Raw genomic sequence first — 238,723 nt, forward strand, 5'->3', positions numbered from 1 at the left:
GTACCACTAGGCTGATATATCCTATACGGGTAAGATCGCTTATAAAGCGACTATATATACGCTTTAGTACTATAAAATAGCTAATATCTAGAGATTATAAAAGATATAATAAGTACGTAGATATATAGAGTAGTATAATATCGTTTTCTATATAGATTCTGTCGAATTAGGGTATAAGGTAGCTACTATAACTATTAAGAATTAATAGGCGAAATCTACCACGTACGCGGGTATTAGTGTATAGTATAAAGATCTTCTATAACTAGCGTAGATGTCGGCCAGAAAAGTGGGTCATTGTACCATTAGGCCAAAAACGTACTTAAGCACAGTATTCTGGCTTTATCTGGACACATAACCATAGGTCGTCGTTCAGGGGCCGTATACCCCCCACATACTCAGGCTGACAGTAGACTAATCTTATCGGTAGTCTAACCGTTATTAGAGACCTTAAATCGCTAATCTTTACGTAGATTATTAAACTAACTAGATATATAGACCTTAGCCTAAAAGATTATATATAGTGGAAGCGAATAGCTATCTACGTATATAGTTTCGATCGTACTAACCTATTCACGATTACCTAGTTATAGGATAGATCTCCGCCTATAGTATTCTACCCTAGTAACTACCTTCTACGTAGAGATTAGGCCTATTATAAAGCTAGTCTTATCGAAATTATAGATACCTCTAGTTATATACCCTTCTTATTAATTATACGCTATACGGTCGTAAACTACTCCCGAAGCGATTTCGGATCTTCGTTTAGGGCTCGTTAGTAATCGTATCTTCGTGAGAAGCGTATACGAAGCTTAGGGCGGCGGTTAATAAAGATTAATAACTGTCAACATATGGATGTTGTGGGGTCACATGACGAAGGACCCACTCACATAACCCCTCTCTACGTCTAGATCTTCTCTATAAAGATCTATCAGATTGATCCTCAACGATCTTACATTGAATTACATACTCGCACCGAATTGCCTACCTAGGCAGGAGACTATCTAACACTCTAATACTCTTTGCTTTCTCATGTGATCTTTTACCATGTTTCTAAGATATAAATACTGCTATGTTTCCTAACTAAATTGAATCAAGTTTTATCATCCTTTGTGATCTCTCTTCTAGATCAGTGGTACTCTTCCACAATCGTGGTACTTCTCCTTCATAGAAGTGCGCACGACCGATAGACTCATAACCGTGTATTCAGACACTATATTGAGTATTTACCAATCCTTATGCACCCTATCGTCTTGTGTGTATAAACCATGACTTTATGGTCACCGCCTAGAGTCCGACAATAACTAATTCTTACTAACGGTAGTAGATAGTTAGTTATCACGCGTAGCTAGTAGGATATTAGCTATATCTCGTACTATAGAGGGTCTAGGGACTACCCTACGCGTATCTATAGAGATTATCTATACAGTAAGCGAATCCTCTCTGAATTAGGTAAGCTTATGGCGATTTAGGCGCTAGTCAACGCGAGATTATATACTAGACGCGCGGGTACGTAGTATACTCTCTAGTATCTTATATAACCTAGCCGCTACGCGAAGAGATTGAATTCGGCCTTCTTTTAAGTCGGATAGGGCTAAAAGGATCTTGCCCTCTTGATTAGCCAATTTATGGCTAGATTCAGTGCGAATTGGTGGCATAGTAGGTAGTTGAATTCGAAGGGTTAGTAGGAGGACGCGATTTTTGGTGGGGTGCGTAGGTCAACCGGGTGCGTAGGTCAACCAGGAATTACGTTATATAGTAAGGTATCTCCTAGGAATAGTAGGTATAGGGGAATCAGGAATAAGATTAGTTATTATAAGAATCGTTAGTAATAGAAAATTATATAGGTTTTAATAGAGATAATCGATTTTGAAATTCTTAATAGGTAGTGGGTAATCTAGTTAGGTAGGAATCATATTAGTAAAATATATTATAGCTTAATAATAGTATTATACTAGCTTATAGCTATAAACTACTATCTCTAGTTGATTTATTTAGATCTTTAAGGCTTATAACCTAATAAACTAACGCGAAGTAGAGGAGAGAACTTGGAGATAGCTAATATATTATAGATAGAAGAAGAAGACTAGCTAGCCGGAAGCTTATAAGCAGATAGTGGTCAAAAACCCCCACAAATCAAAGAGCGAGAGCGAAAGACTCCAGGAGCCCTCACCACACCAACTATTCAATCGGGTAATAGACAAATGTAGATATAGCGCAAAATCATAAGGAACCGCGCTTCATCCTTCGAGAGTGAAGGGAGTTATCACTGCGCTTTTGAAAAATCGCCTGATTACTATTACCATAACTGAGATCAAATGCCCAGACAGCCTGGAAGCAATGCATATCTACCTGGGCTTTCTGGTTATTGGCCTGGGCGTTATACGAGCTGTTGGCTGGGAAGAGACCGATGATATTATAGAAGTAGGCCTTGCGAGGTATCAGCATCTCATCGCCGATCTAATGGCTATAGCAAAGAATTAAAATTAAGAAACTCACGTCGACGGCACTTTGCAAGATACGAATTTCAGAGGGAATCTTGGTCTTGGTTGTTTGGTTGATGGATTTCAGCTGGGCTGCACTGCTCGATAAGGCGTCCATGAGCTCGAAAAGAGATTGCACGAACTAGCATCATTAGATATAAACGACTCCAATAAACTTCTCTTATATACTCGACCTACATTTGAGTATCCTTCATAGACATCCTGCTCCTCTGCCTGGTCGGTAATGATCGGCGTGTTCGTCATAAATTTTACATCTGTTAGAACCACAGCGACCATTGTGTCTATCTGGGTATAGATATCCTGGATTTCATGATGAGCCGTTATTCGAGACCTAAAGGACCTGAAACCTCTACTTACCGAGATTGGACCAGGGTCCGCAGTAGAATTGATTGCCAACACAAGATTCTTGGCGGCGAATCCTTGCTGTGCTAATTCATTGAGAGAGTTGGCAATTTCACCCGAGGTTAAAGTAGCGACCGCCCAGCGCGTGCATAAGCAGAGGACCGCGACCAATGAGAATAAAAGCCGAGACATTGGATATAGATGAGAATTGGTGATGGAATAAAAGAATGGAATAAGAGAATGGAATAAGAGAATGGAATAAGAGAATGGAATAAGAGAATGGAATAAGAGAATGGAATAAGAGAATGGAATAAGAGAATGGAATAAGAGAATGGAATAAGAGAATGGAATAAGAGAATAAACGAGTGTCGTGGTATCTTGAAAAGAGTGGCAAGAATAATGATCCGAGAAAATGACAATTTACAAAATAAATCAGGACCGTCATCATAATATATATACCTTGTGATATCAGAGTCGGAATAATATGTTCCCCTGACTAGGCCTAAAACGGACCCTGGACCCTTTTAAATCAAACTTGTCAAACTTGTAATAAGTAAAGTTGTGTACGTTTGGGCAATCTAGCGGTCGCCGGTCCGGGTTTCAGCCAATCAGTACATTTTGAGATGAATCGCGGTTGGCTCCGCCTACGGGAGGGCTAATTTCTGCCGGTTCACACCATCAAAAATTACGGAAGCGTCGATAATGCCTTACTATGCCGAAAGCAAGGCCCGGCGCGAACTGGCCAGCTTACGCTATGACTTCCGCACGTATAGCAAGGGGGGCAAACTGCGCGAGCGCGGTCGCCAAACCTCGTATAATGATAGTTACTAATCAGGCTCGGGGTGGTATCGCCCTCGTCCTATTGGCGTAGGCTCTCCCGTTTCAGATTATTAATTTTCCCGTGATCGGGACCACTCTGCCTGACAGAAAATTCAATCGAACAGGAAACGTTCCTTAATGAAGTCTAAACAAGAGAAACCGCTCAAAGTAAGGAACAACATAAATTCGATGTAGAACTAGAAGTGTCACTTCAAATTCAGCATCATATGAACATGAACATCAAGTTTACACACCTACAGAACCTATAAACCGGTAGTTTTTTTATGTACTATATACAAATCCACAACATGCGACGACCTTTACAAAGCCTACTCTATAAAGTCCATCGCCCCTAAGTAAATACATTCCATTATAGTATAATTAATCCTCTAATCTCAATACCTACGCCGAACAATGTCAAGTGGATGCAAAACAGAAAAAATAGAAAAGAAAACGCAATCAAGGTTGGAGCAGCGATCAAGGTTTCGCGAGTTGTTCCTTGCGATAGAAGAATATGCAGAGCACGTTGATGGATAGCATGAAGAGCAGACAGACCCAGAAATCTGCCTTTCCCAAGCCCACTGCGACACCAGCAGAGAAATCAGGGAATACATCACCAGGGCCTAACTTATCCGGTGCTGTCGCGCGGGCGAGGATTGTCGCAATGGAACCGACTACCTGCGTGGCTAGAAGTGTGAAGGTGATGTGAAACCGAGTCATTGTGTGGAGCAGGATCATTCCAAACCCTGTATTGACCTGAATCAGTTTGTGTTATGTTTTTATTTGCAGCGAGAGGAAACTCACCAACACCTTGAAGGGAATCCAGAACTCCTAGCCAGAGCCAGAGTGCTCTGCCGAGGATAGCTCCAGCTATGGGACCACCGGCCCATGGGATGTACGTGGCTATGTTGGAAGTGGCCCACAGCATTTGGGCCCATCGAGGAGCACCAAGACCGATGGCAAAGATCGGGATGAACCAGGCGTGCCTCTTGGAGAAGACATGAAAGACCCAGAGAGCTGCTGCCCAGACAACAATGAAAAAGAAGAGGACAAGGAGCACGATTTGCCACACGTGTGCATGCTTGCTGGACCAGAGGTAGAGCCAGTTTCGTCCATAAGGAGCCGATAGCCAGTAGTTTGATATGAACGCCATGTAGAAAAACCACTGCAAAATACAGCGTCAGAATCGAAATTAGCTCGAGCGAGAAATGGGAGAGACATACAAGAATAATGCGACGGCGAAAGAGCGATAGGTAGAATGTTGGCACTTGACCTGGTGCTTGTCTGTAATATGCAGGCAGTCCAAAGAACACCAGGGCTCCCAACAGCCACAGAAGACAGGCAAGTCCGACTCCGATCCCGAGCAAAGCACCCGGATTGGTCACGGCAAGGCTGAATTGCGTGGTACCCTTTTGATTGAGATTTGCCATCCAGCTACCCCAGTACCAAAGGAAGCTGATGAACAACTGCTGTGTGCCCTGAATGACGGTGGCTCTAAAAACCCAAGTCCTCAAAGGCGATCCACCTGGACAAGAAAGTCAGATAATTTATAATAATCCCCAAAAGGGTTGTTGCATACCTTCATCTCCAAAATTGAGAGCGAAGAAAATTGAACCACTCGAAGATGCAAACGAATACAAGCCGGTTCCCACGTTTTGTAGCCATGTTTGACTTGTGCTGTTGTGGATGGAACCGGCAAGGCCGACAAACAGAAAGGCAAACCCGTACATCTGCGCACAGTTAGCTTGGAGCCTCGTAAGCCAGGTCGAGTAAAGTGAGCGTACAAAGAACGGAATTGTCAACACATAAACTGAGGGGACTAGACGGAAGACCATCCACCATATGATCGAAGATGCAAGATAAATGGATGCTAGGACGTATAGCTTTTCGGCCGTCTCTCCAATTTCACCGTTCAGGAGTGTGATCTGGTACGAGTTCAAGGCAATAACTTGGCCCTAGAAGGATGTTGTTAACCTCTGTAATGAAAGTTTGGTAGGGTTCGAAAGTTTGGTAGGGTTCGAACTTACAATAGCGAGGAAGATGGAGTACACAGGCCAATCACCGAGCTTCATCAACATGAAACGCTTCAACCCCGTGGGGGGAACATAGTCATTTGGGAGAAGGAATTGCCTGGCATTTAAGTCTGCGACTGGACCAGGGATTGGTGGGGTCTCTGATCGACCAGTTTCATGAACCTTGAAGCGAAAGACAGAAGCAGCAGGCGACGGCAAAGGGGACTTGCCCAGTTTGACTTCGCGGTAACGATTGAACCAGTCCTTTTCACTCTTCTCGAGAAACTCCTCGATGCAGAGCTTGTCTTCGGAGTTTTTGCCATTCAGATCCGCAAGCTTCTTCACAAATTTATCCGCGTACTCGTTGTTCGCATCCGTGAAAAATGGATCAACTTTCTGGAGGTTGTAATGTTGTTTCTCCTTCACGATACCATCGACACTGACCAGACTCATCATGGACTCCCTTGCATCTCTTCGGCCCAGCAGACCGTCTTCTGGTCCCCCACCGTGAACTGGTGTGCTGGCACCGGATCGAGCAAAATAAAAATTAGGTGTCCCAAGTGGCGATGGACGAACACTGCCGTCCTCTTGGACGGCCCCAGGAATGGGCTCAAGATCTTCTCCGTCGCTTACCGAAGAGTAAACAATCCGCGAATCTGCGAGAGGACTGGTGGAATAGGGTCTTCGTCTTGGGTCTGTGTCAGAGTCGAACTCGTTGTCGGACGTGTTGAGATTAGAAGACAAATTTGTCGGCGAAAGGAAGTGTTCAAGGCCTGGTCGAGGTCCAGACAGTCTCATTTCAGCCGTGATCGGCCTGCTTGGCGAGACAGACACGGTGGAGCTGCGTGATCGGCTATGTTCGCGGCTGTTGTTCGAGCTCGACGAGACTTTGCGAACACTTTCTGGGACAAGGGTGCTGCCCCGGGAAATCCTCCATGAACTGCGATCATTGCGTTTAGAGTACTTGGCGTGCTTTTCGATTGAAGTGGTTTGTAGGATTTCCAGATCCTCAACCCATTGGGCTACGGGGAAGCGCTGCTTCCCGGATCGTGCACGCATGAGCGCTCGTGTCTCTTGTGACGATTTTAGGGCGTCGGTGATGGCCGTTTTGAACTGTTGGATGAGATGTTTGGTAGTCATAGACTCACTAGAACAGGTTAGTTTGAACATATCGTGAGAGAAGGAAACTTACATTGTGTACCACCATCCTGGCATCTGCCCAAGACCACCAACACTAAAGAAACATAAGTTAGCACTGTTGGTGGATTCAAGCCAGGTCGGTCTTACCGTGATCCCACGCCCAACGCTCCTTTCCGTCCGAATTCCACGGCCACCAGACCAAATGGTTCATCACGCGAAGGAATCAAGGCGAATTCAGCGCCGCTGAAAATGAAGGGCGGCAGTGCAGTGAACTCCGGTTTAGAATAGACCCGCCCCGGATAGAGCTCTATGAGTCGATTCAGTTTCAACGCGGCAAATCTTCCATAGAGATCAATGACTGGACCAATGCACATCAACTGGACCTTTGGGTGAGCGTCTAAAATGGAGGGAAAGATGTCTGCAATCAGATCAACGCCCTTTTGCATGGACCAACGACCGACGAATACAAATAGCTGGGCTTCTGGGTCAACTTCTAGCCCCGCCCATTCTTGCGCTTGTCTCTTGAGTGATGCACGACTAGCTTCAAACTCTGCATCGATGATAACGTCCTCGAGATTGTTGTTTGCGTTGTGATCCCACTCCGCGATGTCAGATGGATCGGGATTTGGCAGGGCTCCAATGTTCTTAAGACCCCAGAAAATAGGATATCTGGCGTACGATCTCTTGCCATATTTCTTGGAGACACCAACAGCGCCAAATCCGTTTTGGTGGATCTTCAGATAGTTGGCAGCTCCATGAAGAAGGTTAAACACCTCGCCGAATTGTACATACTTCTTCACCAACGTATGGTCAAGGTTATATACACTGCAAACCTCTCGGTTCTGTTGTGGAGTTTTCATTGGCCAGAGTCCTTGGAATTCGGCATTGTGCAGAGACAAGCAGCATGGAATTGTGCGAGGTAGAAGATAGAGGGGGCAGCAGCGCCATGGTAATCATTGATGTGATAGAGGTCGATGGCCGGAAATCTCCTGATAGCTTCAGCAATACATTGATTCCAACTGGAATAGAATATAGCCGAATCCAGGTCATCCATGCGGGCAGGGTACGGCTCTGATTTGGACTGAGCTCGGAACACAGGTGCGTCTAGCAAGACGTACGTGATGTTGTGCAGCCGATGGTACTGGACATCCACTTGGTATTCATTACCAAGAACGGTAATCACCATCGGCTCACGGGGATCATCCTTAGGGTAGTCAACTCCTCCAACACAAGGGACCACCCATATGAGGTCCTGCTGGGTCAGGTGTTTCCCCATCAGCTGGGCCATCACACCGAGACCGCCGATTTTGATCTTAATGCCCCAGTCTTCAATATCGTATTCCATCGTTGCAATGAGCACTGTTCGTCGACGGGTGTTTACCGTGGCAGCAACGACGCCTCCGCTTTCAGATTGGAGAGGGCCCACGTTGGTTAGAGCAAGTCCGGTATTGGATTCCCTGTCATTGGATCGATGGGTCACTTTTTGCAAGACGCTCGCCAGTGGAACGAAGCTTGATCTTTTCTCGGTGACACCAATTTGGTTGAATTTGACCTGGTAAAATGCCTTCAGGTACACATACACCGCACCGATAGCAGTGGCGACGGGCACAATCGCTAGTACGATAAAGATCGCCAGCTGAACCCATCTGGATCCCGTGGGCGTAGCGTAGACCTTAAGATCGCCGTCATTCACCGACAGTTTGAAGGAAAGGTAGGGTGAAGGGGGTGGGATTGTGACGTTGAACACATTGCTCAGCAGCGTGACTGGAGGGACCTGATCCAGAACGTTGTCTCCATCGATGTCCCCAAATACCTGTGTTTGATCAGGTATGCCGTCTTCGTTTAATCCCCAGGCATTGAATGCGACTTGCACGGGCCATTCGCCCATGAAGTGGATTTCCCACCGACCAGTGACATTGCTAAGAGCCATTTTGTTGGAATAGCCAGCGTCATATCCGAACTGGTTGAACTCGCCTTCGATGAAAAGATTTGGGAAGCGACGTGGGGGCTTGTATGCCCATTGTGTGTCTCCATGCTGCCAGTGAGCACTACTTCCAGTCAACTTGCTCCAGTATTGGGTAAGGATATGTTCTCCTTCCCAAGCCTGTTTCGCAGTGCCGGTCCAGTTTTTGCCGGGAATCGACGTGTTGAAGCCGGTGTATGTCATCCAGGCACTGAATGTAGCTCCAAAGTCCAGCGAGTATCGCCACATGTCCGCACCAGGGGCCTGTGGCGTTACTGATAATGGCTCAGTCTCAGACGACGGGTTGTCGAACAGTAGCGTTCTACTGTAGTTGGCCAACTGTGGCCAGACCATCGGATTGTCTATCTGTCCGATACGGAAAAGGAAGTGGTCGACGGACTGCCGGATTTAATTAGTATTGTGACTTTCTCGACCTCTTTAGGGAGGAATATACTCACACCCGTGGATTGATTTCCGTCTGCTGTGGTCACGTTGCTAAGCGTGACTCTGTGAACCCCTGGAAAGACATTGCTCAAGTCTACCTCGTAGCTGAAAACGCTAGTGAGTGCCCCCGGCCATGTTGCAACATCTGTCTCCTCAATAGATTTACAAGAGACCGAGGTAGTGTCAAGCTGCGGGCTCTCGTCGTTAAGCGCCTTGGACGTGATCGTCAGAGAATTGGTGATGTCCCTGCAATCCATTTCCTGAGAGAACTCGAAACCAATCCGCACCGTCTCCCCACTTGTTCCCTGGGGTACAAGTCGAGCATCATGCCCTGGGGAGAAGCGTGTTATATATGGGGAAGGCTGAACGAATTTATCCTTCGGAACAAAGGCTTTGAAACCCCAGGCTGGAATAGTGAGGTTGGCATGACATCCGTTGGGAACGTCAGACCCTTCAAATCTACATCATTGTCAATAACACGAATCAAATTCGGAGCAGTAATCATACCCAAGCGTAATAGAGCTGTTGGCCAGGGTCAATTCCTCAAACGGCGGGAAGAGGTTTTTGACGGTTGTTCCGGCGGGAAATGGCGAGATCAAGGCGTCTTTACTGCTGCAGTTGAACTGGTGCTCGACTGTTTTGTTGTCATTAGAATACACCAGCCAGACGCTCTGATTCCCCTGGCCTTGACCATCGAAATTCTGCGCATCCACAAAGCGTGATCTGATGACACTCCACATGCCAGTCTCGGTTGGTGTCCCATTACTGCCGGGAAGGTAGATGTCGAACGTCTGGTTGGACAATTGCTGCAGGTACCAGCCATCATTTAGGGCGGGATAGTTTTGACGCATCTCAAACATCATCTTGATGAGGCCTCGCACTGGGTGAGAAGGATCGCGGTGATCGAGACTGACGGCATCATCTTCACATCCGGTCAGGGAGCGGTCGAGCGGGAAATCAACGTATTTCGATGACCCCAGCTTGTAGCATCCGTGCAGCTGCCATGCCTGAGCAGATGACATGGGTCCACGACCGAAGATATAGTTGTCAGCCTGGTTGTCCAGTACGTAGAAATCCTGTTCCTCGCCCCAGGAGAGGATGGGGATTCCAGGCATAAGCAATGAAGCGACGTATAGGCCCAAGATTTGCTTTTGGGTCCCGTTTTTGATCCCTGGCCACCTGAAGACATCCTGATTCGTGACACCAAACAGGTGGCGAGGATCGAACTTGCCAGTGTTCGTGTTGACCATATCGTTCGTTTCCACAAGACCATTCCAGGTCTCCACAAAGTTGACTGGCGGGTCGCCTTCGGCAGTGTAGGAACCGTCTAGCCTGAATGCGATGGTGTTAGCTTGCGTAAACCGAAAGTAGTGAGAGGGAAAATGAACCCTAGAAACCGGCTCAGACCACGATATAATGTGTAGTGGAACGCCGCCCCGTCCAACGCGGACCTCTGCGCAGGTCTCAAGAAAAGATCCTCATCTGACTTGTCTGTCTTGTTCGTCATCATGAAAGATTCCGTCATATTGGAGATGGTTTGATTTGTCTGGCGACCCCGGCCGATGTAAAGCGAGCCAAAGGCGTTTCCCGCGACAATTTCTCCGGGAATATAGAAATTGTCCTTTCCCACCTGCTTGGCGCAATCCCGCATGTACTCGGACCATTCTCCAAGGGAGTCAAGGGTAGCTTGTAGAGCTTTGTCAACGCGATATCCGTCGATATCAAGCATGGTGATGGTTAGACACGAAAAGTGTTTGATCTTGGCTAGCACATCTGGCCGCCATCCCCGGAGACGATCCTGCACAAATGCGAATTTGGATATCTGCCCTTCCCATTCGGTGTAGTTTCCAAAGGCAGCAACTTCTCCATACTGTAGAGGTCAGCCATGCCCAATACCAAAAGAAAGTAAATGTTACCTGATCAAATTCACTTTCCCGGCATGAAGGGCCAAGGGTTGTAGTGGTCAAACCGGTCCCGTCATCATCCCAGAACCGAGGATACTCCCAGGGACATTCACTCTCAACTTCATTTCCAGGCTGGAAGTCCCAGTATCGACGGTCGTACTTCCATACATAGTCGTACTCGTTGGGATTGATCGGCGCGGACTTGTTCAGGAAACCTTGGAAACCGATAAGATCGCCCATTCTATCCGTAATCAGCAAACGACATCGGAGGTTGCGCAGATTAATCACACATACGTGACAAAGGTATTATCGAAAAGAACATAAAGCCCCCGTCGATGCGCCTCGGATATCATTGTGCGCCAGTCCTCAATTGTACCAAAGTGGTGGTCCAGCAAAGTCAGGTCAAGTGGGGAGTATCCATCCGCAGCCCAGGGGAAGTTGATATATGGTGTTCCAGCGAGATAGACGCCCTGAATATGGTTAATATATTCTTCACATTCAACTTTCCTGAAGCAACAAACGCACCTTGATCCCCATTCCTTGCAGATAATCAAACGTGTCGACCAACCCAAGAACGTCGCCACCATGGCGGAACTCGTTGGAGGTCAAGACATGTTCCCACTGTGTGCCATTCGCATTATCGTTACTCGGGTCCCCATTAACAAATCTGTCAAGAAATATCGTGTAAAGGGGAACCGCCAGTTCTCTGGCGAGGGGTTGTATGTGTGGCCATCCCACTGACCCGAGTAGTCGAGAGGGTTTGTCGCTGTCTGGTTCTGATTGAGATTCCAGTTTGCTTCCTCTGGAAGATATGGCAGGGATTGTGCAACCCGTATACATATTGCAACAATCGCAAGGTAATGGGTGATTGAAGCGAGCAACTCCATTCCGCACAGTGAATGCCACTATGGTGACAATCACAGAACACGCTGTTCGAGCCTCAACTGTAAGAAAAAAATACGACCACAAAGTGCATACCAGGAAGAGAAGGAAAACTCATAGGCACCAAGATACTGAACGATTCATAGGGCACGGATGCGCAAGAGAAGCATGTGAAAGATAATGAAGACTTCAGAGCTGGCCAGGCCAATGCAATAATGAACTCTGAGCACGAGAATACCAATCGCTGTTTTGTAAATCAGCATGGACACAGGAATTAGACCAACCACCGGAGACCCAAACCAGCCTTGCTGTACAGCCTCAACCCACAGCAATCCACACTCACGCGAAGCGGTTCAATGGTTCTAATTTCGGAAGGTGGATCTCAAGCTGACTTACGGCATATTTGGTGGGCATTGTTCGGGCATCTAGGCCAGGCTTAGGGCCCAGGGAGGAAGTATCATGTCTCATAGATAGGTAGATAATCTGACATGCGTCGGTATAGGACCTGTGGAGTGCTCTACTGTATGTACAGGGCTGACCCAACATACGAAGTGGGTCTTTGTTCGATAGCTTGCTTATATGGTGGAGAATGATCTCTACGTGTTTATTGCAAGGCTATACGAGTTTTCAAGACGACTCATGCAGTAAGTACATATATCATCGACCTTAAACTGTAAATTATCCCAGATTGGGTATCCCGCCTCGTTGAAGATAGAACACGTCATACCTGATACAGGACTGACCTATAAAAAACGTTGAGAGAGAAAGGTGGATATGATGATAAGGGCAAGGCTCGTTGTTGCGTCTCGTTTTTGTCCTCTATTGTTTTTTTTTCTTTTCTTTTGCTTTTGCTCACGGTCACTCCGTCCCTGCCGCTAGTTGATGATCGGCAATTTATGCACTTTCCGCTTGACCTGGCTTGGCTGAATTTGCTAATACTTCGCTGTCAAACCAATTAGTTGAAGGGCTAGATGGTCAAACAGTCAGCGTCTCAGCGGGAAGGCTGAAAACCTCCTTATCTGACCCCACTGATACCTTCCAGACCCACAATCGCACAAATCTCAGCTGTCATATTTAGATCCCTTATGTGATCACCATATCTCGTCATGGGAAACACGTATTATCATGGAATGACAGGAAGACTATTGAGTAAAGGGGAAAGGTAAATAACCCAACGCTAATATTACGCAAATCCTGTCCCAAGAAATCGGGCCAGATTCAATCAACCATGCGGCTCCTCCGCTCCGAGGACAGCAAGCTAAAGCAACACGGACAATGATCGTCAAATATCGGGTCCAGCCACCCTAGCGCGGCCTCGAGGGTAGGACAAGTCATTCCCGAACCCACCGGGGCCCGCTCATCTGCCGTCGGAAGCGATCAGTGCCCTCGATTCAGATTGGGATGGAGTGGGTTCGAGACGGGACGGGATTGATCCTACCGATCGGGCCGACAGATCACAATACACGGCAGATCATTAATCTATATAAATACGGTACAAGTTGGATCTATGTATATGTATTACGTATACGGTATCATTACACACGTCCCCTTGCTGTAGATCATTTCCATCCAACATATTACATAGTTACATGACATTGTCAATTAATTTAAGTAAGGCTACCTTTGCATTGTCTCTGACTCCATCCGTCATTTGATACTCCTTCAACCCCTCATGCAAACGCCACCCACAATGCGGTGGTGGTGGTGTAAGGTTTTGGTGGTTGTTGCTGCCATTGGGACAGTACAAGCGGCTTCCCGAGACCAATGGATCGGTCGGTCGGTCTACCAAGTGGTCACCGATCGCTTCGCTCGGTCCGATAACTCAACCACCGCTTCTTGTAACACAGGACTCGGAGACTACTGTGGTGGAAGTTTCCAGGGCATCATCAATAAACTGGATTATATCCAGGAACTCGGGTTCGATGCAGTTTGGATTTCTCCAGTGCAAAGCCAGGAGTCAACTCGCACGGCGGATCTCTCAGGTATGGATTGTCATCTTGACTTTCAACGGATGTAGAGAACTAACAATTGTCGGAATGGAAGCATACCATGGGTATTGGCCTAATGACCTGTATTCCATCAACTCCCATTTTGGTACCCCCGATGACCTCCGGGCGTTATCCACGGCGTTGCACGCGCGTGGCATGGTAAGTCCGCCGGGTGCCTTGTCTACCCACGAGACTGACCTGAAAAATTAGTACTTGATGCTTGACATTGTCGTTGGTGACATGGCCTGGGCTGGAAATGCCTCTACCGTCGACTACAGCACGTTTAACCCCTTCAATGATCAGAAGTATTTCCACGACTACAAACTACTTTCTGAGGACCCTGCAAATGAAACCTGTGTTCTGGATGTAAGTCCGCCATCGCCTGTTATGAGAGCATTGCTAAGCCTTCAATAGTGTTGGATGGGCGACAACACCATATCGCTTCCAGATTTGCGAAATGAGGACCAGGAAGTTCAGCAGATTCTGGGAACCTGGGTTTCACAGTTGGTTTCAAACTACTCCAGTATGTCTATACGTTTCATATCTCCCCCAACGGATTTAATAACAGATATTCTTTGTAGTTGATGGCTTGCGAATCGACAGTGTCTTGAACATTCCACCCGCTTTTTTCTCCAATTTCAGCAAGTCAGCGGGGGTTTTCACCATGGGCGAAGGCGCCACAAGAGACGCATCCGGATACTGCCCTCTGCAGCCCAGTCTAACCGGGCTGTTGAATTATCCGTTGTGAGTGGCTCAAGGAAATAAATAAAAGGGGCTTGCTGACACTTTTTAGGTATTTTATCCTCACGGAGGCCTTCAACACGACCAACGGAGACCTGAACAGGATCGTAAAGTCTATCGACTTCATCAGGACACAATGCGACGACGTACTAGCCCTCGGAACTTTCACATCGAATCAGGATGTCCCTCGCTTTGGCTCATATACGTCAGACATATCAGTAAGTTGACTGCATCGAGTATTTCGTCAGCACGTATTGACTTTTTCACTCCTGCTTAGCTGGCTCGCAACATTCTCACAATCAGCATGCTCGCTGACGGTATCCCCATCCGTATGTTGTGTCCCCCGATGGAAATGAAAGCCAGAGACACTAATAAAAACATTGCAGTCTACTACGGCGAAGAACAGCACCTCTCGGGTGGGTATAACCCCATCAACCGGGAGGCTCTCTGGCTTACCAAATACTCGATGAATTCGTCCTCCCTACCTTTGCTAGTCCAATTGTTGAATCGCATTCGATCGTATGCGAGCAGCGATGGAGAAAAGTACACGGTCGCGCCGAAGTCAGGCAGCGACTATCTGTCGTACCTCTCCCTGCCGATCTACAACTCATCAAACATCTTGGCCGTGCGTAAAGGATTTGCTGGTAACCAGGTCGTGAGCGTCGTATCCAACCTGGGAGCCAAGCCAGCCACCAAAGCCAGCACCAAAATCACACTTGGCTCGGACGGCACAGGATTCTCAGGCGGACAAAATGTGACTGAGCTCTTGTCTTGCAAAACATTTGTAACTGATTCAAGCGGAAATCTTAAAGTGGACCTCAGCTCGGATGGAGGGCCTAGGGTGTACTATCCCACTGAAAGTCTGAACCGAAGCACCAACATTTGTGGAGATCACACCCAAACATCGATAACATCAACGTCCTCAACATCCTCAGCAAGCTCCACGACTTCGACCAGCGCTGGGACTTCTTTATTCAGTCTGTCTTGGGAGATACGGACATTGATGATCACGGCTGCATTAACCACGTCCTACGTCTGTCTCCCTCTAATTCTTTAGACCGCCACTTCCTGTGTTATGATCATGCTTCCTGTACGACGTTTGTTTGAGTTTGAATTTGTTTTTTTTTTTGAGAGTTTTTTAGAGTAGCTTTACTATAGACTAGATACTCCGTATGTTTAATACTATTGTTTGCCTATTATATCTCGTGAATTAGCATAGAAAATAAGAGATATATTTGGTTACTTGGAAACTCCCTACCTAGAGCAGAATTCGACAGTCACCTTTGACTATTACAGTGAGTATAATATAGTAAGACCCTATAAAGATCTAGCTTATCTGGTGAATTTTACTAGTCATGACCGGTATTCATTCACGGCTGTAAGAAACGATATAATACAATAATAATATATTCCAAAAAGAAATATGACAATCTCGATATTCGAGCTCTATCGGTATACTCCGTGTTTACTGCACTTCTCAACGCTCAACTAGCGCTTACATTATATAGCCCTTGCTTAGAAATTCAATGGTTTATTTTTAAGGACCGCAGGTCACAGGTTGGTTTGGGAACTTGATTGGAAAGATAAGGTGCAATGCTCAGTTTGATGGACCCAACGCAACAGAGCGGGTCGCCGATCCAGAGGTTCAGTGCGCACTCTACGTGGGCACCAGGAAGGCCCCTGGAGTTTTCTCAGTAGTTTCTCCATACGAGGCTCAGCTCGTGTTAGAGGTCATATCCTGCTTCTGTGCAAGGCTTGGATTATCTCGCATTACATACTCCCAATGGGCTCAGCTTCAGCTGACAGTTGCTGATTCCTGTATGTAGATCGTTCGACAGACTGTTTCCCAGTCTATCGACCGAATATATATGAGGATTCTCCTGGGAGATGGTATGACATTCCCTCTAGCACATTCTCAAGAAATTCAATAATTCCATTCAATCAAAATGCGCTACTCATTCACCATCTACGCCCTGAGCCTCCTCTCGTCGGCTTTTGCCATCACCGTCACTACCCCGTCATCAAACACGGTGTGGGATTTTTCTACTGCCAAAACTATCAAATTCAGTAGTGATTCCAGTGATCCCTCGGTAATCAGCATCATCCTTCGAAACCAGGATGGCTCCTTCCAGACCAAATTGGCAGATAACGTCAAGACCTCTGCTGGCGAATACACGACCCAGCCTAACCCTAGCATTTCCAACGGGTATGTAGAAGGTTGAGTGGGTGGACAGAAAATAACAGTACTAATAATATCCTGCCGTGTTCTAGAGATGACTACGAGATCCAGATAATTGATTCTTCTGGCCAGCTCGCCGTCAGTGACATTTTCACTGTCAAGAAGGGCGCTTCGGATGATGGTACCACATCCTCGTCTTCTTCTTATTCTTCTTCCACCACCACCTCTACCACCACTTCCTCCTCCTCCACTTCTTCTTCCACGACATCCAGTACGACCACTTCTACATCCGTTTCCTCTACCCTTACATCCTCGGCGTCTTCAACAACCACGTCGTCAACTAGTCCTTTGTCTTCCTCAGGCATGATGCAACCCCACACGATCACAAGGCGATTATACTAATACAATTTCTTTAATCACAGGCTCCACCACCTCTTCTTCTTCTTCCTCGTCTTCCACGACCGCGTCTTCCACCTCTTCCGACGCTTCATCCACCAGTGCCTCCGCCACTACTGTGCAGTCAACTGGGGCTGCGTCGTCTCAGTTCAGCACTCCTAAGGGAGCCATGGCTGTACTTGGTGCCGTTTTCGCGCTCTTGCACGTCTAGATCATGTGCAGCAGACAGTATTCTGCCTGAAGCGTGTATACAATGGCCTTTCAAAATAAGCTGAATCAGTGAAAATATGTGTCGTTACTCTGTTGGATTCTCTTTTTTTGAAGTTTGTGTCGGGCTGGAGCGAAAGTGGATAGACTAGAATGATAGAATTTAATTTTCAGGGTTATATCAATTTGCTAAATCGGGTTGACCGGTGGTACTACAGTAGTTCGCAGTAGATGCATGCAGGGCGGGCACAGACGCTTACGTCGGAATTCTATACAAAAATAGTGTCGGTTCTAGACCGGTTCCAGGTATTGACTGGTATTAGGTATCTGACCAATAGAAAGGGGCCATCATAGAACGAGGCCAGTCGCAAGATATCGTCTGAATAAACAACATTAGGCCCCCGGTGTACCCTGTCCGCACCACACCGCTCCGGGTGTTGGTCCCCCGATACCCAACAATAATTCTATAGCCCAACGCAAAGTTTGAAGCTATTCAACTCTAAATTTATTCCTTCAAATTTTACAAATAAATACTACTGAACTGCTATTCGGATGCCACAGACAATCTGCTCGGAGTCCCTACAATCCCAGCCTCCTCCGTAGCTGAATTAGGAGTTGAAATCAAGCTTGGATGTGCTATCGTCTTGGCCTTCTGGACACTTGCCTCGAGATCTTTCTCCTTCCTCTTTGGATTGGCATTTTCGTAGTAAGATTACCGAATTTACCGACCCGTTGATGTGACCGGCAATATTTTGAACGTATGTACGATACAGTAGAGGCTAGAAGGCTGATCCCCTCTGCCAGCTATCTAGCCTAACGGGAGACCCGACCGATCTGTCGACGAGTGTTCGGCTAAATGCCCTCACGATCACCTATCCACGAATGACGTGCCTCGGACTCGGAGGCTGGCTTAGGTAGGCGGAGCACTTCCGGGCTGTACTAGAGATGACTAAGGTGCCGGGAGTGTTAACTAAGGTAGGTAGGTCCCCGGCTTACCGTTATTATGAGAGATTTGGCGTGGCATTGACGATCTCGCAGTATCTAGAGCGTTTGATAACCACGGCAGTATTAAATATAGATAGATACGACGACTCGAAGAAGGTAGTCTTTATTGTCTGAACACATCATCCGCCTGTTTAGATCTGAACATTACTCTTAGTTGCTAAAATTCATTTCAACTCAACCCTACGATCACATCATGTATCACAACATGTATATTTTTACTGAACGCCATGGGAAACTCTCATAGTTATGGCTTGGGTTCGAGTCACATGACTCCGTGATAAAATCATCGAGAGCGTACTGTCGAACACAGATGGAGCATAATACCGCTAGACCAAAAATGCTCCCTGGGCGACATTCTTAGTCATACGGGCTGTTTCTTGTTCCGACACGTACTGGCTGCCTCAGGCCGTTGCACCGTTCCGCTTGGAGAGTCCCCGCGTGCACTTTGTCGCCAAACCTTCCACTAAAATACTCGAGATTGGATGATCAGACACAAGTACCGATTTTGGAACTTGACGAGTAGAAATTCCTCAAAAACAATGAGCTCTAGCTCATTCATTCCCGAAACCACCAAGCCTTCCGACTTCGAAGACTTCCATGATGCTCTGCAAGGTGGGCTTAATACATATGATATCCTTTTGACTTTGACCGATCGGACAACTCACTATACTCCTAGGAGTAGGATCAGTGGGTATGGCCTCAATATTGAGAGCTTCCTCTCCCGAGGGCACAGCTACCTATGGCCCTTTCGCCGCTCAACACACGACAGTATCTGGTCTGATAGACGGCCAGTTTCTTAACTCTGAGGTCCAATCCGCTTCGGCGCCCGACTGGTTTACTCATTCCCTGGACAAAGATACCCAATCATGGTCCATGCCAAGCTCACTGGACCAGGATCTAAACTTCTCTGCGATGTCTGCGTTCCCAATATCATTTTCTACGCCACTAGGGGAGTCCTGGACAGAACAAAACCCAGCCACCGATTCTCCAGTCCCTCCCCTAGCCATATCTCAGACACATCAGAATCAAGCCCAAGTGGTAAGTATTAATTCACCTGTCGGTCTTCCTAGAAGAAGGAGCCGCTACGATATCAAGAAATTTGGGCGGAAGACGGACGCAAGGCCTATCCCCATCCATGCACCTACTTTTGACCCCTTGCAACGATGGCACGACTCCCCACCCGAAGATGAGCCAGCATCTATGTCTGCTATCATCCAGGCTGTGAACAGGTCGGAGAACATCAGCTCCGAATCCCCTCTGACTGGAGGACAACCAACAGCGACTCCTGATTCCTTTTCGCACTACCGCCGACCTGTTTCTGTGGCTAGTTCCAACAGCGGAAATAGTGTATCATCTTGGCATTCCTCTGGCTCAAGGCAGTCAGCATCGGCGAGAAACCCCCTGGCAGCGCAATCATACGATGATCGTCCTTCACGTGTCCAGAAGAGTACGAACTTGGCAAGAAACTCAACCATATCTAGTCAACGTCGAGTCTTCCCCTGCACGTTTTGCTGCGATACATTCAAAACCAAGCATGATTGGTCCCGACACGAGAGAACTCTTCATCTGAACCTAGGGGGTTGGGTATGTGCCCCTGATGGAGGGGCCCCAGTTTCCCCGAGCACCGGAAGGAGACATTGTGCTTTTTGCTCTTGTCTAGACCCATCCCCTGAACACCTCGCCCAGCACAATTATACGCAATGCTGTCGCACATTTAGACGGAAGGATCACCTTGTACAACATCTCCGGCTTGTCCACCGCCTCGATATATTGCCTCTTATTGATACATGGAAAATACCCGAGCCGGTTATAGCTTCACGCTGTGGCTTCTGTGATTGCCGTTTAAATGACTGGAACGAAAGGGTCGAGCATCTAGCAGCACACTTTCGTGAAGGCCTGACGATGAATGAGTGGCGGGGAGATCACGATTTCCCTCCATCCATCGCCGGAATGCTCACCAATTCTCTACCTCCCTATCTTATTTCGTCGGAATCAAAAACCGTGGTGCCCTTTTCGGCGACGAATGCTAGCGTTCAAGATCATTTGGCTCAGATCTCGCGACGAGCGCAAGCGGTGGAAGATGAGGCTCAGTTGACATCTTCGTTTCAGCATCTTCAGGCCACCGGTGAAAGGCCATTGGGCACATTCACGGAGCTTTTAACTCAACATCTTGGTCGGTATGCACGGCAACAGATGATACTAGGTGTTGTTCCCACCGATGAAATGTTCCAAGACCAAGCGAGGCGTCTATTATATGACTCCGAAGATTCATGGAATCAAACGATCGCAGATAATCCAGAGTGGATCGCTTCCTTCAGGCAGCAGCATGATTCGCAATTTGACATATTGCATGACCACGATACCACGGACCCTGAGAGTGGAATAGATCTCTCTTATCCGCGGGTGTAGGTCGTGCGGAGCATGGACTTTGGAATTCTATGTACACAGAGCAGAAACTCTCAACAATTATACCTACTCATCCGTAACCTCACACGCCCATGTGTTTTCCTCGTAACCAAACATGATATCTTTCATCCATTGGCGCATCATTGACACATGGGGAACGCTCTCTTCGGGAATATTTATCCCAGCCTCCCCATATTGGACATGGACAACGGGCTGCATGAAGCAGGCAGTGCCGACAACAAACGCACTCAACAGACTTCCATCACGGGAGGCATTCTGAAGATCAGAGACAGTGAGCATAATCTCGAGTACCTCTAAAGGTTCGCATCCGTAGTTAGAACGTGCTGTCTCGACAAATCTCTCCATTGCCAAGTCCAGGATACTCTGTCTGGTGACTCCCGCTAGGATAAGATGATCCGTCAATGGAGGAGTGACAAGCTGTAGTTTTCCTTCGTAATTCCGCCAGATAGTGAAGAAATTTGCGGAACCAGCCTCCGTAATGTATCCCTCCGATCCGAACAACCATAGAACCTGGTCAAAGCCACGCCTCCGAGCTTCACCTTGCATCGGTAAGGAAGGAGCATAGTTGCCACTGATCTTAGCGGATCCAGTACCACCTGGCCAAGAGCGAACTGCATCCTCGTCGCTGCACGGTAGGCGGAGGCCCTTGGATGGACCGGTAGAAGCTGGCCAATATGACAGCAGGATGACCAATAACGCCTCACCAGGTACCTGAAAGCCCAGGCTCGAATCCGATCCGATCAGAGTCGGGCGAATATAAAGGGACTCGCCGTGGCGGCCTTTTGGAAGCCATTTAGGGCCGTCGACCTCACAGAGCTTCTTGATCAGGCTTAACAGTTCTTCCGGATTGAACTCGGGGAGGCAGACGCGTCGGGCCGAGGCCACCATGCGTGCACAGTTATATTCCGGTCGGAAAAGGCGAAGCTTGTCATCAAATCCACGATGCACCTTGAGGCCTTCGAAGCAAGAAGTGGAATAGTGCAAGACACTAGCTGTCGGCGACAAGGAGATTGGAGCGAAAGGGACCATCTCCGGATCATCCCAGCCGTGCTGAGTTGTCCAGCAAGCAACAATCATATGATCAGTGCATACTCTGTGAGCAAGAAGATCCTCCGAATCGGGTGAGGGAACGGGTTTCAGCTTCGTAGTGAGGCTCAATTTGAGTCGAGATGCCTTGAGGGCGTTGGTAGTGGACCGGCCTGTAGCAGTGTCTATTTGTTGGAATGCTGTTGGGAGGAAGTCATTCGGATCGTAGGATTGTTCGGCCATTTTTTTGGTGATGTAACTGGAACGTATCAATTAGAATGAAGATATTTGAGGATGTACATATCTTCAAGGGTACACAGTATGGATTTTATATATATCGATTTTTGGGCTATTTATGATCAGGGCGCAGGCTTTGTGCATTAGAAGAGATTCACCCTCGACTAAAGTGTCAAAAGATTTAGCCAAAATGCATGGCGTGTGCTATGACTAGGATCTGTATGTCTGGAAATGATGACTGAGGACTAAAACACTGGAAACTCCGCGGATCGCCCCACAGGGCGCGGTGGATCCACGCCCACGCCCACGCCCTAGTCTTGGAGACTGCGGCCCGAGGTCATTTTATGTCTACGTATAGTATGATAGTACATTCCTCGGTTGGTTCATCGCTCTCCCGATGGAATATTCTACCCATTTCTGAGCCAGAAAAAAAAAAGGTAAAATGGTGGCAAGAGATAACCATTGGGCACATATATATCTTGTCCGTAATCAGCCCGTAAAAGAATACCGATCTAGATTTGCAGACTGGTCAGTACGCTCATTTATAGCCGCATATCATGTGTTCTATCACTTCCTCGATTGCCGCTCTACGGCCTCGCGTGCATGTTATCGGTCTTGGGAGCATTGGTACATTCGCCGCCCATTCCATTTCAGAAATCCCTTCTGGACCGACCGTCACGCTCCTCTTACACCGAAAATCACTCCTGCTAGCGTACCGCTTGGCTAATAGCCAAATACAATTTGAGTCAAGAGATGGGAAGAAGATCACTTCACATGAATACGATCTTGAGACCTTCTTCGATGGCCAATGGCATAGCAAGCTGTCAGGTTCTCAAAAGGACGATAGCTGGAAGGTGAATCGAGAACCGATCAGCAATCTTATTGTCTGCGTAAAGGCAACCCAAACAGTATTGGCTATTCGATCGCTTGCGGGTCGCCTGAATCGCGATTCGAACATCTTATTCCTCCAAAATGGCGCTGGTATGATCGATGCCATCAACGAACAATTATTCTCGGACCCAAACTCTCGTCCGAATTATCTTATCGGTGTGATCTCTCATGGCGTGACGCTCAACACGTCCTTCGACATCACACACACTGGATTTTCTGCAACTTCGATAGGAGCTGTTCCTCGTGGCTCGGTTGACACTGGGACAATTCCCAACTCGCAATCAAGATATATGCTAGAAACTCTCCCTCGGTCGACCACATTAAACGCTACCTCGTACTGTTACACCGACATTCTCCAAATTCAACTCGAAAAGCTTGCGGTGAATGCATTCTGCAATCCAATCTGCGCCCTCAATGATGCGAGAAACGAGTTCTTATTCACAGTACCAGAGTTGAGGCGGGCTATCCTCCAGGAGATCTCACAAGTCGTTCTGTCCCTTCCAGAATTAAAGGGGGTTGCGGGCGTCGAGGAAAGATTCTCCGTGGAGAGGTTGGAATCGACCGTCAACATGATCATCACAAAGACGTCTCAAACTACCTGCTCTATGGTATGGGATCTTCGAGCTAGAAGGGAGACTGAGATCAATTTCATCAATGGATCATGGAGTCGAATGGGTCTGAAAGTTGGGGTAAAGACACCTGTGAATGATGAGCTGGTGAGAAAAGTGCTAGACCGGGGTTCAAACCATTGATCTAAAGAGCCACATAATTCAGCATGACCAAAAGACGATTGCCATCCTATTTTAGTATAGATATGATCAATTTCAAGAGGGTATAGTTACTTTTCCCGTGGGTCAAATTCCTATCAGACGGTTATCTTGCTAAATATCCATGTAGTTGGTAAGACATAATCAAAAAAGAATTCTATCTCATGGCGGCAACATACGTACGGCCAAGAGTACTGTCTATGTCTGACCGAATCTTTGGTGATGGCGGGTAGAAATGTACTATGATGATAGAAAATGATATCCTAAGACCCAAAGGAGTGGTCGACACTAGAAAGCCAGCTACATACTCCGACTCGGGCTTTTCTCGGGATTGAAGCTCTGGATTCTTGAGATTTAAGTGGACAGGAAATTTAGCTTTTCCTCGGCTCCATCACACCCTGCAGCGGGAATCCATGAAAACTTTCAACCACAGAACGTTAGAGTGAGCGAGTGAGCGATATAATTTTTTTTTTCATGTTTCTCCCTAGCAGCAAGTGAGGTCTAGGAGCTGCCGAGACAAAACTATGGGAATTAAAAGAAGTTGTGGCCAAGTCAGTGGATTAGACATCGATTGTGGCGGCGATTGTGTGTACCCGCAATTTGTCACGCACCAAACTACTATACTTTACACAAAGTCGCGCCACACTGTAGCACTCCACACTGTAGAACTCGATAATTGATACTCTGGATCTTGTTTCTATTCTATTGGATTGTTTAAATTTCACTTCAGCCTCATACGACACGTCAAGTTTCTAGATGGAGGTAGCCAGGTAAGAATTCTGATCTATGGATATCTCAACCACGGGATCTTTGTCTCTGTAGAAATACGTGACAGGCCCATGGTAGTATGAATACGAATTAAAGATGATCGAAAGGCTGCCTAGACACGAGTCAAGAAATACAGGTAGGCAGCCTTCTTCATATCATCAATCTTCTCACATTCGACGACCTTTTCGTCATTGAAGAGTACCCATGACGGAGAGTCTTCGCCTGCCAAAGATTTGCGGATAAAGGCCACATAATGACTGTAGCATGTTAGATCAACAAATCCACATCGAGCGATAAAGAGAAACTTACCCTGCGTGAACAGATGAGCCTTTATGACACACGATAGACCGTAGTTGATACCGAGCAGGCAAGGTGTCGTATCCGAATGGGCCTTGTTGAGTTCGAGCGGGACCGTCGTTTTCACTCTCCATCTCATCGTCACCATCATCGGGATGGGTAAACACCCAATCCACAGCCCGGTTAACATCGCCATCAGTGGCAGCGAGAGCCCGCCGAGCACGAGAGGCATCAATCCCCATCTCACCTAGTTGGGCGATTTTGGACTCATCCTGTTCCACGGCCTTGGCCCCGCCGGCAGATTGATCCAGCACTAGAGGTTCATCGATATCTGGATCCTCCATGTGGGCAAAGAGCCAATTCATAGCAGCCTCCGGGTCAGAATTGCCAGTTGCGTGGAGAGCCTTTTCACACCGTGGTACGGGGAAACCCATAGCCAAAAGTTGATCAAGGACCTCCGGGTTGGGTACAAACTTTGCGCTTTCTTTAACCTCCGGAAGAAGTTCTTCATTGGGGTCATGCGCTCCAGTCAGGTATGGACCAAAGTCCATTGGCTCATCGCTGACGATAACAGGGATATCTAACTTTGTCGGTACCCACTTGACCAGCTCAAAGCGACGGGCATTGACAGCAAGCTCTTGGGGTAGAGTCTTGAATGTGGACCGCTTGGAAAACCCGGCTTGACTCTCGCATGCTGGACAAGTAAGCTCAACAACTTCCTCCGCAGTGAAGATGTCCAAGCACTCGGACAATGTCACCGATTCGAACTGATCTTTTTCGCCTGAGATACGACGTGCGGGCACTGCCACGGAAATATTGTCCTGTTCATCTACCTTGTAACGAACTTTCTTACACCCGAGGCATTGTAGGCGCTGCTCAACCTCAAATCGGAAGTTTTCCACGGGGTTGGCCAGGTCATCAGTGTGCTTCGAAAGGCTGACGGATTTGAACAGATGTAATAAAAATTCAAATGCATCTTGTTGCCTCATTGTGGCAAACTCCGGGTGACCTTGCCCAACGAGATACTTGAACATAGCTGGCATTAACCCCTTTTGATGAGATGAAGAGGGGTGGACTTCTGACGCGGCAGCAGATGCAATAACACGGGGATCTGGTCGAGAGTACCGGCCAGAGAGAAGGCCATCTGCAAGTTTCCTCAACTGGGTCTCGATATCTTGTGCTGGGACCTGGCAGACCGGCGGTTCCTCAGATGGGCGGTAGTATCGGCTCTGGAAGCCCTGAGTGGAGAAAATGCACTGCATCACACTAGAAAGATAGCAGCTATTTCCGAGGTTGGCTAATCCCGTGAAACCAGGGCCGTAAACCGGCACAAGCTCACGACCATCCTCGGTGGTCATGGAAAAGTCCCATTGCAAGTTATGCTCAACCTGCATTTCCATCAAACTTTTCTCTGTCTTCTCGCGTCCGGCCAAATAGATCCCCCAATGAGCAAGATGACTGGCAAGTTCTGGGTCCGTCCGTTCCTCATTACATTTGTAACAGTAAATGTCAGCGGACCCCTCTGCCGTGATTGATCCTAGTTTGACAGCAACAGCGTGGGATGTAGCGTCAGCGTGGGCAAGTGCATGGGAGTTTCCCTGAGCTCCTCCAAACTGGCTCCGCCCACACGCGGTATTACCACACTCCAAGCAAAGCCAAAGATTTTCTCGCAAGTCGCACGCTGTGCACTGGCTGGAATCTGCAGATTTTGATTAGTATTCCTTCCATGTTCCAGGGCCAGAATGGGGCAATACCTTTAGATTCTGCGTCGACAACATCATCTTGGACCAGACACAATGTATGCTCGCAAGGTACAAATTCTTGCTCCCAGGCCTTGACTTCTTCTCTCTTTGAGAAAGTCATTGCAGTCATGATACCCTCGATCACTGCAGGCAGGGTTCCGGTTGTCTTGTCCACATTTTCCCGAGGGCACGCATAGCACACCACCGAGGTCGCGATATCATAACGGTCTTCGTCCGTCTCGGCAGCGATAGCAAGTTTCGAAATTTTGGGGGGAGGTTCATCGCGCTGCAGCCATATAAATGAAAGTTAGAAAGCTGTTGTGACAGGAGGCTAGGGTAGAAGGCGGGGATTTAGCATTACCTGCACTTGCTTCGGGGTTCGCCGAATATTCAGCGCTAGCGCATGCCCGTAGCGCTTGAAGTGAAGCAAGGCGTGATCTCTGTCCCCAGCACAGCCTCCGTTGAAGCAATGAAGGCATACATTGAGACCGGCGGCATCGTCCTTGGAACCGTTAGTACCAGGATTATTTCCGGAGAAAATGGACTGGGCTGCGGAGATAAAAGATACATACGATCGAATCAAAGCACTGAGTGCAATCCTCTCGATAAACAGCCTGGGTAGGCCCTGGTGGGCTGAGATCTAGCTCTCAAAATTAGCGGATGACTCTCACGAGGGTCTGCACTCCGCCGGATCTCACCAACCTGAAGCGCCTGAATGGACACAGGCCATTTTTGAGGGCCAATGACCGCGACCCAGAGAGAGACGGATAAGGAGGAAAGTGGATATCAGAAGCAGAACAGTAGGAAAAGTGGAGGACCTAAGGTGTACGAGCGACGAGTGACGAGGGACAACAGTAGAGCAAGTCAAGAAGACAAGAGAGAGAGCAGGAGCTGCTGGCGTGGGGCAGGCAATTACATAATGACGTGGGGTAGGTCCAGCCCCGGTGGCGGAAGAGAGGGTCACATGACTGACCACTTTACGCGTTATTTTCTGGCTCGTCTCGGAACGCGTCGCGGATCACACAACCTTCGACCACCTCATCGCTGAGCATCTCTTTCCCCCATACCCCTGTGGATCTCCCATCTGGCCCTTTGACAAAAATTCTGTGCCAGTAGAGTGTGTATCAGGACCTTCAACCGTCGATCATGGCATCAGATGCGGCGTCACAGATCACCGTTGGGGCTCTCGGGTAAGTCCTTCGATTCACCAAGAAGATTACGGGGCCCTCGCTGCGAGTGTAGCCCGTTTTATGGTGCAGAAGCTAAAATTGTACAGGGCCATCTTTGATGAAACCAAGCCCCAGGTCCGCGAGCCGATCGTTCAGTGTGTACAAGTCAAGCCTCTGCCACCGCAACCAAACCACCCAGAACGGTATCGAGCCGTCTTCAGTGACATTGCCAACTATGTCCAAACCATGCTTGCCACCCGTAAGGCTACCTATATTTGTCTCTCAAACTGTCACGGGCTTTTGTTAACATGTCGTGTTTTCTCTCTCAGAGGCCAACCACGTGGTGACCGAGGGATCTCTGCGCAAGGGATGTTTTGTTCGTCTTAAGTCCTTCCAAGCGAATTCGGTCAAGGGTAAAAAGTGAGCGTGCTCCTGGTGATAATCCAAGTGCTTTGTTTTTCCTCGGTTGGCTGACCGTCTGCAACCAGAATCCTGATCATCTTAGACTTGGAGGTCTTGAAGGAACTCGGCGAGGCAGAGAAGATCGGAGAGCCCAAGCCGCTCGAAATCAAGGCCGAGGATGACGAGAAGCCCCAGCCAACAACAATTTCTAGCAACGGGTTCTACGGATCCAAACCTCCCACTGCACCGGCACAGCAACCCAATCGAGCCCAACCCACGCGCGGCCCCTCTTCCTCTGCCCATGCCACCATCTACCCAATCGAGGCCATCTCTCCCTATTCCAATAAGTGGACAATCAAAGCTCGCTGCACGAACAAGTCAAGCATCAAAACTTGGCACAACAAAAATGGCGAGGGAAAATTGTTCAGTGTGAACTTGCTCGATGATAGCGGTGAAATTCGGGCTACCGGATTCAACGATCAGTGCGACATGTTGTATGACTTGTTCCAGGAAGGTGGTGTGTACTACATTTCTAGCCCTTGTCGAGTCCAGATTGCCAAGAAGCAGTTCTCAAACGTCAACAATGACTATGAACTTACGTTTGAGAGGGACACTTTGGTCGAGAAGGTAAGTGCAGAATGCCGCTTGGCACCCAAGCAACATGCCGTGGAATATTAGTTGACCCGTATTCGTTACAGGCCGAGGACCAGAATGATGTTCCTCAAATTCGCTTCAACTTTACCACTATCGGTGATTTGCAATCAGTGGAGAAGGATACCACCACCGATGTCATTGGAATTCTCAAGGAGATTGGCGAAACATCCCAGATTGTGTCCAAGGGAACTGGCAAACCTTATGATAAGCGTGAGCTGAACTTGGTTGACAACACTGGATATTCTGTTCGCTTGACTATTTGGGGTGCGAGCGCAGTCAACTTCAATGTCGCCCCAGAGTCCGTTGTCGCCTTCAAGGGAGTCAAGGTCTCCGACTTTGGTGGGCGGAGTTTGAGCTTGCTGAGCTCCGGCTCGATGGCTGTTGACCCGGATATTGGAGAAGCCCACCGACTAAAGGGCTGGTATGATGCACAGGGAAGAACGGAAGCGTTCACTTCCCACGCATCACTCTCCGGCGCCACAAACTCTAACATGAAGGCGGATCCCTTCAAAACCATTGCACAGGTCCGTGAGGAACAGTTGGGCATGTCTGACCAAGTGGACTACTTCTCTCTCAAAGCAACCGTTGTTTTCATTCGACAGGAATCTACTTGGTGCTACCCCGCCTGTCTCTCCGAAGGCTGCAACAAGAAGGTGACAGAGTTGGATGTTGGCCAGTGGCGATGCGAAATGTGTGACAAGACTCATCCACGACCGGAATATCGGTACATCATGCCGATTAGTGTTAGCGATCATACGGGCCAGCTCTGGCTCAGCTGCTTCGATGACACTGGACGATTGATCATGGGCACTTCCGCGGATAACCTCATGCAACTCCGCGAGGATGATAATGATGCATTCCAGGCAGTGTTCCACGAGGCGAACTGCCGCACATGGAGCTTCCGGTGCCGAGCTAAGATTGACACGTTTGGTGAACAACAACGGTAAGCAGTCGCAACTAATCATTGGGGACAAACCAAGCTGACAGCTAGTTAGGGTTCGATACCAAGTCTCGTCCGCCAAGGCCATCAACTATTCCGAAGAAGCTTCTCGTTTGGCAGAAATCATCAACTCTTACAGCCTGGACTAGCAAGTCCATACGATCGGCACTTTGTTACCTTGACATGATTATCTGGCAGAATTTTATTCCCCAAACTAAATGTTGTTCTGAGTGTTTTTGAGTGGGACCCCGTGTTATTGTCGTTATGATCTATTTTCCATAAGCTATCATGAGTCTTTTGCCAAGGAACTTTTCTGGACTAAATTGTAAATGCGATCTTTGTGCTAAAAGCTCTGATCAGAGTGTCTTGACTAGCTTGATGATACACTTGAGTTGGTAGATACAAGGTCGACTATCATATCATAGTGACCTTCGTTAGAGGAACACCGCATGACATTCTAAAAGTCGGCATTGGATTTGAAAGTATTGTCTTTAAAGCAACAACTGGATCAACAACTGGACTCCCTTCCCCAACGCTGTCCTTCCCAGACTACAGTTTTCCCACCGATAATTCCCGGGGCTCTGGTAGCTTAAATAGCCTCAAAGGCCTTGACTGCATTTTCAGCTGTCACATGGGCACTGGCGGGATTGGCGCCGGTAACAATCTGCCCATCGGTAATCGAAAAGGCATCCCAGGGACCAGGAGGAGAGATATCTAAAGAGCAGCAAGTCAGTATCTGTCATTAATCTTGAATGTCTTAGGAAGCCTCACAGGTTGCTCCACAGGAGGCGGCCGAAGCCTCGATGGTCTGTTTGTTCCATCCTTGAATAACCTCCAGGATACCGTGTTCCTCCTCGCCGCGGTTTGTAAATCCGGTCACTCGGCGGGTCGCAATAATGGACTTGCCAGTGGCGGGGTCAATAATTCCCGGGAAGATAGCACCACCGTGGCATCTAATCAATTTGGGGATAACGTCAGCGCATGACCTCCATAATAATCCGGAACATTAGACTATACATACACGGCAGACACGATACCACCCGCGGTGAAGATCTTGGCCGCAATATTCTGCAGTCCCTTGGCATCCGGATAGTCGATCAGAGATGCATGTCCTGCCGAGGCAAAGAACAGGCCATACTAGCCCCAAAATGTCAGCAAGGCCTCCTCTAAAAAACGGTAATTCCTACTAACGTTGGCTGGGTTAATATCGCTTGGCTTCAACAAGTTATCCAACTTGGAACGGAATTCACTCGAGTGATCCTCCCACACAGCTCGGTCGGCATCGTTCAGCCAGTCTTTCTGCTCCGAGAGCCAATCCGGTTGATAAGTTCCAGTCTCAGAGACGAGATCGACTTCAAAGCCAGCCTTGCGGAAGACCTGGAAAGGGTGCAGAGCTTCGGTAATGAAAAGGCCTATGGGGAATGTTTAGCTAGTGGAATCGCAGATAAAAGACAATTCAACCTACCAGTCTCTTTTCCATCCGGGTAGAGGACTGCATGGGCAGAGGTGATGGCAATGAGAGCTTTGCGCACAGGAGCCATGACGAATTGATTCGAGAGTAGTGAGTTTGAAAGAGTTGCTTTCAGATTTACGTCGATGTTTGTGATCGATGATGTTGTATAGCCATGTTTTGAGGGGGGGCGGTGATGATTCTTAAATACTTGAGATCGCCAGTACTTTAAAGGTAAAATATTAAGAGCTCTTAATCCGGCGAAGACAATCCCGTAAGCGCCGTCAATTGGTCGAAAGACCTAGAAGAATGAACGGAAGCGCCGATTAGCAGGGACGAGGCCCAAGTCCGACGGAGTTTCGCCCCAATTATTCCCATAGGGCTTAGGATAATGTCATCTCGAAGATATAATTATGCCGAGCTCCACTTTTGCTATGTCAACTTCTCGAAAAGTCTCCGAAGGTGGTCGGACACCGCACTGCTGGGGCGATTGGACAATGCTAATACTTGAATAGGGAGAGCTGGAACTTACCTCGGCCACTTACTGTATGAATATGTTGGAGAAGTAGATTGGCGGTATGACGAAGCGAAAAACCGCGTATATGACCAGTCCAAATTTTCGCGTCAATGCCCCAGCGGCAGCTATCATTAATCGAACTTTGCTCTAGCGACTACTAGCCTATCTGCATTCAAGTCTTTTGGGGAGAAGTATTTTTCTATGGTGCTCTGCAAAAAGCAGTCAAATTTAGGCTATATCTGATTACACCAGTTAAAACCGCCGGCCACGCCACTACATCGAAATACATCATCATGACTCCTTGTTAAACTCTAGATTTCTTAATTGAATGCGGGGCGAGATTAAGGTTTTGATGACCAACTCCGACGGAGATCCCAGTGGATTATTAAGGCAAGCCCCCGGAGGTTGGGTTGTTCCGACTCCTGTAGGTGCGCCTACTACATACTGTACAGTACTATAGATCTGATCTCACACTGAAATTGTAAGCAAGTTGAATTCTGTCGACTTCTATCCTAACACAATCCACTACCGACCCTAGGGGATTGTGATTCCTAAAATGGCTTTTTCCAGGGACGCAAACAAGTCATGGATAGAATGTCTCTGATAATTGTTGAGAAATTAGAGCAGTTGTCATTCTGTTCACATGTTTCGTTCAGTTGTTAGTTCCAGCGACGCATTCAAGGGATTTGTATATTGAATCCGATATAGTCTCAAGGCATCAACTGATTATTGAGCACTTGATATGGCCTAGAACCAACACTCTTTTCGCGTTTAAATAGTAATATATGGCTCCAATATGTATGGTATTTCTTAATGCTCATGCTTTAGTCTAAAAATGGTTGCACATCCGGGTTACTAGACCACAACCATAGCTGACTAGCATCGGCGAAGCTAGGATCAACAAAGTATGGGTTACCTCCCGTCCACGTTACTCCAGCTGCCGAGTCCATCGAAAGCAAATCTAGGTCGGGGCCCATTGAAAAGCCCGTTCCATCAAATACCCCATCCCCGATCCCGTTTGGATCAGATATCGAGGGTTCTATATTCATAGACAGGAAAATCAATGAGAATGGATCATAATAGAGTGTTCAAGAACCTAGTTACCTTGGAAATTCAGAAGGGTTTCCGGCAGAACCGTCGAATTTGCCTCATCGAGCGGATTATCTTCAGACTCTCTTGATTCGTATTTATTCGCGTTCTGTTCACCGATTTGAATTTCATCTTCGCCCGTGGTTTGCGCGATAGATGGAGAGGATACCGTCTTATCACCCCGAATCAAAGAGTGTTCGGAGCGCAACAGGACCGTCACCAAATCTTCGAGAATTTTCACACTCTGCGCCGAAAGCAGGTGTTCATTCAGGACGGGATCGTGTTGGAAACGTAGAATGTTCATAACACCATTCTTTGCAGCTTCACTGGTAGCTGATAGAGGCTCTGAAATCGCAAAAGCGCATAGAACTACACCGGCAGTGAACAGGCATATTCCGACGTGCATGGCAGCATGTGTTTTCCCGCATGCGTGCAGCACATGGCTATAGTCGTTCAATTCGGATGTTCGAAGTGCGGACTGAAAAAGTTGCTTTCGGGACAGAGCGGACTTTGGTAGATCATCAGGCAAGTGATCCGTATTAGAGACTCGAGAGCCGGACCCGAAAGAAAGGCTGCGATGGAGAATGATTTGGATGTTGTCGTATGTCAGCTGAAGGGCCAGTGCTTGCATCTGCAACAAGGACGGGGTGTCCTGTGTACTTTTGCCCTTGTAGCTCTCTAGGCGTAACTTCTCAGGCAATTGTCTTTGCCACGAGGTAAGCTGGGCATGGATGCTCTGGACTGACTCAAGCCGATTTGTTTGTAGTCTTCGCGCTAAAAATCGGCCGACGATACGATACAATCTAAACTTCCATCGATGGTAGTCTAGTTGTGCCGTTTGTCGATGCGGTTCTTCCTTGTTGGTCTTGATATCTGATACCGTATTCACATCGCAGTCAGAATCGTCGATACTGCAGGGCCGTCCAAATGCTATTGCCGCATATCTAACAAACACCTTTGATGTGAGTAAGGGTAGGCGATAGGTGGATTAGACAAGAACAGACTTATCGAAAACCTCCAGCGCTAACCATGAACGCCGACGGGATTCTAAACGAGCCGCCGAGATCCCCGTAAGTGTGCCTTCTCGATGTAGCCGGAGAACCTGGGCAATCTTAATTCCGCTTCCAAGGATTCCAAGCCCGGCAGTTGGACGACCGTTGAAAAGATGGAAACTCCCTAGAAGAACGCAGATTTGTACGGCCTCTTCATCAGCTGAGCTAATAATTCTCAAAAATTGCTGTTCAACCCGTACGAGGATATCTTTCGACAGCTGCCGCATGTGGGATCGTTCGTGGGGCTCTCTTCTTCCGAGTGATGAATAATGAGCTCCCAGACCCAAAACAAGTAATGTAATCCAAAGATTGTTGTTATCTTCAAGTGATGGCACATGGGTCGAGGTCATCAATTCTTCGTATCGTTGTCGGAAGTCCTCTTCGTAAAAGACCTAGCCAAAGATGCATCAACTTAGTGCACCTTATGCGATCACATGGATATCGAAGTACCATCATAAACCAGTCAACGGTCGAGAAAAATGTGTCGACCAGGTAATCTAGAGTCTGCTTTGATGGGAAGGATATCCCAACAGCATCTCGCCACGGCATACTTGGTGATGGAAACGAGATTGGCAATTTCTTGCCTCCTGGTAAAGCCGAAGTGTCATATTCGACACCGATGACCAGTTTTTGTCCCGAGCCCAACTAGAAACATTTTAGATTGCTGCTTAAAATTACCATCCACAACCAGGGTCCTCAAACTTACTCTGGTGCTCACATCCATGATACTGCTTTCAGGAAGGATAACCGGCTCCTCCTCTTGGGTTGAGATTTTGGATGAAAATGGCCCGTTGATGATCTGAGGGTCCGAATTGCGCGGGTATGCTGTCCCAGATCCATGTCGAGGGATACATGGCACGCCTGCGCGATGGCATAAATGACATGGTCGGGTGGGATCACACTAGTGACAACCCGGGGTGAAAGAGTTAGTATCCATCTAGGGCTTCTTCCAGCTAACCATAAAGATGACACACCCCCAATTTCCGCTGATGGCATCTCTCACAGGCCGACGACACTTTTTGGCGCTTTCGAGGGGCATACATCTTTCGTGAGAGTTGGAGAATGCAAGTCCGTCGGAGTGGAGGAGGGGGCAAATGTCCTTGCGGAAGGGAGCACAAGAAGGCGATCGGAGGTGTTCCGTCGGGATTGTAGATGGAAGTTGCTTAGATATTTACGGGGAATTGGTAGAAATACCTCGACAAGACTCGAGAAACGAGAACTAATAATAATGCTAAAATACCAACGTCGCAGGCTTAACTTCTTATACGACTGGAGACTGACACTATGGGGACTTGGCGCACGGACCAGTTCCATACAATCCCTCAAAGGCGGAGCTGGCGGTGGGTATGGGCATTACTTTTTTTTCCCGATGAATTTTTTTAATTCCGCCCCGGGGTTTTCGCGTTTGGCAATTGGCACTCCAGTCCAATTCTCATTCATTACCCTAGAGACTTGCCGAAAAGTCTCCTTTTTTTGAAATCCAGTTTACCTGTTTGCGACTGTGTCAGACGTGACATCACAGCACTTCACCATGGCCAAGAGAACTCACAATACCGAGTCAACAGAGTTGCGCCCATCGAAAAAGTCCAAGTCCGACGATAAGCACTCGGAGAAGAAAGAAAAGAAGGACAAGAAGGACAAGAAGGAAAAGAAGAATGGTGTCGACCAAGTGACCGGCAGTTCATCCGATGAGCAGACTGGCTATACCCAGGCTTCGGCGCTCACTGATCTGCCCCAGTCTCAGATCGATCAATTCCTTGAGGAAAAGGTCATCAAGATCACCGATTCGTCCACAGAGCCTATGCCGCAGTTCCGCCCGATCATTTCCTTCGATTACCTCCCGCCCTGCGACACGGATCTGTACGCTCCATTGAAGGCATTCCCTGCCCCGTCCCCCATCCAAGCCGCTACCTGGCCCCTTCTCTTCGCTGGTCGTGATGTGATCGGTATCGCAGAGACTGGCAGTGGCAAGACCCTTGGCTTTGGCTTGCCCTGTCTCAAGAAGCTCTTGGATTCTAAGCGGTCCAGGAAGCCTTATCACCCCGCCGCTGTGATCATCTCGCCCACCCGCGAGCTTGCGATGCAAATCTATGATCAGCTCGTCAAGTTCTCTCACGTGGCCAAGGCCGACGTGACATGCATTTACGGAGGTGTCGGCAAGGATGAGCAACGGGTGGCTCTTAAGACTGCTGCGATTGTGGTCGCAACCCCCGGTCGTCTGAAGGATCTCCAGAATGACGAGTCCGTCGACCTCAGCAAGGTCAAGTACCTGGTCTTGGACGAGGCTGACCGCATGCTGGACAAGGGTTTCGAGCAGGATATCAAGGATATCATCGCGCCCATGCCAGTCTCCAGGAGACAAACAGTCATGTTCACGGCCACATGGCCTCGATCGGTCCGAGACCTCGCTGCCACCTTCATGAGCTCCCCAGTCACCGTGACCATTGGCGGTGACCCCTCTGCGGATCCCCGTGCCAACACCAGAATCAAGCAAGAGGTCGAAGTTATGGACGGCCGCGATAAAGAAAACCGATTGATCCAACTACTCAGTCGGTCCCAGAAAGGCCAGAACCCGGAAAAGGTCCTGGTCTTCTGTCTCTACAAGAAGGAGGCGATGCGAATTGAGAGATTGATCAAGATGAAGGGCTTCAAGGTCGCTGGTATCCACGGTGATTTGAACCAGTCCGATCGATTCCGCAACCTTGACGCTTTCAAGACCGGTGCTGCTACCGTTCTCGTTGCCACTGATGTCGCGGCCCGAGGTCTGGATATTCCCGCAGTCAAGTTGGTTATCAACGTTACCTTCCCTCTTACCGTTGAGGACTACGTGCATCGCATTGGACGAACCGGTCGAGCCGGAGCGAACGGTCATGCCATCACATTGTTCACTGAACAAGATAAGGCACTTTCTGGCGGGTAAGTCATAAACATGGAGAGAAAATCTATGCGTTGTTTATATTCTTTTCAAGTTCGTTTACTGACTTCATCTCAACAGCCTGATCAACGTCCTTAAGGCTGCTAAGCAGGATGTGCCAGAGTCCTTGTTGAAGTTCGGCACCACTGTCAAGAAGAAGCAGCACGACGCATATGGTGCTTTCTTCAAGGACATTGGCACCGACAAGAAGGCGACCAAGATTACATTCGATGACTAAGTATGAGACTGAGGGTGGATATTTCACAACTCGATACAAGGTTTATTCGGATTTCGTCCTTTTTGAGCGGGAAGATATGACTTGCCGCAATTTCGCCAACTGCTCTGCCACGTATTGTTTCTCCATATAGAGCCTGTTTTTTGTTATTTTTTTCTTAGTACCCGGTGTCCAAAAAGCGCAGGCAGTTGGTTTTTGACTTACACTAAAAGCCCATAGACACCACTGAACAAAATTGCTGGCATGATACCCCCACTAGGCTCCAACATTCCCTGCTTAGCCACGATTGTGGTTGCAATGGCCCCGAAGATATAAGTAATAGGACGCATGCTCACTTCGCTGACACGTATGCCATCTCCATGTCGGTAGAGATAGGTTCGAATGAAGGTATAGCTCCACAGAGTTCGGACTGCCATATTGACAATATTGGCTAGAACAAGTCCATATGCACCCATGGAGCCAACCTCCAGGAACAAGTAGGCCGCCAGGGCGTAGCAGGTAGAGAACGCACCCATCCAAACAGTTTGATTTCGGATCTCTCGGGCGTTAGCCGCTGACGACACGAACGCTTCAGTGATGCCATTAAATGCCAAAAATGGGATGTAATAACAATAGAGTGACAGCAGATCGCCCACTTTGGTCGATGCCCACTGTCGTCCGCCCAATATACGAAGCACCTGTGGAACCATCAAAGGGCCCAATGGAAAGATGAGAATCGAAAGAACTTGGTAAGCGCGGAGGATGTCGATCAAATGCTCTTTTGCGGCACGGACTTGAGTCTCGTTCCGCTTGCCTTTCTCGTCAGGGCTAAGCAGGGTTGAGAACAAATTTCGGCTGCTTTCTTCCAGAGGCTGGAATATGATACGGGCAACAAGGCCTCCGTAATTTGCAGCCAATGAGTAAATTCCTTGATCTTCCAAGGTAGACAGGGCGGCGAGCATCATTGCATCACCTTGAGTGAGGAGATGCTTCACCAAAGATTGGAGGAAGACACTAGCAGCCAGCGACATAATTGGGCGGGGGAATAGCTCCCAAAGATATTCCGAAGGGTTACTAGAGGTGGTTAATGACGATATCTTGGCTTTTACATATGGAGCATCCTTACCTGGATCGGATTTTAGAGAGAAGAAATGTGAAACGCCTCTCGTTGGCCTTTCCAAACATGGTCCAGCAATAGCCACAGATAAGAGCAATGGAATAACTCAGATGACCTAGGGCAAAAGGTAGAGCACCGGCAGGCTGGTTGATGCGAGAGGCACATAGAAAGCTTGAGCAAGTAACGAGGCTGCGCAGAAATGCTGCCGGCATTTCCACCGCTGCTCGCTTCTCATACCACATGCGTTGCTGAATTACCGCAAAGAAAGGCTCAATGCAAAGCTCCAATAGCGAAGCAAATCCTGTCACGGCCACACTTGTCTTGAAAAACGGGATATCTGCTGCTTGTACAGGAGCAAGATACTGATAAAGCGAGGTGACAAGTATCGTGAAGGGCAAGCCAAGACACAGACTCAAATAGGACACATTCACCACCGACTGAGATGAAACAGCCAGCTGGTCCTGAGAAGAAGGGCCATCCGTTTTCGAGTCATTCTTGATCTCTGGTGGTGATGTTGACACTGGTGTCAGGGGTTGTCTTTGGATAGCCAGGCGGATGCTTTCCCTAGAGAAATACAAGATTGTAACTTGATAAAGCTCCAATTGAGCAGCAATTCCCAGAACAATTGGTGATAGGGTTCGTAATATTAGCTGATTGGAGGCAAAGGTGAAAATCCTCGATGCCAGTTGAATCATGATCAAGAACGTTGTGCCTGTGGCAGAAGAGGCCAGCATGTTACCCATGCGGGCTTCGGTGGGTTGTGACATGACGGCTTGTCCACCGGATCGCTCTCCTTTTGTTGCGCAGGGAGAATAGATAGGGACCGTCCCTCTTTCTTATTTCCCTTTTTAGTCTCTCTCGAACTGTAGGCCAGAGCTTAGATGGCTAGAGAGCTGATTATAGTTGATGGTTGAGTGGTTCAGTTGCTCGAGGGCGGTCAAAAGGTGCAGATTGAGGGAAAGTGCTTCGATGTGATGAGCGAATGTCCAAACCATTCTAACATACCAATTTAATTTATGGCTAGAGAAAAGCAGATATTTCAGATGGAAATGGTATCCTAGCAGTATTCATATACCTGATTCCATTAAAATACTTGACAAAAGCGAAGGAACACTACGTGTTTACTTGTACATGCTGGGCAGGAACTCTTATACCACACCACACCACAGAGGGACTATACTCTATGGGACCCCTCTAGGATTCGTGAGAGATCTGAAATGGATCAAATTCAAAGACAAAAGAGGCTCCAGAGACAGGCAAGCCGCCTATACAACATGCTCTTTGATCTACGGTGTACAAATATGGAATACAGTTTGTCGCCGGCGACAAGAGGTCTGAAGGCTATTGGTCGGTCCGGTCATGGTACTTCTCCTTGTCGAGACAAGAAGTCAGCCCAAATCCTTGCTGTGCGACCTTGGTCTGCTTGGTCCAAGAGTCGCAAGAGTTTGACCGTTTGCCGCGCGAATCATTTCCACCGTGCCAATGCCCCGAGGATTGGCCAAAATGCTCTTAGAATGGTGGGAGGTAGAACGGATAGCCACCGTTCTTGGTCTTGAACACGCTGAGCAGGAAGCTGTACGTGCCGAAGAGGACACCAGCCCAGATCAAAACAGCCACCTGCTGTCCCTTGACATCCTCCATGCGCGGAACCTTCAATGCAAGAGCAATGGTTGCGAATGAGAGGACAGCATCTGTACAGAAAACCATGGTTAGCAATCGAGAGTATGGGAAATGATACTCAAGGAAAGACTTCAACTTACAGATGGCAGCCACAATTTGGGTCTCCAAGCCAAACTGGTTCTGGAATCCACCAGCAAAGTAGCTGATTCCACCATTGCCGTCACCAGCCACGTAAGGGACCTTCCGAATGTGATTGAACATCTGACCGGAAGTGAATAGAAGAATGGCGATCAGGCTGACGGCGGCCCAGAGGTTGCGGTTCTGAATGATGGGCAACACGTAGGGTGAAAGCACCGTGAAGAGAGTGACGGCGCCCATGAGGATGGTAATCGCCGAAACGATGCGCATATAGTTGACGGGTCGAACCAACTCAGGCTTGGGGCCGTCAGGTAGGTGGCGGTTGATCCACGAGTAGAGCTGGTCGGCAGAGATTGGCCTGGGATTGCGAGGGCAGGTTAGTGTATAGTTCCCAGACAATTGTCCATCCGTCCGAACTTACCCAGTAAAGTCGAACCTCGCGGGCTCGGATTCCAACTTGGCGAAAGGTCCAACGGTAGGAGGGAACAGAAGGATGACGGGAGCGGTTTGAAGCATGAGCTGTTTTAATTTATGGAGGCTTCAATTAGCCATTGAGTTCTTCCCCGGTGTTACGAGAGTGTATTTCATCAAGAAAACTAACCTTTTGGAAGACAGCCTTGCCCTGATCGAAGTCAAGAGTACCAAAGACAACCTTCAGGTCATCCGGCTTGTTGCCCTTGTTCCAGCTCTTGGCAATGAGGTTCCATTCAGGATCAAATTCACGGCACATAGCGCAGCCATAGCGAACATCCATAGCCGTCAGAATAACGGCCGCATAATAATCTCGAGGGGCGTTCGTCAGCTCCTCGAAGGCGGCATTGTCCAGATCAACTGGTCCCGAGCGCGAGAGGGACTGATATTTTTGGAATGTGTCTTGAGTGGGTTTCGCGGCGAAGACGCCGGAAATGACCGAGAAGGAGAGGAGTAGCGTGGACCAGAGCTTCATGTTGGCATGTCAAGAGGAGCGTGGTGGGAGAAGATGGAAGCTTGGAGAGTCCACGCAGCTTGTCCCGATCCGCTCGGTCGACCTGAAAGGTGTCCCCATCCCGCAGGATTATGTAAGGTCCCCGCTCAATGCAGTGGATCTAAACACCGACGCGTGTTCTCCGTTCGCCGGCCCGATTTGCGACTAGCGACGAGCTGTTGAATTGAATAGATCGACGACCACTCACATTGTGGAATTTGATTACTCGAGAATCACCATGGCAGGTGCTTCAGAAGTGTCCCCGCTGGATGTATGTACTTGACCTTCTTTTGTTTTGCTCTCGAGACTAATCAAGCTAGTGCGAGTTGTCTATCAAGACAGTGCGTCTTGAGAAAGAATATGAAAAGGCAATCGCGGACTCGGCGCGTCTTTTGGACACCGAGCGAGACCGCGTGCGACGGATGGAGTATCTGCTCCTTCAATTCGAGCGCGATGCCCTACAAGCGAAGCTCGACCAAGCCAACGACCGGATACATGGATTGACACAGGCCGAGTCCGAGGCGCGTCTTCAATTGGATGAAGCTTTCCAAGAAATCGATCACCTAGACCAGTCTGTCCAAGCGTCATCCAGCGAGATCCAGAGGCTGACGGTGAGTTGCTGCCCTATTATGGGAGTCATTCTAGTATCACTATGCTAATTATCTTATCTACAATAGGAAGAGCTTTCAACACGTAATAATACCTCAACCGGCTATAGCACCCTACAAACGGAGAAGATGCAGCTTTCCCGAGAGTTATCCAACACCAAGTCAAAACTAGAGCGGCTACAGACTCAGAATACCTCCCACCAGGCTACGGTGGCCGAGAAACAGGCAATGGAGCGGCAACTGAACTCGGTGGAACTTCAACTGGAAAACGAAAAGAATTCGCACGAGCGGGCGCGAGCGAAGAGCTCCGAACAAGCGACACAGATCACGAGCCTTTCATCCAAGATTGAAGAGCTCCAAAATGAACTCGTAAGAGAGCAACGAGCAAATAAACAACGCGAACGAGACGATCAACAGCAGAATGGGGGATGGGAGAAAGAACGATCGGTACTGGAGGGAAAGATTGAAACGCTACGCAAGCAACTCCGATCGACCAAGGACAAACTCCACGAGGCCCAGCAAGACTTGCTGCAACGGCACATCATCGCTCGCGGTAACGAAGTGGAAGGCGCCGAAGCAGGGTCGCGAAGAGTTCCCCTCCAGCGTCCGGGACCCAGCGCAGAGTCTCATGGCGTTGGTATGACCATCGCAACGCCGGGAGCTGTGAGGGTACAGGAAAAGCCGAAGAGGCAATCCGCGCTGCCGGGCGACAAGTCAGCATTTTCCATTACTCCATTCCTGAACCGCACTGGCCCCGCGCCTCGTGATACTCCGATCAGCTCCGACGTGGATGAAGATGAAGTCAAGCAAGCAAGGAAAGAAAGTCGGGCTGCGATGCGTAAACCTAGCGCCGTTGATGAACCGAATGATGGAAATTCCTCCCCGGGCGAGCAGCCGCCCCCTAAAGCGAAATTAGCCGCAGCGAAGCCACGGGCACGAGCTGCAAAACCTGGCACATCAAAAGGTGCACATGATTCGAACCAACCAGCGAGCCGTCCCACCAGTAAAGTTCCCCTCAAGGCACCCGAGGAACCATTGAATGATCCTCCCCCAGAGCAAGGACAGGCGAAGACTAAGAGGCGGAAACTCGGGGCTCAGCGAGAGCGTAGCCTGTTTGAAGATGAGGATGAGGATGATATCCTTGGCCTCCGCAAGCCTCGAAAGTTGGCTCTTGGTGGTGGGCGACAGTCGGTGCTTGCGGCGCCTCTGTCCACTTCCTCGGGAGGAGATATACTAGCTCGTGGTGGGGGATTTGGTGCAGCTAGGGCATTTTCACCTTTGAAACGAGATCGTATGCGATAGAGTCAGTAAGACTCAACGAAGACATCGATACGATAGTCTTGATCTTCCGTGTATATAGTGGACTACGAAATCCCTAAGCTTCAGATCGCAAGAAACTTCAAGCCCATCCTATCAGTCACAAGTCGAGCTATAAACCAAGAGATGATACCTGAGCCACCACAAAAGATAATTCAAGTTACACGTCAGAAGACCTTTAAAAAGATAGAGTCCAAACTTCCGCTGTATACTCCACAGTCCCCACCCGCTAGGCGGAGTCGCGTGACGTTCGCGTTCTGCCGGCAGAACATTTCCCTTTTGCTTCATCCACGGTTCTTCTCCATGAGATCATCTTCAAAAGTTAACGTCATGTTTGGTCTCTTCTCCATCCGGCCTCGAGCCATTGGGAGCTCCGGACTGTTTAATCAGATCCGGAAAGCCTCATCCAAGCGCTGGCAGGCCCGTCAACAGAAGGATCAATTTACAAGAGAGGCAGCAGTGCAAGGCTTGAAAAGCCGAGCTGCGTTCAAGTTGTTACAGGTACGGAGCACTATGATTTCCCCAGGGGTCATACTCTACAATGCACACGCTGTATCTTCTAAGGAATGAGATTCTAATGAAAGCAGATAGATGAAAAGTACCGGATATTCCGGCGAGGACAAACCATTGTCGACTTGGTATGCTCTTGAAGTCCTCAAGACTGGTCAGGGGAAAAGACAGCGAGACTAACACGACAACCTCGACCAGGGTTATGCGCCAGGATCATGGTCACAGGTAAAACTTCCAATCTCTTCATAGATATATGCATTCAGGTGGATTAATGCAATCATCTAGGTAGCCGTAAGCCGGACACAACCGAATGGTCGAGTACTCGGCGTGGACATCATTCCCGCACAACCACCAAAAGGAGTCTCCACAATCCAAGGAAACTTCCTTGCGCCTGAAATCCAAGAATACATCCAAGACTTCTTGCGCAACCCGAACCGGGGTCGACCCCGCCAGCCCGGGGCCATCGACGATGCCAGTTCCAGCCTGCTTGAGCCAGCCGACGTAGCAGAAGCCGATGCAGCACGACCCGACGATGCGAAAATGGAAAGGACGGTGGATGTGGTTCTCAGCGATATGTCTGCTCCCTGGTATCAGACATCCGGTTTTTGGAAACGAAGTCTAAGTAATCCCTATCACAGGATGATGAACACCAGCGGAAATAACTTTAGAGATCACGCTGGGAGTATGGTAAGTTTCACCCTGACTCAGGTGCCTGCTTCCTAGAGCGGACCTGCCAACTCTGCGCAAACGTTGAACTAATTTTCTTTTCTCTTCGGAAAATAGGACCTTTGTAATGCTGCGTTACAATTCAGTTCCAAGGTCCTTAAAGCAGGCGGGCATTTTGTCTGTAAATTCTACCAGGGGGCGGAGGATAAGGAATTGGAGAAGCAGCTTAAAGATATGTTTCAAAGGGTTCATCGACTTAAACCTGAGTCATCACGCAGCGTACGCCTTGTCCATATTCCTCAAAACTCCACCGATCATCGACTAAACAAAAGAAATTGACAGGAATCCAAAGAGGCCTTTTTCGTCGGGCTTGACCGCAAAGCGTGAAATAAAGCCGATTTGATCCGCCCTCCAATGACGCCAGACAATATTCAAAGTAAAGGAATGTTGTTTATTCACAGCATCTCAATCTCGTCATTATCTGAGGCCTCGTCCCATTCAACGTCGGCCAAAGCTGCCTCGGCTTTCTCTTGGACCTGATGATCATATGTTAGGAAACCAAAGGAAGTGGAACTCGGGCATCACACTATGGGGTTCACATACCTCCTTGAGTCCGCTCAGTTCCTCCACGTACCCTCGCTCGTTCAGGGCCTTTCGCACAAAGCCCCAGCCTTGTTCTTTGTATGCATCGGTCACCTTATCCGAACAAGCGCTACAGGACGAGTAGCTCTTGCCGGTGACGGTGATATTTTCAAAGTTTGCGAGGAACCCTCGAATTTGATGTGGTACAAGCCCCAGAGGATGGTCTCCTCGATCATCGCTGCGGGTCACTGGGGCTGGTGCTGCGGCGCCCTGTGGATGCTGAAGGATCGAGACGAGAAGTTCCACGAGGAGCGCAGAGGCTATTGCGGCAACTCCTGGGCGAGTGACGGTACATTGTTGATCGAGAGTTTGATCTTTGATCGACTATTCTGGTGTTTAGCCTGGCATCAGCGCAAAGGAAATATGGATCATATCTTACGTTGGCAGGTGCTACAACGTCATTGCAGAAGTAGCATCCAAGATCCGCCGGTTCATCTGCAGTCTCGGAGATTCCGTGACGCATGACAACGAAAGAATCGAATCCCAATGCCGCATTCATTACAATCTTCCCCGCTGCCTTGCCCATCACCGTCGGTAGCCATCGCGACTCTCGAGTGTCCATAAGAAGGAAGATGGCATCATGCTCGTCAATGAGTTTCTGGAGAGCTTCGAATTCTCCTCGCGTCGCGTCCTCGTCAATAATCGGGTGACCAGCCATGGGCACCGAAAGAAGGTGTCCAGATGTCTCGACCCCCGGATAAATCTCCTTCAGGGCCTCTGATGCTCGATGAGCTTTCGGTGCACCGCCATTTAAGCAGTCTGCAAAAGTAAAGAGGGGCTGGCGGACAGGGTTAGAGAATGAAACAGTGCCTTTATCCACGAATGTGATTTTCTTCACTCCCCATCCCTAAAATAGTGGTAGTCAGTCTGACTGAATTTGAAGTCCAAGCAAGGACTGCTACATACCAACAAATTACGGGCAACATAGCTCCCGAGAGTGCCAGCCCCGAGTAAAAGACATTTCGTTTGCTTGATCTTCTCGAGATTCAGCGACGGGCTGATGCGCCATTTCATGAGTTTGAGGTTGAGATCGACCGACTGATCTGCCAGCCTACATGTCATGGATATTAGTACTTGCCAACACCACTCTTTCTCCAGAAGTAGGGACTGTACCTCGTAGGATCCATATATTCTGTTAGATTCACGATCCTCCCTGCCAATTTTCCGGCTGGGTTACGCTCCCAGCCAGTGATTTTGGGCATTTGGCTGGTTGTTTCCTGAGATTTTGCAGTCGGGCTTGCATCATCTCCGACAGGCTTCGACTCAAGACGAATCACCATGCTGCGACCCTGATCACGCTTTGCTTGGACGTCGCGATACCGTAGAATCTGCACCCGATCCAGACCCCACCGCTGCTTTACTAGAACCAACAGATTGCGAAGCATCCAGCCAGGCGCGTTCTCATAATTGGAAGGATCGGCGAAGCAGACATACTGGTCCTCGGATGCTGCACCTGTGAAAAAGCCTTTCTCGTATTCCGACAGCTCAGCAATTCGCCAGGGGCTCCCAGATGAATTGCCAGATGTTCTGCGCAGTTTTCGGGCTAAGAAAAAGCCACGCTGTCGACTATCGACTCCATAACTCCATGTTTGCACTGCATCCACCAAACAGGCGCTATCTTGAGAAGCGAGGTATTCGCCCAGAGGTGTACTGGCATCCTGGGCCTGACGAGATTCGGCCGAAGCCACTGGGACCCAGGAAGGATCGGAGTGGATGGCAGGGAATGCAAACCAGTAGTAGAACTTATATTTCTTCAAATCGGCAAAGGATAGAATGATGAACGACGATAGCAAAGACGGACAGGAGTAGATGGTACCGTCGTTGATGGCGTCCCAGATCTGTGTGTCCGCGGGTTATTAATTAGCTGATGTCACCTAATGTCTAGCGGAGCAGCGCTCGTACCGTTTTCCCAGCCTGGAGAATCATTTGCGGTTTATCCATGTTGCGATAATCCTCGATCGTGTTGACATTCTTGATCATACCTTCTGCACGGTAATAAGCCGCCGGTGCTCTGCGCGCGCGAGTCTTGTTAGCTTGGAGGAAGTCTATAATCTACATGTACTGGCTAGTTTTCGCGTGAGACTTACTCGGTGGTCACCAGAGCATTTCCATGGATCTGAATCCGACAGCTCGCATTGTCTGCATCGGTGGAGCGGATCTCATAGAGCCCCAGAACGGATCGGGCGGAGTCATCTAGCTTATCGTGGTTGATCTTATGTGAGGCGAGTGCCGTATAGAACGGCAACTCGATATCGGACGCATATGGCGCGTACTGCATATCTAGAAAAGGCGAAGGAGGATGGGAGTTGCAGGCCTAGGGCCTAAAAGAAGAGAATAAAGTAGAGATCAGAGTTATGTTCTTGATGCTGGTGCGGAGTATACCAGTCGAGTCGAGTTGGAGAGAAGAAGTGGAGGAACGGGAGGTGAAAGTGGGGGTGATGTAATCGTCGCGCGTCCCAAAGAAAAAGGAAATAAGAAAATAAAAAAAAACCGCGTGACCAGCCCTCGTGGAAACAGCTCAGCTCCCCTCAGACTCACGAGCTCACCTCTCTTTCCGGTTCATTTGGCCCTTCCTTCTCTTTCTCTGAGGTCTTGTGGTCTGTGGGCTAACAAATTACCAGAATGCTTATCGGCTTATGCGGAGGTAAAGTAGAAGACTCTCCCCTCCCCGCTCTGACGCCTAAATTAACATTTACACTCCTGAAGCTATCTGCGCTGGCAAGCATGCTATTGCCGAGTATTTGATCGAGCATGAAGGCTTCCAGCTTCTCGAGCTGGCAACCAAACCAACGCAGCATATCACTGACGAGCCCGATGACGACCTCCGATTACAAGCCTCCGAAATCAGAAAGAACCGCGACCGAAAGGAGCGAGATGCCCAATCCGACCTGGTATTTGATACTCCAGAGGCCTTATTGGACTTTGTGACCAAAAGATGGCAAGAGAAGTGGGTGACTACCGATATTGCAGATGGCTCGACCCTCGACCGATTTCTGCTGCGGCCATTCTTCCTCTTGGTGAGTGTAGATGCTCCCGTCAGTCTTCGCTGGAAACGATTCTCGGACAGGTTCGTGGCCCAACACTCCAACATTATATGGGGATGAATAAGCGTAGTGGAAAGCAGACAAACTTATCATGGTTGTATGATACAGGTGCTGGCGAAGACAACTGGACCCTCCTGATTTGGAGAAGTTCGTGTTGTGGAATGACCGTCATCTATATGAAAAGGACATCGGACGGGTCTATCTCACCGATAGAGCCCAAGTGCGTCTTTTCAACTCCTCTTCGTCCCTAGAGGAGCTCCACAGTTCCCTCCAAACTCTAGACCTCGCCGATGAACAGCGCCTGCGCCCGAACTGGGATCAATACTTCATGCAGCTTGCCTCTCTTGCCGCACAAAGGAGCAACTGCATGAAACGTCGAGTGGGATGTGTACTGGTTCGAGAGCGCCGAGTCATCAGCACTGGCTATAACGGAACGCCTCGGCACCTGCCCAACTGCAATGAAGGTGGATGTAAGATACTTGAGATCCCTTTCGCCCATGAATTTTCTTCTCCTTTCTCAGGCAATGACGTGTGACTCTGTCCCGCTAAACGTTGACTAGGTCCCCGGTGCAATCGTGGTGATGGTGGTGGAGTCGGTCTCTCCACATGTCTTTGCCTCCATGCCGAAGAGAATGCTTTGCTGGAAGCTGGTCGAGAACGTATTCGCGAAGGCGCAATTCTCTATTGCGATACGTAAGTCCCTATCTAGCAGTGATCGGTTGATGATTGCCTCGTCGGTATCTCATGCGGTGAACACAGGTGCCCGTGCTTGACTTGCACAGTCAAGATTACCCAGGTCGGCATTTCCGAGGTGGTGTACTCGCAAGGCTACAATATGGACAAGGATGTAGGTTTGCATCAGTGGCAGCCTATCAGATCAATCGTCGTTACTAATCTCATTACTTCCAGAGCGCTGCGATTCTCGAGGCGGCGGGCGTGAAACTGCGACAATTCAGCCCTGTAATATTTCTATTCCAGTCTCCAATGATCAATGATTACATGCTAATTACCCCTCCAGCCGTCGAATGGGTTGATTTACTTGCAAGGCTCTACCTGAGTCATCAATTAGGAGGTTTGGACCCTCCTGATGGTAACGATAACGACGACGAGACGAGATAGAAAGTCAGAGACATGATGCATTTCGGTCATTTTGGTGCATATGAAGGGTTACATCTGATGCATGAGTACAAAGCGATCCGGTACTATCAAGTTGGATATTGAAAATCCATTTCGGGAAGAGGAGACGACGGGGATCATTGGAAATAATCATTACACAGACTGCATAGGTTTCAATAAGAGCATAAGTACATTTAGGCTCAATATTTGGGAGGACTTCCAGGATTCTCAGCGATAGCCAAATTGTGTGTCTGTATGACTCAACACCTTAAATACCTAAGTTAGCGGGGCAGAAGGTGCTACGAGATGCTCTAAAGAGCTTGTGTCTCAATAGATCGCGTACATAGTGCCAGCCATAGTCTTATGCTCTTGAGTTTGGACTTATTAATAAGGTAATCGGCCCTAAAGCAAAGTATAATTATCTAGTAACAATACTGTTGGAGACATTCATGATAGTAATAGAGCATCTGAATATATCAAAACACGAGACATGCTCGTGGATCCGATCCGTAGGACCTGACTAACCCAATGCGGTAATATTTCCCCACAACTTTGTGCCGGCAGAAAAACGAAGGGCGTATGACTCAGCGGGGTGAATTTTGGAGGGGCTCTTGAATGACTCCGATCTTCCCCTCCAGCCTTTAAATCTTGAGACTCGACCCTCATACTTTGTACGTTATCGTTGTGACTACAGAGTCCTTTTCTCACAATGCCGACCGTTCACCTTTTGGACTACGTCGCGGGTAACATCCGCTCGTTGGTCAATGCGATCAACCAAGTCGGATATGAGGTGGAATGGGTTAAAACCCCCGAGGATGTGAAGAACGCCGATGTACGTGAATCTCAGAAATTGGAGCAGATAGCTGACTGCCTGTCGACTCTCAATTGCTCTTAAATTAATTGATTGAATATCTGGAGACTGACAATTCACCTGTGCATGACAGAAACTAATCCTTCCCGGTGTCGGCCACTTCGGCCACTGCCTCTCACAATTGGAGCAGGGCGGGTTCCTGGGCCCTATTCGCCAGCACATCGAAGCCGGAAAGCCTTTCATGGGAATCTGTGTCGGTCTACAGGCTCTGTTCCAGGGCTCCGAGGAAGATCCCAACGTCCCCGGCCTGGGCGTCGTTCCCATGAGCATCCAAAAATTCGACGACAAGTCCAAGAGTGTTCCACACATTGGGTGGAACTCGGCGATGAACACAGAGATCGAGACGAAAAAGCAGAGTTTCTTTGGATTGAGGCCGACCAGCAAGTACTATTACGTTCACTCATACGCGGCACCTTACCAGCCCGGCGTGCTCGAGGCAGACGGCTGGTCGGTTGCCACAGCCACATACGGCGAGGAGGAATTTATCGGTGCCATCAGCCGAGGCAATGTCTTTGGTACTCAATTCCACCCTGAGAAGAGTGGTGTGGCTGGACTACGCGCCATCCGTGCTTTCTTGACCGGCGACCAATTCCAATCCCTTCCCCAAGAGCTGGTTGCTGGTAAGGAAGATGGATTGACGCGCCGAGTCATTGCCTGCCTCGACGTTCGGGCAAACGACAACGGTGATCTCGTCGTGACCAAGGGCGACCAATATGATGTGCGCGAGAAGAGTGGCGTGGATGCGGGTGGCCAGGTTCGCAACCTCGGAAAGCCCGTCGAGATGGCCAAGAAGTATTATGAGCAAGGAGCGGACGAAGTCACCTTCCTGAATATCACATCCTTCCGCAACTGCCCCGTAGCGGACACACCCATGCTGGAGATTCTCCGGAGGACATCAGAGACGGTCTTCGTGCCCTTGACCATCGGTGGAGGTATCAAAGACACCGTTGACACTGACGGCACCGCGATTCCAGCGCTCGACGTTGCGACGATGTACTTCAAGTCCGGTGCTGATAAGGTCAGCATTGGGTCCGACGCGGTCTTTGCCGCCGAAGACTACTACAAGTCCGGTCTGAGCGGACGCACAGCCATTGAGACGATTTCAAATGCCTATGGCAAACAGGCTGTAGTGGTGAGCGTCGATCCTAAGCGGGTCTACGTGGATCGACCGGAAGACACCGCTCACCACACTCTGAAGACTGCTTATCCTAATGCTGCCGGTCAGAGCTACTGCTGGTACCAGTGCACGGTCAAGGGTGGCCGGGAGACTCGCGACATGGATGTGCGGCAATTGGTACAGGCCGTGGAGGCGATGGGTGCTGGAGAAATCCTCCTCAACTGCATCGACAAGGACGGCAGCAACAGTGGCTTTGACTTGGAGTTGATCAACGACGTCAAGGCTGCCATTAAGATTCCCGTCATTGCCTCCAGTGGAGCTGGAGTACCGGGTCACTTTGCAGAGGTGTTCAGCAAGACGACGACTGATGCGGCATTGGGTGCAGGCATGGTAAGTTCCATCAAGATTTTGAGACTTTCGGCACATGTGAAGAAACTGGCTGACATGTTCTGATATTTTCTAGTTCCACCGTGGAGAGTATACTGTGAGCCAGGTAAAGGATCACCTCAAGACCGAGGGCTTCCTGGTTCGCCAATTTGAGGCCGATATCTGAGATGTCTTCGTGGAACGACTTGAGTAGCCACTCTAGCTTTTATATAGATAGACTTTACGTTGAATGAACATATAGACAAGCCTTCAGAAGTCTAACTAACTAGGTACAGCTGTACTGTAACTAAAGTTATCAAAGACTTCCGAAACCGGAAGCCGGTCGGGTGTGCCCCTCGATGACATAATCAGGGCGGTGAAACCGGCGGCGTCAGGTGAACTTTTCCGGTCGCCACTTCACCTCACCACCTCTCCTCTTCACCCTCCGACCTCATCGACCTTATCGCATCATCAACCTCACTAACATCATCCTCCGATCCACCCGGAGCGTTACAGTCTCTTCAGAATCACCGTATCTGTGGATGGCGCGGATTTCCGAATAGCCGAGTCCCCGAGAAGCCGCGACTGACGCCTACTACCCGCACGTTCTCAACGCGTCTCGTGGTGCGATCAAACGTGCTCTTCCCAGACGACGGAGTTGGCTGCTCAAGAGAGTACACGAAGGATTGGAATCGCTTTTCCTATTGGTGTCTCTTGGCTGGCGACAAGTTTCTTTGTGTTTTGACTTTTTCTATCTTCGACGAATTGTATCCATCAAGTGTTTGATCTTCCATTTGTATGCAGTGTGACCGCTCACCTTTCAGCATTCAAGAGAAAGATTCATACTCAATCTCCTCTCTCGAACATTTCGATAGACCAAGAGCCTATCGATTCTCTACTTTTGCCCCATAAAGAAAAGACTCAGACCTTCGACACATTTCCTTTGTGTCCACGCAGTGCTTCAACCCGGAGTTTGTCCACTGCTGCCTTATTTCCCTCTCTTCTCCCTGACACCATTTCCCTCTATTCGTCGTACTTCTTTCTTCCCCTTCTACTCCCCTGCTTCTTCCTCTTCTCCGAGCCTGTGCCTCTGTGATTGAGGCTTCCCCCTTCTAAGTACGAAGGTTTGATCTGAATCCGAGAACAAGTCCCTCAAGTTTTCCCCTTCTTTTTTTTCTTCTCCGTCTCCTTGCTTGCATTCGCACACATATTTCCAATACAATGTCATCGTCAGTTCATTTCAAATTCAAGTCCCAGAAGGAACCCTCACGGGTAACCTTCGACGGCACTGGTATTTCCGTTTTCGAACTCAAGCGTGAGATCATCAACCAGAGTAGATTGGGCGATGGGTCTGACTTCGAGCTGGAAATCTACGTCGAGGATACTGGAGAAGGTAGGTGACACAAGCCCCCCCCGGTCCAGGTCATACTGCACCAGACCTTGAATATCAAATCTAACCAACAGCCATAGAATACGATGATGATACCACCATTATCCCCCGGTCCACCTCCGTCATCGCACGTCGACTCCCCGCAGCGCGCCCTGGCAAGGGTGGCGCAGCTCGCTATGTCTCTGGCAAAATGCCCGTCAACGCTCGCAACGCCTCCCGTACCGAACCTTCGACGAATCGAGCTGTACCGGGGATGGGCGGATCAGTGACCAACAACGTTCTGGAGCTTAACAATGCGCAGACTGAAGAAGAAAAGATCAATGCTCTATTCAATTTGCAAGCTAGTCAGTGGAAGGAGCAGCAACAAGAGATGGCCAAGTAAGTTCATATCCTGTGGGATTACGGATATATCGACCATGCTAACATTCTCCCCCAGCGCGACCCCTGTTCCCTTCGGCCGTGGCAGAGGAAAACCTGTCAATGTCCCCGATCACCCTCCTCCACCTGGGTATCTTTGCTACCGTTGCCGAGAGAAAGGTACGTTTTGTCTCCATGTGACTGCAGTTCCCAGCTCATCACTAACATTATCCAACTAGGCCACTGGATTCAAGCATGTCCGACGAACAATGACCCCAAGTTTGACGGCAAATACAGGGTCAAGCGATCCACGGGTATCCCCCGATCATTGCAGACCAAGGTCGAGAAACCCGACTCCTTGGCACCGGACGGGTCCAACGATGACTCGAGGAACACGGGAGTCATGGTGAATGCCGATGGAGACTTTGTCGTTGCACGGCCAGATAAGGCAGCATGGGAGTTGTACCAAGAAAAGGCCAAGGCTTCGGCAGCAGCCGCAGCTGAGGCGGCCGCAGCAGAGGAGAGCAAGGTGCTGCAGGCTCGAGGTCTGGAATGCCCGATTGACAAGAGGATGTTCTTAGAACCTACACAGACCCCATGTTGTCAAAGGACATATTGCAATGATTGTATCACCAATGCCTTGATTGAAAGTGACTTTGTCTGCCCTGGTTGTTCTACCGAGGGAGTCTTACTTGATAACCTTACGCCCGATGATGAGGCGGCCTCCAAAATCAAAGCTTACGAGGCAGAGAAGACGGAGGCTAAGAAGGAGAAGGAAAAGCAACCCACTACTACTACCTTGGCACAGAATGGACAATCAATGAACGGTAACCCTGCTGCCGCCGAACAAGATCTCTCCAAGGATGCGGAAGTGAAGGAGCGTTCTCCGTCTCACCAAGGAGGAGATGACACATCCATGCAATCCAAGAAGAGACCTGCTGAGGACGAACCAGTTCGTGAGAAGACGGACAATGTCGACTATGGTAATGTGTCCAAGAGGCAGAAAAGCGAGGACCAACCCGAGACGACTGGTGCAGGCACCGGTCCTAGCGCCACTACAACTAGCAATCCCAAAGAAACACCGAATAACCTCCCCAACCCAGCGATGCCTTTCAACCCGCAAATGCCATTTGGAGACTTTAACAACATGATGCCTCCCTTCTCAAACGGCGGCTTTGGCAACGACGCCATGCCTTTTCTGAACCCGATGGGCATGCCGAACGGGTTCCCGAATCCGATGGGACCCGGTTGGAACCCGATGAACATGCCATTCCCCCAAATGCAAGGCGGCAACATGTATGGAAACCAGAACAATGGCTTCCCAAACATGTTCAACGGCGATCCATCGATGATGTTCCCCATGGGTGGAATGGGTGGCGGCATGCCAAACCAAAACCCCGGCTTCCAGAACCCTGCCATGAACAACTTTGCCAATCAGCAACGAACTGCCTTTAGCGGGCCATATTCTCGCGAGGAGGACTCGCCGTATTTCCGACAGCCGGTAAACCCGCAACGACACCAGGCGCGGAATCGTCGGGTGCGACCGAGTGACTATCGCGAGTTGTGAATATCATGATGGCAGCCGTCTAATGGGATAAGATAGCCTGGCGTTACGGAGGGCTGTGGATACTTTCTTTTTTTTTTTCTTCTTTCCATGTATACACCCCCCTTTTTGGTTTTCTTCACAGCGATTTGCCGGACTGTTCTTCCTTTTTTCTTGTTCTGTCTCCTTTGCATATGGGACCTTGCGGCTTCTATATTTCTTTCGTCCACATCATGCATGGCCTCGGCGGGGACGATTGCATTTTCAGGATCCTTCATGACATGTATTTCTAGTGCAGTAGCCTCACTCATCACGAATACTTTTTTTTCTTTCTTTCGTCGGCTTTGAGTGTGGCTTGGCTTTTAGGATCCAACAGTTTTATCGTTTCATGGAGATAGTTTCAAATGCAAGTTGCTTCTTTCTTTACATCTATATATCCGTGATCTAAGTAACAGCAAGACTACCGCCTCAGGAAATAATCGGTTCCCCCCAAGTAGCGTGAGTTAGTTACCCCCCTAAACAGCCCACGGAGCGAACATAAGCAGCTCCCTGACCAACCTAAGTAGAGCGAATTAGTGGCATGGTCAGGGCCTATCAATCTCCCTCGTTTCAAGATCGTGACTCATCACCCTCAAGAGATATGGGATTCAATCGGGGCTCATCTACAGGAAACAGGAGCCTCTCTGGTCCCTATACTCGAGTATGCCATCAATGGCAGGCCGACTTTGAGCCCCTCGTTTACTCTGAATTGATACACGTCTTCAGCGCCGATGGCATCACAAAAGATTCTTGTAAAAGGGCAATGCCCCTGAGTCAGTTTCAGGGTGTGACCTCCGGGGAAGGCCTGGCACGACGAGCTATGATCCGTCACTTGAAATACCATATCGTTGTCCTTTTTGACATCCTAGACTGGCAAACCCGCAAGGAGAAAGGATATGCCCTTGAGAACCATATCCGCCATAATGACGATGCCGCCTTTCAATCAGCCATTATTGATCTTTTCAATATCCTCACAGATTGGGATCTGAATCTACGTCTTTCGGTAGAGCTAGCGCTCTTGGGTCGCGAAGTGGGGGAAGAGCCTCACACGTACGATTTCGATATTGCAGGTGACTACCGTTACGACTTTAAAAAGGGCAGAACGAAGGCTGTTCCTGTGTATCGGGCTAAATTCTTAGAGAATGGTGCCTCTCTTCTTCCCGACGTCCCATGTATCGATCATTTTTGCTTTGCGATTTCTTCCCATCACATTTGGGCCGGATCAGCTATGCAAATTATCCAACGCTGCACGACCGTTACTAAGCTGGTACTGGGTCTAGATGAGTATATTCGCCCAGATCATATTGAATACATTCAAGCAAGGCGCCAAGGTAAGAGGATACCTTTACCGTCAAGAGTCGAGGGACTGACAATTCGGTAGCTGTCGCCGATGGCCTATTAACGATGCCACATAGCTTACGGGTATTTGATTTCTCTAATCAGATGGAGAGCCCTGGAAGGAAATGATGCCTGGATTGAATGTCCTCCTTTCGGACAACGGCTGTCTTTCTCAGAACTTTCGCCACTTGAGTCTTTCACTTGGAGAATTAAAGATTCACCAGCTATCACTCGCACCAGACTTCTATATGCGGAGAGTAACCCCCTACCAACTACGAAACCTCTTTACTGGCCTTGATTAGAACTAGTAGAGCTAACTGAGGTACCCCCAAGACTACCATCAGGTACGTTCATCAAACCCCCCGTTATCCCCTCGACCGTACCCCCTAGTTAGATAGACTTACTCGCTAAGGGTGATTTAACTTCCAATCTCGCCAAATATGTCAGTGGGTTGCCCATCCAACACCCGAGGGCCAAAGGGAAATCGAGCAAGTCAATGCACTGTCGTCTCGACCATTCCCCTAGCTTCGGGTTTAAATTCAGTCCTCGGGGCCCTGCCGGGGAGGCTGAGTGGCTTCTTGAATCTATATATCTACCGGATCAACGGGTGGCGGATGCGTGGGAATGCCCAGTACGGGAGTTACAGTAGATGTGAATGTGACGAAAATGGAGTCCAGTCACAAGAAAGTCTTATTCCGATGCACTTTTCTTTTTTTCTGAAAATTTAGGGGTATTAATAACGGTATACTGTATAGAGTCATTCTCACTAGAAGCGAAGTTGCTAAGTTACGAAAGTTCTTAATACAAGATGAGTAACCGACTATCAGAAAGATCCATACTAGGAGCACCAAAGACAGGACTTGCTGCTGCTCACTTATCAACAGCTCGAAGCTTTTACATTAATATAGGTATGAACCCGACGTCAAAATTAGTTTCCCACAAGACAGGTGAATTAGACCAGGTTCGCACATTGTAGTACTGTATGTAGTACAGGATTGAGCACGGTGCACGAGCCAATGCCCAACCGCCGGAGACGGTGAGGCCAGAATCAGGTGACTTGAGGAGAAACCCCACCCAATTCGACTTCCTTTCTGAGTCTCTCCACTTCCTCACCCTCATCCTCCACACTTCGTACATGTTCCACTCCACATCCAACACCTCAACTCTCGCCTCTGCTCTCGAAAATCATTTCGAAATCCAATCCAAATCTCAGTCCCCTCCATCCGAACTCTTCCAAGACCACTCTCCCATCAACCACGACGTCCAAATCAGCCATGGCGAAATACATGAGTAACCACAGTAGTAATTACAATCAAATGTCCCGGTTTCTCGCTCAGGAGTCGACGGTCACCGCCAGCTCCTACACCGTCGACTCCTCCAGCGCCAAGGTCGACGGCTTCCACTACTGCACTACTCTGGGCGCCGGTGAGTCAATCCATCATCTCTTCTTCATCTCCGACCATACTAATGTCCAATTCTCTCTCTTCTAGGAGCACAGTGGTATCCCTGAGGTCCCCTCAGGGTCTAAAACAACCACCCCAAGACCTCCCCTCGAGTATTCCGCTTCCAGCGGAACACTCAGCTGGACCGGGAACAACTGGCCCGAGTCTAAAGCCAAAGGGGAGGCGACGCACACCATTCCGGAAGAGTGTGAGAGACTCTTCTGTGACACACTATCCGCGACCTTCCTTGGTGAGAGGATTGACGCCGGACAGGAGTCACTGGGAATGGGTACGTTCCAACAGACTCAGCCAAGTCAACAGCACAGTCAACACCGTCTCGGGGACCACCACGGATCGATCCAGAAATGGGTCGAAGTGTGGGACTACAGCGGCGATGCAATCTACCGCGGCTTCGTAACGGGCGAGGACGACGAGCGAACGCTGTTCGTGTTCCTCGAGGACGGCACCATCGGGCACGGCCTGAAATCTGGGTATGAAACTATTATGTTTGATGATCTAGTATGCTTCCTTACTAACATATGTTTTGGCAGGTTAATTGCACTTTTCGAACTGGCGGGAACCGACGCCTTCGATTGCTCCCAGATCGTCGCCTGCGTCAAGCGTTCCCAGCACGCCGATGAGATGGAGCTCGTCCGCAGCCTCGGATGGTGCGGTTTCAACCTGACTACCCTGGATCCCTGGATCAAGGGCACATCGGGTACGGCAGGGCCAGCACTAAGCACGGAGTGGCTTTTCTTGGTTGCTGAAGTATAGTCGACGGGCTTCTCGAGTCGAGGATTTCCATCCTCACTTGGGTTGCCGGGCTATTATGAAGGACATTGTTTTCTTCATTGATTTTTTTCTATTCTTCCGTCTTTCTTTCTAATTTTCTTTTCCTTGCTGCATCTGGAATGTAGTTGAGTTGGGGCATCGCATGCTAATTATTATGCCTTGTTCACCTCACGGGTAGCACTACTCTCGTTGTTTAAAAGTGGACGCCTATCTCCTCTTGCGATTCATGATTATTGTTTTTGGCAGCAGTCTGATCAAATGAAGTGGTTAATCTCAGCGAGATCTTTTTGGATTTAGTGTCTCCTGTATGTTTGTATGTGGGGTAATGATAGTCTGTATATCGAGCTCTAGCTATGGTGTCGGTGGAGCAAACAACCGGGCTTCTCTTCCTGATCACTTGCTCTTTCCATCTTATATGTGTAACCTCTGAAGCCGACTCTTTAACTTGATCATATGACGGAGTTCGGGAATATGATGTAACTGATACCCCATACTTCCTCGATCATGAGATTGTGGAAGTATACTTCCCCGCTGATAAGATAAACCGATGACCTCAGCACTGGGACCTTTCAAGATAAACAACACTCCCCTCTGCAGCTTTCCTTTCCCCTTTCCCTATCCTCTCTCCATAACGCTTCTACCTCGAAATCCACTCGGAAATAATGTCCAAAGAACACACCAGACGCTCCCTCCTCTTCCCAAAATTCCTCATCCCCTCCTTCCCCACCAAACAACACATCCCTCCCTCCCACTCTCCCTCCCCCACCTCTCCATCTCCAAAGTACCTAAACGGCCACCTCTCCTACCTCCGCTGCACAACCTGCGCCGCACACCTCTGCCTAACCTCCCAAATAATCAGCAAAGGCTTCACAGGCCGCCACGGCCGCGCATACCTGGTCTCCGCCGAACCCACCGCCACCGCCGTCTCAGTCAGCCCCTCCTCCTCGCCCATAACATCCCTCCCCAACACGATCCTCCAACACCCCGTGCCGCGACAGCTCGTCACGGGCGCGCACACAGTCAGCGACGTGAGCTGTGCGTTTTGCGGGAGCGTGTTGGGGTGGAAGTACGTTGCGGCGGAGGAGGAGTCGCAGCGGTATAAGGTGGGCAAGTTTATTCTTGAGACGAAGAAGATTACTGCGTCTTCGTGTTGGGAGGGGTCGTTTGAGGGGGGTGGAGGAGTAGATGCGGTTCGGGCTGAGGGGGTTCTTGGTGGGGGTGAGTCGGATGAGGAGGGTTCTGGTTCTGGTTCTGGTTCTGGGGATGCCGAGTTTGATAGTCAGGATGAGGATGAGTGTGAGGATTTGTTTGCGGGGATTTGGAGTCCTGGGTTGGCGAGTCGGCGGCGGAGTCGGAAGATTGAACGACGGCCTGCGAGTGCGTTGTTTGGAATGTCGTGATTTGTTATGGGGAGAGAGGAGGGTGGAGGGTTAATAGGATGGTTTCAGACTGGTTATGACTTGATGACTGCTTTTGGTTTGGCTTTCCCTTCGTACTGCAGTGTGCTATACCCATTGTTGACGGTAATACTTAATATGCTTATACGTTTACTGCATTAATATTGATAATGAACTTCATGATCATGATTTATACAATATTAGAGGAAAGCTAAATGATGCGGTTCGATATTTTGAGACTAGCTAAATAGCCGGGAATTCATAAGGCGCAAAAGGGGCATAAGGTAAAGTACATGGAAGAGCTCCAGCAACGCCGGGGAAAGAAAGGAGACGCACGAAATACAAGAATTGAAGTTGTGATCTTTCAGGCATCTTCAACCCGGGCACGCTTCGATTCGCCATCCGCGGAACCGTCCTCCGCAGGGCGCTTGGATGAGCTCTGTTGAGAGGACTGGGAAGCAGCAGGCTTGCGTCGGACTAGCGAGGACAGATCGGTGGCTTCTTTGCTGACGGCGTCGAGGCGAGCCTGTTGATCCGTCACTGATTGACCGACGATCTGGCCGAGGATACCCTTGAGCATGGCCTCGCTTTCTTGCTCCTTCTGCTCGATGGAGACCGGTGGCCGACGGAGATCGATGAGCTATAGGATAGGTGTTAGCAAATTCAGCGTTCAAATTAATACACCACGGGGAGGAATATTATCCTTACTCTTTGCTCCATGTCCGCAATGATTTCCTTCACATTGGAAATCTTCCGCTTTGCAGCCGTCACTTTATCCTCGTCCATCTCTTTGTCGGCCTCCAACTTCTTTTCCTCCGAAGCCATGCGAACCTTGCAGCTCTCGATGGCGTGCTCCATCTGAGTTGCAGCCTCGTTCCGCATCTCCTCGTCCACCGTCTTCTCTTGTCCGTCATCTTCTTCTCCCTGCTGCGGGACTGAAGCAAACTCCAGAGCCAGCGAGAGCTTGTAGTGACACTCGGCAACGGAAGGATCCTCGAATGGGAACAGGGTGTTGCGAAGGTCGAGAGCAGTACGCAGGTCAGTCACGGCATCGGAGAATCGCTCTCCCTCCAGAGAAATTTCGGCCTGCAAGTCGTAGGTATCGGCAAGACGTTCCTTAATGTGTCTCAAGTCTGCGGGCAGATCTGAAGCCTTGCCCTTGCCCTTGTCCGTGCTGTTTTCCGCCGCAACCTCCAACTTCTTGAGGTAGAGAATGCGCGCCAGGTCGAGGACCTCAAAGGCATTCTCAAAGTCATCTTCCTCCTCTTCCTCGGCTTCCCCATTCTCCTCCTCGTCCTCCTCCTCGTCGGAGTCGACAAAGTTTTCGTCGCCGGTGAATTGGAAGAAGGGCTTCGATGGCGCGGCGTCCAATTGTGCGTTGACTTCTTTCGCGGGCGTAGCAGCATTCTGGGTCATGGAGCTTGAGATGGCGTCCTTGACCAGGCTTCCACCGGTAGCAGCGGTCTTAGAAGACGTAGCTTTCGCCGCGGGGGCATTGCTTGAGGACTGGGAATCTCCAGCCACCTTGGAACCAAGAACATCACTTTTGCTCACAGCAACATTGTATAGAGATTTGCCGTACGCATAGAGCAGGTCCGCGTTTTCGGGGGACATTTCTCCGTTCAATGCAGCCTGGAGCTCGGTGGCCTGTGAGTAGAGCTCGGAAGCAGCATTGTGGTCCTTGGTCGCGTCTTTGGCGGCGGCTCGTGTGATCAAGTCGTCTAGCTCAGCGCGCATGTCAGTCGTGGGGGCATCGATCTGATCGACCGTCGTGGGCTGTTCGGCTTCAGCCATGGCGAATGATGTGTTAGGATAGAGAGATTAGGATAAGGCGAAAGAGAGTTGAGAATGAACCAGAAGGAGAAAAGTTGGGTCGGGTGTTGAAGAGCAGAAAAGATGTGAAGATGTAAAGAGAAGGAAAGCGATAGGAGCGATAAGCTCAGGCACTTTACGGCGCGCTCGCGGCGCGTGTCACGCGTCGGTCCAATTTGCTCTTTTGCGGTCTGCTTCACCTCCGACGAGTTTCTATATTGTGTCCCTGCAATCGCTGTGGATGGAGATTTCTACTTGATAAGACGTTTGGTGATTGGTTATCAAATCTTCTCAATTACATCTACTTCCTTCAATTGATCCCGGAATCACCATCTCGAGCGAGAGAACCGGCCGACACCATGGATCCGACATCCACCCCGCGACATCCAGATCGCTTCAGATTGGGAGCCGGTGCTACAAATCCGATTCCATCATCTTCACCAGCATTTGCAACACCTGCACGTCCATTCCGACTACCAAGAGGCCATGCGCCTCCTGCAAAAACCTCAATCCTACCTATCCTACTTCCACCCGCGACTCTTCGACCAGTGGCATTCCGTACATTCACCCGCAAGCACAACCTTACAATCTCGTCCTCGGCATTGCAAACTCTTGCTGTTTTCATTGGCAAAAATTGTGGCTCGGGATGGCGCGAAGAAGGATTGGCAGAGAAGGCCCTAGACGAGGTGGCTAAGATCTGGAAACGAGCTGGAGGTGGCGTTATCGTGGAAGAAGGCAAGGGTGCTTCGTTGAAGGCTATCCTTCAGACCCTCGAGAGCAGTATGAGTGGAGGACGAGTGGTTGCAGGAAAAGGCAATTCCCAAGATGGACCTGGAAAGTCTTCTGGTCTCGGTGTGGATGCTGGGAGGATGGACACCAGCAATGACCACTCGCAAGGGTCACTCACAATGAGGGCTGGGGACATGGACGAAGACGATTCGAAGTTGTCATTTCATCCACGGCATTGGCTCAAGGTAGTCGACGCATTTGACCTTCCACGCTTGACATATAACGTCGACAAGAAATACTTTGAGGCCCTCAAGTCGAAACCCACATTGTTCCCGCCCCCGTCACACAAATCTGCACTTTTCAGAGACCGTTATAACTTGGTGTACCAGCGGCTTTTGCGGAATGAGTCTTTCCAGAGCTCTTTGGGGGTTGCTGGCGTGCCATCACTTCAGCGGTCATCGTCAAACCTTGGCATGCAACAATCATACAAGTTGACCCCGATCGCTAACTTGCTGGGACGAAGTGGCACGTCGCATCTTCTTCTCGGTCTGCTTTCTATTTCTCCCACCGGGGACTTGTCATTGGTGGATCTGACGGGAACAGTGGCATTGGACCTCAGCCATGCTCGGATGATTCCTGAAGATGGCGCGTGGTTTGCGCCAGGAATGATTGTGCTTGTAGATGGGATCTATGAGGAGGAAGAGATGGTTCAGGGCTCTCTCCTGGGTGGCAATCACGGCGTTGGAGGAGCCATCGGTGGTCACTTTGTTGGAGTATCAATCTGTGGACCTCCCTGTGAGCGGAGAGATATCTCCCTTGGAACTGGTTCACGCCAGGCCAGCGGTGATGTAAGCTCCAGTGGTGGATTCGGATGGGTCGATTTCTTGGGCACCGGCAGTGAGCGTGCGCAGGGCGCACGTATGAGAAGACTTCAAGATAAATGCCTTCGCGGTGTTCCCGAGTCTACAGAGTCTACGGCGCGACTCAAGGTCGCCATCTTGAATGAGGTCAATCTTGACAACATGAAAACACTGGATGCGCTACGAAAGGTCTTCAGCACATACAATGACCTCGCACTCTCCGAGCGCCCTCAAACATTCGTGCTGATTGGCAACTTTGTGCAAAAGGCAATCATCAACGGTGGAGGCCGCGCAGGAAGTATCGAGTACAAGGAGTACTTCGACTCCCTCGCAGTGGTTCTATCAGACTTCCCAGCCCTCCTGCAACATTCAACCTTTGTCTTTGTCCCCGGCGACAACGACCCCTGGGCATCATCATTCTCAACCGGCGCAGCAACCACAATCCCACGCCAGCCAATCCCAGAGCTCTTCACATCTCGCATCCGGCGCGCCTTTGCAACAGCCAATTCCGAGCTAGACAGAAGCCAGACCTCCGAGCCCGCAGGCGAAGCACTCTGGACCTCAAATCCAGCACGTCTCTCCTGGTTCGGCCCAGTCCACGACATCGCAATTTTCCGCGACGACATCTCAGGTCGCCTGCGTCGCACAGCAATTAACACCCAAACCGACGAAGACGAGTCCAACGACCCCATGCAAGAAACTCTCGACGCAGCCACAAACGACGCCGTCTCCGTCGCACCGGACCCCGAGCTCGAACAACCTAACGGCGCCAAATCAAGTGCATCATCCATGGCCCGCAAATTAGTCAAGACCATCCTTGATCAAGGCACCATGTCTCCCTTCCCGCTTCAACTCCGGCCCGTGCTGTGGGATCATTCATCTGCTGCGCAGTTGTATCCTCTGCCGACAGCGCTGGTTCTGGCTGATGCTGAGGCTGCGCCGTTTTGCATGACTTATGAGGGGTGTCATGTTATGAATCCTGGGCGGTTGTTGCCGCAGGGTGATGTGCAGGCTGTGAAGTGGATTGAGTTTGATGTTTTGAGGAATCGGGGGCGGGTAAAGGAGGAGCGGTACTAAGGTTATTGTAGATGCACCTTGAGCTACGATGCAAGACTGGCGTTTGAGTTGATGTGTATTGGGTTATTCGGGTTCGTGTACTTGGTCATGCATATAATCTTACAGTTGATGTTCTAGAAGTATGAATTCGCGGAAATGAGAAGTGTCGAGCACGCGGTGGTTAACTTGGTCTCTTCAAAATTTATTTCCCACGCAACCAAATGTAGGTCATTTTGTGAATGTTGCTTTGGTGTCCTGGGGATATCACCAGCAATGTCTTAGTGGAGCTTAGTCGAACCTTGAACTGCAGGACCTGGATCAATATATAGGAGTTTGGTGCTAGAAAGCTAATGGCCGACGGTCCAAAAATCCTCAGCAAGGCATAGAATATGCGTGTCACATTGAAAAGTCTAGGAATACATTGCGTGAAGGGCAGGCAAACATCCATCTGCACCCAAAATATCTAAAACAAGCCTTGACTGGGGTCGGTCACAAGCGCTCTCGCGGAGAGCGAATCCCCAGCTCCTTCCATGCATAGCTTTAATCGATCGTGATGACATCGTTGTTTGCCACGGCCTTTTTCTTCTTTGGCGAGGGCGTCTTGGCTTTCGTTTGTGCCGGGGGTGCAGGTTTCTCCTGCGGAGGCTTCAAGGCAGGTTTAGCCTGTGCGAGTTTCACATCCCCGTTTGTGCTCTCCAGGACAGGTTCGGGCACGGGCTGACACGTGCCGAGAGACTCGTGAAGCTTGAAGAGAAGATCTCCAACACGTTGGGTAGATGCTCTGGCACCGTCTCCGAGACCCTGCCAGCCATCACCCCTAGCGTTGTAGACCTTTTCGCGGACAACATCCGAGACTGGGTTGGGCTCCACTGGAGGCGGGCGGTTGGCATCCTCGAGTAGCCACTCTGTCCGGCCCTGTCGCAAATGAGTTGACAGTCGGAATCGATATCTAAGCCGGGGATAGTGAATCTGGAAGACGGTGGGGCTGCGCACGATGACGTGCACCAAGGTAGACTCTGACTGGACTGGTTTCGTGATAATTTGATCCAGGCTGCGCAGGAGGGGGAAGGAATCGGCCATCAGGACGAGAATAGGATCGATACCGACCTCGGCGAAGCGGTGATTAAGTACAACGGCAAGAGACTCTTGGATACGACGGTGGGGGCTGGGGCTGTCGAAGCTGAGCCCCAAGCGGAGGCGGAAAAGGGGAGCGGCCTGTGAGATGACCTGGGGGATATCAATGTGTGCCGATAGTGTGGGCCCTGAGACATTGATGCTGAACTTGGCCCGCAACTTTTTCTCTGGACCGTAGAGGAATGTGAATTGAGAGAGGGACAATGACCGAGGCTCCATGCCCTTCTGGATGAGTCTTTGGAGGACATAGATCATGCAGTCGAGGCGTTGCAAGCGCTCAAAGAGACCGATGACACCGGGTTGTCCTGCTGCAACAACCAGCCGAAGTGCGAAACCGCCTCCATTGTCCTGCACGAGAACATCGGGATCCACTTGCGAGACAAGGAGACCAAGAGACTTGATACGCCGCTGGAAAGTACCGTACGCCACTAAAACTGCAAAATTGCTTTTTTGATCGACGCCTTGGAAGGAAAGACGAATTGTGTTCCCCAAGAAGGAGCCTTTCTGCAAGTGTGAAGCAGGCAGGGGTATTTGGAACGCCGCGGGGAGCATGGACGGTTGGTAGTCAATGTAGAGATCTGGAACCTGCAGGTCCGACTCCAACTGTAGTTTCTCCAGAGGCGGTTGGAAACGCACGCCTGGGAAGTCTGTCAAGCATCGAGCGTTTGCATAAATCGCTAGCATACCGGTCAGACCGTACACGAGCTCTGCACACGTAGTGTAATCAAAGCGACGTCCCGCTCCCATCAGAGTGCCGCTGACAGCATGCGCCAGGGCTGGACTTGAAGTGCCATCAGTAATTGCAAATGGCAGCGCTGAGCGCCGAGCCTCTGGCCGCAGTTGCACCAGCCACCAGTGATCGCCGTCCATGCTGCTTGTTGCAGCGGCGATCCAGCGATGATCCCACGTTTGATGAGTAAAGAAAGCTGAGCGGACGGTATGAGGTGGGAAGAGTTTGCGATTGTCAAGTCCAAATGTTCTGGGATTGACACTATTCAGGCCAAGTGCCTTGGTGCCGGATTCGATCTCCTCCACGGCAGTGCCACAACGAAGGCGAGCGATCCGAGATAATAGCTCTTCCACTGCTGACTTTCCCGGCACTCGGTCGCCTTCAAACCGTTCCATCACACTGGGTGTACCAGCGAGCGTGACTGTGCCAGACTGAGGCTCGATGGAGACCCGCAGATGCCGAGTGGTAGTTAGTTGCAAGTCAAGATAACAATCGCTGGGCTCTGACGAAGAAAGCTGGCCTCGTAGAGATAGGACATGGTTGGTAAACAGAAGATGCTTTTTCAAGGTGGTGTACGCAGAGGAAAGCACATGGGATGTATGTAGTGCAATCACGCTTCGAAGGATGCGCTCCATTGAGAGTGCGTCCGTATCGAACTTGACATCAGTGCTGTTTGTTTGCTGGCCATCGCGCATCCAGCGGAGATTGAGTTGTGGAACCTTGATACTCGGGTCAGCGCTACCCCTTCGGACGCCGATCTCGATCCAGCTCTTGGGTCCTGCCCTAGATGGCCAGTACTGAACGACAAGGGTACGATGAAGCAGCTCAATGCGTAATAAATCTGACCATAGCCCTCGTGCAAGCTCTTGAGCTTGTCTGAAGAGAGTGTTGACCTTATTCGTTAAGACCAAGCCGTGGAGGAAATTGAAGCATGCAAGCAGGCCATCGTTAAAGAGGATTCGGTTGACCTCAACCTCGAGCTCATTGAGGATGCGGCCTTTGGGAATTGGGGAAGAGGGGGTGAAAAGGAATCGAATGTCAACGAAGAAGAACTGAGAGGTCTTTTCCTCCTGCGCGACGGAAAGGTCAAGTTCGAATTCCCCAGCCACTGTGAAAGTAACCCGACCATCATGAACGCGGTATTGTCGCAAGGCATGTGGTACTTGATCTTGCAAGATTAACCTCGCACTAATGATACGGTTGATCTTGTGCAATTTCTTGAGAGTTGCGCGCGCGGACAGCGGCTTTGGGGGTTTGTAGCCAAACTGTGACATAAAAAAGTTAGCACTTCTAGACTTCCTCTAGAACAAACCAGTAATTATATCGCAACTCACATCTGGTAGCGAGGTCACCCTGCCCTTGGCGAGAACCTCGAGTGCCGTTTTCAGATCTGGGTTGGCCACCTGTGCTCGAACAAGATCCTGCTTCATAACACCCACAAAGTTCATCGCATTCATGTATGCCTGATGCCGAGTGCGAATGAATCCTTGGATATCGATAAGCCGGCTGACTTCTGCCGCTTGTCGGCTCCAATCTGAGAGGACAAGGAGCTTGATAAACTCCGCTCTCTTGGCTTGTCCCCATTCTAGAATCTTGAGCTTCTTGTGCATGTTCTGCGCAGACTGGTTCCCGGGGGATTTTCCGGTTGCGCCAGGGGCAGTTGAATGGTCTGGTGGCACCTGAATAGTCGCCAGTTCCGAGATCAACTCTGATAACTCATTCCAACAGTTCTGCACAGCCCGATTGACTAGTGTTCCGAATGGGAAGAAACCTTGGGTGATATGAGGGATTTCGAAAGGTGTTAGAGCAAGCTCTTCGGCGCGTTTCGTCTTGGACAGTTGATTTGAGTTGTCGGCTTCACGTCCTGTGCCATTCGTATGAATCGGGCCGTTTGGAAGGGCATGTCGTTGACCAGACTTTTCATTAAACCCTGTAGAACTCAGTGCGCCGTTGGTGGCCTCGTTGAGACCTGGCCTTCGCACAGATCCCTCAACGTTGACATTTTCCATGATGACACCGGGCATGTCTAACTGAGCACAGGCTAGACAATTCGCCGGGGCAGGCTCGGTTCCCTAGGATTACCTTCTCCTCCTAGTCCTTCTGCACGACACCGACCGAGCGACACAGCTGAGTCGCTGGTTCTAGGGCTCGAAGCCAGTCGGTACAGACGGGAGGAAAGAAATAAAAGGCTCAAGACCAGGTAAAAAGAGAGAGTTTCTCAACCCAGTGCCATGCGTATCACTGGCCGTCCAAAACAATGGCCCCGATCATAATCAAGGGGAGCCGGGCGCACGACCAGAGTCCGAATTGAAAGCCCGTATAGGGATGCGAGCGAGAGATATTCGGCTGAGCAGAGAGTCCGGGGTAGCGACGGATGCCAAGTTGGAAAAAGTGACGCTTCGAAGGAGGGGAGGAGGAGAAGCCGTTCGGATTGCGCCGATGGCTGCACACTCTCAGATGGGTATCAAAGGTGAAAAGAAGGTCGTGAAATCAGCAGAGTAGTCAGGGATATCGTCGGGACCGTTGAGAATTGCGAAGATCGTCAGGAGGAGAAAGGGTCGAGGCCGTGAGATGAGGGAGAGGGACGCCAAAAGTGATGAAAGTCGAGTTGCCCAAAAGCGATTCGACTTGTGAAAGCGCGATGCGCACCCGCCAAGCCCATGGCTGCCTTAGTGCCTGGTACTGTCAGGGACCGGTATCCCCTACATTGCGCTGCGGCATATCCGCCCGCCTTGTTTCTTAGATGACGCGGTAATTACGGGTTATATACCGGGAATGTTCCCCCATGACCTCACCATCCGGCGATAACCTTACTACTATCAGAGCTTCCCCTCAAACCCGGACCTCTCCACAGGGTCTAGATCTTGCTCTACAGTACCAACGATGAGCCTGCATGAAGCGGAGGAGTGTGAGGCAGCTGAGGCTGATGGCTTGCTTCCACACTATCTCGGTGATGATCCACGGCCAACAAGTAAGCGAGAGCTTGCTGGCTGGTATTGTTATGGCTGGGCAGCTGAGGTCTTTACCGTCTGTGCCATGGGTATGTGTATCGCCAATGAATCGGCTCAACCGGCTTGGGTCTCGTCACTTAAATACTCATCCTGAATAGGCTCCTTTCTTCCGATCACACTCGAACAGCTGGCAAGAGACCGCGGCGTTCTCCTTTCCGACAAGACCACCCCCTGTACCCCGACATGGAGCCCGTCAAAGGAAACACCCGGTCATCCAGATGGATATCAGACCCAAGGCTCCGATGCCGGCCAGTGCATCATCTACTTTCTCGGTGCCGAGATAAATACGGCAAGCTTCGCCTTGTATACCTTTTCTCTCAGCGTCCTTGTACAAGCGATTCTGATCATATCCATGTCCGGTGCTGCCGATCATGGAAGCTACCGCAAGAAGCTGCTTGTCACATTTGCATTTATCGGTGCGACTGCAACGATGTTGTTCCTTGCGGTGGTTCCCCGAGTCTATCTTCTCGGAGGACTCCTTGCCATCGTTGCTAATACCTGCTTTGGTGCGTCCTTTGTCCTCCTCAACTCGTTCTTACCGGTCCTCGTTCGGCATCATCCGTTGGTCTTGAAAAAGAGCATGGATGTTCAAGACGCATTAGATGCTACTAGCCCATCTAGAGAGAATGGTGGTTCGTTCGAAAATGGAACTCCACGACCGGATGTCTCCACGCCACTCCTGGCATCTGACTCGTCGGTGGAGGAGAGCCCACTGGACATAATGACCTCAGTGGAACTCCGAGTATCCACCAAGATCTCATCCTATGGGATCGGAATAGGCTATATCGGTGCCGTGGTCCTGCAGATGATGGCTATCCTGGTGGTGGTAGTCTTCCATCAGACCACTTTTTCCCTGCGTCTGGTATTATTCCTGATCGGATTGTGGTGGTTTGTCTTCACCATTCCAGCCACTTTCTGGCTTCGCGCCCGTCCAGGTCCACCTCTTCTAGCGAGCGATGGGAAGCCATTAGACTCCTGGGCGGCATACCTGACCTACTCATGGAAGTCCCTTGCAAAGACAGCCATGCGCGCACGACGCCTAAAGGACATTCTGATCTTCTTGGCGGCATGGTTTCTCCTCAGCGATGGCATTGCTACCGTCAGTGGTACGGCAGTGCTGTTTGCCAAAACCGAGCTTGACATGAAACCCGCGGCGCTGGGACTGATCAATGTGATTGTCATGGTGGCCGGAGTGTTTGGTGCATTCTCATGGAGCTACGTGTCGGGGCTACTTGGTCTTCGGACGTCGCAGACCATCATTGCTTGCATCATTCTGTTTGAGATTATTCCGATCTATGGAATTCTCGGCTTCTTTCCATCTATACAGCGAATGGGGATTGGCCTTCAACAGCCCTGGGAGATGTACCCCCTAGGCGCGGTCTACGGGTTGGTGATGGGTGGCCTCTCCTCATACTGTCGAAGCTTCTTCGCCGAGCTAATCCCACCGGGCTACGAGGCAGCGTTCTACGCTTTGTATGCAATCACCGACAAAGGATCGAGTATCTTTGGACCGGCCATTGTCGGGGCGATCACCGACCGCTACGGCCAGATCCGACCAGCCTTTGTTTTCCTGGCCATTCTCATCTTCCTCCCATTGCCATTGATGCTGCTAGTTGATGTGGACCGGGGAAAGCGGGACGCGCTAGAGCTAGGTGCCGAACTGGACCGCCTATCTGAAACAGCGGGCAACGGGGCCATCTCCGTTGACGCGGAGGAGGAGTCCGAAGTAACGAGGTCCGTAGTGCCTGTGGTTCCTGCAGTGCACACAGTGCCTGAATTGTAGATTTCAGTTTTGCTTTTGTGGTGTTTCTACTAGCTTTGGGGGAGTTTAGACAACTATGAGTTTATGTGTAGAATATCAATGGGAGCTGAGCCTGTAGATTGGTCGGATTACTCATGCATGAAGATCACTGTAATTATTGATCGTCATGATCATCAGAAATAAGAACTATTACGAGAACCCCATCTACTTTTCATATAGGGTAGAGGGTCAATGAATTTCTCTAATTCAACCGTCTACAGAGAACTATGTTCGCTAATTGCGAAAGGCCACGGTGTTGACAATTCCTCAAGACCGACGTGTAACCCACGAGCGTCATGCAGAACTCACGGGTAACGTGGCCAGAAGCAATTATATCAATAGTCTACGCTCGTATTGCCGTATTAGATCCGGGGAGGCGGGAGGTATCATGCATGTATCGCGGTACCTGTCGATCGAGGTAATATCAGGTAGTGTAACAAGAGACATCAGAATTCATATCCTACCACTAAGGAAGTATAGAAGGTGGCCAAGTCGAATGTTTATCCCTAGCTACCGCAGTGTGGATGCTTCGTTCTATTTGACTTTGGGTACAAAATGTATTTACTTCCTAGCAAGAGTGATAGTAACTTCCAAGGGTGGCATGTGCACTGACAAAGTACATCTCAGCCTTAGATACTGCAGTCCAATCGTGTGAATTGACCTCCGTATTGGCCCCGTCAGCTTTGAACTACAGTATCTATAGTGGCAATCCACCTCGTACCAAGGGACTCTACCAAGGATTCGACGAACTATAAAACGACTGGAAGTACATACAATAGAGTCAGTCAACCACGATCACTCGCAAAGCTACGGTCTTTATATTCATGGATATATACCTTCAGTCAATTAACCTAGCAAGATAATAGAAGAAATACTCCGTAATAAACTGTTGTATCTCAAGTACCCAAGACCTAGCGGGTACTAAAAAGGGTCTCTCCCCTTGCGCCCTGCATAGCGACTGGAGCTCCACTCTGGACTTCTGCAACTCTCCACTCCCGCAGCCGCAAAGAACAAACTGTCCTCTACGACCGGCCCCCATCCCGTCGTCATTAAATACACGCTTGCCCTTCCCCAATCCTTTCACCCCCCATTCCCTCTTTGTATACCAGCCGGTTGGGTAAGCTTCCTCTATCTCTTGATCCTTTTTATACTTCCCTCCCTATCCTTAACTGTGGTTCCTAATAAGAATTGCACTGTTTACTCAACTCCCAATTTCAAAACATCAGCTAACCCCGACGCGCTTGACTCCACTAGGTGATCACGGCTTTTTAAATCCCATTGAAAATCATCATGCGGTCCTTCACCCCTCTCCTTCTGAGCCTGCTGGGTGCTTCTGCGGCCGTTTCGGCTTCAGAGCCCGCCGCCGAGGCTGCTGCGGACTCTAATGTCCTCGCGCTGACCGGCGAGACCTTCAACGACTTCGTCAAGGAGCACGAGCTGGTCCTGGCCGAGTTCTACGCACCCTGGTGCGGTCACTGCAAGGCTCTCGCCCCCAAGTACGAGGAGGCTGCTACCGAGCTGAAGAGCAAGAACATTCCCCTCGTCAAGGTGGACTGCACAACTGAGGAGGAGCTGTGCCGGACCTACGAGGTCGATGGCTACCCGACCCTCAAGGTCTTCCGTGGCCCCGACTCGCACAAGCCTTATGCCGGTGCCCGTCAGACTGACTCGTAAGTGGATTGTGAATGCACTGCTACATCTTTTGGGGTTGTCTACTGACCACTGCTTCTTTGCAGGATCGTCTCATACATGACCAAGCAGTCGATGCCCGCAGTCTCCATCCTGGCCGAGGAGACCCTGGAGGAGTTCAAGACCATGGACAAGATCGTCATCGTCGGCTACATCGGTACCGATGACAAGACCGCCAACAAGAGCTTCACCGCGTTCGCCGAGTCCCAGCGCGACAACTACCTCTTCGGTGCCTCCAACGACGCCGCTCTCGCCAAGACCGAGGGTGCCACCCAGCCCTCGATCGTTCTCTACAAGGATTTTGATGAGAAGAAGGCCATTTACGATGGCAAGCTCGATGAGGAGGCCATCCTGAAGTGGGTCAAGATCGCCAGCACCCCCCTCGTTGGTGAGCTCGGCCCCGAGACCTACTCCAAGTACATGGCCGCCGGTATCCCTCTCGCCTACATCTTCGCCGAGACCGCCGAGGAGCGTGAGCAGTTCGCCGAGGAGTTCCGCCCCATCGCTGAGAAGCACCGTGGTGAGATCAACATTGTCACTCTGGACGCCAAGGCGTTCGGTGCTCACGCTGGCAACCTGAACCTTGAGCCCGAGAAGTTCCCCGCCTTCGCCATCCAGGAGACCGACAAGAACTCCAAGTACCCCTACGACCAGACCAAGAAGATCGACGCCAAGGAGGTTGGCAAGTTCATCCAGGACGTTCTGGACGGCAAGGTTGACCCCAGCATCAAGTCCGAGCCCATCCCCGAGGAGCAGGAGGGTTCCGTGACCGTTGTCGTTGGCAAGAACTACCAGGAGGTTGTCATTGAGAACGACAAGGATGTCCTGCTCGAGTTCTACGCCCCCTGGTGTGGACACTGCAAGGCTCTGGCTCCCAAGTACGAGGAGCTCGCTGCCCTGTACGCCGACGTTGCCGAGTTCAAGGACAAGGTCGTCGTCGCCAAGATTGACGCTACCGCCAACGATGTCCCCGACTCCATCACCGGCTTCCCTACCATCAAGCTGTTCCCTGCCGGCAAGAAGGACGAGCCCGTCGAGTACGCCGGCTCTCGTACCATCGAGGACCTTGTTGACTTCATCAAGAAGAACGGCAAGTACGAGATTGACGGTCTTGCTGGTGGCAAGAAGGCTACTGAGGGTGGCGATGTCACTGCCGCTCCCTCTGCCTCCTCTACCGAGGCTGCCGAGACTCCTGCCGCCTCTGACAAGAAGGAGGAGATTCACGATGAGCTGTAAATGCGATCTCGTGTGGAAATGAACTTGATTTGCTATAGTTATTGTATCATCACAACTGAAATGGAAACCCTCGTGATGCCCGCTGCAAACCAGTTTCGTATTGTTCGCTCTATAGATTCAGACCCTAGTGTAAATTTTCACCAACTACAGAGCACCAGTAGATATGAATTATAATTTCGACTACACTACTGAGTTTTCTCGAGAGTTCTACTTCTCGTATTCCTGTAATAAAATGTGACAGCTCCAATCCATTTGGCCCGTGTAGTCTGCTTATCTTATCCACGACGCGTTAGGTTTCGCGCAACGCGTCCAATCAATGCGGCTCAACCTTTCAGACGGACCACCAGAATCCTGAGGAATTTCGAATCCCCATCCAACCCCCCTTTCCCCTTCTACCAAATTTTCAAGCAAAGCATTGCATGCTCCCTATCCTTCTTCTCTCTCGCCAATATCACCTCCCCCCGCTCTTCGCCATGGTCAGTCCCGCACTCAAACGGAACGCGGACCACCTCTCTGGCCCAGCAGCCGATAGCAAAAAGCCCAAGGGTGGAAGCATCACCGCTTTTTTCGGGGTTCCCAAGCCCAAGGCTCTTAGTACGCAGACGAACGGCTCGGGGAGCAATGGTACAGCTCCAGCGCCGCGGTCTACCTCGTTCAATAAAGAGAAGTGGGTGGCTGGCTTAACGGCGGAGCAGAAGGAGCTGTTGCAGTTGGAGATTGACACTCTGGACGAGAGTTGGCTGGCACATCTCAAGGAGGAAATTGTGACGCCGGAGTTCTTGAATCTGAAGCGGTTCTTGAAGAAAGAGAAGGAAGGGAAAGCTAAGATCTTTCCTCCGGAGGAGGATGTGTATTCCTGGTAAGTCAATACCCAACCCAGCAAGATTCCATATCCAGTTCTAATAACATGTCCAGGTCCAGACACACCCCCCTCCACACCGTCAAAGTAGTCATAATCGGCCAAGACCCCTACCACAACGACAACCAAGCCCACGGCCTCTGCTTCTCCGTTCGCCCACCCACCCGCGCACCCCCCTCCCTCCTAAACATCTACAAGGGAATCAAAAAGAACTACCCGGACTTCGTCGCACCGCCAAACAACGGAGGCCTGCTCACCCCTTGGGCCGAGCGGGGCGTCCTCATGATCAACACTTGTCTGACTGTGCGCGCACACCAGGCCAACAGCCACTCCGGCAAGGGGTGGGAGAAGTTTACGCAAAAGGCGATTGACCTTGTTGCACGGGTGCGGAACAATGGCGTCGTGTTTTTGGCGTGGGGGAAACCTGCGGGCACGAGGGTTGCTAAGATTAATAAGTCGAAGCATTGTGTTTTGCAGTCTGTGCATCCGAGTCCGTTGAGTGCTCATCATGGATTTGTGAGTTTTACCTGGACTCTGCGATTAGGATGGGGATTATGGCTAACGATACTTTCTGGTTGCAGTTCGACAATGGTCATTTCAAGAAATGTAATGACTGGTTGGCGGAACGGTATGGTGAAGATGGAATTATTGATTGGAGTCTCGTGCCGAGTAAGAAGGCTGTCGTGTCGCCGGCGTCTGACAAGGAGAACTCGGCTGCTTTGGCGAATGTCTCGTCTCCCGTGGAGAAGAGTGGTGAGACGGTGGAGGGGGATTCGGTCAAGGCTACTCCTGCAGAGGATGAGTTTGACGATGATGATGCTCTGGAGGCACTCGTTGCGGCGGAGAAGGAGGAAGCTAAGAAGATATGATGTGGGGAAGACAACTGATGATCGATATTGTTTCGATTATACTTGTATTATGTGGCATTTCCGGTTTGTATTCACTTGATCATGTGCTTTGATGGCGTTGGGAAAAGGGCCTCGATGTTTAAGAGGATTTCAAAATCAAACAATTTCCTCATTTATTGCGGCAAGCATCTTCGTATATTCTAGATAATTAACTAAGAGGTCAATAAGTCTGACGATTGCTTCGTTATGATGTATGGAATATATAGAGTAGCTAGTTAGTAGTACGTCGTTAGCTAATGCTCGCTGCTCCACCGAACCGATAAACCCGCCCTCTCCACGGCCCGAAAGCCAAGCTCAACCATCTCCCGAATGGAGCTCACCTGGCTCGCCGATACACCGCAGTCGCGAACTCGGGCTCGGGCCTTGAAAGCATGTCCGGCCTGCCAGCGTCGCAAGGTAAGTTACGTCACATAGTAGTTTACAGCGAGCAGTTCCCAGTGCTAATCACATCCATAGAAACGATGCCGACACCTCACGGCAGGCTCAGAGGTCGAAGAGCATAGACCACCACGAAAAATTCGGGGTGTGGATACGACACTCTCGCCTAGCAGTCATGGCCATGGCTTGAGCTATTCTGATCATCCGCGATCATTTGTGGATGATCCTCCGCGGGCGCAAATGGTGTCTACGAGCCCTTTGCCGACTTTATCAAGCACGGAGCGGTTCGTGGGTGATTTAAACCCCGAGGCTGTTATTCGTGAACGACTTGATGAGTCGATTGGGAATCCTTTGCGAGATCGTGTCGGACTCTGGATTAGTTCGCCGGATAGTGCGGGGGCGACGCGGACGAAGCGACCTGTTGCGAGTACGGATCCTCTTTCAACAGTACACTCTAGTGATGGCGCTCTCGATAGCCAAACAATAGCTGCTGTACTATCACAGCGGTATACATCAGCGATGCAAGCATGCACTCGACTTCCCTTGGCTACACGGGAACCCCTCGCAGCTCTATATTTCAGTAAGGTCAACCAGATCATCCCCCTAGTAGACCAAACCTCCTTTACCACCCCAACAACCCCATTCCTCGAAAGAGCAATCTGCCTCGTCGCAGCCAAACACCCAACCGCACGCCCACACCTCCGCCTCACAGAAACCACACCCACAGTCTCACCCCGACACTTCTGCAGCGAGATCTACAAAGGGCTCGTCGCATCCATGAACGCAAACCTCGAACCAGACCGGTACACGCGCATTCGAATCCTCGCATTAATGTCGCTCCACTGCGAAGGGTATGAAGGCGCGGAGGCCGCGTCCCTGCATTTGTGTGAGGCGATCCACCAGGCTCAAACGGTGGGTTTACATTTGGACCGGCCGGGGAGGGAAGATGGGGATTCGTTGTCGTTGTTGTTTTGGGGGTTGTGGACGTTGGATAAGATGCATGCTAGTCTGGGGGGGCGGCCGGTTATTTTGGCGGATCGGGATATTGGGATTGAGAGGCCTGGCCTGCAGGTGCAGGGGTCTAATCAGAATCCCAACCAGAGCCAAAGCCAAAGCCAAGGGTATACCCAGGTTCGAGGGTCAGGAGTATCTCAGGGGGCGTTTAAGGTGTGGTTGGCTGTTTCGGAGTTGCTGGCAACCGTGATATCCTTCTATCGACCCTCGGCGGGTGTAACGAGCGGATGGGAAGAAGGATTCCCAGCCTTTGAGGATATCGTGAGCGAAACAGGAGGAGATTTGGATTTTGCAACACTCGGTTCGAACACCCCTGCCAAACCCAAACCCAAACCCAAGCTCCTATCCTAAAAAAACTAACCAACTATATCTCTTCTCTACAGGCTTCCTAGAACTATACTACCACTGCGTAGCAATCCTATCCTGCCGCTACAAACTCACCGAAACACTGGACAACACCAAACTCTCCTCCATCCGCCAGGGTCTCGCCGCAATACGAATCCACTCCATCATCGCGTCCGAATGCGCGGGGGATCTGCCCCCGTTACCGATAGTACCGTATGCGCTCTCGTTATCGATGGGCGTGTCGTATCGCCAATTACGGTCTAGCAGGTTAATCACGCATTTTGATCGTGCGAAGGCTAGTTTGGAGGCTAGTTGTGCTTTGTTGGAGGATCTTAGTGCGGAGTGGTATTCTGCTGAGGCGATGGCGAGGCTTGGACGGAAGGCGTTGCTGCAGATTGATGGGCGTGAGAGACGGGGGACGCCGGGGCTGAGGCATGATGAAGCTACGGGTAGCAGGTTACAGTCTGTTGATGATGGTAATGGCCCGATGATATCGGGTGCGGAGGCTAGTCAGGGACTCGTTGAGGTGGACTCGGTGCTGGCACCGGTTGTGACGGTGAGTGGTGGTGGGAGTGAAGAGGGGATGGGCAGTTCGATGGTGGATGATTCGAATGAATTGGATAGTGGGATGCATGGGTTTGCAGATATTGATACGTTGTTTGGAGAGTTTTTGGATTTATCGCTGCCTACGAACTTTTGGGATCCTATTTTTGTGGAGGATAATCATCATACGATGTGATATACTAGTGATAGTTCTAGTTATCTATATGTATATCAAATGTATCCTGTAGAATAGATAATCTACTGCCTACTGAAGTCAGTTAGCTTCTCGGAGATTAGACGGCTCAACCCCGCCGATCTGGTGGTCCAGAACCCGGTCGAATTTGTAGTCGAGTTCCACATTTCGATGTTTTCTTGTTCTTCAGATGAAAGAAATGGCGATCGGCCTTGTAACTCCTAGAATTGGATGATCTAGTAACCAACATTACCAAGTCTATTCTTGGTGGATTTGGAGAACTTGCTGTCGTGTTCCCATTAGAATGCCTCCCTACATGTGCTGGGTTTATATTAGTACTAACAGTACTGTATCTAATTCAGGTTAACTGCCGCAACGCTTTGACCTGAATCTCCAACTCTTTAATTACTATATGTACTTGAAGTAAGTACATAATAATTCCACAATTCGACAAGCCGTCAAATCTCCCCGTGGGATCCACCCTTGGGTCCACTAGAAACGGTTTAATTTAAGAAGTTCAGATGGAGATTCCGAAACGGCATCTTCTCCGATTTCATTTCCATCGACTCGTGGCCCCTTTGTTCTTCTACTCTCAAGTCAAGAGCCAAGAGTCGAGTCAAGTCAAAGAAAGACACCCCGCGTGTTTCTCGTGAATCGATCAATTTATCCATTGACTCCTCCTTTACGAACCCTTCCACCGTGCAGAGTCAGGTCTCACCGAGTTTCATTAATCTATTTATCCATCCAATCTATTCCCCCCCCCGCCACCGGTCGCGCAACAATTCAGCCACTTTTTGACTCCTCACGTACGTCTTTTGTCTTTCTTTCCCTTTCTTCCCAGATAATTCCCTCCTTTCTAACAGACCACAAATAGACGGAAAAATTATCCACAATATAGGAGAATCTCCAACCACAATCCTTGTTTCTCACTTCATCCTCCAGCCATCGCCAGCCCGTCCGGGTTTACGTGTTTCACATTCGATAAATTTTGTGTGGAGTTTCTCGATATCCGGATCTTTACAACCTGCACGTACGCTTCCACGTATACACCCTGCCACCCGCGACTGCGACTGCAGTATGAATAACGCCCCTTTCAGTTGAGCTGGAGCTGGGCCCGATTCTGATTTCTTTATATCCCGACTATTTTTCCTCCATGGGTGGTGTGCGATTTGATTGGGAGGTTGTGCTTTGGTGTTGAGATCAATCGCCGATTTACTGTCAATTCATCGACACGTGGGTTGTATACCTGAGAAACGGCCATTCTATATACTCGACTTTGAGACCAGCGCCATACCTGGACCTACATTCGAACCAGAGGAGGAATTGTTCCAGACACATGGCCGCATTGGAGGAAACCTCGGGGAATGCCCCCGCTGGTGCTAGCCTCAATCACGAAGAGCAGCCGGTATGCTCTACAAAGACCGATGCCGATACCGAACAACGACCAACTTCCTCGGCTTCTGCTTCCCCAGTACATCCAATCTCTCAACTTCAAGGTCCCTTTGAAGAATCTATAGCCGAAGCAGCCCCTGGTTTGGCGAATCAATGGGTGGTAGAACTGGATGCACAGACACGCCGGCGCGATCTACTCGAGAATGACGAGTATGAACGATTATGCGGGAGGAAATGGCGGCAAAGGTCTACTGAAAAGTGAGCAGTAGAACGCCCAGTACCACACTACTAGCACTAACCGACTATTCTAGATACCACCCATTCTGGAAGCTGGTCTCCCAAATGGTCTTCGGTGTCCACCTCCTAGCCAAACGACAAGCCAAATCCCCAGCAGCAGTAATGAAAATCCTCCAAAGTCACGTCGACGAGCTAGACGGGTTCCTCCAACGAACGACCGAAGACTTTCTAATCATCCACCTGGATGTACGCACGCGCATCCAATACCTCAGTCTCCCACTCGGCAATCTCGCCGTCTTCGACGAAATGCTCGAGGACCGCAACTTTCGACTCGCACTGGTATCATATAACGACCAGATCGAGCACGCCGTTGAGCGATTCACCCTCGCGATTACGGATGCACTTAAAGACTTGCGGAAGGGGAAAGAGGCTATGGGTGCTTTGTGGCATTATCTGCAGCAGTTAGGTAATGAGGGGTGCTTTGAGACGGACAGTCTTCGGGCGTTTTATCAGGCTATGATGGAGAATATGGAAGGGTGGGTTGTGGCGTTGTCTAAGCTTCGGAGACGGGGATCTGCATTGCAAAAGGCGCTGGGTCAGCTTGCTTTTGCGGTTACTGAAATGCAGAGGCGTGTGGGTGTGGCGAGTCGAAGGGATGTGGTGAGTGATATCAGACGGTCAACGGATCAAAGGCTTTCCTGAATGCTAATTTGGTGCAGCGCTCCCTCGTCAAGACACCCAATAGAGCCCCTTCTCGGAGCATGTCTGTCCGACAAAGACTCTTCGCAAGAAGCCCCGGCCCCGGTACACCAGGTCGACGACCTATTTCTGAAAAACCACTTCCTCGCGACCCATTATCAAAACCCAAGTCCCGACCTGCTTCCCGGAATCTCGACGCCTTCATCACAGAGCAGCGCAATACCGAGTCCAGCGAGCGCAAACCTTCAAAGCGAGACAGTATCATGCCCCGGGTCCTCAATCGCGCAAGATCATGCAGCGCCCTCATAGGACAACCCGGAAGCGACACGACGGATCCCTCTCCACCCCGTACACCATCCCGATTAACCAGAAAACTCTCCCGACCATTCCTCCCCAAACGCTCCGTCAGCGATAAAACAGATACAAACAACCGCCCCTCGACTGCACCAGCGCAGACTCTGAAAACCAGAAGCGCTTCTATAGAACAGCTTAAAGCGCTATGGGGCAATGGACGACCACGAACGCAGCAGTCAATGGCCAAACAGCCACAGCAACAGACACAACCACAACCGCAATCACGCCCACAAACATCCCAACCGAGAAATCCACAATCAGAAGGTCTCGACACGATGAAAGACCAAATCTGGCACTTCCTGAAGACAGACCGTGTCGTCGAAGCGTGGGATAATATCGCCAAAACGGCGAATTGCTGTGGGACAACCCTAGCAAAGACGAAAGAGTGGCCGAGTAGTATCTTCCGCACAAAGTCCTCCGAGAATCTACACGATGGAAGCCGTGGAGGTGGAGGTGCAACCGGAGGTGGATCTGGTGCTGGAGCTACAGCTGGTGGTTCTCGGGCTGGGTTATCAGGCACAAATCACCAACGCCAAATGTCCTGGATCCAAGAACCAGAATTCCTGAGTACTTACTCATTCAAACAACGACCGGCGATATCACCCCGTATCCACGTCTTGTCTATCGCTATCGATGACGAGTTGGAGAAAAGTTTTGGTGCGGGCGTGAGTATGAGTATGAATGATGATGATGCTGAGACAGGGTCGATTATTACTGCGTTACCTGCTGTGCCGGCGCCCACGCCCGCGCCTATTCCTGCGAATGTGAGTTTGAATGTGGACGCCGCATTGTCTACGTCTGTGGGGATTCCGTCTGTTGCGGAATATACACCGCGGACTGTTGGGGCTCAAGCTTAGGGGTGGCTTTCTTTGACTTTGATGGGATCTGGTCATCATCATGTCTGTCTGTTGTTTGATGAAGCAAATCCCAATACACCGTCTGTCTGATTGGTACTTAGGACTGGTTTCTTAGGTTATACCGATGTCCCCGGCATATTTTCTGGAGTCTAGCGATAGAAAAGAACAGACGCTGGCTCGTTTTCGTTTTACACATTAGCTTTTATACCCATTTTGTACGCAATATCATTATATTACAGCATTGTTTCATCTCAAGAATCATAGAATGAAAACCTGTTTGTAGCCAGAGAAGGGGTATAGTCCAAAAGACAGGACTGAAACACCAAGTACAAATTTCCTCAACGTAGAAATATGAGCAGATGCTAGGTAGAACGCAAGAAAGTAAATCTAAAGATCAATTTTCAGACTCTAATCGAGTCTCCAAAATCCTTGTATTCATTCGTACTTCTCAAAGAAAAAAAAAAGGCCCCGGCAAGCGCCCAAGCAAAATAATAAAAAACGCCCAGCATGATCAAGTACCAAAAGTCAAAACAAGACAGAAGAAGAGAGCAGAGCTGCATGGCGTGGACATGGCCGTATCATGGCCCACTTTCATAAAAACACATGAAGCCCGTGGCCAAAACAAGAGATCAAGGATCCAATGCCAAATAGATAAGAAGCGGGAAGGGAAGGTAGAAAGGAATTGCAGGAAGTATTCAACTTATTTGCATCGTTTCTCAACAATGTTTGCACCATGCTCATCATACTCCTTCTTCGAGATCCACATTTGATGGAAAGTACCCAGACTAGCGAGAATACTACCACCAATCCAAGAGCCGAAGCGACGCTCAGCGGTATTTCCAGGTGCAGAGATACGCACGCGAGGACCGGGGAAGAGCTGCATAAGCTCGTGGTTCAGTCGATCCGTGAATCCGTACAAGAGACTAGATCCACCCGTGACGACGACGTTGGCGAGTAGGTGAGGGCGGATATCGACATCGACGCCGCCGAGGGAAGCCTTGATCAGTTCGGGGATGGTTTGGGCCTGTGTGGGAGCTGGGACGGGTGAGTCCGGGTCCGGAATGGCAGCCTTGACGTCGAAAAGGGATTCGACGACGCGGAAGCGGTCCACGCCGAAGAGTTGGTTGTAACCGTCGGGGAACTCGAAGGGACGGCCAGGCGATGAGCGGGCCATTTCTTCGTTGGAAGCTCCGGTGGGACCGGTGGCGGAGAGCTTGTTAGGGCCTGGCCAGACCTGGACGACGCATTCCTTGAATTCGGATAGAGTGCGCTCCTCGAGGAGAGCCCGGTAGGTAGCGTCGGGAGCCTTATCGGCGGCGAATGTCTTGTACTTGACCTGGGCGGGCTGGCCGGCTTCGACGGCGGTCTTGGAGCTGATCAAGTAGTGGGGGGTGATGTTGATGGGTTGCGGAGAGTTCTTTTTGAATAGGGCACGGGTCTGGGCAGAGATGTAGTCGCCGCCGAGAGGGGGAATGTTGCACGCCGCGCTTGAGGACCATGCCGTCGTGGACTGGGGTGATGGAAATGTTTGAGGCGCCAATGTCGACGACCAGACCGGAGGCTTTGCCAGATGCGAAGCTATATCAGAATAAGAGTCAGTTCAGTGCACAGTTAAGGCAGCTATGAAATGTAATGAATACATACGCTGCAAGCACACCGCTACGCGCCAGGTAGAAAGCAGGCGTGCCCCATTTCTCCATCGCGATTTCAATGGTCTTCTCACGAGCCTTGGCCGGATTCCAGGCGGGCTCGGTCATGAGCAACGGGCTATCCGCGAGAGGCTTCTCATCCGACTCCACCTCCATCTCTGTGGGCAGCTCTTCGGCGGGGATATCGTTCAGGCCATTGTTGAAGGGGTTACCGGCCTTCGCACCCGTAAGTCGCGAGGTAAAGGAGTGTTCCCAGACCTTCTCGGCCATGTCCCAATCTTCAACGATACCATCCTTGCCGATGGGGTTGTGGATGGAGAGGCCGGGGCGCGGAGACACGTAGATGTCATCACCAAAGATGAACTTTTCTTGGCCGTCGGCGCTGTATTTGGCGTAGTATGTTGGAATCAGGGATTTGGGGGCATCTTCACCGGCGAAGCCAGCGCGAGTGGTGGAGTAGCCTGGATCGAGGACGATGGCGGAGACCTCATCTGTACGCGTGGGGAATGGATGTTAGCATCTTCTAGAAGGATGTCGGGACTGTCGTGCATGAATTGAGGTTCGCAGTGGCAGCGCGAGGCGATCGGGTCAGTCGCATCGCGAAAAGCACGTACCTCCACCATACTCGGCAGCTTGAGGCGGGTTGGATGGGTTCATGGTGATGGCGCAGGGGGTATGAGATCAAAAGTCACGGCAGGCCTGAGGGAATTGTTCAATCTACCGGTGTTGACAATTCAAGACCAAACCATGCGCGTGGGACAAAGAGGTGGTAAGGGGAGAGGAAGGGCGGGTTTCTTTTTGGTGCGGGAGACAAGCAGCTTTGGCTTTGGCGGAGAGAATGACTGGCTGCCGCTTTGAGCTTGGCAGATGACCTCACCTTGCGCTCGCTTCCTATTCTTCTTCTTTCACTTCACTCCCGACATTTAACATTTACATTTACACGGTACAAACTATGGATACAGAAGTCGACGTTACACCTGAAAATCTCTTTCGCCCTGCGAAGCGACGCAAGTTTGCCCGGCGACGCCAAGATGACCCCGAAGAAACAACCAGCGCCGCCGTCGAATCAGTAGCTGAGGGCACTGACAAGGCTCTTCAAGCTACTGAATCAAAACCCTCGGACGATGACGATGACTCGACACATGCGACTGGTGTGGTGCGCCTGCGCCGGCCAAAGACCACTCGGAAAGGAGGCATTGGATTCTCCGCCACAACGCGACCATCGGGCAAAGACGACAACCGCCAGACGGCGCTGATCGCAGGGGAGGACCAGGAAAAGGAAACTATTCGGGCAATGGGCGACCGTTTCCAGATGTACACTGGGCAGGCGGAGGATGTGGACAGACACATGTACGAACTATACCCTCATCACCCAAGAGTATTGAAGCAATGCGGACTAACAAGATAAGGATGGCATATATAGACGCCGAGATGGCTAAGCGCTACAAACGTAGCCCGCTACCAGATGGTTCACCGGCTGATCAACCGGACTCACAACCAACATCTGGCGCACCATCTACACAAGGCCAGCCACACGAACGCCTCCCAGCATCACTGGGCAAGCTGCATGAGATCGATCTCGGACAAGAGACGAAGCTGCAAAATATCGCCCGTACCGAGGCGGCAACACGCCGGCTTGCTGGCGACGAAGACTCGTCCGCTGGGCCAACAGATCGTGTTGAAGTCCCGGGGAAGTCCTGGCGCAATCGCAAGCGCCGCACCAGCGCGGATGTCGAGCGTGACCGGCTGGTGGAGGAAATTCTACGAGAGAGCAAACGTAAGTCTTACACAGCTGCGAGATACTTGAGTAACCTTGTGACCGTTCGCTAACCTTGTCGCTTACCAGTGGATGTCTATGACGAGCCAGAAGAGGAACCACAGGCCGATGACCAGGCTGCGGATGACCGTATTGCAGAGCAATTCCGACGAGACTTTTTGGATGCAATCCAGTCGCGTCGGAGGACACGCACTACGAAGACTGTTAGTAAAACCGAGGCACCAAAGGGGCCCAAGTTGGGAGGAAGTCGCAGTGCAAGAGCAGCGATGCGCGAATCGCAGGCTCAAGCTGGACGGAAGTGAGGTAGATCAAAGTTTGGTAGACTATTTAATATGGAGCGTGTTGGTCTGGAATGTAGCCAAGTGAAATATATATCTTCAATGTTCATACTCGGATAGAACTACTCGAATGGCAGGAATAATGTTGGACATTGTATGCAGGTACTTGCATATCGTAGCGAGAGTTTATTAAAACCGCACAACGAAGAAAAAGGGAAAAAAGAAAAGAATAAGTAACCTAGAACCCATATTTCCAAATAAATGTTGGAAAGAAAAAAAAACACCAAAAAATGCTCACTGCCAGATTTGAACTAGCGACTTCGTGATTACTAGTCACGCACTCTACCAACTGAGTTAAGCGAGCTGGTACTTTGATGGAAGAAGAGGGCAAAATTTGGTATTATAAAGCAAAACAATAGCTAGAGTAAAAATGAACGTAGAAATAATGCACGAGATCGTTACTCTCTTCCGAGTCGGTCGCTTTAGTCTTATATAGAACAGACTCTGAGTTATGATATAGACCTTCCTGGTATCCTCCCTGTATAGGAGAATAGATAGTAAGGCGGTATATTCTCAAATCAACAGAAATGGAAGTGAGAGTAAAGTAATAATATAGGTCACTTCTCTCTCATCCACTAATATCACATGAGGGGATATATATCCACCACCGATTTGAGTAGAATGATATCTCAAAAAGCATTACTTACTCCATACTACCTATTGTCTATCCATACATCCTCCCGTACTAAAGGAGTTTTATATACTGTACTAAATAACTAAAGATTTGCGGATAATTATAATTATACAAGGTGTAAGTAACCACTCTGATATTATACCATGGAAAAATGCTCTATATATTATTGTGTAAGAATAAAGATGAAAGTGGTCTAAGATAGCTGGGTTTTCCAAAAGGCTTGTCAAATACTGTAGATTATGTGGAACATTATTACAGTCTGACTTGGCAAGATGTAAGCAGAGTATATTTTTGGAAGATCTGCAAAGCGTGAGATCACCAACGCCACATACCAGATGACGGGGATGGCTCCCAACGGTATACGTCTGACAAGCGCCTAGACGATCTGATGGATTACACTGCATACATACTCAAGGGTGGACATGCTGCATACAGTATGAGGTCACACATTATGTAAATTGTACACACACAGTAATATATAGTATCTACTGCATAATTATAATGCTACTCTGTATCGAGTTGACATATCGGTTGCCGTGAGACACTATATTAATAGCAATCAATCACATTTTTTGTGGCCAGGAAATTGACGGCGCTTGGCCGTGTCTCAGGTTGATAGGGCTTGGGGCCACTCGAGGGGCGGGAATGGGATGGAGTACTTAGTATTAGGTTTGTTACACGGCCAGTGGAAATGATTACTATCTCCTTGACTTTTCTCTCGGTCGGAGGTTACTTTGGTACCGTGGAAGGATGAGAATAGAATAATGGGGGTTAGGTCTCGTCCTGGATCGATCGCAAAAATCAAGGTACGGAAGATCATTCTAGTATTGTTACTCATACTGTAACTTGCCAGAATTGATCCACCAGAGCGTCTAGAACGAGGCTTTATGGGTGGCGATCGACGTGTCTTGTATGTCTAGACTGCAGAATGTGTGGCGAAACTTGGATAGAACTGCAGGAAGAGTTCTCTAGCTACGTGTCTCTGGTATGTACGTAAATGGAGTATTATTACGTGTTGCGAATCAAGTCCATGGTTATATCCAGTTTCAGGTTCAGCCCGATCTTTAGGCCTAGGCTGTGGCTGGTGGTCCTGCAGGTACGGTACCTTGCGTTTATCACCACTCAGAGTAAGAATAATTACAATACTGTAATTATCTTTCAATACACGGAGTACATACACTCCCCCTCGACGTCCTAACTTCCGACTTCCACTCCCAGCAAATATATTATTATCCCGCTACACTGGCCGTGGCTGAGCGTGGCGTTGGACTGGAGCCATCATGCCCGTATTTAACATTATTAGTTCCTATTTCTTAACCAATCCAGGAGTAGTCCAGGCGGCACATAACCGTGGGAGCTCGAGTCCGGCCCGCTGGAGCTACTCCACTAGGCCCAACCAAGGTTTTTGGTGGTGATAGTAAATAATACAAAATTGAGCTGGAGAGAGAGAGAGAGAGGGAGAGATAGCTACTGTAGATATATCAAGAAGAGAAGAAATCACAAATAATAGGGCTGAATGATCATCAAATATAGGTAGTAGCGAGGGTAAAATTAGAAAAAGACCAAGCAAGAAGGACGAGAGGAGGAGGAGTCTAGACTCTGAAACGCGCCGGGGCCAATCAGCCTTGCTTCAGGGGCAACTTGGACCCCCTCCTCTCTCTCTCTCTCTCTCTCTCTCTTCTGTATCTCTTCCACTTCTCTCTCTTCACTAATCACTCGCTACCCCCCCCCCAATCGCTTGCATCTAGACTCTTTTGCATTGCTATTTTCATTTTTCCTTTCCCTTTACTCGTGTTGGATCCCAATCCAGTCTCTCGTTCGCCTCGACAAGATCCACCAACTTCCCTCGCTGTAACTCCGTTTCGTTTCCAATTTCTTCTCGACTTTTTTTTTTCTTCCTCTCTTCTCGCAGGTTGATCCTGCTGAGTCTCCTTTTTCCGCGACAAGAAACCCTCCCGTCTCCGATTTGATACTTTCGAATTACGCGCTTAAATCCTCTCTCGCTTGAACCCGTTTATGTCCTCGCGCGCGATCTCAACCAAGATCGCCTGGTAATTCGTGCGAAACTCGGCCTCCTCCTCTAGATCGACTCTGGTCAGATATGCGGACGACCATCTGGGCCCTGCTGGGCCTGGGTGTTGTACTACCCCAGGCTCTGGCCTCCGACACACTCAGCACTTCGGGCTTTTCTCTGTGCATGCAGGATTCCGAGATTGAAGTGCAGAAACTCGATGTCTCCTATACTAAATCTACTCAAGAAGTTGTCTTCGATGTGGCTGGTACCAACTCGAAGGAACAAAATGTCACCGCCACCCTGACGGTGACCGCCTATGGCAGTCAAGTTTATTCGAAAACTTTTAATCCTTGCGGGACTGAGGTCCATGTTGCAGAGCTGTGCCCTGGTAAGGAAGACCTTTGCACTTGATGATTCTATCTCGTCACCAATACTGTGAAAAAGATTCAATCACGAAATCAATTCTTCAAAACGAGAGGCATAGGCTAATTCCTCTCACCCTCTTCAGTTCCATCGGGTCACTTCAGTGCCTCGGGCTCAATGGCTGTTCCCGACGAATATGCAAGCCAGATTCCATCAATCGCCTTCAGCATTCCCGATTTGGATGGTCAGGCCAAGCTGACTCTCACCTCAAACGGCAAGGACGTCGCCTGTGTGGAATCCGAACTTTCAAACGGTAAATCCACCGATGTGAAGGGTGTCGCATGGGCAACGGCTGGTATTGCGGCGGGTGCATTGGCCTTGAGTGGTTTGTCTGCTCTCGGTAGCGCTGGTAGCACCGGTGCACCCTCCTCCAGCCCGTCGGCTGGCGACGTGGTGGGATGGTTTGGCTCCGTGGCTACGAATGGCATGTTGAGTGTCAGCCACCCAACCATCTATAAGAGTTTCACCAAGAATTTTGCCTGGAGCACTGGGTTGATCCCGTGGTCCAGCATGCAAAACTCAATCGACGCCTTCCGAAAGGCTACCGGTGGAAACACGACCCATGAGAGCTATATCTATCTTAGCGGCCTGAGTACCGCCTCGTCATCGAATGGAACCTCTTCCAAGCGCAGCCTGGATCTCGTGTCCCGTGCGGCAAACTTGATCGCGCGCTCCAGCTCCAACTCTAGTTCCTCGGATCTCACCGACTGCGGGTCCGTGAGTGTCAACAGTTTCAAATGTTATTCAGAGGAGCTCTCGATTCCCTCGGCAAACATCTTCATGACCGTTCTCCTTGTCTTCGCCATCGTTGTCGCCGTTGTCGTCGTGGGTATCCTTTTGCTCAAGGTTATCCTCGAACTCTGGGCGCTGTACGGTAACTTCCCCAAGAAGCTTACCGAGTTCCGGAAAGACTACTGGGGTATTATGGCACGTACCATTACCAACATGATTCTCATTCTCTACGGCATCTGGGTCATGTACTGTGTGTATCAATTGCGGAATGGTGACTCGTGGGCTGCCAAGCTCCTAGCTGCCGTGACACTGTCCGTGTTCACAGCGCTTCTGGCATTCTTCGCTTGGCGCATCATTTACCTGGCTCGCAAGTACAAGAAGGCCGAAGGTGATACCACCGGTCTGTACGAGAACAAGGAAACCTGGCGCAAGTATAGTCTATTCTACGATAACTACAAGAAAGATCTGTGGTGGCTGTTCGTACCGGTGATTGTGTATGCCTTGGCCAAGGGATGCATTATTGCTGGTGCCGAAGGCCACGGTATGGTCCAGACCATTGGCCAGTTGGCTGTTGAATGCTGCATGTTGGCCTTGCTCTTGTGGAACCGGCCCTATGCCACCAAGTCCTCGATGGGTATCCACATGACTATTCAAATTGTGCGCGTCCTGTCCATCGCCTGTGTGCTGGTCTTTGTGGAAGAACTCGGTCTCTCCCAGACTACCAAGACCGTGACCGGTATCGTGCTGATCGTCGTCCAATCTGCTCTTTCGGGTGTTCTTGCCATCCTCATCGCCGTCAATGCTATCATTGTCTGCATTCGGGAGAACCCTCACGCCAAGAAGCTCCGCGAAGCCGGTATGTGCAGACAGTCCAAACCAAAACCTAGACCCTGTCCATTTGCTAACATGTCCATTTTAGAAAACGCCAACAAGGACCTCGACGATCTCACCCCACTTGACGCACGCGAGTCCCTTCTGATCGACCATCCGCCCAAGCGCGACTTTACCGAGATGAGCAAGTTCAACTTCAACGCACCCTACGAGCCATACCGGGACCACCCAGTCAACCGATCCAACTCGACTGGTAGCAACGACCGTCTCGTCTACGCCGACTACGGTGTCGCACACGGCCGCAGCCAAAGCCCCGAATCCCGGTCTTCACTTGAAGGCCGGAAGCCAACTGCCCCCGGTTACGGCATGGCCTATTAACGTCACGACGCTGCGTCCTTGTTGAAACTTCTTTCTCCTTTCTCATCCTGTGCATACTCCGCGTAAAAAGAACCACGGAGATACACATCTTGCTTCTGTCTGATTTTATTTAGCGTGTTTCATGGCGGACGGGTTTCTCTTGTCTATGATTGTTGAACCTTTCTTACAACACCATCTAGACTTGATCAAATCTTCGCCCCTGTCTTTGACTGTTTTTAACCATCATATTCCCACTCTCTTACTCTCTTTCTGACCATATGTCTCTGACTCATTCTTTTGACCCCTTCTTGGTCCTCTACCTTGATCCTGATCTTGTCCATCGATCGACCCTGAACCTGACCTGAACCCCCCACCTTCTTTCCTCTCTGAACCACGTTTCAGCGGCTTCCTTTTCTTGTCCATTTCTAGCTTGGTGAAAACGTGTTGCTTTCTTTTCTCTTTTGGTTTCTTGTACATGTTATAGATTTTGATTGCATACATCATTGTCAAATTATTCACTTTTATCTTTCTCTATACTTTCGGTTAGTCTCTGTAGCCTCGTCAGTGGAAAGCTGGGAATCTGTAGATCGAGATCTTGACTTGATTGTCATTCCTTGATAATCTTTGCATACACCTAACCAAGGACATAACTTGACGAGTCCAAAACAAGACTCCATTCCCACACAACCCTTTACTAGCAGATAATATTCACCATCCAGACCGTGTCGAATTATATCCTTAATCTACGATACGCACACAACACAAATATGTCCTATCCACAACGAACAAATCACGAAGAAGAAAAAAAATAGAGATACATCCCATTTTAATAACTCTGGACAAAGAACGGCAAAAAGGGAGGAAACCACCACCATGTCGCGCATATCTCTCGCATATTGCCCCAGAGGGCAACGGATAGAAAACAGAAACACGGAAGAAAAACGAAAAGAGAAGACCCAGAAAGCCGCACCTGTAGACTTGGTTCCTTTGAATGGGGGTACCAGGAATGGAATAGGAATAGGAATAGGAAAAGAGGAGGGAAAGGGATAAGACATAGGAGCAGGTCGCATTTGAAAGAAGTAGCATGGCAGCGGAGTGAGATTCGAAGGCTCAAGTCCAGGGTTCCCGGGGTTCATGTTCATGGATAAGAGGGACAGGGGAGATGTAAATAGGGGGAAGAAGGAAGAAGAAGAAGAAGAAGAAGGAAGACATAGCATAGAAGAAACAAGAAAAGAAAAGAGAAAACACCCCCAATAAACCTGATCCCCGGAAAACCCGGACTAGACTAGATACTCCAGATACGATCTGATACAGGCACAGCGAAGGCTAAGCTGGGGGTTTTTTTTACCGAGAATAAGGGTGGAATCCACGGTGTCCGCCACGACCACCGCCGCGGTAGTTTGCGCCGGGCTTGCCCGCGTTGCGTGGGCCCGTTGGGGCGTTGGCGGGGGCTGCGCTTTGGGGTTGGGGGGTTGCGCCTGTGTATGGAGAGAAAGAAAGAAATATGTTAGTAAGGTATGTTCATCAAGTAGAAGAGAGTAGAATAGAGGGAGGAGAGAAGTTCTGTACATACCACGACCCATGCTTCCACCACGAACCATACCCTGCGGACCGGTGGGAATATTCGGCTGAGGAACCTCGTCATACATACCCTCCCACGAGGTTGGACCACCCTGCTGATACGGCGAGTAACCGCGGTTGGTATCCATAACGCGGCGCGCCTGCTGTTGCTCGTATTTCTGCTGCTCAAAGGCAATTTGTTCCTGCGCATTGTAGCCCGGTCCCCCGGGTTGTTGGCGGTTATATCCCGCGCCGGAAGTGGCGCCGTCACTACCAGCTGCGCCGCCCTGTTGGCCCTGGGGTTGGCCCTGCATTTGCTGCATCATGGCCGGGTTCATCATGGGCATGGCCTGTTGAGCACCGGGCGAGGCTGGGTTGGGGCTCATACCGCCAGGCTGCTGCTGTTGCTGCGGGACCCCCTGTTGCTGGGCACCGCCCATCTGCTGTTGCATCTGCTTCATCTGCATCTGCTGCATTTGCTGAAGCATGGCCGGGTTCATCGCGCCCATATTCATTTGGCCCCCGCCCATGGCCATCTGCTGCTGCATCATGGCAAAGTACTGCTGCATGCGCTGCCAATACTGTGCCATCATCTGCGGCGTCATACCACCTGCCATACCCTGCTGTCCGCCAGCGCCACCACCCTGCTGGGGGCCCGAATCACCGCCGCCCTGGTTCATATCGCGGTAGTTATCGCGGCCGCCGCGGCCGCCGCGGTTCTCGTCGCGCAGGTTACCGCGTGGCTGGGCCTTTTTGACTTCGATGGGTTTGCCGAGGATTTCGAGGGGGCGGGAGAGTGCGTTTTCCACGGCGGCTTCGCTGTCGAAGGTTACGAAGCCGAAGCCGCGGGGGCGGCCGGTGTCTTTGTCGATCATGAGGGTTGCGTCGATGACGCGGCCGAATTGGGTGAAGAATTGTTTGAAGTCTTGTTCCGTGGCTTCTTGGCTGACGCCGCCGACGAAGATTTTGCTTGTTTTCTCTTGTTCGTCGCGGGGGATGGCGCGCTTGGGATCGATCTGTGGGGAGATTGTCAGTCGGTGGATTTTTGGAGAAGGGATGGGCATGGAAGTTGATGATTATTTTCGGGGGAAGAAGGAGAACATGGGATTTGTGGTGGTGTTCTTCTTGTCCCCGTTTACAACGACTTCTTCCATAATTTGACTTACAATCTTGCCATCCAGGTAATGCTCCTTCACCATGACCGTGTTGACAGTCTTGGGATCGCGGAAAGTAAGGAAACCGAAGCCGCGAGAGCGTCCAGTGGCGCTGTCACGCATCACAGTGCATTCCTGGACTTCGCCGAATTGCGAGAAGTAGTCACGAAGGGATTCTGTAGATACCCCGGGCGGTTAGATTCAGGTCATTACTCCATGATGATGCTCTTTTGATACTCAAGAGTATCATGTATCATCGAGTCATGCTCCTGCAGGCATATGTAATACGTACGATCCGTGGTCTCCCAGTTCAATCCACCAATGAACATTTTTCTATAAAAGCCTGTATTAGCAGTCTGCTAGCACGAGTCTCGAATGACAAGATAGAACATGATAGCAGAAGTCTCGATGGGAGAATGTAGATGGAAGGGTAGAATATAAGTGTCAATATCAATATCAATGTCAATGTCAATGTCTCTGAGTGCTTTCTGGGTGCTCTGGCTAGGGAGCTGGGTGGCGCTAAGCTGCTATTCACGAATACAGCTAATGCTGAACTGAACTGTCTGGAGATAAGCCTTTTCCAAGTCTGACGAAGCCAGGAGCACGAAGTCTCAAAGTCAAAGCCTTGAACTCCTTGTCCTGTCCACGGCGTTCCCATCTTGCAAGTATACGGTGACTGCCATGTAGTGTAGCCCCATGTATCCAAAGGAAAGGTCCGCCATTTGCTTTACATGAGCAATTGAGTCTTGTCTTGGGTCCCGAGTTGATCGAATATTTCCATCTCTTGATCTGGGCATGTTCTTGTGGGATACTCGTGGGCCACCGAGGATATTGAAACCAGATGGAAGACTGCGGTAGCGAGAAGTGGGTTTCAGGCGAAGAAGTGAATTTTCACTGTATCTCTCTGTCTCTCTGTCTGTGGTCTGTCTCTGACTTTGCTAACAGAATGTTCCCGAAATATGGAGCATGGGTATGAAAGCCCCTCCACCAGACAGCGTTGTTACTTCTTGCTCTGCTCTATCAACTGTATCGACAAGAAGCTATATAGTATCCGCTGTACTATATGGTGGCTCGCAACAAAGGTCTGCAGCAGATGCCGATCTGTCTCATGTAGTCTCTTCTTCTTTTCGGTTGTTGACAGCTTGATGTGCTCTGCCTCCAGACGAGGGCTCACTGATTCTGAAGTATCTTCCGAGATTGCTTCTGCCTGATCTCCATGTTCTGATAGACACCGCCGATGATGACTTGTGAAAAAATTGATAGAGAAAAGAAAGAAAAAGTTTTTCCAGAAGGGATGCCGGTGACCTTGGGACAAGATGAGGTTATCCCACACATTTGCCCACCCGTTGAGTTGGCCATTCATGATTGACCATGCATAGCATTCTCCCAGCGACCTTAACCACTTCCCATGATTTTGTAGTATCATAGCATTGCGTAGCCAACCAGCTCCCAGAAGGCTGTATTGTGCACCGTGAATAGCAACAAACGCCACCGAGACACACCAGTAGCGCATATAGCCAGCACATACGCACCAGTCATTGACGGTGGAGAAATAACAAAAAAGTGGATTAAGCATCATACGGGGGGCAGTTTCACTTACCCGTCTTCCTTGATTCCCGTTCCTGATCGAGGCTCCTCATGCTCCACCGGGTGTCCCACCGCGGGGTGCTGGGTTTGGCCATGATCCGCTCCGTTATAGCCACCTGCATTGTAGTCTTGCTGGGGAGCGGCGTGTGTGGGGTATGTGTCCACGGGCGAAGGATCATAGCTCGGGACGGCGGACTCGTGGACAGGCTGTGCAGGGACTGCTGCCGGGACAGGCTCTGCGGGCTTTGGAGCCTCGACCGCGGAAGTTGCGCGGTTTGTGGATTCGTCGGCATCGTAACTGAGAGACGAGGATTAGCCAAGGGGTCTTTAAAGTGAGGAATAAGCACGATTCATACAGATCCGCGAAGAGATCGTCCTCGAGTCCCTCCGGGTCAGCCATGGTGCTGAGGGGTTAGTGATTTGGGTAGAATAGCAATGGACTGGAAAGTGAGTCAAGACTGATGTTGACCGTTGGCGAAGAAGGAATCAGGGCCTTGGAAACGTCCAGAATGCGTGGGGGAAAGAGAAGTTGGAAGTTCGTCAAGAAGCGAAGGGAGGGAAAGCGGAGGAGTAAGTGGCTTACATACGCACGGCTGCAGTGGCCAAACGGGCAGGCCTGGCTACCAAGAACTACAACGAACATAGCTTACTTCTGATCACGAGTCTATTGCTCTAAACTTAAAATTAGTATTTTATATTTCAAATTATCCATAACTCGTCTTCAATTGACAATTGACTTCGCTGCTGCATCTCTCATAGCTCAAGAAGCGTATATGTTTTAGGAAGGCGGAAACCAAGGCGGTCAGGGGCATATCCCGTATCCTGAGGAAAGTGGCTGCGACTGGCCGGTCCAGTTGCCGACGTCAACAACTACAATACCTCTCGACGTTTCACTCACTTGCCATTTTGAATCCTAGGCATTGAATTTGGGCTCACGTTCTGTCTTGCAATGCATTTCTAAGTTTGCCTTGTCATATGGCCCCCGGCTGGAGGAGAGAACAAGACAGATATCCCTGGGCCGCCCCGCATTTGAGCTGAGACCACTCCAGCTTGACCATCACATCAGCAGTAGCTATGGCAAACAAAAAGGGTCAGCAGGTAAGTAGCTCCCAATATCGCACGAAGATAAATGATCGAATTGAGGGTTGATCATGCTTCCAGGAAATGGTTCAGGTTGGTACGTAATTGGCTTTCTCCCCCGCAATTGCCTTATGGATTCTCCCATAACTAACGCAAGCTGGTGGCCGCAGATAACTCCGAGTATGTATTGCATGACTTCCCCGCTTGTTTCTTCTTCTTTGTTACCTATTGGATTCATACTAATCGCTCGCTAAAGACGCACCGAGTCTCCTTTCTGGGCTGGTCGGAATGCATCCCTGAACCAGGGTCCGCCCAAGGTCTACGGCCAGAACACCGTTGTCGGCGCTTCATACTCCCACGCCAACATTATTCAGTTAGTACCCTTACAGACACCATGAACCTCGCGTCAATTACCCGCCATATTCCTGATCAATCAATTATAATCTGACTGTTTGTTCCGATAGCGGCACCTCGTCTCACCAGCGAACCAAGACACCGCCCCGGCCGACGGGAAATGCCCCGTACCCCGCGTCGCACCTGGCGAATCGATCGGGAAACGTGGTCGCCTCGCCTCCCCGACAAGCATATCCCGGAATCATGACACAGGGTGTGGATGAATGGAGTCGAGATCCTACGGAAGAGGACGATGACGAAGATGACGACGACGACGAGATTGTGTACGATGATGACGAAGATGAATTCGGCCTTCCAAGTCTTGCTAGCATGCGCAGAAAGAAAGCAGCACCTTTTAAATCCAAGAACCTGGATTCTGGGGGATCAATGGGAGGGAATCCCACCTCTTTGGGCTTCGGGTTGGCTGCTGCCAATAGACAGCGCGCCAATAGCTCCGATATCGCCGAAGAACGAGGAACCCCAATGTACCCAACAGCGCGCAAGGGTGAAGGCAAAATCCTCCGTCCTCAGTATAAGGATATTTTGCAAGGTCAGACATTGGATACATTCCAAGAAATATCAAGGTGCGGCTATGCTGACATAGGATCCTTAGATCCCGCAAATGCGTTGAATCTTATCAATCACTCTCCCCCGCCTACCAATGCCTCCCCCAAGGAGAGAGAGATACATTCTAGCCGTATCACGCGCATCAACAAATTCAAGCGCATCCTCCAGGCTAGCACCGTGTCTCTTACCGACTTACGAAACCTGGCATGGTCTGGAGTTCCCGAAGAGGTTCGGCCGATGACCTGGCAGCTATTGCTTGGGTATCTCCCAACGAACAGCGAACGGCGCATATCAACCCTTGAACGAAAGCGCAAAGAATACCTTGATGGAGTACGACAGGCCTTTGAACGTGGCAGCGGAACTGCTTCGAAAGCCCCCGCCTCAAGTACGGGACGCGGAAGAGGATTAGATGAGGCCATCTGGCACCAGATTAGCATCGATGTTCCTCGCACCAGCCCTCATATCCCGCTTTATGGCTACGAAGCTACACAGCGATCCCTAGAACGCATCCTCTATGTGTGGGCTATTCGGCACCCAGCCAGTGGCTACGTTCAGGGTATCAACGACCTAGTCACACCATTCTGGCAGGTCTTCTTAGGGGTGTACATTACGGATCTCAATGTTGAAGAAGGAATGGACCCGGGCCAATTACCTCGCAGCGTTTTGGATGCGGTCGAGGCTGATACGTTCTGGTGCCTGACAAAATTGCTTGACGGCATTCAGGACAATTACATCTACGCACAGCCCGGAATTCACCGACAGGTTAAAGCTTTGCGGGACCTGACAAAGCGCATCGACTCGGCCCTGGACAAGCACCTGGAGCAGGAAGGTGTGGAATTTATGCAATTTAGTTTCCGGTGGATGAACTGCTTGCTCATGCGGGAAATGAGCATAAGAAATACGATTCGCATGTGGGATACGTACATGGTATGTTCTTGCTTCATGTTTTGCCTTTGAAGTTACTTGGTACTGATATTCGTTGCAGGCTGAGGAGCAGGGCTTCTCACGATTCCACCTTTATGTTTGTGCTGCATTTTTGGTTAAATGGACGGATCAATTGGTCAAGATGGATTTCCAGGTGAGGATTCTCCTCAGAATTGCTCAGCAGATTTCAAATCCAGAAGCTAATATATGTACACAGGAGGTTATGATGTTTCTCCAAGCATTGCCTACGAAGGACTGGACCGAGAAAGATATCGAGCTCTTACTGAGCGAAGCTTTCATCTGGAAGAGCTTGTTCCAGGACTCACGCGCTCATCTTCGACCGACTGGGAACGAGCCTCCTGAAAATGGTATCTTTTATTGATAGTAATCATAATTCATCATTCTATTCCCGGTCCTCCTTCGAATTTTTGATGGCCCGGTGGGGTATGTGGGGAATACAAAGGGGGGTTTCAATCAGTTGAAGTGGATGCCCTTTTGGTTGAATGCCCACAGCAGCTTCAAGAACTCATTCTCGTCGCACATTCTGGCGCGCTTCTCAGCCAGGCCGGTCTCATCCTCCAACACTTGGCGCACCTTCTCGCGCACCAACTCCGAGACCTTGCCTCGCTTCTTCCGCTGGGGCTTGCTGAGTGCTTGTTGGATGCGGGCGTTGGCCTCTTCCTTGAAAAAATCGGGGACATCGTCATCGTCGTCCATCTCCATGACCTCATCAGCAGGCTCGTCCTCGCCTTGTTCCTCTTGCTCCTGACCCATATCCATGACATCGCCCTCGGCATCCTCGACGGGGCCATCCTCCACTGGAATATCGTGCTGGGCACACCACGTGCGGTAATTCTGCTCGAGCATATTCATGATGCTGGGCGTACCGATGAAACTGGCCCGTAGTGTCTTGTTCTTACGCACAAAGGCAATGCGCAACAGACCATCCCATTCCTCATAGTTGATCTGCGGCCTCGGGACCTTGGGCACCATGCGAATGACGCTGGACTCGACCAATGGCGGGGGCTTAAAGTTGTTCTTGCCGACCTTCATGATGTGATCGATCTTGGCCCACATTTGGGCGTTGACGGAAAGTCGACTGTAAAGCTTGTCGCCGGGCTTGGCGAATAGACGCAGAGCGAATTCACGCTGGAACCTAGAGAGGGGGAGAGTGTATATTAGCTTTGTTATCCGCAAGGATGAATTGGATATATTTTGAACGTACATGAGAACACAAGTACGAGGAGCGGGCGTTGTGGCGAGTAGCTTGAATGTGAGAGGGGAAGAAATCTGGGAATAGTCAGTATAGTGCTATAGGCCCCCTGAGGCTATAGCATAGCTATAGATCATAGTGTAGCAACTCACCTGATAAGGCGTGTTACTGATGCAGACATCAAAGTATGGAAGCTCCGTCTTCATCACGTCTCCGAGAATAACCTCCAGACGCTTTTGAGCCGGAGTACCCTGGAAACGCTTGGTGACTTCGGCAGCCATTCGAGGATCCAACTCCACCGCGATGACCTTCTTGGCCTTTTCGAGGATCTTTGCAGTCAAGTTACCAGTACCGGGACCGATTTCGAGGACGATCTAACGATGGAAATGTTAGCGCGGTTCTTTTTCCGTCGTGTCCATTATTACTCACATCGCTCTGCTTGAGATCGGCCTTGTGGACAATTCTATAAAAGTTGAATTAGCTCGAGTCCATCGATAGAAGGTATATTGAAATGAGTACTCACTGTTCAGCAATACCTGGGTTCTTCAACACGTGCTGGCCGATATCTGTGTTCATCTTGAAGATACTGTGGGCAGCCTTGGTCTTTGCAGCGGCGTCCGCATGCGCATTATTGCGCTTTCCCTTTTGAACCTTGGGCATCTTGAATGGATTGACTCGCAGTCAGTCTCAATTCACTGAAAGAACCAGTCTGAAATTGCAGCGTTTAAAGGGCGCAAGGAGAAGTTCACGAGTCCCCGCGGGCGTAGTTTAAACTGTGGGCAACTTTTTTTCCATTGCGATAAGATTATCGGCCTCGGGCCTACTTTTCTACGGGCGCGGCCCGCCTTCATCTCTCTCTCTCTCTCGCCATTCGACCTCCAGCCTCGAAGCTTGAAGCTTGCTTTCCGTGCCTCAACATGGCGTCTGGACGGAAGGACTTTCTCAGCCAGCAGGCGCCTGAGAACTATGTGGCCGGTCTGGGTCGTGGTGCTACCGGTTTCACCACGCGATCTGATTTGGGTCCCGCGCGCGAAGGTCCCACGCCCGAACAGATCCAGGCCGCGCTGACGAAACGAGCTGCGCTTCTCGGAGCTGCTGCACCTACGGCTTACGGCGATAAATCTCGAGAGAAAGGAGGCAAAGAGGAGAAGGCCGAGGAGGAGGATGAACGGTTCCAGGATCCCGATAACGAGGTCGGTCTGTTTGCGTACGGACAGTTCGACCAGGAAGACGATGAGGCGGATCGCATTTACCAAGAGGTGGATGAGAAGATGGATCGGCGACGTAAACTTCGAAGGTTAGTTATCCCCCCTCTCCCGGCTCTGTTGTCCCTCAAAACAACTTGTTCATCGGGCCAGTTCCCCGTTGTTTGGATAGAATACCGACTTGAATCGTTCGCCACCTACAGGGAAGCTCGAGAGCAACAAGAACGCGAGGATTACGAACGGAAAAACCCGAAGATTCAGCAACAGTTTGCCGACCTGAAGCGATCGCTTGCCGCAGTCTCTGAAGAAGATTGGGCCAATCTCCCCGAAGTTGGTGACCTTACGGGCAAGAACCGACGAGCGAAACAGAACCTTCGTCAGCGATTCTATGCCGTTCCCGATAGCGTTATTGCAGGCGCAAGAGATTCGGCCCAGTTTGACACGACGATTGCCGACGATGGTGCCCCGGCCGATGGAGGAGAAGGCGCTAGTGATGGGACGATGACGAATTTCGCAGATATCGGTGCCGCTCGTGATAAGGTTCTGAAGGTTCGACTTGATCAGGCAGCGCTGGGTTCGTCAGCTGAAGTCGCCTCCTCGGGAAGCGCAACCAGCATCGACCCCAAGGGATATCTTACCAGTCTGAACCAGTCGGAGATGAAGGCTGGCGAGGTCGAAGTTGGCGATATCAAGCGAGTGCGAGTTCTGCTGGAGTCTGTCACAAAGACCAACCCCAAGCATGCACCTGGATGGATTGCCCTTGCGCGTCTGGAGGAGCTTGCAGGCCGAATTGTGGCGGCTCGAAATGCTATCGCTAAAGGTTGCGAGCTGTGCCCGAAGAGCGAGGACGGATGGCTGGAGAATATCCGGCTGAATGAAGGCCATAATGCCAAGGTTATTGCCGCAAATGCTATTAAGAATAACGACCACTCTACGCGACTCTGGATCGAAGCTATGAAACTGGAAACCGATACCCGGGCGAAGAAGAACGTCCTCCGACAGGCTATCCTGCATATCCCCCAATCGGTGCAGATCTGGAAAGAGGCAGTCAATCTGGAAGATGATCCCGCAGATGCCCGTCTTCTTCTCGCCAAGGCCGTTGAAATGATTCCCCTTTCCGTGGAGCTGTGGCTGGCCCTGGCACGTCTGGAGACTCCCGAGAACGCCCAGAAGGTTCTCAACGCAGCGCGCAAGGCCGTTCCTACTAGTCACGAGATCTGGATTGCTGCTGCTCGTCTGCAAGAGCAGATGGGTACTTTCGAAAAGGTCAATGTCATGAAGCGTGCCATTCAGTCTCTCGCCAAGGAGAACGCCATGCTGAAGCGAGAGGAGTGGATTTCGGAAGCCGAGCGCTGCGAGGAAGAAGGAGCCATTCTTACTTGCGGTGCCATCATTCGTGAGACTCTCGGATGGGGTTTGGATGAGGACGACGACCGCAAGGATATTTGGATGGATGACGCCAGATCTAGCATTGCTCGCGGCAAATACGAAACCGCTCGCGCTATCTACGCATATGCACTGCGGGTCTTTGTCAACCGTCGGTCTATTTGGCTCGCAGCTGCTGACCTCGAGCGCATACATGGCGACAAGGAAGCTCTGTGGCAGGTCCTGGAGAAAGCCGTTGAAGCATGCCCGCAGAGCGAGGAGCTTTGGTTGCAACTTGCCAAGGAGAAGTGGCAGTCTGGTGAAATTGATGACGCGCGACGAGTTCTTGGCCGTGCCTTTAACCAGAACCCTAACAACGAGGACATCTGGCTTGCTGCCGTCAAGCTCGAGGCAGATGCACAGCAAACGGACCAGGCTCGTGAGCTTCTGGCAACAGCGCGCCGTGAAGCTGGCACAGACCGCGTGTGGATTAAGAGCGTCGCTTTCGAGCGGCAATTGGGCAACGTCGACGAAGCCCTGGATCTCGTCAACCAAGGACTGCAGCAGTACCCCAAGGCTGATAAGCTGTGGATGATGAAGGGCCAGATCTACGAGTCGCAGAACAAATTCCCGCAAGCACGCGAGGCATACGGTACCGGCACCCGGGCCTGTTCCAAATCCGTACCTCTCTGGCTCCTCGCCTCACGACTCGAAGAAAAAGCCGGCGCTGTCGTCCGTGCCCGCTCCGTCCTCGATCGAGCCCGTCTCGCCGTCCCCAAGAGCCCCGAGCTCTGGACCGAAAGTGTCCGCGTCGAGCGGCGCGCAAACAACATCGCCCAGGCGAAGGTGCTCATAGCCCGCGCTCTACAGGAAGTACCAGCCTCCGGTCTACTCTGGAGCGAGAGCATCTGGCACCTGGAGCCTCGTGCGTCCCGCAAGGCACGCAGCTTGGAGGCCATCAAGAAGGTCGAGAACGATCCTATCCTGTTCATCACAGTTGCGCGAATCTTCTGGGGCGAGCGACGGTTGGAAAAGGCCATGACCTGGTTCGAGAAGGCTATCGTAGCGGACAGCGACTATGGCGATGGATGGGCGTGGTATTACAAGTTCCTGCAACAGCACGGTACAGAGGTGAGTCAAGTTCTTCAACGATATCACTCTCATTATTTCATATACGCGAATAATCTTGCTAACGGCTTCTTCTCTGGACAGGATAAACGCTCTGACGTGATTTCCAAGTGTGTCACAACGGAGCCTAAGCACGGCGAGGCATGGCAGGGTATCGCGAAGGATCCAGTCAACGCGCACAAGTCGACGGAGGAAATTTTGAAGCTTGTTTCTGAGGCGGTTAACTAAGCGATGAAATCGTCTGTTATGATGTATTAATAGCACTTATGGGGGCGTTTTGGACATGGATTGGTGAGGTGTTTGAATATAAAACATTGCTTTGCCTTTGCCCTGAATGGTTATATTATTATTATGTGCTGAACATGATGAGTATTAAATATACATTACACTCATTGTTAGAGACGAGTTTGAACTAACTCGATATTGAAACTAAGATTCCAAATAGGAAACGTACAATCCTGTCAGCAGATACTCCATATTGTACTGCTGAAGGCCGAGCTGATCTCGCTCCATCCTACTACAAAGCATAAAATCAGCTATAAAAGAGCCCATTCTCATAAATAAGTGAGGCATAACACAGGTTTGATAAAAGGCAAGGAATCATATTCATGGGTATCGAACAAGCGTGGCCCTTCCACGCTGGGCCACCGTTTCAGCTTTTTAATACCGAGGCCATCACACACCCTGCTCCTCTGCCTGGTGCCGCTGTCCCTGCACATCACCAGCAAGTAAAAGACAAGGCAAACCAAAAAAAGAGAATAAATACTGTACATCACGTTGCTGGCATGCACAGCCCAGGCGGGGAAATCAAGATCAAGTAGCAGAATGTGTTAACGGGCGAAAGCGCACAAAACCAAACTGTCAGAGGTCTTCTTCTGTACCAAGTAGTCGATTAAGTCTTGCCAGATCTGAGTTTCAATCGTTCAGATCTTCAAGAGGCAAACTCCAGAACCAAATGCATAACGTAAAATAGGCGGCCATGCTTGAAACAGGAGTAATTTGCAATGGCAGCACCGATAATTCCCAGACGCCGTGATTGTTCCCACCACCCAAGACCGGAATCAATAACGCAAGAAGAAACGCAAAAGTAAGGGGCGACAGAGGTGAATAGTGTGGCAGATGTGTATCGAGGGCGAGGGTGAGAAACAAAGGGAAAGAAGAGAAAAAGATGAAAGCAGTTGGTGGTAAGTATGGGTATCAATCTTCAGTTCCTCAATTCTCAAGCAGCCATCGATAAACAATCGTCCAGCAAGCTGCTCAGTTGCTCACGATCAAGAGCCGTGCCTCCTTCCCAATCCGAAAGGGCAAAATCATCGTCGTCATCCACATCCATCGCGTCATCATCATTAGCCTCGGCCTTGGTCTCTTGGGCTCCGCTCACCCCGTTCTCCAACCGGTCCTGCTTCTCCGTCTCAAGCTCATCTTCAAAGTATCCGCCCATAATCTGATCAATGATTAGCGGCATATGGCCCAGGACACCACGGCCCAGCTCCAAAGCGAGCCGAAGATCCCCGACACCGAGTGACCGACGAGTTGCAGCCTCTTTAGCCTCGATGGGGAGCAGCCCGGTGGCGGTATCTTTCACGATTTCGCCTCGTGTGAATGCAAGTTCCTCACGCTCCAGTTGTTGGCGGTACTTGCGCATCATCATGCCGTTGATGGTACCCGAGGGACCATTGGAGCGAGTGCGCGAGAATACCGCGGAGAGAACATCCTTGACGAAGGTTTCAGTAGCAACGGCCATGAACTCCGCGCACGGCAAGCCAGCACCGCCAGGGAGTGATTCTTCGTAACACATGGGGACCATGCGGGCGTAGATAGATTCGGCATCGGGGAACTCGCCAGAGTCTGCAGCGAGAGGCTGCGCATATCGTTTTCGAATTTCCAGCTCCCAATCTGAAAGTCCAAGATTAGTCAAAAAACTTCTGGGTAGGGGGTGGAACCTGCGTGCGATTCAACCGCACAGGTAATATTGGGGGTTGCAGAGTGAGGAGATGAAGCTGTCTTACTTGTCTTGTTCAGCCCGCCCGCGCTTGCGGGGACTTGACTTGGAAGTTTGATTTGCTTCGCCTGGTGATATATTTCCAATTCATTTGGAACCGCATCGGTAGGATCTCGCTGTAATTCGGGAAGGAGATCTCGTGTCAGCAAACGCTTGTCCTGTCTCGCGCCGGGACAACCTCGGCCACCACCATCCCCACAATGTGCATACCTCTGCGATAGCCTTGATCCTCCGACGATCCCTTGGAGGTAATTGCATAACCTCCGTCTTCAATCTTTGTTCGGCAGCGTCTCCGGAGATGGGCTTGGAGACCATAGACGGCTTATCATTAGCCGAGACCCAAGTTGCGACGCCATGGTCGGGGAGGTCGCGCGTGAGGTTTGCGATGATCGCGCAAATGAAGTTATTATGTAGATGTTCAAGTTTTGTGTCGGCGCATAGAAAGTGATCGACTCGCGACGCGTATTCATTTTGGTTGTAGTGCCCTAGAAGCGGCAGGAGGTCAGGAGGTCAGCCACTGGAAGGTTCAATTCGTCGCGGGGAGGGCATGCAATAGCAGATATCGTGATAACTTCACAGTCACATAGAGACGAAAGCACGCGCGGGGGAAAATAACTCCCATACCTAGTAGAAAGAAGGCCGTAGACTCTTTGTACTCGGCCCATTTGTCTCCGATGGCGGCCTTCAGCTCGGTATAGGTCTGTTCCAGGTCCAGGCGCGGCACTGAAGGTAGAGTCCGGGACGACTTGACCGTCGTCGATGGGTTGGATGCCGCGCTTTTGGCCGGATTAGATGAGTCTGTGCGACTCAGGGCCGCCGGATCGATCTGCATGGCAGCTGAAGGAGTGTCAGGAACGCGACAAGGCGAGGCCGAAGGGCGGCAGGTTGATGGGGGCTACGCATTCATGAAGAGGCGCGGAGATCGATCAGAGGGGATTTCGAGATAGTATGAGAAGGGAGGAAGGGCGAAAATGATGGATTGATGATGAAAAGGCGATGTGATTGATGGAAGGAGGCTTTGGAAGGGTTGGGAGGTTGGAAATGAGGTTCCGAGAGTTGCGGTTTCCCCGCCAGAAACGGATGCCTCGTCCCGGGAACAGTCAGACAGCGACGAAGTATAGGAATATCGAGAGATTGTTGCCTATTTGACTAGTTTGAACGATAGATGCCTAGCCAGGAGCCTAAATAGATTCAAAAATCTACAAAACTACAATCTACTATGTAGGTGATCATGAATCTGGCTATATTGTAGCTAATATCTACGCCATCTGCAAGACATCCTCACTCAGCACTCCAAAGAGCTGTCCGATGTCTGCAAGAATCTCGCTGATCTCTTTCGACAATTGACCAGTCACGAGAACTATACAAGAAAAGTCAGTGACATAGCCACAAGAAACGCAATACCTTGGTCACTCACTATACGCAGACAACAATGCACTATCTTCATCCGTTGTCAATAGCGAGACTTCCTGGTCCTGGCGATACCGGTAAATGCGCGCCAACAACCTGTCACGAGCATGATCAATGCTGGGAAGCACATCGCTCAGGGGGTATTCGAGTTTCATGGATGAGGCCATAACTATGAGAAAGTCAGAATAAGAACCTAGCATAGAGTTGTATGCAAACTTACCCGTAAGAAGATGGCTAATCCGAGCAGACAGCTGCTGTCGTTCCTGCGCAGTATACCTCAGGAGACTAATCTCGCCATCGGTAGCAGTCTCACTCTTCATCAGTTCCAAGTTCATCGCATGGAACGCATTTACCATGCTCCGAGTACGGCGAATGATACTCGCATAAGTATCATCTGCAAACGCACTGCGTAGCTCAAACTCCGAACCCGCCGAGACCAACAGCGTCTCCAAGCGGGAGAGGAAGCGCTCGAGTTCGAGCTTTTCACGAGCAGTCATGTATACGACGGAACGCTTTGTCTTGACCATCGCTGATAGCGGGTCACGCTTCCACACTAAGCCCAGTCGCAGCCAGAGCATGCTGAGACTATCTTTCAACCTGCTTCGCGCACTGATCGGCCAGATCACCCGCGTGATGATGATACCCCAGATACAGCCCGAGAGCACCGCCACCACTCGGTGTAGCGCGATCTCGCCAATGACGGGGTTTTGGCCACCCTCGTCTTTCGAGCCGTCCGCATCTTTCTGCGTGAGCGAGTAGGCATACAGCACGGACAGGTTATACGTGAGCATGATAAACCGGCCCAAGGGGCCGTTCCCCTGGACAATGGTGATGTAGGAGATCCAAATAGCCATCACCCATCCAAAGATGGCGAGACCATAGGCGTTACCGCGGGAAATGTACCAGGACAAGATGGCACAAGCTGCTCCCAAGCAAGTACCGAGGAAACGAGCGTAGCCCGTGGTATTCGAAGCACCAATCGTCATCGAGCAGACCAGCATGTACGACAACAAACCCCATTCGCCGCGCCAATGTTGATAGAAAGGTCTCGTGGAAGGCAAAAACGCAGGCAATGCGTAGAGTGCCGCGCCAGCACCGACCTTGATCGCGTATCGAGTGTCATCTCGGCGGAAGCACTTGAGAGATTTCCAAAGGCGATAGCCCAGTCGCTGTTTAACTGACGCCTCAGCGCTTGGATACAGACGAGCACGCACAGCGGGAGACACTCGAGCATCCGGCCTAGGCGGAGCCAGGAAGGTAGGCTCATCACCGGCGTTGGTATCTTTGGCTCGCCAAAATTTGAGCCAGCTCCAAGACCGCCCACCGGGTCTCTCCTCGGTTTCGAGCTGGAGCTGGTCCAAGACTGCGAGCAATTCGTGCAGCTGCTCACCAAATTCCAGAAGTGAAAAACTAAAGTGGCCACAGCTCGCAGACACCTCTTCCAGATCGGCTTCTGCCTCATGCGTCTTCAGCTTGATAGTTTCAATCTGCTGATAGAGCGATTTCAGGGTCTTTGCTCGGGACTCCTGGTAGAGATCCAGAGCACGGTCAAGACTCGTCACTAGTCGACTGTCCACAGAGACTTTATAGTGTGGAGCTGGACCAAATGGGATCTCGTTAAAGATTTCTTTCAAAGTGAAGGCGAGAGAGCGCTATAATGAGTTAGCTTTACGTTCCATTCCTCTTCAAGTAAAGCTTCGCTTACCATGGCCGGTCCCAGATGGGAAATGAAGATGGTAAATACATCGGCTGGGAGCAGAGGGTGTTTCGCAGACTCCAGTTTTCCATCCGAATTCGGGGTACTGAACCCTCCACTCGGCGAGAGCTCTTCCTCTGGACGCTCATCAATCGGCTCCAAGAAAGACCCATCGGGGAAAGACCACGAGCGTTCCAATGAAGCAAAGTACTCCGTTGGAAAAGCGCTCTGCTGTCCATCGGATGTCTGCGACTCGCGAGCAAGGGTTTCACGAATCAGGCTGAACTGAAGAGAAGCGGCACTGCGCAAGCCACCCATGTTGTGAGTAATATCCTGCACCCAACGCACCAACTTCTTCTCCAATCGATATTCTCGTTCCGTGCCTGCAAAGTAGTGCTCCAGTTTTGCCTCGCGCACTAGCTTATCTAGCTGGCTGTAGGCCTTTCGGTGCTTGGTTTCCGCCTCGATGAACTCTGCGGACTTGAGCTCGTCCTCAGACCCGCTGAGGAAGCTCTCCGTAATGATAGCCAGCATAATAGCCAGCGTATTTGTAGTTGTTACCAAATTTGCGCGGAGCTTCTTCCGCGCAGAGATGGGGAATATCAAAAATGAGACGGCGCCCGCGAATATGACGCCCATGATAACCATCTTCAAGACCTGGATGATCTTATTCAAGGATAGATCACCGCTCTGAACGGCGCCTTCTTTCGTCAAGACTGTGATAGTCGACAGCGCCGTGAGCGAGCAGGCCACATTCACCAGTGGATCTCCAAGTCTTTGCTTAGTCCACCCGACGAAGCCCAGGCCACCACCACAGAACACAATCAGCACCACGGCGTGACCCAGCGCAGGTAGATTCAGCGTGTCCTGGAAAAAGTTCTCGACCAGCATACTGGTAATCGACAAGAAGGCCGAGTAGAAAAACGCAAGCAGCGCGCAAATCAAGGCGCGGTACATGCTACCCTGGGATCTCGCCGGATGGAAGTAAACAGTCACCGTCGCGACCATATGTTTCCCATCCTGGTGACCCAGAAAAGCGGATAAAGCTGGGATAAACGTCGCCATAGACCCAAGCAGATAGGCTAGACTGCATTTCAAGACTCCAATGCCCTGCTCGGAGGCCACGAAGCGGTGCAAGCTTGCCCATAGCTCCTGTGCCTGTTTAGACAGCCACGTCCCATATCCATCATGGTGTGTCTCGATCTCGCCCGACAGCAGACCTCGTCGCTCCTCGCGCGCTTCATCATCTTCATCTATCGCCGTTGATCTTCGTGTGGGGTTACGCAAGCTCACGAGGCCCTTTAAGCGCTGACCGGTTCGTGGAAGGACAAAAGTTGCCTGTCGGAGCTGTAGTTGCAGTGTCAGCCATGACTGGAACCGGAAAACTGTGGTTGATCTCTCCACTACTCTGCCCTGCCCTGCGTGTTGATTACGGGGAGCTCGGATCGGGTACACACTTTGGGTCGCAACAAACGGCGGGAGCTACTGGGAGCTCCTCCAGTCTCAGACGGCGTCATTTGGGGCGGCTCTCCCGCATTTGCTTTGGAAACTGCTCGGGGTCGGGGTTCACGTTGGAGGAGGGTGCGACTTCATTGTGCAGAGCGCATGGGTACAGGAAGAAGGTCGCAGGGATGTTGCGATTGGAGATTGAAGTAGTCATTACACCGTTTCAAGTGCTTTTTTGTGGAGGTGCTGGCTCCAGCAGCTCCACACAAACTTGAACAATGCGCAGACTCGGGCCACATCCCTGTTGCGTTGGAACCACGCACCTTTTTTTGCTTTTGCTTTTGCTTTGTTTTCTCGTTTCTTATACTTTGTATGACTCGCTGATTACATTCTGCTCTTGATTATTGGATTGTTTATAAGTCAAGCCAAAGACCGCCAATATTCATTCAAGCTAGATATAAACACTCATACCATCCAGTGGCGACTCATTGCAGACCTTCTACCTTCCACACCTTCACAGCAGCATCAGCACCGGCAGATGCGATCTTCGAGCCACCGTCGATCCACGCCACACCATTGACACCTTCCTTGTGGGCATTCTTAACCTCCAGCCAGTCGCCAGGCTTGGCTAAGCTCCAGACAAAGATATTAGTGTCCAGCGAGCCACTGACAACGTGTGTACCAGCCTTGTTCCAGGCCAGCGAGGTGATACGCGCCGTGTGTGCAGTCCAGCGATCCGTGACGAGACTGCCATCGGCCACCTTGTAGACAAGAACACGGCCACGCAGATCTCCCACGGCCAGGACGGAAGCGTCCGGGGAGAAAGCCAGCGTGGAAATCTGGTTGCGCGAAGCTTGAATGTCGGTCTGGGCGGATAGGCTAGAGCCTGAAACCTTGCATATCTGCACAGCTCCATTCTCGCCGCCGATGGCTGCAACATCCCCGTGCGCAGCCACGGTAGTCACCGAGAACTTGGTCTTGAAGTCACCGGTCTTCTTGCCATCCTGGAAGATCTCGACCGCCTCTGCAGCACCGACCAGTACGGTTGAACCAGCGGCGGCAACGCCCTTGGGCTGCGCGGTGAGCTTCGACGAGGTGCCGGTGTAGGTCTTGGCAGCCACATCGATGGACCGGATTGTGTCGTCCCAGCCGACACTGTAAATACGTCCGGAGCCCTCCTTTGTGGAAGCCAGACCGGCAATGTATCCGGGGTGGCCCTCGCCCTCGATCTCTTCCGCGGAGCCAGAGGCAGCCTCCCAGCTGCAGACGCGACCCTCAAAGCTTCCAGTCCAGAGAGTCTCCTTGCTATCCGAAGTGGACTGGCCCAGAGAGGTGATACTCTTCTGGTGGCCCTGAATCACCTGTCGGGGCTTGGGGTTACCCTCGACAAGGTAGTTCAGATCGCCACTGAGAGACAAACTGATAAGCAGGTTGTCGCTGCGGCCAGGAGGCCAAACGACGCCAACCTGGTGGTCACGGACAGCGTTGGCACCCTCCTCGCCGAGAGTCCAGCTCTGTGTGGTCTTGCCCGCCTCAACATCCCAGATCTTGACCGTCCGGTCCGCGCTGGCAGTCACAAACTTGCGCGAGTCCTTGGACCATGACACGCTGAAGATGCTACCCTTGTGCTCACCCTCGCCAATCTGGCCCTTGGTCTCACCAGTCTTACCATCGTAGAGCCAGATCTTGCGGTCTGCACCCACACTGACCAAGTGCGAACCATCCGGGCTAAAGCCCACGCCGTAGATATAGTTGGTGTGCTTGTCACCAATGCCGGTGTTGAACTTGAAGGGTGCGCCGTGGTAGAAGACCAGCTTCTTATCGTCACCCGCGGCCGCAGCGCGGAGAGGCCTCTGCTGCCTGATCGAGACAGAGTTGATCTGTTGCGTGTGGCCGTAAATTTCACCGACGGTGTTTCCACTGTCCCAGGTAATGCAGTGTCCGTAGCGCTGCTTTCCGTCACCGACAGCAATGATGCGCTGAGAGTCACCGTCCCAAGCCAAGTCATTGATCCGGCCGTTGACAATGCTGTAGTCGCCCTTGGTAATACCCTCTCCAACACAGTCCCACACTCTCACAGTACCGGTAGCATCACCGCTAGCAACATAGAATCCAGAGGGGGAGAAGCGCGCGACGGTGGTCTGAGCCTTGTGTTCGGTGTACTGTCTAGCGATTGCGGGGTTGTCGATAGAGCGGATGAAGATGGATTTGTTCGACTGCAGGATTGAATTTGTCAGATATGTTTATAGAGATAAAACAATGGTATGAACAGGACTCGAGAGCCGTACAGCATATGCAAGTCGCTCACCCTTGGCGTCGGACGAGAGCTGGGTAGGTGCGCCGCGGGTGGTGGAGGGGCTGGCGGCCCAGATGGACTCTGTAGAGTATGTCAATGGGTTGTATAAGAAGATAGAGAGTGGGCGGGAAAGCCTATTTACCGTTTGTGATTGACATCTAGGAAATGCGACTCGGTGCTCGAGGAGAGAGGTGGGTTGGAGAGCGGATCAATGGCGGGGTGCGAGAGTTGTTTATGAACTGACGTACGCGGGCCAGGCAGCTCTGGCGGGGATCAGTTTCAGCTCCGTCACAGGCTCACGGCCCACTCGGTTGACATGTTGATCTTGGCTCAATATCCTCGAGAATTGAAGAGATAGATATTGGTCCTAAAATCTCTATTATACTATTTTTCTTCTTTTTTGTACTTATACCGGAGCCATTTGCGTCTTGCTGGTTTCCATTCAAGGCGTGCAGGACATGCATGTATATACCCTGAATGCAGGGCCACGCTAGGACTCTGAGGTATAGATGTCCAAGACCGCTCGAAAGGACCCGAGTTTTAAAAGTTGCTGCCTTGAACTCTACAGGCTTATTTGACGAGAAAGCACCTCACACTGGGATCTCATGTTGGTTAAAAGAATCAATTTTGCGCTGAGAGTAATAATACATGAAGATGCGCCCATCCAATGGGCCGCTAGTCTGTACAAGAATGCCATAACAGATCTCCCAAGGATCAAACCATAGAAAAAGAGAACACTCCATCTACCGGAAACCACCGTCCATCTTGGCCTTCATCTCTGCCGCAAGGATCTCGGGGTGTCGGTGGACAGAAGGCATGAGACCGAGGCCCATGGCCCGACGAATGGCCTTGGCAATCTTGCGCTGGTTGACGGGTCGCAGACCGGTTTGTTCACGGTGTCTGATACGACCGAGAGGGGAAACGTACTCGGACATGATTGAGAAGTTCTAGAATTGAACGAGGCACTGTTAGCGATGTGACCTCCCACTAGGAACAAGGGATTGCCAGGGCAGGAAAGAACAAAGTAGCCATTCTGTGTACAGGGCCAGAAAATAACCGCAATTACGTACCTTGTAAAGGTCCAATGGGTTCAGGTTCAGAGCATCAAAGGCGTCGCGCGAAGGGCTCTTGCGCTTGCCCCATTTCTTCATCTCGGCCGGGCTAAGATCGTGAGGAGCGTAGATGTCACCGGCCTTCCAGTCGCGGGTCTGGAACTTCTCCAGAGCTCGGCTTTCACCCTGGGCTTTCTGTTCCTCGAGGAATCGGAGGCGGTTTGGTAGGCGGCGACGGATCGGGGCTCTGGGGGCTATTGCGGGACAGTCAGTCAACACTCGATAGAAATATGGTCTACACGCTTGTCGTAAAGATGCAGGTGCTTTCAATCTGACGTACTCTGGTTGTGAGAAGAGGTGGCACGCTGGGAGGTGAAGGCGCTCATGGCTGCGGTCGAACTCGAACTCCAGCGGCAGGCTGAAGGCAGAGCATTGGCGACGCTGCGCAGCAGCGGTGAGGAAAATAGACTTTGAGACATGTTGGACTGCTTCCAATATCTGCAGTAATTGGAAGTTGTGGACTGTCTCGGGGGTATTGGACGTTGAGTAGCGAATGTCGAAGAGAGTCGAGGCCAGGATTAACGCGGAGCCGACAAGCGGATCTTTTTTCGCGGTGCCAAGACCGCCCTCCGCCTGTGCAGCTCCTCCGCGTCGCGAAACTCTACCAGCCTATACCACCAATTCCAGCTCCCCGACACCTTCAATCGACCGTGAATCGTTCAATCCGGTCTTCCAATCTAGTCAGTTGAGCGGCAGAGCTCGCTTGCGACAAGCCATGCAGTCCCATCTCACGAGACGGGTGTTCAGGGCACTCATCAATAACGAGCCGTTGTCTTTTTCAAGATGTCGACGAACCCAATTGCTACACACCATTTCCCCCACCCGAGTCCGATCCAGCATCGTTAGTCTTCCTCATGTACAACACCGAACCCTCTTTGCCTTCACCATGGACCCGAGAGCTGCCTCAGGGGAGGGACTACCGACGACCTTAGCCTCCGAGAAGGGCCTCAAGCCGATGACCGACCTGAAGCGATCCCTGGAGGATAAGAGCAGAGCTCCCCCGAATAATACATTGGTTAAAGCGTTTAAGCTGTTCTTTGAAACGCGAGTTGATTCTCCCGGAGTTATCAACTCCTTTCAGGCTCGGCTGTTGTCCATGACATGGAAGCACTTGAAGGCCCGGCAAGAAGAGTTGGACGATAATGACTGGCACAATGTCTTCTCGGTAGATAGTTTGGAACGGATCCTATTTGTGTTTTCCGAAGCCCAGTGTCTACCCGAGTCGCGTGAAACAGTCCTGAAGCTTGCTCGTTATGCCTACCTCGAGCTTTGTGCTGATCATGGGTTTGGTCCCAACTCGATTAGCCGGCCGGCGCTGTTGGTCTACATCGATCTTTTGGCTATGAATGGGAATCCAGAGGACGCCCGACAGGTCATTATCAACTTTGGAGGCCAGCTGCGCGGCGCAAAGCCATCTCCCTGGCTTACCGTTCTAAAAGGATTTGCCATGAAAGATGACCGGCGCCAGCTGCGGAAAATCACCCAGGAACTGGAGAAATACGGGGTCAAGTTCGATCAAGCTTCCCATGAGGAGCTCGTCGATATTCTCATCACACAGGATCTGTTCAAAGCTGTGCAGACTGTCTACGAGTGTCCCGTGGCTGGCAACGCCGAGGCGTCATTAGCTACTAAGAAGGCTGTGATCGAGTATGCAATTCTCAAGTCGGAGACGGCATGGGCAGCACCAATCTACCAGTCTATCCGTGAAGGTGCCACTCCTAGCTCGGAGACCGTCGGCGTTTCCTTGCTTTGGGAAGCGGCGCAGGGTGCCAGTGCATCTTCGCTAGGCGAAAAGGTCAAATTTTGGGCTGCAACAAACCCTCAGATCAAAGATGCACTGACGACTACGGATATCAATAACCTTCTTCGGTATGCCAATGTACAGGAGAACCCGCAATTAGCTAGTGCTTTCTTGAGCTTGGTAGAGCAGTTGGGACTTGCCCCCGATGAGCAGACACACCTGTTGCAGCTGGAGTCGGCCATCCAGGCTGGCGATGTCGAGGCCTCGCTTCAGATCTTGCAGAACCAGGTGGATCCTACTTCTCTTCCCAACGCCAATCTCACTCTTTCCAACCAACTCATCACGATGCTTTGCTCGTCAGAAAAGAAGGATGAACTGTTCCAACAGATCTCATCCCTCTTAGATCCACTATTCCAGGATGGTGTGCATTTGGAACCCACCACTGTCGCAGCATTGACTCGAATGCTCCTCTACCGTCACGACAACGAGGCTGTTTCCGAACTGCTTCGTCCACGATTGGCTACCTATGACAGCCAAGGGAAGACTCTGATTCGTACCGCCGTGACAGATTTCATCTTGGATCTCAACGAGAAGGACGCAGACGTGTGGGAAGTATATGAACTGTTCAAACTTGCATTCCCCGAGACGGGCGTCAGCGTGCGGACTGAAATCATGTCCACCTTCTTTGAGCGTAAGCGCAGTGATCTGGCAGTCCTCGTTTTCGGCCACATGCGCCAGGCAGAAGACCTGTCACGCCGGCCAAAGCCAGATACATATGCGCGATGCTTCCAGGGTCTCGCGCGGACTGCCGACGCGACCAACCTGGAGCTGGTGCACAACATGCTCAAGCTTGACCTGGAAGTGGAGCTTACCACTCGGGTCCTTAATGGCTTGATGCTGGCCTATGCTGCCTGCGAGATGCCCGAGAAGAGCATGAATATCTTCCGGCAGATCTTGCAATCAGACGAGGGACCGTCGACTAAGACGATCGCGCTGTTCTTCAAAGTTTGCGAGAAGCATCATAATGGAGTGCAAGAGGCAGTTAAAATGATGGGCAAGGTCAAGAAACTGGAGATTGAGGTTGACCGTCGGCTGTACTCGTCGTATATCGAAGCGCTGGCTGCGCAGTGCGAATTCGATCGGGTGACGGAGGCTATTAATAACATGCAAGCCGAAATTGGAGTTCCTCCCACGAGTACAACGTGAGTTTCCCCCTCATTGGCTTTGGCTCTCAATTTGGTTCATAGGGTAATTGCTAACCTTTTGTTCATAGGATCGGGCTGTTCTATAATGCCATCCCCTATCAGTACTGGAAGGACCAGGTTGAAGATTGGGCTCGCCAGGCGTACCCCGAGCTCTGGGAGCACCTGGCAAAGACGGAGCGCAGTGAACATGAAGAAGGGCAGAAGTTTGACGGCATCTCGAATGAGGTCTGGGTGTAGAAACTCACGGAGCTTTGCTCAGGGGATTGTATTTACCTTTCTTGTATATATGTGTCATCTATTTCCAAAATGTACATTACGAATATTCTTCATCTGCCCTGCATCCGGTCACAGTCTGTGAAGAAAGAGTTGATATCTTTTCTCTATATCGGGGTACTAAAACAGCATAGTTCGCGTCGGGTTAGTACGGCGCCTCTCGACTAGCGTAGCCACTATTACACGCTGAATCGAACCTGGGTTTCCAGATATAAGACATCGTAGCCCCAAGAAATGCTTGCAAAATCCTTATTCATTTCTATAAAAGCCATTTTCGGATTTCTTTCCTTTCTAAATTGAATCGACCGACAAGCGATGCCAACGTCTCGATTCAACCCAGAGCTTGCAGCCGAGCGCCATAACAAGATCCTCGAGCTTGGATGGATCGGATCCGGACGAGAACTCAATTCACTCCCTTCGACGACATGGTGGGAGCACTTTTCTCCAATCTCATTCGACCTGGCATGTCGTTTAAAGCCCAAACTCATCCGGTTCCTACGATCGGCCAAAGTCGGTATCTATGATGACCAGAAGTTTCATCTTTTCTTTCATGTCAGGGGCCTTTTCCATAAGGACTGGCTCTTTCTCTCGGAAGACGGCTGGATGTGTGACTTGCCGCGTGATCGTTATATCTCGCTATATTACTCTTCAGGCTCGCACAGTGATGAGGAAGTCGGTATCGTGTAAGCGTCCTCGCGTTCATCCTGTTCATGTTCCGGTAGTCGGGGCTAATGAATTTGAAGATTCGACCAAGAGACTGAATTAGTCTCTTTCATTCCGCTATGGGATTACCTTTACACGAGTACCAAAGGAGATTGGCCGTGGATACCCTTGCAAGATATCTTCCAGGCCTATCTGGACATGATCCAGGATAAGAAAGTTACGACCTATTCGGATATTGATGGCGAAACCACGAGGTGGTTATGTCAAAAATTTCCCTGGGAGATTCATCAACACACTTCCATAGATGTTGAGAGGGCTATAAGTGCGTTCACTCGTCTACTCGATGCTATCGAATGTCGGCTCCCTCAAAAGTCGCAGCGCGCTCCATCTTCGCAGCTCCGTGAGAATTCAGAACAACATACGGAAGCCCAGAGCGATCAACAGATATATTTCCCATACACGGACTCGGTACTAGATAACTCATTTGTACGAGACAACTCTTTCGCGCGAGCGTTTCTGTCTACGCTTCCTGCCCGCCATGTCAGCTTCCGTTGCATCGCCCCGGGAATACAGATCCAAAGCCCAACAGAGTTCATGAGCCAACCTTTCGCCGATCGTCGGGACAATTATGACCGACAGTTCTACCGGAGAGATGAAAATCCACCGTCCATCCCTCTCCTTCTATTAAGAGGTAAAGGGGAGAACAAGTCGCCCTGGGTTCGGCCGTGGTTTCCAGACGGAATTGTCGAGGATATATCTAGCGGGTTATACATCGAACCTCCTGAGGATTGGCGGCCAGAAGATTCAGGGAATGAGACTCGATTACTGCTGCCGTTTGCGATTGGCAAGAATAAGTTTGCACGGAGTTCTGAAGGGCGTTTTATCGGGAGGTGGGGATCAGGAAATGACACTGATGGCCTTTATAGAGTATCTTTTGCTAGTGGCATCATGCCGTTGGACTCATTTAGTTCGCATATTCATAGGGTATTGTTGAATTGGGCCGAGCGGGTTAAAAATGGGGACTGGGAGGTGAATGAGGACGGTGTTGCTGCTGGGATTGAGAAGTTCAAGGACGCTGATACTCAGGAGCACTGGAAGAAGTACCACATACCCTGGCCGGCTTGATTGAGCAACACGCAAGTATTCCTGTTACAATACTGAAAAATTTTCCAACGCGTACAGATTGTGGTATATTGACCTGAGTGCTATCGTCATCCTGATACTACATGTAAACCACTTCGAAATCCCAAGTCTGCGACTTTAAGTCGAGCCAGAGTTGTCAGCACAACTCCAGGCCGCAGTTCCTCCTGCCTCCCGATATGAATCAACGATACTAACGACCGACCCGTAAGTACCAGCTATAACCAAAAAGGTACCAGAAACAATGACGAATATGCACCATGCAACCATCAAACGCCACTTCAACGTCTGCTCCTGCTTGCCCTTGGTCCAGTTATCATACAGCCACATGAAACCCATAGGCTGGAAGCAGAGCACGGTTCCTAATAGAGCGCCGACCAGAGACACAAGGCCACCGAAGACTGGGATACCACTTGCAATAATATAAGCAGTCAGGGTGACACCGAACGTGCAACATAGCCATGTAATCCAGTGGGTGGCCGAGTTTGAGGTCAAGTGGCTAGAACCACGCAGAATACGGACAAAAACGTATTTGCTTGGGATCTATTTATGGATTAGCACGAGACATGGCCAAACAGAACGGATTTCCTTACGTGTGTCAACAGGATGGCGGTCACTAGTAGACCGGGAAGTGCAATTCCGTATGCCACCTTCTTCACAACGGGGCCAGCAGAGCCCAGGGCGGGCGAAGAGACGTAGGATCCACAATAGTAGTAGACGACTATGCCGACAACGATGTAGGCGGTACTAATGACTGTCTGGCAGATTACCAGTGCTTTCGTGTACTGTCGAGGGTCACGCATCTCCGATGCAATCGAGAAAAAGGCGGGTGTGCCTGCATATGCAAAAACGAGGGAAGAGACTGCAGAAGCGGCATCTGAAAAACTGGGGTTGTTGAAAAGCTTGTAGTCCGACTTCCATACGCCTTGCTGGGGTGCTGCGCTGGGTCGATCTTGAATTCCCACGGCGATTGTAACCGTGAAGACTGTAGTGTGTTAGGAGTGATCTCTGAAAAGTTTCATGAGGAAGACTCACCTGCAATAATGATGCAGATTGCACCGATCCATGCCAGCCATGAGATACGTCCCAAGGTACGGATACTCGAGAAGACGAATGTGATGATTGCAGCGATGGCAACGAAGATAGCAGTGCAAATCGCGTGCATGGAAAGGGCATTCAGGGCAATGGACACACTTAGCATCGCCGAGCCTGAGCAGAATGTGAAGACTAGAAGATGGTCAGAATCCATCACTTTGAAAAAGACAAAGTTATAAAGAGCCGGAGGGTTCTCTTACAGAGGGTAAAAGCAGCTCCGAAGAATTCACGACCAAAACGACCAAACAGCAGCTCTCCAACATCATCAATACCATATATCTCGCGATGGTTGACTTTGAAAACACCGACGATATAGTTCGACCAAGTTGTGATACCTCCGACTGTGATAAGGATGATGATTCCTGGGATCAGACCCAGAGTATCGAAAACCGAAGGTATAGAAAGGACACCGAGACCGATCTGTGTTTTGATCATCAGGATAGCAGTTCCCAACCATCCAACCTTGAAAGACGTTAGCATATTGACAAGGACTTCAGAGGTATGGAATACTCACATTGCGGTAGTTTGGCCCATCCTCAGTGATATCACCGAACACTGCGTCGTGTTGGACATCCTTAGAGATATCGTCCACTTCGCCAGCCTCCACGGGCAATGGGGCGATATTCATAGACTCGTCAAAAGACTTGGTTTTTGACATTTTGAATGCATAAGATGAAGTGACAAGGATGTATTGGAATTGATGGGAATCAGATCGCTGAGAAAGAGAGAAATGGTCTCCTTTATAAGCTGGGTCTGGCACGATATGCCTATCCGAATCCTGGAGAAGCGACTCCACTCTCCCCGGAAAGATCCACCTAAAAGACACTATCTGTATCGGCGGACCTACCTTAAAGGGCCCATAAGCAAGATATGGGGAGGCAAATTCGCTCTAATGTGCACTATCTTGACTTTGGTTAGAATATAAAATAAACTTTTCCATATCCGTTTTGCGGGGAAACGCATGCCATGGGTGCTTTCTCGCCAAAACATTACCGCCCGTGGAAAATCCTAACTTTGTGCCTCTTTTTTTGTACAATAGTTTACAAGATGGAAGATCCCTCGCAAAGAGACAAAGATACATTGACTGACATGTATCTGATAGCATATCTAGCTAGCAACCCACTAATCAACCAGCACCCCACCCAGAAGTCATCATCGTGCGGTTATCATCAAGATGGCTATCTCATAAGAGCGTCAAGATGCGGAACTAGGCCGCGCAGGAAAGTAACCAAGTTAGAGTAGCTGATAGCATATCATATCTTGGGGAAACTCAAATCAATAGAATTACCTCCAGCTTGAGATAAGGTGGTGGAATTAATAGTGAGATTAATCGCTGATAGACTCAACGAGAGCAGATGAACTAGGCAAGTCAATGATTTAGGAAAGTGTCCGCCATATGACAGGTACGTAAGCTTTCCCGAAGCCCCGCATCATTGCATGACTAGCGATTAGGAAGGACTTGACGGATGCTTGTCCAATTAAGGATGGAATGATCATTTTGTGATAAGAGATTGGAAGGGAGGGTATATGAAACAGGTAACCATTTACGGGGAATAGCTTGCCTAATACAAAATCCACTATCTTGACTGGAAACAGATAGTCTACATTATCTGGCTTTGCGCCCCAAAAAGCTTAAACGGAAGAGGAAACTAATGCCCAACACCGTTTCGGAGTTTAGAACTTTGACGATTATAGGCCGGTGACATTTCTCATGTTCAGAGTACAGTAGATACGATACACACTAGCATTAATGTCGAACGACTGATGACTACTTTACATATCTCACAAATCTCAAGTTGAGAAATGAAGGCATGGTGTTACCTTCTAAATGGAATGTATTGCCGCACAGGGATTGCAAGGGGCTGAGTGGCGCAACAAAGTTTATGGTCTAGATCCCGCGTGTCACCCAAGGATGGAAACATGGGTATTTGAGGTAGGCAATTCCACGGGAGACCAGGATTGGGTGGCAAAAGACTGGCGGTGGAATATTCTTTATGTTAGGACCTAGGCCTCGTCCACCTAGGTCTAACGTTGTGCGCTATTTAAGTATATCAGTCCCGGGCATGCTAGAACGCTATGTTCTCGCATATTTGGTCTTTTTATCCTGTTCGGTTAGTGTGTCCGTGTACGTGCCGTAATAGTTCAAGTTGGCTATCTTATAGTCATTGGAACGAAAGATAAGATGACTCTAAATGAATGCAATTCGCAATAGTATAAAAGCAGAAACTGCCATTACGACGTATGTTCTATACTACAGATAGGCAACAGGAGGGATTGTTCACATTAATACAATTTATCTACGAAAATTTGAATTTTTAGTCACTTTCTCATCCGACTCCTGCCCCGGCGCTGAGAAGAAGAAGAAGCGAGCACATCTTTACCTAGCCCCTAGCCAAAACGCCTCTTCCGAATCCTAGCAGGTATCTTGCCTTTAGGATGCATAACACCAAACATAAAGTACCCCAAATCAGGCTGAATCCCAGATTTTTCATCAACCAATAACTCGATATCAAATGCCGTCAGGAACATCGCCATCGTCACGATCATCTCCTTCTTCGCAAAATGCCGACCGGGACACATTCGCGTGCCTCCACCGTAGGGAATCCAAGATCCTGCCGTGCCGTCGAGGGTGAAAGTTGGTTCTGAGATTTTCGCGTTTTGCGTATTCTTTGGTTGTTGTTGGGCAATGCTTCGTAGAACGGGGCCACTATTGTCGTTATCCGGGTACACGATGAATCGTTCTGGCCAGAACTCTTCCACAGAGTGTGGGTTGTCATTGGAGCCTTGGTTCCAGACGTATTGGTCGCGCGCAGTGTCGTAAGTGGATACGATGATTTGCTCGTCCTTCTTGAAGTGCCACCCATCAATATGGAAATCGTTAGAGGTAGGGACTCGGTTGATGACAGTGCCAGAGCGGAGACGCAAAACTTCGGCGTAGATAGATTGGAGGAGGGGACGACTGCAGAGATTGGGAATGTCGACGACCATCTGGCTTTGATCCGATGAATCCCAGGATACGTAGGGAGCGACCTCTTCGCGAACTCTCTGTAAAAGTTCCGGACGTTGGAGAACCTCCAGCAGCATCCAGCCAATTGCGGGGACGGTATTTGCGGTCGCACTGTTAATGTATTAGCCCAAGTTCTCGAATAATATAAGGCAGAAGCAGCATTCTTACGCCCAGATCAATCCAAGGTCATCCGCGGCAATGGTCTCTTTGCTCAACGGCATTTTCTGGAAGAATTCATGTCTCGTCCTCATCAGCCGAGATCCGAAATACTCCTCCCATTCCCTCTTATCCTGCTGGCCCTGTTTGACGTCGTATCGCTCATGGGCAAATGTCTGCCACTTGTGCAGATGATCCTTCATCTTATCCCTAGCCGCGTACGACGACGGTGCAAGCCACCGCGGCATTTCCTTGAACAAATCCGGGAGCGCACTATCGAATGTCCAAAAGTCTTTATCGAAAGTTGGGATGACCTCAAAAACATTCGGTCCACAGAGTGACACGACGGCTGCTTTGAAGGCAACAGTACGAAACAATGAGCCGTACAGATCAGGAATTTCAGTCCACGAGTCAGATTGGAAGTCCGTTTGATGAATCTGGGAGGATAGATTTCGCACCAGCTGTCTCTCCATCTCCTCAAGGCTCACTCCACTCAACCCAGAGTGAACAGACTTGAATACCAAATGGAAGATGCGATGCTCTGGATTCGTCATGTTACTCCTGGGATCAGGTTGATTGGCAATACCGGTGTCATCGGCTAGATAGAAGGGTGCATCGGCAACCTCCACGCCAAAGGCATTGACCAAGACCTGCACAAGCCAGTGCTCGCTACTCAAATCCCTTGAGCTTTTGAAAAGGGAAGTAACGGCATCGGCACCCTTGAGCAGGCTCATATGCCGGTTAAGGAGTTGAATCCGGACTGGAGTCGATGGCCCATATTCAGCACTGCACTTACATTAGCACATTGAGTTCCTTGAATATCTGCGACGACATCAAACTTACGTAGCCCTTGCTAGAAATTTCAACGTGTCCTTTAAGAATTCAGGAAGATGTCCAAGTAATGGAATAGTATACGGAAGTTTTGGCGGTCGGCTTCCATGGTGTTTGTTGCGAACCGTGAGGGCACCTTGGATTGTCGAGAGTAAATAGGTCAACGCAGTGATGCCTATCAAAGTCCCAATCACAGCGACTAAGCCATTAGGTGCTAATTGGAAGTCTCCAAATCGGCTGTTGATGGTAGGTAGATCCAGGGTAACCATTTTGAGTGGATCAGGCGATGCCAGTTCCGGCTGCGAGTGGGCCACTTGGCAATTCTCTGGTGGCGGGCAAAACAGCTCAAAGAAGAGGAAAGATAGCCCTAAGCTGCATCAAAGAGGCAGGAAGAATGCCAGAATCGACAGTCCAATGTTCGACCTCACATAGGTTAGCCGTGATAATCTGGTTAGGGCAGGTAGGGGCGGTGGAGGGGGAAAAGGAGGAGGCTCAGCTGAGGAATATGACGCTAACCCCAAAATGGCAAAAGCTGATCCATAAGCTTTTGTGTTGACAAAAGTACCGAAATACAGTAGGATAGGTAGACAAAAAGGGGCAGGAAATACTGTTAGTATTATTAGCTCTAGTATTTTAAAGCTACCAGTTAATGTAATGGTTTTTTTAATCTAATATGGTGGATGATCAAATGGAAATCGTAACATATTATATCATCTAGTCTATATAAGGTCATCAAAAGCGTCAGACCCCATCAAGCTGGTCTTTCACCAGGAAAGCTCTACACTGATAGTAATCGCAAGAAGCATCCTTCCCTTCCACATAACACAACATAAAATCCCACAATCTACTCATTCTCCCGAACATCAATAACAGTACCCTTAAACTTCCTCGCAGGAACCTTCCGGTTAAACAAAATATCCGCCTCACGATACGACCGATCCTTCAACTCGGGCAAGAAGAAGTAAGCCATAACCCAACAGACGACGGCCGTACCACCCCAAACATAACCACACTTGCCCGCCATATTCCAGCCGGTACCATTCAGCATCTGCGAAGCGAGATAAATCATCGGAATCTCAGCAACGTAGTACGCAGCACGACCAACACCAGTACTAAGCGCACGCAACCGCACGGAACTAGTCTCGGAAATAATCGTGTAGGAGATAGGGCCTAGACTGCCGGCGAAAACGAAGGAGATGATTATGCCCAGGATGGCTTGGGCGTAGTTTGTAGCGTTGTTTTGGGGGATAGAGGCGATTATGCCGAGGAGGAAGAGGAAGGTGATGTTTGTGGCTGTGCCCCAGAGGTAGATTGTGCGGCGGCCGAAGTAGGGGGTTAGGAACCAGGAGAGGGCGTTGGCGACGAATTGGAGGCAGGAGTTGATGAGGTTTAGTTGGAAGGATTTGTCGGGGGAGATTCCGGCTTCTGGAGGGGTGTTAGGCTTTGTTCTCAGGGGATTGGTATTTGATATCAATATCACCAGGTGGGGAAAGGGGACTCACGCTCGAAGAAGAATGTAGATTGGTTGGCGATCAAGTTGCCGGCAAAGTTTTGCGATGCGTAGATGAGACATGTAATCGTTGTACGGCGGAGATCAGTGCCCTTGAACAGCTCCAGGAGAGATGGAGAACCGCCCATCTGGGCTTCGATCTGGACGGTACGCTCCATCATGGCTAAAGACTGTTGCGCGGTCTCGGCGTTACCGTCACCAAGACGCTCAATGCTGCGGAGAGCTTCTGCCTTGCGTCCACGGCGGATGAGCCACCAAGGGGACTCGGGAGCGAGGAAAAGGAGGATCATGAGGGGGGTCTATAGCGGTATTAGTATAACGATGAGGATACTGGTCATCGCTGAGTCTAGAAAAGACTTATCGAAATGAAAATATCAAGATATTACTTACGGGGAAGATCCACTGCAGAGCAAGGGGAACACGCCAGGCCCATTCATCGTTACGCTTGTTGTATCCATAAGTAGCGGCTGCGACGATAATCGAACCAATGGACCACGACATTTGCAGAGTGGCCGTGCAAGCACCTCTCAGAGAGAGAGGAACAATCTCACTAGCGTAGGCAGGGGCATTGGCAATGAAGAAGCCCCATGGCACACCTTCAAGTGCTTGGCCCACGACCAGGAGTGTGAGAGAGTCAGCCTGGAAGAAAGAAGAGCGAATGATTAGTCGGAGTTCTATCTGCAAAATAAACCTCAATGATGATCATATTTTGACCAATTGGAATTAGACTCCCAGATTCTGAAGGTTGGGAACACCCACAAAGAAAGAAATGAAAATAGTAGCATTCATCAGGACCAAAGCCAAAATGGTAGTCCAGCGGTATCCGAGTCTGTTGGTGACGGGGCCAGCGGCGAAGACACCGACGAAAGCACCGCATTGACCAGATTGGAAGAGGGCACTTTGCCAGCGAGTGGGAATGACATAGCCATCGCCATGGGGAACACCGAATTTTCTCTGGAAAGCGCCTAGGGCGACGAAATTTCCGTTCAAGAACATGTCGAATGATTCCATGACCTGGGGGTATTGTTAGTTATGATAGGCCTTGTAGGAGAAATATACAAAGGTAGAAATGCAAATATAGATCTGGGGAAGCCCAGAGAAAAAGTCCAACCAGCGATAGACCATAACTCACAATAGTAAAACACATTGTAAACGCCCACAAACAAGCCCAAGGATGTTTCTTAGCCGCCTCCCACGCACCCATCTCATGCTCCTTATTCTCACCCGCAAAGGCATCATTCAAAAGATCCGCATCATCAAGGACTTTCTCCGTCTGTTGGAACTCGACCTTCTCAACCTCATGGTCAGAAGACGAGTCCACAGGCGTTGACTGTTTATCGCCTGAAACGGACATGGTGGATACTTTGTCTCTTTCTTCTCTTCACTGACACGTCGGGAGGAGTCAATGATGAAAGGGAAGAGGAGATGGAGAAAAGAAGAACGGAGGGAAAGACCGGATGGAGCAAGAGGGCGGGGAATGGCTTTTATATACAGTATTCGTTTTTATCGTTCTTGTTCTTTTACGGAATAGTTTGAGGGAAGTTGGAAGCTGGGCGAGATCCACGGATGCGGATCTGGGGCAAAGGAAGTTTGGGGAATAGCGTTGGGAATATCTGGTACTATCGCGGGGGGGGGGGGCCTGTGATACGTGGACTAAATGGATGAAATAGAATAAATTAAAACAATTAAAACAATTAACACAGCTCAGAGGCACTCCTCCGTAGAATAGTCCATAGAAGGAATAGGAAGTGGTCCTCTGTACATAGTGACTCCAGAAGAGAACTGCCTATTGGACTCCCAAATTAGTCTCAAGTCGTAGGATCCAACGGGATGGCAAGCAGGGATACCACCCTGGGTTCGCTTCACGGTTATAATAGACCATTCAATTACCCGAAGCCGAAAGTTAAGAGAACAACTCCATCTTGAGTACGAATTACGGGGCAGTTAGTAGTAAAAATAGCCAACAGAATCGCAGAAAGTACAGCAAAACTTACACAAGACTAAACAAAAACCCTGGTTTAATCAAGCGCCTCACCAACGCCAAACGCTACTTCAAGCCGAGAACGGGCGGGCTGCGATAAAACTACCCAATTGGCCTGGAAATGCAGATGCGAGAGCCTGGCACCAGACTAAGCGGGCCAAGCTAGGGCTTACAAGGCTTAGCTGGGTCCGCATTTGGGTTAGTCTCGATGGGCCCTGAACGCCCTCGAGAGCTTGGCCAATCCCGAGCGAATAGAAGGATCCTGCATGAGAATGGACGGACAGGGATGTCGGAATGGTGGCGTTCGGGTTGGCCGCAAAAAGAAAAGGTTCTCGGGAGGGAATCAAAACTGGAGGATTGAGAGGCCGAGAGAAAGAGCGATGGAACGTTTGATTCGGGATTGAGAGATTTAAATGTTGGACATCCTTGTTAAGGGGATTGAGTCTTGACTTAGGATGGGACACCGGTATGGAGAATTGATTTGTTATGGGTAAGGATCCGCTCGGTGACCCTCCTCCACTGGAGAATCTCCATGCCTGGGTCGTGAAAAGAATGGAGAGGCGGGGATCCCCGGAAAGTTGAAACTGGGAGTTGAACAATGGGAAAACCTGTAGAAGGCCGTTAGTGCTTATTTCACGATCAGCCCATTGCTATAATACTTCAGCGATCATTTCTCGATGCAAAGCAGTCCAACTCACCAAACCATCCTCAACCCCGACAAATACAACCCGAACCGAGAAAGATACAGGGTAACAAGGGTCACACGGCCTCCTTAAACCGAGGGAAAGAAAGCCATTCCCGAGTCACTCCGCGAATAACAACCACGGAGTTTGCCACTCCCACTATGCCCAGCCGGGCCAAAAGAGGGTCTGTCTGAGCCGATTTTGGCTCAAACAAGGTCGGCCATCCGAACATTCAGCCCAATCAACCGAAAGGGCCCGCGCCGGTGGGACCAGGAACCCCGAGTCACCGACCGAGACAAACGGTGTTTTCTTGATCGGGTTTGTTTCGCCGTGGTTGGTGGGAAATACGAAGCGGGGACGGGGTATCTTCCCCATGGGCCGATGTTCGGTTAGGTGTCTGTCATTGAATTAGCATCCACTCTGAAGGGGGAGAAGAGGAGAGATGGTAGGCAAAGGGAATGGCCATGCGAGGGTGGAGTCCTGTGCGCGATTTAACCCTGATGGGTAGAGAATGATGGTGAATCCATCTCGGGAGAGGGCAAGAGGTGAGGAGTTTACTGACAAGCCAAGAAATGACTCTATACCCACAAGAAATGAGGAAGTATGGACTTTGTGGGCCTGGATTATTAGCTCATAAACAACTAATCGATGACTTATCAATGGCTACGGCACCTAGTTATTGGTACCTCTGTCGTTTTGATCGACTACGGCTTTCTATCCAATCGTACTAATCGAGTTAGAGAAGCTCTGAAACACCCATGGCAGAAAATTAATTCAAATAACTAACGAGACAAAATTCGAACATACTACAGCTCAAACGCTGTTCTAGGCCGCACTTTCAGTCCAGCCTTGCGATACGTCTCATCAACAGCCTCCATCTGCTTGATACTATCCTCACCATCAACCCAAACCCCCGACCCCTCCCGTCCCTTAACCTTATTAACAAACTCATGAAGCTGATAAAGATAACTAGTCCACCATTCCTGCTCGATACCAGCTCTTGCATCACCAACCGGCCACTTGTACGCTTTCTCCCGCTTAGACTCCTTCCACGTCTTGACAACCTGCTCGCCGCGTCGAATCACATGCGCATCCTCCACGTCAACCCGATGGTAAATGCTAGGCAAAAGGTGGTTCCAAATAACCACATTCCGCTGCACAGTATGCGTCTGGCCCTCCGAGTCCTCCACGACTCGTTCTTCCAGCGCAACCTCGCATTTCGGCCACCCCAGTCGCGGGAGGTTCTTCGTCCATGAACTCGGCAGGAGTGGCCACCCACCAGACGCAGATAGATCGGCGACAAGACTCCCCGTCGCGCCATCGGCCGTCCTATACCGCGCCGTCATCGCCTGATCGACTTGATCAGCCTCTACAAGGCCAGCCGGGGGAGACATCAGACCCCGATATTTCGCCTCAAGCACTTCGCTCGGCTCCTGCCTAAAGATCTGCCGGAGACAACTCATCGTATACGTCCCAAAGTCGATCATCGCACCCCCGGCAAGATCGAAGCGCCAGCGAATATCATTATCCGGGATCGCGCCCTTGGGCAGGTACTGCTGGACAAACGCGTTTTTAACCCGTCCCATGGCTGGATCGTGAATGCGTGCTAGGAAGGTCTGCCATACGGGGTGGAAGCGGTAGTGGAATGCTTCTAGGAGGATTGGTGCGTTGGGGGCTTTGAGGAGGGGGTGGGTGAATAGGGCGCGGGCTTCTTCGGCGTTTGAGCAGGAGGGTTTTTCTAGGAGGACGTGTTTGCCGGCGCGGAGGGAGCGGAGGGCCCATTCGTAGTGGAGGTTATTTGGGAGGGCGATGTAGATTGCGTCGATGGAGGGGTCTTGTAGGAGGTCTAGTGTATTTTGCATTAGGTTTGTTCTTATATGTTTCTCGGTAGCAATGAGTGACATTGGGGTCCTTGATACCTTCGTAAGTGGAATGGACGATGGGGATATTGTGTTTCTTTGCATATGCCTCGGCGCGTGTACGGTCTCTGGCTGCCACTGCGGCGATTATAACCTCTGAGTGTGCCTTTGCGGGAGCAATCAATGCAATAGGCCTGTATTGATGTCAGTATCGTTGGAATAGGGAAGAGAATAGGTATAGACATGGGCATAATTACGCGATGCTGGAAGCGCCGAGGAGTCCAAACCGAATAGCATCATCCCGCTTCTTAACTGGCGGGGGACTAACAAAGCCCGCATAAATCCGGTATAACGCGCCGAAACCCATCACGAAGCGTCCTCAAGATTCCGTCCTCGTGTATGTCTTCGCTTGACGGGTCTATCCTAGCTACAATATCCACCTATTTATCAAATGCACAACCGCAAAATATCGGCAAACGGATTTTCGAAGATAGAAAAAACACAAAATTAACGACCTACAGAGTTATTACGTCTTTAATTCACGCCACGCCGCAAATGGAATCCTTTGTGAAGCCATCTCTGGGTCGACATCCGGAAACGGTTTAGACGCGGGAAGTCTATTTGTCCGCGGCCCTCTCGAGATATCCTCGCAAGCTTCACGACGGGGATGCAATTCCACCGATGGCGTGAGGGCTTCAATTTTTCTTTGTTATATTGGTTTCTAGGAAATGAAGAGTTGTATGTGCTTCACTAGGAGCGAGGCTAAGGGCGAGCGTTTAGCCGGCTGAATATGCTCCTATCTTGGCCACTTGTACATGTATTAGGATAGCCTTTTAACGGGCTGTTTCTCGTCTACTTTGAATTCTTCAGACGAACGAAAAAAACTCACTCACTCTCTTCTCCCACTTGTTATACCCTTCTCTTGATATATCAAAATGCGCGTCCTAGTCCTCGGAGCAATAGGCAATCTAGGCTCCCGCCTCCTCACCACTCTAGCACAAAGAGGCCACACCGTCGTCGCATTCGCAAGGACCCCCTCAAAACTCACCCCTAACGCAAATCAACAATCCCTCCTAATAGAAAAAGGAGACGCAACCAAAGCCGCCGATATCAAAGACGCCGCGACTCGCCACAACTGCGATGCAATCATCAACGCTGCAGGTCATGCTGCAATGGCACCCTGGCGTACGAGTGACTTCCCAGCCATCGTGAACGCGGTTATCCAGGCTGCACTGGAACTTGGAAGAGAGCGTGGTACGTCGATGAGGGTGTGGTTTCTTGGTGGCGTGGGTATTTTGGATGTACCCACGAGAAAGAAGATGATTGTGGAGTAGTACGTATATCTCGTTTTACCCTACGGGTTGAGTGGTATAGAAAATATTGACTAGGGGAATATAGTATGCCTATGTTTAAAGAACATGCCTCTACATGGGCCAAGCTCCGAGCCCTCCCTCCCTCCGCTATTGCATGGTCGATCCTGTGTCCGGGGATGATGGTCCCTCTCACCAAGAACAAAGACTCTACTCTTCCCGAGTCCTCCACCGAGAATATCTCAGCTGAGAAAACCGTTGCACCCGAGTGGTCGGCGAAATTCCTTCGAATCCCGTTTATCGGGCCGTATCTCAATATCATGAGTCAGATTTCGGCTTATACGACGAGTTATGAGGATAATGCGGATTTTATAGCGAGGGATCTTTGTATGGGGATTGATAGTGAATGGGTGTTGCAGAAGGTTGGCGTTAAGAGGAGATAGGGATTTGTATAGGAGAGGTTGGATTGTATGTTTATTCTAGGCGTATAATTTTATAAATTGTTCCTGATTGCTGGTATCGAGATGTTTGCGTAATTTATAGGAAGAATGCTTTGGGGTTCTTAATGATTTGTGAACGGCCCGTAAAGATTGAAAGTGAACAGTTCGTCTTATCTTGCAAGATAGCCCCCTTGGATCAGTCCCGGTCCTTTCTTGTCTAAGTGTTAGGGAAGCTGGCTTTCAAGTGAGGGATATGGATACCTTCTACCAAAATGATCAGCCCTTGGAAACCCTTGAATTTCCTGCGGTGGTATGCACTAACCTCAACTATGACCCCGTAGGTAGTTGTACTATATAATGTGGTTACTTAGAGAAGGTAGAGATATCGATGATGTAACGGCATAACAGCCAGCTTCCGTAAACAAAAATAAATGCAAACGCTAATCCCAAAACCAGATCCAAACCAGATCCGAAACCAAATTCCTAAATGCAAGCTGAAACGAACAGCCACAGGAAAAAGAAACATGCACATGCACATGCAATATATACAACACGAGGTACAAGCACGAGCATCCCTCATGCAAGTCTCTCCACCTCCAATCCTCCTCTTATAAACTGAAAATTCCACTCCTCTTCTTGCCATGCGGATAAACAATCAACGCACTAACAAACAACCCCACCGAAATACCAATTGCAGTCTGAATCATTCCATAGCCCAATCCGAGTAGACTACTACTACTCGACCCACTAGTCGTACTACTAATATTCCCACTCTTAACCGCCTCCGCATACTCCAATCCACTCAGGATAGACCCAGAACTGGCCAGTCCGGAGGGCACGAGCGTGAAAATACCCGGGATAATAGCGGCGGCGGCATGGCCGTGCCAGATCCGCGAGTACAAGTTTGCCAGGATACCGATTGTAAAAGCGCCGACGGTGTTGGCGACTTGATTCGAGCCCAGCTTTTTTGTGGAGAAGTAATTCGTGACGTAGCCGCATACACCCATTATGACTGTTACGGGGAGTTGTTTTGGTTTTGCTTGGTTGATGAGCGCGGCGAAGAGGCAGAATAGAGCGACGAAGGGGAAGTGTTGGATATATTCGTTGCCCCAGGTGGAAGTTGCGTTTGAACAGGTTGATTCCGTGGTGGCGTTGTTATCCATTAGTCCGTAGATGGTTGTTCCGACTGTGACGCCGTAGCCGAGGAAGAGGGAGTAGATAAGGGTGAAGACCATTCGGATGGAGCCGGCGTTCATTTGGTGGCTTTGGAGTTCGAGAGAGGAGGAGAGGACGGCGAATCCCGGGAGGATCATTGCGATGGAGGATTCGGCCATTGCGGCGAAGCAGAAGACGCGTTCGCCGTTGTGGGTGATGCTGCCGAAGGCGCGGGCGAGGAAGGAGGTTAGAATTGCGGCGGAGACTTCGAGCACGTTGGAGTAGGTTGCTGAGGAGGGGGCTAGGACGTGTTGCATGAATCCAACTAGACAGCCTAGCACGAAGATGATGGGGAGGTCGATGGGTCGTGCGGAGAAGGAGTATGGTCCTACTGTGACGCTGGCGAGACCAGTGAGGAGGATGAGCATCCACCGGTTGTAACGTGGTTTGCGCTGCATGATCGTGTCGAGTTGGCTTGTTGCGTCGTCCACGCTGATAACGTCGTGTACCACGTTTTTATACACGTTGTGCGTTTCCGCTAGTCGGGATAGATCCAAGCCTTGCACGACACGGATAATTTTGACCTCGGCCGTACGGGTCAGTGGGTCATCGAAGGACATGAACATGCAGCCCGGAATATACAGGAATTGCGCCTTGACCTCGAGCACGTTGGAGGTCATCATCATGTATTCCTCGAGACGGTGGGTGGGCGCACCGTATTTCATCAGCGCGCGACACAATTGCATGATATACTGCTGGCGTGCGAGTAGTGCAGCAATGTGTACGGTCAGCTTGACATCCTTGGCACTCTTCCTCTTCTGCTTGCGTCGTTCTTTGGCATTCATTGGCGCGGGACCTTCAGCGCCGGGGACACCCACACGTCCCATACCCATCGAAGCTTGGATTAAAGAAGAGGTGTAGTGGTGCTTTGAGGCTCTTGCGCTGACATTCTCCTTGCTGTTGTTGCCGTTCTTGTACCACTTGACCTTTTCCTTCTTGCCCGTAGGATTTCCCACTCCGGGCGTAGTCGCAGTCGCAGCCCTGCTCATGGGCGTAGCGGTGCCAGGCGTACCCATACCCGGAGTTTTGGAGGGCAGAGTCTCGATCTCGGGATCGGAAGCTGCCGCGGTCGTAGCGACGCTCATCCTGCTCGCAGACTCCATATTGTTGGCATACACCCGCAGGAGATGCGAGAGTAGACTGCCATTAAGCGGTGTCGATGCTCCACTGTCCCCGGGAGTCATCGCACCGGGGGTTGTGGCGCCAGAGCGAGGCTCCGTATCACGACGAGGGCCACTCGGGTATCTCCGATGCTGGTTAAGACCCAGTTGGCTCAGCAAATGCTGAGCCTGAGAGCTATGATCAGTCCCCATGAGTCTCTCCTCCTCGTCTGCGGCGGTCCGCGCCTCATAGCTTCTGATATCGTCCGTTGCGCCATAATATTCCGGGGAGAAACTCGCGTCCAAACCGTCGGCCTCGCGCTCATGCGGCCGGCCCAATGCCTCGGCAATGGTACCCGCGCGCTCGCGAATGCGCTGACTGACCGTCTTCCATCGTTGGGGAATAGAGGCAGTACTGGGTTTCTCACTGGCGGTATCGTGATGTTCTACCTCAGTTTGCGCACTCTCCGTGTGGCCTTCTTCCCGGGGAGAGTCACGTTCCTCGTCGGCCCCCGTGGTCAAAGAGCTTTGAATGGAGGGCAGACGAGGAGTTTCGGGGTTCTTTTCATCAAAGTCGGACATTTCGACGATACTACCACGGGTAGGTTCAGGGCCTGCCGGAACCGACCGGATATCTCGGCAGGGGTAAATTTGTTGTGTTAATTTTTGGTGAGAGATGATTCGCAGTCCGTGGTTCGGTTCTGCAGTTGTTGGTTTCGAGAGAGAGAGATGTCAAAGAAATAGAGGGAGGCTCTGAGAATGAGCAGGACCCCACAAACGGTCACAATTCATACATAGTTTCTGGGGGAGGGAAAGGAAAGAAAAGTCAAAGGGCATGAAAGAAATAGGCCCGGGGAGGTGGAAGAGGGGGGCGCAAGACTAGAGACAATGAGGAAAACCGGAGAAGTTAGACTGGCGTGGATTGACTCCATTGACCCACGTCGCTAATGTGGGTTGAAGTCATGGCGAGACCCCCGACAGGGGATGGCCGCGTCAGAAGGTTAGAAACTCCTTTTTTTTTCACGCTTTCTCCACTTCTACCCGGGATGTGACAATGGCAGATGGCAATAATTAATTGTCGGGGAAGTCGGGAGATCGGGACTGGTCCCGTTGCCAAGCGGGCTGGAAACATGGATGATCGGTAAACCCATGGACCTACAGGAACTGGACCTGAAGAACCGGAAACGAAAATAATAAACAAAGCTATCATGGCATTGTGTTTATTAAATTGGGTCTGCTCGTCGGGAGAAACAAGCTTCTCCAACAGCCACTAAGCGGCGCTAGTGCTGCAATTGTGTTTCGCATCCCCAGACGAACTGGACAGTGTACAAGTATTGTACATGGTAGAACTGCATAACTGTAGTGCTACAATACAACTCCCTTTTCCATAATACTCGGTCTATATTCAACTCAAAGTAAAAGTATACAAAGAATAAACTCTCCGGCGGGTTCTACTCCTCCTTCCAGCAGACTCTTCCGTCGTCCTTGCATGATCTTACTCAAACTAGTCAACGAGTCCCACTCTTTAAATTACAATTATAGCTCTACTACTGTACTTGGACTGTTAGTCTCCATCTTCCTTCCTAAAAAATTATCCTCGTGATTCTCGAACTCTTTTCCGTCTTCCTTCCAAGTGGGCCATTCATTCCTCACGACCCACATCGTCCAGCGGACTTTCGGCACAAAACCGGTGCCAGTCATCCCTTTGTAATAGCTGCAATGAAGAGTCCAGGCCGATCACTAAGCGGCGTAAAGTCAGTTGGATTTGGACTAGCTAGACTAGTTGTTTGACGATCAAGAGGTCTGTCGGGTACTCCCTTTGCTACCCGTCGATCGCAAGCCAGTACTGGATAACAGTAGTATACATTCTACGATGTACCTTGTTCTATGTAGCTTCTACTTCACTCTCACCATCCGCCCTATACTTAATTCCCCGCCACATAATGCAGCCACACTGAAAAAATCTCAAGCTAGTGGCTTATTCGGCGCACCTTCTAGATCCCCTCGATGAGTCCTTTCCACAGGCACCGGTTATTTTTAGCTCCGGTGGCGTAAACGGCTGCGTTTATCTCCGAGCGCCAGCAAAAATTCTCACGATCGGGGAGTTCAGTTGTACCCTGCGCTAATTGTTGTACGGAGTAGATCGTGGATAGATGATGCATTGTACTTGACTAACTAAGCCACCACAGCTATGGCTTAACCCTACATCCAGGTTCAAAATAGCTACATCGCCGCAGGCTCATACCTGGTGTCAATGCCGGATCTAGGCCGACGCCAGAAATGGCCACGCCTCGGTCGCTGTTCTGAAACACCCTGGACTACGTGGCATGACGTGTTTTCTATGAGATTCGTGATCAGATAGAATAGATCTAGTTTGTGGATGATCATGAAACAGGAACAAATGGCATCGAGGAAAGATTCTTGTTGTCACGTGATCTGTCGCGAATAGTTGGAGGTACTGCCCGGTCGAATGGAAAGAAGGGCTGAATCCTCGTAGGTACCTAAATAAATAAAGATGAAACCATGTCGAATGGATATCATCGTGTCGGAGTTCCCGATGTACTTATCACTCTATGCAAGGTTCCTCAATGCCGAATACATTCCAGGATACGATATATATACCTTATCAAGCCCAGAGGACTGCCCTCCTTGTGGCATCATATCGCACCGGAGCCGCACTTAGCAACTCATACCTTAAGTAGTATGCCGTCCTAAACGAAAGATTGAATTCGATGACAGAAGTAGATTACGATAAAATTTGGTGTAAGATGACTCCCTTCTGGTTATGAATGGTCGTCTTCGAATTGAGAGGGCGGCTTCCCCTGAACCACCTGGTCTATCGCATATGCCAAGCTTTGACAGAGCTCTGGCCAAGAGCTCTGTGACAAGAATACTCTTCTTGTCTCAGTCAAAAGGCGAAGCGAACTACTAGTGCCAGTAAGAATCCCGACCCAGATCACATGAACTGGATTGTCATGATGGCTGTTGATCCATAGATCGACATGTAGTGGATCGGTGAGGCGATCAATTCTGGTTGGTGCACTTTCCCCCATCCATTCCATATCTTCTTGGGGCCTTTGGTCTTCTCTGGGCGGGACAGAGAGCATGTCAAATGCCCATATGAATAGCATCGAAATCAGAAAGAAAAAGGGATCATGGCAAGCGAAGTGCTGAGTAGTCCGAAGTGTACCGAGAACCATGGCAGTAGAGCATTACAACCATGCCATGAGGTTGGTGACGCGCGACTATGAAGCCGCAGTGAGCAATTTCTCACTTTGTTGCCGGTCTCGCATTAGATGTCTCTCGTCCAAATTTGCTCTATATTCCTCTACATTTCCAACTCTAGCACATACGACCATAGGGTGTGGAGAACAGGGCTTCCCGTCCGCTCAGCCGTACTTAAGCCACACGCCGGCCAGTTAGTAGTATGGTGGGTGACCACATGCGAATCCTGGCTGTTGTATGTTTTTGCTCACGTATTGCCTTTTGTCCTTACCAAGGATCTAGGCACGAACTCTGCTCGCATAGCGGCAGCGTCGGGGTCTTCATAGTCAAGCTGCGTCATGGGTGGCTCCTGGTTCTCCTCCTCTTCGGTCTCGGCTGGAGCAGAGAGCCGACTGGCCAGAAAGTCGAATTTCCCACCGCTAATAACGATAAGAGACTTTGCTTAGTGCGACTGTTCGTACGTGAGAGAGAATTGTCCCGTGTGGGGTGGGCACTCTCGAGTGCCGTGCCTAGGCCATTATTATTGAGCTTATCGATAGAGCTAGCTCGAGATGGGGTATTGGTGGTCTCTATGGCTTGTCCGGAAGGGTGTGATGGTGCACGGCCAAGGAGTGGCTTGCATTTGCGGCGTAGTAGGTAGGTTTCGTCGCTTGCCGGTGTGCCTTCGGCCTGTTGTCGTAATTTGGCTGCTTGGGCTTGCTAGAGAAGACCCTTTAATGCAGTGTCCAGAGCAGAAGGGATAGCCAATCTAGGCGAGTTCTCTTACTCTGGCTGGTTTAGAGGCCTACTAACACTTAGTTCTTTATTGTTTCTACCGGGTGATAAGTGCGTTATGTATCTAAATTTGACTTCATATTCTGGGCTGGCCCATTGAATCGCAAATATCATTTTCAAAGAAGTATAAATTGCCTATAAACTCATGTCAGCTAGAAAATCTGTTAACGAGGACAATCATCAACCCCAGACATAGTATCGGGTAATTACAAGGTGTTATTCGGGACCATTATATTGAAAGAGTTGATCGTCAAAGGACTTCGAGATACAGACTCAGGTACGTCGGCCTTGGGTCTATCCGGGGACTCTTCGTTATCGAACCTATTACCTATAATAGGTATTATTCGAGATGTATCCCTCTCTCTCTCTCTATATATATAGTCTACTAGTTCCGCAGAGGCGCCTTGATCCCTGGGCGGACTTCCTGCAGGAACGGGCGCTTATTTTCTATTTACGGGCACCGTGCTTGGGCTTCCTTGGCTGTTATTACTTTGGGGTATAAACTAGGAACTCTCCATTCGGCTATACATCGTAGCTTTTTAAGGCTGGCTTTTCGGGGGTCGTTATATATAAGGATAGATGCTTTAGGAGTCAGATATTCGTCGTACGTCGTACCTATCAAATCGACTGATTTAGAAAGGTGCAAAAGGTCAATACGTGTAAATCCAGTGGAGCATATTCGCATTCTCAAAAATCCTAGTTTAGTCAGAACCGAATCATGTTGCGTATACACGGGGAACTTACCTAGAAGAGGAAACCCTAGGAACGGCGTGCTTGCAGCATAGGATTCTGGTAGAACCAGAGCTTTCGTAGCTTTCGTACCAAGAAATCGTCCAAGCGACATATCTATGACCACATCAAACTCCAATGCCATGTCATCTGGGCTTGGAATGTCCGATCTTGGGGTTTTATACGGAACCATCACATACAGACCTTGTCCCATCTTAGGGGTAGAAGGACGAGAGAAATCCTCTAATGATTCCACACATTGAGCTCCATTGTACTCAAGGTGATGTCGAAGTACGCCTTTCTGGGAGGATGTTATTTTTATACGCTGTGAGCAGCAGCCGACTGACCCAAGCACTCACCTGCTTCGATGAAAACCAGTTGATGAAGAAATGATATCCATCGAGAAATCCTTCAGGAGATTTGACGGGCATATCTTGCTACTAGTGGGGCTCCGCTGTTTCAGTGAACGTAGTCTCCCTTGCAAATGACTTTGCAGCTTGAATGGCTAGTCTAGGCTTCTCGAAGGATTCCTCCTCGTTAAACGGGTCGTTTCCAGGTTCTTTCAGCTCGGTATACCTGGAGTCCTGCGCCCATAATATCGCTCCAAATGTTTCCATTATATTTCGGTTCTAGTACTATAATTGATCAGTTAATTCAATTAAATTCAATCGTGTTTCAGGGGAAAATGGCTTTTCTATTAGGTAGAAAGATTGTATAGGAGATCGTATAGTAGATTAGGTAACAAAGAATAGCCGAAATCGATATTCTGCCAGTTTAAAAACTGCTGATAGGGGGGTTATGGCAGAGTGATTTCTATCGTCCGCCGTAGGAAACTTTGGAGAAATAAAGTAGTTGAGACGGTTACGCTCGTAAGGGGCTTTAAAAGTTCACACGTGATTAGTATAACTAGAATGCCCTGAAACGAACGTAGTGAGAGGAAGGGAACTAATCAACATGCTTGTCCATGCGCGACCGCAAAATTGGGAGGCTTCTGTACGTTGAAACCCTTTTGCCACGTGAGCTCGTAATTCGCTTTTCAATTACCGTTTTAGGTCTGGTTTATCTTAAGGTTTAGGGTTCTAGGGCTTTGTCTGCAGGTATCTGTCCGTTAGGCCTTCGTGATTGCTTTATGTGCTGCTTGTTGACCCTCTTTTATAATGACGGCCTGCAACGCATCGCCACGCGTTGCTCCTCTGCCATAGGTGCTCTCCACTCTCCCCACGCCTTCCCACTCTTGTTGCTGTTATCATGGGCCTGGCCAATGATAACCCGTCGTCCCTGCCACGATTGTGGTGGCGAAATGTGGCTATCGACGTTCATTCAGCCTCTGGGGTGCCCAGCTTATCGACTAGCATCTTTACCTAGCCTCCACGCGTCCCTTCTTTAAATTGCTTTAACTGCTCTCCAGGGCTCATTCTCTACACGCCTTTAATGCCGACGATGGTTTTGACCAATATATGCACACCCGCTGGATTGGTTAATGGTGCAACCGGAGAGGCAGTGGGAGTTGTAGTTGATCCAGAGGGTAAGCCACTACTCCAAATGTATCCTCTCCAGTCTCGAAGAAACTGATCATGAATAGCCAGCTTCCATGAGCTTGATGACTTATATATCTTCTGTAATAAACCTCCATCCTGTCTTCAGTTCAAACCAAACCGACCTAAATCAGTTTCAATTCATCCCCTAGACAGAACTGTCTTCCCGATTTTCCCACTCGAAACATCTATAACAGTGAAAGGGTATTCAGTGCGCCGGAAGCAGGTTCCTATCTGCCCGGCCTTTTGTCTCACAGACTACAAAGCCCAAGGTGCTACTCTCACGTCCGCGATGTTGGATCCTAAGGATAATCCGAAGGAAATATTGCTCCACATATGTACAACTATCACGCCTACGCTCACTGGCTGGCCTTCGTCTTCTACAACCAGTTGAGATGCGCGACCTCCAGCATCGGCCTGATCCTCAGTTACTCCACGAACTGCAGAGATTACAAGCACTCCAACTGGACACTCTTACTGCATGGCGAACAGTAAACTTCGGATAGGTCACTACATATCCAATCATCTCTCACCACGTCTTGCTTGCGTCTGTAATTGAATAAATCCGGCTTAGTGCAAACCTTGTATCCTGTACACAACTTCGTCCTTAGGGAGGCAGTGGGAAAACTGCCTGACTTATCATATTCTACTCTACACCTACGGTAGTATATCTTAGCATGCGTTATAGAGACCATCGGTGCCTAACCCCACTATTTACTTCTCTAGCCTGAAGTACGTAGTTTCTGAGATTTTCCTCCGCTTCACGCATTATCTATTCATATATACGCCGTTTCTATTCCTCCACAAGATTAGGCCCTTCACCACCCTACGCCTATTCTCAGTATGCCATCGAATAAGTCTTTCACAGCAATTCTTCACATTCGAGATTTCCATCGATCAAGTGGAACCGGATCCAACACGCCCTGGCAAAAGGGCTTTCCTTGCAGCTTCATGTTTCACTTAATATACCAGACACAGATGTGCAATCCGACGATGTTGAGCAGAGGGACATACCCACTCTAATTAGGTTCTTTAAGGAGGGGAATCGACCTGACCTTTACCAACCGAACGCCTTTATCTATGCATGGGGTTCTTTCCTTACTACCTCCTCTGATGAAGAAGGTTTTCATATTCTTCTTCACGCCAACAGCGTTGACCGGTCAGTAACCTTCGCAACCTCTATAAGAAACAAACCTAACGTAGTATAGCCACCCGGGTAACAAAGACGATACAGATTCATATTTTATGCAATGCCCCGAAGCGGCTCAGCCTATCGTAACCCTACTCGCTGTGGTTCTTGAGCGCGGTGGTCAACTAAATAGCGGTTCAACTCTATTACAGTACCGTCTCCAGTCCACAACCTACAATAGTTCGTCACGAAGTCACCACACTTTCCCTATCACCGCGTACTTCAAGAACGGGCAGCGGTGGGCGAACTTTCCACAGCTTAGCGCAAATATCCACATTTTTTTGACTTGGGGGGGGGGTCTTCGGCATCACTAAGGAGAATCGCCAATTAGCTATAATAACGGACGATATACACTTCCTTCCATCCGTAACACAATCCCTACCGCCTACCCCATCTCCAACGACTGGTAAACGGAAACGCCAGGACCGCTGGTCCCAAAGAGCCACCGCTCACGCTCCCTCTACATCACCAGCCATATTGAGAAATGATTCCCCCTCATCGATACGCCAGTCGCACAACCCTACTGAAACTACCGCTCTTAATGATGACGACGAAGAAACGCTAAATAACCTGGCCAGACACGGCCGACGATGATAAAGCATCCTCACGACCTCACACTCCTACACCGGAGAGACGTTCCCAAAGATCACGAAACAAAGCCCTATGTTAATATGCGTGTTTATTCGAACTATAATACTCAAATTCCTTTACTAAAATAAGTATGTTCTATACTACGAAGGATATACGCTTCGGCGACCTACCACTTCTTCATATGTTTATCGGAATGCCCGCGTAGTAACTACGTGCATAATGCGGGTGGCTTAACTATAGTACCGCTACTATCTATACTCTCACAGATTCGCCTTTTTACCCTCTCCTTTCAATTCCCCATTTGCATCATTCCGAGGCCGATGCGCGCGCTGCGCGACTTCCAGTGATACGGCATCATACCTCGGGGAAGGGGCATCATTTAGCCAGAATTAGCTTAGCCCAACCTTGGTGGGGCCCTGGGGAAAAGAAGGCGTGTGTGTCTGAGGGGTAAACTGTTTTCAAAATCTTCTGTATATGGAGCGAGCGAGCGACTTTTTACTTAAAGCCCATTCAAATCACCACTCTCTTTATTACCTTTCCAGAGCAAGCATTAATCTCCAAACTCTATACTTGGAGGCAATCAGTCCCCTTGTCGGATACACTCGCTCGACTCAGTTTGACCACCTGGTTACTCTCAAATATCTTCTAATGTTTGCTACACTATTGAAGAGACTAAGTTTACTAAAAAACTAAAAAGGACACGGCCAAAATATGCCGATCCTATTGCGGTCTAGTGCTACCGCGTCACCTGACAATGAAGCTGCAGGAGACCCCTCATTCAGCTGAGTGACTTGCAAGTTCTTTGACAGCCCACGGTGTTCAGTAAAGCTTCTATCATGGCAACCACAACTTACGGTGCCACAAACCATGGACTCCAGATTGGGAACAACCATGGTCCAGTCACGGCAGGATTCCATCAGTGTAGGTTTGATCGGATATCTCGAGAATCCTGACTTGTTCTCATTAACTTTCCATTCATAGCGCACACCACTGAAGAAATAGATCGACTTTGCCTCCAGAGCTTACACTGTCCCGACTCACTACTCGTGAAAAACCGATTGAAAGCAACCAAAGACAAGTTATACCCCCAATCGTTCCAATGGATTTTCCACGACCGGCAGTATCAGAGTTGGCGAAACGGAAAAGATATCTGTCTTCTTTGGATCAAGGGTGGTGCTGGGAAAGGGAAGACCATGATGTCAATTGGTCTCATCGAAGAGCTTTCACGGGTACAGCATGAATCTACCGTCGTTACTTATTTTTTCTGCCAAAATGCCGACAATAAGCTCAATACTCTTGAATCGGTTATTAAGGGTTTGATTCTAGAGTTGGTGAATCGATAGATCGGGCTACGGGAATCCCTCCGACGTCGCTGGGACATTAGGAATGAGCGTTATAATGAGGATCTTAGTTCGTGGAGGAATCTCTGGAATATCTTTTTAGAGCTACTGGATCGATGTGCCGCGTCTAGGATATATATCGTTGTGGACGCTCTTGATGAGTGCCAACACGGTGGCATGGCAGACTTCTTGAAACTAATCGTCCGTAATGGACTGGATTACCCCGCCAGAATCAAATGGCTCTTGACAAGTCGACCATTGGATAGCGCAGAACGGACACTGCTAGCTGGACATGACCAGGTGCAAGTCAGTCTGGAGCTCAACTCAAACCACGTTTCTGAAGCTGTGCAGGCCTATATCTCTTACAAAGTTGATGAGCTCAGTCGTTACCAAAACTATACGCAAGCACTAAGACGAGCAGTGAAAGCTGAGCTCTCTGCAAAGGCTGAGGGTACCTTTTTGTGGGTAAGCTTAGTGTGCAAGAGACTTGAGAGTGTTCGCCGAGACGAGGCATTAGCCACGATTCAGAATTTACCACTAGGGCTTTATCCTTTCTACGATCGGATATTAGACCAACTAAGCGAAGGTGATCCAGATGACGTCTTTAAGTGCATGCGACTACTTAAGGCGATGATGCTGGCTTACCGACCTCTGAAAGTGCAAGAAGTTTCGAGCGTGACTGGCATCACAAATGAAGATGGCTCTATTAAGGCACTAGTCAATCGTTGTGCTTCATTCTTAAGAATGCAAGGAAGCAACATCGAGTTTGTCCATCAGTCTACTCGGGACTACTTGGCTAGGAACAAAGCACAGTCTATGCTTGACTCACATGAGCACTTCGGACATCATGAAATTGTACTGAATTGTCTGTCTTATTTACTTAAGAGGCTGAAAGTGAATCTCATGGATTTACCGCAGCCTGACTCAACCAGGGAATCTTGGAGGCGATCAAAAGACGAAAATAAAGATGCTTTACTAGCTTGTCTAGACTATGCAGCTACTTCCTGGGTGCAGCATCTTATGGACGTTAAGCAAAGGGAGATGCTACAGAACGAGCTTAGCGGTGAGGGCTCAGTTGGTTTATTCCTCCACACAAAATTGTTAGAATGGCTAGAATGCCTTAGTCTGTTAGACAGGTTACCACAGGCCATTAACGCATTAAAGTCTCTAGTAGAGATAACAAAGGTGAGCATCTGATATTCTGCGATAGCTGGGTCTTTGCTTACAAATTTGTCAAAGGATGAACCTTCAGCATTTGCACTTGTGCAGGATGCTACCCATTTTCTGCTGAGGCATTACTTCACAGTGAATCATTGGCCATTGCAGATCCATAGCTCTGCTATTGTCTTTAGCCCTGAGTCAAGCGTCGTGAAGAGGGTAAACTTGAGAAAAATCCCAGCATATCTAAGAGAGGTTCCTATCATGGAGAACAACTGGGCGTCTCTCATACAGACACTAGCAGGCCACTCTAGTCCGATCACTACTCTGCGCTTTTCACCAGATGGCAAGCAGATCATGTCGATCTCCCGTGATAAAACTATCAAGCTCTGGGACAGCACAACGGGTGACCTTCAGAACTCACTAGAAGGCAAATCGAGTCTGTTCATTTCTTCGGCCACGCCCACGGCCTTCTCACCAAACGGCAAGCAGGCTGCATTAGGATCTGATGATGAAACCATTAAGCTTTGGAATACCGCAACTGGTGACCTTCAGAGCACACTAAAAGGTCACTCTAAACGAGTTACCACGCTGGCCTTTTCACCAGATGGCAAGCAAATTGCATCAGGCTCTAATGATGAAACCATTAAGCTCTGGGACAGTATAACAGGCGGCCTTCTGAATTCACTGGAACTCCAATCGGGAATGTACTATCCTTCGGTCGCTCTTACGGCTTTTTCGCCAGATAGCAAGCGTCTGGCGACTAGCTATAATGACGACAGAATTCAGCTTTGGGATACCGCAACAGGTGAACTTCAGAACACATTAGAAGGCCACTTTGAACAGATCACCACCCTGGCCTTTTCCCCAGACGGCAAGCAGATCGCGTCGGGATCTGATGATACAACTATCAAGCTTTGGGACACCACAACTGGCGACCTTCAGAAGACACTAAAAGGCCACTCAGCATGCGTTAACATTGTGGTCTTTTCACCAGACGGTAAGCAGATCGCGTCGGGATCTGATGATACAACTATCAAGCTTTGGGACACCGCAACTGGCGACCTTCAGAAGACACTAAAAGGCCACTCAGCATGCGTTAACATTGTGGTCTTTTCACCAGACGGCAAGCAGATCGCGTCGGGATCTGATGATACAACTATCAAGCTTTGGGACACCACAACTGGCGACCTTCAGACAACACTAGAAGGGCGCTCAGATTGGGCTGAAATTGTGGGCTTTTCACCAGACGGCAGGCATATCACCTCGGGCTCTGTTGCTGAAACCACTAAGCCTTGTGATACTGCAACTGGTGATCTTCAGAAGACACTAGAAGGCCATTCAGAATACGTTAACATTGTGGTCTTTTCACCAGACGGCAAGCAGATCGCGTCGGGATCTGATGATACAACTATCAAGCTTTGGGACACCGCAACTGGCGACCTTCAAAAGACACTAAAAGGCCACTCAGCATGCGTTAATATTGTGGTCTTTTCACCAGACGGTAAGCAGATCGCGTCGGGATCTGATGATACAACTATCAAGCTTTGGGACACCGCAACTGGCGACCTTCAGAAGACACTAAAAGGCCACTCAGCATGCGTTAACATTGTGGTCTTTTCACCAGACGGCAAGCAGATCGCGTCGGGATCTGATGATACAACTATCAAGCTTTGGGACACCACAACTGGCGACCTTCAGACAACACTAGAAGGGCGCTCAGATTGGGCTGAAATTGTGGGCTTTTCACCAGACGGCAGGCATATCACCTCGGGCTCTGTTGCTGAAACCACTAAGCCTTGTGATACTGCAACTGGTGATCTTCAGAAGACACTAGAAGGCCATTCAGAATACGTTAACATTGTGGTCTTTTCACCAGACGGCAAGCAGATCGCGTCGGGATCTGATGATACAACTATCAAGCTTTGGGACACCGCAACTGGCGACCTTCAAAAGACACTAAAAGGCCACTCAGCATGCGTTAATATTGTGGTCTTTTCACCAGACGGTAAGCAGATCGCGTCGGGATCTGATGATACAACTATCAAGCTTTGGGATACCGCAACTGGCGACCTTCAGAAAACACTAGAAGGCCATACGAACCGCATTCAAATCGTGGCCTTTTCACCAGACAGTAGGCAGATCGCCTCGGGCTTTGGTGATGAAACTATCAAAATTTGGGATACCGAAACGTGGGAACTTCATAAGGCACTAGAATGCTGTTCCGACCTCGTCAACACTATAACCTTTTCACCAGACGGCAAGCAGCTCGCATCGGGCTCACATGATGGAGTCATCAGGATCTGGAATACCACAACGGGCGACCAGATAACAGTAACTTTCCATGGGGATTCCCTGAAGTCTGTTTCCATAAATTCTGTGGCCTTTTCTCCAGACGGCAAGCAAATGGCCTCTGGCAATGGTGATGAAAGCATCAGGGTTTGGGATACCGCGACGAATGGTCATGTGGAGTCACTAGAAGCCAAATGGAGTCGGGTCAACATTACAGACCTTCCGTCAGATAACAAGCACAACGTATCGACGGGTTACCCTTGGTATTGGGAGAAAGAACGATGCCGCTCGGACTGGATCAATACTGTAGCCTTTTCACCAGACGGCAAGCAGATCATATCCAGCTCTTGTGACGGATCAATTAAGCTTTGGGACATTGCCAAATCTTTCAATCTCCCAAAGCCTTTCGAGAATAACCCTTTTCGGCGATTCAAAAAAGGTAGGAAGCCGAAGCCTGTTCACGACGTAAATCTCTCAGCAGGGGACGGGTATATTGTAATAGACAGTAAGCCTGCCACGCTTGAAAGCATTACTCCAGACCAAAAGGACTACAGTCAACACATTTTACAGCGTCTCTTCGTCAGACGCCAGTGGATATGCTATGGAGAGGTGTCACTCTTACGGATACCGTCGGATTTTCAAGCATCATCCTTTGGTGTGCGAAACGATCACGTCGCTATTGGATTCCAAACAGGTCAAGTTCTAAGCTTTTACATTGATCGGCAGATACTGCAGTCAATAATAGCATAAGAGCATAAGCTCCATTGACAACCAAGAAGGCCATGTATGTAGAAGTCAGGTAGATATGGGAACTTGAACCTAGGAGGGTGAATTCCTACAGGTCGTATAATGTCGGATAGAGTATACTAGCACCCAAAGGCCCACTTGATGGCTTTAAACTCTATTCAGTAAAGTTTCAGGTTGTCTTTATCAGGTTTTTCATCATCTTATGTATTATCAAAACGACGAACCACACTATGAAATTTAATGCCAGAGATTATTGATTGTTCATAAACTAACCTACTACTAGAGTCATCTCAGGTAGGCGGACAAAGACGATGCTTTTTATTCAGTTAGGAAACTTTTCGTTTTCAGCTCTATAGCCAGCTCTTCCATTTCTGCGGATACGACTATGTGCCTGTGGTGAACGAGATGTAATCCATGTTCTGCTAGACTGTCCAGAGCTGACATGGGTACAGCGTCGCTGTAGTATCACAGAGGTTTCAAAGCCGAGCAACATAACTGCAACATGAAAACATAAAGGCTATAGAGCCAAACAGGCCTGAAACCTTCCGCGGCTTTTAGATTCCAAGGCATTTGGAGCGCACATTCCCGGCCAGCTGTTGCGGATTCCGTCAGGTAGTTCTTAGTTCTAGTGACAGGTCAATCTATATCCGAATATTATTGTACCTTTGACCAGACTACCTTGAAGAAACCACTCAAAACCAAAGCACATTAGCGGATCGATTGGTGATTCCACGTGCCGTCCACGGGTCATGCACTCACGGAGCATTGACGAACCACAATGCGAGTAGAGTTTGCTACCGCCTAACACACAAATTCACTTTTTCTCTAGCCCGATCCATCCATCCTCCTTCTCCCTATCTTGATCGTTTCAGGGCCGATGCGCGCTATACGCGCGTCTTCCAGTTAAAAGGTTGGTTACCCAAAATGGGCTAGTCTGCTTTTACGATGTAACGGGTGGCCAGAGACCTACTGAATTCGTAGGGTATTCGTAATTTATATGGGAAATTTCATTCTGATAGGGGGTATACGTTCTCAAACCTAGCAATTCGCTGTAAATAGGAATCATTATATCCAGATATTACTGTATACTCAGATTTATAGCCTAGGCTTCACTCTTTCACTACAGAGTATTCTCTACTTTATATATAGTCCGCTCAGAAAGAGAAACGTGTTTCTTAAATAGAAGCTAAGGTTGTAAATATTTTTCAAGTCAATCCTCGCAAAGAGAGCCCAACCCAACAGTCATTTTTGTATTAGCTTACTACGGGCGCTGATAAATAATAGCGCGATGAAGATACTTCCTGATACGTCTCATGGGCGGGATGGGAATATTTGTGCCAATCTGACAGCTAGGTCTAGGTTCCCCTGACTGAACCAAATTCGGTCTCTGTTTTGCAGTGTAGATCCTAACCGTTTGCGGTATACTTTGCCATGAGAGCTATCGAGCTCCAGTCCATAGCCTATCACCATCACCCCGCTATCTGCAGCCACCAGCGGAGAGTTCATTCTATCTTGGCTGTGGCTGTACGAAGGACGGAAAACTTCCTCTCTATTGACATCTTACTGTTGAACTTTGTGTTCTCCAAAGTGTTTCACATCCGCTGTACTTCATTCTGTGTTTAGGCTACGCCAGCGGGGCCGAGGTCCATACCCCGCTATAGATCTACGTAACTACACGAAACTCCCCACCACTTCCTTGATGTAAATGCACCTATTCCAGTTTCTAGATACCAACTCCAGCTGATTCGAGCGGACCTGCCAAGATAATACGGATAGCTGCCTAGTCCACTGCGGGAATAACCACAATCAATCACGACCACTCGACGAGTTCACCGTGCCAAGACCCTCCACCCCGCGCCGTCATTCGACTCCGCACTGCGCCACAACATGTCTACTGGGTAGTTGGTTGATACACCGTGCACGCGAGTTGTATGATAGGTATGACTAGAGAAGTAACTATTTTCCAAGCTAAGCCAGGGGCGTAATCACATCACGCAAGATGAGAGAGAGCCTCGTACCTATCGCCTAGCCCTCCCCCTCTTTTCCTCTTACTATCTCTCTCCCACTTTGTACTCTTTCTCTTTCTTTTCTTCTACCCCTCCTACAATCTCCCGTATAGACAGTCCTATCCTTCTGTAAACTCCATTCAAATGCACCCCCAAGTTCCCCTCCCCCTCCCACTTTAAAACCCTCCAAAATGCCAACACCCCTCCAACCACCCGACCAACCCCTCGCCCTCCGACGCACTCACCTCCTCGCCCCAGCCCCCGATCGTCTCACCAACACACCCACAACACTAACAATAACCCGCAACAACACCCTCTCCGGCCGCGCCTTCAGCGTACACCACCTACGCACCCACGAACCCTACGACAGCCCCACTCGCCGCTCCCTCCTCTACACGGTATCCGGCAGATTCTGGAGCGGCACCCAAGCACGCGAAATCCGCGATGCAGCAGGACGACCCCTCCTCGAGCTGCGGCGCATGTGGTGGCAGCGCGCGTGGAGCGTGAAACGCGCCGGCGGCGGCGGCGACGAACTCATGGGCGCGGAGATGCGGTGGGGCGCGGGGGTGAAGATGAAAATGGCCGTTCGAGTGCGTAATGCGCTACTCGTCGGTGCTCGGCGGAGAAGCGAGGTCGAAGAGGACGAGTTCCGGAGCGAATATTACCCCTACGCTATGCATAGCAGTGCCGCGGGCCGTCGTGGGAGACGTCAGCAACAGCAGTACAGACGATACGCTTCTCCTCCCCCGCCGTACAGCGCAATCGCCAGTTCCAGCGCTGCCAGTGGCAATGCTGCACAAGCACCGGGACAAGCATCGGGATCAGGAGCAGGTGCTGTCCCTGCTCTTCGTCGCCGCCATTCAACAGACACCGTCAGTTCAAAATCTACACACCTCCCCTCCTACGCCTCCGCGCACCGCCGCTCAACGCATTCCCTCCGTGAACTCCTCGATGCAGTCGAGCCACCGGCTGAACCAGCGCCGGCATCGAGTTATGCGTATGCGTTCCCGCCGGCGCGTCGCTACTCGGAGGCTGTGGTGGAGGAGAGGGAGGAGTTGAGGGTTGTGCAGATGAGTAATACCGTTGCGGCGGTGATGATGGGGGAGAAGAAGATTGTTTCTATTCGGAGGGAGAAGGTTATGATGGATTTTCAGTTGAGTGGGCCGATGGATCGGTGGGAGGTTGGTGTTGCGGAGGGGGTGGATTTGTTGCTTGTAAGTTGATGTGAAGAGGTGTTTATTTTGAGGTTGGTTTGGTGTTTGTGATTAGTATACTGACTATTTATGTTTTCGGGTAGGCGGTTAGTATCGTGTTGATCATGGCCGAGTTTGTGAGACATGAGTATCGGGTGCGAATCAATTGATGAATATCAACATTGATTTGCGAGGATGGGAGCCGGTGGATGGAGGAATTGGGATCTGGAGTGAAGAGGGAGATATTTCGAATCTTTTCTTCATGACTGGCGTTTTACTGCATTATCGTTTTATCTTGAGCCTGCATCGCATTTACGTGCGTCTGGGTCCATTTCCATTTTGAGTTAACTAGCTTATGACAATCATGACAATGACTATCGACGAGATCTTTATCTGCACATATTGTTCTTGGGTCCCGGTTGATTGCTTTACAACACTTACTAGTGGTATTAAGCAGATCCTGCATATTTTCTAGCCTGTAGATAGCAATTATAAGGTTATCCATTGTCCCTACTGTGTAAATAACGGGTTCTCATCATAAACCATAAAATCCAACCCGGTCATATTCCACAAATCCTCAAATTCAAAATCCCCAAACAACTCCACACCCTGATCAACCACAGCCGGCACAGAAACCCCAGAGAGTACTGGCTGATCACTCGAGCCCGGTATCCCAGACTGTGCCAATCCCCCCTCACCAACCTCACACCCCGAATCCGCCAAACTAACCGCAGTAGTAGCAGTAGCAGTCCCCATCTGACCAGCACTTCCCGGAACCCGGTGAAACACAGAAACCACCCTCTCACGCAAATGCGCACACGTCTGCGTAAACGCCGAACTAAACCCGCGCGCCAAATACCAACTCTCCACATACTCCGTCGCCGAAGATAACAGTTCGATATCTGATCTGACGAGTCTGCTGTTTGGTTGGCGGAGGACGCCCAGGGCCAGGATTACGGCTGCGAGGTATGTTGGGGAGACGGATAGGAGGGTGGATGTCAGGTCGCGGTCTGCTAGTTGGAGGGATTGGGTGATGAGGGTTCGGGCTGCGTGGGCGCAGATTAGGGGTCCGTCGAGGAGGCGGGTGTGGTGGGGGAGGGATGCGATGTTTTTTTCGATTTCGCGTTTTATGCTGCGGTGGGGGAAGATTACTGCGACGCGGAGGATGCTTAGTTGGGCCTGCGAATGGATGCTTGTGAGTGAATGATTCGGGTTTGAGTAGTAGTTGATATATTTGGGTGGAACTCACGTGGTGGTATTGCTGGGATAGAAAGGTTGCCAGGATTTGACGATCATGACCAGTGTGGTCGGTCAATGCCTTTCGAGGCTTCAAAGTGTCTGGTATGGAATTCTCCCATTCCAGGAGCTCCTGATCTAATTTAGCGACTGTGCCGAGCATCTCGGCAGATCCACCCATGAACTTGTGCGAGTAGAGACGGTTCGATATTTTGCCCATGATGCTACTCAACGCAATCCATGCCCGGAAGTACGCGTTAATCTGCTCAGAACTTGTACTGTCCGAATAATTGACGGCGAGGCAATCGTAGCTTCTATCGATAATAGATGGTCGTCCACACTCTAATTGCATGAGCTTTTCTAACCCAAATAATGACCACCAGAGTCGTTCTCGCAAGCTCTCGGGCTGATATCCCAGAGTAAATCCGTCTTCGGATGGATGTTTCGCTGCAGATTTGTACAGTCCGATAGACTGTGCCATACGAATCGCATGGCCGATGATATGCCACGCCTGGCCATCCTTGGCAATAGCCCTCAGCGCGAGCGCTAAAAGGAATAAGGCCTGCACGCTGGCCATGTATGGTATCGCTGTCAAATGTCCATGTAGGCCATGACTGGCTGTGAGATAATCAAAGCTGAGCTCCGAATTTCCCGATATCTCATTCATACTGAGGGATATCACTGCGTAAACGGAAGCAAGAGCGGGTATATGAGATAGTGTGACTTTATCTTGCCACGCTGTAGGTCCGGCTGATTGTAGACCGAGGACGGTTTCTATATCTGCTTCGAAGGAGGCGCGGTCGATGACGGGGTAGATTGACCACAGCCGTGAGAAGAAGGCGTCGACGTAGATAGATAGGGTTTGACGATCCGGGAGTATAGGTAGTTTTGGTATTAGAGGCATTGGAAACTCTTCAGTGTGTAGCATGCCATGTTTGAAGAGGGGGTGGCATGACTGAAGCCATGTCGTGCGAGATGGAGATCGACAAAGTTGAAGAGGCATTGTACACTACTAGCGCCGAGGTGCTGCGGGCCATTGAATCAGGTCATGTCTTTATAAGACCAGATGAATGATTAGATCACTAACCTTTGTCTTGTTATTTGTACCGTCATCCGTGGTAACAGTTTCATCCGGTGTCAAGACTGTTTCTTGTTCCGGCGCATCATGTTCCTGGACGACATCTTGCCCTTGATCCTCTGCACAATCTTGATATGCCCTAGATTGCCAGGAAAAGTGATCTTCGCCCAGCCTCTCACTCTGAGTCGTACGCCACGATGAAGTCGCTGGGCTCTCCGATGAACCAGGAATAGCCGAGCTCCTGCTCCTCGAATTCCTCCTTGCACTAGGCGACGTATAATCTACCGAGGTATCCGGAGAAGGACCAGTCGGATTAAGCACGGAATTGATAGAGCTCACCGCAGCCGGCGTCAGGGTATTCAAAGAACGACGCGCTGGGGATAAGCACTTCCCAACCTCCCCTCTACCCTTATGACAGCACCTAGTAGCGCGCCTCCGAACAGCGGGGAAATTGCCCGGTTTCCTAGGATCCGAAGTCTCGCATACATCGCCTCTGACACTGCAATTACGGCAGCTAGGTTGCTGCGCATCACAGCGGACCTTGCGTTTTCGGCATTGGTTACAGGCAAGCGCCAATCGAATCGGCTTAATTTGTGTAGAAGCACTTCCCGTGGCAGGGGTCTCGTGTTCGGCGTGACCCCCATCCTCTTGCGGGAGAGGTATTGATCCTGGAGGGGCTTCGAATGACATCAGCTGAACAGGGGTGGGATTGCGATGATCAATGGTATGCAGGCGAACCGAGATGGGAGACGTTTCGGGGGAGAAAGCAGTTGTGAGCTCGGTTGGGTGTAAACCGAAGAGCCGAGGTGGCTATACCTATCATATACCAATATTACGGTACGGTGGGGGTGGCTTTCACTGAATCTTTGAGGGTTGTTTGTATTACTGATACAGCTTGGGGTTCCCTATCTGTGATGCGACATACTTTTAATTTAGTAAAGAGTGAACGAATCCTGGACCATTAACTACAAAGATATCGATGTACATGTCGGTTTAGAGAGCCTCTTTCTGTGAGCTCATCATCTCGTTTCGCTGCGTATTTGGAGTGGCCCGCCCCCGCATTTTCCGAGGACTCCAGCCGAACCGAACTTTATTGCATCCACCAGCATATTATTGGAGCCCGCTCGGCACGTCAAGTTAGCCTGCTATACCACGGAGATTCTCCGAGAAAGCTGGGTATGCCGAGCTTGAACTGGGCTATCACAAAGATTTTATTGTGAGAAAGTAGCTATGATTAACATTTTACTCCCTGACCAATGATTCTTGAACTGGTCTCTTCAGTTACTTGTTACATGTATTAACCAAACTATATCATTGTAAATATAAAAGTCTATGCTATATAGAAAACAAACAGAAAACAAACAGACACAACTCTCTAAAGCGGGGTAAAGCTACAGAGGCACGAAAGGCAAGATAACCCGACTAGGATAGTCTCCACCAAAATGAATGATATGCTCACCCTTATTCTGCTCATGCTCAGGTCTAGGCTTAGAGAAAGCGGCAACCTCATCAAAGCCCGGCCACTGGCCCAGAATATCCACCTGGATACTCTCACCCTCTTCATAATCAACTCCCATAGCCCAAATACCAATCTCCAACTTGACAATCTCTCCCTTGGGAACCTTTTGCACTTCGTCGTGGGGGTGGAATGGGAATTGCGAGTGGATAGACCGACTAGAGTCGATCTTGCGCTGAGAAGCGCGGAGAATGCCGATCGAACCGTTATGCAGGGTCACGCTGCCGCGATCCTTCTCGGAGATTTCGTCGATCGAGTTGACGGGGGCACGGCTGAAGGGAAATTGCAGTTGGGATAGCTCTTTGCCATCTTTATCGAGCTTTCGCATCTGGATGAAAACGACCATATCGTCTAGCGCGTCGCAGCTCATGTAGAGCTCTGCTTTGGGGAGACCCAGGAGTCGACTTTTCTGAGAGAAGGTATGCTTGAACTTGGAAATAGACCACCGATCTTCCGAGTTGTACACCGAGGTACCAGCTTGGGAAGGAATCTCGGATGAGAGGGAACCACTGGGAGCGAGGTATAGCGTGCGGTAGTCGGTTCCTGGGACAGGGAAGTCGGGGAGCACGATGTTGCTTGTCACGTCTTTGTCGCCGAATGGAAGGGTGGTCCAGCGAACTTTGGGGGTCTCTTCCCAGTCGTTGTCAATTTCCTTGAGGTACTTATCGAAGAATTTCTACTCCTGGTTAGTGGTCTTATCCCCTGCAAAACACTGTCATGTTTCTCACCTTCAACTCCAGATAACTCTCATGTTCCGAGTAGAGCTCGAACCACTCTTGGTAACCACTCCACTTGATCCACTTCTTGTCGGTATTGACCTCCATCCATCCTCGAATAGCACCCATGGTATGAATTTGGCTGAAATCGGATCCAGTGATAAAGCATGGAATGTTGATCTTCTTCATATCCACACGTTTATCGTTCCAGTAGATGTTGGCCTGTGGATGGCGGCGGTACATCTCCGCAAAGTCCTCTACTCCAGCCTGACCTCTAATCACAAGAGTCGTAATAAGATCATAATTGCTCATATTGAACCATCCTCCTCGGCAGAACTGTTCACGGAAAATATCACCCGAGCCCTCCCAAGGCGCAATAGCCTTCAGAGATGGTGGGTTCTGAGCAGCCGCGTGCCACTGCATGATAGCGAGGTATGAATTGCCTGCCATACCAACGTTGCCATTACACCAGGACAGCTTCGCAAGACCTTCAATCACGTCATGCGCATCCTCAGCTTCCTGCAATCCCATGCAAGGGGTATCGCCGTCGCTGTTACCAGCTCCACGGACATCGACGCTGGCAATCGCATAGCCATGCGCGACCCACCACGCCGGATCCAGACCCTCGAATTTCTCCAGTCCACTGACGTCGCCACGCTCGATACAGCAAGCCCAGGTACAGACATTGAAGATCATATCCAAGGCAGAGTATTTCTTGCCGTATGGAGACCAGGAAATAATGACTGGGACTTTCTCGTCGCCCGTTGGACGGTAGATATCGGCGTGAAGTCGGCAGCCGTCTCGAACGACGATTTCGACATCGTGGTCAATGCGGACGTCGGAGTCTAAAGTTCTGGCATTGAATGGTGCAGAGCCTTTTGGAATAACCTCTGTCTTGCCGGGTGTAGGTTCGACATAGCCATTGACGCCGATTTCAGGCTTATTCAATGGCTTGTATGCGACTTGGTAGGGGATAGGCATGGTGATGAAAGAGAAAAAGATAATGAATGGAGTTGGAGGTAGTCAGAGTAGCGTTCATACCCTGGAGGACTTTGACAAAGATAAGTAAATAGCAACGATCAATCTATCCTTTTGACAGAAAGCTGTGTTAGCGCGGGGCTTCGGTTCGTGGAGGTCACTGAGCCGAAATTCCTAGCAAGATCAAAGTGGGCGCCAATCTGCCAAGATCACTTAGAAGACGCCATCAAGCTCGGCTGGCACATTGGCCAAGAACATCCCCACGGCCATCAGAGTCATGAGCTGGCCCATGCGTTGGTGGCGGCTTGTTGATTGAGGCAGTTAGAACACCCGGAATTGCGGGGGATCGACGAATGCAACGAACCGAACCGAGCATGTTGAGCCGAACCGAGTGCACCCTCCATCTCTTGCGATTTGCTCGCTAGAATTCTTCTTATACAAATAAACCATAGAACAAATCTTGAAGTTCCAGGACTATCATCACAACAGCCATAATTTTCATTCTGCAAACCAAACATCATGTCCACCACCACCGAGACCAAGCAGCGCACAGTTGCCGCTCGCTTCGAAACCAAAGACTTGATCACTTTCGACAAGGATCACGTCTACGGTGACTGGCGCGACGAGTTCCACAAGAATGGCTGCGTATTGATCAAGAATGTCATTACCCCCGAGCGCGCACAGTACTACTGCGACAAGCAAATCCAGTGGCTGAAGAACTTTGAGCTTGGCTTTGACGAAAAGAACCCGGACACCTGGACGGCCGAGCACCTTCCCATCAGCTTCAAGGGTGGCATGTACTATGCTTATTGTGCGCCTCATGAGAGGATGGCTTGGGAGGCTCGGACTGAGCCGAAGGTTGTTGAGATTTTCGAGAAGCTCTGGGGTACTAAGGAGCTGATCACGTCCTTTGATGGAATGAATATTTCTCTGCCGAACCGCAAGGATCTTAACTGGAGTCCTTGGCCGCATTGCGACCAGAACCCGGAGCGTAAGGGGTACGTATCATGTTAACCCCTTCAGACAGAATGGTTGCTAATTGTCACAACTATATAGTATGCAAGCAGTTCAGGGTCTCCTGAACTATGCCCCTAACGGTCCCAAGGATGGCGGCCTTATGCTCATGAAGGGATCTGCAAACCTGTTCAACGAGTTCTTCGAGCATAAGCGTGAATCCGCTGACCACGAAGATGCCCCCCTCCTGAGCTTCAGTACATGGATCTATTCCTCTTCAGCGAAAAGGATATCAAGTGGTTCGAGGAGCGAGGCTGTGAGTTGGTCAAGATCGACATGGAGCCCGGTGACTTTGTCCTTTGGGATTCCCGTACTATGCACTATGCTTGCTTGCCCGAGGGTGAGCAGATTCGCCATGTGCAGTATATCTGCATGACGCCGAGGAAGTTTGCAGATGATGAAGCTTTGAAGGCGAAGAAGTACTGTTTTGACAAGTTCATTGGTACTACCCACTGGCCTCATTGGTGAGTTTTTGTTTATTGAAGCAAGCTGGAGTGCGGCTGTGACTAACTTTGATCTAGCAACATTCGTCCTGCCGAGGAAAAGCCTATGAGAGATGGAGAGGTCTGCCCTAAGTACAGGACTGAGCCATTTGAGAAGCCGATAATCACCGATCAGGTGCTTCAATTGGCTGGTGTTAAGCCTTACTAAATTGTTTGCTTGATGACTTGAATTAGATCAAGTTGTCTGTCGATTTGGAGAGAGTGGATTTCAAATGTACATCGATTTATTAGACTGAAGAATGCAATGTTTATACAAAGTTCAAGATACTCCTGTTGCTAGACTCTCTCCCGGTATTTTGCTGGATATCCTACAGTACCGAGCAACTTGGCTCATCGGATTGGAGTTGGAAGGTTCTTTACACCATGTGCATTTATACGGTGTGAATCCATACTTGGAGTTTCAACAAACCTCAAGATCAGCCAATAGAAGCACATTCAATCTACTCATTCAATATTCAACATTCACAGTACTGCGCCACAGTGAAATTCGAGAAATCGCATTGGCCAGCTAATGCAGTGGTGAACTTAACCCAAACTCATTAAATCTGTCGGCAATTCTAGCCCAAGTCACTCCCCATTTCTCGGTACTTGAACCTTAATCTTCTTGACACCTCGGGTCGGTTGGGTTTCCACCCGAATCCCTTCAACCTCACTTCTCCCCTTCTTCCCCATTTTTCCCCACAGAATCCGAAGACATAAAGTGCGGGGGATTTGCTTTCCATGTGGGCGGGCGCAGGGTCCAGGTGGACGAAGACTCGGTTTACTCGATCGAGAGGTTGGGGGTTCACTCTCACTAACGAGGAAACGGCCCTAGTCCAGCAAGAGGGTCCCCAAGCGACGAGGCGAACCTATCCCTGATAGGGTTTCGCGGTCACTCGCAAGCGCTATAAACACTCGCCGTTCGCTCCGTGCTTTCTGTCCGTTCAGACGAGTTTACTGCGCAGTCTATACACATCAATTGCGTCCAATACCACCCCAGCGGTCGTCATGGAGAAGGAATCCCCATCGAGCCACGTGGAGAATGCTACTGTTGAGAGCCATGGCGAGGAGATTCATGTCTCTCAGTCCAAGGTGAATATCAGTGGAACTGTGCAGCTCACTGCAGGCACTATTGTCTATATTCCAACTCCTACTAGTGATCCTCGAGGTTCGTCTCTGACTCAACCGCTTCTAACCCGTATCACTCAACTGACCATTCCCAGATCCATTGAACATGAGCAAATGGCAAAAGGCCATGATCTTGATTGCCATCTCTATATGTAGGCTTTCTGCTGATGTCTAACCGAGGCATACTGACTCGTTTAGTCTCGACTATTGGATTGTCACTCGTGTCCGGTTTTGGCGGCCTGCTGGGCTTCTATATTCCTGGATATGCGGCTGCTGGTAAAAACTATGCCGACATCACTTCTCTTATGACATACCCGACCTTGACCATGTAAGACATACGATACTGTTGCCATTTTATGTGCTTTACTCATATAGCCTAGGGGTATCGGAAACCTGATCGGCATGCCATTGGCGATTGCGGTTGGCCGACGCCTCGTCCTGATCGTTGCAACGGCTGTCATGGTCGTCGGTGCCATCCTATGCGCCTTCGCAACGGACTTCGATTGGCACCTCGGGTCACGTATGCTCATCGGTCTCGCCGCAGGCCAGAGCGAGGCTCTCGTTCCTATGATCACCCAGGTAAGTCGCGATAACTCACTCTCAAATTGCATTCCTATTTCCACAAGTCAATGCTAACTCATTACATCACATTAGGAAATCTTCTTCCTCCACGAAAGAAGCACATTTCTCATGCTCCAACAGTCCATCCAAACAATCGCCACAGCAATCTTCGTTCTCTTCGCAAGTCCCATCGCAGAAGCCATCACTCCGCAGTGGTGGTACGGCCTTGGCGCATGTCTCTCCGGAGCGTCCCTCGTCCTAGCATTCTTCTTCGTCCCAGAGACAAAGTACCACCGGTCTCGCTCCTCATATCAAGAAAGCTCATCTACCGAAGGGCTAGATGAATCATCCGAGAAAGAAGCCCACACAGTCGCTACAGAGCGACCAGCTCTCGACTACGTCAACTACGAAGCTCGTACATGGCGTTCCGATCTCCGTCTTTGGGTTGGCTCACCCGAGTGGCGCAAGGGAATGGAAACATTCATCGTAAGTCCATCCACATCAAAATTAACGTCCCTATCTAACATCCCCCCAGCAATCCTTCCAACTCCTCCTCTTCCCCAACGTCCTCTGGGCAATGGCCCTAAACGGCCTCACCCTCGGCGTCAACATCGCAATCGGTACTACCTACGGCACAATCGTCACCTCCGAATACGGCTGGGCCCAGAAGTCCGTTAGTTACGTGAACTGCGGCCAAATCGTCACCTCCCTTCTAGCCCTCCCAGTCTTTGGCTTCGGCTCCGACAAACTAATCGCCTGGTTCGCCGCCCGACGAAACGGCATCCACGAGCCTGAGATCCGCCTCCTCCCTCTAATCTTCCCCGTCATCGTCGGCACATTCACAGCCGTTTTATACGGGATGGGCGCGACTTACCCATCGTCTTATCACTGGTTTGTATACGTCTGGGCCGTTGCGGCGTACTATTTCACGTTTGTGGGGGCGAATATCGTCGCGATTACGTATTTGCTGGATAGTTATCCGCAGAGGGCGAGTCCGTTGTTGATTATTATCTGTGCGTTCCGGGGCATTATTTCGTTTGGTGTTAGTTATGGCATTTCGCCGTTTATTGAGCGGAATGGGTATGATGGGGCGTTTGCGACGTTTGGTGGGTTGACGGCTGCGTTGGGGTTGTTGGGGGTTCCGGTTTTTGTTTGGGGGAGGAAGATTCGCGCTGTTACTGGACCGTATACGGTTGATAAGGAGTGAGGTTGGGATCTTGGGTCGTTCTGGGTTTCTCGTTGTGTAGGCGTGGATTCGGAGAGGTGGCTGGGTTGGAGATGTTTATTGTGGCTCTCTGCTTGGTACTACGCAGTGTACATGGGAGGGCGAGGTCCTTTCTTTTCTTAATCGGATATAGCAGTTCCAGTGGAGATTGTATAGCAGCCTTCCTCCGGATCTACAAGTCTCTAATACAGTTTCTTCATGCTATTTGTATAATGCACCACTATGTCCTCTCAATATTCTATAACCTACGAAAGGAAACAGAGTAAGCGATGACAAGTTTATACCTCTATTCCATCATCATCCTGACAAGAACAGTCTACTCCGTGAAACATTCAACATCGACTAAAGCACTATATTCCAGATAATACCCCCACGCCTGACGCCACAACTCTCGGCTCGCCATTTAATATGATACCTCCCGAGTTCGGATATACCACTGAACCGAGCCGTTCCATCTCGGTTCGGATCGCCTGTTTACACCCACTTGACAGCCGAATACCTCGACGAGTCAATAGTTACTTGAACTCTCTTACAGCCGAGTTATATTCTGCTAACGTCATCTACTCATTCACAACTCCAAAAAAGATCTAATTGCATAAAAAGGCTGCATAAGCCCAACATTGACAATGCCATTTCAACTTTCAAAAAACAACTAAAATTTCAAGTCGAGACTCCCTAGGAATCTGAACAAGCAACTTTTTCTAAGCCATACATTCATCACGTAGTTATTAAAGGTATAAGAGGGGGGCATGGGCATCAAGCTTCCCATCAGGAGATGAGGGGGGTGCGCCCACCGGGTTTAGGGTTGGGACATGATATGGGAATCGGAACGAGATCCAGGTACAAGGACACCTGGGATAAGACAAAAACAGGATAAAGACGGAAAGGAAGAAAAGATGCAGATCCTCTAAAGCTGTCTAGGAGGACTGGATCTGGGCGATGCGCTTGGTCATGCTGTGATTGTTATTAGTAGGTGGTTCGATGGAAAAATGAAAGGAGATAGAGAAGGGTAACATACAAATCAAAGAAGGAGAACTGGCTCGGCTGGTTACCATACTGGTACACGAACCGACTGGCCAGGTGGCTGCCGAAGATGGCACGGAGATAGTTCTCGGGGACCTGTAAACACAAGGTTAGTCATTAAATCCACAAAACTAGCAACGACATTTAGGATAAAACATACCCGCTCCAGAATAGTCTCCAGGCCAATCTTGTTCAACAGCAGACGGGGCAAGGCATCGCCAAGCACCGACCTCCGCAGGGCAACGTTGTGCCACAGCTCGGTCTGCTGCAATTCCTCGTCCAACTTGGTAATCGCCACACTGAGACGATCACTCAGAACACTGCGCAGCACACCGGTCTGCTCATGCTCGCGCCAGATAGCCTCGAACTCGAGAGTGGCATTCTCCTTGATAATCTCCTGCACCTGCTTGACGTAGGCTTGGTAGAAGTCAGGGACGGTGCCGTCCTCGTGGACGCACATGTTCTGGACGAATTCCTCGTCGTTGAAGGAGAGCGAGGCGAGAACCTCCAGAGAGGAGGAGGTCACACCACCCTTGTTGGCAGAGGCATCCTTGAACAGAATGCAACCGGCCTTCTCAAGACGCAGCTTGCTGTCCTGGGTGATGAACAGGTTGGCACCCTCGACAATGTAGGGGACGATGCACTTGTTGTCCTGGATGAGCTTGCCAACAGTAGACAAGTCGATAGACTCGGGACGACCACCGCAGGGAACGAAGACGTCAAACTTCTCACCCTCGACGTGGCGCAGGTGGAAAGTGTTACGGAATACCATGCCGTTGTGGACAACCTCGCCAGAAGGCAGCTTGACGTTCTTCTCGTCAACGAGAACACGGTAACCAGCGGGGGAGAGCTTGGTCATGTCAAACTCGGAGATCATGACACGCTTCTTGGCGAGGCGGGTCAGCTCCTCGTGGTTGAGACCGTTGGGGTCGACGATGACACCAGAACCGTCAACGATGGCACCGTACTTCTCGTTAGCGAGCAGGATCTCGTTAGATCCCAGATCACCGTCGGGACCACCAGTCTGCAGCTTGAGCATGGTGGAGGGGTCGATGTTCAGCTTGCGGTAGATGCCAAGCACGTATTGACGGACGGACAGGGTGGTCATGCCGTAGGTGTCGTGAGGAATACCGCCAAGCTTGGGGCTCTTGCCGGTGAAGAAGGACTTCCACCAGGGAGCACCACGGGCGCGAGCGTGCTCGGTAGCCCAGTCGACCAGCTCGGCAGTGTTCTCATCGGGACCCATGAAAAGGATCTCGTCCTGGCCATGCAGATCGACGATGGGATCCTTGATACCAGGGCTGACCGGGGGCAGGAGAAGATCCATGATAGAGTCGATGTACTTCTCAAAGGCGACCCGCGCCTTGTCCTGGTGGTTGACATCGAGCAGGATGACACCCTTGGCACCACCCTCGGGGATATCCTTGTTCTTGCGCTGCTGGGTGTTGGCAAGGTTGTAGTTCTCGTCAAAGAGCGAGCGCGCGTTGATGCTGTAGGCCTCCTTGTTGCGGGACTTGACAATGCGAATACCACCACGGGCAATGTCACGGAAGCGCAGGTGGAAGCCACGGAACTCGGAGCTGATCACGAGGAACATGCCGTAGAGTGGCTGGGGGTACTCGTGCTCGGGAAGGAAGTCGGGCTTCAAGCGGAAGCTCAGGGCGACCTTGGTCGGGGTGAAGAAGTTGGTCTTGAGGATGGAGTTGTTGAAGACACGGAAAGAGGTCATGACCATCTCGTCGTGCTCGTTAGCGGCAGTGTTGCGGATCAACTGCTTCAGCTTCTTATCATCCAGGACCTCGTCCACCTGGAGACGCAGGTAGCTGAGCGTGGGGAGGAAGTCATCCCCAGAGTCCTGAGTCTGGACATAGTGGGTGTTGGCAAAGTCGAGGTAGAGCTTGTGGATCAACTCGGGGTAGTTGTTGATGATCTCGAAAATGTAGTCTGCGGTAAAAGTCTCGGTACGCAGACGCTTCTTAATCTTGGACAGCAATTCAGCGTGAACACTGTTGTTAGAATCAAGCAGGGCAGAGAGCGAGGTGTACTCGGAGCCCAGACGGTTCAGGAACTGCTGCACAAAGACCCAGGCGCAGTGCGCGTAGATGGTCTCCTGTAGACTCAGACGACCAGTGGCAAAGTGACCCTGGAAGCGGTTCTGAGGGATACAGTACAGAAGGGAGGCCTCCTTCATGATCTGGTGAATGGCAGCCTCGATAGGAGGGTACTTGGCCGAGATCTCGGGGGAGGCCGAGGGACGCAGGTACAAGGAGATGACGGTGATACCGTTGGAGAAATTCTCGAGGTACTTGCGGGAGCTGGTGAGGCGATAGTAGTGGTACAAATCAGACAGAGCGCTGAACAAGCCCATAGCAGAGCCCTGACGGTAGGCAATGACGAGACGCTTCTCCCGGCTGCCCTCGATCTCGAACATCTCGATCACGGGACCGTGACGGCTGACCGCGGTGGTGATGATCTCCTGGTAAATAGCCTTGGTGTTGGGGGTGGCCTTTTGCAGGAAGCGCTTCTCACCGATGATCTCAATGTTGGTCTCGTTAGGGTCAGGGTTGGGGTTGGCGAACTGGCACTTGTACACGAAGTAGCAACGCAGCTGCTGGCCGTCGTCACCGGGGAGAGTAGTAGGGGAGCGGAAGGTCTCGACACGGTAGCTGTTGGCACCCTTGGAAGTGTTGATATACTTCTCATCGATGCGCTGCTCGTAGCGGGGGCCATCCACGGAGGAAACACCGGGTCGGCTGGTATCAATGTAGACGGCGTGGTCCTCGGCCTCCTTGTCGAGGCGAATCTCCAGCTGCTTATCATCACGAGCATAGGCGGCGACCTTGGCGGCGTAGAGGGAGAGAATCTGAGTGACAATGTTCTCGACGGACTCGGTCTGGAAGTAGGTGTCGTCGATACCCAGCATGTTATAGAACCAGGTAGTCTCGGAGACGACGAAATCACTGGGGAAGAAGCCCTTTTCTTCCAATTGATCCATCACTAAGAAACCTCGTAGTTAGCATGCCGATTTTCCACCCAAATGATCGTTCTGTGATATCCTTACCTTGCTCCATCTGCTTCTGCTTGCCCTCGAAGGTGGCGGCAATGTAGCCCGGATCCTCCTCGGACAGAACGCGGTGCGGGGAACCGGGAGTACCAGGAATGCCCAAGTGCGTGGGCTGCGGGGAGGGTTGCCGCAAAGCAGCACCGACGACATGATCGAGGTGCTTGTTGTGAGGGAATCGCTGGAAGCCAATGGGGGTGCCAGAGCCCGAGCCACCCTCACGGCCGTTGAAGAGGCCCTGTGCGGGGCGGGGAGGTAGGGCGGCCCCATTGGAAGCCTCGGAGGGAGGAGTTGAAGGTGTAGGAGACGACATGATGTGTGAAGAAGGGGGGAGGAGGGAAAGAGGAGGGAGGTAGAAGAAAGTCGAGAGAGACTCTAAACACGAGGAGAGAAGAAAAGACGCTGTTTGAGGGCCAAAGTCAGCCAGCTGAAGGGCACGTGGACTGGGAGGTGAGAGAAGGAGATAAGAGGCAAAGACAAGCAATGCGCGCTTATCAGTTGAGCGCGGGCAGTCGCAGTCGTCACCGGCGAATTGAGGATTCGGCGGACTGCTGCTGCTGCTGCTGTTGCTGCTGCTGCTGTTGCTGCTGCTGCTGTCCGCAATTCCTTGATGATCTCGAGGAATTGCGGTCGCGGATAACAATGCAAGGGGAGAAGTAGATAAGGGAGAGAGATAGGAGATTCGCCACTCTCTACACCGTCATACTATACCACCACGAATAGTAGTATAACAGTATAGTAGTATAGATGTAAAGCAGTATAGTGGAATGGGTATATATAGATATTACTCACCGGCGCCATCAACTATCAGTCGAAGTTATAGATCGCAATGATCACAAAAAAAGATAGTTTGGATGGAAATCCGGGGAACAGCCAGGCACTTTAAATACAACAAAGCCACAAGGTTCGCTGCCTTGATTTTTTTAGAATTTTCCAATTATTCCCATAAATTTTTTCTCACTGCCCCATGATGCAAAAATTATTCCAGAATTAATTATTATTACCCCATCCATTTCCCATCTCCCACGTCGTGACCAACGTACAAAGCACGCGTTCGCCCTTGGAACCAGTCATAGCCGATGCTAGGCGGGCAAAGACCAACAGACTCCATCGTGATCCGGCGGTCTCGAAAGGCCCTTGATCCGCACTGACTCCACCCAGACCAACGCTCATTCTGGAGGTGACTAAGAAGAGACAGAGCCACAGGCCCCGGCGGCGGTCGGCGATCTTCTGATTGGCAGTCATCGCCCCTCTTTCCGAGGGTCAAGACCGAGAGGAAAAAATCCCGCTGCGTCATGCGGGCCGAAAATAGCCATAAGGGAAAAGAATTGCCTCACTTGGGGAGCCTGGAATTGGAGAAAGGTAGAATTTTTAATGTTTGTATTGCACTATACATAGTACGGGATGACGATAGAGTATACTAACAAGGTATCTACCCTATACCCCTAACCAGAGTGTACAGTTATTCATGCTTACTAGAGACCGTGCAATAAACTATAGCGGTCTGCTAGTAACTATAATAGTAACTATAGCAACTCTCTCAGCTGGGAAACCAGGCGGAGTCTAGGTCACAAGACGTCGAGATTGCGGAGAGACATGCCTAAACCAGCGCCTCTACAAACTATCACGATAAGGACCGAGTCCAAGGGGGGGGGAAAGGAAAAACATCGCCTCTCAAGGGGCAAGTCCAAATGCAGTAGAACTATGGAAAAAAAACTAACTAATGGAACTAGGAGAAGAGATAGAAATCCATTGATTCTTTGTGGTGGTCACCTGAGCAGGTCAGCATTCTATATTCGGCTCGATGCTCCTATGAATATACTTTGGGTCTCCTTTCCAGGTACCGCGTGGCACCGAGAAGGCGAATAATAATGTCATAATGGAGAATGAAGCACACGCTGTTATTGTAATTGAAGAAACAAGGTGTACGATATAGCGCAATACTGTACAATTGACAACAATTAAAACACGATTGGATCAATTTCTTCCCAAAATGAGGTGATCGTCGAATATCGTGGAATGAGATGTGTCATGGCGCCCGGCCCTGTCGCAAGGCACCGGAAGCCCTACGGAGTAAAGTTCATGACTCTGCTACGCGGTAAAAACAGTACTACAGAGAACTATGAAGAATTTCGCAAAGAATATCTACGATAGTCAATTGAACCCGCTAAATGCCTCAATCTAGATTCTCAACAATCTTCTTCTGGTTAATCAATGCCCATCCTTCAATGCTCATACTTGACTAGTACCAGGTCCAGCCCTACTATACAGTATGTACTCCGTACTTAGTTACCAATCGAAGCGACCGTCCCGTCCGGGGGATTTTCGCCATCACCACCACCAGCGGGAGATCCTGGGGTAAGTATCCAGTGGGCGAGTCAAATCCGGAGCGCACAAAGCAATCACAGACCGTGCAAAGCACGCAACTCGCCAACAATCAAAATGTATAATGTAATAACCCCGGCTATTACATACAATATCTTCTGGTCGCTGGTCACTACTGGCCAGTGGCCAGTCTCCCCGGCCCGGCCACCAACCGGAGGGGTTTAACGCGGTACCTGGATCGCCGGTTGTTGCGGGGTAAAGGGGAACAGATTTTTTTCTTCTCTCTCTTGCAAATGGGCCCCAGGGCTAGAGCCCAGATTATTATTCAGGTTCAGTCTTTTCAGGCCATGGGAATTGCCCACGTTCGTGGCGCAGCGAATCATCGGTCACGAGGTGTGGTTGTCACTGTTTCCAGGTTCTCCTCCCCCAACAGAAACTGGATCTTGCGGGGCCGGGTTTACGTGATGGCGGGCTCGGCGGGCGTGCGATTGGAAGATGCTTCCGTTTCGGCGTGAGATGAGGTAATTTGTATATCATTCGGAGGGGGAGTCATTGTGCAGATGGATGTATGGGGTATAGTATGGAGTAACTAGTGACTGGATTATGAGTGATTAGCATTGGCTTTGCATTGAGGTATTTATTGAGGGATTTGCAGTTTTGTAGGAGTGAAGCAATAGATCTGGTCTGATCGGGGAATTGATAATCCGGGCCGGTGCCTGAGGCATTCACTCGTCCCAAGGCGGATATCCCATCCGATCAGAACTGCAATACTCAAGTATCAGTCAGTCAGAAGTAGAGTCAGTAGTCAATACTCCCTAGTCGAAATCAGTATGTAGAGCCGAGTCAGTAGCTTCGGTTCATTCGATGAAGTAATCCGGCAACTAGTCATGAGATGACATCTCTCGTCAAACACAACTCATCCCGACCGATCTCGTCATTCCTTCAAACGACCACGTTCTTCGTGATCCTGGTGCAATACCTCAGCATGGCGAGCTGGGGATTATTGCACCATTGCCGAAAGAATGAAACTAAGAATGTTGAACATGACAGATTGTGAACTCGACCGGTGTTGCATATCGAACGCCCAAGGGGACGCCTGACATCAACCTGAGGATCGAGACTCGGGGCCAGAAAACATCTTTCCCATGAGCGCGAGAGACCTTTAGAGCCATGACCTGTATAGCAGGGCTATTATAACTTTAATAGATGGTCGGCTGATACTACCAAGTTCTGTCTTGACTTAACAGATCCCGGAGATGAGAAGAGGGTGTAGAGGTTAGACCATCAGCAAGCCAAACGATGTTAGTATGTCACGGGCCATCTAGAAGCCGGGGATCCAAAAGATAAGAGATATCCAACAATCTCCCCAGACTTATCGCCATGAACCTTTATCATTGCGCACGGCCCCGATCGAGGATGGAGATGCAGATTCGATGCAGACGCGGATCACGATGGGAACCCCGATAAGATGGGTCATTAACAAGTACAGTATGGGGACATTCCTCAGTGTCGTTCGATCAAGGAGTCCTGCCTAACTGGGAGTGTTGCTTGCCCTCGATAAGGCTTAGAAGTGCTGTGTTGCACATATAACCCCCTGCGTACTGTATGTAGTCGGGGATCTTCAGTCCAGCCCTAGTGCTGGGCGTGAACAGCCCTTGGAAAGAAAATGTATGGCCACCGATCACCAGTTTCCGGGGTTGGTTCGGGCTGTATGTCGAGGACAGCTTTATTTAGTGGGTTGTGGTTCATGAATGCCCAAGGCATAGGGCGATTGCCTCATTACGTGTCCAGGTACTATTGTCAACACAATCACAAACATGCAGCCATCAAACCTCTGCCTACATACAGTTTCTTAATATTATACAGAAATATGGGCACTGCTATCAACTAGTGAATCGACTTATCAGCCGCTATCTACTGTACGGACTATCTACTCTATCTGTCAGTCCGCTCCGTATCGGGGAGCTACAAACACAGGGAATGCTGGCACTGCATGCACGCCCTGGCATGAGTCATGGACTCGGGCCAAACATGACAACGCATCACTTTCAAGTACCGAGTACATGGTATTATTTTGGTAGGTTGTACCCTTGACAACGGTACATCTGCTAGTTGTATGTGTACTTGGATCCCAGATTAGGGGATATTCTTATCTTGCGGTGAAGAATTGTTATCTGTCCGCAACTTTTGCGCATGGGTTCTAGATAAACTATCTGATCGCTATCTACAGCATAGTCGACTATCGTACAGTAGAAGTGGTTGTTAGTAGTTTTCCTCCCAGTCATTGCCCTGATTTGAAATTAAAATTCTTATCACCACAGAAACAATGGCCACAGTTTACACCATCCCTCCCTATCTCATACCCGACAGCCTGGACATGTACCCCAGAAGTTCCTCCTCTCAAGATCCAGGGGGCGGGGGAGCCCTTCCGGAGAATGCGTGACGCAGCCGCGGAGTCCCGGGATCCTGGTAATCCTGGTAAATCCTGCAGATATGGAATTCTGCGGTAGGAGGCTAGGAGCGAGACATTCTCCCCTTGCTATAAGTACAGTAGTGGATTGTCAATTTTGTTTAGGAAGAATTGCTCCGTGTTTCCCCAGGAAATACCCCGTCCCTGGATTGGATTGGACTGGGCTGGGCAGGAGGTTAGTTGAGTTCAGTGGAGAACAAGGGGAAAGAGACTGGACTGGAGGTTCGGATATATTATCCGGGACGTGTAACGTACGGGGTAAGGGTCCCAGTGGTGGACTGCGGTTTGAGGATGTAGTGCGGGAAGTACCAGGTTATTTGAATAGTCGCGGCTAACTATAACTAAGTTATGGGCTGATCGTCCTTGACAGTGGAGAGGAGGATGGCTGGGAATTGGGAGTTAGGACTCTTGCTGTGGCTGTTGGAATATCCGGGGTAGTAACAATCAACCCGAAAGGCAGGCGACTAACGACTGAGGACGGATTTAATGCGAAACTAAACAAATCCATTGAACAGCACAACATCGCTAGACATCTATTTTGACAGCAAAGCTTGTCTCCAGGGTGATGTCCAACCCAACAACACCGATTAATCCGGGGATGAACTCGATCCACCCGATCCGATCCTACAGTAAAATGTGACAACCAAATTAAATCCACTGTACAATACTCCGTCCACTCGATCCATAATATCCCTACTATTGAATGATCGCAGACAGCGGACCGTACGGATATCATTCCGGCAGGTGAACAAGACAGATCAACCGCGTCTAGACCCACCGGCTAAAGTATGAATCGTCCAGCACTATTTATCCCGGACGTTCTAAGCTCTGGTCCACACGGAGAAAGCGAGAACCATCAATTAGCGAGCCAGCGATAACTCACTCCACATTTTCCCCGGATATCGAGGATGGTGGACTGCGTAATTGGCAAAATGGAGAATGGCAAATGCAGGTGCAGTAATCAGCCGAGGGTGAGGCTTGCCCCTGGCGTAAGCTCAGCTCGGCTCCACCTTAGGGGCGTTGGATGGGGAGATATCGGCAGTCTGGCTCGGGAAGAATTAGCCCGGAAGAAGGATTTCCTGCGAGAGGGAAGGAAATGTGTTAATTAACAGAAAGTGTATACGTAGAGTTAGCGATATGCCAGAACGACCCTAATTAACGATGTATCGTATCTTCGGCAGTTTGTTTGTGGCTTCTGCCTACGACCGTAACACATGTTCTGATAATGCTCGGGAATATGTAACAATCATCTATCCGAGATTTATCCATAATCATACTATGATACTGTAACTCCCTTGCCTCGATTCCGTCTGCCCCGACAATCTGGTCCATGGGCCCATTTCAATGCAACCGTCAGGTTCCGGAGGATCGCCCTCGTGGACCGAAGTTTCCCCCTATGGAAGGCCCCTAGAAGGATTGTCTCCTTCTCAAGGTTCGCCCGTAACTTATTTGAAACAACCTTAGCTCTGAGCTACGACGGACTAACTGAAATAGCAACTCACACTAACACTTCGGTTATCTAGCTAGTGTAAACTACCCTGCCTAATCTAATTACGGGGATATCTCAAACCTGTACAGAGTGCGGAGTACACTAGCTTAGAATTTATCAACCTTCTTTTCTAAGTTAGGAGGTATAACCACAAAACTGTAATAAATAATGATCAAGTACGGAGTACTGTATATACTGCTGTTCTGTGCAGTCGGGAATCAAAACCCGACATTCCGCCGCTTCTTACCCTTCCATCAAAGTTAACCCCCACACCACCCGAAAAATCCAATTGTTCAGTCCCCACAACCGGCCTTTCTAGCCTGCTTCCCCGGAGCGAGTGAAAAGGCTAAGCGCAACCCCCCTAGAAGCCCTCCCTAGAAGCCCGAAAGCCCCAGTCAAGCCACTAGTCGTGCCTCACTTATCTGTCTAGTATCCACCCCCATTTCCGGAGAAGACCTGATCCCCATCGGGCGCGATTCCCCGGGGGTTTTCCACCCCTGGCAGGCGTAGCCGCCCTTTCTTTTTCCCCTTGTACGCACTCTATGGAGAACTAGAAGTCTTGTTCTGGTTTGGGCATGTCTAGGCCCATTTTTTGGCTCTTTGTTTTACTTTCCCCCACACGGAATTACGGGGAACGCGTCAGTGCTGGTGATGTACATGTACCTTGTACATCCATCTGTACACTGTGTTGTTAGGCGCTGGTTTGCTTTGATTATACGGTGTGTATGTTTGCTCTATCCATAGTACTTTGTAGTAGGTGAGATATTTTGGTCTTTTTACTACAGTAAGGGTGATTATCTGCTTCGTTTGGGCATACCTGGGCTCATGTGGTGTCTGATTATTAGGCCCTTTTGGGCGACGAGAATGAGAATGAGGCGATGGGGCTATCTTGGCGGGTCGATCTTGGATCTTCGTTAAGAGGGTTTGGGTGTTTGGGTGTTTAGGTGTTGGTGTTGGCCAGGCCTTGGAGAGGCGGATTACTCGTGATCATTTTCCTTATACGGAGGATGGAGTAAATAGTCAGTACTGTAGTAACTTGAACTAGAAAAGAGGTAGTTGATTATAGGATAAACCTAGAGTACGGAGTAGAGTACTCCTCTGTGGGTGAAGAGTACTTTGTCCTTTGTAGCGGGTACTTTCTGCGGCTTTCCCCAGGAGGCTTTGGGCTGACTCCACACGGGAATTCTTTTTGTTTCCCCGTTCGCTTTTCTTTTTTTATTATTATTCAAATATTCTTTCTGGGATAGAATTATTATCCGATTTATTCAGCCTGGCTCGCTATATTTCCCCCCAGATTCCCGGAGAACTCCCGCTGGTTTTCTTTTCTTTCTTCAACCGTCTTGCTAGCTCGCTATCATACTTCAGACCTGCTTCTTTTAAAGAAGGCAATCTTTCAACTTACAACTACACCTTCTCTGACTTCTTAATACGGAATCTCCCCGTTATCTTGCTATCTTACCACCAACTCGGTCTTATCTCACCGACGACAAATTATCACCATTTCTCCTCACACCAACCTCGCTTCCAACATTCTCCCACAAGCTTCTTTTTCTACACTCCGATTGCACCATTTTCAAAACACGTTACATCTTCATGTGAGTCCTTCCTTTGAACCGTGATGATCTTTGTTACATCACCCCATCTCGCCACAATCACAATCTCCGATCCTCCGAATCCTCTCCCTCGGGCAGTCCCGGAAACTCCCTCCAATCCACCATGAGAAGAACAAGAAGAAACACGATTTTCTCCGATCAACTGCTAATTCTATAATTCACAGTTAAAATAAGCCCAAAACACAAGACACGAGGCAGAACCCAAGCTCGGCCGACCTTCTCAGCCGCAACCCAAAACCCACCCCATCGTGCCGAGGTCCAACTTCCCACACCCAAACCGATCTCCCAGAGCTGGCATACAAAAAGAACCAAGCTCCTCCAAACTCCTTTATTCATCTGAAATAAACAAAACCACACTTCCTCACATCACAACTTCTCTCTACATACTACCTTTCACAATGGCTACCCGCACTCACTCCATCGCCCCACCCACCACCGCCGTTACCTTCGGCGCATACTCGCAAACCATTCCCCGTGCCATGACCACCTCTGCTCCATCCAAACCCACCAAGCTTTCCCACGGTCTGGTCGACGGTATGCCTCCGGCTCCACCACCTTCGCCGGTCAGCTTTGCCATTGATAGCAATGGCGGGACTATCCCTCATATGGAGAAGATTGTTCGTTTGAGCCTGGAGTAGGGATCAGGACATCGGCGAGCTCTTTCTTGGGGGTTACTTGCTTTGTGTTTCCTTGCTGGATGGGCTTTGCGGGTGACTGCAACAGCATCTGCGACAGCGGGCTCATTCCCCATTCTCTTTTTTCGGGTGCTGCATGGAGTCGATCTAGATGGTTGCTTTCAATATCCCTGTGCTTCTTGGGATTTAGATTGTATTTAGCGAGCATGGTGGCGTTGGATATGGATACTTTTGTTTTGCTTGTCGTTTCATGGGATCAATCACCTTACCTACAAACGAGGGATGTTTCAGTTTGATGCTATTTTTCTTTGAATATTGAAAAGTAATTCTGGGATTGGGTATTCAGTTTATTTCGCAAGGCTTCGGTCATAATATGATTTTCTCTATTTTGAACCCCTACTTTAAACACTGTACCTCAAAAGATATCTTAAACCGGATGACACGAGCCGCGGCGCAATAACTGTATAACTCCAAAATCTAATAACATTTGACATGAGCTATAGCGTATAGTTAAACTGATTTCCCCCGAACCCTCGAACCCTTAAACCCTCGATGATCTCCAGCCAAGCTCCATGACTAAACTCGGCTAGATCTTGAATACGAGCTTCAACCACCGCACCACAATCACCTCCTCAATATTACTACTTTATCCCCTCCCACTTACTAGGTAACACGGCAAACAACAAAGCACCGATAAAAAAACATACAGACCCAACCAATCATGGGCGAATTCGACTGCTACTGCCTCCTCTGCAGCGGCCCCCTGGTCCCCTGTGATATCGGCTCCACCTCCCGAGCCCGCCTAACCCAGCGCCGACGCCGAATCGCCAAGAAATTACTAGCGATAGAGGAGGGCCGGAGTTTTGATTCATTTGCTAGTGACTCGGACGAGGAAGCAGGGCACGACTCTGAATCTGATTGTCAAGAGGGCGATGGCGATGGGGAGGTTTGGGAGCAGGATGAGAGGAGGAGTTATGATCCGGATGTTGCTGGGAATGAGTTGGTGGGGTGGGTTGAGGATATTAGGGTTTTGGGGGTGGACGGGGGTGGGAGGTTGGTGTTGGACTTTTTTTGTTAGGGGGGTATGATTTAATTTCTTATTTAGGGCTTTTGTGTCGGGGCGTGCGAATTATGATGATGCTGTGAGTTTTGGCGTTCTTCATTCTGTGTTGAGTTGTTATGATTCTGATTTCTGATGTTTGGTTAGGGGTTGATATATGTTGAGCAAGGCGATGGTGAGTAAACTTGGTAGGATACTCGACTGCGTTTAACAGATGAACTAAAGTACACTTACGTATCAGATCCGAACCAACCCTCCATAAGCGAAAAACCATACTATGACTGGTAAGTCATAAGCTACTGTGGAATTGATAATAACATCTCCGCTAAAATATCCAGTTACGTCCCCTCCAACGATAACGAAGTCGTATTCCCCTTCCATACGCACTGTATGCTCGTCTTCGAGGAAGCATTCAAGTGGTCCTGCACTCATTCTCGACGAGGCAAGGAGAGGTACGTTCGTCCACAATATATCGTGTAGACATTAATTTCATCTGCTAAGCTTGAATTCTACAGGTTCGTTCCCATCAACACAACCTACCCAAAGATGAACCTATCCACTGACAGACCGCACCCAGCCTCGATCTAACAACCCTCTACAAAACCGCAACACGAATCGGCAGCCTCACGAATCTGAATCTAGACTACGGTGGTATATCCGGTGTTGATCAATGCTGGGAATGTATACCGGGCGAAGAGGTAGAAAACCCGGCCCCTATCCAGTGTTTCTAACATGTCTCAACTAGATTCTCCTACTAATAATGTCTTTTAGTACTCCGTAATAGATCCCCTACGATTCTCCCTCGACGCACTAGATTTCATCTACAAATGGCCTAGCGCCGCAAACCCCAGCCAACCCACCGGATCAAAAGCGAAAGGAACAGAAACAGAAAAGGTGATAATCGATCCATTCAATTCCCTCCCCATCGAGATCCTGCATCTTATATGCGGACATCTACCCGCGGACGCACTACAGTACTTCCTAGCAGCGTCGGTAACGGCGTATTACGCTACGAAGAACGAGTCTTTTTGGAAAGCTCTTTGTTTGGAGAGAGTTCCTTGGGCTTGGGAGGTGTGGAGGGATATTGATGGTGATGGTGAGAAAGAGGTGGTTGATACGAAACAGGGAAAAGGAAAGGTTGGGGTTAATTATAAGAAACTCTTCTTTTGTCTTGAAAGGAATACTGAGCAGAAGTTTGGGCTCGGGGTTGAAAACCGTGGGTGGTTGGGGTTGGTTAATCGGAGGAGGATTTGGGATGTTTGTGTTCGGGTTTCGGGGGAGTATTGGGAAGATAGGAAGGGGGTTGATGGTTGATAGTTGAATTATGGGTTGAGGGTATGATGGGCATAGAACGGGTTAAGGAAGCCAGAATAAGACTGAGGGTTACAAGCGTTGTGAGTCTGGGAAGGGATAATTGTCGATGTTTACATCTAAGACTCTCGAAAGATAATGTCAAAAGGTTATGTTATTCAGTTAGACATAGAAATGCGTTAGTTGGTCTTCCGATGTACATCCAACGTAAGTTTGTACTGAGCATCACACCGCAGATCACGACGTCACCCCCCTCGCCCCAGAAATACATTCACATCCTACCACAAACTTCTAGTGTAGTCGATCGACGGTCGGGGTTTCGGAGGTTATGTGCTTGGACAATTAAAGGAAGGCGAGCACATGAGATTCGAATTTAGATGTCCAGGAAAGGATAGGACAGGGTATCAATATTTGATTCGATGTGGATGAATAAAAGCCTAGTCATCGTCGCATCATTGCGACAGCTCGGCCCATGTCGGATAGGCTATGACGTTATCCTCGTAATGGTGTAGATGATCACCAGCTTCTGGGCTCGTTAAGGAGGCTAGTCAGTCCGGGGCTGCCGGGTGTGGGGCCTGGATAGCACGGAAGAGCGGGTGTATGAGTGCGTAAAATTTGATGCAGTTTCTCAGAGAAACTATCTCCATGTACTTGGCGTGTCGGGGTCAATCGTTGACGCTAAGCTTGAGCATAGGGAAAGTCGTAGTCACAAGCTAACAGCTTCTCAACCTATGTAAGAACCCCTGGAATTGCGATAAAGTAGGGTCGGCCACTGTTTGCTTCGGTATGGTATGGCTCGGTTCTTCGGCCCGTGACCACACGTGATGAGAGCACCATCGGCCTCATTGTAGCAACGCTGACAGGTGCCGATAGCTGAACAATATCTCCGGGTGTCCTAAATCGCTGGTGTCGGGCCGACTAACAGGGTCGCAGTGTGGTGCGAATTTCAGTATGGTTTGCTCTCCGCGGCTAGAGATCTCGTCGCTCTCCACCTGATGTCAAGCTCGTCCCGTCGCTTGTCGCTGCGTGTTCTCACATGAGCTGGGGGTCAATCGGGAGCAGCGATGACGGCTGCTCCTCTTCCTCCTCCTCCTCCTCTCGCTGCTGCTGTTGCTGCGCAAGCTCATACATCAAATGTTCCAACGCCGCAATCGCCTCGGCATCCCCTTTCCGTGCACGATCATTCAACGCATGAATCTCCGCCAACTGGGCCTCCGTACGAGCCCACGCACCCAACCGATCGGCAATATTCACATTCCGCCTCGCGTTAAAAGTCGTCCGTACTGTATCCGTCTCTCCCCTCGCCGTCTTAATACTCTGCAGACGCGCCAGGAAATTCGCCTGATGCGAGGGCTGGATCGCGCGGCGGGGCACACTCGCGGTCACGGGAGTCTGGGTCTCATCTGCAGAGGTAGGAGTCGCAACGCTCGTGCTAGTCCCTATCTGCGTCTCAGCGACCAATCCCGAGCTAGCGCTGGAGGTAATGTTGGCCTTGCGGCCGAGGATCTTCACGCTGTTGGCGGCGAGAAGCTCGAAGGAGGGACCCTGCAGGAGTGGGGCGGGGAGGGGTTGGCCCGTGCCATTGCTTGTATCTGGGTGAGCGTCTGGGTGGGCGAAGATCAGTTCTGTGCCTATTTGATCGGCCCAGGTGCAGCTGAAGAGTTGGTCACAGTATGAGACGATTGGGTTGCACGTGTGGAGACCGAGGATCTGGATTCGTTCGTTGGCTAGAGCCTCTGGTTCGGTGGGTTCGAGGGGCGTGAAGAGTTCGGTGGTTGTGGTGTTTTCAATTGAGGGTTCTGGTGGGATTGATTGTGATAATCCGTCTTCTTCTGCGTTGGTGGTGGTGTCTTCTTGTTGGCGTCGGCGTGGTGGGCGGATGGGTCCGTGGACGGAGGAGAGGTCTAGGTTTAGATAGAAGGACTGGGGGAGGGTGGTTAGCTTTGCGAATGACCTGGGAAGTGCATGAGATGGTGTACCTCTGTTTCGGTGTAGTGATACTCGTACTCCCACTCATCCATTTCTGCATCCATGGGTTGTTCCATCTTGAATGTTTTTTTTTCGAGGGATGATGATTGGGAGATGATTTGATTGCGATAAGATAGACGGCAGATGGAGACGGTGAGAAAGGCGGTGGCATCCGAGCGGTGAGAGGAAGGCGAAAGCGGCGGGGCAAACTGCCGGAGTATCCATTCTTCAGTACTCCGGAGTACTTAGTATACTACTAGAATATTCTAGGATACTAGTAGTAGTAGTATTACTACTACTAGGAGGATCATGGAGTATACTCGGGATTTCATCGGGTTTCCTGCTTTTGTTTGTTGACACTGACCTTGGTATATGATCAACAGATGCGTTGTAATTATTCCATGTATACAATACTCAAGTACAGTCAATAAAAATTCATTCTTACTCTACTTGTCTACCATGTAGTCTACAATGTACTGTACATCTCTTAAGGTTCACTTCAGGGTTCACCCTAGACCGGCTTTCTCAGCCTTACGCCCTTTTTGTACAGTAATTCCCTGCCCCTCTTCTCGACTCCACCACTTCCTATTCATCCTGGAGGCATTAGGTATTGTCCCCCTCCTCCTGCCGTCATCGAAAGTACCCGACACAACCATGGCCCGACCATCATGGATTGGTAAGTGATCCGAGTCTTCCGTTGATCGCGTCAGGCCGCGGGTCCCCTGCAGGAGGGGGACCATCCTGTACATGACTCGATGTACCGTGATAATCATCGACCCTCTGGGCGATCGCATCCGGCTTGGCTCTGGCTGCCATGCATTTCCGCACGTTCCCGGCCGCCCGCGCTGACTTGTTCGAGATTCCCCCATTTTTTGACTTTTGGCCGCTTTCTGTTTGATTTTTTTTTTGGTCTATTATTTTTTCTTAATTCCTTTCGACTCATCTGCTCACGGGGGAGATCGCTGGACTCGGAAGTCCCGGTTAACAAGAGCCATTGATTCAAATGTGTCTCTGACTCTCGGTCTTTATAGTCTCTCCCCTGCCGTACTTACTACTACGACTGCTACTGTTGTGTTCTCTACTTTCTCTCGTTGCTTCTCGTCCCACTATAGATCACCGTGATCCCTTCTCCACGGCATGCTCGCCTACCACGGCAGTACCCCTCGCTCACCATTGCATTGACTCGGATCCCCACGACCATTCGGCTTCGTCTGGATCCCTTGCGACAGCCGCCCTTGCGGTCTATGAACAGCAGCAGCCCGCTCCCGCTGACCACTCGGCGAGCTCGACATTGGCAGTCGCTGCCGAGTCGCTTCAGCAGATGACGCGCAAGGTCAAAGCGGCCATTGCAACCCTCACCTCTCTAATCCTCTACGTCTCCATCAACAGTCTAGCCCGGACCCTCCGCCCCAACGCCTGGGTCTGGTACGAAGAGGATAAGGAAGAGCCGAGCTGGCTGGCCACCTCGGGGTCATGGTTCGACCGCAAGGCATGCCGCTGGCTCGGAGTCTGCGGCGCAACACACTTTCGCATGATCTCCCGACACTATGGACATCGTGATCCGACGCGCTGGTCCGAATTGAATGACGAAAATTTGGCAAAGAAGCCGTGGCGGACGTGGTGGACTAGCGGGGCCGATAAGGATAATCAGTCCGAGTGGGATGCCGATGAGCGGGCGCGACGGGAGATCCCCGACTACGTCTTCGACTATGCCCCACTCGTCCATCTTTATTCCGGCGAGCAGTTTTGGCCCGGGGATATCGCTGAGCATTTATATCATACGACGCCCATGCTCAATTATACCCCGATTCAGGCCCAATGGGATCATCCTACGTTGGAAGATTTGAATGGGTTGAATCAGTGGGAGGGTGGTCGCCATGTGTTTTTGACTAGTGATGATGACCCCACTACGCGCCCGCCGTGGCTTGAAGGGGAGCAGAATATTCCCCGCATACCAGGGAATGATGAAGATGAAGATGGCAACGGCAATGGCAATGCCTTGGATGAGTCTTGGGCCGATTGGGATGGCCGAGTCGACGGTGAAATTCTAGATGAGAGTGATGACGATCGCGCCGAATGGGACGACTTGAGACGATATACCGAGGAAGGACGGGACCGCATAGAACAGGAACAGCTAGCGCGGGAATCAGAGGAAGCCCATCGCCGCTTCAAGCAGGAATTGAGGAAGCGATACGGGGGGCATCCTCCTGTTCAGGAACCTCTTCAGGGGAGTCGCAATCAGGGCGCTGGAGGTCGCAGTGATGCGCCTGCAGTCTTGCTGGTGATGGACAAGGGAAACGGAATTGTGGACGCCTTTTGGTTCTACTTTTACAGCTTCAACCTTGGGAATACCGTTGTCAACGTGCGATTTGGGAACCACGTTGGCGATTGGGAACACTGTCTGATGCGATTCCACAATGGCCAGCCGAAGGCCCTCTTCTTCAGCGCGCACACTGCCGGCGAGGCATATCGGTACGAAGCAGTTGAGAAAATTGGACGACGGGTGAGTAGCAGTCACAACCAAAATCCCCTTCCCCAAATCTAATACTAACACACCAAAGCCGGTCATCTACTCCGCCGAAGGAAGCCACGCCATGTACGCTCACGCCGGCGTCCACGAATACATCCTCCCCTGGGGCCTCCTCCACGACATCACAGACCGCGGCCCCCTCTGGGATCCCGTCCTAAACGCCAAAGGCTACACCTACGACTACGACACGGACGACCTCCGCTCATCAACATTTACACCTGACGCACCGACGGAGTGGTTCTATTTCCGGGGCCACTGGGGTGATAAATTTTACCCGCTGGGTGATTCTCGGCAGTATCGCTTTGCGGGCCAGTACCATTATGTTAATGGGCCTATTGGACCGAGATTTAAGCATTTGAATCGTCGGAAGGTGTGTCAGGGACCTGATCGCGAGGCTTGTGTTATTAGGGATTACATTGGTGAGGCGAAGAGGGCGCCTAGGTGGGCTGAGGTTGGGGTTGGAGAGTGATGATACCCCTACACCTGCGACATACCGAGTTGCACACCAGACATGATGCCGATTCCTATACCAGGGATCGCTCATCTTTGATATCGAGGATTTGCAAGGATTTGCATCCCTGCGGTCCCGTCTTGAGGACCCTTTCGGATTACTATTGACCTATACCCCATACTGTTTTCTTTGCTCTTTCATCCGATATATACCCCCCATACCCCCTGTTTATTCTGTTCTGTTCTGTTCTGTTCTCCTTTCCTTTCCTTTTTGTTACAGTTCCTCTTACCCACAAAGGAACCAAGAGTATAGACATGCCCCGGCCTGGCGCCCACGAAAGCGTTTCCATTCCTTTACTACCCGGCCCTGGTCTCGGCCTACAGCGACACGAGAGATGATGACCTGACTTTTTTTGGCTTTGATCACGACTTTCATTTACTTTGCTTTACTTGGACACGGCGCTAGAGATGACTACATTCCCTCACGACTCATCCGCACATTCACTCATTCATTTAAGATTTAGGCATTGGCTTATCGCTTGGATTTGTTGGACTTTCATGTTTTTGTTTTTGTTTTTATTTAGTTGAGTTTGGCGTGATTTGGATACTCGGATTTGCGTTTTAGAATTTTTTTTTCTTTACAGAGAGAGAGAGAGAGAGAGAGAGAGAGAGGGGAAAAGAGGTTGGATACAAATATAAGATTTAGACTGATTATCTTGTTTATTTTTGTATTTTGTACTTCGTTGTTGGGATTAGTTTGTATCTTGGTTTCAAGATATACTGCGTTGTTATAGCTCTCGCAGTGGACTCTAGTCCAGTCACGTTCTTGGGTATGGTGAATACACCGATTTGAGTCCTAACTTGCTCATTTCCAGCCTCGTATCCCATCAGAACATTACTATATTACCTGATTTGATAGTCACTGTTAAACCTTCAAAGAAGTGCGATGAAAATAGTGCATTCATGCAGGCCATGCCATATACTCAAGCTATTTACAATACTCGAGCATGCTCTCAATGACGCCGGATATAAAATATTCAAGACAGAATCACCCACAAAACCACGAGATATCTACCCTCTAATCTCGAACAGGCGGATACGACCCTGCTCATTGGCCACGGCCAACTGCTCGTTATTGGGCGAGATGGCCACGGACGAGATACGGCCAAGTGGGGTGTTGGAGGTGGGCCAGTTGCGGTAGACGGTGCAGGAGGGGAGGTGTACTATTATATAATTAGCGAGGTATTCACCAAAAAGGATCGACTCGAGGCAGAGTCGAGGATGTTGTGCTATACGTACCAAGTCTCAGCGCATCACGCTTCCACCGACTAGCCATCACCATCATCTGTCCATCCGGTGCAAACACCAAATGACTAATCGGCGTGGTAAGCTGGTCAAACACACGGGCTGGCGTCGGGCTTCGCGGGACACCCGCCTGCGTCGAGTCGTCGGCATTACTCTTTGCACCTGCGGCTGCAGCCGCAGCCCATTCACGGCGATCGTAGATATTCACAATACCAGTGGTGCTACCAATAGCCACCCAGCGGTCTCCACCAAGGTGATCCCGACCACTGCGTCCGCCAAGGGCAATCACGGTATTACCCACGGCACCGGCATCCAGCCAGCGCGCGATAATACGGCGCTGTCGGCCATCCCACTCGGACACCTCGCCGTTCTTACTGGCAACGGTCATACCCTCGCCGTCCGACCACCATGCGAAATCAGCCACACCTCCGCGTCCGTCAACCCGCACCTGCGCGATCCATTGGGCGGTGCCTGAGTCTAGGACGTTGATCATACCACCGCCCTTGCGCGATGTACCGACCAGACCGACGTACCGTCCGCAGGGGGATACCTTGAAGCGCTCCATGGACTTTTGTTCTTCCTTGCGGTCGGCGGGGCCGTTGACTTTGTCCACTTTGCCCGTGTCCAGGTCCCAGATGTGGAAGTAGCGGCGGCGGCCGGAGGCGAAGATTCGGTTTCCGGTGGGAGGGGCGAAGGCTGAGGTGTGGGGGGGGGTGTGCTTGATGTGCAGGGAGGTGAGGAGGGGGTTTGGCGAGGGTGCAGAGGGTGAGATGTGGTGCAGGAAGAGGGTGGAGGCTGGGCCGGAAGAGAGGAGGAGTGGGTAGTGTGGGTGGAACATGAGGGAGTCGATGGAGGACTGTATAGATTTGTTAGAACGGAGTGATGTATTTTGTCAAAGGTCGTGTCTGTTCTTACCGGTTGCGTCTTGCCGATGTCCTTCAATCGTTGAATGTCAACCACTTCCTGGCGCAGCTTGCGCTTGCTACCTGTCTTGGTATTGTCCTCGATGCGAGTGAGCTCGGTAGTATTTTGGAGGAGCTTGGCCAGCGGCTGCGCGGCCAATTCCTCATCCTCATCAGAGTCCATCGCCTCATCTCTATCCACATCCGAGTCGTCTGAATCGGTCTTGCGGCGCTTGGAAGCGAGCTCGGGGTCTGCCCACTCGGGGGTGGGATTCATGCGCTGGAATTGCCGGCGCAATCGTCGAATGTACTCCGTGCCACTGATGATATCTTCGGATTCGGTGTTGCGCAGTTTGCGCAGCTTAGACTGGCTAACCAGAGAGACCGCGATGCGCTCGTCGTCACTGTCGTGCCAAACTGCGGGAGCAGATTCCTCTTCATCTTCCTCGTCGGAGGGAGTCTCGGGGGATTCAATGAGATCGGTGGTTTGCACATCGCCGGAGTCGAGGAAGAAGAGCTAATTGGAGGGGAAATAGTTAGTTTGACTGCTAGAAGAAGGTTGGAGTCGAGAAGCCACATACATCGGCGTCAGCCATATTGTTCAAATCATTTTCATCATCCGCCTCTTCATCACCGCTCGCGCTCTCCGCATCGCTGTGCAAAGTGAGCTGCATGCCACCCTCCCGCTCCTGCTGAGCCTTCAATGCGCCCATGAAACCCTCATCATCTCCAAAGAGCATACGCTCGAGCTTCAGCTCATCCTCGCCCTTCTCAGGAACACTCTCCTCGTCCGAGCTCGTCTCATCATCCATCTCAATGTCCTCGTCCGCGTGAATTTGAGCAGTGGTGTTCTCGAAGGGTGACCGAGCGGAGACCCGCTTGGTCTTGGTCTTGAGTCCAGCGCTGGACATGGTGGTGGCGCTGTGCTGTGAGATCAGAATCAATCTGAAAAATTGCTGCACAGATTAATTCCTCCGCGGCGATCGGCGTCGGGAGCTTTCTGCGGCGGGATCAGAATATTTTTCGCTTTGATTTTTGCACCGCCGGCAGAAGAGGGCGGTGGAAATGGCGGACAAAATATGTTGCCGCCTCAGGCATAGATGGTAAACACCTTACGCTTCAGGTATCAATGGAGGGCATGCCTAAGCAGTAACTATTACAGTACAGCTTTCTTTAAAGGTTAACGAGTAAGTGTGAGTGAACTTGACAAATTTCTCCTTTTTCTTCATTCCTACACAAATTAATCATTAAGAAGTGTCAGAAGAGGTGGGCTTTTCTCTATATCTAAACGAAGATCCGTGGTAACAGTACTTTACCTCGATACTAGTATATAAGAAAGATCTTTATTAATCGAAAAAATACTAACTGCATAAAAAAGTATAAAATAGGCACTTATTCAATAACTTCTACCTACAGTGGCCGTTCATTAGTATTTGGAACACAGTACTTCCGCCCACGGGTAAAATGCTAAGTGGCGCACGTACCATGTTTCAAATACTTATGAACGCTGACTGTACTTTGTCAACCCCCTCTGTACTGTAACCTTAAAAGTATTCTACACTAGTAAGCGGCTGAAACAAACATAGGCTAGGAAACAGTGCAAGAGGTGCAGCCAATATATCATATACCATTGCTAAACAATTAGATAGTGAATTCATGCCAACCAGGCCGTAACGCCAAGCTGCAAACCTATTTCGTTCTTTCTGAAATAGTCTGTACAAATGTCCTTGAGACCGTGACATAGTTCCCCGAAGTGATGGGATTTGGCTCAGGGTACAAAGCTTCTTCGCTGCTGTTACCAGTCATAAAATCCCGGAGTGGGGGAATTGTGACTTGATTGACTACCTTGCCGTCATTGCAAGACCGATTTCCCGAATTATTACCTACCCTCAACCCGTCGTTGTTGAAACTGGAGAGCGCGTATTTGTTATAGTCTCGTCCTTGACTGCGAGTGTTTCGACCGTAGGACAACTTTTCGTCGAGTAGCCAACGAAAGAGTGGTCGGAGAGTGAAGAGACTGCTTGCTGTGATTCCGAGGCCTGTTTCGACGACTGACCAGATGGCTATTTGATAGGTAGAGTCTTGAGGAAGATTAGAACATGTTTCAAAAACAATACGCCCGTAGGAGTGATCGGCATCTTCCACCACCGACTTACGGAGGAAATTTGTGTCAGCATAGAAATGGAGGAACGGGATTCGGATAATGACTGCGACGCTTGCGCTATTCCATAAGTGTTAGATGCTTCAACACAGGCAACCAATATCATAAAATTGTTCACTTACATCGCGCCCATACTGAGGATTCCGCCAACCGCAATCTTCGTCCGATAGTTCATCTGCAGCTTCCAGACGAGGAATATCGGCAGGAGTCCGAGTGTCAAGTCGCATATAATCGTCAAACAGCTGTAAACATATGCAACTTTGACCAAATTATTCGCGGACATGCAGCTTCCTGACTTTGAAGGATCTGCATAGTCCCAAAAGTATGAGATTGGGTGGCAATCAAGAAGTAGCACCAGCCAAAACATGAAGCTGACGGCAAGCGTAAGACCGATAGTGCCCCAGATGATGATTCGGTGAATTCTTTTGACCGTTAATCGAAGGAGGGCGACAGCGATAGATACTTTGGCAAGTGCGGATGCCCATGTGTAAAAGATCTGACAGAGCCACCAGTACTAGCAGCAGTCATCTCGGTTAGCGCTCATCAACTTGGATCAACGTGGGATGAATGAATGGAATGGAAAGTTATCATGTGCGTTCTAAGCAAACTTTCTTACCAGCAACGCCGTTCTATAGACTTCGTGATTTTTGAAAGCAGCGCTAGTACGGCCAGCCCCATTCATGGCCCCAATGAAGCTACATGCGTTCAAGATCACGAATAATGCCTGTCATATAATTAGTAAGATATTCTGCTGACATTTCTCAAAGAACCTACTAGCGCTGCCAGCATAAGAGCGTCATCCCAACCAAATGCTCGAACGATATAGAGTCGTACGAAAGTCCTCAGAGAGACGGCCACGATCGAAAGAACCATCATCACAATCGAAACGATGAAAATGGCTAAACTGGGACCAACGAGAGGCATTTTTGAGCCCATTTTGAAGATGCGATGCCTCTCTGTCTGCCTTTCCTCTTTTCAGGTCTCAATGATTTATCGTAATGGCTGCTGTGAGCTCTCTGATCGAAGAGTCACTAATCGCTGGCTATTAATGTCGCATCTTTCTTCTGCGACATAAATGTAACAGTTAGCAACATCAAGAAAGAAGCGAGTTCTCCTTCCAAGAAACAAGACTCGAGAGGAGAATTCGAGAGGGGAAGTTTCAGATTTTGCGATTTGGCCTTGGAGTTAGGAATATTCGAAGCGACGGACTACACACGAGCCCTTCTAGAGTGGAGATACTCTTGTTGGAATGATTCGCTCATTCATCGATTAAGCTACCGAATTCGATACGAGAATAAATAACCCAAGGAAATAGACCTTCGAGACACCTAGCTAGGCATCAATCCCGCTGGATCTCCGGTCGTCTCCATCGGGCTTCAAGGATACCATCCAATGGACATCTCTAGAGCCCCGCCACAAGGGAGGATTGCCGTGACAGTGTCCCACTGCCTGCGAGGAATGTTTTCTATCTTCAAAACCGCCCCTGTCTAGACTGCAGGAGCTACGGCAGCAAGGTAGCATCGAATGTCACCCGAGGCATGGAAACGTGCGCTAAGGGGCGGATCCACTATAGATGACCATGGTTATTGGGCAGATTACGGGGGACTCGCCGGACGAACGAGATACTGTCCAATGGGCAGTTTTCTTGTTATGCGACCTTTCCACATTAAACGACGGGGTCCTGGCAGTTCGTTCAAAAGCTGCATGGCATATCTCAGTTGAAACTGAACCCGAGATGGGACTCGGCATCTTAGAGTGGTTTGACAACCATTGCTCATATACTATACAAAATAAGAATTAGTAGTGTAGCCACTGATGTTAGCTATTTCCTAATGTTCTTGTAATCGCAGCAAGTGAACTACTCGTCAGTGATGGGGTGCTTCTAGAAAGGTTTTCTGAAACCCCGCCCCCAATTAAGCTTTCCGTGAAACTTCGGCCTTCGGTTTCCCCGTTGACTTCTTTCACATGCTTTATTTCTTCTTGCCGTCATCATGTTCTCGTCCTCGTGAATGAAGAATGACTCGCATTGCATTGATTGCCTTTCGCATGTCTGAATTCCATGCGATTGTATATCATGCTCTACTGTGAAATACGAATCGTATAATATAAATAGAAACGTGTTTCGGCCAAGCTAAGTTATTCTACGTAAGAGATGTGGATCGGTTTTACGAGGCTTATCCACCTTACTGAGGCATGCCGGTCCTACTGAGGGTCTAGGGGTCTTGGTATTATCTTGGCCATATTATTCTGCTCAGTATATATACGAACAGGTGTTCCACTGTAGTGTTTGCCGTGTGCTCTGAAACGAGATGAGTAGCGATATGCACCACCGAAATGGAAGTAGTTAAGATCTGCTCATAGGATCAAGATGTGCGGGTTATCGTAGGGAGAAGCTAGGAGAACTAGACATAGTTGATTATCCACTTGGGAAATTCTGAGCTCCCTTGTTGCAACGAAGTGCCATATCAAAGAGCAAAATAGTAACGACAAAGTCTATTAGTCCCTTCTCATTAATGTTAAAAATTTTAACCCGTGAATGTTTGGAAAATGATTCCAAGGCGTACTTTTCGAATTTATTCCTGGCGGTGTATTTGTTTAGGTTATCTGTACTCTTCTGTCGAGGTCGGTACTTCTCTTTTGCGCAGTTATGATAGACACGGTGGCTCAAAAAATATCCCCATTTCTGAAATAGGAATTTTCAAGATATAAAACTAATTCGAGAACAATCCTTTGCCATTTAACAGCCTTTCGTGTGTCGCATTCAATTGTGGAATGACCACGAAGTAGACAGAGGTTCCATTGATAAAGCATGGCTGGGAACGCCTGGACTTATACCATCGTGGAAAATCTTTAGTTCCATTCTTTGGGGTGCTGAAATCTACTAGCCCATCCTTCTATCCGTCGAATTCAACATTTACAAGCTAGATGTGTACACAGTGTTGATACCACCAGTCACAATCATCTTGATGTTAACATAGTCGTCAATGCCGTACTTGCTGCCCTCGCGACCCATGCCGGAGTGTTTAACACCACCAAATCTACCAGCAGTCAGTACATCTATGCATCAACCCTGGGTAATGGGTAAACTCACGGCGCAGCAGAGTCTGAAATGATTCCAGTGTTGATCGCAACCATACCGAATTCCAATCGCTCAGATACTCGGTGTGCCTTACCCAGGTCGCTCGTCATAAGGTAAGATGCAAGACCAACCTCACAGTTGTTTGCACGGCGAACGACCTCATCTTCAGTCGAGAACTTGGCAAGCGCTGCGACGGGGCCGAAAGTCTCCTCGTACGCAATCTTCATCGAATCGTCGACATTGCCCAGGATAGTGAGCTCGTGGAAGTTCTTTCCAATAGATAATAGAGGGTTACCGCCGAGAAGTACGGTAGCGTTCTTGCCCAGAGCATCGCTGATGTGCTCTTGTGTCTTGGCCACGCCGTTGGTGAGAGGACCGTGGGTTGAGGCGGCATCATGGCCATTACCAACTTGGAATTTCTTCATTTCCTCCACGAAGCGCTTGCTAAATTGCTCGTAAATACCCTCTTGGATAAAGAATCGGTTTACGCACACACAAGTCTGTCCGGTGACCTTGAACTTGCTGATAATGGCACTTGAAACGGCAGTCTCCACGTCAGCGTCGTCAAAGACAATGAATGGAGCGTTTCCGCCAAGCTCGAGGCTCAGCTTCTTCAGTGTGCTGCTAGACTGCTGCATGAGCAGCTTGCCAACGCGGGTCGAGCCGGTGAATGAGATCTTCTTCACAATATCCGATTCGCAAAGTGCCAGTCCGAGAGAAGGTGTGTTATCCAATGCTGTGACAACGTTGAACACACCCTTCGGAACACCAGCACGCTCGGCAAGAACAGCCAACACGTTAGAAGAGAATGGAGTCAGGCCGTCTGACTTCATGACAACAGTACATCCAGCCGCCAAGGCAGCAGCCACCTGAGAAAAAGCATTTAGAGTTAGCCTATGAAGACTACCATTTGATAAATTCTTGGACTTACCTTGCGTGCTCCCATGGCCATCGGGAAGTTCCAGGGAGTGATCAACCCACACACACCGATGGGCTCCTTTAGGACCTGCGTACGGCAAGATGGGTTGCTGTGTGGGATAACATCACCGTAGATTCGCGGTGCCTCCTCCGAGAACCATTCAAAAAATCCGGCAGAGAACAGAGCCTCTCCTTCGGCATCGCCCTTTGCCTTGCCATTCTCGGCTGTGATGATCTTGCCAATGTCTTCCTTGTTCGCAACTAGCAGTTCAAACAGTCGGCGCAGAATGCGTCCCCGTTGCCGACCTGACTGAGCGCGCCATGAAGGGAAGGCTGTTGATGCAGCCTGGATAGCGGCGTTAATGTCGTCTGTGTTCGATTCGGGGCATGAGCCGACAACCTCTTCGGTGGCGGGGTTGTAAACTTTGAAGGTTGCGTTTGACTTGGATGAGACCCATTGGCCATCAATGTATGATTTCTCGATGAAGAGACTTGGGTCCTTTAGTCCAGTCGAGAACGATGATGCCATTTTGAAGCTTTCTTCGGATGTGAATTATCGTTCAAAGAAAATAGAATCAGTGAAATTGAATACAGTTCCAGAAAGTAGAGGACAGGATTTAATTCTCCTCGCGATGCAAGCCTTATAGTTCTTTCTCACTTCTCCCAGGAAGCTGCCCAGCGTCATTCTCGGGTTCTCGGGCCATATCCATGTCGGTGGAGAACCCCTCGGATGAGAACCCGATCTACCCGAGGGGGAAGTTGAGCGGGGCATTGGGGTATGTCTTACCATAACAAAGATCCATGATGTCCCCCAGAAATGCCGAAAGCTTAATACGATTTTGCCGTCGCCCCAAAAGAGACAACTAGAGAATAAATCGCCATTTCATAGTGGATCAACAAGCCGGGTATTGAAAGTCTCCCGATTCAGGCTGAGACCATTGCCTAGAGCTCGATTTTAGTTCGTGTCTTTTGCTTCTGGGTCTACCTTAGTAGATTCGGTCGGTTATAGTTTACTTTTCATGGCAAAGATAGTATATGGAGGAGTAAATAATGCCTGCCCATGTGTCCTACACAGAAGAAATTGCATTATCTCTAGTACCAGCATCCAATGACTTATTCTATTATCATCATCTATTCTATGTAAACTTTCTCATCAAATATGTAGTTCCATCCAGTCACCGTGAGCTCAATATCCGAGTTTCAAATTGTTCTAAACCATATCATCGCTCCTTTTAGAGCCATCTTCTGTCATCTCGTTCATGAAGGTGCTTCGGGCCCGAACCTCTTTCCCCCAAACAAACATAAGCGTCGGAACTAGCGAGAGCACCAGAGAGATAAAAGCAAGCATTGTGCTTGCCCAGTTTAGTCCCAAATTGTTGTACATGCTGAATGTTGCTAGGGGCAAGAAGGCAGAGAAGATATTCTCTCCGGTGGCAACGGCCCCCATTGCGCTCCCGGCGTAGTGACTGTATGCGTCGACCACATAATCGGTCACTCCTGAGACAACGAGGACACTGCCAGCCCCGACCATAGTTAAACTGATGGCGGGGGCGATCCACGGGATATGAGGATAGGAAGTCCAAGCGTAGGTAAACATGCCACCGGAGATACCAAAGACTCCTCCAAAAACGGCCATGTAGAGTCTAGCCTCTGGAATTGGAGCTCCGGGAACTTCAGTATTTCGTGAAGTAGACGTAAGATAAAGCTTCCGAGATAGGAAATTCAGAGACCATCCTATACACTCGCCGATCACAATTGCGCACTGGACGAATCCGGTCTGAGTGACACTCCAGTCGTATATTTCCATGAATACTTGTTCAACTGATTGAGTGAAAAGAAATAGCGTTCCAATTGTGAAGGCAGACCATAACGTCGACACGAATAGAACTGGCTCGGTGCAAAATAGTATCATTGGCCTCGTCGCACTGGCAGTGAGGTTTCTTAAGCTCGACGTAGATGTCGTAGCCGTCTTTTCTGAACCGACAGAGTCATTTCCTTTATCCTTAGATTTCCCTTGTTGTGTTAGGATTGCGCTTCCTCGTGTCTCATGGAAGAAGAAGTAGTAGACGGGGAATAGTGCTGCAAACCAGATAAGCTGCATATAGCCTATCCATCTCCATCCCAAAGATTGGAAGATTGCAGCTCCCATTACTGGGCCCATACTGCTCCCAGCCATATAGCCCAATATGTACAGGCTGACCGGGACTGATCTTGACCACTCGGTGCTCCAAACATTTCCAGCTACCCCAGCAGCCGTGTTGGCTAAAATGGCAGCACAGCCACCTGCAAAGAAGCGGGTGACCACTAGTGTAGCATAGTTTTGGGCGACAGCTTGTGGCACAAGAAAACAGAGAAATACTAGGTAGGTCGAGAGAAACACTGGTCTGGTTCCGAAATCCTCAGCGAGGGGGAGGATAAACAGAGCAGAGCATGCACCACCAAGGGCCCATGTTGTCACAATCCAGTAGGAATGGGGGAACGATGTTTCGCTTATGTTGAAGACCTCGGAGATCTCAAAGTGCGCAACAGTAGCCATTGTCCCGTTCATCATCGTGAGGAACGTGGCAAAAGCGGCGAGGCAAGTCAGGGCCCATTTTCGCGAAGTAGGCCAGTTGTAAGGATTTTTGGGATCATCATCACTATCCCAAGAAGGCATGTTTGTGTTGCTTTCGTCCGATGCAGAGATAGTATGGGAGATTGGATAGGAGCTGGGCCCCTCTGGGGATTTGCTGTCTTCGTATGTCGCCATTGCGATTCCGGTGACGCCCTTGAAAAACACAATAGTATCGAGAGCAATATTCAAAGCAGCGCAAGCGGATTTAAAGAAAAATGGTTGAACATCGTTAATTTGCTTTTTGGTCTCTTTATACATCAGCGAGTCATAGAATTATCCGCTAGTTCTGGATTGCTCCGTATCTCTCCAAATATTTACCCTTTTTGGACGAATGCTGTGGCTTGTTGATCCGTTTAGCGGTCTGCTTAAATTACGGAAAAACTACTAACAGTTGAGATGATTGGATTTGAGCGCTCATTGAATTATACTGCAGCTGCACAGACTTGCGTCTGCGCATCAATTCCATTCCGGAATTCGGCAGGGAAATAAATTTATAGTCACCAGCCAGAAAATTGAACTGGACTGCACAAGGTTCTCACTACTTTAGATTTAAACGATTTGATGAACTCAAGATAGATCATGGGAGCAGTGATATGCATAGCTAAGGCTGAGAAGCAAAAGGTCTTGGTCTAAGAAACTTGAAGGGAATACTGCGCCTCGAGATCGAATCCATAGATAGTCAGGCTCTTGCTGCTTTAGCCGCATGAGATCGCTCGAATACACTAGTCCCGTTTAGGTCAATGAATGGAGAGAGGACGAAAACGGCGAGTTTCGGTACTTCCTGTTGATTATCGTTGCTAGTAAAATAGATATTACCTTTTTTTATTATGAAACGAGTATGTAGTATAAGGAACTATGAAGAATTCCCCTAAATCCACTGAGTCACCATTCATTACGCAACCCTATCTCGCTATCGTGTCATTTCAGATAATCTGGGCAAAGATGCTAGACAACAACAAATGAATGCTGAGATATCCACCGATCTCGCAAAGTAACAGTCCAAATCGGCAATGCTAAGCTCTCGGTAGTCGGTACATATCGTGTGCGCCCGTCTTGAGGCCCGAACAAGTGCCAACCGGTCTTCGTCTGGGGTGTTGGGGCTTAGTCCGGGGAAGCAGGTCGGGGAAAAAAGACACGGATAGTTACTGGAGTTAGTCATGTCAGTACTTCTCTGTTATCGGGCGTGCCAATCATGAGACAACTTGACGGTAAAAGCGATCAAGTCGAGAGTACTGGAGGGTTTATCGGAAAACTGCCGGGTGGTTCCCCACTTTGGCTTCGCGAGAATGGGGCTCGGGTTCTTCTTCCGAGATAGTACTGCAGGAGCATCGTCGGCATACTCGGGGCGCAACCACTGAACACTTACCGAGGACGACAAATGTAGAGATACTTTGAGCAAAATGTATGCGGACTCTGGATCTGAAGGGTGGTTGACTGACTATAATGTAGAGGATGCTTAAATAGCGGGAAGTAAGTGTGATTCCTCAGAATATCCTACTTCTTCAGTACTTTAGTTGACCCTGCAAGTCGACTTTAAGGAACCACATTCGAACTTCCAATCTAAAATTCACAATACCAACGGCATGTCAGCCCTTGACTTGAGCGATATAGCAGCTGCGCTCCGCACAGCACGCGATGAGTGCAAGCCCATCGACGCACCAACAAAGAAATGGACGTCCCTTGACGCAGAGGGCGCATTCCAGGTTCAGAAAATCAACTCTGATTTCGCAGTCCAGAATGGAGACCGTCTTGTCGGTTACAAGCTTGGAAACATCGCCAGAGTCATGCAAGTCGCCTTTGGACTTGACCACCCCGACTACGGCTTCCTGCACGCAAAGACATTCCATTATGAAGGCTCCCCTATCCACCTGGACCAGTTCATCAAGCCATATGTCGAACTTGAGCCCGCCTTTGTCCTGAAAAGCCCTCTCAAAGGACCCAATGTGACTGTTGCAGACGTGATCAGTGCAGTTGACTACGTCGTTCCCTCGATTGAAATCATCGACTCCCGTGTGAAGAATTGGGCTATTGATCTTCCGGATACATTGGCCGATAATGGTTCAAACGGTGGTGTGATTCTGGGCGGAACTCCCAAGAAGCTATTTGACCTCAATCTCAGCAACACCAGGGGAATCTTGCGGTTCAACGGTGTCGAGGTTATGACGGGAAACACTCGCAATGTGCTTGGAAACCCTCTGGCGGGTGTTGCCTGGTTGGTGAACCGCCTTTCTGCCTATGACATTGAGTTCCAGGCAGGCCAGATTATCTTGCCTGGAAGTTGCTTGGAGGCTGTCCCGATGGATAAGCCTGGTCGTTGGTCTTGTGAATTTGAGGGCTGGGGCACTATCGAATTTGATGTTGTTTGAAGGACGGTCGATGAATAGCGATAGAGGGAGATGGGAAGATTTAAATAGAGTGTTAGAACAAATTTCAATCGTACAGGTTAGACAGTCTTGTCTTTAAGTTTCATGTTTATGTGTAGCGAAATCGAAGGAGGTGTGATCGGATATTTGATGACTATGTTACGGGGTTGGGCTATGTTGTTATTCCTCGGTTTCCATATCCATCTTGTATCATTAAGACTTCGGATGGTTACCTGGTAAGCAGAGAAGAAGAGCTTCCTAGTTTCCAGTTGTTGATCAAAGATATGTAGGAGCGCAGGGTGGCTGGTTCTCTGTTTTTTTTACTTCGGCTAAGAATTCTTCATACCACACACAGCGCGCGGCAGGGGAACACCAAAGTTAGGTTTACAGGACCATCCACTGGCGGGCCGATTAAAATTATCTACTGGCAATATTTGCAACGACGTGGAGAGAGTTGCTGTGCGCGTTTATCTGTATAGAATCTTTGGCTATGATGACATATTGAGCTATTGGGCAGACTTGAATGTCTGACTGACCACCTGCCGAAGCCCAATCATGTCAGTAATCACACTGTTCATAAAGAACCCTTTGCTAGCCCACTCCTTTGCATCCTCGCCACTGTCGCAATAAATACCTGCAGCAATACCTGCAGCCTGCGCAGCTTCCTGCACCAATTGAATAGCCTCAACAAGCTCCTGGTCCATTTTCCCAGCAGTGATAGGATGACCGATACTAACACCCAGATCAAAGGGTCCAACAAATAGGACGTCAATGCCAGGTACCATGGCGATCTCCTTCACATTATCTAGAGCAGACTTTGTCTCGATCTGAACAGCGATGACGAGCGAATCATTGGCTTGATCCAAGTATTCCCGCCCAGTGAGTTCCCTAACACCACCACCATGAGGGTGCTGCTCAACAAACTTCTCCACCGCAAGAAGAGGCTCAAAGCCCCTCGTGCCCATCGGAGGGAACTTGGACGCCTGTACCACATCCTTCGCATCTTGCACAGTCTCCAGGACTGGGACGAGGATACCGTGTGCTCCGGAGTCCAATGCGCGTTTGATCATCCAGTGGCGTCCCTCCGCGACGCGCACAATTGGTGAAACACTACAAGCGGCTGCTGCGGCGACGATTTCGTGCATAGAGTGATCGGATATATTTCCATGCTCGAGGTCGACGAGAAGCCAGTCCATATTTGTTGCTGATCGACACATGACTCGGGTGAGGTTCGTCCCTGGAAGCATCTGCCATCCTCCATAGGACGGGCGCCCTGCTTTGAGGGACCTTTGAAGGCGGTTGGCTGCTTGCATCGTGTGTTTGGTTTTAGGAAAGAAAGGCAAATTTCACGACTTGTTTCGTGCTGCGGGAGGGATGCAAGGTGGGATATTTGGGAGATGTGAAGGCAGTTTTTGGCAATGAAAAAATTTGAAGTTGTAGATATTTCACAAATCTCAAAATATCATTGACACTAAGCTCACTATCACTCGGCCTATAGATGAATTTACCCCAAAGTACCCCCAACTCACGCGACAGTATAGTCCGGGGATCTTCCGTGGTCAACAATAAGCCCCGAGGAAGCCGACTTGGCATGCATCGGATCAAGTACGGGGCTAAACTCGGTCGAGAGAGAACCCCATGGGCTGGGCTCGCTGAATTAACCGCAAATTCCACTTTAACGGAAATGGTATTGTTGGCTCGTTCGGCTCCTATCTGAATAATGCAAGCCACTTATTTTGCCCCATAGATCAGCTTTCTTGGTGTTGTGTGTTGAGAAAGCGATGCCATGACTTGGCGAACTTTAATGGATATAGTAGACACTTAGAATGGTGATATCAGCAATAACTACCTTCATAGAAAAGTGGTCAGGCACATCTTCAAAGTCAATACTGAATACGAACGAGGATTGCCTTGTTAATTATGAGAACAGGGAAAGGCTAACTATATGGGCAAGAGTTTGGATCATATGGTGTATTAAGATAGTAATCAATACTTCTTACGCAGTATGAAGTGCATTGTAAACATATAATTCATTCAATTGAGGAAGTCTAGAAGGCTAATAACACAATTAAATCAAACATACAACCATTACTCAATGAGCTCCTCAATCATCGACTCGATGAACTCCTTCTGTTGAGTCAAAAAGGCCCTCGCGCCAGCAATATCGAAATCGCGCTTCGCAAGTGCGCTTCGCTGCTCCTTCTTCAGGCGATCACGAATTCTCTCCTCGAGCACCTCCAGCCTGTACTGAGTGTATTGGCTGTATAGCTCGGACAGGTTGCTGATAGGGCGCACGCCAGTCAGAACGCACTCATCGATGACATGAGGAGACTTTGCCCGGAACGAGGTAACCATGCTGATACGTTCACGACCTCCAAAGGCCTTGAGAGCCTGGTGCTCAATGTATCTTCCCTGCATCACCACCGCGGTTCCCTGTGAAAGACGATTAGTAGGAGTTATTTGATACTCGTGTGACGGGATACCATACCATAGCAGGGCCGCGGACTTTCATGATCTCACCCCAGGCAGTCTTCAGGGCAGTCTCTCCTCCAGTCATACCGACGCAATCGGAGAGCATGGTGACGCAGACAAATGGGTAGCTGTCACGGTGCCATGCGAAAGCAGGGAACTCATCCTCATCTGGCTTGGGAGCATTGAAGATGGGAATGGTCTGGTCGTTGACCGAAATATTGATAGCAGCAATTTCATAGTCCATGGCAGGGACCAGCTCAATGCCAGCGACTTCGGAAACCTTAGCCAGAACTTCAGGGCTGTTCCAGGCGTCGCAAGTGAAAGGAGCTCGTCTATTATGGGAGATCAGAAAGTGTTCATGCAACAGTAAATATTTGGGGCAACTTACGCAGATCCCATTCCACGGACAGTGCTCTTGACAAACTCAGACATGTAGAGGCAGTTATCCAGTACAGGCTTGCTGAAGATCTCAGCTCTCATCTGCTTGATAGCCTCCTCGGTGAAGAGCTGGAAGGGCGCAGTGACAGCAACGGGAGAGATACCCTGACCCTCAAGGCCGATCTCCTTCATGGTGTAGATCTTGCTGGGAGGCTCATAGCGCAAGTGTTGCTTCGCATCAAAAGACTGCTTGGTTTCAACTTTGGCCTCATCAATCAGGAACTGAGGAATCGGCTCGGTTGGACGAGTTGCACGCCATGTCACCTGGCCAACATGTTGCACCTTGGGTGCGGCCGTTGGGGTGATCACTTGAGTAGCAGACATTTTCTCAGAAGGAGGACTTTTGAGAATGGAAATGCTTGTTATGGCACTTTTGAATTCGAAGATGATTGACGAGGTTTACTTGGTGGTAATTAAATATCAAAGTTTCTCATGACATTTAATAAGAGCCACATGATGTTTCTTGATTAGAACTAAACCCCGGACTTGGAAGTTGTGGAGGTGGAGACCAGAGATCGGATGAAGCTCCCGAGAGGAGTGTCGCAAGAATTCCACATGCTGTGCAACTCATATTTGCTATCATCCGATGGCTACATTGTGTTACCTTTATGGGATAGCTTGGAATTCTTCGGGTTCTCGGCGGCATCACCTTTCCGAAGCCCTTGTTGTTTTGTTACTGGGACCCAGATCGGGTCCTTCGGATTCATCGGGTTCTCGGCTCAATCTTGGTAAATAAGCTTCAGCAGTAACTAACACACAAAAACCTTAAACCTGTTTCGTATAGGCGGAATGGATCATCTGGAGAATGGATTCAGCTATGAACAACGCATTACCACACTCAACAAATTGTTGCACGGAGAGAGTCCTTCAGCCCCCGGCGCTCATCATCCAATCAGGACCCTCAAAATTTCAATCCAAATGTTGGAATTCCCTCATTTTGTGGGGAATTACCTTGGCTCTGGGGTACGGGATTGTTAGGGCTTAATGATGCAGCCTCTACCGAGTTGTGGAAATCCGGGGCCGTATATAGCTGGAGTAATCCTGATAATATCACAACTATGTTCCTTGTGAACACTTATTCTTCTTGTTCTATTCTGAAATCATGGCTGCAAAAGATGGAGCATCTGGGGAGACTATCGAGGATGTCAGCCTTGAAGGAAGCCCTGGTGGTCAAGATATCATGAAAGCTGAGGTCACTGACCATCCTCCTCCCCAACTACTTCGTCGTCTCGACAATCGCCAAATCCAGATTATGGCCGTTGGTGGCTCTATCGGAACTGCTCTGTTTGTCAGTATCGGTGGTGGTCTTGCCAGGAGTGGCCCTCTCAGTCTGCTTCTTGGATACGCTATTTACTCTGCTATTCTTGCTTGTGTTAGCAATGGATTGGCTGAGATGACTATTCTGTACCCCGTCCCTGGTGGATTCATTCGACTGGCCGGAAAATGGGTTGACGATGCCTTTGGGTTCATGGCTGGATGGAACTTCTTCTTTTATGAAGCACTTTCTGTGCCGTTCGAGATTACCGCCCTCATAATGGTACTTCGATTCTGGAGAGATGATATCCCAGCAGTAGCTGTTTGTTGTGCATGCATTGCCGCATATGCGTGAGTTTCTGGCCTTTTCCTTCCTCTTGTCTTTAGGAAGCACTACTGACCCGGCTATTCTCCTTAGCGCACTGAGCATTTTTGCGGTCAAGATCTATGGAGAGGCTGAGTTCTGGGGCTCTGGTGGCAAGGTGATCTTGATCACTTTGCTTTTCACTTTTACTTTCATCACCATGATCGGTGGCAATCCCCAGCACAATGCCTACGGATTCCAGTACTGGAATAATCCTGGACCTATGGCCGAATATCTACACACCGGATCTTTGGGGAGGTTTGAAGGCCTTCTATCTGCGCTTTGGACCGCTAGCTTTACAATCGCTGGGCCAGAGTATGTGAATCTGATTGCAGCCGAAGCGAAACGCCCCCGGGTCTATATCAAGACGGCTTTCAAGGTTGTTTACTGGCGATTCATTTTCTTCTACATGGTTGGCGCTGTCTGTGTCGGCGTTCTTGTCGCCTACAATGACCCAACCCTAATTTCCGTGTTTATCACGGGAGAAAGTGTCAGCACGGCAGCGGCAACGCCATTCATCATCGCAATGCAGAATATGAAAGTCGAGGCTTTGCCACACCTAATCAACGCTCTACTGGTGACAACAATCTTCTCAGCTGGCAATACCTATATGTACTGTTCCAGTCGCAGTCTATACGGCCTGGCTCTAGATGGAAGAGCACCGGCAGTTCTTCAGAAATGCACCAAGAAGGGAGTGCCAATCTACTGCGTCTTTGTGGTGATGCTGTTCCCCCTACTCTCGCTACTCTCTCTCAGCAACGGGTCTTCCGTGGCATTGACTTGGCTGACGAGTCTCATTACTGCCGGCGCTTTGATTGATTACATTGTCATTTGCGTGACATATCTCTTCTTCTACCGGGCCTGCAAAGCACAAGGTGTCGATCGAAAGTCTTTCCCGTACTATGGACGCTTCCAACCATACACTACTTGGATCGGTCTTATTGGCGAATGCTTCATTCTCGTCTTCTATGGATATTCCAGCTTCACACCGTGGGACGTGACCAACTTCTTCACGCACTACGCGATGGTCATCGTAGCACTTGTGTTCTACCTTTACTGGAAGATCTTCAAGCGTACCAAGGTGGTCAAGCCTATGGATGCCGATCTGATTTGGGAAAGACCTGCGATCGATGCGTATGAGGATGCACTGGAGGAACCACCAAGCAATTTCTGGAGGGAACTACTTGACATGGTTCGGTGGAAGAAGGGCTCAAAGCAGGGACAGGGCTCGGAGACCGATATTGAGCTATAGAGATGGGTAGACAGGGAAAAGTCGCCGGGATTTACTCTTACAATAGTGTCTCTTTTCTTTCATTTTGGAGATTGATTAGGCAGTGTTTACCCCATTAGATAGACCAATCGATATAAAGTGGATGACAAGGTTGTTCACGCAACTCGCTCTTCTGGATATCTCAATATCTTTGAGTTTGGAGGCCGGTAAGCCGAGAACAGCCGAGATAAGGTCGCTATCTCGGTTGACGGTCCCGAGAGTGTAAGGTCTCGTTGGGGCTTGTTAGTATAACCATCAGGCACTTATTACAAAAGAATTGACAAAAGCTCTCTCAGTTTCAGAGCCCTGTACAAAAGCAATGGTGATTTTACCAGTGTCTATAATACTGAAATGAGTACTAAAGGGGCACCAGACCAAAGGCAGTTTGTTATGGTGGCAAACAGTGGGTCGTTCATAAATTACCATTTATTACCGTACAGGCCCTCGTTGACATGCGGGGTGCGGAGAGCGGGGTACATACTGGAAACACACGTCGAGCGTTTCAAATACACTTTTTCTTCCATCCTGTCGATGTTCTTTCTTCCTTGTCAAGAATAACCGATCATGCAATGATCATGCAAGGACAGACTCGCAGAACAAGACGGACCGCGAACGCGTAAATCCATCCAGTGGTTGCATGTGAATCAGCGCTAACCAGTTCAATAGGTGTATCGCGTGTCGCCATAGCAAAATCAAGTGCTCAGGCGAGGAGCCCTGTAACAATTGTCAGCGGCGAGATATCAGATGTGAATTTACAGAGGGTGTCAATCGGGTTGTGGTTTCAGAGAGGTTTGACTGCCATAGATTATCCAAGGAGTCTTTACGCTGACATCAGGCATTCTTCAGATATTTGCGACAACTAGAGGCACAAGTCCGAGAACAGCAAGGATATGGCACCACCCAACGCTCCCCAGACACCCCACAGCAATCAAATGCGGGGGATACAACGGTATTTGCCTCCGAGCCCCCTGTCCAATTTCCAGGAAGCCCAGGTGTCTCAAGTGTCGGGCCCTCGCCTGTGCCGACGACAAGTGATGCTCCTAGCGTTTGGACAAGTCCATTCACTCTACCCTCGACAACTATAAAAAATACAAAGGGAAACAAGCGCAGCTGGAGTGAGTGATCAAGCCCTTCGCTCTGTTTTCGCATGCTGAATTAGTGTATAGTCTGGCTTGCCCCCTCCTCCATGTGGTCCTTCACCACTCGATTGACGATCCTCATGACGGAGAAACTTCACTCCAAATATCCTGATAGCGCTCCTTCTCTAGTAGAGAAGGAAGTCTATCCATTGCGATGGGACTCTTGTGCAAGCAATGAACGGCCCGATATCAGTGGTCTACCATCACTCGACTACGCGCTCTACCTTTTCGACACTGTCAAGTTCCATTTAGGCCAGAACTATCGATTTTTCGATGAAGAGCTTTTTACCAAGAATATACACGAGTTCTACCACGGGGATCCGGTGAAAATGGCGAGTGAACATCGACTTTGGTTCGTACAATACCTGCTGGTCCTTTCATTCGGAACGGCGTTTCTCTCGCGTACGAAAAGTGATGAACCGCCCGGATCGAACTTCTTCGTCCGTGCCATGTCCCTGATGCCGAATCATGCGCATTTATGGAAAGATAGCCTGTTGGCAATTGAAGTTCTAGCCATGGCCGGACTGTATCTGTATTCGATTGATCAGAGAGAGTCTGCGTACATTTACGTGAGTTGCGCAGGAATCTCTTGATATATGAAGTTACTAATACAGCCCTCTAGCTTGGTCAAGCAATACGGATAGCGCAGTATGAAGGCCTGCACACTCAACTATCAGAAGAACAGCTAGGTGCAGATGTGGTGGCACGATGTCATAACCTCTGGTGGACACTGTACATCATGGATCGACATTTCTCATACTCAGTCGGACTTCCAATGTCCACACAAGATAGCGATATCAGTACCCCAATTGAACCTTCCACAATCTCCCATCGAGACGTCGCCCTCAGTCTCCAGGCTAAGCTGTCACATTTATTGTCATCCATCTTAACCAGTGAGTCTCCTTTGGGAAATCGCACAAGTGACCTGCCTGCTAAATTCCCCTGCAGCTGTTTACAAGACAGAGAAGACTCAATGGAATGTCTTCCTGGACACTACGAAATCAATCCTCCAGACACTCGCTGGACATGCCCAGGAGGTCGAAAAGATTATCCATGCCACGTTCCGAAATTCAGTCGATTCGATGCCTAGGGGAACAAGACATATCACCTTGTTATACCATCAGGTTTGTATTGAGCCCCAAGCCCACCCAGATACAACGAGTGTTCTAAGACGCTGTCTACAGTGTGTCATCGTCGCTACACGCCCCCTCCTTCTTTCCGCTCTCATGGAACGACTCTCCACAATCGACAGCAACACCGGAGAAGTCGAGAGCTCATTAGACCTTACAAAGACCCTAATAACCGCCGGAATCAAGTCAGCTTCTAAAACCCTCCAAATAATATCTAACAGCGACAGTCTCCTGGGTAATTTATCCCTCACTCAACACCCCCGGGAAACACCATCCATCTAACAAAACTACAGAAGTCTTCCTACTCTACAACCTCGAATTCACCTACGCAGCCGCAATCCACCTAGCAATGGCCAACGCCCTCTTCCCCGACGCAGTCGACGGCCCCGCCTCCGCACAAGAAGCCCACTCCATCCTAGACCAGATGATCGTCAACGGCAACAAAGTCGCGAAAGTCCGGAAAGAAGAACTCGTTCACGTCGAGGGATTATTCTTAGAGGTCGCCGCCCGCGCGGAAATGAACGGCCTCCAACCTCTAACGCTATCTACGGCTGTTAACGTGGAAGAAAGGCACGTGCCTGCTGATCAGGGTAGTGGTAGTGCGAACAGTGCTGAAGGGCACAATGGGTCTTTGAATAGGGGGTCAGAGTTTGCGGAACAGTTTGTTCATGTTGATTTGCCTAATACTGGGTATGGGCATGCACCGTATCATTCGGGTATGATGATGCCGAGTGCGGAGCTTTTGGATGATATTGGGATTTCGTCGGCGGAGTTTTTGGCGATTGTGGATCAGATTGGGAATCCGGATACTTCTTATTCTATTTTAGATTTGGGGCCGTGAAATATGATGGTGAGATGTGGAAAGGACCCGTCAGGTGCTTATAGTATAGCATAGTTATGAAACCTTTAAAAGAGGAGAACCCATATTTGTTGGTAGCATATATTCGTGTACACATAGATCATAAGGAAAGCCCAAAGCAACAATGCAAGTAAAGAAACCAATCTCCAACGCCCATAATCATGACTTTGCTCGTATTTCCAGTCGTATCCTATTGCAATTTCCCCCTTACAAGAGTTCACAAATCCTGTTTCGGTTCACGATCACGTTCGTTGCGGCTGCTACTAGAGCTCGAGCTCGGCGGCTCGTAGGGCGGAACCGGTGAGAATTCGTCCGTGAGGACATCCTCTGATTCGTGGAGGGCATTTGCAGTAGCCTTTGGTTGAGACACTGTGACTGACGGTTTTCCATTTGTTTCGTCGTCAGAGTCAGTGGAGTAAGCTTCGTCCAGCCCGTCCAACAGAGCTTCTCGCCGGTGGATATCCTCGTCGTCCTCGATGGTGTCAGGTGCGGTGTAAATGTCGTATGAGAGGGGTTTCTTGATGAAATGATCGATTATGTAGTATTGGATGGCGTTCATGATGACGGGGAAGAGGAGCATGACGAAGGCGATCTGGTAGGCGGTGTTTCCTTCTGTCCAGCCCAGGGCCCAGTCGCCGACCTTGACGATGAAGGGGAATATCGAGATCACGATGAACACGCAGACTTTCATGCCGAGAAGTCCGATGAAGTATATCATTGACTGCTTGAGCCACCATAGGGCTCGGGGTGGTTGACCGTAGTTTCCTGATTCGATGGATTCGGGTGGGTTGGCGAGGGGTGTGTAGGAGGCGAGGTAGTTCAGGATGCGGAGGATTAAGATCAGAATGGGGATGCCGAGAGTTGTCTTTTCAAAATACTTTGTAAGCATCGTTATCGAAGTGTAGGGGCATGGTTTAGATCACTTACATCGATTCCCAAATTCAGCAAGTAGAAAGAGCAAGGGTTCGGCCTGAAAGTTGTTCGAATCTCAAATTGACCCGCCGAGAACATGGACATCAAGAGATTCGCTAAATGAAGCATCCCCGATCCAAAGACTTGTTTCGACGCATCGAATGCCCACACTTTCAGTGGCCGCTGAGGTCGTTCCCTCCATCGCTTGAATACCAATGATAGCAGCGCCAGTGCTCCCAGAGCGGCCTGGACGAGCAGAGAGAAAGGTCCAAGGAGTCTACACTCCCCATCATCCTGGCCGTTTGGATCCTGACCCGGTGGAGGAGCCCCATGGTAGTACAGCATGTGTGAAGAGGGCGACGGTGATGTGGAGGTGCCTAGATATGATACTGGACTGGGCGGTGAAGTCGCAGCGATTAAAGTAGAGGCCGCGGTTGCGGCCAGCGACAGAGTGGTAGCAGCATCCATAGCTACTTGAGAAGAAGCCAGGCCAGCTGAATATCTGATTTCGCCTTGGAAAAGACGAGAAGCGACCCGCGCTGTGATGGGGTCGTGGCAGTGTAACGTTCGGAGGCTGGAATGACGCGGGGGGCCGGACGGGCCTATTCAGTGCCGAGACAGGGCGTCATGGGCAGGTGACAAGAACAAAGTATTTCGTATTCGTCGCAGGTACCCGATATTGGAAGGAAACAAAGCTTAGAACACGACCAGCGCGGATAGAAGAAGACTGCAGCGACGTTAGTGACGCCGAAACCTTGGAAGTGAGCTCTGCCTAAAGGCGGTGTCGGGCCGAACTTGTCCTCCCCGCAAATACCGCAAAGGGGATCGGCGCGGCTAATAATTCTTGGCTCTGCTTGGCTTTGGCTGTCAAGAAGGGATAGATATAGGGTACAGAACTATCGTAGAGAGTTTCAAGTGTTAGAAATATACTATTAGCCATCTTCTACCTGTATTATCCATCAATTTGTTTCTTATTTATGTCCTACGTATTTGGAAGGACATTGGTAGCCTGCCAAGACCAGAGACCCGTCCCTTTGCAGCTGAGTGGGGACCTGCTCCTTCAGTGACGCAGTCTCAGCCTTATGGGTGAGACCCTGTTTTTCCAGGTTGTATTGGAGATATAACCATAGATTCCGGTAGGTATATAGTTACTCCTGTTTTGCTTCGTGGATCGTTGAGTGGATATTGGAACTGGCTGCTTGCGACTCCTTAGGGAAGATATCCATCCATGTCGAGGCAAGAAATATATATCTGGAACACGACTACTTAAGCGTCACTAGGCGTACACACCTTGGTTCTACATGCTGAAACAACAACTTGAAATGCGAATATCCGGTAGCTAGGCGGCGGCGTTGAACTGATACTGCTCGAATCGTGGCCAGTACCTAGGGCTAGACCTGTTCTACAAAAGTAGTCAAGGTAGATCCTCTACAACAAAAGTTTGCTGAGCAAAGTGGGGTTTCGTATTGATCACGAAGTAGAAGAGAATCAAAACATAAACATGAAAAGATAAAATCTTCCGCTCGGCATATGCTTCAAGCGAAAGTTTCCCCATACCGGTAATCGATACTGAGATTCAACCCATCGAACCGTTCCACCCTTCCGAAAGGAGTCGTCAAGAAAACAGCATATCCCGAAGGATTAAAAAGAAAAACAATAACGCCGCTAACCCCTCAAGCCATCCCAGAATCAACATAACAGGAGATCCGTTGCAACACCATGCGCAGCTAAATGCTTGCAGAGGGCATCATTAGAGTCGAAACATTCCACCCACCTCACTCTATCCCATGCTGCTGTTTAAGTCGTTCCAGATTTTCCTGTCTTTCTTGGATATCCTCCTTTGAGCGGACCATCTTTTCTGGCTGGTGGTATAATACTAAACGAGAGGTGTCAGTTTTGGGTGTTTTCCCATCGTGGGTGATGCGCGCGTTGCCGCTGATCCGGGGGGTCACACGTACCGACCAAGTATCTGCTCTGGAAGTTGAAGCCATTGAGCTTATCGCATGCCTGCTTGGCGTCGTGTACGTCCTCGTAGACCACAAATGCTGTCCCCTTGGAGTTGTTGGCAATGCCTTGACGGATTTGGCTGCGAAGGAGGAAAAGAAGCGACAAGTTAGCAGAGGAACGGAGTACCGCAATGTAGGGAGCAGGAAAGCTCACCGGATAGGCCCAAATTTGCCGAACAGGTCAAAAAGTTGCTCCGCTGTTACGTTGTAGCTGTTGGAGAAGATATTAGCATTTCACTTGTCGGTTTTGCAGTGATCGTGGGATTGTGGTTGCGGGAGAGATGTGGGCGAAAGTTCCGATTGACGGCGGGAGCGCGGAGGACGGGTATGCGTACCTGAGGTTCTTGACGAAGAGAATCCTATAGGAGGACCAACATATTAGCTTTACAAGTGAAACATAAAGGCATAAGCGAGGCAAGAGAGTCATCATCTCCCCTGTTGGCGATGGGCGATGATCGATGGGCGCGGAGACGGACTGCGGGAGGGGCACGAGGAAGACATAGGCACGTACCGATTTGCTTCGGGGGCGAGCTTCCGGCTCATTCTTAGGACAAAGGAGGTCCAGTAAACGGTTGAATGAAGTGTTGAAGAAAAGTGGTTAGATACCTGGGGTATCGAGGGCGAGTGGTGGTTTCAAAAGACGAGCAGCGCAAGACGAAGAGAGACACGCAGAGAGAAGCACAAGGTGGGCTTGGCATTTCCCTTTGTGGCTTAGCGTCTGCCTCAGGCTAGGCGCATGAGGTAAGCGCAATCCTGGCGATGACCATACGTGACAACAATACAGCACGTGCCGCCACTTCAAGCCACCAGATCCAAGGCAACTTTCTTGATCTTGCGGTTACAATTGGTATTAAACGGTATCAGCCAGGCAGCTCGGCGAAGACGCTCTCGTCGCAAGTCGAAGCTCGGGGCCGCCGACGGGCTCTCTTCTCTCTCTTCAGACACAATCCAGTCGCGAGACGCAGTTCACTCTCGTACCGGAATTCATATCGATTTGAAAGGGGGCCAACGGCATCAGGATACTCCCTCCGGCTGCAACAGCTGGTTCCGAGTACATACCTTGCGAACAGGCTCTCGACCGACCTACCCTCCTCCTTCGCCTACCGCGCTCCGTCCTCCCCTCCTCGCTCCTCCCAAAACCACCCGGAGACGCTTCCATCCATTCGGATACCCCCCGTTCGTCATCCAGTTTGCAGGAATCGACTCCTGCTGACTGGATTGAATTCGATCCGGTCTCCTTCCTCCCCTCCCCGCGGGTTGCGGCGCGACTCCCTCGGCGCCTTTGTCGACCCGCCGCCTCGACGCTCAAAACCCCCTCAACTCACTCCGCCGCGACTGACCTCGCCTCCCTCGTCGGCCATCTCCTCCACCCGTCTTCAATCGTCCCTCGAGCATCGCTGTTCATCTCACGGCCCTGCGTGCGCACGTCCTGCCACCAGGAATGACACTCCTTTCCTCTGCGACGGCCTCTCGCTAGTCCGTGTGGTCCAACATCCCCGCTTTGCACCCACTCCGCCGCAAAGTCGCATTTCGTCGTCGCACCTTCGACCTTTTCCCACCAACCCATTTCCGCGCCCGACGCTCGTCGGAATCTGCCAAAGATGATGAGCGCGGCATCTTTTATGATGCCTCTGGGCGAGCGTCCACCGCAATACCGAACTCCGTCGCCTCCGCGACGCGCCGTTGAGCCCATCACACCGTCGACCGCTGATTTTCGAACATCCTGGGCCGAGCGCAGTTTCGCTCGGGCTGCTAGCCTTGATCGTGATCAACGTCCGTCAAACCATGCCCGGATTCCCCCCGCGGATGCTGGATCACATCACCGGTCGGGTCATGGCCGGTCAAATTCGACTATCGACACGCTTGCGACGATTGCCCTCGCAACAAGCCCTACCTTTGCGCCCCTCCCACCTCGCCCATCCTCCCCCAATTCTCGATCCGCTGTCCCCTTATTTCCTCCCGAGCCTCAAAATGCCGAACGACCTGCGAAACGGCCCCGATCAGAGCGGGATCCATCACCATACCGTTCTTCCTCCTCTTCCTCTCGAGCGATGCCACCGACCAACAATCCTCAGCCGTCGATTTTGGATAGCATGAAAACGGATGCAGAGCTCTTGCTCAACTTTGCCCGACCCACGAACTTCCAGCCTAGCGGCCTCCACACGAAAAGAGTCAGCATCGATGAAACCTATCACCACCACAACAATCTCTACGGAGGTGACTCGATTCGACACAATCGAGTCGGTTTTCCCTATCTCGAGCACGGTGGCCCCTCCGAGGATACAAAGGTTGCATATCACCCCACGGAGGATCACATTCCGCAGTCACGTATGAGGTCGCGTTCCGATGGATCGGCATTTATGTCGCGCCCGATTATTCGTGGCGTGCGGCCCACCACGAGCGCCGGTACGCTCCCTTCCATCGTTTGGGAAGAAGACAATGAGGACGGCACTTCAACGACGGAGGTGTCCCGTTACGCCGGGTACGCGGAGTACAAATCCTTCAGCCCTCAGCAGGAGCCCCATAGTCCCCATCAAACAATGGACGTGACACCCAAGGTTGAAGAAGAGGACGACCCGAGTGATACGAACCAGGCAAGCTGTGCTGCTTGTCACATGGTGCGGATACCAATGGAACCGGAAGAACAGCAAGAAGAAGATACGTGGATTGGCTGCGATGGGTGCAAGCGCTGGTTCCATATCGTCTGTGCCGGGTTCAAGAACGATCGAGAAGTCCGCACCGTTGATAAGTTTATTTGTCGCAACTGCCGATCCATCCATGGCCAAACGACTTTCGTACGCAAATCCTCCCGGGCTCGGACCGCAATCGACTATGCTGGTCTCAACCAAGGCGTGGTGAAAGCGGCTTCGGATACGATGGAGCACCATTACCTGGAGCCTATCCGTCAAGGCAAAATTCGATTCCTGCCCGAGAACTTCCCTAGGATGAAGCCGGAGTTGGTCACGGCCGAATACTTCGAACGGGGAAATGGGTGGACGGAACCAGTCGTGATACCTGCTGCTTGGAATACTCGGGAACCTGTTCCGGAGGTGGACGAGGACTTTGAGTCTCTTGTACAAGAGGCCTCCACTCAGGAAATGTTCGACGATTTGCTTGAGAACCTCGACGAACATGCGACGCGTCTTCGGGAAACAATTGACTGTGGACAGGATCAGTTGGATATGGTTATTCCGCAGGGGCTGACCGTTCGTGCCGTGGCTGAACTATATGGTCCCGAAGAACGAGTTGAAGTAATCGATGTCAAATCACAACAAGGAGAGGACAAGAGGTGGAACATGCAGAAGTGGGCCGATTACTACGAGAGCAACGAGCCTGACAAGCCAGTGCGGAATGTCATCAGTCTCGAGGTCTCACAAAGCAAACTAGGCAGACTCATCAAGCGACCCAAGGTCGTGCGCGACCTCGACCTTCAGGACGCAGTTTGGCCCGAGGAGCTCAAGGCCATTGGCGATTACCCCAAGGTTCAGTTCTATTGCCTGATGTCCGTTGCCGACTGTTATACCGATTTCCACATCGACTTTGGTGGCTCTTCGGTGTACTACCACATCCTCAAGGGGAAGAAGACATTCTTTTTCATCCCTCCAAAAGACAAGCATCTCAAGAAGTATGAGGAGTGGTGCAACTCCCCTGCGCAGGATTCAATTTTCCTTGGGAACCAGACAAAGGAATGCTATCGCGTGGATCTGTCAGAGGGAGATACTATGTTGATCCCTTCGGGCTGGATCCATGCCGTCTGGACCCCGGAGAACAGTCTGGTGATTGGTGGCAATTTCTTGACCAGACTCAACTATGGCATGCAAATAAAGGTGCTCAACATTGAGAAGGACACCAAAGTGCCCAAGAAGTTCCGCTATCCTTTTTTCCAAAAGATTCAATGGTATACGGCTTTGCGTTATTTGGAGGATGATCCCATTCCCGAGAAGGTCATGGATGCATTCGCACAGGACGACAGCTATCGATTCCACCGGCATTACCCTATTTACTATGAGTTTGGGGAACTTGCCAATCAAGAGCCTGCGGGATCACCATACTTCAACGCTCGATTCTACTCTCAAGCTGAGCTGGAGGGACTGCCTGAATTGACTAAGTATCTCTTGAGGACAGCACTCATCGCCAGCTCGTATAATGTGGAGGGCGTCACCGTGGATACTCGCAATGCGGTCCGACGGTCCATCCCGAAAGGCGTTGGTGATCCCGTGGACATGATCAGGAAGTTTGGCATTTGGGTTGCTTGGAAGCGCGGCAACGAGAAGGCACCACAATGGACTCACCCGGGTGTCATTGAATCGAATCCCAAGGTTTCTCTTAATGAGAAGAAGTCTGCTGGGCGTCCGAGCCGACGGTCCGAACGTAATGTCGACAGCCAGCGCACATATGCAGAAAGACAAGCAGTACAGCGCCCATCGGATGAAGCTGTTACCCCACCTGCTCCTGCAGTCAACAACAACCCACCCGTTTACCCGCCAACCGAGAGTGCCACACCGGTACCGGCCGCTTTCCTTCCTGAGTTTGTCGCTCGAGAGTCGACATCCGCGTCGAAGCCACGACCTGCTCCGCGCGGATCTGGCTTGGGGCCCAAGCGCGTGGCTTGTGATGCATGTCGCCGACGCCGTATTCGTTGCCGCCACAAGGACGAGCCGAATGACTTGGGCATGCTGGGTGGACAGTTGGGCATGAATGGCTTTGGTCCTGCGTCAGGGCTAAGCACTCCCTCATCTCTCGCGCAGGACGCCGTTTCTGCATTGAACTCATTGGCAGCGATTGCTTCTCAGGCTGGGTTCCAGAGCAACGGTGTGGTTGGCTTTGACCGATTCGATGGCTCGGGCAAGTTCCACTCGGCAGTCATGGGTACGTCAACGGCTGCTGCCAATCGCCTCAGCGACTTGAGCCCCGATGGGGTCAACGGTGGGAAGAAGGGACGAAGCAAGGCCTGTGACGATTGTCGGAAGAGCAAGGTTAGTACCTTTGCTGAACTGTTGCGTTTTTACGATGTTTATACTAACCTTTCTTACAGCGCCGTTGCATTCATGACGAGTACGGTAGAGTCGATCCAATCAAGGCCCAAGAACGCTCCAAGCCTCGTGGAACGGCCTCTTCCAAGCGACCTCGACCCAACGAGGACGAAGCTGCTCCTGCGCCAGCCAAGAAGACCAAGCAAGAGAGCACATCCCCAATCACGCATCCTATGAATTTCGAGGGGTACGCCGCTGCAGCAGTCGCCTCGCATGATGTATCTGGTGCTAGTGTTGCCGCATACGATGCTGTTGACCACCTCGAACCCCAGCCAAGCAAAGTGACTGAGGTGGTGACCGTCGGCCAAGCATTGTATGCATCGCCTCCAGTTCTCCACGTCGATTCGGTAGACCTCAAGGATGCAAATTCCTTGTCCGTCTCTTCCAAACCGACCACGTCCTTGGTGTCACCACCCACGTCGCTGGCCGACGAAATGGACGTGGTACAGGATGGCGAACCGCTCGCATCCGTGGAGGGCGAGGCAACTACTGCCCTTCACACACCAAATTCCAGCTCCCGCCATTCATCCCGTCAACCTCGATATGTCGAGCGTTTCATGCCAGAAGCTACCGCCCCTCGCCCTTCGAAACCTGCCTTGTCGTCAACCGCTCGCCGGACTACTCCCGGCCCCTCATCTTCGGCTAGGAAACCGTCCTCCCGCCCTTCCTCATCCCATGCCAAGAAGAGCTCTCCAATGGTCGAGAAACGCTTTGAACGGCATGCCACCACTTCCTTATCTCCCCACCAATCCAAACATGCCAAGCATCGCATTGAAGATGACGCCGATGCCGAGAGTCTCCGTTTGATTCGCGAGCTTCAAGAAGAGGAGTTCGGTCTAAGGCGAAGACGTGGCTGATTGTGATTGTGGTCGGAAGTTGGTTTTTGTCTCCTCCATACTTTCTTTCATTTCCCTTTTTACTGGTCCTTTTTTGTCATCGCGATGGGTTTATTCAGGATATCATTCTAGGAATTGGGTCTGGAAATTCGGAGTTTTATATATCTACCCCTTGCTTTTGCAGGCGTTTTTCATTAGTTAGGTTTGGTTGGAGTTCTATGGGTGTTTTCTTTTTGAGTCATTGATGATATTTTCATTCTGATTGCCTGCTTGCATGGGCCTTTTTTTTCTCTTTGATCTGGCTATGGCCTACTTGCTTGTCTTGTGCGGACTTTTTAGTTTCTTTTGTTCTTTTGATAATCCATTCCAGATTTTATGTGGATGTTCATTTCTCCTGGTCCATCGTGTTGAATTTCGTATACTAGTTTCACTACTGTGTGTCTAATGACTGAATATGACTGCCCGCGGTGGCGTGTTTTATTATCTCTGTATCTTGTACCGCGTATGCAGCACTCGGCTTCACTTTGTTTTCCCTAAGTAACCTCGCGGGATTCCCTGTCTACTCTTATGGCGAACGAAATGTTAACAGAATAAATTACTTCGTCATTCTTGGTGGAGGAATTAGTAAGACGTACATCTTCATCCTTGGCATTAAGTCGAATCCCGGGGACAAGGAATTACAAGGAGAAATGTTACCCAGAATATGTTGGCAGGAAGGGTTATCATTAACTTCCTCCCCAAAATTGGTAACCCCCGCGCTTGGCCTAGTGGTCAGGGCTTGGAATTAACCAGCCTGATTCCATAATCTGGGTGTAAGACAGCTCGACTGTATCTTGCCCCGGAAGGTTCAGCGCGGGGGTGCATCATTTTTGTTTATGGAACCTTATATTACCCCGCCACAACGACAATTTCTGATTTTTGTATAAGAATTTGATATCAATATTATCAAGAAAATGAATAGAATTGTTTTGTAGGTTTAAATTAGCTTTTAAGAGCGTTGGTGGTTGGATATGTTGGGGGATCTGTTGAAGGTCAGCGTTTGAAGGAGGTCACTGTTGGGCTCGCGATGAGTTGGTATGGTAGCCAGAGGTTGAGGGTTCAATCCATGGAGGCGGGATTATTTTATTCTTGAACACTGTTCTAGAATCCTAGAGCTTTTCTATCCCAGATCTATCAACAAACAATTTACACAAAGTCATCGCTGTTCCTGGCACGTCACGGCCTCAGTTCCCCGTCCACCAGACATAATCCCCCGTCTCAGCCGCGGTATCCCATACAAGAAGCGAGCTGCTATTCTCCGGCCTTCCAGGCCAAACATTCAACAGACCATCCCAGAGCTCGATCTTGGAGTATTCCACCTTCGCATCCGGAGCAGAGTACAGCGCGATCCCGGTACTATCTTCACGACTGGGGTAGATGCGAGTCGTCAGAGCGAAGCGCTCGTTAACGTATACCTCGACCAGGGAGCCGTCAACGAAGATGCTCATCTGGATGGACTCGGTGGTGTTCTTCCCGTTCTTGCCTCGCAGTGTGTACAGCTTGAAGTAGCCTTCGTGCGTGGAGTTGGCGAACTCGGTGATCAGCGAGGAGTGGCTGCGGTCAACGGCGATGCTGTTGTTGGATGGGTTGAAGAAGATGTTTGTGTATTCTTCGCGGTTGGGAGAGGCGGCGATGGTGACTCCTGCTATTCCGGTGGTTTGTTTGATGTCCACATCTAGCTGGTATGAGTTCGAGAGCTTGGAGGGTAGGTTGATGTTCTTGCTGTCCTTGTGGCATGGGTAGCGGGTATGGTTGGATCCGTGACGGAGGCCCTTGACAACATCGGGTGCTGGACGGACACCGAGGGTGCTGGCTGTCCATGTGCCGTTTGAGTTGGCAAAGTAGCGTGCGTTACCGGGAGACGTGCTGTTGGTAAGATCGTGGATCACGTTGGGCGTGTCTTTGATGAAGATCTCCCGAGGCAGCGCGAGTGATCCTTGATAGCCTTGCTGCGTGATGGCATAGTTGTTCATGTCCTCTTCAGCCCAGCCCCATTGGATTCGACGGTTGTTCTTGGTATCGTTGAAAGTAGTCAACTTGTATCATGTCAGTGGATCTTTTTTTCAAGAGGAACTCCCAATGAGCTTTCAAGAGATTAGTACTTACCGCGTACAGCAGACCCCAATCACTTGCACCGCCAGCAATAGGTTCGAAAGCAACGCTGCCATTGGCCCTCACGGACAACGTTCCCTCATTCCACAGAGACCACTTCTGCTGATGGAAACTGACATTGCCACCTTCAACGCCCATACTGACAAAGTACCGATCACCAATCGAGAAGAAGTTTGAAAGCTCGAAATTGAACCCGTAGGTACCAGTTTCCTCCAGTGAGCCAAGAGTACTATTCTTCTCCGGCTCCCAGAGCGCTCCCAAGAAAGTCCAGTTGGTAAGGTCCGAAGCCGGGGCACGGTATAGAGGCATCCGAGGACCAACCTCCTTGATACCGGAGCCGAAGACAGCATACCAGTGAGGCTCGGACAGGTTGAGGAAGGCGTCCATTTGTGGCCATGGCTCGAAGAAGGGATCACGCCAGCCCGTAATGTTCCAGTCGGCGGGAGGATCGGATAAGATAGGGTTGTTCTCGTATTGCTCCCAGGTAATTCCGCCATCGGTAGAGTAGGCAAGACCTTGGCTTTCGGTACCAGTGAGGTATGGCTGACTCCATGATGTAGGGAGACGTGACACAGCCGTGTAGAAGGTCAGAATAGTGCCGTCGACGCCGCCAGTAAGGTTGACAGAGTGACTGGTTCCTGAGAAGATACCCAGGTGGTTGTATAGAGATGGGTTGTGCTTGCTGGTGATATTGGTTGTGCCGATTGATTGTGCTTGGTCGTCCTTCCAGGCAGGGACTCCATCGTTGGGGAGATGGCCAACATCCGTCCAGGTAATGAGATCGGGGGATGTTGCGTGTCCCCAGGAGATATTACCTGGAACAATGATCAGTACCCCGCTTCAAAAGGTTGCAAGGAGGAGTCCATACCCCAGTTTACATGGTTGGGGTGGAATTGGTAATGCAAGTGATAGAGATTCTGAACCGGGTCATACATCGGTCCACAAGGGTCCTGATCAGCAGAAATGTGTTAGCTATGCACATTCAACGTCTCGATCTCCTTGAATTAGGACGGGGTTATACATTCATCCATCCTGCAGGGGCAAGGAAATGCGAAGTCGGCCTCCATCTCGTGAAGAGTGTGTTATTGGCCATTTTGTCAATCATCTCGACCGTAAGAGATTGACCCCATACTGGCGAGGTACTCGCGCCTAGTGTTACCGCTGTAGCAAGTGTGTTTGTCTTCATAATTGCTGTACAGCTCAAATGAAAGAATGTGCAGATCTGGGGATAGTTCTATGCGTCAAGACCCCGCCCTTTATATAGAAGACTGGGGAAAGCGATGTGACAACTCCGGATTTTAATCGCCACATCTTCGGATCTCTGTGCACGACAGGAAACTCAACATGTGGTATTGGCGGCCAATCGACGCTAAATTAGCCTTTGGATTGCTAGTTTCTGGGGTGGCCATGAGCCCACGGGGTTTTGGTTGCCAAGAATGCAGCAGCTGCCAAATAGAAATGACGCAACCGCCCGAAGATCTCCCCATATTACTCCAGTATTTCCCCGAAATCACCTCATTGACCAGATACGGGCGCGATTCGGCATCCCGGTGGATCGAATGCGGGAATTTATGGGTTGATTCCTCCGAGAATCTTCTAGGGAGCCGAAATTACTCCATGCCCCGCCATCGTTATGCTTTCCGTGGCGTTTGTTTTCATCCTAGAGGCGCAGGAGTATGGAATTCTAGTACATTTCCCCGCAAGAGAATCCGGGGAGACCATAGTCCTTCGCAAGGAGGAATTGTCGCAAAGAATTTATGTATGGTGAGATGGCGAGATGTTTCCCTGCGATTATTGATGTTTAAGCGGTCGCTTGTAGCTATTAAGCGGAATAATAACCTGGCTTTAGTATCCCTGCGCAGGGCTAGTCATATCATTATTCTAAACTCGTCACCCACGTACCTCTTGTTTGCTAGCCTGAGCAACAACCTCTTAAGTGTAATTTATGTTGACTTAGCTACATAGTTGATAACCATTATGTAATGCGCACGTACACCTTGGACGTTATTTCCATGGAGCTGTCGATTTTATAGTTCGAATGGGAAGATTGCCTCTTAGCAACGACAAAAGGCAAGGAAATGTGATTAAACATGACGTTACTTTTTTGCGAAAAGTCAAAGTTAAGATCATCTAGATACTCTCTCTAGAGTCACGATAAGAACTTGGTCTTTGAGTCTACGCATAGTGATGGAGGTATCAGAGAGGTGAGGAGAATTCAGATTACAAAGGATGTTGTTTACAAAGCACGCAGATTCTACAGTTTGTTTGAGCTAAAAGGGAAGCAAGTCTCACGCAAAAACAGCCCATTGTTTGGGCTTACTGATTGAAAACTGCAGTAGCACTAGGCTACTGAAAAGCACAAAAAACAAATCCACACGCCCACGCCCCTTGATTGGGCCGTTCCACCTCACAGCTCCTCCGAATCTCCACTATTCTTGTATGGGCCCCCATACTTCTCCTTGAGATCCTCATCCTTTGTGGCAGGGTGCCGGAGGATTCTCTGAGCAGGATCTCTCGGATCAGAGTGAGGGCCCGCAAGATAGTGGAAGCCTTCAACTTCCGGCAAGAATTGAAAGGCGTACTTCTCCTTGGCCTTGATGACAAGGACCTGGTGGGACGCCACGTCCATGTCGAGAGCTATGCCCTGGCGGGCAATAGCATCCTCCAAGGAGACCGGAGGAACAAACTCCAGGGCTAGCTTATAAGGGCTGATCCCGGAGGGAGAAGGACGCAGCCGGTGACCATCCAGCTGAAGGGGGGTCGTGCAAAGTTTGGCAGCTTCTGGGGGAGCGACAAATTCACCGATCTTGTAGCCGTAATCCGGTGATACCTCGAGGCTCCGAAGCCAGCCAATTGCTCTCCACCAGGAACCGCATAGGATGTTCCCACCGCGGTAGGTGGGGAACCAGTTGATGCCGTGGCACTTGATGATCATCGGCGGGTCTTGGGCGATGCGACATTCTCGAAGATCGCCGCGGGAGTCGAAGTCGTACGGGAAGTATTTGGCACGCATGGACGGAGGCATGAAAACAGAGAATGAAAAAGCGGCCTCATCGCTCAGACGCATGTTCTTTGGCACGCCTTTGAATCCTTTCTTGGCGAGGTCCCATGCACGTAGTAGGTCGATGTGGTAGATTTGCCATGTTTTCATACGCCCAATATCGAGGGCTTCCACGGGAGTTCGGGTGCCACTGCGGCCGTCGTGAAAGTCCGGGACTGAAGGAGGCATTTTTGAGAGTCAAAGGTAAGATATCAATCGCTTGAGGATGGGTGTTTATGTGATGAGGATCGTAGGTTTGAGAAGAGGATATCAATCGCTTGAAGAAGGAGGGTTGAGCAATGTGGACTGCGAGAGTTGAAGGTGTGATATCAATCGCTTGAGGATCGGTGTTTAGGCAACGAGGAGTGCAGGAGTTGACGATGGATGGTTGGAGTTGAACTTGAATAAGTTAAAGAGGAGAGTTCGGAAGAATCACAAATGCTAGGCCGCGAAGCAACTAAGCAGCCTGTTGATATGAATATGAGGTTGCCATCGATCTCGAGGACGGTTACCACCGCCCTTTCCGCGAAAGTGACCACATGGAGAGGCCTCCAAAATGTATCAACATAAATAGAATGGGCTTGAAACGAGAGCGGTAGATCATTCGGTACTTCTAAAACCCTATATGTTACACTCAAGGTAACTTTACACTAACCTTTAGCTAGCGGAGAATGTTTACTATTTTGTGATGTTTCTTTTGCGAAGAGCTCTCGTTCTTAATGAAGTTATAGAACTCAACGCATGGTAAGCAGCGAGGGAGGGGCGGTCAGGAAGTATATTAATTGATATGTACAACCGTTTCTGGGTGAATTGAGAAGTAGTGATCTTGTTGGGCGGACTAGGCTCTCTTAACGAGGTTGCTCGGAAGAGAAACATAAAGAGATAGTGCTGAAGGTCTCTAGCGGCGGTTACATGATAATCTATCTCATTGCTGAAGCCCAGAGATAGGTTGGATAAAATAACCCAAAAAGTCTTTGAATCAGATTCTTCTAATCCGCAGACTAAATCTTTGTAAAATGCCTCTGCGGCGCCCTTCAATACGAGGGGGCTACGATGCTAGGGAAATTAAACGAATTGTAGCACTAAATCATAGATACAGGAGAGTGGATATCATATTATCTTTGTCGGGCAAACTGTCTTTAGCTGAACTGTGGATATAACGTATGAAATCAAGAGGGCAGCTTCTTCGTTGGATTAAGAGTATCATCTATTACCCGCCTCCACATGAAGTGCGGCGTATAGTCTAAACAAACCTCCCTAGGGATATTCTATTTGATTAAAGTTAGCAAATGCTTATATGTCCATGACTGGTTAGCCTTATTACCAAGCTGGCAAGAGCTTAGGTACAGCATACACAGAATCAAGTCTCCGGGCCAATCATCACAGGAATCTGCAGTTATCCAGCCTGTTGCCTGCCACTTTCCGCCTCGCTGGAGCCAGAGGTCAGGGTAACAAAGTCAACTGGCGGTCAACTGAACCTGGCTTCCTGATAGTTCATTCTATAAAAAGCATCAAGTTTCCACATACTTCAGCAAGTGTCGTTGTGAATACACTTCCGAATCAGGGGATCTGCAGAAAGTCTAACAACCCAGCGAACCCGCCATCAAGACGAGAGGAGGTCTAGGCTCACGGTATTATTGTAGTGCGGAGAAGCGACAATGATCAACGGGAGTTAATTCTCATGGTAAATACCCCATAGACGCCCATAAACCTCTTCTCATCATCTTTCTCCATGGGGACCGTGCGGAGATGTATCCGAGTCGTGGGGGGAGACCCCACACTCGGTGAGGCATCGGATTTCTATAGCCGAACATCGTCAATAGCCGACGAAGACAGAGCCCGCATTGCAAGGCAATAACCGTTGCAAAAGGCTGTAAAAATGGATCTCACGATACTTAATTTCTTAAATTCGCTTGTCTCGGGTTAGATCTATCCTACAATTTTCTACTGAGTTCGTTTTATCCGTGGTTTTACCCGCCTCTCCAACTCCAAATCCACCCAAAGAAAACAATCAAAATGGCCAAGCCAATCGTCCTTCAATTAGGTGATGACATCCGCTGGAATCATGAATTGTACGCAAAGTTCAAGGATCAGTTTGAGATCCGTCGCTCGTACAGCATGTCGCGCCCGGAGTTCATCTGTGCTTTGAAGGAGAAGAAGTTTGGCGACTTCTCTGCTATGTATCGGCCCTTCTGGAACACAGGTGGTGAGATGGGTAACTGGGATGAGGAATTAATCTCCCTGCTTCCTGACTCATGTAAGGTGTATGCTAGTGCTGGTGCTGGCTTCGATTGGGTTGATACTGCCTGCTTGGCGAGGAAGGGTAAGCTCAAATCTTTTGGGTGGACTCGAGGTATTTTATACACCAGGAGGCGGATACTGATGAACGATTTAGGAGTTGTGTATTGCAATGCTGCTGCTGCTTGCACCGAGTCTGTGGCCGATGCAGCCCTCTGGCTGATCATCTCCACCTTCCGCTTATTCTCTTGGTCGGGAATGGCTGCTCGTTCTCTGGATCCTGATCAGTTTGTTGATGCGAACCGCAATCTCGCGCCGGTCTCTTTCAACCCCAAGGGTCACACTCTTGGTATCATCGGATTTGGTCAGATCGGCCGCCGTACTGCTGAAAAGGCGTACCTCGCTCTCAACATGAAGATCCTGTATCACGACATTGTCCAGATGCCCCGCGAGCTGGAGAAGGTCTCCCAGGCTACTTACCACAAGAGCATGGACACCCTCCTCGCCGAGTCTGACTGCGTCGTGGTGGCGACACCTTTCAGCGGCGAGACCTTGCTCAATGCTTCTCTGCTGTCGAAGATGAAGCGCGGCTCGCGGCTCGTCAACATTGCCCGTGGTAAGCTCCTCAACGAGGCTGCCTTGCTCGATGCTCTGAAGAAGGGTCAGCTCTCCGCTGCTGGTTTGGACGTGCACTACAATGAGCCCCATGTCAACCATGAACTGGGTAAGATGAAGAACGTCGAGATCCTTTCGCACAATGCCGGTGCTTCTCTGGACTCACACATTGGCTTTGAGCGTCTCGGTATGGAGAATATCATCTCTTTCTACGAGAAGGGTAAAGCTGTTACTCCTGTCAACGCGCACTTGGTTGCTAAGGCTACATCCTCTAAGCTATAAAGGTTGGAATTTTGAAGTTGTACATTACCTGAGCATATAATCACGAATCACGAAAGTCAAACAAAATATTTTACTGTTCACTTCCAGTTGAAAGACTAACGGAAGTGAAACCTAGACTTTTTCAAAAGGGAGTCACCCGGATCCGTAGAGAAGACGAGAGAACCTACCTAGCTCTTATGATAGCATCCTCACAACCTAGAAAAGCTCGTTGCCTTGAAGCTTCGCTGCCTTTGTACCGTATTACCCCACTTCCCCCAAGTGCCTCTGAACAACTTGTTCACCTACGAAGACTTTCTGAGGACCGTTATACCCGGCCGGGGTAGGGTTAGTTGAGAGGCTGCCCCGGTACCTCTCCAACATTCAATTCGCAAGGAAAAACTCTAACATAAGTGATCAAAAAACTTCAACGGCACTCGCTGTCTTCTCCGACCCTTGCTTTCAAGCCTTGGCAACACCCTCTCATTTTGAACAATGACGAAGCCCTGCCTCCTCAACCTCAACAAGGAGCATATTGCGCAGCCCGAAGGCTACATCTCCCCCATACATCACCACCTTCATAACAACCTCCAAAGGCTCTTCTCTTCTCACCACGCACTCAAGGTCAGGGCATTGCTCGACTGCTACCGGCCTGGCCTCACTCCGTCAATCCATAGAGGCCAACGGGCTGGCCGTTTAACTTGCCCAGCAGGCGGGTATGGACGAGGGCATTGAAATGACCCTGGAATAAGTCAATGCCAAAAACCTATGATGTGGGATTTCCCGAGTCCTGAGGAGTATGGGGGTGCATGACCGTCCCTATCTCAAAGATGTCCCTAGCTTGTTCAAAGGATGGGACTACGTGGAGAAGATGGTGAAGGTATTGCTAGAGGATAGTGTTGGCGGGGACTAGCTCAGCAAGGGTCAGGGATGATCGTTTTATGGTAACTCATATTTTCTACAACGTCTCTTCAGGCCTTCATCATACTGGAAATGTATATCTCGCTTGACAGTTTTGTCATACCATACATGACTCTTCGATTTCATAAGTATCAAACATCATTTGCGAACACCTCGCCTAACTTGACCAAGCTCTCCCAGCGTCGGTCCTTTTGTACCTCAATAGTACCATCAGGCGCGGCTACCTTCATCTCATCGATCGCACTCGTACCGAATTCATACGCTTGATTGTCATTCACAAAGGCGACAAATTGCTCAATCCAATCCTCCATTAATTTTCTCTCAGCCGTAGTCGGGCCATGCAAGATCGAGAAGCTATTCAGACACGTTAGTAACTTTCTATCTACATTCACCTGCACATCTTCTAAGGGTACTTACTTCCAGAATGGCTTGTCCATGGCATGGGCCACACCAAAGAAAAGAGGTGCTACCTTTTCTGTGATGAAAGATAGTCTGTATGCAATTCTGTAGCGCCAAATATCCCGCAGAGCGACTCCATGAGTACTCAGATTGTGTATCAACCATCGAGAAGGTGCTCGGACTTGGCCGTCGGAGATGATCTTTCCAAAGAGCGTCTTCCATTCACTTGGGTCACCGGTCGAAGGGAGTTGGTATTCCTTGATTACCCGGTCCGCAGTCTCTGGGGCGTAATAGTTCGATACCTGGAGTCTCAGCGACTCAAGGTTGGGCTCGGGACTGTTGTATGTCGCGTAAAGAGTCTCCTCATTCAAAACTTCACCGATCAGAATGCGAAGACGCCGCTGTTTGAATTCTTCCGCAAAAGCACCGCTGTGATGATACTGAGTGAATCCCTGGAAGATGAACAAATCGTCCGTAACAGGTCGGAAGGTATGATTTTTAAGGTGGCTCATGGCTGCGACAAGGTCTTTATAATCAACTTCACGCAGCTTGTCCACTTTCTCTGGCCCTGAAAGGTCACCGGGGACCTTGAAGTATTCACAAAACTCATCGAACTGAGGATTGACATCGGCAAGGGCTTTCGGTTGAGCTGGAATCGCATTCGAGTACATGTAAAACCGGTGGAATAGCTGAGACTCTTGCCGGAAGTCATAAAGCACCTGCGCATGTGTTCCATATGCACCGGCACTGCGACCACCGAGTGTGATGTTGTTCAAATCTCCGTTGAAAGCTGCGATGTTCTCGTAGACCCACTCCATCGCGAGCCGCTGGTCCCACAGTCCAAAATTGCCCGCACTCTCGCCATGACTGTCTTCCAGCAAGGCCTCTCCGGCGAGGAATCCAAAAACATTCAGTCGATATCCAATTCCAATCACGATGGCGTTCAGTTTTCCCGTGGAGATGAGTTCGGTTGGATTCATGCCAACCTCTTGCAAGGGTTCACCAAGCTGGAACCAGCCACCATGGAGCCACAACACGACGGGCCATTTCTTGTCGGACTTGGCGCCAGGGTCTTCAACGGGTGTCCAGATGTTCAATAGTAAGCAGTCTTCGCTATATGCTTCCACGCCGACATCTTTCTCGGCTCCTCGAGAGAATGCCACTTGAGGGCACACTGGGCGGAAATAGGACGCGTCGAAAGCAGTGCCGTCGGGTTGAGAATAGCTGTGTCTTGCGGGTAATGGGCGGGGCTTGCGCCAGCGATGAGCGCCGACGGGAGGCAGCGCATAGGGAACTCCGGCATATCTTCGGGCTTTGTTGTCATACTGGATGCCTCTGATCTTCCCCTTGGACCCCAGGTCGATCTCGTGGGGAGTTTCCTTGTAGGCTGAAAGTGTGTTGCCCATGATGGATCGCCTCCTGCTTGGAGAAATTGAGCTGCGACAACGGAGGGGAAGATCGCGACAGGGTTATAGATCTTTAGGAGATGGCAGTTGTCCGAGGTGCCCACTTTGTTGAGCCAATGAGCTCTAGTCAGATGGATCCGTCGGAGCGATCCCAAAAGATCCCGAAAATTAACATTCGGAGCTGCGTACTTCGGAGCCCAAATCTAGTCCCGTGCCGACGAAGAAGGTCCCGATACGCAGGGCATACAGGACAGACTGGGTAAAGAAACAATGTACATTCAATCCTACTACACAGAATTCGCTTCTGGTGCCCTCGTCTATTTTCAATAAAGAGGGCGGTCAATGAAATGGTAGCTCGGATGTTATACTAGATATTTCTTGCACGATTTGACCACTTTACCAACATTCGATCTTCTTCGTCTTCAGAATCATCATGGCATTATCAATTTCCTCTCCAGACGTTTCAACCAGTGACAAGACTCGGCTGCAGAACTCACTCGAAAGCGTAGCGGCATGAAACGGCCCCTCGGTCAGCTTAGCTAGAATTCCCGGGCTACTCATTAGCGCGAACAGTGGTACCCGCTAGGTGAAGAAGCAAGCCACCAAGTGTATGACTTATTGTGATAAAGGCTAATTTCCTTCACATATTAGGGTCTAGTCGACTGCAAACAGGGAAATATCGATGGCAAGGATATGTACTTGCAAGTTGGAGCTATCTCCTCTGCTGGGGTATCTCTGACTGTTCGCATTCTAGCCTCGGATCTACGAATGATCAAAATCAAACGAGCCCTCGATTGCAGCGCCCATAGCATGATGATACTTATGTGCGAAACTAAGGTAAATTTACCCCCCTTGCCCTCGCGAAACGCACCGTGTATCCTTTATAATGCCCCGCTGATTGAGAGTTTGAGCTTAGGAATAAGCGAAGCAGACTTTTCGAAGCTGTAAATATCCCACAAGTAAGTGGCCCAAGGGCTACCACGGAGCTGAAGCGTGTTTGCACCAGCAGCATTCCACCGAATGGCCGACAGTATAAATTAAACCACTTACAGTTAACAAGGTTACCCCCTAAAACCCTGCTATTAGTTGGTCTGGAACCGAATTGTGAAATAGATCAAAGATTACGTTTGCATCGAACACTGTTCCGGCCTTGAATATAGAGAATATAAGGATTAGATTAACTCGGGCTCTGCCCGACAGGTGCAGAAATCAAACCTGAGACTCTTAGGCCAGATGTACATGAATCAGCTGTAAAGGTTTGCCAAAAACACGCTGTACTACGAGTCGCGATGATAAAGGTATCGATCGATTTTCCAGAACATCTGCTATGGATTGCTGGGGATGTGAACATGATTGGTACTCGTAAGAATACTCACGGGAGATTTTGGTGTCTATAGCCACCCTGAACATGACAGATGTCATCCAGACCCTTCCCAAGGACCGAAGCGTATATAGATGGCATTCGCATATTGAATGGGCGGATACGAAGAGTATCCTTTACAGTCCTATCCATTTCATACTCGACCATTGTCAAACGACCAGTTCTCAGACCCTCTTCATCAACCAGCATATATGGGCCTCAATACCCGTAGTTGAGTACGGTGCCAGTATGTGTGAGATAGATATCAATGAAGTTTGCAGTCTCCAAATCCTGCCAGATCAGAAAAATCTTCAATCGAAGGATTAGTGATGGTGGTGGTCTCTGGGTTTAATATAGCCTCTGACATGTGTCTATTGAGGAGACAGTGCCCGGTCTCAATATCATAATTATACAATAGAATCGCGAATTTAACCCATCGTGCCCGATTAGCAGTATGGGCCTCGTGGACAGGGACAATAGAAACTAGACCGTTGGTATGGCCTGGCTGAAGAGTATCGTAGATATGTGCCAATGCTTCGGCTGGATACTGAGGGCCTTCAGGCATGGGCGCACGCGATTGGTATGACTGAATAAATGAATTAGTTGATGCGCTACATCTAAGGGATTTGACAGGGGCTGCACATCACGAAGTTCCTGTGTGGCTGATGCCCATTTTTCAATGAGGCGGTGCCTTTGATGCAGCTCATATTCTCCGTCGTTAGAAGCAGTAGTGTTGGCTGCAGGAACCCAATTTTCCTGACAGTAAGTTAGTACTCACTGTATGCGTGGCTGGCTGGAAAACACAAGATCCATGCCTTTACAAAGAGTAGCCAGCCCTTGACTTCTTCTTTGATCTGTTCCAGAGATAAATCTGTCTTTGGATGTGGTCGGATGAAACTGGGAATTCCCCCTGGCCAGTGTTGGACGGAACGTGGCATGGCTCGAATGTCGCTTTGAAAATGAAGGATGCGATCATTAAATCAAAGAGTATTGTGTAGATGGGAAGGCCCTGGTTCTGTTCACAACTGATGGAGATTCCCAAGTCGTCCGATAAGGGGTGTAGAAGGAACTTCGGGCATGATCGTTTCGAAGACGAGAGAAGGCTTCACTGGAGATGCGGCTAACTGGATTGGGACAAGCGGAAGCTTGACCTGACCTGGGGTTGCCCCAGTGAAAGCGGGAGTTAAGATAGGCCCAGATGGATAGTTCGTGCTCACGAATATCGCATCAGTCATCTAGTTTCTGGAAAGAAGTTCCAAAGCAATTAGCACCTTATTAGGAAAAGGTAACCGTAGGTCATCGGTGAGGAGGGCCGTCTTAAACCTGGATAAATAGTAGACACGAATGTCTCTTACCGAGGGCTTCTTTCTAATGGACTGAGTAGATTCAATAACCGCGTCTAATTCTTCTGACGATGCCTGGGCTTGCTACCTTAGTATTTTGGCTGCCCCTATCCCATGCTGGTGGCTGTTTTCAATTTACCTTTGTTAATGATAAAGTTTGTAACCTATTCGCTGCCGTTATAAGAGCAACTTGTTTTATCATGCTGTATAGGCGATTACTACCAGGTAACGTTTCGCCACGAATGGATATTTACTGTATCGTACGAAGAATTAAGTGTCATATTTTCAGTAGGAAACCAGGACAGTTTCAGTTGGTTTAGTGCTCATAGCATTATGTATTTACCCCATTGCCAAACGGAAACCTGTTTTTCATGATGTGCGATCCGTGTAATGTAACCTAATATTGCATGCATGCTTAAGCTAGCTCTCACCGGATCCCACATCGCACTCAATAATGACCCTCTCCCGTAACTTCGTTTAGTAAAAGGACTATTGACCCGCAGTGGAGACTCTTGCAGAATCGCACCACTCATCACGCCTATTATTCGCTTGACCGGTCCATTAAGTGGGTTGTTGAAAAAACCTCGGTTGCAGATAGCCCAGAAGAAGCCGACGAGTCACAACCTTGGGCCATCTTTCAAGATAAGCCAGTTGATCAACCCGTCCCGCTCAAGGTTTCTCATGAATTTTGGCTCCAACATGATGATTAACTCCCAAGGCGCCAACGTCGTATTGTATCGGGCCGGCTTGATCCAGCAAAAACCCGGAATGCGATTATGGTCCAAGCCAAAATCTCGCAGTGGGCCTAGGGTCGGCCCGAAATCGAGATCGTAGAGCTTAAAAGCCCGGATACTGCTGACCAGGAATTCGGCTGGGCGTGGAGTTGCTGCCCAGTTGTCATTAGAAACGATATGGGATATAACATTGCTGATGTATTGACTGTCAATTGATTCGGCGGAAATTTGAAGAGATCCTGCGAGTCTCGAGATGTGCTTAATCTCAAGAGAGTCGACATGTCCTGAGCGGTAGGATTCGCGATGAACATCTTTCGTAGACCAGAGATCTTGAATACGGGCTGATGTCTCGACTGTCATGATTGCGTTACCTAAGTAACTACTAGGTAGGCATGGCTCGATCTTTCCACGAATGTCTGCTGCTGTGAGGATACTCGATTCAGCGTTGTTCGGCGTTTCTGTTGAATCTAAACCATGATGCTTGGCACGGATCCAACACAGCCACAGTATGGCAGTTACAACAGTGTTGCTTGTCAATTGTGGGTTCGGCATATTGGGGTGCTTTTCAACCATGAGCTGGCACTCAGTTTTGATGCGTTCGATTTTGCTGGCATCTAGCTTAAAGATCTTGCTGGTCGGCTCATCGCATTCAGGGCTGGAACTAAGATCCCACGAATACTCTCCATACTCAGCTTCAAATTTGTCGGTCCTCTTAGCAACATGTCCATTTTCGAGAATCAATTGGCGACTGTGTTCTTCCCGTTGTGGGTCAGTGGGCAGAGTTTCGATCTCAGCCCGAGAATCACGGCAGCAAGTCGCAAGCGCTGTGGCGACATTCAACAAGCCGACTCCATCCATTGCCATATGGTGGAAAGCTAGGCAAAGAATCAATCCATTGCTCATAATATTGGCTTGAATCCTGAAGATAGGACTTATGGCCTCCGCGGCCATTTCGAAGGGAATCGGAACAAGGCTTTCATTGAGCAATTGGTCCGTTTTGATATTTGAGCCTGAGGTCATAGGAGATATGCATTGGCGGTGATGCTTGATCTTCAGCATCGGGTGGTCCATCAGAAATCTCTGCGTTGGGGGCTGCACCTCTAACACATTCTCCTTTCCTTTTAATTGAGTTGAAGCAGTTATATTCCCAGTCAGGAATGGCAGAAGATACACAAGCCGTGAAACGGCGAGTTCGAGAATCGGAATGGCCAAGCCTGGGCTTTCGATGTGGAAAGCAAATGACGGATAAAGATAAACAGGAAAAATGGAATGATCGAGTGGCGTGAGAACATAAGGCTTAAAAGCTGGTAGAGCGGCCATATTCATAATAAGGTTATTTTGCCTTATCCGATGTAAAGGATCAAGTCCATACCCAAATTCGTGAATGAAGGGGTAGGTTGAAGATCAAATACAATTCTGCGGCATTTATGGCCACTTTATCAGGCGCCTTACCCCCTAAAGAGAACTAGGATAGGTCTATACCACAAAGACTCGCTGTTTCATCGCTTTGGGTGGGATCTGCATATGCTGAGTGTCGATGATCTCTCCAGGGATCTTGAGAAAATCCCTGTATTAAGACTATTACCATAATCTGTATGGTTTCACTGTTTTCTTCTCCTTTTCTCCCAGAAACTCAGACTAAGTTTTGTTTAATTGTGTCGATCATGCGTAAAAGCGGGTCATTCTAGTGTCTGCCTCTGTTATTGTAGGTTGTCACGGCTCACCGTTAGTTCTAAAACAAGGCAGGCAGCTGGGTGACTATATATCTATCATATATAGTTACATGTCCTTTGCATAAAAGAACATCGTTTCTGTCATATTTAGTCTTCAGGCCCGTTTAACCAGTCTCGGGGCAGGAGCCGTAACGAGAACAAGAAGGTTGAATTGAATTAGGTTCAATGGGACTTGTCATATAGTATTAGGCATGGGTTCATCCCTGCAGTCGGTGTCACGAGAATCTCTCGGTCTTGCTATTAGAACGTACGTACAATACTGAGGGCCGCGGCCACTGCAGGAGTAGTGTTATATCTACACTATATGATATAATATATGAGAAGAACTAGAAACCCAGAAAGTCGGATCATAAAAGTGATTTAAGTCTTATACTAAGCAGGTAGTAGGTATCAGTCACCGCCCGATACAATCTTGGCTTGAATTTCCAACAGGACAAAAATCAGATCCAATGCCCGCTGTTATTATACTAGCTCAACTCAACTAGGAAAATAGAAACAGACATACAGAGCCATTTAGATTCACTGTTACAAATTCAACTGATACTCATATTTCGTCTGCTACTGGAGAGAATTGACGCAATTCGATTCCACCACACTGGGTCAGGTAGCCACAAGATTCGGCCTAACAATGCGTTGAAACACTTTTATGTACATGCTGCTTCTGTAAGATCGCTAGCTGTTGTGGAACAAAACAAAAAATACGTACGTGGCAGTTCTAGTCCCAATATGGTTTTGTCAAATCTAAATATTTCCGTGATCGCGGATTTCTTCGATCTTCTATGCATGCCAAGACTGTGCTGAAAAAGTTGATTGACACGTTCATCAATGCACAGTCTTGCTGCCAGGGGCCCAGAAACTGATGTTCAGTCAATATTTCAGCTAAGCCTCCCTGAGAGGCCTTGCCTCTAATTATTGCTCTATGGCAAAGGACAACACATTGCAGGACAGCTGTCGGTTATTTTGCCTCTCAGTCCTCGGCTAGAAGCTAAATCAATGGGCCTTGTGGATCAAACTGCAGGTCTAACACGACGTCTCAGCTACATACATATACTCCTGCTAAGTAGCGGTGACAGTTGATAAGATATCTTCGCTGTCTTCAGCTGAGCCACGAAGGTTCAGTTAGTAAAGGACCCGCCGTCGCTTAACAATAAATAGGATCTATAACTAGAGCTATGTATGGCAGTAGAGAAACTCTCCGAAAATTTAGTCAACCAAGGTAAATTATCAAGCGTTAGTCATGACTGAACAGTCGGCCGATACACCCCATCAAGCCTTCCGAGAATCTTTGGAAGGTCAGATTGTCACTATTCCTAGCATCTACAAACTACTTCCCGAATGGCAGCCAAATCTTCATGAAGACTATGAGCGGGCACGTGAGGAAGAGCTTGATCCTTGGATTCGGAGGTAATGTCTATCTGTTGCTTTAATTATCCCGCGCTACTTTTAGTTAATCATCGTGCTAGATGGGTGCCAGATGAGCGGACGGCTCGATCCCTTTGTGCGGCCGACTTTGGTCGTTTTGCTGGGGTTTGGGTGCCAGGCTGTCAGCCTTATCGGGTTCTTTGCACTGCTGCGAAGTATTTTGCTTGGGTTCGTACTTTCTTTCCTAAGCTGATATTCTTTGTTAATGATCCAATAGTATTTTGTATATGACGACAGTACGAACCCCATTAACGAGACGTGAGAGAGATATTCTTGTCAATTCTAACATCATTGCTTTGAACTTCACTTCTAGTTTTTGACTGCGGTTCATTGAAACATGATCAGCAGGCTGCCGAGACCTATAGGCAAGCGAGTCTTCAATATTTCAACTTCACCTTGCTCGGAAAGGGCGATCAGCCAGACCTTTCACAGTTCGACGATGAGCTTCAGAAGGCTTTGCATTGCTGGGATGAGGTCGGAGAGCATATACGTGAAGTCTGTTCCGAAGGTATCTTGTTATCCTTGAACCTATATCTGGGACTGGTATCAGGAAACCAGATCGTGACTGACAAGATTAATAGAGACGCGCGAAGTGCTGTGTGACGAGATGCTCAGATATGTGGGGAGCCTGAACAATATCGACAGCATTTTCAGAGAAAACGAAATGCCTTCAGTTGAAGAATATTGGAGCCGGCGTGAGGCCACTGCTGCCGTTTATTGCGTGGTTGCAACCGTTCCGTATGCATTTTACTCGGCTTTAAATATACGCTGCTAATGAGCCTCAGCTTCATTTACGGAGTCGACATTCAAAAATCCGATGTCAATATTCCAGCTATGCGAGATCTATGGAAGCACACCTCTTATTTTGTTCATATGTAAGTGGAAATATCTGCCAAGCCATGAAAATTCTCTCTGATCAAGTTACAGATCAAATGATATGTTCTCTCTGCGAAAAGAACTGGTATGAATCCTCACTATGGGTCTTAATACACTACAAGCTAACAGGTCATAGGCAGATGATCAAATCGAGAACCTGGTCCCCGTGCTGATGTTGAACCGTGGAATTGACTGCAACACTGCAATGCAACAGAGCTACGAGCTACTCCATGCTACAGCAAAGGGTCTCCAACGCGCGGAGTCAAACCTGTCTGACAGCCCTCAGCAGGTATCACCTAAGATCTCGACGGCGTTCGTTCAAGGCTGCTTTGATACAGCAATGGGTCTTGCTCATTGGAGGTAACATCAATCTGTGTTTTATTCCCCCGATCTCAGCTAAGCCCCTTTTTAGTTACTGTGGCGCCCGGTACTTCAAACCTTCGGAGCGGGAAGACGGACATGTCATCAAGTTTACGATTCAGGGACACAAACGGCAAAAGGACGACATGATATCAACCAAGGAGGTTCAAAAGACGGCCGGTCTCGCCACCTGGTATCGCTTCCTACCATTTGGAGTTCTCTTGATTGCCCCGAAGATCTACTCACTGGTTGCATCTACCACCCTCCGTTGGGTGCCTCGTGGATGGATTGGAATATGGAGCAAGTCGCCTTCGCATTAAAGTAGGGTGAGTGTTTCGCTAGCTAAAAGGTCATGAGGCTCAAGGAAACTTTCATTCCCAAGACTGCATTATTAGAACCAAATTTATACATTGAAGAGCCATTCTCCATATTTCCTCTCTCTTGCTGACTTGGCTCTTCAAGCATGTCTATAGAAATTCGCTCAAACGGGTTGTATACTTTTCATGTATATTTTGTGAAGCAACTTGTGCGCAACCCCCAAACCAGCGATGACTCTGATTTTAAATCATGGTCCAGTTGCTGGGTGGATTTCCAAGATCCACATTAATTGCCCAAGACATGAGATCAAAATTTTCATAATCATCCAGGTTAATAGCATCGATCTCTCCATATCCATCGGAGAGGGAGCTGCCAGCATTGGAAGTCAAAATTGATATCGGGCTCACGTCATTGCTGGTTACGATATCTGGGGTTGCGAGAGAATTAAACGTGGCGAGCTTGTCCAAAGTCTTATCCAATTTTTCCGTGATGGCCTTGGCAGCCTGCAAGCAGAAAGTTTGATTTCTTTCTCGGGGGCTGGGTACACTTTCAAGTAGGGAAGCCAGTACGGACAAGTTCCGAATAAGTGCCGACGTCTTGATGCCGGGCGGAAGACTTCTCGAATGGTCTTGGGTCGTATTCTCCAATGCAGTCAAAAGGACTGCGGCCGAGGACAAGCCACAAGAAAGAAGCTTCATTTCGTCAGCTCATGTAGAGGTGGGGTTATTTCTGAGGGAAAGGGACCTACGATTTCAGGTAGATCATTAAAGGCGAAAGCACCTTTGCTGCGGGAATTTCCCATTTGCACGACTGTCTCCAGTATATTTGCAGCCACTTCAAGGATCTCCGGAAGCGGTGAAGAGCTATCTTCCCCAAGAGTGTGGTATATTTGGAAATGTATTTGTAGATAGGCCAGGTGAACCTTTGCATGCATGTAACAAACGGTAAGAGGCATGTCGGACTTCCAACAGTCGTGGCTATATCTTAGGTGGGGAAGCAAGTTATCCCAAGTCTGACGGCACCGGAATGATAAATCCCTAAGCATTGTTAGTACAGATGCAACATTTCTCAAAGCAGTCGTTCATACCTCAGCTTGGAAGGGTCAACCGTTTGTGATGGCTGAAATTGATATTCAACTACTGCCTCCCGAAATTGACTCAAGATGTAACGTAGTCGAGCCCAAGTTGCTGCCCTATGTTTTCCATCCGTATTCCAGCCATCTTCAGTTAGCCGGCTTTTTGCTTCCTCCAATTCATCGGGTGTGTGAGCAAGCAGCTCATCGTCTGATAGATCCAGAGGAAGCCTGACGTCGACGTATTGGGCCGTAATCCGCGGGGGAAGGTTAAATACCAATCCAAACATCTTCTCCAGATAATATTCGGTAACGAACAATCTTCGTCGGCACTCCGCAAGAAAAAATGGCGCTCTTTCAGGAGAATACGTTGCTTCTCGATGTAATCCCAGAGCCAATAGATCTGTCGTGAGATCACCCACCAAGCGCCAGACACTTAAGCCTGAAGATAATTAGCTTTTGTCTGTCAAAAATATTGGAATAATGTGACTTACTGGCATCTCCTTCAAGAAATGACAGTAGCTGCACATTTTCATTCGCTAACCATATAATGACGTCTGTTGACTGAGGCGCAAGGTCACGAGCTAGTCGTAGGCTCAAAGTGCTATACCAAACCATGTCTTGAAGAAATCCATCGTCCTTATCTTTGTCGTCGCGGTCAACAAAAAAGAGTGACGCGCGTGCCGCCATGGCGTAAAACAGACCGATCGTCTCAACTCGCAGATTCATGCCGCAGAATAATGCCAAGAAACCGTGCAGATCCAACGATGGTGCTATGACTACTTCCGTGGAGGAAGAACGCAGCACGGCTTCTGAGATCTCAGATACATTACCAATCTCGACCCGCTCGTCCATTTCTCCAAGGATATGGCCTGAAGACACCAAATCCTTGCGGAGGGTTTCCACGAGGTGCATAACAACTGCCTTCGGTACAAGTACATTCTGCTTGAAAGAATAGTACTGGTGGAGATACTTCTCAATGATTGGGAGATATTTCAATTGAGATACAATCTCCTTCATGGTGGCTAAGTGAGCATTATAAACTTTGCTGTTCTGAGACCCTGGCGTGGGGGTCTGTGGCAGCGTGTCTTTGCAGACGGTCGACATGAAAGGCCATGTGTGGAATTTGTGGGGCCCAGCTGTAGGACGTCCAAGATGGCCTTGACGGCCCTTCGAAGTGTTCCTAATCCAAGGTGGTGTAGCATGGCTTGGTCGGGGTAGCGTAGGCACGATCGGCCTCTGCCCTATCGGGTTTTTGGAGAGAGGTGCAGGATGGTAATAGCATCGAGAGTCGAGCCCACGACGCTCGCAGGCAGCACAAACTGGTTTCTTATGATCGCATCTAGTCTTTCTCTCCCGGCAAGGCTCACAGGAAGCTAAGGCACGATTGCGTCTGGTTATGGGCGCTGACATGACCAAAATGTAAGGAGACCGGGTGACGTCGTCCGTACCTCCGCGTCACATAGACGGACCCACACGGTTGGGAGTTTGCAGCTTCGTCGATCTTGCTTTTCTCATTCACTCAGTAGCATACTGGTACTCTTCGTAGTTAGATTAGGTTCTGACACCTAGTTTTGCTTTTTTTTCTCTTTGGGATATTTAGTAATGAGAAGCTATCGAGAAAGAGTTCTGGATGTCAAACCGTTGTCACGTGAGTTTAGTCCGATACAAAACCGGTAATAATCAGAGTATCGGACTTGTATCGGATAGCTGATTTTGCAGTCAACATTGGAAGTGATGCTGTCAGTAATTAGTTAGAGGTAGAGCGAGCTAACAGTATAATAATAAGCGGAACGATTACTTATTCTGAATTGACGGGAGACACCCTAATTGTGGGGAGGAATTTATGTGATATTATGTACGTTTCGGTTTCTCAGGGATTTTTGCCCCTCCAACATAGTGAACTGGTCTAGCCAGACACGTTTTAAATCTATTCTTTTTGAAGTGACCTTTCGGGATGTATCGTGAAAGGTCTCCCTAACATCTATCTACGTAATAAATTTTGACTACATGTATCTACGTCGTGCATAGGAAGCAGAAGAGGGGGAGCGCCCAAACGATCCATCCAGTTATCTGTCCTATAGATGAACCAAGCATCTGCAGAAAAGCATACTACAGTGGTGGAAATCCCGCCGAAGGAAAACCCTCCCTAAGGCGCCACGAGCCCTAGGAAACCTCAGATAAGAAATGGTCATTAAAAATACATTGTGAGCACTCCGTACCACGACAATAAATTTTTCAGCTACCAGAGTTCACTATCCACAGCCATTTTCCCTATCTACAAGCCAACTTATACGGCCCCTCTCATATATCTTTTCTTTGGCGCTTTGTTCCAATTAATACAGGATGGGCAAGAATGTTGTTTCCTCCCTTGGTAATGAGGACATGTTTATGTAGTTCTCGGCTACGGGCTTTTTCTGTAAGCCACCTATCTATTAAAATAATCCAGGAAATTGTAGAATCCTCAAAGTTGAGGAATTATAAGGCTAGCCGTCGCAAGCTCACATACCTCGGCCCAGGACCTCACCAGCCCTTGAAAGAACCACGATTTCGCTCACTCGTGGAGAGCCGCAACCCGGCGGGACTAAAAAGTGGAGCCGGCCATGCTTAATTTTGGAGCAGATGTCCCAAGATTGAGTGAGACATGCGTAACACTTGTTTGCTGGTCAGTGCGCGATTAAAAGGCCCAATTTATAGACAGATGAAACAGAAGCTAATAGAGCTCTGAACGATGAGGCTTGAATCCGGATATTGAGGGCGAGAAGGGGCTTACTTTAAAAAAAAAGCAATGTTCAAATATTGACTGCAGGCCCTCGATAGATCGGTAGATCTATGCAGGTTGTCCGTGACATCTCTTCATACCCCAAGAACCGCTTTTGCCCCCACCCAGCTTGACTCCTAGGTCTATTGAGTGCCTTATCACCTCTTCAATGCTGCTCAAGGTAGCGTATGCACTCCTGGCACTCCAGGCAAGTGCTGTCCATTCATTTGCGATCGGAGATGAGACTTTCGACTATGTCGTTGTTGGTGGAGGTACCGGCGGCAGCGTCATTGCGACACGTCTCGCACAACATTCTTTCAGGGTCGCATTGATCGAAGCTGGAGGCTTGTACGAGTTCGAGTCTCTGGCGGCTGTCCCTGCAGCCGATGTGCTTCCCGTGGGATCGGATCCCAATACACAGGCCGCAGTGGACTGGGGATTCGTGACGAGGGGGCAACCTGGTGCAAATGGGCGGGCGATACATTTTGCTCGAGGCAAATGTTTAGGAGGATCGTGAGTGATCGCCTTCCTAGATTATGGCTCAGGCCACTCTGACACTACCTCACAGTTCTGCTTTGAACTTTATGATTTATCAACGGTCAGTAATTCCACACAAAACTTTTCAATCGACCATAAACTCATTCTCAATCCCATAGACCGACTCGAGATTCAATGCAAGAATGGGCAGACGCTGTCAACGATCAAAGCTACACCTTCGACAACGTTCTTCCCTTCTACAAACGTAGCACACACTTCACAGCCCCAAATACCAAGCTTCGAGCTTCCAACGCCACGACGGAATACAATGCCGATGCATTCGACTCCAACGGCGGCCCTCTCCAGGTATCATACTCGAACTATGCCCAACCCTTCTCGTCCTGGATGAACCTCGGCATGCAGGCAATTGGCATCAACGAGACACAGGACTTCAACTCGGGTTCTTTAATGGGAGGACAGTATTGCTCGTCTACAATCGATCCATCAAGTGAGCTTCGCAGTAGCTCCCAGGCGTCCTTTCTGACAGCTATCAAGCCTTTGACCCTCAAGACGTACTCACAAACACTCGCGAAGAAGATCGTGTTCAATGAACAGGATAGAGCCACAGGCGTGCAAGTTAAGGGCATCTTCGGCAATACCTTCACTCTTTCAGCCTCGAAGGAGGTTATAGTCTCTGCTGGTGCATTCCAGTCTCCGCAACTACTGATGGTATCCGGTGTCGGTCCCGCAGATGAGCTGAAACAGTACGACATTGCTGTAGTTGCCGACCGGCCTGGTGTCGGGCAAAACATGTGGGACCATCCATTTTTCGCGCCTTCATATCGGGTGCAGGTCGACACCGTTACTAAAATCACGAGAAACCTCATATACGCGGCCGGCCAGCTTTTGAACGGGGTAGCAGAGAAGTCTGGCCCCTTGACAAACCCGGTCGCCGATTATCTAGCCTGGGAGAAGATCCCACAGGCCCTACGCTCCAAGTTCACTCAGGGCTCTCAAAAGGCTTTATCTAATTTCCCATCGGACTGGCCCGAAGTTGAGTACATCTCTGGCGCGGGTTATATCGGCAATGTCTCCAATTTGCTCTCTGACCAGCCAAAGGACGGATACCAGTACGCCTCCATCTTGGGCGTTCTGGTCGCGCCCTTATCGCGAGGCAATATCACCATCAAATCTTCCAGCACTGATGACCTGCCTATCATTAACCCTAACTGGCTCGATGATCCAGCTGACCAGGAAGTCGCCATCGCCATATTCAAGAGAATGCGCGCGGCCTTCCAAAGTGATGCAATGGCACCTGTGATCATCGGAGAAGAATACTACCCCGGCGTCAAAGTCCAAAGTGATAGTGATATCCTGCAGTTCATCAAAAACAACGTAATGACGCTTTGGCACCCGGCTTGTACCTGCAAGATGGGCAAGTCTGACGATGACATGGCTGTGGTGGACGCTCAGGCACGCGTATACGGCGTACAGGGACTCCGTGTTGTGGACGCAAGCGCATTCCCATTCCTCCCGCCTGGTCATCCCCAGTCGACCGTTTGTAAGTTCCATCGTCCAGACTGTGACTCCTAGCTTTCTAACCAGTACGCAGATATGCTTGCCGAGAAGATCTCGGATGCGATTATCAACAGTTCTTAGATCGCCGCAGCGGGGGCGCGCAATCTATATCATTTAATTGCCGGAAGACTTGTGTGTACAATTAACGCCTTGATTGTGTGCGTATTTCGAGGATGTGTCTGTATAATTTTCTTGTATTTGTTTCGAAATTCCACATAGTCGTCAGTTGGACGGATACTTGTGTCTGACTGCCTCGACACTGCATACGCTTATCTCTCTCTGCTAGCTTCTAGAACTCTACGGATTTTGCTCCAAAGCAAGAATTCATATGCCGCACGAGGAGAGAATGAGTAACATGTGAAAGCTTCTAGCAGGAGTATGCTGATAAGGGTGTTATAGAGAATAGCTAGGCATGGAGAACTAGGTTATTAAGTATCTGGGCAATATCATGACCTCTGACCGTCGTTGATTATCGTACGGCATTACATGATATCCCTGATTATTTACAAAACATAACGGAAGGCTTTGTTATCAATCTCAGTTTGATCCTGGATAAATGGTCAGTCCCGGGTTACGCGAGCCATATACGGCGAGGTAGACTTACCAGCATTCCATTCTCAACACCATCGCCCTCCACCTCCTGGCTTTCAAGCGCCGCGCGATCACGTCTCTTGTTCTCGAGGTACATGTACAAGTACAGCGCCACGATAGACACAGTCTTGACCGCATATCCAGCAAGCATTCTAAGAAAAGTCAGCCAGGTTATACATCGTGGAAATTGCGATCACCAAATACTCACGCAATATAAGCACTGTGATATCCCGGCGCCTCGCTTTCCTTAAACGTCTGAGGCCCAATGATATTGCCGACACAGTATCCAGTAAACAGCAACGCACCAGTAACCTGCTTCTTTGTATAGCCGGCAATGTTGGAGCTGACGATCGTCAGACTCATGCTGAAGCCCAAACCCTGGAAGTAGCACAGCCAAAGTGCTACCAGGCGACCCCATTTATTCGAGTCTGGCAGCCCGACTAGCAACCCCGAGCCAAGGATGCAAGTCAAATTTGCGACAATCATGCATGCACTTCGCGAATGGAATCTGTCTGCATATTTGGTTGCGATCCACCCACCAATTATCAGAGTAAGGAAGTTGACTGCGCCGCCGGGGATCTGGAGGTACTGTGTGCCGAGGGTATCGAAGCCAAAGGTGGCGACAATAATGGAGGTAAACTGGGGTTCATATCGGTTAGTCTCATAAGAAGCAAGAGAACAGAACATCTAGTGTGTAGGAACGTAGAACGTACGCTTGTCAATGCTGAATTAGGCACCTGTGCGCCTATAGCCATGATGAAAAGTAGCCATGTCTTGGGATCTCGCGCGGCTTGCCAGACTTGGTACCACTTAAACTTGTGGCTCTTGACACCCTGTCGGTTGATAGCAACGCGGTCGACGGCGATGGCACGTTCACGCTCGGATAGGAACTTTGCAGTTGATGGCAAGTCGGGAAGAAGCCACAACGCAAAGATACCGATGACGACAGAGAAAGCCCCAAAAATGAGGAATACATACATCCATTTTGGCAGACCAGTGTTAATATGGCCAACAGCATAGCCAATAAGTCTATCATGGTGGGTCAGTTTCATTTCTCCCAGGCAGGAAGGTATGTATTTAAGCATGTACTTACCCTCCGAACATCGTCGCAATACCATTAGTGCAGTAGTAGGATTCCAAGCGCAATGGCTGCTCACGAGTCGTATACCACATACTCATCATAAGGACAAAGCCCGGGTTGACGACGGCTTCGACAAGGCCGAGGAGAAAGCGGTTGATGGCGATGCCCGCGAAGTTATGGCAAGCCGGTGTTGTCATGAGCAGGCCACCCCAAACTGTGTCTGTACGTTAGAAAAGTTCCCCTACTCTCCAATGTTTTAGAATCGTACCTATAGTTGTGCTGCCCAGAAACTTTCCGACTGGAAGCTTTTGGAAAGCCAATCCAGCTGGCCACTGGGCGATCAAATAACCGAAATAAAAGATTGAACCTGATAATGTCAGCATTGCTCGATATCGGATATCAGGATGGAGACCATACTCAGCCACGAGTAATCCTGCCCTTTGAGATGGGTTCCTTGTTTGAGGCCATAGACAGAGGCGAAGTTGATACTGTTTTTGTCCAGGTACTGCATGCAATAAGAATCCGCAAAGACCAAAGCACTCCAAACGTCACAGCTAGTTCATACCTGAATCATGTAAATTATGAATAACAACGGAATCAGTCGTTTGTCAATTTTCCTCAAAGTCTTCTTCGCTTCCTCTGGGGTATACTCGAGTCCGCGATTCTGGTGATAAAAGTCATAATTTTCATCACGGTCCGACGATGCCGTCGACGAGAGGACTGGCGAGGCCCCGGCCTCAACTTCCTTCTCGTAATCCACCATTATCGGAGGATTTCAGGGAAATCAAGAGGGGACTGGTGAAACTCCTTTCTTAACGCCTGGTGGACTTTTTTCGAGTGTTGCACAGACGAGGGTCGGGCTGACTGCAACCAGTTCTTATAGGGAAAAAATACCAACATCTTCAGAGTCCCACGCCATGTGGAGCACAAGGAATGCACGCCATTGACCCCACAAGACATATCAGGGGAGAGACAAGACAACGTGAAGAGACGGGAGGGGAGGCGTATTGACGTCGAGTCTTGGGCGGCAGGTGAGCGGCGTGATTGGATTAGATACACAAGCGAGCGGGGGGCTTTACGGCTTTGCTAGACCATCGGACCTATAAAGAAGAAGGGAGAAATATATTCTTTCGGCATTTTGGCAGGAAAGGTTAAGTGGGTTGAAACGTTGATCAATTCGGTTCTAGTGGGATTTTGGTGGTGGTGCGGGTGGTGGAGGTAATCACGACATCGCTGCGCCGATTGCGTGGTGAACAGTCCAGTAGAGCATGTTAGGGATAACACCGGAGCAAGATCTTTGCGTAAAAGCTTTGTAATAAGGTGGGAGATAATTTGGTTAACCGAGAATGAAGCAGAGACTTGCAGTTTGTCTTCGAATTTCCAATAAGCGACTGGACTTTCTGAGGTGGTTTACTCCACGCTTAGCTTAAGCTTATCTGTATTCGACCTCGGTACCACAACTCCAAGGAAAACGTTACCTTCTAGAATTTCATCAGCCCAGTGCACTTAAATATTGACATGAGCGTATTAAAGAATACGCCTTCTCGCTTGAATTTTTTCTCGGTCATATCCACCAGTCTGGATTGCCGATGGGTGTCTTTCGCATCACGCCCTTCCTGGGAGTGGAGGTGACAGATAATGTCTACTCCCAGGCAAAAGGTTCTGATGGGGGCCAGATATTCAGACTTTGTCGTTTGGTAACCAGATGGCGGCTATGTGAGACGAAAGCAAGACACAGTCTCGCCCGGGCCCGTTTCTCGTTACTATACGCTCCGTAAGACATCTAGCTTCACCGATATCGAATATAGAAGACAAACTAGAAGGATAAAAGCCAAAGCTTTCGCATACCTAATTTAGACTATAATTTTAAAGCC

General features: G+C 49.7%; 83 protein-coding genes across 83 annotated transcripts; 41 read left to right on the forward strand and 42 right to left on the reverse strand.

Moving 5' to 3' along the window:
• Nucleotides 1–2,220: 2,220 nt before the first annotated feature.
• N7496_012548 (uncharacterized protein) lies at nucleotides 2,221–3,035 on the reverse strand (the record flags this gene model as incomplete). Its single annotated transcript, XM_056705461.1, has 4 exons — nucleotides 2,221–2,457; nucleotides 2,497–2,622; nucleotides 2,679–2,801; nucleotides 2,859–3,035. The coding sequence occupies 4 exons, from the start codon at nucleotides 3,033–3,035 to the stop codon at nucleotides 2,221–2,223; spliced, it is 663 nt and encodes a 220-aa protein (XP_056549359.1).
• Nucleotides 3,036–4,139: 1,104 nt separating this feature from the next.
• N7496_012549 (uncharacterized protein) lies at nucleotides 4,140–12,012 on the reverse strand (the record flags this gene model as incomplete). Its single annotated transcript, XM_056705462.1, has 16 exons — nucleotides 4,140–4,408; nucleotides 4,467–4,827; nucleotides 4,886–5,187; nucleotides 5,242–5,392; nucleotides 5,447–5,617; nucleotides 5,690–6,821; nucleotides 6,867–6,908; nucleotides 6,962–7,656; nucleotides 7,716–9,176; nucleotides 9,236–9,680; nucleotides 9,729–10,553; nucleotides 10,610–11,091; nucleotides 11,138–11,366; nucleotides 11,420–11,595; nucleotides 11,651–11,771; nucleotides 11,822–12,012. The coding sequence occupies 16 exons, from the start codon at nucleotides 12,010–12,012 to the stop codon at nucleotides 4,140–4,142; spliced, it is 7,053 nt and encodes a 2,350-aa protein (XP_056549360.1).
• A 1,685-nt stretch (nucleotides 12,013–13,697) lies between these two features.
• N7496_012550 (alpha-amylase) lies at nucleotides 13,698–15,793 on the forward strand (the record flags this gene model as incomplete). The annotated part of the gene is made up of 8 exons (XM_056705463.1): nucleotides 13,698–13,989; nucleotides 14,051–14,154; nucleotides 14,206–14,361; nucleotides 14,410–14,518; nucleotides 14,577–14,739; nucleotides 14,789–14,954; nucleotides 15,014–15,065; nucleotides 15,123–15,793. 8 exons carry the CDS (start codon nucleotides 13,698–13,700, stop codon nucleotides 15,791–15,793), a joined length of 1,713 nt encoding a protein of 570 aa, XP_056549361.1.
• Nucleotides 15,794–16,682: 889 nt separating this feature from the next.
• Nucleotides 16,683–17,522, forward strand: N7496_012551 (GPI anchored serine-threonine rich family protein; the record flags this gene model as incomplete). Its single annotated transcript, XM_056705464.1, has 3 exons — nucleotides 16,683–16,942; nucleotides 17,008–17,258; nucleotides 17,338–17,522. 3 exons carry the CDS (start codon nucleotides 16,683–16,685, stop codon nucleotides 17,520–17,522), a joined length of 696 nt encoding a protein of 231 aa, XP_056549362.1.
• A 3,473-nt stretch (nucleotides 17,523–20,995) lies between these two features.
• N7496_012552 (Aminotransferase class IV) lies at nucleotides 20,996–22,219 on the reverse strand (the record flags this gene model as incomplete). The annotated part of the gene is made up of 1 exon (XM_056705465.1): nucleotides 20,996–22,219. The coding sequence occupies one exon, from the start codon at nucleotides 22,217–22,219 to the stop codon at nucleotides 20,996–20,998; it is 1,224 nt and encodes a 407-aa protein (XP_056549363.1).
• Nucleotides 22,220–22,770: 551 nt separating this feature from the next.
• On the forward strand, nucleotides 22,771–23,856 carry N7496_012553 (Ketopantoate reductase ApbA/PanE; the record flags this gene model as incomplete). Its single annotated transcript, XM_056705466.1, has 1 exon — nucleotides 22,771–23,856. One exon carries the CDS (start codon nucleotides 22,771–22,773, stop codon nucleotides 23,854–23,856), a length of 1,086 nt encoding a protein of 361 aa, XP_056549364.1.
• Nucleotides 23,857–24,751: 895 nt separating this feature from the next.
• On the reverse strand, nucleotides 24,752–27,408 carry N7496_012554 (ubiquitin-specific protease UBP14; the record flags this gene model as incomplete). The annotated part of the gene is made up of 6 exons (XM_056705467.1): nucleotides 24,752–24,896; nucleotides 24,949–26,635; nucleotides 26,691–26,964; nucleotides 27,040–27,180; nucleotides 27,251–27,318; nucleotides 27,381–27,408. The coding sequence occupies 6 exons, from the start codon at nucleotides 27,406–27,408 to the stop codon at nucleotides 24,752–24,754; spliced, it is 2,343 nt and encodes a 780-aa protein (XP_056549365.1).
• A 416-nt stretch (nucleotides 27,409–27,824) lies between these two features.
• Nucleotides 27,825–29,992, forward strand: N7496_012555 (replication factor A subunit protein RFA1; the record flags this gene model as incomplete). The annotated part of the gene is made up of 6 exons (XM_056705468.1): nucleotides 27,825–27,868; nucleotides 27,955–28,106; nucleotides 28,177–28,267; nucleotides 28,336–28,876; nucleotides 28,948–29,846; nucleotides 29,899–29,992. 6 exons carry the CDS (start codon nucleotides 27,825–27,827, stop codon nucleotides 29,990–29,992), a joined length of 1,821 nt encoding a protein of 606 aa, XP_056549366.1.
• Nucleotides 29,993–30,432: 440 nt separating this feature from the next.
• Nucleotides 30,433–31,384, reverse strand: N7496_012556 (class I glutamine amidotransferase-like protein; the record flags this gene model as incomplete). The annotated part of the gene is made up of 5 exons (XM_056705469.1): nucleotides 30,433–30,557; nucleotides 30,615–30,796; nucleotides 30,865–30,980; nucleotides 31,035–31,255; nucleotides 31,309–31,384. 5 exons carry the CDS (start codon nucleotides 31,382–31,384, stop codon nucleotides 30,433–30,435), a joined length of 720 nt encoding a protein of 239 aa, XP_056549367.1.
• A 1,522-nt stretch (nucleotides 31,385–32,906) lies between these two features.
• On the reverse strand, nucleotides 32,907–34,994 carry N7496_012557 (fungal specific transcription factor domain-containing protein; the record flags this gene model as incomplete). Its single annotated transcript, XM_056705470.1, has 5 exons — nucleotides 32,907–33,810; nucleotides 33,904–34,343; nucleotides 34,402–34,596; nucleotides 34,658–34,812; nucleotides 34,955–34,994. The coding sequence occupies 5 exons, from the start codon at nucleotides 34,992–34,994 to the stop codon at nucleotides 32,907–32,909; spliced, it is 1,734 nt and encodes a 577-aa protein (XP_056549368.1).
• Nucleotides 34,995–35,482: 488 nt separating this feature from the next.
• Nucleotides 35,483–37,103, forward strand: dbp3 (RNA-dependent ATPase DBP3; the record flags this gene model as incomplete). Its single annotated transcript, XM_056705471.1, has 2 exons — nucleotides 35,483–36,867; nucleotides 36,947–37,103. The coding sequence occupies 2 exons, from the start codon at nucleotides 35,483–35,485 to the stop codon at nucleotides 37,101–37,103; spliced, it is 1,542 nt and encodes a 513-aa protein (XP_056549369.1).
• A 197-nt stretch (nucleotides 37,104–37,300) lies between these two features.
• N7496_012559 (oligosaccharide translocation protein RFT1) lies at nucleotides 37,301–38,963 on the reverse strand (the record flags this gene model as incomplete). The annotated part of the gene is made up of 2 exons (XM_056705472.1): nucleotides 37,301–38,153; nucleotides 38,206–38,963. 2 exons carry the CDS (start codon nucleotides 38,961–38,963, stop codon nucleotides 37,301–37,303), a joined length of 1,611 nt encoding a protein of 536 aa, XP_056549370.1.
• Nucleotides 38,964–39,705: 742 nt separating this feature from the next.
• On the reverse strand, nucleotides 39,706–40,900 carry N7496_012560 (OST3/OST6 family protein; the record flags this gene model as incomplete). Its single annotated transcript, XM_056705473.1, has 4 exons — nucleotides 39,706–39,887; nucleotides 39,957–40,312; nucleotides 40,376–40,473; nucleotides 40,556–40,900. 4 exons carry the CDS (start codon nucleotides 40,898–40,900, stop codon nucleotides 39,706–39,708), a joined length of 981 nt encoding a protein of 326 aa, XP_056549371.1.
• A 256-nt stretch (nucleotides 40,901–41,156) lies between these two features.
• Nucleotides 41,157–42,828, forward strand: N7496_012561 (uncharacterized protein; the record flags this gene model as incomplete). The annotated part of the gene is made up of 3 exons (XM_056705474.1): nucleotides 41,157–41,189; nucleotides 41,257–41,529; nucleotides 41,596–42,828. 3 exons carry the CDS (start codon nucleotides 41,157–41,159, stop codon nucleotides 42,826–42,828), a joined length of 1,539 nt encoding a protein of 512 aa, XP_056549372.1.
• A 345-nt stretch (nucleotides 42,829–43,173) lies between these two features.
• Nucleotides 43,174–44,358, forward strand: N7496_012562 (uncharacterized protein; the record flags this gene model as incomplete). The annotated part of the gene is made up of 3 exons (XM_056705475.1): nucleotides 43,174–43,344; nucleotides 43,639–44,040; nucleotides 44,137–44,358. The coding sequence occupies 3 exons, from the start codon at nucleotides 43,174–43,176 to the stop codon at nucleotides 44,356–44,358; spliced, it is 795 nt and encodes a 264-aa protein (XP_056549373.1).
• A 116-nt stretch (nucleotides 44,359–44,474) lies between these two features.
• Nucleotides 44,475–46,939, reverse strand: N7496_012563 (putative autophagy ubiquitin-activating enzyme ApgG; the record flags this gene model as incomplete). The annotated part of the gene is made up of 7 exons (XM_056705476.1): nucleotides 44,475–44,555; nucleotides 44,623–44,985; nucleotides 45,041–45,508; nucleotides 45,568–45,712; nucleotides 45,775–46,499; nucleotides 46,564–46,672; nucleotides 46,749–46,939. 7 exons carry the CDS (start codon nucleotides 46,937–46,939, stop codon nucleotides 44,475–44,477), a joined length of 2,082 nt encoding a protein of 693 aa, XP_056549374.1.
• Nucleotides 46,940–47,283: 344 nt separating this feature from the next.
• Nucleotides 47,284–51,362, forward strand: N7496_012564 (histidine biosynthesis bifunctional protein hisB; the record flags this gene model as incomplete). The annotated part of the gene is made up of 10 exons (XM_056705477.1): nucleotides 47,284–47,305; nucleotides 47,368–47,728; nucleotides 47,814–48,175; nucleotides 48,266–48,398; nucleotides 48,465–48,552; nucleotides 48,615–48,734; nucleotides 49,460–49,492; nucleotides 49,516–49,653; nucleotides 49,766–51,199; nucleotides 51,273–51,362. 10 exons carry the CDS (start codon nucleotides 47,284–47,286, stop codon nucleotides 51,360–51,362), a joined length of 2,781 nt encoding a protein of 926 aa, XP_056549375.1.
• Nucleotides 51,363–52,396: 1,034 nt separating this feature from the next.
• On the forward strand, nucleotides 52,397–54,489 carry N7496_012565 (cleavage polyadenylation factor subunit MPE1; the record flags this gene model as incomplete). Its single annotated transcript, XM_056705478.1, has 4 exons — nucleotides 52,397–52,568; nucleotides 52,646–52,943; nucleotides 53,002–53,102; nucleotides 53,162–54,489. 4 exons carry the CDS (start codon nucleotides 52,397–52,399, stop codon nucleotides 54,487–54,489), a joined length of 1,899 nt encoding a protein of 632 aa, XP_056549376.1.
• Nucleotides 54,490–55,267: 778 nt separating this feature from the next.
• On the forward strand, nucleotides 55,268–56,144 carry N7496_012566 (uncharacterized protein; the record flags this gene model as incomplete). The annotated part of the gene is made up of 2 exons (XM_056705479.1): nucleotides 55,268–55,835; nucleotides 55,948–56,144. The coding sequence occupies 2 exons, from the start codon at nucleotides 55,268–55,270 to the stop codon at nucleotides 56,142–56,144; spliced, it is 765 nt and encodes a 254-aa protein (XP_056549377.1).
• A 1,014-nt stretch (nucleotides 56,145–57,158) lies between these two features.
• Nucleotides 57,159–58,058, forward strand: N7496_012567 (ornithine decarboxylase antizyme; the record flags this gene model as incomplete). The annotated part of the gene is made up of 4 exons (XM_056705480.1): nucleotides 57,159–57,267; nucleotides 57,333–57,342; nucleotides 57,413–57,775; nucleotides 57,836–58,058. The coding sequence occupies 4 exons, from the start codon at nucleotides 57,159–57,161 to the stop codon at nucleotides 58,056–58,058; spliced, it is 705 nt and encodes a 234-aa protein (XP_056549378.1).
• A 680-nt stretch (nucleotides 58,059–58,738) lies between these two features.
• N7496_012568 (yippee/mis18 family protein) lies at nucleotides 58,739–59,476 on the forward strand (the record flags this gene model as incomplete). The annotated part of the gene is made up of 1 exon (XM_056705481.1): nucleotides 58,739–59,476. The coding sequence occupies one exon, from the start codon at nucleotides 58,739–58,741 to the stop codon at nucleotides 59,474–59,476; it is 738 nt and encodes a 245-aa protein (XP_056549379.1).
• A 361-nt stretch (nucleotides 59,477–59,837) lies between these two features.
• N7496_012569 (SHNi-TPR domain-containing protein) lies at nucleotides 59,838–61,267 on the reverse strand (the record flags this gene model as incomplete). Its single annotated transcript, XM_056705482.1, has 2 exons — nucleotides 59,838–60,113; nucleotides 60,182–61,267. 2 exons carry the CDS (start codon nucleotides 61,265–61,267, stop codon nucleotides 59,838–59,840), a joined length of 1,362 nt encoding a protein of 453 aa, XP_056549380.1.
• Nucleotides 61,268–61,644: 377 nt separating this feature from the next.
• N7496_012570 (DNA polymerase epsilon noncatalytic subunit) lies at nucleotides 61,645–63,951 on the forward strand (the record flags this gene model as incomplete). The annotated part of the gene is made up of 1 exon (XM_056705483.1): nucleotides 61,645–63,951. One exon carries the CDS (start codon nucleotides 61,645–61,647, stop codon nucleotides 63,949–63,951), a length of 2,307 nt encoding a protein of 768 aa, XP_056549381.1.
• Nucleotides 63,952–64,470: 519 nt separating this feature from the next.
• On the reverse strand, nucleotides 64,471–67,803 carry N7496_012571 (Mediator of RNA polymerase II transcription subunit 14; the record flags this gene model as incomplete). Its single annotated transcript, XM_056705484.1, has 2 exons — nucleotides 64,471–67,059; nucleotides 67,129–67,803. 2 exons carry the CDS (start codon nucleotides 67,801–67,803, stop codon nucleotides 64,471–64,473), a joined length of 3,264 nt encoding a protein of 1,087 aa, XP_056549382.1.
• An 874-nt stretch (nucleotides 67,804–68,677) lies between these two features.
• On the forward strand, nucleotides 68,678–70,588 carry atg22-1 (putative autophagy protein Atg22; the record flags this gene model as incomplete). The annotated part of the gene is made up of 2 exons (XM_056705485.1): nucleotides 68,678–68,834; nucleotides 68,904–70,588. 2 exons carry the CDS (start codon nucleotides 68,678–68,680, stop codon nucleotides 70,586–70,588), a joined length of 1,842 nt encoding a protein of 613 aa, XP_056549383.1.
• Nucleotides 70,589–71,896: 1,308 nt separating this feature from the next.
• pdiA (protein disulfide isomerase PDI1) lies at nucleotides 71,897–73,531 on the forward strand (the record flags this gene model as incomplete). Its single annotated transcript, XM_056705486.1, has 2 exons — nucleotides 71,897–72,276; nucleotides 72,343–73,531. The coding sequence occupies 2 exons, from the start codon at nucleotides 71,897–71,899 to the stop codon at nucleotides 73,529–73,531; spliced, it is 1,569 nt and encodes a 522-aa protein (XP_056549384.1).
• Nucleotides 73,532–74,004: 473 nt separating this feature from the next.
• Nucleotides 74,005–75,259, forward strand: N7496_012574 (uracil-DNA glycosylase; the record flags this gene model as incomplete). The annotated part of the gene is made up of 3 exons (XM_056705487.1): nucleotides 74,005–74,390; nucleotides 74,447–74,906; nucleotides 74,972–75,259. The coding sequence occupies 3 exons, from the start codon at nucleotides 74,005–74,007 to the stop codon at nucleotides 75,257–75,259; spliced, it is 1,134 nt and encodes a 377-aa protein (XP_056549385.1).
• A 348-nt stretch (nucleotides 75,260–75,607) lies between these two features.
• N7496_012575 (transcription factor domain-containing protein) lies at nucleotides 75,608–77,774 on the forward strand (the record flags this gene model as incomplete). Its single annotated transcript, XM_056705488.1, has 3 exons — nucleotides 75,608–75,694; nucleotides 75,755–76,991; nucleotides 77,074–77,774. The coding sequence occupies 3 exons, from the start codon at nucleotides 75,608–75,610 to the stop codon at nucleotides 77,772–77,774; spliced, it is 2,025 nt and encodes a 674-aa protein (XP_056549386.1).
• Nucleotides 77,775–79,107: 1,333 nt separating this feature from the next.
• On the forward strand, nucleotides 79,108–81,310 carry N7496_012576 (uncharacterized protein; the record flags this gene model as incomplete). The annotated part of the gene is made up of 3 exons (XM_056705489.1): nucleotides 79,108–79,421; nucleotides 79,475–80,060; nucleotides 80,120–81,310. 3 exons carry the CDS (start codon nucleotides 79,108–79,110, stop codon nucleotides 81,308–81,310), a joined length of 2,091 nt encoding a protein of 696 aa, XP_056549387.1.
• Nucleotides 81,311–82,010: 700 nt separating this feature from the next.
• Nucleotides 82,011–83,616, reverse strand: N7496_012577 (actin family protein; the record flags this gene model as incomplete). Its single annotated transcript, XM_056705490.1, has 4 exons — nucleotides 82,011–82,748; nucleotides 82,807–82,888; nucleotides 82,955–83,450; nucleotides 83,574–83,616. 4 exons carry the CDS (start codon nucleotides 83,614–83,616, stop codon nucleotides 82,011–82,013), a joined length of 1,359 nt encoding a protein of 452 aa, XP_056549388.1.
• A 295-nt stretch (nucleotides 83,617–83,911) lies between these two features.
• N7496_012578 (telomere length and silencing 1 family protein) lies at nucleotides 83,912–85,038 on the forward strand (the record flags this gene model as incomplete). The annotated part of the gene is made up of 3 exons (XM_056705491.1): nucleotides 83,912–84,309; nucleotides 84,369–84,736; nucleotides 84,806–85,038. 3 exons carry the CDS (start codon nucleotides 83,912–83,914, stop codon nucleotides 85,036–85,038), a joined length of 999 nt encoding a protein of 332 aa, XP_056549389.1.
• A 2,771-nt stretch (nucleotides 85,039–87,809) lies between these two features.
• Nucleotides 87,810–90,086, forward strand: N7496_012579 (transient receptor potential ion channel family protein; the record flags this gene model as incomplete). The annotated part of the gene is made up of 3 exons (XM_056705492.1): nucleotides 87,810–88,110; nucleotides 88,231–89,733; nucleotides 89,797–90,086. The coding sequence occupies 3 exons, from the start codon at nucleotides 87,810–87,812 to the stop codon at nucleotides 90,084–90,086; spliced, it is 2,094 nt and encodes a 697-aa protein (XP_056549390.1).
• A 1,323-nt stretch (nucleotides 90,087–91,409) lies between these two features.
• Nucleotides 91,410–93,108, reverse strand: N7496_012580 (RNA-binding protein; the record flags this gene model as incomplete). Its single annotated transcript, XM_056705493.1, has 4 exons — nucleotides 91,410–91,543; nucleotides 91,639–92,641; nucleotides 92,792–92,955; nucleotides 93,072–93,108. The coding sequence occupies 4 exons, from the start codon at nucleotides 93,106–93,108 to the stop codon at nucleotides 91,410–91,412; spliced, it is 1,338 nt and encodes a 445-aa protein (XP_056549391.1).
• Nucleotides 93,109–94,375: 1,267 nt separating this feature from the next.
• Nucleotides 94,376–94,766, reverse strand: N7496_012581 (RNA-binding protein; the record flags this gene model as incomplete). The annotated part of the gene is made up of 2 exons (XM_056705494.1): nucleotides 94,376–94,664; nucleotides 94,723–94,766. 2 exons carry the CDS (start codon nucleotides 94,764–94,766, stop codon nucleotides 94,376–94,378), a joined length of 333 nt encoding a protein of 110 aa, XP_056549392.1.
• A 674-nt stretch (nucleotides 94,767–95,440) lies between these two features.
• On the forward strand, nucleotides 95,441–97,742 carry N7496_012582 (GTPase-activating protein GYP1; the record flags this gene model as incomplete). The annotated part of the gene is made up of 7 exons (XM_056705495.1): nucleotides 95,441–95,464; nucleotides 95,528–95,543; nucleotides 95,617–95,626; nucleotides 95,703–95,819; nucleotides 95,911–97,333; nucleotides 97,392–97,484; nucleotides 97,548–97,742. 7 exons carry the CDS (start codon nucleotides 95,441–95,443, stop codon nucleotides 97,710–97,712), a joined length of 1,848 nt encoding a protein of 615 aa, XP_056549393.1. The 3' UTR covers nucleotides 97,713–97,742.
• Nucleotides 97,743–97,804: 62 nt separating this feature from the next.
• Nucleotides 97,805–99,203, reverse strand: N7496_012583 (dimethyladenosine transferase; the record flags this gene model as incomplete). The annotated part of the gene is made up of 5 exons (XM_056705496.1): nucleotides 97,805–98,486; nucleotides 98,556–98,620; nucleotides 98,696–98,917; nucleotides 98,973–99,006; nucleotides 99,067–99,203. The coding sequence occupies 5 exons, from the start codon at nucleotides 99,201–99,203 to the stop codon at nucleotides 97,805–97,807; spliced, it is 1,140 nt and encodes a 379-aa protein (XP_056549394.1).
• A 257-nt stretch (nucleotides 99,204–99,460) lies between these two features.
• On the forward strand, nucleotides 99,461–102,469 carry N7496_012584 (U4/U6-U5 snRNP complex subunit PRP6; the record flags this gene model as incomplete). Its single annotated transcript, XM_056705497.1, has 1 exon — nucleotides 99,461–102,469. The coding sequence occupies one exon, from the start codon at nucleotides 99,461–99,463 to the stop codon at nucleotides 102,467–102,469; it is 3,009 nt and encodes a 1,002-aa protein (XP_056549395.1).
• Nucleotides 102,470–103,460: 991 nt separating this feature from the next.
• Nucleotides 103,461–105,075, reverse strand: N7496_012585 (TADA1 family protein; the record flags this gene model as incomplete). The annotated part of the gene is made up of 4 exons (XM_056705498.1): nucleotides 103,461–104,137; nucleotides 104,251–104,359; nucleotides 104,454–104,728; nucleotides 104,868–105,075. 4 exons carry the CDS (start codon nucleotides 105,073–105,075, stop codon nucleotides 103,461–103,463), a joined length of 1,269 nt encoding a protein of 422 aa, XP_056549396.1.
• A 427-nt stretch (nucleotides 105,076–105,502) lies between these two features.
• On the reverse strand, nucleotides 105,503–108,866 carry N7496_012586 (FUSC family protein; the record flags this gene model as incomplete). Its single annotated transcript, XM_056705499.1, has 5 exons — nucleotides 105,503–105,603; nucleotides 105,661–105,822; nucleotides 105,874–107,305; nucleotides 107,359–108,720; nucleotides 108,807–108,866. The coding sequence occupies 5 exons, from the start codon at nucleotides 108,864–108,866 to the stop codon at nucleotides 105,503–105,505; spliced, it is 3,117 nt and encodes a 1,038-aa protein (XP_056549397.1).
• An 856-nt stretch (nucleotides 108,867–109,722) lies between these two features.
• On the forward strand, nucleotides 109,723–111,023 carry N7496_012587 (uncharacterized protein; the record flags this gene model as incomplete). The annotated part of the gene is made up of 3 exons (XM_056705500.1): nucleotides 109,723–109,898; nucleotides 109,985–110,349; nucleotides 110,410–111,023. The coding sequence occupies 3 exons, from the start codon at nucleotides 109,723–109,725 to the stop codon at nucleotides 111,021–111,023; spliced, it is 1,155 nt and encodes a 384-aa protein (XP_056549398.1).
• Nucleotides 111,024–111,834: 811 nt separating this feature from the next.
• N7496_012588 (mitochondrial 37S ribosomal protein bS18m) lies at nucleotides 111,835–112,622 on the reverse strand (the record flags this gene model as incomplete). Its single annotated transcript, XM_056705501.1, has 3 exons — nucleotides 111,835–112,038; nucleotides 112,162–112,397; nucleotides 112,484–112,622. 3 exons carry the CDS (start codon nucleotides 112,620–112,622, stop codon nucleotides 111,835–111,837), a joined length of 579 nt encoding a protein of 192 aa, XP_056549399.1.
• A 467-nt stretch (nucleotides 112,623–113,089) lies between these two features.
• N7496_012589 (uncharacterized protein) lies at nucleotides 113,090–115,386 on the forward strand (the record flags this gene model as incomplete). The annotated part of the gene is made up of 2 exons (XM_056705502.1): nucleotides 113,090–115,146; nucleotides 115,218–115,386. 2 exons carry the CDS (start codon nucleotides 113,090–113,092, stop codon nucleotides 115,384–115,386), a joined length of 2,226 nt encoding a protein of 741 aa, XP_056549400.1.
• A 351-nt stretch (nucleotides 115,387–115,737) lies between these two features.
• Nucleotides 115,738–117,210, forward strand: N7496_012590 (uncharacterized protein; the record flags this gene model as incomplete). The annotated part of the gene is made up of 2 exons (XM_056705503.1): nucleotides 115,738–116,105; nucleotides 116,166–117,210. 2 exons carry the CDS (start codon nucleotides 115,738–115,740, stop codon nucleotides 117,208–117,210), a joined length of 1,413 nt encoding a protein of 470 aa, XP_056549401.1.
• A 135-nt stretch (nucleotides 117,211–117,345) lies between these two features.
• Nucleotides 117,346–118,978, reverse strand: N7496_012591 (uncharacterized protein; the record flags this gene model as incomplete). The annotated part of the gene is made up of 5 exons (XM_056705504.1): nucleotides 117,346–117,768; nucleotides 117,819–118,210; nucleotides 118,261–118,452; nucleotides 118,521–118,782; nucleotides 118,835–118,978. The coding sequence occupies 5 exons, from the start codon at nucleotides 118,976–118,978 to the stop codon at nucleotides 117,346–117,348; spliced, it is 1,413 nt and encodes a 470-aa protein (XP_056549402.1).
• A 1,730-nt stretch (nucleotides 118,979–120,708) lies between these two features.
• N7496_012592 (cytochrome P450) lies at nucleotides 120,709–122,583 on the reverse strand (the record flags this gene model as incomplete). The annotated part of the gene is made up of 3 exons (XM_056705505.1): nucleotides 120,709–121,438; nucleotides 121,496–122,269; nucleotides 122,327–122,583. 3 exons carry the CDS (start codon nucleotides 122,581–122,583, stop codon nucleotides 120,709–120,711), a joined length of 1,761 nt encoding a protein of 586 aa, XP_056549403.1.
• A 575-nt stretch (nucleotides 122,584–123,158) lies between these two features.
• Nucleotides 123,159–125,178, reverse strand: N7496_012593 (uncharacterized protein; the record flags this gene model as incomplete). Its single annotated transcript, XM_056705506.1, has 3 exons — nucleotides 123,159–123,739; nucleotides 124,580–124,838; nucleotides 124,957–125,178. The coding sequence occupies 3 exons, from the start codon at nucleotides 125,176–125,178 to the stop codon at nucleotides 123,159–123,161; spliced, it is 1,062 nt and encodes a 353-aa protein (XP_056549404.1).
• Nucleotides 125,179–127,294: 2,116 nt separating this feature from the next.
• On the reverse strand, nucleotides 127,295–128,714 carry N7496_012594 (Gfo/Idh/MocA family protein; the record flags this gene model as incomplete). Its single annotated transcript, XM_056705507.1, has 3 exons — nucleotides 127,295–128,334; nucleotides 128,408–128,541; nucleotides 128,605–128,714. 3 exons carry the CDS (start codon nucleotides 128,712–128,714, stop codon nucleotides 127,295–127,297), a joined length of 1,284 nt encoding a protein of 427 aa, XP_056549405.1.
• A 568-nt stretch (nucleotides 128,715–129,282) lies between these two features.
• Nucleotides 129,283–130,100, forward strand: N7496_012595 (NAD(P)-dependent oxidoreductase; the record flags this gene model as incomplete). Its single annotated transcript, XM_056705508.1, has 2 exons — nucleotides 129,283–129,680; nucleotides 129,746–130,100. The coding sequence occupies 2 exons, from the start codon at nucleotides 129,283–129,285 to the stop codon at nucleotides 130,098–130,100; spliced, it is 753 nt and encodes a 250-aa protein (XP_056549406.1).
• Nucleotides 130,101–130,705: 605 nt separating this feature from the next.
• On the reverse strand, nucleotides 130,706–132,994 carry N7496_012596 (threonine/serine exporter family protein; the record flags this gene model as incomplete). Its single annotated transcript, XM_056705509.1, has 1 exon — nucleotides 130,706–132,994. One exon carries the CDS (start codon nucleotides 132,992–132,994, stop codon nucleotides 130,706–130,708), a length of 2,289 nt encoding a protein of 762 aa, XP_056549407.1.
• Nucleotides 132,995–136,862: 3,868 nt separating this feature from the next.
• On the reverse strand, nucleotides 136,863–137,571 carry N7496_012597 (uncharacterized protein; the record flags this gene model as incomplete). Its single annotated transcript, XM_056705510.1, has 2 exons — nucleotides 136,863–137,441; nucleotides 137,500–137,571. 2 exons carry the CDS (start codon nucleotides 137,569–137,571, stop codon nucleotides 136,863–136,865), a joined length of 651 nt encoding a protein of 216 aa, XP_056549408.1.
• Nucleotides 137,572–139,562: 1,991 nt separating this feature from the next.
• Nucleotides 139,563–140,178, forward strand: N7496_012598 (uncharacterized protein; the record flags this gene model as incomplete). The annotated part of the gene is made up of 2 exons (XM_056705511.1): nucleotides 139,563–139,834; nucleotides 139,884–140,178. Coding segments are annotated over 2 exons (567 nt in total), but the record flags the coding sequence as incomplete, so codon positions are not given.
• A 3,039-nt stretch (nucleotides 140,179–143,217) lies between these two features.
• On the forward strand, nucleotides 143,218–145,995 carry N7496_012599 (WD40 repeat domain-containing protein; the record flags this gene model as incomplete). The annotated part of the gene is made up of 1 exon (XM_056705512.1): nucleotides 143,218–145,995. The coding sequence occupies one exon, from the start codon at nucleotides 143,218–143,220 to the stop codon at nucleotides 145,993–145,995; it is 2,778 nt and encodes a 925-aa protein (XP_056549410.1).
• Nucleotides 145,996–148,189: 2,194 nt separating this feature from the next.
• On the forward strand, nucleotides 148,190–149,361 carry N7496_012600 (uncharacterized protein; the record flags this gene model as incomplete). Its single annotated transcript, XM_056705513.1, has 2 exons — nucleotides 148,190–149,212; nucleotides 149,296–149,361. 2 exons carry the CDS (start codon nucleotides 148,190–148,192, stop codon nucleotides 149,359–149,361), a joined length of 1,089 nt encoding a protein of 362 aa, XP_056549411.1.
• A 340-nt stretch (nucleotides 149,362–149,701) lies between these two features.
• On the reverse strand, nucleotides 149,702–152,195 carry N7496_012601 (uncharacterized protein; the record flags this gene model as incomplete). The annotated part of the gene is made up of 5 exons (XM_056705514.1): nucleotides 149,702–150,370; nucleotides 150,441–151,382; nucleotides 151,515–151,644; nucleotides 151,697–151,770; nucleotides 151,845–152,195. 5 exons carry the CDS (start codon nucleotides 152,193–152,195, stop codon nucleotides 149,702–149,704), a joined length of 2,166 nt encoding a protein of 721 aa, XP_056549412.1.
• A 701-nt stretch (nucleotides 152,196–152,896) lies between these two features.
• N7496_012602 (CocE/NonD family hydrolase) lies at nucleotides 152,897–154,718 on the reverse strand (the record flags this gene model as incomplete). The annotated part of the gene is made up of 2 exons (XM_056705515.1): nucleotides 152,897–153,697; nucleotides 153,750–154,718. The coding sequence occupies 2 exons, from the start codon at nucleotides 154,716–154,718 to the stop codon at nucleotides 152,897–152,899; spliced, it is 1,770 nt and encodes a 589-aa protein (XP_056549413.1).
• A 516-nt stretch (nucleotides 154,719–155,234) lies between these two features.
• Nucleotides 155,235–156,380, forward strand: N7496_012603 (uncharacterized protein; the record flags this gene model as incomplete). The annotated part of the gene is made up of 4 exons (XM_056705516.1): nucleotides 155,235–155,713; nucleotides 155,772–155,858; nucleotides 155,906–156,193; nucleotides 156,251–156,380. 4 exons carry the CDS (start codon nucleotides 155,235–155,237, stop codon nucleotides 156,378–156,380), a joined length of 984 nt encoding a protein of 327 aa, XP_056549414.1.
• Nucleotides 156,381–157,219: 839 nt separating this feature from the next.
• On the forward strand, nucleotides 157,220–159,107 carry N7496_012604 (uncharacterized protein; the record flags this gene model as incomplete). The annotated part of the gene is made up of 6 exons (XM_056705517.1): nucleotides 157,220–157,379; nucleotides 157,435–157,491; nucleotides 157,538–157,667; nucleotides 157,720–157,918; nucleotides 157,994–158,386; nucleotides 158,436–159,107. 6 exons carry the CDS (start codon nucleotides 157,220–157,222, stop codon nucleotides 159,105–159,107), a joined length of 1,611 nt encoding a protein of 536 aa, XP_056549415.1.
• Nucleotides 159,108–160,042: 935 nt separating this feature from the next.
• Nucleotides 160,043–163,522, reverse strand: N7496_012605 (glutamate dehydrogenase (NAD(+)); the record flags this gene model as incomplete). Its single annotated transcript, XM_056705518.1, has 4 exons — nucleotides 160,043–160,079; nucleotides 160,144–160,244; nucleotides 160,309–163,145; nucleotides 163,210–163,522. 4 exons carry the CDS (start codon nucleotides 163,520–163,522, stop codon nucleotides 160,043–160,045), a joined length of 3,288 nt encoding a protein of 1,095 aa, XP_056549416.1.
• Nucleotides 163,523–171,504: 7,982 nt separating this feature from the next.
• On the forward strand, nucleotides 171,505–171,744 carry N7496_012606 (uncharacterized protein; the record flags this gene model as incomplete). Its single annotated transcript, XM_056705519.1, has 1 exon — nucleotides 171,505–171,744. One exon carries the CDS (start codon nucleotides 171,505–171,507, stop codon nucleotides 171,742–171,744), a length of 240 nt encoding a protein of 79 aa, XP_056549417.1.
• A 718-nt stretch (nucleotides 171,745–172,462) lies between these two features.
• Nucleotides 172,463–174,115, forward strand: N7496_012607 (uncharacterized protein; the record flags this gene model as incomplete). The annotated part of the gene is made up of 7 exons (XM_056705520.1): nucleotides 172,463–172,794; nucleotides 172,847–172,883; nucleotides 172,949–172,976; nucleotides 173,043–173,085; nucleotides 173,140–173,253; nucleotides 173,379–173,499; nucleotides 173,573–174,115. 7 exons carry the CDS (start codon nucleotides 172,463–172,465, stop codon nucleotides 174,113–174,115), a joined length of 1,218 nt encoding a protein of 405 aa, XP_056549418.1.
• A 1,029-nt stretch (nucleotides 174,116–175,144) lies between these two features.
• Nucleotides 175,145–176,157, reverse strand: N7496_012608 (TFIIIC subunit 6 family protein; the record flags this gene model as incomplete). Its single annotated transcript, XM_056705521.1, has 2 exons — nucleotides 175,145–176,035; nucleotides 176,092–176,157. 2 exons carry the CDS (start codon nucleotides 176,155–176,157, stop codon nucleotides 175,145–175,147), a joined length of 957 nt encoding a protein of 318 aa, XP_056549419.1.
• A 577-nt stretch (nucleotides 176,158–176,734) lies between these two features.
• On the forward strand, nucleotides 176,735–179,079 carry N7496_012609 (uncharacterized protein; the record flags this gene model as incomplete). Its single annotated transcript, XM_056705522.1, has 3 exons — nucleotides 176,735–176,756; nucleotides 177,112–178,583; nucleotides 178,642–179,079. 3 exons carry the CDS (start codon nucleotides 176,735–176,737, stop codon nucleotides 179,077–179,079), a joined length of 1,932 nt encoding a protein of 643 aa, XP_056549420.1.
• A 1,052-nt stretch (nucleotides 179,080–180,131) lies between these two features.
• On the reverse strand, nucleotides 180,132–182,178 carry N7496_012610 (WD40 repeat domain-containing protein; the record flags this gene model as incomplete). The annotated part of the gene is made up of 4 exons (XM_056705523.1): nucleotides 180,132–180,283; nucleotides 180,360–181,221; nucleotides 181,281–181,784; nucleotides 181,849–182,178. The coding sequence occupies 4 exons, from the start codon at nucleotides 182,176–182,178 to the stop codon at nucleotides 180,132–180,134; spliced, it is 1,848 nt and encodes a 615-aa protein (XP_056549421.1).
• Nucleotides 182,179–182,956: 778 nt separating this feature from the next.
• On the reverse strand, nucleotides 182,957–184,364 carry N7496_012611 (uncharacterized protein; the record flags this gene model as incomplete). Its single annotated transcript, XM_056705524.1, has 5 exons — nucleotides 182,957–183,348; nucleotides 183,424–183,488; nucleotides 183,551–183,942; nucleotides 184,045–184,152; nucleotides 184,203–184,364. 5 exons carry the CDS (start codon nucleotides 184,362–184,364, stop codon nucleotides 182,957–182,959), a joined length of 1,119 nt encoding a protein of 372 aa, XP_056549422.1.
• A 1,978-nt stretch (nucleotides 184,365–186,342) lies between these two features.
• On the reverse strand, nucleotides 186,343–187,954 carry N7496_012612 (NAD-dependent succinate-semialdehyde dehydrogenase; the record flags this gene model as incomplete). The annotated part of the gene is made up of 3 exons (XM_056705525.1): nucleotides 186,343–186,466; nucleotides 186,520–187,376; nucleotides 187,439–187,954. The coding sequence occupies 3 exons, from the start codon at nucleotides 187,952–187,954 to the stop codon at nucleotides 186,343–186,345; spliced, it is 1,497 nt and encodes a 498-aa protein (XP_056549423.1).
• A 681-nt stretch (nucleotides 187,955–188,635) lies between these two features.
• On the reverse strand, nucleotides 188,636–190,174 carry N7496_012613 (uncharacterized protein; the record flags this gene model as incomplete). Its single annotated transcript, XM_056705526.1, has 1 exon — nucleotides 188,636–190,174. The coding sequence occupies one exon, from the start codon at nucleotides 190,172–190,174 to the stop codon at nucleotides 188,636–188,638; it is 1,539 nt and encodes a 512-aa protein (XP_056549424.1).
• Nucleotides 190,175–191,622: 1,448 nt separating this feature from the next.
• N7496_012614 (2-keto-4-pentenoate hydratase) lies at nucleotides 191,623–192,405 on the forward strand (the record flags this gene model as incomplete). The annotated part of the gene is made up of 1 exon (XM_056705527.1): nucleotides 191,623–192,405. One exon carries the CDS (start codon nucleotides 191,623–191,625, stop codon nucleotides 192,403–192,405), a length of 783 nt encoding a protein of 260 aa, XP_056549425.1.
• Nucleotides 192,406–192,908: 503 nt separating this feature from the next.
• N7496_012615 (HpcH/HpaI aldolase family protein) lies at nucleotides 192,909–193,715 on the reverse strand (the record flags this gene model as incomplete). The annotated part of the gene is made up of 1 exon (XM_056705528.1): nucleotides 192,909–193,715. One exon carries the CDS (start codon nucleotides 193,713–193,715, stop codon nucleotides 192,909–192,911), a length of 807 nt encoding a protein of 268 aa, XP_056549426.1.
• A 775-nt stretch (nucleotides 193,716–194,490) lies between these two features.
• Nucleotides 194,491–195,636, reverse strand: N7496_012616 (uncharacterized protein; the record flags this gene model as incomplete). The annotated part of the gene is made up of 3 exons (XM_056705529.1): nucleotides 194,491–194,835; nucleotides 194,891–195,206; nucleotides 195,263–195,636. 3 exons carry the CDS (start codon nucleotides 195,634–195,636, stop codon nucleotides 194,491–194,493), a joined length of 1,035 nt encoding a protein of 344 aa, XP_056549427.1.
• Nucleotides 195,637–196,414: 778 nt separating this feature from the next.
• N7496_012617 (uncharacterized protein) lies at nucleotides 196,415–198,182 on the forward strand (the record flags this gene model as incomplete). Its single annotated transcript, XM_056705530.1, has 2 exons — nucleotides 196,415–196,917; nucleotides 196,985–198,182. The coding sequence occupies 2 exons, from the start codon at nucleotides 196,415–196,417 to the stop codon at nucleotides 198,180–198,182; spliced, it is 1,701 nt and encodes a 566-aa protein (XP_056549428.1).
• A 1,204-nt stretch (nucleotides 198,183–199,386) lies between these two features.
• N7496_012618 (fungal specific transcription factor domain-containing protein) lies at nucleotides 199,387–201,310 on the forward strand (the record flags this gene model as incomplete). The annotated part of the gene is made up of 5 exons (XM_056705531.1): nucleotides 199,387–199,908; nucleotides 199,962–200,232; nucleotides 200,288–200,463; nucleotides 200,524–200,704; nucleotides 200,763–201,310. The coding sequence occupies 5 exons, from the start codon at nucleotides 199,387–199,389 to the stop codon at nucleotides 201,308–201,310; spliced, it is 1,698 nt and encodes a 565-aa protein (XP_056549429.1).
• A 235-nt stretch (nucleotides 201,311–201,545) lies between these two features.
• Nucleotides 201,546–202,708, reverse strand: N7496_012619 (STIMATE family protein; the record flags this gene model as incomplete). The annotated part of the gene is made up of 2 exons (XM_056705532.1): nucleotides 201,546–202,205; nucleotides 202,256–202,708. 2 exons carry the CDS (start codon nucleotides 202,706–202,708, stop codon nucleotides 201,546–201,548), a joined length of 1,113 nt encoding a protein of 370 aa, XP_056549430.1.
• Nucleotides 202,709–203,947: 1,239 nt separating this feature from the next.
• On the reverse strand, nucleotides 203,948–204,789 carry N7496_012620 (putative pre-mRNA branch site protein p14; the record flags this gene model as incomplete). Its single annotated transcript, XM_056705533.1, has 5 exons — nucleotides 203,948–204,116; nucleotides 204,199–204,326; nucleotides 204,401–204,457; nucleotides 204,582–204,605; nucleotides 204,758–204,789. 5 exons carry the CDS (start codon nucleotides 204,787–204,789, stop codon nucleotides 204,016–204,018), a joined length of 342 nt encoding a protein of 113 aa, XP_056549431.1. The 3' UTR covers nucleotides 203,948–204,015.
• Nucleotides 204,790–205,847: 1,058 nt separating this feature from the next.
• jhd1 ([Histone H3]-lysine-36 demethylase) lies at nucleotides 205,848–210,136 on the forward strand (the record flags this gene model as incomplete). Its single annotated transcript, XM_056705534.1, has 2 exons — nucleotides 205,848–209,222; nucleotides 209,282–210,136. The coding sequence occupies 2 exons, from the start codon at nucleotides 205,848–205,850 to the stop codon at nucleotides 210,134–210,136; spliced, it is 4,230 nt and encodes a 1,409-aa protein (XP_056549432.1).
• A 1,202-nt stretch (nucleotides 210,137–211,338) lies between these two features.
• On the reverse strand, nucleotides 211,339–213,452 carry N7496_012622 (glycoside hydrolase family 32 protein; the record flags this gene model as incomplete). The annotated part of the gene is made up of 4 exons (XM_056705535.1): nucleotides 211,339–212,190; nucleotides 212,261–213,081; nucleotides 213,135–213,216; nucleotides 213,288–213,452. The coding sequence occupies 4 exons, from the start codon at nucleotides 213,450–213,452 to the stop codon at nucleotides 211,339–211,341; spliced, it is 1,920 nt and encodes a 639-aa protein (XP_056549433.1).
• A 1,221-nt stretch (nucleotides 213,453–214,673) lies between these two features.
• N7496_012623 (uncharacterized protein) lies at nucleotides 214,674–215,495 on the reverse strand (the record flags this gene model as incomplete). Its single annotated transcript, XM_056705536.1, has 1 exon — nucleotides 214,674–215,495. The coding sequence occupies one exon, from the start codon at nucleotides 215,493–215,495 to the stop codon at nucleotides 214,674–214,676; it is 822 nt and encodes a 273-aa protein (XP_056549434.1).
• Nucleotides 215,496–217,322: 1,827 nt separating this feature from the next.
• N7496_012624 (D-mandelate dehydrogenase-like dehydrogenase) lies at nucleotides 217,323–218,441 on the forward strand (the record flags this gene model as incomplete). The annotated part of the gene is made up of 2 exons (XM_056705537.1): nucleotides 217,323–217,629; nucleotides 217,702–218,441. 2 exons carry the CDS (start codon nucleotides 217,323–217,325, stop codon nucleotides 218,439–218,441), a joined length of 1,047 nt encoding a protein of 348 aa, XP_056549435.1.
• Nucleotides 218,442–219,469: 1,028 nt separating this feature from the next.
• N7496_012625 (uncharacterized protein) lies at nucleotides 219,470–221,143 on the reverse strand (the record flags this gene model as incomplete). The annotated part of the gene is made up of 2 exons (XM_056705538.1): nucleotides 219,470–219,692; nucleotides 219,756–221,143. The coding sequence occupies 2 exons, from the start codon at nucleotides 221,141–221,143 to the stop codon at nucleotides 219,470–219,472; spliced, it is 1,611 nt and encodes a 536-aa protein (XP_056549436.1).
• A 3,320-nt stretch (nucleotides 221,144–224,463) lies between these two features.
• Nucleotides 224,464–225,900, reverse strand: N7496_012626 (Transferase; the record flags this gene model as incomplete). Its single annotated transcript, XM_056705539.1, has 1 exon — nucleotides 224,464–225,900. The coding sequence occupies one exon, from the start codon at nucleotides 225,898–225,900 to the stop codon at nucleotides 224,464–224,466; it is 1,437 nt and encodes a 478-aa protein (XP_056549437.1).
• A 1,650-nt stretch (nucleotides 225,901–227,550) lies between these two features.
• N7496_012627 (terpene synthase family protein) lies at nucleotides 227,551–229,291 on the forward strand (the record flags this gene model as incomplete). The annotated part of the gene is made up of 9 exons (XM_056705540.1): nucleotides 227,551–227,717; nucleotides 227,777–227,903; nucleotides 227,953–227,971; nucleotides 228,049–228,243; nucleotides 228,317–228,473; nucleotides 228,521–228,610; nucleotides 228,663–228,696; nucleotides 228,748–228,971; nucleotides 229,024–229,291. The coding sequence occupies 9 exons, from the start codon at nucleotides 227,551–227,553 to the stop codon at nucleotides 229,289–229,291; spliced, it is 1,281 nt and encodes a 426-aa protein (XP_056549438.1).
• A 240-nt stretch (nucleotides 229,292–229,531) lies between these two features.
• On the reverse strand, nucleotides 229,532–231,468 carry N7496_012628 (fungal specific transcription factor domain-containing protein; the record flags this gene model as incomplete). Its single annotated transcript, XM_056705541.1, has 4 exons — nucleotides 229,532–229,981; nucleotides 230,038–230,326; nucleotides 230,377–230,803; nucleotides 230,856–231,468. The coding sequence occupies 4 exons, from the start codon at nucleotides 231,466–231,468 to the stop codon at nucleotides 229,532–229,534; spliced, it is 1,779 nt and encodes a 592-aa protein (XP_056549439.1).
• A 1,823-nt stretch (nucleotides 231,469–233,291) lies between these two features.
• On the forward strand, nucleotides 233,292–235,258 carry N7496_012629 (GMC family oxidoreductase; the record flags this gene model as incomplete). The annotated part of the gene is made up of 4 exons (XM_056705542.1): nucleotides 233,292–233,635; nucleotides 233,691–233,720; nucleotides 233,779–235,160; nucleotides 235,212–235,258. The coding sequence occupies 4 exons, from the start codon at nucleotides 233,292–233,294 to the stop codon at nucleotides 235,256–235,258; spliced, it is 1,803 nt and encodes a 600-aa protein (XP_056549440.1).
• A 422-nt stretch (nucleotides 235,259–235,680) lies between these two features.
• On the reverse strand, nucleotides 235,681–237,612 carry N7496_012630 (putative MFS transporter; the record flags this gene model as incomplete). Its single annotated transcript, XM_056705543.1, has 8 exons — nucleotides 235,681–235,725; nucleotides 235,782–235,920; nucleotides 235,977–236,407; nucleotides 236,482–236,797; nucleotides 236,862–237,063; nucleotides 237,118–237,216; nucleotides 237,267–237,354; nucleotides 237,415–237,612. The coding sequence occupies 8 exons, from the start codon at nucleotides 237,610–237,612 to the stop codon at nucleotides 235,681–235,683; spliced, it is 1,518 nt and encodes a 505-aa protein (XP_056549441.1).
• Nucleotides 237,613–238,723: the final 1,111 nt, after the last annotated feature.

The sequence above is a fragment of the Penicillium cataractarum genome (assembly GCF_028827025.1).
Source record: "Penicillium cataractarum strain IBT 29864 chromosome Unknown utg000010l, whole genome shotgun sequence".
Taxonomy (NCBI): Eukaryota; Fungi; Ascomycota; class Eurotiomycetes; order Eurotiales; family Aspergillaceae; genus Penicillium; species Penicillium cataractarum.